The 287389-nt window shown below is 48.6% G+C and overlaps 2 protein-coding genes and 1 pseudogene across 5 annotated transcripts; 2 read left to right on the forward strand and 1 right to left on the reverse strand.

The window, feature by feature from the left end:
• Positions 1-2638: 2638 nt before the first annotated feature.
• Positions 2639-106729, forward strand: ITPKB (inositol-trisphosphate 3-kinase B). Of its 3 annotated transcripts, none has more exons than XM_043484549.1 (8): positions 2642-2937; positions 4287-6414; positions 92514-92613; positions 93847-94060; positions 98626-98830; positions 100907-101008; positions 102582-102653; positions 103486-106729. In XM_043484549.1, the coding sequence occupies exons 2-8, from the start codon at positions 4501-4503 to the stop codon at positions 103699-103701; spliced, it is 2823 nt and encodes a 940-aa protein (XP_043340484.1). In that variant the 5' UTR covers positions 2642-2937; positions 4287-4500; the 3' UTR covers positions 103702-106729. The 3 variants fall into 3 exon arrangements, with proteins under 3 accessions (XP_043340486.1, XP_043340484.1, XP_043340485.1); XM_043484550.1 differs by lacking the exon at positions 2642-2937 and adding an exon at positions 3588-3816; XM_043484551.1 differs by lacking the exons at positions 92514-92613; positions 93847-94060; positions 98626-98830; ... (1 more) ...; positions 102582-102653; positions 103486-106729 and adding an exon at positions 8437-8965 and having other exon boundaries at positions 2639-2937.
• Positions 106730-126142: 19413 nt separating this feature from the next.
• On the reverse strand, positions 126143-189502 carry STUM (stum, mechanosensory transduction mediator homolog). 2 transcript variants are annotated; one of them, XM_043485723.1, is made up of 4 exons: positions 189058-189502; positions 138525-138704; positions 134350-134358; positions 126143-133231 (listed from the first exon to the last, which is right to left on the reverse strand). In XM_043485723.1, the coding sequence occupies exons 1-4, from the start codon at positions 189254-189256 to the stop codon at positions 133197-133199; spliced, it is 423 nt and encodes a 140-aa protein (XP_043341658.1). In that variant the 5' UTR covers positions 189257-189502; the 3' UTR covers positions 126143-133196. The 2 variants fall into 2 exon arrangements, with proteins under 2 accessions (XP_043341658.1, XP_043341660.1); XM_043485725.1 differs by lacking the exon at positions 134350-134358 and having other exon boundaries at positions 189058-189500.
• Positions 189503-214639: 25137 nt separating this feature from the next.
• Positions 214640-246771, forward strand: LOC122451753 (annotated as a pseudogene).
• Positions 246772-287389: the final 40618 nt, after the last annotated feature.

Genomic DNA, 287389 nt, shown 5'->3' on the forward strand with positions numbered 1-287389 from the left:
ATGCCTTTTACTTCTTTTTCTCATCTAGTTGCACTGACTGGGACCTCTAGTACAATACTGAATAGATGTGGCAAATTGCTTACCACTTTGTGCTTTAATTTCTTCACATATAAAATGAGGATAATAATAGTATGTATCTCATAGGATTGTTATAAGGATTGAAATGTGTAAATATGTATAATGTACTTAAAACAGTGCCTGGATAATAATAAGTACTAAGTGCTATATAACTTTTTTTCTTTGTTCATGTAAAATCAAGGGAGGCTACTAGATTCTGCTTCAAGATGCAAGCCAACCACGCTGGCTTCCAGATACGGCTTTTGCTCCATCTTTCCCCTCATCTCTGTCACCCTTAGTGGCACAGTTAGAATTTTGGACTGGTAGAATGATCATTTAGTTCTACTGCCAGCCCAAGGCAGGAATTTCTTCAGCATGCCACACCTAACCAGTTGCTAGCTGCGTTTTAAGCAAGAACTCTTCAGGCTCATTGAACATTCAGGAAGCCTGGATTTCTCATTTCTAGGGAAGGTCAGTGATATCTGGTGTGTGAGGTGACAGTGAGAGTTCCCAGAGGCTGGAAAGCTAAGATTTTGTGTTCACTGAATGCATTGTTAGGTCCTCCAGCTGTTTCCACCATAACACCTGACTGACATGGGTGTTTGCATCTCCCATGATAGAAATAAACTCCATGGAATGGGTCTCCTGAGAACTGGAAGCTCCTGTTTCTTGCCACTAGGGAACTGAATTAGGGACAAGGGTAGGGCTGACTTCTATACCTTAGCAACTGCCCAAGTCCTGAGTCAACACCTGAATAAACTCTGGGATCTTTTTATTTAGCCCCATAGGGGATGTGGGCTTCCCTGCTGACTCAGATGGTAAAGCATCTGCCTGTAATGTGGGAGACCCAGGTTCAATCCCTGGGTTGGGAAGATCACCTGGAGAAGGAAATGGCAACCCACTCCAGTACTCTTGCCTGGTAAATTCCATGGACTGGGGAACCTGGTAGGCTACGGTCCATGGGGTTGCAAAGAGTCGGACACAACTGAGCAACTTCACTTCTTACTTCTATAAGGGATGGGACCTGGAAAAGGAAAAGGCTATCCACTATAGTATTCTGGCCTGGAGAATTCCATGGACTGTATAGTCCCTGGAGTCGCAAAGAGTCGGACTGGACTGAGTGACTTTCACTTCACCTCACTTCACACAGGGGATGAGAAAGGACTCAGGCTCTCAACACAGCAACAAGTGGACTCATATTTCCCTGGTGGTCTAGTGGTTAAGAATCTGCCTTCCAATGCACATGACACAAGTTCATTCCCTGGTCTGGGAAGATTTTACATGCCCCTGGGCAACTAAGCCATGCCACAATTACTGAAGCTCACTCGCCCTGGAGACCACACTCTGCAACAAGAGAAGTCACTGCAATGAGAAGCCTGCACACAGCAACTGGAGAAAGCCTGCTCACAGCCACTAAGACCCAGCACAGCAAAAAATCAATCAATCAATAAATTTAACCAAAAACAAGTAGGACTCAACATTGTCTCATTCCTGGGAATTCTTAGCTAGAAGATCTCTTGGTTTCAGATTTAAGATGAGTCCTTTCCTGATGGAGCAGCAGGCTGCTTTTGTAACAATCAAGAGACAGGTTTGCCACAAGCAAAGTCAAAATTTCTGTCTAAATTATAACTAATAGGAATATTAGGACTGATTCAGGCTTTAGTGTTTTACATTTCCTGAGTCTGGCAGCCTGGTTTTTCCTCTTTCCACTAAATGCTATAGTTTAGGATTTAGGGAATTATGCAAAACACCCTTGCAGCACCAGAGCTTAAATGGGTAATATCCCTGGTGGGTAGTATTTGATAATGGTGGGGGAAAATGTCTTTGGAAAGTGATCCAGTTGCAGGAGACTGAGCAAGGGGTCCCAGGCCTTCTTAGTTCCAGGACTATCCTTCTTCTTAAAATAAGCTTGAGAATGAAATGCAAAAAATATGCCTATGTCACATTTGCTGAGTGCATTTAATAACAGAAAAATGTGCAATGCAAAGGCATGTTTATACAACTAGCAATTGCACTGCAAAACCATCAACAGCTCACAGCCCAACCAGTCTTCCAAAATACAACTGTGATGCATTTAAAATCTGCAACTCTGCAAGGAGGTGCCCACAAAGTACCTTCTTCGAATTTGCATATTTGTGTACAAGAACACAAACCGTTTACGTGAGGCTTTAGCCCGTTTAAAATGCTTAAAAAGGTCCTCATGATTTGCTCTGCTTAAAATGCACACTCAAACTTTATTAAGAAGATTTTTCAAAAAAAAGTTTCATAAAGCTAGCCATCAGCGAGGCTCGATATAGGGGGTGGAAAATGGATCGTATATCTTTAACCCGCAGAAGTTAAAAGGTTTTTTTTTTGTTGTTAGCTAACAATGGAAACTTTTTTTTTTAAAGTGTTTCCCTCCCTCGGTCTTGCCAAGCAATAGAAAAAAAAAAAAAAAAAGAAGAAAAGAAAAACTTGTTCCGCTGAGTTCAACCCCAGACAGGCTCACAACTTCCTTCCTGCTTTCCTCCCCCAAGCCCCCGCCTTTCTCCCTCCTCCCTCCTCCACCCCCAATCCCCCACCCCCCCGCCCCAACTTTTTTTTTTAATCGCACATTGAACAAACACTGAAGTAGCCGGGAGCAGACACTGACAGGGTAGTATCTCCACGGCCCAGAAGGGCGTGCAGGGCCGGCCGGCGTCGCCACTGCCCGGATCTCCCGCCCCTGCCGACCGGTTTCTCTTCTTTTCCCACTCCCCCTTTTTTTGTCTTCCAAACGAAGTGAGGAAATCGTTTCTGAGCTTTTTAAAAAAAAAACTTTTAAAGTCATCTTTCACCTACGAGGTCTGCGTCCCTGGGTCATGTAGTCTGCACAGGACCCGGGAATCTGAGAAACTGCAGGTAAGCTTGGCGACTTTTTAATGGCTCTCGCCTCCTGAACCCTCTTTCCCCTCACTGTCTGCTCTGGAGCGAATCTGAGGAATCTGGGATCCGAAAAAGCGCGGAGAGGTGGGCCGGGGAGATGGGCAAGGGGAGGGCGGCGTGCAGAGGAGGGGGAGGCGAGTTTTCGCCGTCTCTTCTGCTCTTCCGGACCGCTGGCTCTCCGCCGCCTCCCCCGGCGCGCTGCAGGCATCCGCGGGCTCGGGCCGCCGGGCGGCCGGCTTGGCGCCGGGCGAGGGTGCCCTGGATGCGGAGAAGCCCTGCTCTCGGCCGCGCGGCCTCGAGGCTTAGAGCGGGACCCCGGGAGGTTTGCAGAGCCGGGGCTCCAGCCCTGCTGCAGCAACGCACACCCATCGGTGTGGGCGCGAGTCCCGAAGCCCGCAGAGGCAGCCGCGTCCTCGGGCACGGGATGAGTGTGGAGCGCGGACTCGTTGTCCCCACGCGTGCGCGCGCGTACACACACACACGCCCCTCCACTGGGGAGACGGCGGGGTGGGGGTGGGGGGCGGCAGTATTGGTTCCGGTACAGGGGACGCGCAGCGCCTCGACACCGGGCGCGCGCAGACGCGCCCACACTCACAAAACACACTTGTTTGGGGACTGGCGACAAAGCCAGTGCTTAAAATGCCTCGGCTGCCGCCCTGCCGAGCGCCTAGGCCGTCGTAGGCCGAGGGACACAGCATCAAGGCCAGGGTCAGGAAGGTAAACGGCAGGCAAGCAGGGGTCGCCCCAGACCCGGGCACAAGCAGCGGCCGGGCAAAGCAGGTTCACATCAGCTTTCCTCCGAGTCGGTCCCTGATGGCCAGGAGAGGGTGGAGCGAGGACATCCTGAAGCCCAAGGTGGGGTGGGGGGGCGGGAGGGGGGGAGGGAGGAGGCGGAAAGCTGTCCCGTTATACCCGGTATAGCCAGTGTTTGCAAAGCCGAGGAGACCCCGAGACGGTGGAGAGGGTGTCCTCACTCTCAGAAAGCTCAGAATCTGCCGCGCCCCGCACATAGCATTCAAGTAGTTGTACATCGTTCCCCGCCCGTCCCGCGTGGCTCTGGAGACAACTCTTAGCGTTTGAAATTGGAAGGGACCTTCAAGCGTATCACACACAGCGCATCACATCACCACCGCGCTGGCGACCGAGGCGGGCCCCCCCCCAGGTTTGTGTCCTAGCCGTGCCGCACTGCCCCTGTAGATAAGACATCCAGTGGCACCGGATCCCCGACAGATTGGGGTTCCGCTGGCCGGGGACCGTCCTAATCCCCTAGCCGTCCCCCACACCCTCTTTCTGGGGTCCTGACTTGTTTCCTTGTATCTTCACAGCGGCGCTGTTGTTTATGGACCTCTGGGCGGGGGCTGAGCACGCTGTCTTGTCCCCCGCCCGCCGCCCAGGCCATGCCGCCCCATCTGCGCGCGGAGCAGCTGCCGCCGGGCCTCCGGGGCTGAGCCGGGAGCCTAGAGCCGCGGGAGGAGGAGACGCCGGCGGCAGAGCCGGAACGGGAGCGGCGGCGGCGGGCAGCGCGCAGGACCCAGTACTATGGCCATGTACTGCTATGCCCTCAACAGCCTGGTGATCATGAATAGCGCCAACCAGGTGAAGAGCGGCGGCGGCCCTCGGTCCAGCAGCAACGAGACGCCCCCGCCGCCAGGGAGGGCCGTGTTGAGCCCCGGCAGCGTTTTCAGCCCCGGGAGTGGCTCCTCTTTCCTCTTCCCCCCAGCTGAGTCGTTGTCACCGGAGGACCCCGGGAGCCCCCCGGGCTGGCGGAGTGGCCGGCGCAGGCTGAATAGCAGCAGCGGCAGCAGCGTGGGCAGTCCGGGCTGGGCCGGCCGTCTAAGAGGGGAAGGGCAGCAGGTGGTGACCGCCGGTACCCTCTCCCCGCCCGGGCCGGAGGAGGCCAAGAGGAAGCTTCGAATCCTGCAGCGTGAGCTGCAGAACGTGCAGGTGAACCAGAAAGTGGGCATGTTCGAGGCGCACATCCAGGCGCAAAGCTCCGCCACGCAGCCGCCCCGCAGCCCGCGTCTGGGCAGGGCTCGTTCACCCTCCCCGTGCCCCTTGCGCAGCGTCAGTCAGCCCCCAGGAAGGGTCATGGTTCAGAGTGAGGAGCGGAGGACCAAGTCCTGGGGGGAACAATGTCCGGAGACCTCCGAGCTCGAATCCGGGAGAAGAGGAGGCACGCCCAGCGTCCGCCTCTCCAAGGACATGGAGGGAGTAGTGGCACCTTTTCTCCGCCCTTCGGCGTCGTCAGGATCAGGGGCTCAGGGTCCCAGCGCTTCGGAGAGAATGGAGAAGGTGCTCCCTGCCAGACCCCACTGTGGCTCACCCACTGCCATGGAAGTTGATAAGAGGGGGTCTCCTCCGTTGGGAACTCAGAACTCCCAAGCTCCCTCGTTGGGACTGGTCAGAGTGAACTTAAGCGTGGACACAGATGTGGCAGCTCGAGCCACATCCACCGTTCCACAGCATCCACACGACCTTGCCCTCGTTGAGCCGTCTGAGAGGGCCCGTGAACTTGGGGGTGCTCACCCCCTGGAGGTCCTGGCCCAGAGTCAGGGGCAGTCTCTTGGCAGTGAGACAAGCCTCGCCCCAGAGAGGGGCGGACCCCGCCGCGGAGAGCCCCCTGGGAAGGTGGGGAGAGGAACGCTGTCCGGTGGCATGCCGGGCTCCGGGGCGCCTGCGGCGGACCTGAGGCCGGAGGAGAGGGCTGGGAACGTGCAGTGTCCGGCAGAGCTCTCTGAAGCTCCGACCTGGTTCAGGCAGGGTTCCAGAGGCTCTGAGGGGACACAGAGTGGGGCCCTAGTGGTCAGGGGGGCACCGCCGGCCTCTAACAGAGTGGATGAAGGGTCTGCGACGCTGGGCTTGCTTGGGGGCAGCTGCTCAGCACAACAAGGGACCCCGGAGGTGGAGGCTGGAGTTTCCTCTGGCGGAATGCTGGAGCCTTTGCCCCGCTGTGAAGCAGCAAAAGAACTGAAAGAACCCCAGTACTTTCCTGGGGACACGGTGGGCGTGCAGCCTGGGAGCTCCAGGGTTTGGCTGGGCCCCATGGAAGAAGCCTGTCTGGCCTGGACGTGTGGCACAGCGGTGCAATCCAAGGGGACTTGGGGAGGCCAGCCACAGGGCAGAGAAGCCCACCTCAGCCCAGAGCGGCTCTCCCCAGCACAGAAGGACAAGCCTTCCCTGGGAGAGGCCTGCGGCCGAAACAGCATCCCTGCCGTCATCATCACAGACATGGGTACAGACGCGGATGCCCAGGAGGACAGGGCCTTGGAGGAGGCGCAGGGAAGCCCTCGGGGCAGCCTGCCACTGAGGAAACTCTCCTCTTCCTCTGCCTCCTCCACTGGCTTCTCCTCCTCCTATGAGGACTCGGAGGAGGACATCTCCAGTGACCCTGAGCGCTGCCTGGACCCCAACTCTGCCTTCCTGCATACCCTGGACCAGCAGAAGCCCAGAGTGGTATGTCTTGCCTTGAGATTTTTCTAGAACTTGTGCTGCTTTCATGCCCGTGTGTCCCTTTTTCTTACTTTCTACTGAGTTGGGAAGACCCTGACCAGGGCCCTGGGGCACTCCCAACCTGTAATTCTCTCCAGGTGTATTTCCTGGGGAGGCGCCTAGGCCCTGGCCCTGCACTTTGTAGCTTGGACAGCAAATTGGAGTCACTTCTGTTATTATTTCCATGTACATCTTAAAAGACATTTTTAAAGGTACCTCTGGTAGATCACCAGTCACTTCTTAGGGAGATCATATTTATGAGTGTTCCCAAAGGCTTCCTGATTAATCTCCAGAGATAGAGAACAGAGCTGTAGCTTTTGTCTGATCAGGTGAAACACTTTAATTCTGTGATTCATTTAGGCAGAAGGGAAACTGACAAGGACGTCAGAAATTAACTCAGCCTGTACTAATAGGCCAGGAAAATGAGTGATGTGATTCTGTGACAGGTCCCTGAAACCTGTAGATAATGGCTGTGTCTACTGGGTGAAGAACCACCTCATCTCAGTAAATTGTCAGGATGTTGCAATATTTGTGGGGCCAACAGAAGTAAGATACAGTTTGCTGTATGATTTAAAATGAAAACCATGCTTTGAGGTAAGTTTGTTTAATGACAGAACATTACAGTAGGTTGAATTGTCTGAGATAAGCACCTGGGTGATACCCCCTAGGGTATATACCTCTTCATGGACATGCTTATTGTCTGGTACAGGTACATTTCAAGTACAGTTCTAAGTGCATCTGTTGTGATTGAGCACACTGACATGTTCTGGCTATGGCGGTAGACAGGGGTTTATTTCTGTACACGGTTTATCTCAGTGCTAGGCTGTTTTCACTCTTAGGAGGATCAGAGCATCGTACGGAAGACGTAAGAGTTGAAGCTAGCGCTTCTGAAAAGGTCTGGACTTTCTCTAAGCTTTTCCAGAGTCTGGGGAATTTCCTAGTTCAGTGTGTGAGGGGGTTCTTGTGCTACCTTGGGGGAAAGTCTGCATTTTTATTTTAGTGGGTAGTCTTCCGACTTAATCTTGAATATCATGTACTATTCACTCAATATGTTAAGCCACAGCAGCTGAGAACTTTATATTTCTACGTTACATTCTTTTCTAAGGTATTTTGGACTCTGAAGCATATTTCTATCACACTCCCACTTCAGAAATCACAGTCTGAATCTTAGAAGACCAAGCGTTTCTTTTCATGAGACTCGGCTTTCTGCTGATGGTAGGGGGGCAAATGTATATGCAAAATGTGGTCCCCATCACCCTGGCATTTTGTGGCCAGCACAGGGCATCTGACATGGACACATTATTTAGAGGAGGGATGGTTCACCTGGAAGGGGATGGTGGTAAAGGGAAGGTGGAATATGCTTCTCATTGAAGGTATGGCCCAGATTTCTCTGCCCTCTTGCCCACAATTAAAGGCCCATGAGATGGTCCTCTGTTCTTCTCCTCTCTTTGGCTTTTTAAACCCTGAAGCATAGCCGGCGCAGCCAAGTTTTTTTTCACTTGTTCTCCAACTTTCCATTTGCCCTTTCTAGTGGTGGATTAGCAGCTCCTATTGGCTGGCTCTCAAAGTATTTTGTGTGTCTTGATGTTTGAAAAGGGCTCTTGTCTGGAAGCGAGTTAAAGGGGAGATAAATAATGACAGGTGATCATTTTCTTTATTTTTTTTTTCATTTGCCAGAGGGATGCCAGCTGAGAAACCAGAGGGTTGAGTGGTGTCAAGTTAGCGAACAGGTCCAGAGGTGGAAATGAGGCCTGCTGGCTGTCCAGCTTACCTCCCTCCTTTAAATAAGGTTTCAGACACCCACAGAATAGGGCCAGGGAAAAAAATCCCCCGCCAGCCTCGTTTTCTGAATCACATGAGGCTGAGGGTGAGTTGGGGGGGGCGGTGGAGGGAGGGAAGGGTGGGTAGCCAGCTGGAAATTATGGGATCCTAGGGACTTTTGAGTTTTTGGTTGAGTGATAAACTCAGTTTTCTTTTTTTGTACAGATTGTTATGGTGGAGCCTTATCAGTGACACCGCAACATCTGTTCCTTGGGTCAAAAATCACTTGATTACCTGAGATGGATATTTTGTCTACAGAAGGCCAGACAACTTGATTGACTGGGCCTCTCGGCTGGGCTGTTCAGTGTTTTACAGACAAAACCTGAGCTGGTGCTGTTTGAGGTTCAGTCAACACTCAGTCCCCGTCTCTGGACTGTGCTGCTTCTGTCTACACTGCTGCCCTTCACTCAGGGGCACACACATGCCCACACACACTCCCAACACCCGACTGGGACGCACAGGTGGGAAACTTGAGTGTTCAGCCTGGCGGTCACACAACCAACCCCTGGCCCTCAGACCCATGCTGAGATCATCTTTTTTGTGCCACCCTGCCCTTCCACAGAGTTAAACCTTCTCATGCTTTTGTGGAGGGGTGACTGTGTGTGACGTTATATGTGAGGGGTGACTGTGTGTGATGTTGTGTGTGGGGGGGTGACTGTGTGTGATGTGTGTGGGGGTGACTGTGATGCGTGTGAGGGGTGACTGTGTGACATTGTGCATGAGGGGTGACTGTGTGTGACGTGTGTGAGGGTTGACTGACATTGTGCATGAGGGGTGACTGTGTGTGACGTGTGTGAGGGTTGACTGACATTGTGCGTGAGGGGTGACTGTGACGTGTGTGAGGGGTGACTGTGTGACGTGTGTGAGGGTTGACTGTGACATTGTGCGTGAGGGGTGACTGACATTGTGCGTGAGGGGTGACTGTGTGTGACGCGTGTGAGGGGTGACTGTGTGTGACGTGTGTGAGGGTTGACTGTGACATTGTGTGTGAGGGGTGACTGTGTGTGACGCGTGTGAGGGGTGACTGTGTGTGACATGTCTGCCGGTGGAGGTGACAGTCCCGCAAAGCCTGGAGCCTGCCTGCCAGGTTAGCTCTCCTGCTCTCTGGCTTCTCTGCCTTCTCCCTGCCTGTGAGAAGCCCGAGCTTTCGGTTCAGGGGGATTCGAAGACGTCCTTGTACTTAAAAACAAAGTGAAAAGCAAGTCGTTTGGAAACACACTCTGAAACTTCTTTAGCCATTTAGATGATGCAAATTAGCAGAGGCCTTTTTACTGAACGGGTGTGTGGTGAGAACCTTCTCTGCTCATTTGCTTCCCTGGGTAGGAGCTGTAAAGACACCCTCAGAAACATGCAAAGTGCTTGAGGCCTTTCCTGGGCTTCAGGCTTCAGAGGAGCCTGACAGATATGCTTGTCTCGGAAATAGAATGTTCCAAATTTTTGCACCTGTGTGTCTGTTTAGAAAGGATCAGACGCTTGAAATTTGCTCAGAAGTAGTTGTCGTACGTGCTTTGTGTTCAATGGCTTAAATTCAGGCATGTTCGCATTTACTGTTTTCTGAGATCAGAAGAGAAGTGAATTGCCCTGAGGAAGAATGGTGTTTTCGCTTGTTCTTTAAGGCAACTAGAAATTAATCAACAGTTCTTGACTTCCTTCTGTTAATCCATTTAAAAGTAAGTGGGCCATTGAAATGCCAGGTTTAAAGCACTAAATTAAGAAAGCATGCTTTTTACTTTAAAAAATAGTTTTTTATTGATTTATTCCAAAATCATACTATCAGTCATGTGCACAATAACGAAAACGAAATGTTGGTCTGATTATCTGGGGGGCATATAAAGGAGTATAATACAAAATCTTTGCCTTCTTGGTGCTTACTACTTTTTCAGGGCCTTTGAAATTTTGTTTCCTTTACTTTTTTTTGTGTTAACTAGTTTTGTTGTCTTTTTTTTTCAGGTTCAAAAAGCAAACTAATATACATGGTAAAAAATTTGAACATTTTAAAATGGTTTTATGTGGTTTTTAAAAGTGTGAAATTTTTCCAATTAAAATTTAAAAGTCTTAGAGGGATCTTTGGGGGGAAAATGAATCTAGTGGTAAGTTCTTTTAAGTGGAAAATTCTGGAAGAGAATATTGAAGGCCCAGATTTATGGGGTAAAGAGTTCAGGTTACATATGTTGTTTTCCTAAGATGGGGCACCCTTCCACCTCAGGTATGTGGCAAGGGTCTTTCTGGAAAGGGTGAGGACCTTTCAGATCTGAGAGAACCCCAAGTCATTTATGTGAGGTTCTGACTGTTACCCTGATCTGTTTAGGGAGGAGACCAAGACTCAGAGAGGCAAAGGAACCTAAAGACTGCAGCTCTGGCTCAGATTCCTCCTTTTAAAATAGGCACTCTGCTTGAGAATGATCTCACGGGGACCTGTGGAGTTTTAACTCTGTGTGACTATGTAATTTTAGAGATTGGATTCAAAACCTGCTGTTTATGAAATAGGTATCAGAGTGTCTGGAAAAGTGACAAGATTTCTGTGATGTGGACTTCAGGCAGTTGAGTCTGAAACAGACTGTGTGCTTTCCTTTCAGACCCATTCATTGATCTGTTTCTCTTGCTTCTCTTACCTGGAAGAGTGGTTCTTTATAATTTCACATTGAAAAAGCCTCATCAAAATAAATCTGCACTATACCCAAGATTCTTGTTAATGATTAGACTGATATTAGAGGCTGTGCTGGTAGGATGCCAGCATGCTAACCTGAAAAGTGAAAAATGCATCCTGTTATCTGAGGGCTTTGGCCTCCTCAGATATTTAAGTTTGGAAATTGAGGCTTTGCCTATGCAGAGCCAAAATATCACTTCAAAGAACTCATTTTATCAAAGATGAAAGTATAATTCATCCAGCTTAAAATCCTTCAAGTAAAGGTGGGACAGAGAGAAACAGAGATGGGTATTTAGGCATCACAGAAACACACCTCAAGATTTACCAGGCTTTTAAGTTTAACAACAACAACAAAAAACCTCCAACATTAAACTGGACAGTTTGTGCTTTTAGAGAAATGTATTTCAGGTGTTACATAAAGCATTTTCAGAATTTTTGTTTTTAGTGATGAGTTACTACTGAGTCCCTTTTCTGATTTTTGTTGGCACATACCAGGTAAATGTAGTTACAGATTAGATTAGTCCTCTGTAGTTTATTTATATTCCTAGGAGCATTGATAACATTGTTTAGGCTTATTTTATTTTGTGAGGTTTCAATTTAGTTATCTAAAGGTAGAATTTAAAGCAGTTAATGGAAATAATTTTATGTCTTGGTTGAACAAACTTTGTAGACTTCAGATAATCAGAGATTCGGGATTAACTCATGAACTCTTCTATGTTGTGCTGTGGGCACACCCTCAGCATGGAAGGGTCTATAGATTTTTTTTTTTAATCTTTATTCAATTTGTTACAATACTGCTTCTGTTTTATGTTTTGGTTTTTTGGCTGGAAGCTTTGTGGGATCTTAGCTTTTGGACTAGGGGTCGAACCTGCATCCCCTGCATTGGAAGGCAAAGTCTTAACCATGGGACTGTCAGAGAATTCCCATCTATGGGTTTTGTTAAGAGACGAAATACAGGCATGGTAGGTTATGTATGTCGTGTCCCCCTGTCCATGACAAATGTGTCTTGTAATTATTTTTTCCTTACTAGGTGGAATTGACATTGTGAATGATTTATTTTTCATGAATCGGGGAGCTCATTGTTTACAAAATCACAGCAAACCCAACCGTGAACTTGTTGGTAACATGAAAAGCCATTTAGAGTGCCAGTGGCCATTGTCTCATTGGAATATTTGGGATTTTGTAAGTCCAGTTCTCCTGAGACTGTGTGTCATTCCGTGGTTGCATACTGTTAACTTAGTTAACTAAGGATTGTGGCGCTATAGGTGACCTCAACAACATAGAAACACTCAGCCTTATAGCATTCCCTCAAACCAATGGGTCCAGTCTGCTTGACTGTGGAGGCCACTGGGGGCGCTGGAAGAATCTACCAACCTGGTCCTATGACCCTGAAGTCAAACTCATCTTGCTGTAGTTGTGCCCTCAACTCTCTCATTGTGGTCCCACCAGATACCTGGGCATTCATTTTTCCAGAGGTGAATTATTATTTTAAAGACAATTCAGTTCTCCTGGGCTAAAAGACAATATATGTATAAATATGATCTCATTAGGAAGGTAGGCCTCTGTTCTTAGAATTTAAAAAAATAACAAAACTTTTTCTATGACCTGCATAATTATCATAATATAAATCTGACTCTGGGATAGGCTTTAGAGCTCCTTTCCTCCAATATCCACGTTTTACAGATGAGAAAGGTTAGGCCAGAGAGTATTCAATACAGTCAGGTTTACATTTTTCTTTTCACTTATGAAACTTCATTAGTGGATAGACTCCTTACTCACCTGGGAAGATCCACCTTGGCTTTAAACATAGGACATGTTTTTAAAATGTTGGTTAATGGGATGGATAAATGCATGAATGACAGACAGTGGCTCTTCTGCATTGTCTCCCTGAAGAAGAACTGTTGAGTCATCTGCAAGAGGAGGGACAAGGAAAGGGGGGAAAGAACAGTGAAGGCAAGCTCATTGTTCATTCCCGAGACCTTTCTGCCACAGGAGTAGGGGTGCCTGACTGAGGTTTCAGAGAACTGGGTGAAATCCAAGAACGCATGTGCCTGCAAACCCTCTGACAAATGGGGAGAGGAGGCCTGACCTTGCAGGGTAGGGGATGAGAATTCAGGGGTGCCGTGATTTGAAAGTGCCTTAGATGGTTCCCGGAATGTAGTAGAGGCTCAGGTAACGTTAGTGGGGGTGGAGTTAGGAGACATCTTGAGTAGTATTGTCTGGAAAATCCACTGGGCCTCTTGGAAGAAATGCTTGGTAGCAGCTTAAGATTTTGTTTAGGTACTACATTCACCCAGTACAATCCTAGAAAATGATTCTGCCTCACCCAATAAGGCTAGATTGAAATTGATTTCTCAAAACCCAGTGTTTACAGTCTACTTGTGAATTCACCAGACTTCCCTGGTGGCTCAGATGGTAAAGTGTCTGCAGGAGACAAGAGACCTGGGTTCGATCCCTAGGTTGGGAAGATTCCCTGAAGAAGGAAATGGCAACCCGCTCCAGTAATCTTGCCTGGAAAATTCCATGGACGGAGGAGCCTGGTAGGCTACAGTCCATGGGATGGCAAAGAGTCGGACACGACTGAGCAACTTCACACTCTCTGTGTGTATTCACATGCTACTGTGGGACCACAGCAGCTTCTTGAAGTGGAGTTCATAGAAGAGTGAGAAGGCTGGTCTTACCTTCTGCCTCTGTCTTCTAGTGTAGTTTCCTTTGATTCGGTGATGGGGTTGGGGATTAAAGACCAGCACAGGTCTCAGGGAACAAGATCTCCCGGAATGTCTGAGCAGGGAAGACCACTCTGATGAATCTCACTGGAAGGCAGGGCCCTCCAAGCTTTCTCTGATGAGGAATGACGTATGATCATCATTTCACTGGTAAGCCAACACGCAGGCTTTTGACTAACTTGTCTGGAGTGTTTCTAAAACAGTTTCATTAAGAATTCATTCTTGGAGATCTGATCTTTCCCCTCTGTTGGGTTTTACTTGGGCATTTTACTGACTTGATATTACTTAATAGAAACCCATTCAACAAAAGATATCTCTTCAGGCCACTAGCCAGTACTACATGTTTAATTTGCCAAAAATTTTTCTTCTGTTTTGCTCCAAACCAGCTGTTAAGTTTTATAAGTAACCAAAAAGGAGGAGGTACTGACAGTAAGCAAGCAGAATGAATCTTTGCAGTTCATATTTATGTAGGATTTAAAGGGGGAGGGGTGGAACATGGAGGGGGAGGATACATTTTTATTTTCCCATTGTAGAATAAGTAGAAAAAAAACTCATTTGATCTGGTGGTGACAAATATTGGACTGAAGAGATCCCACCCTCTTGAAAGTCACTATTATTCTGTTAGTCTAGCTTTTTACCTTTGTGGTAAGGTTCTGGGTGGAAAGGGAAAATAAAATGATGCAGCATGTCAAACAAAGGCATTGAGATCATTTCCATTGACCTGGTAACTAAAATTAGGGTTTGCCTAACCCAGAGATGGGGCTTCCCTGGTGGCTCAGTGGTAAAGAATCCGCCTGCCAATGCAGGAGACACGGGTTCCATCCCTGGAAAAGGAAGATCCCCTGGAGAAGGAAATGGCAACCCACCCTGGTATTCTTGACTGGGAAATGCCAACCATGGACACAGGTGCCTGGTGGCTGCAGTCCATGGTGTCGCAAAAGAGGCAGACACGACTTAGCAACTGAACAACAACAACCCAGAGATGATATAAGCATTATGATGCAGGGTAAGCCCTTTCCTTGGCCAGGCAGGACCTGGTCCGTTTGTGCATGTTTATAAAACTGATCTTAATGAGTCCAGAAGGCAGGAACGAGGTACTTTTGCTTTGGGCTTTTGGAAATGTGACAGCAGTTTTCTTTCTTTACCCGTCTCAATGGGTCCTCTGCTTCCTACTCCCCCCACCATCCATTTAATCAGGATGAATAAACTGTACTGTTTCCCAAGAAGAAGCTGTAATACATTTTATATTAACAGCGCTTAATGTTTTCATTCACTATGGGGAGTCTTCAGCGTGCCTCAGAATGGAGGGATTTGGTTCCCCGGTGACCAGCCATCCACCAGCTCACCCCGCAATCTCTCTTGGTATGCTGTGAGTTTGTGGGACCCCAGCAGTTACTGGGGAGGTCCCTGCACCCCCAGGCAGTTCCCAGCGAGTGTTTTTCCAGTTTCGCTGACATTCTTTCCAGGCTCAGCTCAATTTGTTTTCTTCTTCTCTATGGCAATTGATGACTGAGTCGTAAAATGTATAATTCAGCAGGATCTCGTGTTAAGTGCTTCTTCCACAGTTGTGTAGCATCTGGTGATTGGCTAGTCCTCTGCCATGCATGGGTGTGTAAGGTTTTCTTTTTGCAAGTTAGCTATCTGAAGAGTAGGTTTAAGAAAATACACCTCAAAAAAAAAAAAAAAAAGAAAACACACCTCATAACTTTGGGGAAAGGATACCGGCTGGGGTACAGAGAGGTACTCGGGGAGTATCACTTCTGTAATCCTTATCTAACCTGAATCTATTAGCAGGAAACTGAAAAGGCCTGTGTATGACAATGAGATAAACAGCTTAATCTGTTAACAATGTCAAGTGGAAAATCCAACCGCAGCCAGTAGCTTAAGAAATGGCTCTTAAGAAATGGCTAGGACGTTTTGTTGGGACGGCAGATCCTGAGACCCAGGTTGCTGACCCAAGCATAGGAAAATGGGTTGCTGTGTGTTCAAGCTGGGAGGTTGGGAAGACACTGGTTTGAGAGACTTCTGGAAAATCCTTACAGGTAGAAAAATGTGCTGACGTATGGGACATTTTGAATGTGTTGTAACTGGATATTTTAGTCTGTATGAGACCATCGAAACCTTTTCCTCCTCTTCACCGTTGTCATCATCTTTGTCACGGCATTAAGTACTCATTAGTATTCAGCATTTAGCTAATTCCAGTAATTTAGGACACACAAGACGTTCTCTAAGAAGGTCTTGCTCCAGGAGTGCAGTGTTCTGGAAAGACTAGGACGCTCAGATTCAGTCCTTGGCTTCTTTGGGTTTGGTGACGTCATTTGTAAAATGGGTATATCGATCATCTTCCAATCTCATGTGGTCTTTGTGAGTCTCAAATGACATTGTGTTTGTAGAGTCATTTTGAGAGTGTATGCTTTCCCGCCTAAGTTTTTTATTATGAATACTATGATGTTGCTTTTCCCCCCAAGTTTTCTCCTTATTTCTCCAGTACTCATTTCTGTCATGCATACTCTTACGTATACTTGTTTTTTTCATAAACAATGATCTGTATTATTTTTTAAAGTTGACATATAGTTACCTTACAGTATCATATTACTTTCAGGTGTAGAAATGTGATGTTGTTTTTTAAATCTTTCCAAAAGTGGGTGGATGAGGGCAAGCACTGTACCAATGCAAGATACGCCCACATCTGTGTTGCTGGAGGAGAAATTGCTAAGGACTATGTCAGAGACAACCTTTATGTTGATAGCAAGAGCCAGTTCTGACATGGGCGTGACGGTGGGGCTGGGGAGCAGGGATGAGCAGACACTCGGAATTGCATCCTGGTTCCACTGCAGCTGCTCAGTAGAGCCTCTTCCTGCCTGAGTGGCCATCGCGGCCAGTGCACTTTATGCTTCTGTGGTTTGCTAATCCTGCTAATGTCATGGACACGAGGAACGGCTGGCGATAGAGCAGGGGTCTGATGTACCTGGAGCAGGGCTGTCAGCTCCTGAATAACTGAAAGCGGACCACAACTCCATCTGGAGTCCAGGGATGCTTAATGGGGGCATTGATTTTTCCAGTACCAAATGGTGGTTTTCTCTTGTGTCCTAGGAAGTGAAAGAGAAGAATTCAGCAAAATCTTGAGTCTTTAAAGCAGACATTTCATTCGGTAGTTAGATGCTGGGCACTTCTGAAGTATGGCTGGGCCCTGGCTAGATCCTGAAACCCGTGCCCAGAGCTGGACCTCCCTTCCGGTGACTGCCCATGTTGAGAGGCAGAGGTAGCACCCCCGTGGCTGCCCAAACAACAGGCATTGGTCTACCATCTTTGTCTGCAGTTACCTCTGCTGAGGAGAATGGCTCAATTGATGCGATCCCTGTCCTTGGGTATGTGCCCTCTAAAGCGAAGTGGATGCCAACAGACGTACTTGAGATTTGTGAAACGCAAGAACAAGTTGTCTAACCATTAAACAAGCACAGTCATTAAATATGAGTTAATAAATAATGAATTGGTGTTGGCATGGAAAATGCAGGAAGCTTCAGTGCATGTCATGGAACCAGAAATAGAGGAATTGAATCTGGGCAGCAGCCACTGAAGACAGTCAAGGCCTTGAAGGGTTTGCTATCTCTGTTAAAAGTGGGCAAGCAAAGACACTATTCTGGATCCAAAGGCTCTTGGAGGTTGGAGAGGATGGGGGCACCCATCTTAATGCAATACCTAAATGACTGTGCTGTAAATGTGTGCTTGTGAGGCTAAGATGGGGTCTTGGGGGACCCCTCCATCCTCACCCCAGTGGACCAGAGGGAAATGGTCAGGAAAACTTGGGAGGGGCTCCTGCTTAGTATCTGTGCTGTACTTAGTCGCTCAGTCGTGTCTGACTTTTTGCGATCCCATGCACTGTAGCTCGACAGGCTTCTCTGTCCAGGGGGATTCTCCAGGCCAGAATACTGGAGTGAGTTGCCATGCCCTTCTCCAGGGGATCTTCCCAATCCAGGGATTGAACCCATGTCTCCTGCATTACAGGTAGATTCTTTACTGTTTGAGCTACCAGAGAAGCTTGAGTCTGAATCTTTGGAAGAGTTCTGGGGAGGCTGGCTGGGTTAGGGGCTTGTGTAGACCCTTCCAGGGAGAGAGCCCTGGTGTGGAGTCAGGACAGTCCTGGGTTTGAGTCTAAGCTCTGCCACCTCCTGACTGTGTGACCCGAGAGAAATGTCTTACTTTTCTTTTTCTGTTCCTCAGTTTCAACATCTGTGCAGTGGGGCTGATAATACCAGCCTTAAGGTTGTGAGCCTTAAATGAGGCCATGTGTGAAGTGCCTGGCACCGTGTCTAGACGTATGAAATGCTCAGCAGACAGCAAGCTGGGAGGGCTCAGAGGTAGCCATGCTCTTGTTCCTGAGCATATTAAGCTGAACTTCAGTGTCCACCATTCTCTTTGTTTAGGTGAAAGTGATGAGGGTACCCAAGGGAATATTGCCTGCTGGTGCCCTTCTTCCCCTAGAAGAAAAAATGGGGCCTGAGGTCTCTTGGATGCTGAGGTTAGTGGGAGGTGTAGGGAAGAAGTTAAGGGGGTCTGCTGGAGAAGAGGGCTCCGGCCAACCACAGGTGAAGTCACACCTTCACCCTGTCCCAGAACTTGGCAAGAACTTCACCTCTCTGAGCCTTGGTTTCCTCATCTCCCAAGTGAGGATGACCACCCATCCTCATGGGCTCTGGTGCTGATGAACTGAGATTGTGTGTCTCAGGGGCCTGACACAGAACAGGCAGGGATAGAGGCAGCACATCTATGGCCCTTCGTCCCCAGCCAGGACACTAACTTGCCTTCACGGAGTGGTCCTGGCCACCTCACCCCAAAGTGCCGTTAGTTGTGAAGGATGGTGACAAAATAGGTGGCAGGATTTATTTTTCCAAGAAGGTTTCTCAGTTGTAGGAGAGGCCTCGCTTTGTCACCAGGGCTCAGAGCTTCAAGTGTAGAAAACAATCCATTAGATCCAGCTGCTGGGCAAGAGGTGTCAGGTTACTCACCTGGGACCTGCCTCTTTTCCTTCGGTTTGGGAGGTGGAAACTGACTGAGGTCACTCAGGCAGGGGAGGCCCAGCCTCCTGGGGGTGAGGAACTCTCCACCTCCTCTCTCCCCTCCCCTCACTCCTCGGCTTTCTTGCTGCATTTTTTTAGAGTCACCATCACACATAAGAGAAAGGATGGAGTGTGTGTGTGTGCCTGTGTGTATGTAAGAAACACCACCACTTTGTCAAGCTGTGGCTCTTCCCACCAGGGAGGTCTTTGAACTTGTGTGTGGTTTGACTGGCCTTCATTGCTTCCCTGTACCCTGTCTGCTGGTGGGCTGGGCACATGCTTATTAAGACAGGATCTTTCTTAGGGCTTCCCTGCCAGTCCAGTAGTGAAGACTTCGCCTTTCAATGCAGGGAGTGAAGGTTCCACCCCTGGGGGAGCTAAGATGCCTCACAGCCAAAAAACCGAAACATAAAACAGAAACAGTATTGTAACAAATTCAATAAAGACTTAAAAAAAAAAAAAAAAGAAGACAGGATCTTTCTTAGGTGGCTCAGAGGGTAAAAATTTGCAATGCAGGGGACCCAGGTTCCATCCCAGGTTGGGAAGATCCCCTGGAGGAGGAAATGGCAACCTACTCCAGTATTCTTGCCTGGAGAATCCCATGGACGGAGGCTACAGTCCATGGTGTCGAAAAGAGCTGGACACAACTGAGAGACTAACACTTGCACTTTTTTCACTTTTTCTTAGATTCAAGAGATGCTTTCTTCCACTGCAGACCCAGTGGAGGCCTTGAGGCCCAGGCCGGGTCTCGGCAGCCCGCTTTGCACGCCCCAAAGGAGAGTGAGCACAGGAGAGCTTGCCCAGCATTTCCCAGCCCCACAGCTGCTTTTTGCCGTTGTCCTGGCTCGGCAGACCCTGGGCCTGCTGGGCTGCTCTTGGGGCCGGGAGGGTGGAGGGTGGTGTGGTGGCAGAACACAGTCAGGTGGCTGGGCTGAGCTGGACCGCCCGGGGCACACCAGCACACTTTGGCGTTGCAGGAGGGCATGTAGGAGCCTGTGTAGACTCTCCCAGGAGCTGGGGCTGTGTGGGTCCCCTCCCCCAACCCACCGAGCAGCACAGACTGTTCTGGGGCCACACATCACCACCGTCTTGGGCACCCTGCTTGCCCAACACGGGCCTCTCCTCTGCTGTACTGCCAATGTGGAAATCCCCCTTTCCTTCTTGATTATAATATGGGATGACAGCTTATGGTATGATTTCTCGGGGTTCACATCTTTCCTGCCTGCCTCTGGTCCACACTCACCTTCTCACCCCCAGGTCGGCCACTCGCTCACCCCCAGGTCAGCCACTCGATGTCCGGGCAGAGTTTCTAGGCCCTGAACTCTTGAGTCCTTCCTGTAACATTACTGGACCACATGCCCTTCCAGAGAGATGGGTCTCAGGGCTGGCCTGTGATAACATACCCCTGAGCCCCAGTCTCCTTCTGCTTTTTGCACGATGGAGGGGCTGACATCTGGGAGGAATGAAACCACGAAAAGAACTTGTTAGCATGTGGCAGCCTTGACCTCAGAGGCGGTCTGGATGGTGAGTGTGCTGGACAGTAGCTCCCTTATTGCTCCGACCTGGAAATGTACACAGGACGGTAATTAGTTTCCATCCCAGGCTAAGGCCATATGGAGCAGTGTCTGGGACGCTGTTTACCTTGCGGTATCACACTGTACATTAAGCATCAGCCCGCTCCCTCCAGGGAACCGCCTCCAGCCTCACTGTGGGCTGCTGGTTCACGCCGAGAAACTGAACCAACTCTTGCAGGTCAGAGGTTCTTCCTGGCATCCTTTCTTTGGCATTCTGGACTGGCCTAGATTTTCTGGTCTGTCACCATTGGCCTCAAATACCACATCCCCAGAGGAAGGCAGTGAGTCTCACCAGGAGGTGCAGAGGAAGGGAGCTGGCCCTAAAGGTCCGTGTGGGTTAGCTTGGTGGGAAGTGCCCTGAATGTCCCAGGTGGCACATTGCTGGGGATTATTAGTCTGGGGGCTTCTGACTGTGGCTTGCAGACATGTGACATGTGACCTTGGAAAGAAGATTTCAAGAACTTCAGAAAATAGTTCAGTATGACTTCATGACCAGGTATTGTAAAAGAGAATGTAAGGTCTTTGGTGGCTCGGGTAAGGTGGCAGGCCAAGAAAATCTGCCTGCCAATGCAGGAGACACTGGTTTGATCCTGGTCCGAGAAGATCCCCCGTGCACCATAACTATTGAGTCTGTGCCTTTGAGCCTAGGAACCACAACAGCTGAAACCCCCATGCCCTGGAGCCGGTGCTCTGCAACAAGAGAAGCCACCGCAATGAGAAGCCCACGTACCACAACTCGAGAGCAGCCCCCGCTCTCCAAACTAGAGAAAAGCCCACACACCGATGAAGACCCAGCACAGCCAAAAATAATGAATAAATAAAATTCTAAAAACAAAAGAATGTAAGTCCTGAATAGAAGTTTTACAAAGTCAACTGCACAAAGGATGGATGGCAGGGACCTGGCTCAGAAATTTTTCTTTTGATGTTCACCAGGAGTTATGTCAACAAATGTTCAGCACGTACTAGTTGGTGGCACGTCTGTTACAAATGTAGTCAGGCTACACAGTAATGATGAAGTAACAGCAGCTGTGATTTCTGAAGTTTATGTTATGTACCAGGCATGTTCCATAAGTTACTTCATTTAATTTCTTCAAGGCGTCTGTTAGTTTTCTCCTTTTACAGCGAGCAGACTAGGGATCAGGCAGACGAGGTTGCCAGTTCCAAGGACACAGCTGGTCAGTGGCAGGGCTGGGATTTGAACCTATCAATGTCTCCCAGGTCCCTGCTCCTTCCGTTGTATGTTACCTGGAGAAAAGACGAAGTGGGTGGAGCTCCATGCAGAGGGGTGCTGAACTTATTTCCAGGCCTCATGCTTTTGGAAGATGAGGGCTAACTGTACTGAATGCAGAGGAAGATGGGATCCCCCATGGCTTAGTGGTAAAGAGTCAGCCTGCAATGCAGGAGACGCAAGTTCAATCCCTGGGTTGGGAAGATCCCCTGGAGAAGGAAGTGGCTACCCACTCCAGTATTCTTGTCTGGGAAATCCCATGGACAGAGCAGCCTGGTGGGCTATTGTCATGGGGTTACAAAGAGTCAGACCTAGCTACCAAACATCAAAGCAGAGGAAGATGCTGGGCTGATGAGAGGTTTGAACCACAGGTTTGAACCACAGGTGGAGGGAACTAGAGTTGCTTGCTGCCTTGGACTTATTCCACCTGGGGGGCAAGAGAGTTGTCTTCACACAGGCGCATTGGAGTAGCGCTTTAGTCTGTTTGAGATAAGTTTTCTGTTCACAGAGGTGGAACTAAGAGAGGAGTCTTTTCCTTCTAATGAATAGGCTTTTGTGCAGAAACAGATGGGTCGATGGAACTGTAGCAGAAGTGAGCTTCTGGAGCCGTCTGTCTGCCCCTGGCCTGAGGGAGGGGAAAAGTGAAGAACTCCTAACCCAAAAGGGCAATAAAAAGTGAAAAAACTGCTCACTGCTCAGCCGGTGAACCTCTGACCATGGCGGGAGGGGAGGGCATCAGGCCTTGGTTCTTGCAGCCTGGGATCTCTCCTGCCTCCTCCCATAGGGGAGAGAGGGCACTGCCGCCAGAGGGCAGGGGTCCTGCATCTCTAGTGTCCCGGTTCCTCAGGCCACCCAGCGCAGGTGTCACAGGCCTCTCCATTTCAATGGTTCCTGGATTGATTACACTGCACAGCCCCAGGCTTTCTGGCTCCTTTCAAACAGCGCAGGTAAAAGCCTGGCCTGGGTTTATATTTCAAACATAACATTAGCACCTAAACTAGAAGTGGGTGCATCAGGTTGCATCACCTGCCTACAGTCTTCAGTTAAATTAGGAGACACCGGATGAGCAGAGGGAAGAAGTTTATTCCAAAGGGGCAGGTGGCCAGGAGGCCCCAGCTTTCCACAGATGATTGCCTCGGGGTTGCTGACCTACAGGAAGGGACCTCTTTGTTGGTATAGCCTCAGTGGGCAGAGCTGAGACCAGAGGGCGTGAGCTCTGAGCGCCTTCTTGGAGAGGAGCCCAGCACTGTCACCAGTGAAGGTGGCACTGTATAGGGGCCACGTGGGGCAGTGGGCGGCTGCCACGGGTCAAAGGCGAGGGGTGGAGCGAGCGCCACGCTGTCAGGGGCCCCTTAGCTTGGCAGTTGGAATTCTCACCCTCGATGTGGCTTCTGAGACATTGAAGGAACTCTCACTTTTAGGAGGGGACATCTGGGTGGTTTCCATCATTTGGCAATTTAGATAGAGCTGACGTGAACCTTCATGTGCAGGTTATTTTTGTGGCCTTAAGCTTTTATTTCTCTGCATTGAATGTCTAGGAATGCAGTCTCTGGGGCCTAGACTGTTGCTTGTTTATTAAGTTCTTTAAGAAACTGCCGAACTGTTTCCAGCATGCCCTCACTCTTGTGTGTTCCTACCAGCAGTGATCCAGTTTCTCTGCATCCTCGCCAGCACATGATGGTGTTACTCTTTTTTTCTAGCCACTCTGATAGGCAGGCAGGGCTGTCTCATGGTGGTTGTGTTTTTCCCTAATGGTGGGCTGCCCAGGTGGCGCAGTGGTTAAGAATCTAGTTGGCAATGGGGGTTCAATCCCTAGGTTGGGAAGATCCCCTGGAGAAGGAAATGGCAACCCACTCCAGTATTCTTGCCTGGGAAGTCCTGTGGACCGAGGAACCTGGCGAGCTGCAGTTCATGGGGGCGCAAAAGAGTCAGACACAACTTAGCGACCAAACAACAACAAATGGTGTTGAACATCTTTCCATGTGCTTAGCTGCCATCTGTATATCTTCTTTGCTGAAATGATCTGGCTTTGAAAGAAAATTCCACAGAGATGCTGTCAAACAAGAATCAAAAGCTCTGGGCACTGGTCCCGCACCCTGGTGTAAGCTTCCTCTCTTAGGACTTCGGTGGGGGGCGGGGTGTGGTGCTTGGTCATCTCTGAGGTCCCTTCCTGCCCCAGCCATCTCTTGATTCCAAAAAAAGCGTGGTGACCCGGAGCAGCCGCCTCCATGGCGGGACCGCGGTGTGCAGGAGACCCAGGGCGCCCCTACCCACACAGCTCTGTCTCCTTAGGATCCCACCCAGGCTGACTCAGCGGGTGCTATATTTAGGGAAAGGTGTTGTCGGGCCTGGAAAAACAAAGGAAGAACTGCCGAGTGTCTCCGCCGCCTCCCTGGCCTCTGTGGGCCTCCTGGAAGGCTGGGGCTCAGCAGGCCCCCCTCCCTGAGACGCTTCTTCATTCTTTGTCTCTTCGGTGGCGCCTGTTCTGCGTGGTTTAGTTTTGCACCACGGTCATCCTGAAGGTCCCAGATATGCTTCCCTTTTTATATTAATTAAACAAACAGAGAAAAGTGTGTGTATCATTTAAAACCGTTGAAGACAGTGGTGACCGCAGTCATTTTTCAGGGTGCCCTGAATGGCATCCTCTCACCCTCAGCTGCTTGGAAGTGTTGTTGATGTTTTGTCTTCTGCCTCCTGGGGGGCAGGGGTGGTGGCAGGAAGTGGTCCTGAGTGTTGATGGGATTGCTGCCAGTTTGAGGACCCGCAGGGGTGTTTGATCTCCCCTGGGAGGCAGGGTAGATGACTGAAGAATGCATTTATTTTTGTGTTTCTGCCTAATGATGTATACGGGACTTCACAGCACGTGAAATAAGCATCCTTAATCTTCACGTCAGTGAGTCATAAGAAATGAAAGGACATGGTTGTTTCGCCCTTGGTCTAATGAAGTATAATATTTGCAAAATCTCCTTTGGTGAATGTGCACAAACAATCTATCACAAAGAAGGAATTGTTTTCTACGTGGCCTTAGAGGAGTTTTGGAAAACGAACAGAGGATTTTTACACGTGTCCCTTGAGCCCAACCCAGGCAGTGAAGACAGTGGATGGTCACAGGCTTTCCACACAGTCACTGGGGCCCATTAGAATATTCCAGCACATTTCAGCGAGTCATTTGATTGGGCCTGAGATCAAAGATGGAGCTGAAACACATGATGGTTTGGTCCAAAATGTTTTTCTGATTTGGTACTTTTTGAAAATCTAGGTTTATGTCTTGTTGAACTTGTTCAATAGAGTTAAGAAAGGGAAAAACCCCTCTTGTTACATTCCTGGTTCAAATTAAAAGTTGATATTTGCCCTTGGTTTGAGTTTGAATAAATAAAAAGTATTATGGCTGTTGGTGAGAAGTTCATTTTAATTCAAGTCACTTCTCCAGATAGCATCACTGTTATAAAACTCATATCCCATGAACTTGCATTCTTCCAGGATGGTGTGTGTGTTGATCTCATTTCTTAAATATTCTGGTTAATGAGAGCTACTATACTTGCAATAGTACTCTGCAGTGAACTAGAAGTAATAAAATACTTGGTATAAAAACCAGCAGCGGTTTTGCTAAATGCACAGACTTTGTCTTCTTGGGACCAGGTGAAGGGTTTTATCTACTATTTGCAACTTGCTAACTTTCAGGGAAGGGTGAACTCTTAATAACTCTTTATTCATACAGCCCACAGTATTTATTGTGTGCTGACTGCATCCAGGTTGTCCTGGCAGATATGGATCTGTGTATTAGTGAACCTTAGTTCCTTCCCTCTAGGAATTTTCAGTTCAATCAAGGATGCAAATGACAATATGTAACACCTATTATGCAATAATTTATTTTAGTCCTTTTTTTTTTCCCTCACACTCATGACTTGTGTGATCTTAGTTCTCTGACCAGGATCGAACCCACAGTCCCTGTAGTGGAGAAACAGAATCTTAACCACCGGACCGCCAGGGAAGTTCTTAACTATGCTTTTATTATGTGGTCAGCATTGAATGAGGAGTTAATCTGCCTAAAATCACAGTAATCGAAGAGTCAGAATATGAATATGAATCCAGCTCTAGAATAGGTTTTCTCAACTTTGACAGTATTGACATTTTGGGCCATAATATATATATTGTTTGGGGGGCTGTTCTGTGCACTGTAGGGGGTTTATCAGCATCCCTGACCAGTTGCACCTTCCCCAGATTATGACAACCAAAAATATGTTCAGGCGTTGCCAAATGTCTCCTGAGGGGCAGATCACCTCTGGTTGAGTCACCGCTGTAGAGCTTGTCCTAGTAACCATGGCGCCATACTGCCTACCCTGGTAATAGTGTTCAGCAAGTATCTGTGTGTTTAGAGTGATAAGTCCATTTGGAGTCCTGCTGGAAGCAGAGGACAGATGCCACTCCATCTGGGATTGTTGGGAAGAGAAATCTCCGAGATGGTGCTGTTTGAGTTAAATTTTGGAGGAATTCACTTAGGCAGAAAAAGGGGAAGGATATTTGGAGTAGAAGGACCCCTTGCACAAAAGCATGAAACGTGAGAAAACAAATCTGGCTTAAGGGATGACAGATAATTCCCTCTGGACCCTTCACTTCCCTCTCTGTTGCTGTTTTCTTGTCTTAGCAGCAAGCTTGGTTCACAGCAGCCATATAATTTTTACTTTCAATCAAAGGTGTTGTATTAGTCAGGATGAGCTAGGTTTTATTGCATAACAAATAGCCCCTAAAACAACAAAGGTGTGTGTCTTGCTCATGCTGCCTACCTGACCTGGGTCAGCTGTGGGCTCTGCTGTTTGTTGTGCTAACCCTGTGACCCAGGCCGGTGGTGCTACCACTGTCTGGAGCTCCACTGGGCACCAGGACAGAGCGAATGAGAATGTGGCAGATCCTGTCCTGGCTTGTAAAGGTTCAGCCCAGAAGTAGCACCTGCCACTTGTGTTTATATTCAGTTGGCCAAGAAAGTCTCATGCCCTCACCTAACTTTAAGGGGACAGAGGACTTAAGGCCTACCACGTGCCCGGGAGAAGAACTGGAAATGTGCTGGAGACAGCACTCACGCCTCCCACAGATGTCAGAGGCCCACACCTGGGATGTGTGAGCATGGACACCTCATCCTCTCCCCGAGGGCCTCCTACTTGGCTTTCAACGATGGCCTACTGCCACAACCACTGTGAAATCGCTGAGCAAAAAGAGAAAATTAGACAATCAAGAGTCCAAAAAGTTTTAATTCTCTGAGTAAGTCAGAGAGGTCTTTGTGGGTTAGGACCAAGTCACAGGCCCTCATTTTAGAGTTAGGATGTCGAGGGGTGAGATGGGGAGAAAGGATTCCAGTAAGTATGGCCTGGATGCAGTAGGTTGTTTTATGGAAGTGGGTGTAGGTGTTCAGGATGCACACAGGTAGTTGTCTCCAACATTCAGGATGCTGGCTGTCTCTATAGTAAGTAAGTAGAAGAGCTTTCAAGCCTGAGCTAAGTAGAAAGATGGTCTCCTTCATGGGCTGTTCTGAGATAGAAGGAAGCATTGAATGAGGGCAGGAGCCACCAAGAGCATTTGGGATGATTTTAGAAAGTCTCCGCCGGTGCCTTATAAATAACCCAGGAGAAATTTTCCTTGTTGGAAACTCACTCAGACCGCGCCTCTGTCCTGAGCCCTGGGGCGAGGAGATAGACACAGAGACAGGCTGCCATGGATCTAAAATGGGAAAAGAACGGAAATCTGCGGGGAGGATGCAGTCCTTGTCACCCCTAGGCAGAGGGGGCACAGAGGTCTTAGAAAAATAGAAATAAATATAGCAGTTGTTGGCCACTTCCCTCCCCAGTGAAGCGCTCTTTCCAAACCTGGTTTCCCCTCTGTTTCCGAGCTATTTCTCACCGTGGTGTGTGTAGGGAGCCAGGGCAAGAGGGGTGGAGAGAAATGGTAGGGGACGGCGGGGGCACTCACAGGCATCGACTCACGGGGAGACAGGATTAGTCACAGTCTGGGAACTTGGTGGAGGGGGCCTCCAGAGACCAGAAGAGTGGAGGATAGCCAGCTAGGCCCAGAGTCTCTTCACCTCTGGGGTCTTGGTGGAGCATCTCGCTGCATGGCTGTAGGCGTGCACGTGGGGGCCTGTGCCCGAGGGAGGGGTGCCACATCAGGTGTGCAATGGGGGAGCACTCCCGACAGGCCTGTGGTTTGCTGACAGCTGCCTATCCTGGGCTGTGTTAGCTTCCTCCCTCTGCTGTAGTCAGGTACCCCAGGGTGCTCCACGATGCACCAGGGCTCCCTCACATTTTTCAAAGCCCCAGCCTTTCCTGTTCTTCCTCCCTCGGGGAGCATCAAGGTCTGCGGTGCCCTTTAGTAGGTTAGGCAGGACCAGAGGGGGACAGACAGGTGGGCCTGCTGAGTGCAAGGCCAGGGCCCAGCCAGCCCTCTCTCCTCCCAGGCCCTGCTCCCCCCACCAGGACCACTGTCCCTTCAACACCTTTTTCTCAGCTGTAAAGCGGTCATGTGGCAGACAGCTGAGCAGTAACTGTGTGCAAGTGCATGGGCTCTAGGGATATGTTCAGGCAGAGGAGGCCGGTAGCCCAGCTGCCCCTCACCATCTTTCTCAATTGCCCACGTAGTGTGTGGAGTCTTGCTCACCCATCACTCGTCCTCAGACTGGCCCTGCGCCCACAGTGGCCAGGAGGGCAGGGGACCCAGGCTCTGTGCCCCTCCCAAGGGCCCGACCCTTCCCAGCAGGGCTCCGAGAAGGTAGGTCTCTGCTTCGCAGTGAGCCCTGCCCGCCCCTGGGGAGGCGCGAGGTGGTTAAACATGCCCTTCCCCGCTCTGAGGTCTCCGGAAGACACAGGTGCTATATATAAAACTGGGCGATTATCTCACGCTTGCTAAGTTTCCACCCTGGTGGCTCACTGCAGCCACCGCAGGGAGATTTCCTGAAGCCCTCCTCCCAGCCCTGGGCATCCGTGGGACCCTCCCCCATCCCTCCCAGGGCAGCCCTAGTAGGGCTTGCTTGGGAGGAGGAGGAGAGAGGAGGGCAATGAAGGGCATCTAGAAAAATGACCAGCCTCACACTCCGGCTCCTGCATGGTCCCAGCCTACAGTGAAACTCCTCTTTCTTCTCTTTCTTGCCTTTTAACGTGGGGCCTCGGGGCCAGGGATGGGCATGGTGGGTGAGCGGTGCTCAGCACTGGCAGACGCCCCAGCAGGTTCAGCGCAGAACTCGAGGGGACAACAGGCAGGACTCCAGAGGGATTTCTGTTGTCGCCTCCACAACAAAGGAGAGGAGGAGGCCCTGACGGGCAGGTTTCCACTGAAGCTTCGGTGGCTTGAAATTCCCCTGTGTGGTTTTTCTAAGTGGGTGTCACTGCTGTGCTGGGGGGACCTGTCTCATGGTTTGGGACTGCCCAGCACACTACCGGTCATCTAATACCTTCTGCCCTTTTGCCTGTAGTGATCCCCTTGTCCACTGTGCACCCCTCGTCCAGATATCCACTGGGCCCAGCCAGGTATTGCTGCTGGTTAGGAACCAGTGAAAGGAATCATTTACTTGGGCAGCATCTCAGGAGGATATCAAATGGAGCCAGAGGATTTTAGGGGTAGTGGGGAGGAGACAGGGGTAGGGAGGCTGAGAAGTGCCTTGTTACCTTGGGCCAGGTACGGGCCCAATTTTTTTTGAAGTGATCAAGTTTAATTTTTCATCCTGTTTATGAGCACTGGGCACCCTCCGTTAGCTGGAGGATCTTTTGTGTCTGTTTTCTTTTGTTTCATTGCATCCTCTCTTAATCTGCACTGTGACTTCAGGGCCGGCTTCCCGAGTGCACGACCAGTGCAATCACACAGGGCCCCCTCTCTCTCCCCCACCCTTGGGTTTAATGCTCTGCAGTCACCATCTTGAAATTCTTAATAATTCTGTCTTTGAGTTGTGTTTTGTAAGTGAAGTCCGGGGAGACTGGGTCCCCTGGACTGGGGCTCCATCTGCCCCCTCTCCCCACCCCAGCAACTGATGACGTCCCAGCGGGGGCCTGGGGGAGGGCTCAGGGAGGGCCAGGGTCTGTGCCACTGGTGGGGCGTGGCGGCCATCCCACCCCAGGCTGGCAGCACCACAAAGCGATGACTCAGCGGGGTCGAGTCTCCCACTCACTCCCCATCCAGGTACCAAGTGTGTCCCACGGGGAGGTTCTGATCCTGTGGATGCTCCTCTCCTGGGGCGGGCCTGTGGGGGGAGGAGACCTCCCTGACCTGGTGGCTGATGGGAGGGGACCCAGCAGCCCCCTTGAGTGGCCAGAGTCACAGGGCGAGACCCCTGGGTCCCCTGAGAGTCTGCCCGAGCCTAGAGATGTTTAGACAGCAGAGATCGACACTGTTTCAGGTAGAGAAAGAGAGACTGTGAAAGAGAGGAAAAAAGTTTTCTATTTTACTGCCATTCCTGGCCCTATTCCCGCCTTTTGAATACAAGGTGCAGCTGTTTTCACTTTGCACTGGGCCTTGCAAATAATACAGCATTTTTACCTGCCATTTCTGTTTAGTTCTCCTTCCTGTTTCTGGGAAGAAAAAAGGGGTCACTATGAATGCAGGAGATTCCATTCGTTTTCTCTCTTCTGTCCTTCTGAAGTTCGTGGTCACCAGCCCCAAACTTTTCCGAAGATACCTTGTTGGCATAGTCCCTTCTACAAGAGGCAGCAAGCCTGGGACCAGGAGAGAGGGGCCGGGGAAGGGAAATCTGTCGCATCACTGAACCACGGCTGGAGTTTTTGGTCAGGTCTTCCTTAGTCTGTGAGATTTTTTTTTCACAGGCACTTACTGTGTGCCAGTTCTGGGCCAGTGCTGGCCTGGGCAGGACACTGGAGGGATACCAGACAGGAACCATAAAGCCAGGTTCCAGGAAATGAGGCTCTGCTCTCATGGGCCAGCTATATTAAAGGATAGTTTGTGAACAGGTGTAGACAGCGTCACACCAAGCAAATTACACACACCTTGTCCTCGGCCTGGGGGGTGGTGCCGTAAGACATGATCTGCTGGACGGAGACCATGCTGCCGTCATGACCACAGATGAGGTGAGTCTACAGACAGTGGACCAGAGTCAGGGGACTCACGTTCAGACAGAACAGGCTGGGGGAACCATCTCTTCTGCTTCATCAATGAAGTTCTTATGGAGGAAGCTGGAAGTCAGGAGCCACTGTGCTCCCCCAAGTCCTCCACCGCCTGCTGCCTAGCTGCCCACCTCCCAAGACCAGAGCGATGCCTGCCCCACCCCTGCCTTTTAAGCATCAGCCACTTCTTGTCTGTTCCTCTAACATGTGAACCAGACCTTCCTAGACTCATCGGAGACCTCGTGAGGCCAGACGCCGGCCATCCTCCTGCCTCTGGGCCAGACCCACTTAGGGATGCCCAGATGGTGAGCAGGGGGCAGGGAGGTCATCTCCGTGTCCAGTGTGCAGGCAGGGGCCTGTGTCCTGAGTCTGGCACTAGCAGAGAGGGGAGAGCTGGAGCAGAGGCATGGAAGCCTCACATGTGGGATATACTCAGAGCAAAAAGTTACTGTTCTTTATCTGACTCAGACTTAACTGGGTGTCCTGTGCATTTCCTGGCAGCCCTACTCCAGAGGGCAGTTTTGTCACAGGCTTTGTGAAACATGTGAATCCAGAAATGAACACTGGAGTCCAGGAGGCCTCTGCCGGTCCCTTCTTAAGGGACTAGACGTTGGGAGCTCGGCCGCCCAGTGCTGTCACCTGCTTGCTGCGCCATCTGGAGTTGTCCTTAGGCCAGGGTAGGATGTCCTTAGGCTGGGTAAAAGCCCAAGTTGTCCTTAGATCTTCTGTAGGATGGAGATAGAAGAGCCACTGCCTTTTCTCCTTCCACCCTGAGCGGTCTCCAGGATGGGCTCCAGCGAGGCCTCCTACAGAATCCACAGGGCGCAGGGCTTTGAGGGGCTGCCAGGCCGCCATCAGAAGGCTGCTCATGCTCCCTGCCCCATCAGTGAAGATGCTCTTGCTGCAAGTAACAGGAAACTGCAACTCTGCCGGCTTGAACATAAGGAAAATGTATTTTGTTGCTGTTGTGGTATACTCGTTAAGTCATGTCCGACTCTTTTGTGACCCCGTGGTCTGTAGCCCACCAGGCTCCTCTGTCCATGGGATTTCCCAGGCAGGAATACTGGAGTGGGTTGCCATTTCCTTCTTCAGGAGATCTTCCAGACCCAGAGATTGAACCTGCATCTCCTGCATGGCAGGCGGATTCTTTACCACTGATCCACCTGGGAAGACCATGAGGAAAAGGTATTCTTTCACCTTAATTCACAGGCCCCAGCATAGGCAGCTGTGGCCTTGGGTAATTCCTTAGAGCAGCAGAGTCACTCCTGTCCGTTGCATCAGTCTGCCGTGTCCCCAGCGCATGGTGACGCCCCTCTTCTCTGGGATGACGGAACAGCTGCCGCAGGTCCAGGTGTCCCGCGTGGAGGGGAAAGGGGGTGATTCTTCTGTGTCTGAAGCACCTTTCTCAAAAGGCACCAGCAGATATCCCCAATGTCTCACTGACCAGAATGTGTCGCCCAAGTCCGCCTCTGGTGTGAGAGGAACTTAATTAGTACGAGGTTACTCCTGGGGATCTCCACCCAGCACACTTGCTGCTGGGTTCCCTGGCAGTGTAGACACCCAAACAGTACCAGGTGTCTATTTCTGTTACCTGCCTCATCCTGCAAAAGGTTTGAGGCAGTGTTGATTATTTTCTTTATTCTTTTCAATTTTTAACATAAACATTACAGAGAGAGTCTTAACAATAACAAGCAATTTAACTTTTTATTCTCAGTGGACTTTGATAAGCTGCATAACTTTGTTTTACATACTTATAATCCGATTGTAGTAGTTTTATCTTTTGACTTTATCATTTGAATGTCATCCCACGTTGTCAGGAACGGACATGGGGTCATCTGCGTGTCATTTTAAGTGAATTTTTAAAAGAAAAAAATTTTAATTTATTTATTTGACTGCACCAGGTCTTAGTTGCAGCTTGTGGGATCTTTAGTTATGGCATGTGGGATCTAGTTCCCTGACCAGGGATTGAACCCGGGCCCCTTGCATTGGGAACATGGAGTCTTAGCCACTGGACCACCAAGGAAGTCCTCTTTGTAAGTGAATATATAATAATAATAGCACCTAACTTTTATCAAGCACTTAACTGTAGAACAGGCACTGTTTTAAGTGTTTTCCATGGATTATTTTACTTAATCCTCAAAGCAGCCCATTTTCAGGTGAGGAAACGGAGGCACAGAGTATCTAGAAAGGGATTGCAGCCTCAATCTTGAGTCTCAGCTTTGAACCACTACATAATTTACGTGGTCATGCCTTTACTGTTGCTGTTGCTATACACGGCAATGAGCATTTTCTTAAAGATTACCTTTTCTCTACTCCTGTTAGTTACTAACTTGGGAAATGGTCTTCTTAGTGGCATTGTTGGTCAGAGCCCAAGAAGAACATATGACTGTGTCATTGTCCCACCTTACCCTCTGGAAAAACTGAACCAATTTAGGGTCATCTGCAAGGTCTAAATGCTCTGGCTTCCCTACCACCACTGGGTTTTCTTTCTAGTCTGGTATTGTCTAATTGTCCTTTAATTTTTTTTCCATTAAGAGTTTTAATTTGTAATTCTTTAAGTGGGACTCTACATGTTTCCTTGTGATGATGGCCTTTAATTACTTATGTGCAAACCGACTGTCTAGCCCCATTGAGCAACCATGTAATTAGACTGCAGTGTTCATGGCCCATGTTGATAGCACTTGAAGCTATTAGTTCCGTTATTACAAATATATTTCTATTCCATGATTTTCTCTGAAAAAAGAGAAAGTATTTCATTCTAATTTATTTTAATCAATCTCTATTTGCCCCCTTGTGAAATTGTTCTTAATTGTCTTGGCCTGGAAATAGGGACCACCTGGTACTTGAAGGCAGTGGTTTTTACTGATTTTGCTTATGCAACCAAGCTTTGTGATGGGTCCTTAGAGGACTGAACTGTGCCTCACCCTGTGAAAACTGGGTTTTTTGAAAACCCCCTTTTGAGCTTCCAGGAAGCAGTGTGATGTAAGCTGGTGCCTGGGTGCTAGCTAGCTGGCAACTGGCCACATCCAGCCACCCCCAGTCCCCTGGCCATCTGTACACCTTGGCAGCCAAGTGATGACCGACACACCCAGGCCCAGAAAGCCAGACAGAGTGGCGGCTGGAGACTTCATGGAATCCTTGTAATTAGAAAGGGAAAGAGCCTGTTAGTGCATGCGGTGTCCTCCCCTCCCACGGGCCCAGCCAGCTTTGGAAGGTGGCATGTAATCTGCTCTGTCACCTGGAGCACTCACTTGAGTTTCTTAGCCTTATCTCTGAAGCCCGAGAGTTGGACTAGATTGATGATTTTTAACCCTGTTTTGGACCTTGTGTTTTGGAAAGGGGTTGAAAGTAGCACGTCCTTTCCCTGGAAAAGTGCACATTTCACAAATCATTGTGTATGCTCTTTCAGGACATTTATAGCTAGAAGCCCATCTCCACTTCAGTCCACAGTCTGCAGGTGTAGAACCCAAAGACCTATTGATCTCTGAGGTCCCTTTTTAACTCAGAAAGCCCAAGTCTAGAAAGTTTCTGGTCAAGGAACCTGGGATTGGAAGTGGGCAAAAAGGAGCCTCTTGTACTTACTTGGAGAAAGCAACTATCCAGCCCAGAGTTTTACTATCTGGGTTTTTGGTTGGTTGGTTTTGTGGTGTTTGTTATTTTCCAGGGTTGAGTTCAACTCTGTTATATTTCCCTGTATCTTATTCTTTGAAAATTTTGTACTGCCTCCGAAACCATTGAAATCTTTCAAGTGTATGCAGTGGAGATGGGTTCCAAATGCTTTTTGACATTCCTATCACAGGAATGGGGAGGGGAACATCTGCCCAGATGTCCCTGGCAACTCCCAGCAGCCCTTACCCTTGCCTGCTGACCCTTTGCCTTTAAAAGCCTGGGACATGAGAGAATGGGCTGGTTGCGTTGTTTTTGTGAACAGATGGGTCCTTGGGAGTTGGAAGAGAGGGAGGAAAATTTCTTCTGGTTGATCAGAGTGCTTTCACAGCACCTCTGGGCTTACTTGGTTAAGAAGCTTTGCTCCAGTTCCCAGGGACTTTTCTAATTCCTCAAGTGACCTGCCTGAGAGGGAGCTGAAAGGAATGACTCGGGCCTCAAAATGTGTCGTCAGGAGAAAAGTCCCAGTATCATTTGGTATTAGCTGGAGGGAAGATGCCCATGGTCCCCAACTGGGCCTCCAGCTGTCCAGGCCAGCTCAGCCTCCTGCAATAGGGTGGAGACAGTCACAAATCCTTCTGGTGGGAGGTTAAAGGTATGTGTGCATATATGTGTGCACCGCTGCTTCTCAATACTTGGATACGACCCAGGAAGTCAACAGGAGTTGGGGCAGAAGGGAGAGAATCAGAATCTTCAACCCCGACTTTATGTTTCTGGGATCTCTTCTTTCCCTCTGGCCATTGGAACGTTTCTGTAAATTGGAGGGCAAGTGATAAAGGCATTAGCCCCTAAATATTAGGATGATTTCACTGTGTAGGACAGTGGCCTGAGTGTGGGGAACCTATGGATCTGGTTCAACCATACCGCTGATGCTGTTCTTGTTTCTTGCCTCTTGTAGAACTCATCTCTGAACATTTAGCACCTCTGACCAAGCAGGAGCAATGCAGTGATTCTTCTAAAAAGCACACCAACAATTCTGCCAGTAGTTCTCCCTCCCAGTTCTAAACTTGGAGAAGTTTTTTTCACAGTGTAAAGGAGCCTACAACTAAGAAAATTCAGTCCAGCTCAAGAATTCAAAAGTTGAAGTTGTGTTAAGTCACAGGTTTTCCTGTATCAGCTGCGGAGCCGAAAGCCTCTTATTCCTAGACTGGGCACTGCATTGTTGAACTTCTATTTCTTACTGTTTAAGTAGCCAGTGATCCCTGAAAAAAGCCTGGCTGTAAAGTTGCCAAAATGATGCACTGCTTTGTTTCAATCCACCGTAAACTCTTTCCCCACAGTCATTCTTATCTCCAGTGCTTTTGTCTAGGTCTTTCTATTTGTTTCCATAGAATGCGAAAACGTTGCATTCCCCAGAAAGACAGTTTTCAATGTGGTCTGCTCATTCAGTTCTTCATAATGACCCAGGAAAGAAACTAGATGGGTCTTTTTTTCCCCCTACAGTCTCATACATTTTCATCAGCACACACAAGCTTTATACAGGGAATTCTCACAACTTTGATCAGTTATATTTGTTTTGAAGGGGGGGGGGGGGTTGGCTAGCCTAGATTATACAGCAATTTTTAAAAAGATAAGTTGTTTTATTACTTTCTTAGTCATGTACAGTTACACTGGGGATCTAATTTAATAAGTTAATAATTTGTAACTGATATTTTAGAGCATGCTAAATACACTTTTCTTAAGTGCTTGTACTGTTAATGTTTATTCTACTCTAAATTCTGAGTTTAGCAGCCTCTGTTTTTCATACTCCAAAGTATATTGAATTCAGCCTAAGACTGAATTATTCAAAGTTCTCTGGGCTGTGAACAAATAGTATTAGGGCCTGATCCTCTCAGTGTTTGAGGTCTTGGGAAGCTTAAGTCTGCTGGGTTTGGATGCAGAACTTGTCAGTGTCCTTCACAAGGTGTCCGAGGAGTTGGGCACTGTTTTCTGAAGAAATGAAGGTTTTTGTTTACTTGTGGCATTTTTTTGAGTATCAGTCTTACACAAAGTTAACTAACAGACCAAAAGCTCCTGGGGGTAAGAGGGATGGGGGAAGACATAGTTACTCAGTCGTGTCTGCCTCTTTGTGACCCCATGGACCGTAGCCGACTGCAGTCAATGAAATTCTCCAGGGAAAAATACTGGAGTGGGGTTGCCATTTCCTTTTCCAGGGCATCTTCCTGACCCAGGGATTGAACCCAAGTCTCGCTGCATTGCAAGTAGACTCTTTACCAACTGAGCCACCAGGGAAGACATAAAAGCTGGTAATTTCGGGAATTCAGTCTAGGCTGAATTCAACATACTTGGCGATATGAAAAATGGAGGCTGCTCAACTAATGAGTGGTATAAATATTAACAGTACAAATACTCCAGAATAAACCCGTTTAGCGTGCCATAAAATATCAATCACAAGTTATTGCTAACTCAGTAAATTAGGTCAGCACACTTAGACTGTCCCTTTCGTTTCTTACAAAATCCCTACAAAAGAGCTATTGTACCCATTTTACAAATGCGGAAACTGAGACTTCTGTAAGTTCTCGAAAAGACCGCGGAGCTGGCAAAGCGCGGCGCAGGGATTCCTTCTGAAACCGTGCAGTGGAGGCCCGCAGGTCTTTACCACCGCCGAGGAAGCAAGCAAATGAGCCAGAATAGCGTCTCCGGCTCGGTTCACCCCGCTGCGGCTGCCGCGTGCAGAAGCGCGGGCCCGCCCCTGCCGTCACGTGACCACCACGGGCGCGCGCCCCGCCGCCGAGCATGCCGGGAGGCGGCGACCCCTCCCCGGCGCGGGCTTCCGCGCGTGGGCGGCGGGCGGGGCGCCCGGGAGGAGTCCGCGCTGGGGGGTTGGGGCTGGGAGCCTGGAGGAACCGCGAAGCGGTGAGCCCCTCCGAGAGCCGGCCCTCCGCAGACCTCTCTGGTGGGGCGAACCCTAACGGAGGCCGGAAGGCCCGCCGCTCTGTCGGTTAATTGTAAACAACTCGAGTGGGAAATGAAGTCAGGCCGGGTCTCCTGGGTCCCCGGTGCAGGCTTCGTTGGTTTCAGGCGAGGCTCAGCCCTAAACACCCGGGGGTACTGACCCTCGCTTTTTCTCGTGCTTAGGCGATGGAACTTTAGAGTGCAATCTCATTTTCCTAGCAATATCTGCACCTCTTTCCCCTTCACCTACTCAGACATTCCCATTTTTCTTCATAATCACTTTCTCCTACTTAAACATACACACTTAGCCCTTGGCAAGCGAAGTGGAATCTTGGGTCCTTCTCAGACCTCAATGTTTAAGCTGCTAAAACACAGGGCATATTTGGTTTAGATATTTTACGGTTGTGAAAATAAACCACCTCCTGCAGTTACACCAGCTCAGATTTTTTCCTCGATAGGGTCAATGTAGATTATCTACTGGAGGAAAAAATGTTTAATTAGAAAGGAATGAAATTATTCTAACTCCTGGTTCCTTGATATTGCTGGGAGATGGGGCAAGGAACAGTTCTATAGATTAGTACAAAACATACTAGAGACTAAAGAAAACCCTTTGAAATGTTGGTTCCTGGTGATGACCCTCCTTTAAATTCTCTTTCTTGCTCTTAGCACACGAACGGAGGTTCCTTGATTCTGAGTTTCCTGGTTCTGACTCCACTCTAGACTGAAGACTTGAGTTCTAGACGGATGAAGTAGGAAGAGCCCTGTTAGTGAAACCGCGTTAACACCTGCCCAGTAAAGAAACAGTGAGGAGTTGTTCCATGGGTTTCTCAGGGCCAAATGATTTGACTTAAATCTACACTCTGACCCTGCAAGTGTAGTCGGCTCAGTTCATCTCTCTCTAGCCGTGGTGCCTACTGTGTCCTGCCGTTTTAACAGAGATACAGTGAGGCCCTAGGAAGAACATAGGCAGCCCAGCAGAAGATTAGTAATTCCTTCTTGGTGCTTCATTGTGCTGAGATCAAGGGGGCGTCTCAAGTTGATTTTTCTGTTGGGGAAACAGTTGCCCTTCTAGACAAATAGCTGGTAATTTTTTTTTTTTTTTGGTCTCTTTCTGTTCTCTGATATTTTCTCCGGTCTTAGGCAAGCATTTCCTGCCTTTTCTGATCCTCTCAGTGTGTGTGTGCACACGGGTGTTAGAGGAGGAAGGAGGAGGAAGCTTTCTGATAAGGGAGCAATTGGTGAGCAGGAAATGGCTATTTGGTACTGGTTGTTCTGCAGAAGTAGGGATGTTTATGGTGCTGATGCTGTGTGAGGTCAGTGAGGAGCATTCAGTGCATAAGGAAGGAGGAGGCTTCCCGTCACAAGCAGCTGGGTTAGTGAGTGTCGCTAAAGTGTGCTCTTTTCAGGTCTGGGGAACAGTGGGAGGACTCACCACCTCTCTTACTCCCTGCCACGCTGACAGTTCACTGAGCAAGTCTTCATGTATCTGCAGCACTTAAGAGATGAGGTCTTTGGAGAAAATGGGGAAGGTCAGGTTTTTGAAGTACGACAATTGTTAGAAGATGTTAGAATCCTCAGAGCCTTACAGGAATTCTCCTTTGGGGATTGTACTCTCTGTTTTGTAGAAGTGGTACTTCTTCCAAAAGCAGGAAGTTCCTGGCTAGTATAGCAGGGAGCCTTGCCTGCAGCTCCCACCGATCCTGTGTGGCTGGCTTCTGATCAGAGTGCCAAGAGCATTTGAAGTTCTTGGGAGTGTGTTCACACGAAGACTCCAAGGTGCTGTGAGCAGCACCCTGTGCAGTCGGAATTCCAGAGTCAAAGGGAAAGCAGCAGATGATGACAAACTCAGGTCCAGAGAAGGACACGGGCTTTGACAAGATAGTGAATTTCTTCTGAAGTCTGCAGCATCTCTTTTTGTATTCTTGTGCTCTCTTATTTGACTGCTGTTTGGGCTCCTGCTGCTGTCTCGCTCTGTGCGGAGCAGGTGGTAGTCAGCAGTCAGGCAGTGTAGCCTGTGGCTCTGGGGTCAGAGGCTGAGTTTCAATCCCAGCTGGCCAATTACTAGTATCATCTTAGGCAAGATAGTTATCGTCTGTCAGAATACTTCCTGCATTGGGTTTATGTGGGGACTGAGTGATGTAAATCCCCATGATGCATACGTGGTAAATGGTACTGATTGTTTTGTTTCACACTGATGAGGCCATGCTGGGTGCTGTGGAGAATATCTGAGTAAGGACTGCTCTCAGAAAGTTGGCAGTAAAGATGCTGGTAGTTAACTCTTGTGGAACAACACCAGGCGTTGTTCTTGGTGCTTTCAATATCCTGGCTTATTTAATCCTCATAATGGGCCTGTGAGGTCAGGCTGTTAATATATCTATTTTGGAGATGATGAAACTGAGACACAGGTTAAGTAACTTCTCAAGTGTCAGGGAAAGTTCTAGTGTGTGAACATAGGCAGCCTGGCTCTGGAGTCTGGGGTCAGAACTACTGTGTTCTCCCCGCCTCTCAGTGCAGACTGCAGACTGGGGAATCAGTGTTGTCAGCAGCTAGTGGGTGCCTGGTGGTGCTGAGACCCTCAGAGGTCATCCCCCAGGCGTCCTGCCCTTGCACCTTTCTTTCTCTGTTTCACAGCCGCTGTGACCAGAAGGCTGCCTATTCAGCCTTTCTATTGAGCCAGTGGCCCACTGAATACTCCCCTTTGGGCTGAGACCTTTCCCTCTCTCTTGGCCTGATAGGTCTTTATTATCAGTGTGTTAGAAAGTCAAGGCTGCTCTTTATGGGAGATGGCGGTGGGGCGGGGGGCGGAGTGGAGGCCACAGGGCCATGGAGAGTTCAAGGAACCCGAGGAAAACTTAAGGCATTGTTCCTTGCCCATCAGCTCCTCCCTGGGTCCTCCCCAGCAGTATGTTTGAGTTTCCACACGACCTTGGTTTGATACTGGTTTTCCAGCTATTTCTTGAGCTGCCAGGCTCAGCCTTCTTCAGTTTAAGCAAGTAAGTGCAGCAGTTTGGAGGGGGCACCAGCCTGCGCCATGACCGGAGTAATAGAGCTGGTGCGGCCGGGTGCTCTTCCTGGAGCCCAGCGCCAGGCCTGTGAGTGCTGAGTCACCGGGACAGGAGGAGAGGCCAGGTGCAGAGCTGGGCTCTAGCTCCATGGCCTGATGAGGAGAGGGTTGCCCCATCGGGGTGCAGCCTTCCAGAACCTTCTGCAGATGATGCCTCTCCTTTTCCTGATGCCCTGATCTTGGCCAGGGGCTCCCTGGCTTTGGGATCAGCCACCTGCAGGAGGAGCGTGTCTTTTCCGTTTGTCTCCAGCTGCTGGAGTGACAGAGTCATGACCCATTCAAACGTGAGTGAACCGTACCTGTCCCCTGGCCTCTGTCTTTCCAGATGTGGTTTAGGTGGGCCCTGCTCTGCGTCTGGGAAGAAGCAAAATGAAATGTGAAGGCGCGCACTCTCCAGCCTTATGATTCTGAAAAGCTCTCCTCCTCTCATTAGCTCAGAGCATCCGTGTCTCGATTAAGAGAGGTTTCTCATCACCCATGGGCTCAGCATTCCTAGCCCTGCCCCTCTGCCCTGAGGTCAGCCCTGTTCAGTCCAGAAATGAGCTGTAACTGCCACATTAGAGGCCTTAATAACTCAATGACCTTTCTCGTCTTGCACATCAACAGAGATATCCTGAACATCTACCCTGTTTTCCAGGCACCATGCTAGGTGCTGCAGAAACACAAATTCAGCACAACTTCTGGCCTTAGGAAATGGTCCATTGTGGGTCTTCTTGGCCCTTGAGAGTCATACCCATGACATTTAGGGAACAGAAAATGAGATTTGATCTGGTTGGGCAGACAAACCCCAAGCTGCCTTTCAGCCTGTGGTACCATCCTGCCATGGGGCAGTGCCCCTGCCCCCCATCTGTCTGGAGAGGGCAGCGTGACACATGTGTCTGGGTTTGGTGGCCGTGAGCAGTGCTGCCCCAGGAGTCCATTCATTCCTTTGTGGGGCCCTTTACTTGCAGATGTAAAGTCACCTGTGTGGCTGGCTGTTCTTGCTCGTTCTGACAGGACCGATCCCTGGAACGATCTCTGAGAAGATGGTTTAGCCTTCATGCACAAGGAAAGGCACTTCTCAGGGATAATGTGTAGCAGAGGACTGGACGCATCACCACAGTCTGCCATCCCTTTAGAGTTCAGTTTTGGCAATTATATTTTCCCCTTGAGGGCTTGGCTTGGGAAAGGCAGACTTGGGAGCTCGTCGCCCCTCAGGCCTGCACTCACCTTGGTGAGGTCTCCCTGGAGAAACCACCAACCCTAGCTAAGGGCCCTGGCCTGGGACCTGGCTGAGGCCCAGGGTGCCAGGAGAGGACAGAGAACCTTGCAGGGGCAGCCCTGTCGTGGAGAGCTCAGGGCTCTGTGCAGAGATGCTGAGAGCTCTGTCTCTCTCACTGCCCGGAGCGGGGTGCCAGTGTCTTCCCCTGTAGTCACCTGCCTCTAGCTCCCACAGTCATGTCAAGAAGTGAGTGAGTGCGGGGAACCGCATGCAGACCCTCCTCACGAGAGATACGCTGCATTTCAGCGCTTCTTCCTCAGTGTAGAAGCGGCGCAACATCATTTGCAGACAACCAGAGCGAAGGGAACCCCTACCCGAGGCCCATACAGTGACGGTGCCGAGAAGAGGAACCAGCGCCCTCACTGGCCCGTGCCAGGGCTCCATCTGCCGTGCTCACTTGTCTCTAAGTCAGGGATTCTATTCCTTGTGTTCGCTGTACTGTGTGTTTGTGAACTTTTCCGATTTGCTTATTTGTGAAGAAAGGGGCAAGAAACTTAACCTCTGTTGAATATTTGCTAAACACCACACGGGGCCCTTAAATGCGTCATGCCTTCATCATGCCCCATGATGATTATTTCTGCCATCTCTCAGTCAAGGAAACAGATGCAGAAAGGTTAACCACCTGGTGACGGGCGCATCTCTTTAATCAGTGGATCTCTTCCTGGACCTCCAGCTGGTAATTGACGCTTGCCTGTGTTTTCTGGTTTGGTGAACTGTGTGGCATTATTCTCAGATAATGACACCTCCAGATTCAAGTGAACCAGTTTGTTTAGTGGTTTCTGGTATGATTTATTCCCAAGAAGGCCAGGTGAATGAACGTCAGGGTGTGTCCTCTTTAATTAAGGACACTCTGTCTGTCCTTATGTAGAAAGTTGGTATCCCTAAGTGTGATCCGTGGTGCGTGTTTCCCGGGAGTGGGGACTGGTTGTGCTGAGCCCCCGGCAGCCCCTAGGAGGGTGGGAGGTACTCAAGCCTGCGGGGGAGTCTGGGACCATGTCACTTGTGCAGTGTCTCAGCTCTAAGGTTCTGTGACTTCAGTAAGTGTGATGAAGCACTTAGACACTACGCAGAGCCCTCACTGGATATCAAGGCATGGCGTGTTGTCTTTCTCATTGTTAATACCAACAGTGGCTCTTTTTGGAGAAATCAGTCACCTCAGTGGGCACTTTGTCTCTGAAGGGACCCTGAGAAGTAGAAGCAGTTAATGCTCCAACAAGAAGACAATGTCCTCAGGAAACAGAGGAGAAAGTGCAGGGCCAGGCCCGCCCCTGTTTCATCTCTTAGCCGTGGCCTCGTCAGAGGTGGGAGCTGGCATTCGGGGCCGCAGAATAAGGTTACTCTCTGCCTGCCAGGGGTGTCCATTACATCTCATTCTAGCTACAGGGAGCACTTTCTGTGTGCCAGCTTAGTTCTCACTTAATCTCAGAGCAAAGCTATTATCCCCATTTCACAGATACGGAAACTAAGGCTTAGAGAGAGGCTAGTAATTGGTAAAGCCAGGATTTTAACCAAGTGTGTTGAATTCCAGAGACTCCCAGGTAGGGGCATTATGAATGGGTAGTGGGTGAAGCTGGGTGTCTTGCGTGAGGGGCCAGGCAGAGGCTGGGGGACGAGGGAAAATGATGAAAGTGGGAATGACATTGGAGGGCTGAGGAGGAGGCCTAGGGGACACGCTCCACCTTACTCTCTTCTCTTCCTGGTCCTAGACTTGGGGCCCCCCCCAGCCCCTCCCTCCTCACCCTCCTGAGATGCCCCCGCCTCGGCGGTTCACTGTGGTGGTGCTGGCCTCGCCATGGTTTCTGCGTGTCCCACCTCCTCTTCTCCCAGCCCTTTCCTCTCTCTTCCTTCTTGCCATCTGTCTGCTGGTTTCACTGCATACCAGACTCCTCGGAAGGGCAGGGCGCGGATGGGGAGGCGGCAAGTTCAGGGGCGGTGTGCGCTCTGCGGTGTCTCGGGGTCCGCTGCCACGGGGGCGGGGGGGGAGAGAGGACCACAGGGCAGTGCTGGGGCCGTGGAGGGTGGGTGGGTGGGAGACACCTGCGTTGCTGTTCGAATACTTGGCCCCCCCGCCCCCGGATCTGCCATAGATAACCGCTGTGAAACCAGCACCCACCTCACTATATAGGGAGTATCTTCAACACCAAAATGTAGAACCTCCATTTTCTTTTATTATTGGTTTTGACCTAGCATTTTGCTCAAGATAATTCTGACTCCTGATTTCTGAGTTTTATCATACTCACTGTCCATCCCAGCTCTTTGAGAAGGTAAGAAGGAGAACTACAGACACCGCTGTTGTGTGGGTGGAGGTCAGGGATGCCGCGCGACACCTGCAGTGCACAACAAAGCCAAGAATTGCTCCATCTGAGCCGTGAACATGGCAGAGGTGGAGAAACCCTGGTGGATGAGTCTGAGCTTCTTCAACTGCAAAATTAACGTCATGATCCCAGGCTCCCTCACCGGGCGCGGGGGGCGGGGGTGTTCCAATGAGATATAATATGTGAAGGTACTTGATAAAACTTGTCCAGTACAATATTAGGTGTCCAGTTCATTCGTTTATTGATTATGATTGAGGCCACTCTAGACCAGTTAGTCCTGCTGTATTCACCAGTTAAAGAAGTCATTGATCAACCGGTTGCCTGGGACTTCCCTGGTGGTCCAGTCGTTAAGAACCTGCTGCCACTGCGGCGGACACGGGTTTGATACCTGGTCTGGGAGGATCCCACATGTCGCAGAGCAACTAAGCCCGTGTGCTGCAACTGCTGAGTCCAAGCACCTGGAGCCAGTGCTCTGCAATGAATCGTAGCCCCGGCTTGCTGCAACTGGAGAAAGTCGGTGTGCAGAACACCCAACACAGCCAAAAATAAATAATAAGTAAATAAATAAAAATAACGAAAAGAAAAGGTTGCCTAGGATTCGACTTAAGAAGGAACCCTTTGGGGCCTTAACAGAAGCGTTCCTTGAGGTTAAATTTCTGCTGTCAGTAGCCCCAGGATATAATTCAAACAGCTTCAGAATAATTACCCACTGTCTAGTACAGATTCTATTTCTCTGTTTTTTCATGCAGCTTGAGATATAAACTCGTTCTGTGTAGCATTCTTCCATTCTAGCCTGCATCCACAGAAGAGATGAGAGTGGTTTGCTGAGATTTTTTTTTCTTGCTGAACCCATTAGAGTGGTAGTGATGTCTACTTTTCTCTGTAAATGCTTACAACTCACTTGTTCTATAAACCAGCCCTATGTTTGCCAGTTGGAAGCTTCCAGAATCCAGTTTGGCAGAACAGTAGGCAAATATTGACCCGTCTTTAGTCCTCTGACCCTTCTCCTATTCTCTGTGCTGTCTTAAAGGTTACTAGCAACGGTTCTGTGAACACGTAGTTGAGTTCTTTGGGGCTGTCCCTGAAGACAAGGATAGTCAGCAATGTGTGCTGGGATATCCCCTGTGACTGGGGCCTTTGGATAACTTGAATTTTCCTAAAAGCACCGGCATGAGGCTTTGTGGGGAAATTGGAGTTATCCAGGAAAGAGGAATAAGGTACAGATGAGCCCCCTGATGTAGACCTTCCATCTGACCCATGGTGTCGGAATGTGAGGCCGGCCTTCTGTGAACCACAGCGGTTTTAGAACTACAGAGCATGACCTCGGTGGGGGTTGGCATAGATGGATGCAACCAACATGCTTTAATGAATAGAGTCGAATAGAGACGTCAGAAAAGCATCACACAAAGCAATGGTAAGTATGTTTTGTGAAACGTCAGTTTTCAGGTGTGTGTGTGTTTTGCGAAACGTCTGTTTTCTAGTTTGTGTGTGTGTGTATGTGAGGGATGCATTGGGGCATGCTGTAAATTTGATGGCCCCAAAAGGGTCACAATGAAAAGTTTGGCTAAGCAGCAGGCAGTGGTCTCTAGACCCACATAGGAAGTGGTGCTAGAGTCTAGAAATTAAATTCTAAAACCATGACTCTTGGACAAGGGTTTCCCTGATCTCTTTGTATAAAGAGATTCTCAGCATTGCTTGATGGTTGTTTGGTTTAGACCAGTGAGGAAGAGGCAGGAGAGGAGGAAGAGGGTGATGGACTCCATCACTCCATCACCCTGACTCCATCAAGAAGCCCAAGGCATTCCTAGCTCAATGTCTTCTGTGCTCTTCTGCTCTTGGGCTCCTGGGCCTCCCCGTCCCCAGTAGGAACTTGAGTTCAGCTTCTGGAAAAGTAAGGCTCTGCACTGTCTGCTCCTAGCAGTTGACTGGAGGATTTATTGGAACAGTTGCCTTGAAGGGCTCTTTGGTCTCCAGATTAAAGAAGCAGACTGGATCGAAATGCCTGCTTTGTACCGTGACCAGTGAGCTCTGTTCTACTCGGGTCTGAAGCAGTTCCAGGGTCAGGAGACTAAAGCCATGGACTTCGGGCCAGATATTGAGAGTGTGTTGTCTGCTGGTTGTTGGTACATGTGAGGAGAAGAAGAGAAGGAGAAATGAGAGACAGCATTTGCATTGGCAGAAGTATTTCTACAGAGTAGTGTCACTTGGTGTGCTGGTCTTTTTCTTTCTTTCTTTCCATTTTTTAAGAAGTTGGCATCTTTCTCAAACCTGAGTATTTATATTCTGGGCATTAACAGTTTTGCAGGTGAAGGCTGTCTCTAGAATGCCACACGCCCTCCAGCTCTTTTTTTGGGAATAAGCTAGGTGCTGGTGTGATGTGTCTTTTCCTTATAGTGGTGGCTCAGAATTAGCCACCATGGCCCAGACCCCCAGGCTCTCTGGAGGCCAAGTTCAGCCTCTGGGGGCGGGTAGGGTGAAGATCAGCCCTGGGATTCCAGGGCTGCAGTAGGGAGGTACTTTCTTTAGAAACTTACCCCTTTAAAAATAATTTCCACTTTCCTATTTATTTAAAGAGGCTTTTGGACTTGTGTTTATAAAATCTCTTCCCGCCATTTCATGTGACTTGGGACACAGCAGCTGGGATGATGTTCTTTTTACCCAAATGGAAAGTTGGACTGGGTTGGGGCCTACAGAAAACTTGGGAAAGCAGAGCAGCCAGTCAAGTGAGATTTAAAAAAAATAAAATAAAAGTCATTCTGAAAGGCAGCCGAGCGTAATGGAAAGAGTGTAAACCCTGGAGTCAGATGACTTGGAATTGAGTTCTAGCTCTGCTCCTTGGGTGGACTGCAGAATTTCTTCCCTTTCATTAAACTGGACAATTACAGGGCTGTGATGGCTCATGAAAAATAAAGGCCTAGCCCCTTGCACATAGTAGGCTCTTGATAAATACTGATTCCCTCCCAGGACTTTTATCCTTCTTTTTCCAGACCAGTTATGTTTTACTGTGACCCGTCATAGGTCACCCATTGGGCTCCAGCTGGTACCTGGGAACCCAGGACAAAGAGTGCCCGGTCTGGACTTGGGTGGGTCCTGGTTAGGGCTCCTGGGACCCACTGAAATCTGCCTTCAGGATTAGAGCTGATACAACCTAGTGCTGCTCCCAGAGCCCTTCCGTGTTTATTTTTCGTTTGGGGGTCATTTAAAATTGAACCCATCATGTGCAAAGACTCGATGGGGAGAGATGGAAGCAACACAGAAGGACCGTTTGGAAGCAGAGTGCATAGCTGCTGTGGTGACAGGGCAGGCTGCTGGGCATTACGGCATTATTATTTATTAGGGAAAGTTGAACTTGGTCAGAGAACAAAGTTTTCCTTAACACATCAGTCTTAATACCAGAAGTCTCTTTTCATTGTTCCTGTGTTGAAATTATTTGCTGTGCTTTCTACTGGGCCAAATATACAAGCCAAAGTACTGCTTTGCAAATTGGGAAGGGGTGTATGTCTGCTAATTTTAGGTCCTCCCTTTCCTCCTGTTGATTCAGGCTTGGGCTAAGGCATTTATATATATTTGGGGGATTTTTCTGGGGCTGATTTTAGAATGTCTGATGACTGTACAGTCACATTTGGCCACAACCAGTCTCATGCTGCTGTTACTGGAAGCCTTATGGCCTGAGGTTGGGAAGAGAATAGAAGAAACTGATCTTATGAACAGTTTATTACTGTATAAATAGCTATATAGTTATATACTATATATAGACACATATACACACATTATATATTCTTTTTATTATGGGTTATTATAAGAAATTGAATATAGTTCCCTGTACTATACAGTAGGTCCTTGTTGGTTTCTGGTCTATATATAATAGTTTGTATGTGTTAATCTCAGACTCCTAATTTATCCCTCCCCCACTGCCTTTCCCCTGTGGTAACCATAAATTTGTTTTCCATGTCTGTGAGTCTATTTCTGTTTTGTAAATAAGTCCACTTGTATCATGTTTTAGATTCCATGTTTAAGTGATATCATATATTTGTCTTTCTATGACTTCACTTATTATGATAATCTCTAGGTCCATCCATGTTGCTGCAAATGGCATTATTTCATTCTTTTTATGGCTGAGTAATAGTCCATTGTATATATGCACCACACCTTTATCCATTCATATGTCAATAGACATTTAGGTTTCTTCCATGCCTTGGCTGTTGTAAATAGTGCTGCGGTGAACATTGGTGTGCATGTATCTTTATGATTTAGAGTTTTCCCTGGATATAGGCCTAGGAGTGGGATTGCTAGATCATATGATAACTCTGTTTTTAGTTTTTTGAGGCACCTCCATACTGTTTCTCAGAGTGACTACATCAGTTTACATTCCCACCAAAAGTGTAGGAGGGTTCTCTTTTCTCCACGTCCTCTTCAGCATAAAATTTACCATCTTAACTGTTTTAAAGTATGCATTTCTGTGGCGTTAACTACATTCACATTGCTATGTAACCAGTACCAGAACCACCCATATTCAGAACTTTTTCATCTTCTCAAACTCAAATTCTGTACCCATTAAATACCAACTCCCCATCCTCCCTCCTAGCCCCTGGCAACCACCATTCTACTTTCTGTCTCTATGAATTGGACTGTTCTAGATCCCTCACATCAGTGGAGTCATTTAGTATTTGTCTTTTTGTGACCGGCTTATTTCACTTAGCATAATGTCTTCAAGGTTCTTCCATGTTTCAGAGTTCTCTTCCTGTTTAGGGCTGAATAATATTCCATTGTACATGTAGAATACATTTCATTCATGCATTCATCCATCGATGGACACTTGGATGGTTTCCACCTTTTGGCTATTGTAATATAATAGTTTTGATGTGTTGGGATGAAGGCCTGCTTTCCCTGCCTTCTTGTGAGGTTGACAAGTTGCATGGACGGTACTCTGTGTGAGTGAGACACGTCTGGATGTGTTTGGAAGTCTGTCTGTCTATGTTTACATAAATAGTTAGGAGATAAACCTCCTGGCTCAGTGGTAAAGAATCTGCCTGCAATGCAGGAGACTTGGGCTCCATCCCTGGGTCAGGAAGATCCCTTGGAAAAGGAAATGGCAACCCTCTCCAGTATTCTTGCCTGGGAAATCCCACCGACAGAGGAACCTGGTGGACTACAGTCCACGGGGTCGCAGAGTCAGACGTGACTTAGCGACTAAACAACACCACGTCCTATTTTATATCTGGAAAAACTCTTCCTGCCCACCTGACTTGTCTAAGACCCTTTATGAAAGGGTAAACAGTAGACACGTGCGAGGCCAGCTCCTGATGCAAGAGGAGACAGACATGATAAGCTCCTCCCTCAGGTCCTGGGTGCCCAGATCAAGTTTCCCTGCTCTGAGCAGTCTCTGCCAACCTGCCCTATCCCACTTCGCCTCCTTTGCTTTCTAGTGCACACATGCTCAGTCATGTCCAACTCTGGCGACCCCGTGGACTGTAGCCCACAAGACTCCTCTGTCCGTGGAATTTTCCAGGCAAGGATACTGGAGCATGTTGTCATTTCTTAGTCTAGGGGATCGTCCTGATCCAGGGATTGAACCTGCCTCTCTTATGTCTACCTGCACTGGCAGAGTGGTTCTTTACCACTAGCGCCACCTGGGAAGCCTCGTGTACTAGGATGGCCCGTATACTGCCGGGTGCTGCAGGGGTGGGAAATCCTAGCTGGGAGCCTGACAGCCTGGGGCCAGCACCAGTCCTGCAGTTCCTGGGTTGTATGACATTGGCTAAATCACTGAACCTCGCTCAGCCTCAGTCTTTGCATTTAAGAAGACTTTTCTTTTTTTTCTGGTGTGCGTATTAAAGGCAATGTATCAGAAGCTGTTAGCATAGAACCTGGCTTATGGTATACAGTTTCCAAAAAATCTTTGTTCCCTTTCTCCTCCCTTTTCCACCAGGTGCACACCTGGCCAGGACAGGCCTTGTTTTACTTACCTGTTTGGCCTCGAAGCCTAAACAGTGCAGAGCTCACTGCAGTGGCTGCTAGTTCAGTGCTTACTAATAATATGCTGGACTGTATGCAAAACAAAGGCTCTGCTACAACCAGGCTTTCCAAAAGTGTTCTGAACAAACACAGCACCAGTGGAATGAGGGCAGGGCCTCCTAAGGAGGATACTTTGAAGAAATATTGTTTAGATGGGTAGATTCTGGCCGGATTAAAAACCAAAAACCTGATATTGGTCTTGTTGCTTTTTTGGTCGTCGCCTCCTTGGCTGTGTGTAGAGCACTTCTCAAAGATTATTAGTTGGGATTTTAAAAATAGGCCAGTTGTCAGATGTCTTGGCAAGAAAACATATCCCAATAGCTTTAGGTATTTTCATAAAGCTAAACATCTCTCCTTGGAGAGAGCTGTTTTGATGAAAAGTCACTAAATACTCTGAGGAGGTCAGAGAACAAATTCAACCCCTCCCCAGCTAGTGGCGTGGAATCTGAAGGTCAGTCAAGCTGGGAGGGCTTGTGTGTTGGGGGTGGGGATGGATGGATTGGTGATGGGGAACAGAAGGGGTTCTGATCATTTTTTCCAGACCACCACCCTCACCCCCACCCCCACTAAGGGCATCTGTCTTTGGTTTGACCAATGCATCGTACCAGCCTCTGTGGACAGTTTGCGGCTTGGGCAGAGAGGAGGATGCAAGGGTTGTTGGTGGGGTTCCAGGAGCCAGGTAGAAGGCAGAGGAGAAAGTTCTAGCATAAAAGCTCTGTCCTGCACTGGACAGGCTGCTCCCACTCATGGGAATGTTGTACTAGCTCTGAGATCCATCTGGTGGCTCTGAGCCTTCTGCTCATGGCGATGGTCCTCGTTAGCATCAGCAGCATCTCTGCCATCAGGGTTGCTTTGTGACAAGACTTCCCTTCCTCCTTTCTCCTCGTGGCCTTCATGTAATGCCAGATGTAGCAGGATGGCATGGCTCTTCTCTATCTCTTACGGGAGACCCTAAACAGATGGGACCGTCCTGCAGTGCCGGGGGTTTGCATGCTGGGTCTCCAGGAGCAGCTGTGCACAGCATAGCATGTGTCCCCTATAGGACTGATTAAGGGGGCACTCTTCTTTTCTCTCCCTGGTAGCTCAGACGGTAAAGAATTTGTGTGCAATGCAGGAGACTCAGGTTCCATACCTGGGTCGGGAAGATCTCCTGGAGAAGGAAATGGCAACCCACTCCAGTATTCTTGCCTGGAGAATCCCATGGGCAGAAGTGCCTGGTGGGCTGCAGTCCATGGAGGTCACAGAGTCAGACGTCAGACACGACTGAGTGACTTAACGCACTAACCCTTCTTTTCTGAGGCCTCAGGGCTGTAAGGATCTTCTTTACAGTGATATCACTAGTCTGATTTGTCGTTTCAGAGGGACTCAGAATTGGTGCTACCATTTAATGGGTTAAACCCAGTTTGTTTGTTTTTTTCCTTGCTTTGGATTTGGGGCAGGTTAGTGTATGAGCTTCCACTTTTCTTTATCCTCAGGGAAATTTATGGAGATTGGTGTTTTCTCCTGTATCTTGTTTAGAAAAAAGGGTAGGGGAGGTGGTTGTTGCAGACTGGTCTGATTGCAGACCGTTGACTGGTCCTTGATCTTGGGAGCAGCTCTTTCCTCTCCCTAGATGCCCAGGGGAGCTGGTGAGGTCCTCAAAGAGGTGGAGGGATGGTGTCTTTTGAGCTCAGCCTCCGTTGCCTCGCTGAGGGCCATGTGTAAGGGGCCCTGGAAACTGAGGAGCGATCCCAGAGCTGCATAGGCCCCCACTGGCCTCTGCTTGCTGTGTCTACTCCAGGCCGAGCCACGGGAGGCACCGATCTCTGGGTGAGGGAGCTGCCAGGGCAAGACTTCAGGGATCTCATTGGTTTCACTGGCTTCACATCGGCAAGTTCAGGAGCAGGCTTCGTGTCAGTGCTCGCTCACGTTCCTTTTCAGTCTGGGAAGCTGTTTCCTGGGCTGACCCCTGAACTGGAGAACAAAAACCAGGGAGCTGCGAGGGACACAGGCAATGGCAGGTGGCAGCTGAGACCCTCAAATGACCGCTTTTTAAGCCCACTTTTGGCAGCTCCGTGTGGGCAGTGGGTGAGGTTTTTGTTTCCATCCCAGGATGGGAGCTGTAGACTCTTGACTGCGAAAGAGCTCTCTTCGCAGATAATTTATGGTCCTGTAGCTCATGGTCTATTTGGCGGCATTCCTGTTTCCTGTTCCTCTGTGCTGTTTCTGCCTTCTCTTCTTGACCAGAATTTATGTTCTTCCACCCTGAACTTATTTCAGTCCACGTGTAAATTACACTATAGGAAGATTCCTTTTTAAGGTATTCCTTCTTGCTCACTGACTGTAGAACTGGAAATGCAAGGCAGCAGATGACTTGAGCCGCATCAGTGAGGCAGGAGTTGGTCCAGGGCCACAGTGCTCCTTGGGTGCATCCAGTCTGGCGAGCGCTCCGGGGGCGTTCGTTGTTACACAGTCAGATCCTGCTGACCAGCACCTTTCTTCTCCCCAAGTGTCCGTCTGCACCTCTGCTCCTCTTCAGCCCCTCCCATCACCATAAGCCAGCCACAAGCGGCCCCCTGGGTACAGTGGCCAGTTCATACTTGCCATACAGAACAACCTTTAGGAAGACTGGATATACAGCCAAACCCTTTGAGTGCCCTTTTCCAACATCGTACGTAGTTAATAGTATATTTCAGAAAGAAATTGTAGGTAGGCAGGAGGGACATTTAACACTGGGTTGGCCTGTATTGGGTGGAGGGTGCTCACAGCTCAGACTGGAGGAGACTGGGCTCTCTCAGAGGCTGAGGAAGGGCTGGGTGTAAGGAAACTTGAACGGGCTGATCTTTTTAAATTTCTCCCATTTTTCCCAAAGCCCGGGGCTTCTTTGGCTCAGATGGTAAAGAATCTGCCTGGAATGTAGGGGACCCGGATGGATTCAGTCTCTGGGTTGGGAAGATTCCCTGGAGAAGAAAATGGCTCCCCACTCCAGTATTCTTGCCATGGACTGAGGATCCTGGTGAGCTACAGTCCATGGGGTCGCGAAGAGTCGGAGAAGGCTGAGCAACTAACACTTTCACTCTTCACTTAGCAAAACACAAGGTGGATCCCCAGCTCTGGCCTGCAAAATGCTGGCGAGGACCTGAGTCCAGTAATGCTATCCCTGTGAAGCTGAGGGAATTTTTCCATGTCCATTAGTAACTAAACATGACCTCGTTTTCCATCAGTACCAAGCATGACCAGAGGTGAAATTAGATCCAGTGGGTGGCTAAAGAATTAGAGATATTCTCCAGCCACTGGAAACTCACTGCTCATCTAAGGGGCAGATGCTTCCGTGACCTGCCCCCCTGCTCACCTACCTCCACTGCCTCATTACAGCAGACAAAACCGGTTCAAAAGCCTGCTGGCCCACATGGCTTTCCCATGGGTTCTCCTAAAGTTCCCTGTGGGCATGGGCCTTATCTACCATGCTGGAGAAGCTCTTTGCTTTCTGGTGGCGGCTGGTCCTGTTCATCAGGGGTGGATATCTTTATCCTCCCCCAGCTTATCTTTGCCCAGCTGCCACAGAGTTGTCATCAGCTCCCATGTTGCTCTGCATTTACCTGCTCAGGGAAAGTCTCTGCCTAAAGACTGCCCGTCAGTCCCTTGCCCTTCTGGCACCCAGAAGAAGCCACTTCACTTCCCCAAGTCTAGAGCTTTGTAATCAAGAAAGGGGATTTTTTTTTCCCCCCTCTACAGTGCGTTTGGACTTTTCATTAGTTCATTTTATAAACACTGAACTAAACACCTGTTACATGCTAAACATTCCAGCTGAGTGAGGCCCTGGAGGAACTGGAGATGTAGCTGGTCTCAGGTCCAATCAGATCAGGAGCCTGGGAGTGGCAGGGCAGGGCCGTGGGGCATGCTGGGAAACCTCCAGCCCAGAGCCATCCCCGAAGGCTCCCTGGACGTGGTGACCGTGGAGCCGCGTCTTCAGTGGTGAGCTGGACATCAGTGCCTGGACAGGCGAGGAGAGTCGGATTCCATGTCGAACGATCCAACAGCCAAGAAAGCTGAGAGAATGTGGCAGGAGCGGGAAATGGTGAGTGAGTGAGTATCCCGGGACTGGGGGGCAGGGGTGGGGAACAGCTGGAGTGTCTGTGCTGCCGTGCCAGGGGTACTGAATACCAAGCTACTGAGGAGCTGCGCTTTGGCAGGCTACACTCTCGGGAGATTAAGATACCCTGTGGGTGATGAGAGAACATGTCAAGTTTGGGGAACATCATCAATGTATCTGAGTGTAGAGAGGCCACCTGTGTTGTTCCTGTAGAAGACTGTTTCCTCATGGTACAGGGGAACCTCACCTTGGTTTCAATGGACCAGGAATCAGTCTGATCCTGAGTTCTGTATTCTCTTGCCCCGGGAATGCTGACCCATGGGCATGAGCGGCAGAGGGCAGGAGGCAGGTGCCAGGATGGAGGAGCAAGCTCATGGCCTCTGAACCCACCTGGGTGTCCTTCTGGACAAGTCGTTTCAGCCCCTGTGCCTTGGTTTTCTTCTCTGAGGATGTGAATGACTGCCTCCTTTCTGGATTCTCCCTGAACAGCAGATGATACCCCGGAACGTGTTCATTTGCAGCCCTGTAGTGGCCCTCCCAAGGGCTTACACCGGTTTCCTCCCTTTTGGAAAGAACATTCTGCCCCAGGAGAAGGGCTCTTAGAGACCCCAGCTCTAGGCCAAGTATGATTTCGGGTTTGCGTGGACTGTACCTATGGGTCTCCCTTTTTGGTTTAAGAAAAAAAAAATGCTACCTTTTTTCCACTCTTGCCCCCTCATTGACAGACTGTGTGAATACAAGTGTAGGCATTCCACACAGGGTTTCAAGAAAGATTGGCTCCCTGGCTGGTGTGGCTCTCCTGGAAGCCTCGTGCCAGGAGGGTGGGTTGGAGAGAAGCTGGTTGTAGACGAGCAGAAATTTCTCCTTCCCTGAGTTCTTTGGGGGCGAGTCTGCTGTTCTCCCTCGTTTCCTTCTGCTAATGCTTGTGCTGGTTCCATTTCTTCCCCTTGGTTTTGTTCCTAATAGCCCAGTATCCGTACTTAATGCTAAGGGTGAGAGTTCCATTGATGAGACTTGGGTGCTGCACAGGAGCTATTTTTCTACTAGTTTAAATTCATTTACTCTTTGTATTGGACATTTCCCTGAGACCGGGAAAGCCAGATGGTTTGTCAATACAGAGCACGCCTTGGGGAATTAGCAGGATATCTGTGCCTTCTGCAGCTGGAACTTAACATTTCCCGCTTTGGGCCAGCAACTAATAAAATCTCTTTGCAAAATACCTTGCACTATCCTCATTTCCTTAGTTTTTGTGTTCTTTTATTTTTTGACCGTGCCGCACGGCATGTGTGCTCTTAGTTTCCCAGCCACGGATTGACTCTGTGTTCCCTGCACTGGAAGTGCAGGAAGTCTTCACCACTGGACAGCTCGGGAAGTCCCTCATTTCCTTAATTTTTTAAAATGACGTTTGGTAAGATTAAAGCTCTGTTCTGGGGGGCATAGACCTTGTAAGGGGCTTGGAGGTTGGTTTTTTTTGGTCCTCCTTTAATCTGGCCTTGCATTGGTAGCCTTGCCATATCTCAGATGAGGACAGGAGAGAGGGAATGATGTGTTGCTTAAACTTACAATTTCGGAATTGAAAATCAAACCAGCTACCACTCCTCACCCTCCTCTTCCCACCATTTCACAATTGACTTATACTGCACAGCAAGTGGGAGGGCTTTTGAAATGGGTACGGGCAAGGGGACATAGCATGGTGGAGAGAAATGGGTTCTCAGTACACAGGCATGGATTCAAGTCCTGGTTCCACCCCCAATAAGTTCTGTGAACTTGAGCAAATCATGGGATCTGCTGAGCTTCTACTTTCTTATCGGTGAATGGGGGGTAATTTAGTCCCTGCATCTCCTGCCTCCCACGGCTGTTTTGAGCTTCACAGGATATAATATATGCAAAAAGCCCCATCAACTCTGCGGATGGGGAGGAGGGAGAGGAGAGGAAAGGAGAAACAATTATGTTGGAAGCAGGATCTTTTATGCTGGGCTGCTCAGAGCATGAATTGGCAACTGTTGTTCCAGAGTTGGGACTCCCCCTTGTCCCTGCCTTGGGACACCTGACACAGATGGCGAAGCTCTGCCTCCTCCACCCAGGTGTGCACACATTTGCACAGAACAGGGGCCAGGTTGCAGTGGTTTGGCTGCCCCTTGGGACCTGGCTTTCCTTAGAGCATCATGGCATCATAGCCTAAAGTAGGAGGGAGGGAGGAGGTGTGGGTCCTTGGGCGGACACACCTGTCTTGAGCAGAGCTGCCATGCGTGGGTGACATAACCGAGGGTGACGTAATCCAGTCTGATGGCCACCCACTTTGGGAGGTACAGCTGTAGCCAGATGCTTTTGGACTCTCTCCCTAAGTTGCCACCTCCCTTTAAGGCTGAACTTGGAAGTGAAAAGGGGACTGGACATGGGCAACCAAAGTGGGACGTGTCCTGGAGACTTGGAAGGTTGTCCTGCCTGTCTCCCACGCCACTTTCAGCTTCATGGGGCTCCTCCCCAAAGAAGTATGACTCTCACTCACTCAAGAGGGCCCCTCTTAAGGGTACTCTCTGCCCACCACATCCCTTCTCTTCATGCTAACTGCAAGTTAATCCCAGGTAGTTTGTTAACAGTCAGAGGCATCACCTACTGAGGACCTAGTACGTGCCACACAATGTCCTAGTACAGCTAGTTCTTAACATAGTCCTGTGAGGGAGGTATTATTATCACTCCCATTTTATAGACCAGGAAACTAAGGCTCAGAACCACGAAGTGGCTTGGCCTAGGTCACACAGTGGGCTAAATGCTGGAGTTAGGGTTCAGATTTCTGCTTGCTTGGCTCCAAAACCTACCCTCTACACCTCTTCACTGGCTGTCAGCAGAAGTCCTCAAGAACCCTGAATGGCTTGCTTCATGAATGTTACTTCCATTTTCCCGGCTCTTTGGGGCCACTATGACCAAACACTAGCCCCAACGTTCTTCCCGAGGCTGCACATTGGAAATGTGGGAGCATTAACCAATCCTGATGCCAAACCACAGTCCAAACCGAGTAAGTCAGCGTCTCTGGGAGGGGGACCCAGGCAACAATGGTTGTAAAGCTCCCAGGTGATGTTGTGCAGCCAAGGATAAAGAATGTTGCACTTGTCCACCAGGCCTCCAGCTGGTGGTGCTTCTTTGAGTAAATGAGGTGAAAGGTGACTGGGATCCTTCAGGAGGCTGAGAAATTCTTCAGCCCTTTAGGTGACCTACCTCGATGGCGGTACCACTCTTTCTAGATAGCTCTGCCACTGCCTTGTTATTTAATGGTGTCAATCAGCCTATAAACTTTCTAAGCAGCATCTGGAACTCCCAGCTTGGGCTTCTCAAGACAGATGTGGGAGTGCAGGTATTTGTTTTGAAGGGGGAGGTACAGTATTGTCCAGGAGAGCTGTGTCCTGCAGGGGAGCCAGAAGACCTGTATTCACTCCCTTTTTCAGCACTCAGGTTGAGGCATGTAAATGTCATTGCAGGTGGGACAGGGTAAGCACAGATCCAAATCTGTACAATGCAAAGATATGCAAATTGGGTTTTAAAATAAAAGACTAATTTTTAAATCAAATCTTCTGCCTTGATGTAGGTGTTCCAAGCAATTGAAGGAAGGCAAGCTGACATCTAGCAGACCTGGGTTAGATCTTGACTCTGGATTTATCAAAATTTCTGCACTTACCCACTCTGTGCCCTTGCCACAGTGGCTGATAGGACTGAGGGAATAGACACAGTCCCTCTCGCACAGGGCCAGGCAACAGTGCACACCCAACACATGAGTTCTTTCCCTTTCCTTCTCTGCCCAGTGGGGCAAGATGGGTAAAGATGAGGTTCACTAGTCTACAATAGTAAACCTGCTGGTCAACCCGATGGTAGGTGAAGTAAGACCCCTCAAGAGCAGAAGGGGCTGGTCTAGACAAGATCCACAGGCTGGGAAGAAAGGTGCCAACAGCCCACCACCTGGTGTTCGATCTTCTTTCAAGACCTCCAGGTCTGACTTGGTAAAAGGAGGCAGATGGTTAATTTTCTGACCAAGGTGCTCAGCTGAAAGGCCACCTGAAGTGGCACTAATAATTTTGCCATCCCTGGTGAATTTTAGTTTCAGAGGACAGTGCCTCTCAAAGGCACCCTCAGGCACAATGACGTCACCTCACAGGCTGACCATTTCCTATGCGGGGACTTTCTCTCAGCCTGTGAAGAAACACTCACACACACCTAGCTTATCCACAAGGTATGTGTGTGTGGTGGGATGGGGTATGGTCTTGCATTCACCCAGCATGAGGTGGAACATTCTTCCCTGTTTATCGCAGGGACAGGCTAGCTGTCTTGTGTCCACTGGGCTTCGAGGCAAGAGGGCAGCATAAAGCCCTGTGCTGAGAGAAGACACTTAAAAATATATCCCGGACAACAGGGCACTCCTGGCTTATTGCCCTTGCTCTGACTTTTCTTTAGTTTGAGTTGCATCCTAACTAAGCTGAAAAGCCTGGGTCCCCCTTTTTGCTTCCTCCGCAAATTGTGAGACTTGGCTTTCCTTTTCAATAAAAACCGTGGGTAACTTAATACAGTTGATCACGGTGAAGTCACCAGTCCAGGAACTCTCAGTCCACCCGCTGATCTTAGACAAGGACCCTGATACATTCAGCCTTATCCCCTTAGAGGACGAATTTCTGTTCCTCCTGTCTGGTACTCAGCTGCCCTCGGGATTTCCTGCCTTCCGCCTCGCGGCCTAAAGGGGTTGAGAACCTCGGTGCTGCCTTTCAAACCTCAAAGGAATGAGAATTAAAATTTGCAGCAGCCGGGGGCTCTTTCGGGGTCACGCTGTTTCGGGCGGCTAGTTGCACTCCGGCCCCGCCCTCTCCGCCCCGCCCCCCCTCTGCGCTCCGCCGGAGCCTCCGGTGCCGCGGCTCCAAAAGGTAGGGGCGGAGCCGCGCTCAAGTGGTTGTTCCGAGGCCTAGAGGCCCCGCCCTCTGACTTCTGTTAAATTTCAGCCCCTCTGCTGGATCTAGGGAGGCCAAGGAGTTGACCAGTACTCCTGAGATCTGTCTTAGGCATGGAGGTGGTCTCTGTAGGCAGGTTAGAAGCGCAGACATGGGGCCAGGGTGTCCCAAACAATAGGAAAATAGATTTTTGGGGACTTTTCGCATTTCCCTTTCTCCCACGCCTGGCATCACTTTAATTCTCCGGTTTCTGCCTTGTTGAGCGAGTGACAGCAGCTTACACTGGTAAAGAGGGGATTTCTTAAGTCGAATTCTTAACCCTGTCTCCGGCACTTAGTAACGTAAAACGTTATACGTCTATTGTAGACAATTGGATAAATCCAGGAAACTATAAAGAAATAAAAATCATCTATACTCATCGTGGTAGACACTTTAAGCGTTTTTTGAAAAATTGATTTCATACTGTCAAAATACAGTTTAAAGTATATGCTTCGAGTTACTCTTATAAGGTAGAAAATTTCCATATTCTTATCTGCTTTCTCCCTTAAAAACTACTTTAAAAGGGAAGCAGAATATTTTTTTTTTTTTTAAAAGGGAAGCAGAATATTAACGCAGATCAGTAACCACAATTCATCCTTTTTTGAGAGTATCCCAAGACCACGGAATTTCAGAGCCAGCTGTTATTTTTGAGTTTATGTGGTGAATTCTTCTGTTTTATGGACTGAGGCTCAGAAGTGACATGACTTGCTTGGGGTTGCCAAATTAGCTCCCCGGACTCTTAAGAGCACAGAATAGGGCAACTCATTTTCAGGTTGGAGATTTAAAAAAGAAAGGCTGAGAAGGGTAGAGGTGAGGTAGGCAGTCACATTAAAAAGGGACAGTTTTCTTTGGAATTTTGATGCATTCTTTTTTTTTTTTTTTTTTAACAAATGGAGTTTAAGTGACATATTCGAAAATTCTAAATATTGATAGACATTATCCCTCCATGGAAGAAAACAAGGAGACAGATACATAGAGAGGCAGAGGGTGCTGTCTTAGAGAGGCACGCATTTCTTTGGGATACACGGACCAATCTATGAAGAAGTCAGTCCCAATCTCCTCTAGCCTAAGACGTTTTTAAAAAAATTATTTTAATTGGAGGATAATTACTTTACAGTATTGTGATGGTTTTTTGCCATGTATCAGTATGAATCAACCATAGGTATACATGTGTCTCCTCCCTCCTGAACTCCCCTCCTACCTTCCTCCCCAACCCATCCCTCCAGGTTGTCACAGAGCACTGGCTGTGGGTGCCCTGCTTCGTGCATCAAACTGGCACCTATTGTCTGTTTTACATATGGTAATGTATGCATTTCAGTGCTGTTATCTCAGATCATCCCATCCTCTCCTCCTCCCACAGAGGAGTCTGTTCTGTAAGTCTTGACAATGCCTTCTGCTGGGCAGCTGCCATTCTTCCTTCCTCCATTTTTGGTACCTCCACTAGGACTGCTCCTCGGTAACTGCCCTGGGGCCTGCCCCCGTTTCTCCTGCTGGGAGTGTTAATTGACGACTCCTTGTCACTTCCTGGGAGGCCTGCTCTTCACACAGGAAACCTCTTTCCTGACAACAGCCTAGAGTAAGCCTAATGTGAGTAGGGTTGTCAAGACCATGTGAAAACCTGACCAAAGCCCAAAGTTGCTTTTTTTGGAATAGATAACTCACTCTTTTTCTCCCAGACTGGGACTGTAATGATAATACAAGTGAACACCTAAGAGACAGGAAGGAAGGGGGCAAAGCAAAAGGATTAAAAAAAATGACACAACCATTAAGAAGAACAGGATACCACAAAAACTGGTTAGAACCTCCTAGGCCCAAGATGGTGGAAGATTCACTTTCCAGTGGACCTTGAGCCTCATTATACGCTCAGTATAATATATTAGCATATACTAAATGACTCGCTAGAATATTCCTCCCACTCATGAGCCTGTGAAATTACCCAGCCCATAAAAACTTACCACCCCCACACATCAGGGCCTTTTAAGACAGACCAGACAGCATTCTGTCTATGGAATGTGTTTCTCCCAGTCCCTTTTGAGAGGCCTGGACCCACTATCATGGGGCTACAGCTCTTGCCTTCTGTGGTGGCCCATTCTCTCTGTATGGAGTGGGTATCTCACTAAATAAGACTGTTTTCCCTTTACTGTGGGTCACTCTTAAATTTTTTCCTGCACGAAGCCAAAGAGACTGCACTTGGAGTCCCATGCCGAGGACTCACATGAGACCTGGGACGTGACCATCGTCTCGTGCCTTGTTTTTTCCTACAACACCTAGAGAGCGTTTAATGCTGTCTCACCATGTCCCAAGCTCATTTCACAGATAAAGCAATGGATGAGGCACAGACAGGCTTACCTGAAGTCATAGAGCTAGTGAATGGCAGAGCCAGAGTTCACACGGCTGGCTCCGGAGATGGTATTTCTAGCCACTAGACTAGGCGAATTGATTTCCTTTATGGGCTCAGCCCTTTCCCCAAGGGGCAGTATGCTAGAAGAGGTCTCAACCAGCTGCACAGGGATTTTCTTTTCTTCTTTCCTGAGCCGGACTCTGTGGTCTTCCGAACACTAAGTTAGAAGCCTTTGTTCCTATGCCCTGTCCTAAGTTTACATGGCAGCAGTTTTCATTTTGTGTCATTTTGTTTTCTTTTCCATAGGATGTTTATGTCATGTTTAAGAACTAATTAGTCACTGAGTAACTTTTGTAAAACTTTTCATACCAATAATGTTAGAAAAATAATCTTCGTTAGCTTCCATGTCCTAGTTTGGGTTTGGACAAGTGCAAATGTGTGACCAGAGAGAGTGTATTATGGGATTGGACAGATCTGTTTAAATATAAATCCTACCAGTGACCAGCAACACATCTTTTTTAAAAATTCCTTCGTTTGATGTTTTTCATACTGTTCAGGTAATGCTTATACAAGCTTGATATAGCTTGTGAAATAAGTGAAATACCCATACAGGTGGGATAATACAAGATGTAGAGAAGTGAAGTTGGTCATCTCCTGCTTCAGCTCTGTCCCTCTTAATCACTGTTAGATACTTTCTTCTACTGGGCAGTTTACTTGGCCTCTCCAAGCTTGTTTTCTTGTCAGTAACACAAGGATGATGCCCCATTTTGTAGAGGACTGAGCGTAATTTATGTAGAAGCTTCTCTTTAAATGGTAGTTGTTTGCGGAACCTAAAAGAATGATACAAAGGATCTTATTTACAAAACAGAAATAGACTCACAGACATAGAAAACAAATTTATGATTACCCCAGGGGAAAACAGGCTTCTCTGGTGTCACAGACAGTAAAGAATCTGCCTGCAATGAAGGAGACCTAGGTTTGATCCCTGGGTGGGGAAGATCCCCTGGAGAAGGAAATGGAAACCCACTCCAGTATTCTTACCTGGAGAATTCTATGGACAGAGGAGTCTGGTGGTCTGCAGTCCACAGGGTCGTGAACAGTTGGACACGACTGAGCGACTAATACACATTGAAAAGTGGGGTGAAAGTGGGGGTAAGGGGGATAAATTAGGAGTTTGGGATTAGCAGATACAATCTACTATATATAAAATAGATAGCAAGGACCTATTATATAGTTCAGGGAACTATAATCAATATCTTCTAATAACCTATAATGGAAAAGAGTGTGAAAAGGAAATTATATATATGTGTGTGTGTGTATAACTGAATCACTTTGTTGTGCACCTGAAACATTGTAAGTCAACTATACTTCAGTGACATAAGCAAATAAAATGGTAGTCATTATGTGTTGGGAACATACGTCTGTTCGGGCTGCAGTAAGTTGCATTTTTGCCATGGAAAGAAGGGTTCATCAACTTTCCTGCTCGCTCAGTTTCTCCAGTCTCCTCTGTCTTGCAGCCTGTGGTACAGCCCAGAGCTCGAGTGGGCAGCTGCTCCTGGGAACCCCCAGCCAGGCCCAGAAGGCAGGTGGAGCTCTCTTCCCCAACCATGAGCAGTAGTCAGAGTGAGTCTGGGTCTGAGTGCCAGGCCTTCTGATCCTGGGGCTGCGCTTGTGTGAGATTCAAATGAAGTTAGAGGACTGAAGAGGAAGGAGAGACTGCCGTAACCCCCCCTCCCTCCCCCTCAAACCTCAGACAGCTCCTTGTGCTTCCTCCTGCACATGCACCTCTTCCTGCCTTCTCCACCTGGATGCACAGGTCTCTCCCCAGCCAGGTGGCGTTTTGCCTGGGTGCTAATAATAGACAGGAGTAAGTCTGCCAGGCAGTGCATTCAGGAGACTGTCCCAGCTCTGCTCTTTCACCGTGATCCTGGCCAACGGGCAGGGCTGACTTGGTAAATAGCCCTTGTGAGCAGAATAAGCCTTTGTGTGTCCTAGAAACTTCTGCCATCCCTCCCTGAGGGCAGCACCCTCCTGGAAGGGTGATGGGGATGCCTTTGGCCTGGAAATCTTAGGGAAACCTGGTTTCCAACAGCCCTAGACTTCCAGGCCATCTGGGGGCTGGGAAGGGACACTGCAAGACGGCTGCTCTTCTTAGATCTACCTATAAGGCAACTCAATATGCTTATTCTTTTCGAGGCTCCAGAGCAGAAATCAGAGTGAAAGAAGAAAAGTAAAAGATCTACAGTTTTCCTATTAAAAAAAACAAGAATCCCCAAAGCCTACCTACCCAATGCAGTAGATAGTTCTTGTAACTTGCTTGTATAAACTTCTTTAGAAATTGTTTTCAGCACCCCTCTGGGCAACTACCTTAAATTCTTTTTAATTAAAATTTCAAGGTAGGATATCTGTCCATTAATGGAATAAATGAAACACTTCCAGACTTGGGGGGTTATTCTCCAGGCACTTTTGCTAGATACCTTGCACTTGGATGATGATTTGTGGTTTGCAAAGCACTTTCACATCTGTTTTCTCACTTAGCTGTCACAATAACCTTGGGAACCAGGCAGGGCATGTCTTGTTATTATCCTTGTTTCACAGATGAGGAAGCCATGGTTTTGGAAGGTTGAGTGGCCTGCTCAAGGTCACACGGGGGTGGAGAGGGCCCTAGAGCTCAGACTGCTCTTAATTGGCCTGCTTCCCACTGAGATGAAATAGCAGGATGGTTCCTGGGACCCAAGATCTGGGGTGTAGGGGGATGGAGTTAGGGGGAATGTTCTTAGATTAAGTTAATTCATAGTTCTTCTTTATGAGTGTGTGAACTCGCTGGTTGTGGCTACTTTTTTGCTTCATTAGAATTTGCAGGTAAGAATTTGCAAGATGGCTGACTTTGTGTCAGACCGTGCACAATGGCATGAATTAGCATGGGCGTGTCCATGATTCTCCTTTCTGCATTGCTTTACACATCAAAATTGCCCGGCAGGTAATCGTGAGTTAAAAGACGGTACACAAAAGGCATCAGGCAGCAGCCAGATGTTCATTTTAATAAATGGAAAATATGACTCAGAACTGGGGCCACTCTGACCCTCCAGGCAGGCAAATTAGCCCTTGAGGGTAAAGTCTTTGTCTTTGGATCGATTGTAGAGGATGTGGGAGCCAGGGGGCCCAGGGTCAGGTAGTTTTGTTTATTTCTCCCCACTTCTTGTGTTTGGTCTTGCTTAGATTCCTCTGGCCAGACTTTACAGAATATTCTACCAAAATCCTGCAGAACTGTGGGCAGTAATAATAAACAAGGCTCAGAAGGATGAGTTGGGGAAGTACTCAAGTGGAAATGTAGCTGAGGGGATAAACTGGAGCAGCCAGAGTTCAGGGCTCAAGGAAGCTTTGTGAGGACTTGATTTTTGTTGGTGGTAAAAGCCTGCATTTGCATGGCACTTTGGAGTGTCCTGAGAACCGTCACCTTTATGACTTATTCCGTATCACTCTCACAACCAAAGATGTGAGCAGAGCAGTTAATATTATCCCCGTTTTATAGGGGAAGTAGAAAGCGAGAAGCAGGAAGGTTGAGTAATTTGCCCAAAGTTCCACAGCTAGTAAATGGCAGAGCCGGGCCCAGAGCCCAGGTTGTCCGACCCTTGCTCCGTTGAGTATTTTTTCCAATCCACCACCCAGCCTTCTTCCCCCTCTTCCTCCCCTGAGCTGCTCAGGGGCTCCTGACCTGCTTAGGGGCTCCTGACCTGCTTAGAGGTAAGGGAAGCGATAGTGAGAAGTTTTCCAATGCTGAGGTGTTTCTGGAAAGGAGTGGACCTGTATCTGGATCCTGATCTGTGCTTTTTGGGGGTAATGGGGCTGAGCTCTAGACACTCTTCTCCGGAGAGTGCTGTGCAAGCATTTCCAAGTGTGGCCGGGCTTCTTGCACACTGCTAGTGGAAAGTAGTAAGAGTTCCATTTTCCTGTTTCAAGCGAGCATTTCCCCCTTGGGGTTATAGTAACCACTTCCTTCTCAGCACCCAGTGGAACGTGGTAAACACCAGTTACAGCAGAGCATTCCCTTCTGAGAGCTGGGTTCCTTTTTTTCCTCTTGTCTTGAAATACACACAGGGTTTGAAGGATAGCTCTCCTTCCCCTCTGATACAGGGCTTGGGGAGTACAGAAAACCCACATGCAGGTCAACGGCAGGTCTCCCAAGGCGCTTTGTCATCCTGCTTCATTTTGGAGGAAACTGGGTTGGCATTCCACCTAGTAGGAATACGGAGCCGTTAATTATCAGGAGTTGGGGGGAGCACACTGCATCAGGTTGCTAGGAATGAAAAGGAACAGACTCTGCAGGGGTTTGTTTGAAGACTTTCAGGGGAGTAGAGCAGGACTTGGTGGTTAGGTAACGATGAAAAGGAAGCAAATAGGGATTCTAGAGAAATGAAAAGAGTGTGGGGGATATAAGGAAAGGATCAGTAAAGAATGAGTTAAGATGTTTGAAGAGGGGCTGTTGATTTTAGATATTTTAAAACTAATACTTAAAAATATATATTTATAATTGCTGGTTTGCCATACACTTGGTACAAGATCTTCTGAATCCACCCCAGTCCTTCGTAGAGCCTTGAAGACCATGGAATCCCACCCCCAGAAAATGCTGGTGATGTAGAGCTGATCACGCCGACTTCGGAGGGCGGCAGCTGAGGTGGAGTGGCATGTGGGTGAGCTTGAGGCATGTTTGAACCATAATACCTCCTGACTCTGTCCTCCAGTTATGCAGTGACTGAGCCAAAGAAGGGGAAAAAGTAAAACCACTCTTTGTGAACTTGTGCTTAATCTTTATGCATTATTAAACAGAACAATAAAAGAGCAGGTCTCTGAGCCTATCTGGAAGAGAGATCTCAGCAGAACAAGCGGGAGCTTCCTGCAACTTTGGAGGGTTTGCAGGACAGTCCAGATATAGAAACTTAAATTGCACACAGGCTTGTAATATTTCCCACTTTGTGCAGATAGATAAAAAAGCCGAAAGGCCAAGAAATAGAAATATATGACATACATCTCATGTATATGACGTGCATTATGTATCAGTCTATGCTGTGCTATATTCTGTACTCTATAGGCGCCAGAGATCTATCAAAATTTCCATACATCTTGAGAATTTAGAAGGATCCCTTGATAGGTAAGAGTGGAGACTCCAGCTGCAGGTTGGGAGTTGGCTGGAGTCACAGTTCCTGTGACTGTGTTTAGACCGCCGAGGTCTCTGTGTTGGTCTTCTTCATGTCATCCCTGCTCCTCAACAAGACTGAGGGTGTTTTCACAATTGCTCCAGTGCTTCCCTTTTTTAAAACAGGAATATCTAGAAAAACATTCTTGCCATACACTTGGCACAATTTAAAGCACGTTCTCCATGTTCTCCACTTGTCAGAAGCAGGTTTCTGGTGACCAAGGACCAGTGTCCTGAGGGTAGTGGGTATTTCTAATCAGTGGAATTGGGGGGCAGAAACCAAGTGCAAGCTCTGTCTTCCTGTTTGTCTGCCCGAGTTCACACCTCTCATTAGGAGCTGCAGTCTGGAGCGAGATATCTACAAAGTGAAAGTGAAGTCGCTCAGTCGTGTCCAACTCTTGGCGACCCCATGGACTGTAGCCTACCAGGCTCCTCCGTCCATGGGATTTTCCAGGCAAGAATACTGGAGTGGGTTACCATTTCCTTCTCCAGGAGATCTTCCCGAGCTAGGGTTTGAACCTGGGTCTCCTGCATTGTAGACAGACGCTTTACCATCTGAGCCACCAGGAATATCTACTCCCCCTCATCAAACCTGAAATTCCTTTCACCTCCCTCAGAGGCACACCCAGGGCAGCACCCCTCATCAGCCCACAGACAGGTTCTTATCTCTGGTCCAGAATTCCTTCCAGTTTCTCTGTTATCAGGATCCCAAGGCCTTTGCAAGCACCTCCTGTGAACAGGGATCTTGCCTCCAGGCTGGAGTGGGCATGTGAAAGAGTCGTGCTCTCTTACCCAGAGATAAAACAGTCATGGTCCAAAGCAGAGAGCTGTTGGGTGTTTGTTTTTTAGTCCATCTTCCTCTCTTACCTGGACGATCACACAACCTCAAAACTGATCTCTCTTCTCTGCCCTGCTTTCTCTTCCCCAGGTCTGCTCTTCACATAGGCTGAATGAGATCTTTAAAACCCAAAGCTGATCACAACGCTCCTCTCCCAGAACCCCCACTGCCTTCCCATATCTCTCAAGTAGAAGCCAAGATCCTCAAGGCAGGCTGAGGAGTGCTGCCCGAATGGACCTGGTTTCTTTTGCCATTCCCCCTTTGCTGGTTCCATTTGGCCACTTGTAGCTCTTGCTGACCTTCGATCCTGCCCAGCTCACTGTGTCTCAGGCCCCGGAACTCGGCTGCTCTCTTGACCTTGGCCAGGACCAGGCCGTATGCAGGGCTCAGCTCCTCACTTCCTGCAGGAAGGCCTTCCCTGAGCGCCTGGCCCAGATAGCAAACCCTCCCCCTGCCCTGAGCCACACCCTTTCCTCTGCCTCCCTTTATCTTTCTTCAAAACACTCACTGCCATCCGATGTACCCGGTATTTATTTATATGATGTACCCTTTATATATTTATGCCTTTTTCCACTGGGAAGGGAGGGGCTCTGCTGTGTTCACTGCTGTGGCCGCTGTGCCTCGGACACAGCATGTGGCAGATACTCTATAAATACTTGTCCAAAGACCAGCAGAGAAATGAACCCACCAGCAGCAGCATTTATTGAGCTCTTGATTGGGCACCGTGTTTGTAGCAAGGGGTACAAAGATGACTCTCATGGTCCCGCTGGCACCATCTTGATCTCTTCTCTGTGGGACACATAACTTTCCCTCACTACTGTTCCTACCAGCACTTTCTGAGTATAGGAAAGGCCACTCACCCTGTTATTCTAGCTGTTATCCTCCTCTAATGTTCCTGGGCTTCCAGAGTTCCATGGGGCCCCATTCAGGGAACAGTATCCAGTCTGGACCTTGAGGAGCCTACCCAGAGGGGAAGGAAGGCTGCTTCTCCCTCAGATGAAGGGGTATTTTGGAGGCGGCTGTGTTCTTGGATCAAATGCGAGGAGAAGCACTGAAGGTGCTGGAGGAGACAGAACAGCAGGGTATGCATGTCACCTGTTGGGTGTGTGTGTGTGATCTGGGCTTCCCAAGTGGTGCTAGTGGTAAAGAACCTGCCTGCCAATGCAGGAGACGTGAGACGCGGGTTTGATCCCTGGATTGGGAAGATCCCCTGGAGAAGGTGCATGGCAACCTACTCTAGTATTCTTGCCTGGAGAATCCTATGGACAGAGGAAGCCTGGCGGGCTGCAGTCCATGGGGTCGCAAAGAGTCAGATACGACTTAGCTTGCTTCTGATCTGTACATTTTTAAAATTGTAAAAGCCAACTAACTGTATCACAGACATTTAGAAATAAAGTAAAAGAACCTATCTATAACCCTGCTATCATCATAACCCTAAAATTTTAACTAAGTCTATTGATTTGTTGATTATTAATTAATTGATTAATTTGTATTCCATCTTCTTTTTTAAAAGCAATTTATTTAGCTGCATCAGGTCTTAGTTGGGGCTTACCTTTGGGGCAACTTAGCATGTGGACTTAGCTGCCCCAAGGTATATTGGATCTTAGTTCCCTGCCCAGGCCCCAAGGTATGTGGGATCTTAGTTCCCTGCCCAGGCTCCAGGGTATGTGGGATCTTAGTTCCCTGCCCAGGGATCAAGCCAGTGTCCCCTGCACGGCAAGGTGGATTCTTAACCACTGGACCAACAGGCAAATCCCTGTATTTCATCTTAATTCGAAGAGGTTTGAGGATGCTTACAAGCTTATATGTAGTACAATAAAATATAATAAATAACTAAGAAATCAGAACAAAGGCTTAAATAGGTTTATGGAAGTCAATATAAACAATATGCAGAAATGCCTATTAATGTAACTATTCGTGTACATTCATGTATTTCTTCCTGGCCTTTTAATTATGCACATTCTTCATAGACTCTTCTGCTTTCCCTCCTGCCACCACTTAACACTATACCAAATTTTCCATGTTTCCTTTTAACTGTTATTGTTCAACATGGAATGATGAATCCCAAGGACGTACCCCTAATTTATTTAATCATTCCTCTATTGTTAGATCTTGGGTTATTTTCAATGCTATTGTTAAATAAACAATGGCCTAATTAACATCTTTGTGCTTGTAAGTTTTTCCGTATTTTAGCGTATTTCCTTAAGTAGATTTCCAGAGGTAAAATAACTAATGAAAGCTTCAGACGTTTTTATGGCTTCAAACATATTTGTGAACTGATTTCCCTCGAGATCCTACACACTTGGGGTATCTCCAGCAGCCTCCCACTGTGCACTGCTCCTCACAAGCACTTGTATTGATTATGTCTCTGTTTTTTGCTAACTTACTGGGGAAATCTTATATTGTTTTCTTCATTATGTGCTGGTTGAATTTATGTTGCCAAGTTATCTATTGGCATCTTAGAGGTTTTTTTTCACCTATTTCTGTGAGTTCTTTATGTACAAAATGTGTTAACCCTTTCATCATAATGTATTCTGTAAAATATTATTTCCATTTGACTTTTACTTAACATTTGGGGGTTGCTTTGCTCTTAATACTTGGAAGTCTTATATTTGGGATAGTCAAAGCTCTGTTAATTTCCTCTGTCATTTCTACCCATTTCCCTAGAGACTATAGTCCAAGTTCATTAGCCCAGCAGTCCAGGTCTTAGTGATCTTGGCTTGGTTTTCCTCTCCCAAAGCCTCACCTTCTCTTCTCTTGAAACTGTCTTGTCAGAAAGCTGAACCAGTGGCATATCTAGCATAGTTGGCATCTGGCATGGATTTTTTTTTTAAACACTCTTCTGTATGACAAAGTTATTTTCAGTGATAATAAAGAAATAAATAATAAAAATGGCCAGGAAAGATTTGCAGACAATAAAACTTTTCTATTATTGAATTTTGTATATATGATCATGCCAGTCAATAAAAACTCTGTGTGGTGGTGGTGGTGGTGGTGGGTCGGAGGGTAGAGGCAGAGATGAGTAGTGGATTTAATACTTGTTAAAGACATTAATGCATCCTTTGGGGAAAAGGGAAAATTTGCACTTACATATTGGTCTGTAGCTGTAATGACTAATAACATTATAGCTTCTATTTCTGTTGCTGTTGTTGTTTAGTTGCTAAGTCGTATCTGACACTTTTGCGACCTCATGGACTGTAGCCCGCCAGATTCCTCTGTCTCTGGTATTCCCCAGGCAAGAATACCAGAGTGGGTTGCCTTTTGCTTCTTCAGGGGACCTTCCCGACCCAGGGATTGAACCCTCATCTCCTGCACTGGCGGGTGGATTTTTTATCTCTGAGCTACCGGAGAAGTCTTCTATTTCTGAGGCTTGTATAAATTTGTCAGACTTCATAAAAACTGACCTCCTTTGCATATTCATGTTAGGTAGACAGAGCCAGATTTCTTCATCTGTCTTCGCTTGTAGTTGGTTGTAGAGAACTTTATTCATTTAAATTTTGAAAGTTTTTTCAATTGAAATGTCAGGTATACAAAAATCTTAAACATAAAGATATGTTTGGCAGAAATTCACCAATTTCCCATTTCACAGTAAATCCAGAAACTCTAACACTGTCCTATCTTTGGGGTTGATTGTATGTCTCTGCTGTTGAAAAAATTTAAACATTAAAAAAAAAACAAACCTCCACAGGTGGTCTTAACAGAATGACAGGATGCAGGTAGCCCAGGTTCTATTTCTTTGTCTCTTTTCTGTGCTACCATCATTGATTTCTGAGCTGCTCTTGGCGTTCAGGAACCTGTAGTTCCACAGGATTTGGGGACACAAACTGTGTCCCACATTGAGCTGGAATGATTCTGAATCCTGTGAACTTGCCCTTGGAATGTGTATTGAGGCTGACCATGTAACTATAAGTTCTCTGATTTAACTTCTGTGTGCGCTAGTTGCTCTGTTGTGCTCAACTCTTTGTTACCGTACGGACTGTAACCTGCCAGGCTCCTCTGTCCATGGGATTCTCCAGGCAAGAATACTGGAGTGGGTTGCCATTCCCTTCTCCAGGGGATCTTCCTGACCCAGGGATGGAACCTGGGTCTCCTGCACTGCAGGCAGATTCCTTACCATCTGAGTCACAAGGAAGCCAACTTCTGTGTAGAATACAATAAATTTGTTAAAGGATAAGTAATGGGCTTCCCTGGTGCCTCAGACAGTAAAGAATCTGCCTGCAGTGTGGAAGACCCAGGTTCGATCCCCTGGGTCAGGACGATCCCCTGGAGAAGGGAATGGCTACCTACTCCAGGATTCTTGGGGCTTGCTTGGTGGCTCAGAGGGTAAAGGATAAGTAATAAATCGGTGAATTTGAAGCTTACATATGTTATTAAAAATTAAACGGTCATGTGCTCAGTTGTTTAGAGTTAGATAAGAGGCTTGGAGGAATTAGACAAAATGTTAGGTTAGGAATATGTTCAATCAGAATTGCCAGCTTGTGGTGATAATACAAAGCTGATCAGTTTTATTATTGTTGTAAATTCCCAGCAGACTGTTAACGCTCTTAATTGCTTGCCTCTGAGGCAAACTGCCCCCGTTCGCCTGGGCTTGGTGCTGAGCTAAGCTGCTTGCTGTTCTGTATGTGCTTTTATTTCTCTGTTTTGCTTATGTTTTTCCCAGGGCTGAAATCTTACCTGAAACACACACACACCCTCTGCACCATCCTCATCTTTCAGGATGTAGCCTAAATGCCACCTTTCCTATAGAGCTTCCTTAATGTATTTCCCCTGATTCCCAACTAAGCTAACTTCCTATAGCCCATATCTGAACCTCTGTAAAATCACCAACATTTTCTACTCTCTAATGTAGTTTTTTATCCCCCATAAAGGACTCAGCACTGAACCTAGGACATACTATAAGGGTTGGTGTACCTTGCTGAATTGGAATGGGTACAAACTGTCCTGGGTGGTAGAGGGCAAAACGAGGAGGGATAGGCAGGGGAGATCACGGGATTTTGGATTTCACAAGCAGGGGAGGTGAGTGGAGGCTGTTTTTTGTCGGGACAGGGCCAAGGAGAGAGCAAAGCTGGACTGTTTGCTCTCAGTCAGGATAGAAGCTTCTGGAGAGGACAGCCGACAAAGGGAGGGGGCACTCTTGTCGAACCAGCTTTGGCCTGGGTTTGTAGAAACCTGGATTCTTCTCTGTTGAGCTTGGGATCTGGGCAGGTCCCTTCGCTCTGGGCATTCTCTGCAGTGAGGGGCCTGCACAGAGTGGCCTGAACTCTAGCTGCTTCTTGCGCCAGCATTCACAAGGTGAACTTTAGGTGTCTTTAGGGGCTCCTAAAGGGTTTAGGGTTCACACAAGGTGCCTTTAGGGGCTCCGCCTCCCTTTTGTGTCCAGGTCCCTGGCCAGCCGTGCTCTGGGTCTGTGGGAGGAAGCCAACCCTTTCTGGGAGTTGTGTGCAGTCTGGACCAGCCTCTGATGGGGAATGGGAGAGGCCAGGGAGCCCGCTCAAGGTGACCTGCCTGGGTCCTGGGTCTGGGGTTCTCCCTGAGGGGCTGGCCCTGGCGGCAGGACCTCATGAAGGCCTCAGAGGCTGCCACCTCTGGATCTTGACTTCTGGGTGTGTGTGAGGCTCCTCCTCCTGCTTCTGGAATCACAGCTTTCAGCTAGACTCCACAGTGAGGACTGGGGCTTCTGGAGGAGTCCCCCTCTTGCCTTCCCAAGCAGCCTCTGAGTCTCGGAGGGCACTAGCCCTTTAGTGTAATGGGCACTGATTGCTTCTTGACCCTGGGAAAAGTCATGAGCTAGGGCCTAGGCTTTCAGCCGTTCTCTGACCTCACGGATTGCTCGCTGTAGTTTGAGTGACACCCATGGTACAACCAGATAATTTGATTGTACTCTAAAGGGAGCCGCAAATGAATGTGCAGGGTGTGGAGGAGCAGTTCTCCAGGGAAGGAAGCAATGAGCTTCTTCATGTGTTGGGCAAGGGGACGTGGGGTCTGGGGAAGGGCAGAGAGGAGGTGATAAGTGAGCAGGGTTTGAGAGAATAGAGACCAGCTCTCTGGGCAAGTTAGGAGGGTGGCTCTCCAGCCAGAGGTAACAGCATGAAAGGCTCAGAAGCATGAAGCCACATGATGTGTCTTGGTGGAAAGGTCAGATTTTCTTCTTCAGCACAGGGGGTGAAGGGACGTGGCCGGGCCAGAGCTCTCAAGAGCCCCTCTGAAGGAGTTTGGTCTCTGTTCTGAAGACTTTGGGGAAGCTGTTGGGGGTTTAAAGCAGGCAGGGGTCTGCTGAAATTGGCGAGATGAGCTTTACATTGTAGAAAGAGATGCAGAGGGGGAATTGGAGGAAGGCACACCTGGAGAAAGGGAAGGCCGTCTAATCCAGGTAAGATGGGAGGAGCACAGGGTGGTGCAGATAAGGATGGGAGAGCTGTTAGGGAGATAAAATCGGGGGCCTTGGACCATCTGCTGAATGTCCTGAAAACATCAGGCTAGAGTCTCCTTAGCTCCCCTGAGGGGAGATCCCCAGGTCTCCCACATAGTTTGTGATCCTCATTAGTTCCTGGCAGGCCTGCTGAACGGGTGTCAGGACAGGACTCTGCCCAAAGCCCCTTAAGTCCCCAGCCACCAGGAAACCAGTTAGGTATGTGGGCAAACAGTGGGACTCCTGTCTTCTTGATGCTCTCTGAAGGAGCTGGTTGTCTTGGAAGCAGTGAGCAATTGGGCTCTGGCTTCTGAGAGCCTCTGGCTTTGGGGGAGGCACCCTGATTGGGTGGCTTGGTCACCTCACATCCCCAGCCCCCAGCCATAGGTGCTCTGGCCACAGGATCCCACCCGGTGGTCCCTGCTCTTCTCGTTTCATAGCTGGTCTCTCACCAGCCTTCCCTGCAGATAGCCTGTGCTTTATGCATCGCCTTCGGGAGGACTGCAGGGTGGACATGAGACCAAGGCATTTATCACTCACACCTCTGCTTGTCCAGGAGAAGCCCCTTGGTGGCTGGCCCTCTACCATCCAGTTTATCATTTTATTCTCATTTTTACCAGGTTTAGGGGAAGAGAGAGAGGTTGGAGGACCTTTGGCTCTGGTGTGGGTCTACACCTAAAAGTTCAGCTGGCACTGCCCTGTGAAATACTCAGAGGCCATGGGACCCTCTGGTTTCTCCTAGCATTCTTTTTTTAAAAATTTAATTGGAGTATCTATGTGTGCATTAGTTCCTGAGTTGTGTCTGACTTTTTGTGACCCCATGGACTGTAGCCCGCCAGGCTCCTCTGTTGCTTGATTCTTCAGGCAAGAATACTGGAGTGGGTAGCCATTCCCTTCTCCAGAGGATCTTCCCAAACCAGGTACTGAACCCAGATCTCCTGCATTGCAGGTAGATTCTTTACTGTCTGAGCCACCAGGGATGCCCATACTTAATCGGAATATAGTTGCTTTCATTTCAGTTCAGTCGCTCAGTTGTGTCTGACTCTTTGTGACCCCACGGACTGCAGCATTCCAGGCTTCCCTGTCCATCACCAACTCCTAGAGCTTACTCAGACTCATGTCCATCGAGTCGGTGATGCCATCCAACCATCTCATCCTCTGTTGTCCCCTTCTCCTCCCACCTTCAATCTTTCCCAGCATCAGGGCCTTTTCCAGTGAGTCAGTTCTTCACATCAGGTGGCCAAAGTATTGAAGTTTCAGCTTCAGCATCAGCCCTTCCAGTGAATATTTAGGACTGATTTCCTTTAGGATGGACTGGTTGGATTTCCTTGCGGTCCAAGGGACTCTCAAGAGTCTTCTCCAACACCACAGTTCAAAAGCTTTACAAAGTTGTGTTACTTGCTACTGTACAGCAAAGTGAATCAGCTATACATATATCCCCACTTTTTTGGATTCCCCTAGCATTTTGAGTGTTAAGTTTTGTGGCTAAGACATTAAGCTTCCTCCTGACCCACTGTGGTGATGCCATGGTGAACGTCTCCTCCCCAAGGCTGGGCCATAGCTGGCAATCCCAAGTGCTGGTCACCCCTAGTTCTAAATTCTGCTCTGATTTGAAGCCCATCAGAGCCTGTTCTTTTCAGCCATGACCCAGTGATGTCGCACCTCTCTGGTGAGGAGGCTGGGCCTGGTTGTGTGGCTCAGAAGTCTTGGGTTCTCCTTCAGCTTCCCTAAGTAACCACTGAGCCACCTCTTGCCTCCCTCTCCCCGGCTACTAAGCTAATCAGAGAGGGCACCTTTCTTTGAGTGTTTTATTTTATCCTTTAGACGTAAATGGCCATGTCTCACCTTGCCTGTGGGATGGGCAGGTGTTCAAAGCATTCCCCTCATTCTCCCACATCATCCTCCCTACAGTCTGAGAGTCAGGGTGGTGCTCTGCACTGTCTGCAGAAGGAGAAATAGACACTCAGGGGAGTAGGTGACTTGACCATGTTACATGGCAGTGAGTAGTTCTCTTACAACCAGTTAAGGTCCTAAGGCTCCTTGGAGCCTGATCCCCTTTGTCTGTCATCCAGAAACTCAGCTTGAATGCTGTCGGAGGCCAGGCAGGTAACGCAGGTGAACACCCAGTGACGGGTGACAGAAGGCCCATCTCAAGGTGTAAAGTTTAGCTCCTGCCCACAGATGGTCATCACCCCAAATTGGGGCGGAGGCTGGGGGCGCGGTGTGAAGCACAGTATTTCAAAGAAAGCTGGAAATCTGGATGTTTGTGTAAAATGTCCTGATTTTTAAATGTTGGCAGCTAGTTTCGAACAAAACAAATTGTTGGCAAAGAAAGCGAGTCTGCTGGCCACTGGCTGGAAGCTCGGTCCTGCGTCCTCCAGCTGCTCATGGCTTTCCTCTGGGTCTGATTTGGGGCTGAGGGGGAACTCCGCCGCCTGACTTCCCCAGCCAAGGGTTTGGGAAGTTGGGGAAGAGGAAACCGTCCCAGGAGCTGCCGGTCCATCCGCGCCCTGCTGGCCAAGCACCCTGTAAATAGCTCATCCGCTTGCATTCCCAGGGCAAATACTTTCCATTTTCCTCTTGGGTCACCATGAATTCTGGGGTTCTCTGGCAGTTTATTGCCTCGCTTCCTTTTCCAAAGATTGAAATGACGGCGGCTTGAAAATATTTTCTCCAGTTGGGTTTTTCCTTGGTGACCTCACTCGGAGACAGATGTGCCCTAATAATAGCATCGAAAGTCAAGGGGGATAGATGAGCCAGCTGGTTCTGTTCCCTAGAAGTTATGTTACAGTTCCCAAATGTGGGCTGTCCCCAGGGACCTGGGGTGGAGGCAGAGCCTGTGACAGGGCTGGGGTAACCATTAAACTCTGGCGTGCCCCTCTCTCGGATGGAGTCCCTGCGACTGTGTTTACCCTGGAGGGAAGCTCTCACGCCTAGTCCAGGCACCCAGCTCAGCTGCTGGGCTCCCGGCACATGACAGGTGGACGGTGCAAAGGAGGTTTGCACTTGGCGTGGATTGGCAGACAAAGCGCTTTCTCAACTCCTGCCTTTTCCCTGTGCCCAGAGGCTTGGAACTTGGCGAGACCTAAGCCCAGTCTGTCTGGAGCAGCCAGTCTTCCAAGGGTCTCTCTGGTTGCTTTGGCTCAGGCCCGCTGGCTGGAAGGACCCTCGGTCATTAAGCCTGTTCCTCAGCTTCTGCCATCTGAGAATACGTTTTCCAGACAACCCACTTGCATCTCTCAATAACCTTTCACTTCCCCCGACTTAGTTGGAAGGGGCTGGAAACACGTCTAAGGGAATCAGAAGCATTCCGTAAGCCATGTGGGCAAGAGGGGGGTGTTTTGTAGGTCAGGCTTTGAGGCAGAGGGTGGGGTGTCCCTTATGTAGAAAACCCTTCACCATCCATATGCAGGTGCTGATGCTGGGTTGTGGGTTAGCTCCTCTATACATCTGAGGGAGAAGCTGGGAGAGACTGTGGCAGAAGTTGGCTTTCAGTTCAGTTCAGTCACTCAGTTGTGTCCGACCCTTTGGGACCCCATGGACTCCAGCACACCTGGTTTCCCTGTCCATCACCAACTGCCCATGTCTCAACACGGGAGATCCCCAAGGCGGTGTTAGGATCCGTTCCCTGAGTAACTTAATTATCCCAAGAGCTGCTGAAAATACTTCAGTGTGAGATAAACATTAATGCATTGTAGCCTAAAGCAGAAAAGTGAAGGAAATGGTCGTGGGGTGTGTGGGAGACCCCCCTGCAGTTGGGCATGTGGGCTGCCAGGGATGGGAGTTGGGACAGGAGCCCCAGGTCTGTCCCCTGATTGGGATCCAAGCCTGGCTGAACCCCTTGGCCCCTGGGGGCTGCTCAGGGAATGAGAGGTGCCCTGGGAGGCTCCTGCTATGCAGTAAAGTGCCAAGTAAGCACTCAGGGCCCCAGTTGACAGAGAGGCATGGGGACGGGCGATGAGTCAATCTGTTTATGAAAATCACACATACCGACAGACGTCAGGATGACCCGGGGGACAGCTGCACCTCTGATAGCTGACAAGTCTTGCTCATACTTGGGGGTTCACGGTGTGTCTTTCTGGCAACCCATTTCCTGTGCCTCCAGCAGTCTGCACGTGAACAAATGCATGACTGCCTCACTGAGACAGGCCTCTACCCAGAACAGCCCTGGTCGGGAGAGGCAGGCTGGGTGACTCAGAGCTCTGCCTCAGCTCTGGTGGGCAGGGCCGCCGCAGTTGAGTTCCGAGCCTCTGCAAGCCCGCCTTCCTATTTGCTGAGCGCCGTTCAGCCACAGGCAAATCAGTGTCATCTGTCAGAAACATGAATTGCACCCGTGTGTCTTGCTTGGAAATATTTTCTAAATATAGCTAAATATTTGATACTGCACATGATTTGTTCTCATGTGGCATTCACGCTCTTCCTGAAAAGTTTCCTTGTTAGAAATGCCTTCGGTGGAGTTCCCCCAAAATCTGCCTTTGGAGTCAGTCCAGAGTATCCTCTTTTTTACCAACACCCTTACAAGTGCTTTCTAGGGTCTCAGAAACTATTTAAACGGTAGTTTTTAATTTGTGAATGTTCTTCCCTAGAGAAGAAAACTTTATCAAGCCGAGGAGTGAGGAGTTCTTGTCTCTTCTATTAATACTATGTACACAGTAGGATCCTCGGGTTCTTAAGTTTATAACCAGAAGATTTCAGTCTCAGAGCATCTTTGAGAAAATACAGGGAAAATCTGAGCTGCTGACGCAGGAGAAGCTTGTTTCCATAAGCAGCGCTGTTGTGCTTGTGAGTTCTGGAGGGAGAGAAGAGGACATTCTCCATTCTTCCACATTTTACAGAAAACTTCCTTTCAGATTCCTGGCCTTTTAAATGTCATCTTCTAGAAAGGAGAAGGGGCTTCCCAGGTGGCTCTAGTGGTAAAGAACCCGCCTGCCAATGCAGAAGACCTAAGAGACTCAGGTTCGATCCCTGGATTGGGAAGATCCCCTGGAGGAGGGCATGGCAATCCACTTCAGTGTTTTTGCCTGGAGAGATCCCATGGACAGAGGAGCCTGCTAGGCCACAGTCCACAGGGTCACACAGAGTTGGACATGACTGAAGTGACTTAACACGCAGAAAGGAGAAGGGGGCAACCGAGGATGAGATGGTTAGATGGCATCATTGACTCAATGGACATGAATCTGAGCAAACTCTGGGAGATACTGAAGAACAGGGGAGCCTGGTGTGCTTTAGTCCATGGGTTGCAAAGAGTCAAACATGACTTAGCAACGGAACAACAAAGCACGGGGTGAAGAAGTCTGTTTCCACATGGGCCACCTATCAGAGCTGCCTGGGGCCTGTTGTCTGGGAACAGGCAGAGTGACTTCTTTCACACCTTGGGTCCCTGGGGGAAGACTGGGGTGGTGGGAGGGGAGGGTCAGCAGTAAATAGAGGAACTGCTGGTGGTTGCTGGGCAAGGCTGCCTCTCATACCCGTCCTAGAAGGGCTCCTGGGAGTTCTGGACTTCCAGGAAGTCTCTGCTTAAGGAAAGAGTCGACCTGTTCCTGGGGACCCACTGCCTGATGTCTGTGGCCTTCACCCTCTGCACTTTCCTCTTGGAAAGGTGGCTTCCGAAGGCCAGGGCTGGGGTAGAGAAGGAGGTGATCAGACCCTGCTGAGCCAGTGCAGAACCCCCTTCCGTGTGCTTCACCCCATGGACGGGCTCCTGTCCTCAGGAGGCTTACAGGCCAGACTGGACACACGAGAGGTCTGTAGTACTTACCTCTGCCGAGGACTTCTTCTGTCGCAGGCACCGCATAGAGAGACTTTAATCCTGAAAATAACCCTGCCGGTAGGTGGTATTCCCATTTTACAAATGAGGAGGCAACTGAAACTCAGAGAGGTTTGATAACTGGCCTAATACCCCCACCAGGAATAACAGGATCTAAACCTGGGTTTATCTGGCCATAATGGTACATGTTACAGATGACCAATGAGGCAGCCTAGCAGAGGGGTGGACAGCTTGGACCCTGAAGCCAGACTGCCTGGGTTTCAAATTTTAGCTTTGCCAATTACCATTTGTAATTGGGCAAGTTGCAGTCTTGGGCGAGTTGCTTAATCTCTGTTTCTCAGTTTCCCCAACTGTAAAATGGGCTAATGAAATGACCTAGGTGACAGGTTGAGATAAACGTATTATGTATACACAATACTTACGAAGCACTTAGCAGTGTGTCTAGCTGTAGTAAACACTCATGCATGCATGCTCAGTCATATCCGACTCTTTGCGACTCCATGGACTGTAGCCCACCAGCCTCCTCTGTCCACGGGATTTTTTGGGGAAGAGTACTGGAGTGGGTTGCCATTTCCCCCTCCAGGGGATCTTCTCCACCCAGGGATCGAACTAGCATCTCCTGTGTCTCCCGCATTGGCAGGAGGATTCTTTTACCACTGAGCCACCTGGGAAGCCTAAACACTGGAGACATACCACGTATTTATGTGTGCTCTCGGCTCCACCCCACTGCCTGCCCAACCTTACATCCCAGAAGCTGAGAAGGAGGGACTGGGCTGAAGCAGGTGTGTTGGAGCTGGCGGTTGTCCTAACTGGTCCCTGTGAGGAAGTGGCTCCGAGGGTCGCTGGGGGTGCTCAGCCTTCACTGCCAATTGTCTGTTGACCAGTAAAGACCTCAGTAAATTTCCACCCTCTGCAACTTGTTTTTTGCATTTTAACCAAAGTAAAAATAAAAATCTCTGGGGAGGTGTGGACGAGGCGACGGGAGGGAAGGGACCTGGTGTGTGTTGAGGGGCGGCCCCCACCAGCTGGGCAGGGCCCCGGGTGCCCTTTCCCAGAGGAAAGGCTGAACCTTTCTGTCCTGTGAGCTTTGTCCATTAGGAAGTCAGCTGCTAGAAGCTGCTACCCCCACCCCCAGGGCTCTTCCCCTGCCCCCTGACCACTCCCTGTTTCCTGCAATTGTTGGCTCCCCCCCAGCCTCTGCTCCTGCGGCCCCAGCAGGCTCCTGGTGGGAGAGGTGGGCTAGGCCCTTGCGCACCAAAGCATTTCCTATGCTTTCAGCTGCTTCCCCCGTCTAGCCTCTTTCCTCTAGCGCTCCATTATTTTTAGTTCTTAAGAGGATGAAGTCCAGGAGGGAGGAGGAAGGAGGAGCCAAGCCCGTGACCTTCTCAATCAGAGATAGAGCATTTGCCGGGGCTGCCTGGTAGGGAGTGTTCGGAGCATTTCCATTTTGGTTGAAGGATACCTCCATTCCTGGATAACAAAAAAAAAAAAAAAGCTGGTTTGGCAGGATTGTGAGCCCCTTGATTGCCAGCTCCTGTAAAGTTAGGAAGAGGGGAAGAGGGTGGATCTGGAAGAATTATTGGTAGAAATTCTTCACGAACCAGAGTGAAAGAACAGCCTGCAGACCCTCAGGAGTGCATGTGAAAAGGCCCCTGGGGCCAGGTCTGCCTTGCTGGAGCCTAGCGGTGTGTGGTGAACCCCAGGCAGATTGGACAGGAAATCCCCACAAGTATGCCCCCTGGAGATGTCTCTGGAAAGATCCAAGCTCAAGCACGTGAGTGTAGAGAGGTAGGAGCTGGTTTAGGTCTGTTTCAGCTCCTATGGGACTTCCCCAGTCGTTCAGTGGTAAAGAATCTGCCTGCAGTGCAGGGGCCACAGGAGACGCAAATTCTGTCCCTGGGTCGGGAAGATCCCGTGGAGGAGGGCACCGCAACCCACTCCAGTATTCTTGCTGGGAGTATCCCATGGACAGAGGAGCGTGGCGGGCTACAGTCCATAGGGTTGCAAAGAATCGGACATGACTGAAGTGACTTAGCATGCATGCATGTAGTTTCTAGGAGGTAGGATGTAGCAGAGCCTCAGCCCTTGCCGTGTGGCTGGGTCTGTAAGCTTTTCTCATCAGTCACATGGTTGGTTGTATCGTACTCCACTCTGTCTAGCCTGGGGGCTGTCTAGCAGTGTGAGGACACACTCCCGGTTCTCCAGAAGCGTACCCTCTGATACCCTCTGTACACCCTACAAGAATCCCGAAGCTCTCAAAACCTGTCCTGCTAGGGAGAGGCTTCCTGGAATAGTATGTGGCTGGTCTGAGAAGCTTTATGGAGAAGATAAAGCCGGCTCACAGATTCTAGCACTGTCGGCTGGAGCCAGAGGTCAAATGTGGATCAAGGAAAGGAGGGCAGAGGGCTTTGCAGGCGGAGCACCTGCGTGAGCGAGGACCTGGGGGTGGAGCGGTCGTGGGACGAGAAGATGGCCCTGGGGAATCAGAGAGGGCGGCGAAGAGCGTGAGTGTGGGGGAGGAGGGCGCACAGGTGTCTGGGGCGGCCGCGTGTGCCTGTGGGGCCTGGATCCTGCCTGCAGGTGTTCAGGGAGCGCTCGGTGGGACTTGCCGTGGCCAGCTGGGCCTGGGCAGCCTCCTCGGGCAGGGACTCTGGGTGATGCTCGAGGAGGGAGAGTGGCTGTGAGGGAGGACCCCTGTGTGCCAGACCAGGTGCTACCCTCGTCCCCAGATCTGGGCTTCCAGTTGCAACAAGACAGAGGCCGTTGCTCAGGAGAGAACAGCTGGGCCGCTGCTCAGGGTTTTCCTGGCTTTGGCCAGAACGTGCTGCTAGGAGTTGACCGACGGAGGTGGACCTCCCTCAGGGAGGGCCAGGCTGAGCTGCACACTCCTGTCAGGAGCTCTGGGTTCTGAGCAGGTCCTGCCCTCCAGACCCGGAGCAGAGCAGCCCTCGAATCCGACCAGGAGTGGAGAGAACAGAGCACTCCCCCTGAGAACACGGAGCCAGAGCCCGCCTCTCGGGCTCGCCGGGGCCGAAGGGTCCGGGCCTGCTGGGGCTGGCGAGGGCCGGCTGTTCTCGTCCTCCGCCCTAGAGCAGCCTTTGGTTCTGGGGGAGGTACTCCACCCACCCCACCCCTCAGCGTGATTCTCACCCTCTGCCGTGGCTTTTTGCAGGACAGGTGAGGAAACAGCGTGCCAGGCATAGACCCTGTGAAAGGTGTTCTGAACCACCCAGCTTGTAGGGGCAGGAGGAGGCAGTACAGCTTAAACTCAACACTACTCGGATCTTTCTCAAAGAGTGTTTTTGCACTTGGCTTTTAGGGGAGTTTTCTTGTTTGTTAAAGGAGGAAGACGGTGAGTCTTCAAATGCAGATCCTTATTTTTAGCCGGAGCTACCTGCCCTGCCAAGTTCTTGGGCTTCATTTTTCCGATCCTTGGTGTCTAGGTTTTGAAAGGCCTTCCCTCCTCCCCTCCAGGCTCCCAGCTCCCTTTGGCAGGGGTGGGTTTCGCTTTTGGCCCCAGTCAGGTTTCTAACCAGGGCTTCGGGACGGAGCTATTGAGCCAGGGGCCCCTACCTGCCTGGGCCTGCACCCAGCTGCCGTCACAGGCAGGCTCTGCCAGGCGAATACAATGAACAAAGTTGGCTGGCCTCAGCTCTGCCGCCTGGGAGAAGCACAGGCTTTTCCCCAGCGGAGGAAAGAATGATCACTAGGGAAACCCAAGCTGCTTTTTTAGAAAGACCAAAAGAAGAAAGAAGAAAAAAGCATTTTTTCCAAACATGGACAACTCAATGCCGTCCACTCAGACTTCTGCAAGAGCAGAACAAAGGCCCTGACACAGAATGCAGAACGAACCTCCCGGGGCAGGGGCGTCTTCACCCACTTTCAGCGCTTTGTCACTGTGCCTTCCCTCAGTGTGTGTCAGGGAGGCTGTGCTGGGAACAGCTTGGAAAGGAGGGCAAGGCAGGTCTTTATTCAGACCTCCTCCATCTGAAAGGTCACTCTTCTGACAAAGCACTTGCTGTTTATCCGAGACTGTTTTTTAACTGGAGGAGAGACGATGGGGGCCCAGTTATCCTGTTGGCTGAAACAAAACAAGATCCTTGGAGCACACCGGGAAGCTGTGTGACCTTGGGCAAGTTACTTAACCTCTCTGAACACGTTGCACCATTTGCAGAATGGAGATAACTAGATGCATGTAGTGAGTGAGGATTACATGAAATATGAGCATGGTACCTAATGACATCTTAGGCATTTATAGGTGATTTCTCTGCCTCTTTTCCTGGACAAGCCAGGTTATCCTCACTAACCAACACACATATGCACAGGCATACTTGCACGCACACGTGTGCAGCAAGGCAAAGGATTCTAGCAGTATTGCTTTGGAGAGTCATGGGGTACAGAGATAATTTCCCTTTTCTGATATTTTAGAGATTTCCCTTCATCTCTTTCACTCAGGGGAAAAAAAAGGATACTCTTTATAATTGTCTGAAAATAAAAATTAGCCAAGTGATCTACTTAAATGGAAAGGGAAGTGCTGGAGGAAAGAGTAGACTATTGAGGGTACAACTCAGTTGGAAAAGGGGTTAAACAGAGTGTGTAAACCCCAGTATAAAATGAAATCCGTTCAGCAGTCTCGCTGTTTATTATTTTCTCCACTGGAGCCTTGCAGAGTTACACATGTGTGAAGTGGGGTTCTTTGGGAAGCTCTTCTTTCTCTTTTTAGCAATGTTACTGACTTTCTGAACCAGAAACTGGTGTCAAGACACCTGGGCGCTGGCCGCCTTTGCTCCCCCTGAGTCATGGAGCTCAGAGGCCCCGGGAGCCGCCCTGCGGGTTCCCAGCTACCTCGAACAGCCAAAGGGAAGCGTTGTAAGCAATTAATCACACAGTTAGCTCGTCTTTTTGCCACTGGCAATGATTGACCCTCTAGAAGTGCCCAGTGGATTTTCTTCCAGTCTCTTATGCCTCAGAGGAGAAAACCATTCATTTTTTTTTTTAAAAAAGGAAAGAAAGAAAAAAGCTTGTACACAGAAGTACAAAGTGAATATCTAAGGTTCACCTGTTCGATGACAATATACAGAGCACCCATGTGTATGTGTTACCGCTTCATCAGTTCTCTCTCTAACCTGGTGGGGTGGCCAGTGGGAGGTTATCATGCCCAGTTTACAGATGAGAACACTGAGGCAGGGGAGGTTCAAAGACTTGCTCACAGCTGCAGCTGGGAAGCGGCAGAGCAAGGGATCATTCTAGCTCCAAAACCTAGGTCGTGTGCCTTTTGGAAACAAAATCCAATGCTGTGGCCTGCCTCAGAGGCAGAGAGGACTTAGGACAGACTCAAGGTGGAGGAGGCGAGTACAGAGAATCTGTGGGGCAGAAACAGCGGCAGGCGTAGCAGGGCCAACGGGAAGGGAAGCTGCAGGAAGGCCAGCTGCCGTGGATGAAGTGGGGTTGTGAGGAGCTGTCTTCAGGAGGCCTGCTTGTCTGAGACAGTTCAGGCTCTGCTGCGGCTATCAGGAGGGGAGCAGAGCGCTCAGCAGCCTGCAAATTCGTCTTGCTTCAAGCGACTTTGACTGGGTTTCTGATGGGTGACGTTGGATGTGGTCGCCCTCCTCCTGAGCCATGGGGGACCTCTCGCAGCTGCAAGCCTAGCTAATGGTGGTGCCCTCTCCGGGGACCCGCTCAGCAAGCACTGGCTGAGTATCTGGTGGAGCTAGGTGCAGGGGCTCCTGGGTCTCTGGAGGGTTACACCCACCCAGAGGAAAAGTGGGGAGCGGGTGTGCCCAGGGCACCTTGGGAACACCCCACTCAGAGGAACGGCTTCTGGGGAAAGGGTCTCTGAGCTGCCTAGGTGTTAGCGGAATCCTTTGCTTCTGCACCCATGCTTGTGAAAAATCCCTGGTGGCTGAAAGTGTTGAGGGCAGGTGGGGAGGGATTTATGGAGCCAGGAGTTGCCTGCAGAATCTCACAGTCCTGAGAGAAGGTGTGTTTGTGTGTGTGTGTGTATGTTTAGTGACTCAGTCGTGTCTGATTCTTTGTGACCCTATGACTATAGCCCACCAGGCTCCTCTGTCTGGGATTTTCCAGGTAACTGGAGTGGGTTGCCATTCACCTCTCCAGGGGATCTTCCCAACCCAGGGATGGAATCCAGGTCTCCTGCATTGCAGATTATTTACCATCTGAGCAACCAGCAAAGCCCGAAGCTGTTTAGTGATCTGCAGATACCCTCCGTGTGTGAGTGGGGGAGGGGCACCAGGCCTGGAAACCTCCTGCTACGTGTGAGGCAGCCCTCTAGCAAAAGGGCATCTGCTCCCCCAGGTCGCTACCCTGTTTTCCTCTACCCACCCCGACTTCTGTGGAGAGACACAGCCTTGGTTTGGAGGGGCAAGCGGTGGCTCGAAAGAAGACAGGAAGCAGGCCCCAGAGGGCAATGTGGGTCGAGCTGAGAAGATGGTGTTGACCCTGGGCAGCCCGCCCTCCTGTAGCAGGCGCTGGACTGGAACTCTGCTCCGACGCCACTGCCGGGCCCACTCCCCCCTCAGTGGACGAGAAAGAGGCCACGAGGAGGGAGAGAGCAAGGCCAGGCCCTGAGGAGTGTGCAGAGGGTGAATGAAGGGGGAGCTGAGGATATCATTCCCCTTCTGAGATTTTTGGGGTGTACTGCTGGGAGCCCCCCAAGGAGAACCTTAGGCACCTTTAATCTCCAGCCCTCCCCTCCCAGCAGTCTGTGATTATCGGCAGAGAGGAGCAGGTCAGGAGCTGGAAGGCCTTGTAAGCCCCAAGTCACCTGTTGCCGCCTGACAGCAGGGGTGTTTTCCACTCCAGGAGGCAGGGCCGGCTTCCCGGGAGGAGTGAGAGCGTGCAGTCCCCGAGGGCCTTCAAAGGGGCCCCACGCTTGCTACATGCTCTGCCTCCCCATCCTGATATTCTTAACAAGTTCTGGACCCAGGGCCCGAATTTTACTTTGCACTGAACCCTGTGTATCATACAGCTGATCTTGACAGCAGCTGTGGGTGGGGTGGCCAGAGGCCCCCTCATCCCCTAGCCTTGGCTCTGGGTCCCTGCTTTCCCGTTTTCATCTTCCTCCTCGTCTCCACCAGTCCTCTTTGCCTGTTTGATGGCCCGGCTTTGAGGTCATCCCGTTTAGCCCTTTTATTTGTCTTACGGCAATGTTCCATGCAGCACAAGGCGGATAACTGGCTGGGGGAACCAGCCGGAGGGCAGCGTTTGCCCAGGAGCCGTTAGCATCACTGGGAAGCTTGGAGTCTGGTTAAGATAAACACAGAATCAGAGACGCTGCCCAGGCTTCCTCCCTGGGGCCCCAGCAGCCCCACCGGCCAGTGGATCGTTTCCGCACTGGGCTTTCAAGGGCTCCGGGTGATTCGAGTCCAGGCCAGAGTGGGGGTGAGGAGCAGCTTTCCTGGCCAAGGCTGCCCCGGGTGCTCTGAGGCTCCGTGTGTTGGGTGGAGGGGTCACTGATAGGGAGTAAACTCACATCTGCCCTGAGGCCTGGAATCTTTGGGCAAAGATGCAGAGGGAAAAGTGAGACAGAATGTGTTAGGCCCCGAGCCTTCCAAAGGCACCTAGTGGCTGGAGAGGGCTTGGTGCGTGTCTGCCAGGTTCTGAAACTCTCTTTCCGGGTGACTTCTGACACCTCAAGCTTGAAGAGGGTTGGGGTTTTGTTGTTGTTGGGTTTTTTTTCTCCCGCTGCAAATCCCTCTCCACATTCTCTGAATATTTGAGCTCCTGTCAAGTCAGGTATGAAGGGAGGGAACTGGCCAGAGCAGTGTCAGAGCACCACACATCTCTTGAGTCTTAAAGGACCAGTGTCTGCCCGCTGGGGCTGGCTGTTTCCCGATCCTTCTGGACTTCTCTGAGTGCATTAGGGTTCTGTGCCTTTTCCCGTGCAGCCAGAGTAGAGAACAAAACCCCACCTCTCACAGAGCGAGGTCAGGGCTGCAGCAAACATCAGCGGAAGGCCTTCCTGCCCTGCACACAGGTAAGAAAACAGAGCAAAACCCAGACCAGTGCTTATTTAGCCCAGGCATGCAGGCAGTCATCTAGGGATTTGTGGAGCCAGGTTGTCCAAGCCTACGAAAAACCTTACTTCCATTCTGCAGTTGACTTACATACAGCACAGAATCAAGGTGAGAGATGTGCACCTCTGCGCCCCCACCCCCACCCCCCTGCCACCCTGCTTGACAGGCCATCAGCTTTGTGGGGCTTAATTTCCCCTTGGAATGCCACCCAAGAACACCCCAAGTACAGAATCCTAGCCACAGTCTAGGAATGATTAGCCGGTCTGATCTGACTCATGGGTGAGCCCCGGGTCACCTGCTGGCTGAGCTTGAAGTGGCCGCTGCCCAGCTCCGGAATGAGACCTGTCCAGGGTTTTGGTGGCCGGTCGTGGAGCATCTCCCAAACACTCTGGGCCCCTCTGTTGAAGAAGCATCCTGAACAACCCTTCCCCCTGAGCAGCCTTGTGCCTTGGCCACCCATGGGAACCACCGTGTAGAAATCTTGTCCTTCCTGCCCAGTTTTCTATCCCTGTCACCTTGTCCAGCGTGCTCTGGGCTGGAAGGGGCCCTGCTTGTGGGTAGACACCGCTGTTGTTAGCTTGGTGTGAGGTTCCCAGGGTGAACTGGCACCTGTGGGCTGGGAGGAAAATGGAATGACTGGGAAACAATTCAACTAGTAAGATTCTTCAGACAGAGGAAAGACTCCTGTCCACCATGGGGTGGTTTGAAGATGAGAAATGAGGCCATAAAGTGCCCGGCCCAGCTCCTGTCACATAGTGAGAGCCCATAAGTGATGAGTCAGGAGTGCGCACACCAGGCCCAGTGCTGGGGGAGCTGGCGCCCATCCTGTTGCACGTCTAGGGAAATGAGCCCTCCTGGTGAGGTGACAGACGATGCCAGCTTGCAGGCAGTTTCTGAGAGCCGTCCCCTTTGCTCTGTCACGCTCAGCAGACTGGCGAGGAACACCCGGGCTTATCCGTTTAGTTAAGCCAGTTCCAGATCCGCTTGTGAGTAAGGAGTACATTAGAGCTGAGCTTGCCTGAGTCAGCTAGTGGACTCCTCAGATTGACATATGAGGACCCTGCCGCCCAGAGAGGTCAGGGGGCGTGTCAGGCAGGTGGAGCTTTGGGGGTGTTCCAGGGAGGGTCAGCAGAGGGTGTCCAGATAGTCCTGGTGACTGGGAGGTGATGGAGGACCGGGACCAGCAAGATGAGCAGGCAGCCAGCGCTGCCCTGGAGGAGGGACCAGGCACCCTTGGCCACACCACCTTCAAGGCCTGTGAGGGCTGCCTGTGTGTCTGACAAAGCTGGGCTCAAGAAACTCGAGACCTGGGGCTGTGGTCTGATTCCAGCGACGGATGCTCTTGAGGCTCTCCCCGGAGAGAAAAGGTGATCAACTCCTCGAGATGAAATTCTTCCAGATTGTCGGGCTGTTCTCCTGTCTTGCTGGCCTCCTGTCTTGGTTTGGGGGAGAGGCCTGGCATCCACTTCTGAGGACTGTGGCTTCCTCCAGCAAGGGGCTCAGAGGGAGACTGCTAGCCCCCCGCCTGCCTTCTGGAACTGGCTGCCTGGGACATGGCTTCTACCTGGAGCAGGTGGTTCCTGGATGGGTGCTGGGCTCTCTGGCATCATCGTAGGGGAACCGATTCTCTGCGACCTCCCACCTTTCTGTTCTCTCCGCTCCTATGGGCTGGGGGTGGGGGGCGCCATGATCACCCTGCAGCCTCCTTTCCTGGGCCTGGACCGGGATCTGCTTTTCTGTTTAATGTTTGGCAGCGACCTTAGGCACGGCCTGGGTGCTGCTATTTAAAACCACAGGAAAATCCCCTGCGTGCTGCTGCCAGCGCAGTTGAGAAATCCCCTGGTGTGCACACCCGGCCCAGTGGAATATTCCACCTTGGAAGGGGCGGGCTCTCTGGCCTTGGCCACGTGGGGCCCATTTTCACGTTGAAGAATTGCTTCCTTGTGGAGGAGGTGTGGGAAAAGGGAAGCTGCCCAGAAAAACGCCCCGTTTACTCAGAGCTCAGTCATGCTGGGAGGCTCTTGGGTCCCATAAGCTGTCAGAGGACCCTGCCCTGGAGCACCCTTCTCCTTTTTGGACCCCTGGACGTAGAGGATTCACAGCTCAGATGCCCCTGCTGGGCCAGAGCCTGGCTTTTCTCAGCCAGCATCAGTTCCCTCCTGTCTCCTGCGTCTCAGGCCCACTGCCCGGTGGGTCCCAGGGGGTCCCCAAAGAGCTGCCTCCCAACAGGGTGGGTCTGGCCCAGCCCCAGCTCCATGGCCTTTATTCTTTAGTAAACTTAGCTCCAGACTGACTATTCCCGGGGTGACTTCCAGGACACTCTTCCTTGAACTCAGACCGCTAAGACTCTTCCACAAACACCTCTGTGCCTGTGAACTCCTAATGGCTTTACCTCCTGGGATCAGAGGAAGCTATGTGTTATTCCCATTTTACAGGTGAGATAATAGGGCCTCAGGGAGGGTCCAGAACATGTCCCAGGTCAGTGAGGACTGGATGGAGCCAGGACTCAGGCCCAGGGCAGCCTGTCTCCCCCATACCACAGTCCCCTGAGTCCAACCATCTCAGCCCCTACTCATGCTTATCAACCACTGCTTCCAGCTCTCGTTCCCAGCACACATGGCCCAGTTGCTCTAAATCTTGATCCTGGGCCTCTGTTCCCACAGGCCCTGCTGCCTGCAGGAGTCTTCTGCCCCCTCGAGGCTGCCCCTAGACCGCCTCTAGGGGTCAGCCTCCATCACAGCCTTCCTTCCCAGCAGACCTCAGTCTTTGCATCACCCCACCTCCAGCCCCACCCTGGCAGCTGACAGTCCTCCCTGGGTCCTCTACTATCACCACATCTGCAAATCTAGTATGAGATGACACGCTGCAGTGGGGTGATCGGGGCCTCTCGTCTTCCTCTGAGGGGCCCTTGATCTTGGGATGTGAGTGGGGTCATTTTTCAGAGAATTACTAGAGTGTCCACAGGACCAAAGAGCATGGGGGACCAGTTGTCCATCTCTCCCTAGACAGATGAGAAAACTGAGGCCCCAAGAGGGTTTGTGAAGAAGGGCAATGTGGGGGGACTTCCCTGGTGGTCCAGTGGTTAAGAACCCAACTCTCAGTATGAGAGATGCAGGTTCGATCCCTGGTCAGGGAACCAAGATCCCACATGCCATGGAGCAACTAAGCCCTCAAGGCCAAAAAAGAAAAAGGTCAGTGCGGGTTTAGTTGACCCCTTATGAGTGAGTGGTGTGGGATGGGGTCAGCTCAGCCCTGGATGGAGAACACTCTACCTTCCCCTGCCTCCGACCTGGCTCTGAACCTGTGGGACCCTCGTCCCCTCTGAGCTTTGTTGCAGGAGAGTGACCAGAGGATGGTGATCACTTGCACTTTTCTTTTGGACCCACCTAAATGTCTTCCCCCTGGGTCAAACAGGCCATCACTTGGTTGGTTGTCTCATGTAACTAGATTTTACCATTGCTGCCCTCATGCATTGTCTGCCCTGAGTACTTATGCAGCCTTCTGGGTGCTTAGATAAGAAACACTTAATTTCCTTAGCCTTCTTCGGTGATCTCCATCAAAAGGATCTAGGAAAAACACCCTTGTCGATGAGCCCAGCCCTCTGTCATGTGGCCTGGCAGAGCACTGCCCTCACTTAAGGATAGAGTAGGTCTTGACGGTAGAGCGATAGTTTCTGGGATGGGGCAAACATTGCCAGGTTCGCGTAGAGAAGAATTTTTCTCCTTAAACAGATTTCAACTTGAAAACTTGATGACAGAAGTAGCTGAGTCTCACCATGGAGGAAAAAAACAAAGGAGACCAATTTAACCTTGATTTAACCTTGGGGAGTCCGTTCAGCATCCTCTGGGCGGCTGCTGGCAGACGGTACAGGACGGGGAAGGAGGAGCTGCCTCTCCAGGGTACCCTGTCCAGGCAGGACCCCCTCTTCTGCAGAATTCCCAGCTTCCCCTTCCCAGCACAGAGTCTTGGGGGTTTACTCTCTGTGGTTTTGCTGGTTCAGGGATCCGCTTCTCAGGAACTTGAAATGTTTCTCATCACCCCCTTCAGGGGCTCGAGTCTGGGGACACTTGATCTTCAGGTCTACAACCCATTCTTATTAAAGTTCATTTAGAGATATTTTTATACAGGGAAATGTTTATTGATGGGGATAAAAATGATTTTTTAAAAAAAGTAGTCCTATATAGGTGAGGGTTTAAATGCTGCTGTGTTACTTACTTGTCTGAGGCTGGGGTTCTGCAAATCGAAATGACAATGATTACCATGCTTGCTGAGAAAATAAAATAAGGTGCTCAATAAAGGTTAGTTCTCTTTTCTGCCCAAGGAGCCCCTCCTATACACAGAGAGAGAGAGACACACACACACAGTTTTCATTTAAGAAACGTCCTGAGAAGGAGAAGTACAGTGGAGAGGGAGTCTCACGGGCTTGCTCACCCCGGTGTGCACCAGAGCCTTGGTGGCACTGCAGTCCCGGGGAATTCCCTTTAAAGTCGCCTCATACTTCTCACAGGCGAGAGCTGCCTTTGCTGCCGCCGCCTGTGCCAGTGCGGAGTGAGATGGCATGCTGCCGCGGGGCAACCACAGCCTCACTGGTCTTCCCCTTATGAGCCCTTGCTGTTGGGATGAGAGAGGTCATTTTCCAGAGTCCTAGAGTATCCACTGATCCAAAGAGCCTGGGGAGCAACTAAACCCTCCCTCGACAGATGAAGAAACTGAAGCCCCGAGAGGGGCACAAAGAAGGGCAGTACTGGTTTAGTTGTCCCCTGATAGGAGACTGGCATGGGATGGGGTCAGCCCTGGATGGAGAATCTCTGCCCTCCCTGTCCTCTGTTCTCACAGTGCGTCAGAGCCTGTCCCCTTGATTCGGGGTATTTTGCTCATCCTGTTTGTACAAGGGGGCAAAGCCCCCTAGATATATGCCACGTAGATGTTGGAGGTGAGGTCCTCAGAGCTGCCTCTTTGGGGTATGGCACTCACCTCTCGTCCTGTGGCCAGAGCTTACCTGGCTTTGAATTCATCCTCACCAGAAAGTAGTAGTTCTGCTTCTAACATAGAGTTTTTTGTTTGCTTGTTTCTAGAGCAAATCATGGAGGAAAATAAAAAACATGGTGCACTGGTCTCCCTTTGTCATGTCCTTCAAGAAGAAGTACCCCTGGATCCAGCTGGCAGGACACGCAGGTAGCTGCAGCTCTCCCGGGACGTCTGGCTCCCTGGGGAGGCGACCAACACGTGTTGGGGGTGGCCCTGGATATTCCGGGAGTTCAAGGTTCCGAACAGAGATGCTCTCCAAGAGAAGGGCCCTAACACTGCCTTGAAAATGCACATGACAATCGCCCTCTCCATAGTCTGCATCACCCCTTCACAGATCACACATCTCTCCCTTCAGACTCTGTCTCTTTCAATCTCTTTCTCTCAATCTCGCTTTCATTTTAACTCAATAAAACAAAGTCATCCATCTTTTTAGCTCGCCTGCCATTTGTCACCCTGGGCAAAGAGACAAAGCTAAGTGCTTCCCTGAGTGCCTGTTGTATGCTCACCTCACCGTGCTCCTCGGGGTAACAGCGCGAATGCAGATACAGTGTCTGCCCCAGAGACTCGTAGCTGGTGGGAGAGACGGGCAGGTCACTCCACGAGTGTTAGGACGGTGTGGAGTGCTGGTTGCAGTGGCCAGGCCCTGGGCTAGCTGTGAGGTCTCCAGGTGGCCCTCAGTGACAGGGGAGGACATCTAGAGCTGTCTAGCCCACTAGCCGTGGCCCTTTGTCATGCATCGTCCTTTGTAATGATGATCCATCCATCATCAGGGGAGTTTTCAGCGGCTGCCTTTGGGCTTCAGAGCAGCGCAAGGTCTGACATTTTTTTTATATCCTCAACCACGTTGGCCTAGCTCAAGGCAGGCCAATGGACATCCTTCCTCAATATTTGCCTGAGGGTGTGGCTCAGAAATGTGGAGTCCCCAGGTTTTCTCCCTGTCCTGGCACTAAGTCCCATCCTATCAGGGCTTCTCCACTGAGAGTGGAGACACCTTCGTGGCTGGTAAGGGTTGATGGTGGGGTGGGGGGTAGAAATTGCATAGAGCGTGGTGCGTAGGTCCTGCCCAGAACCTCTGCTAGTCTTGCTCACCCTCCAGCTGTGAGCACTGCTCTGCTTCCAACTTCAGAGGAGGAGCCTGGGGTCTGGGAAGTCGGGGAACCAGCCCAGAGTTGCCGTCTGGGTGTGGGGGAGACTGGGACTTGCCCCCAGTCCCCTTAAAGGGCCCGTTCTGCCAGCGGGGACCTGGGCACACCCTGAGCCCTATGCTTAGCCAACCCCGCAGCATCCCCTGTGATGGAGGGGTGTGTGTGCCACAGGGGGAGGTCAGGGCGGGGAGGGCCCGGGCCAGAGACCCAGGGTCTCCTCCACCTCGCTCTGCAGGGAGCTTCAAGGCGGCTGCCAACGGCAGGATCCTGAAGAAGCACTGTGAGTCGGAGCAGCGCTGCCTGGACAGGCTGATGGGCGACGTGCTGAAGCCCTTCGTGCCTGCCTACCACGGGGACGTGGTCAAGGACGGGGAGCGCTACAACCAGATGGACGACCTGCTGGCTGACTTCGACTCGCCGTGTGTGATGGACTGCAAGATGGGCGTCAGGTGAGCCAGGCTTCTGGGACGGGGCCCGCCCGCTGCTCGGCACCCAGCTGGCCGGGCAGCAGATCCTGGGCACGGCGGCGCTCAGGGATCCCAGGAGGCGGAGGCTTTCTGGGTGGTCCCTGAGGCCTCATGTGTGTGAGGAGGGGCCAGGGGTCTGGGTGGACCCCAACCCCGGTCATCTTGCATATGTGCGGAGGGGACAGGGAGGCTGGCTCTGCCCAGGACGACCCCTTTCCTTCTCCAGTGAGCCAGGGGCCGAGGGGACCTGGAGGAGTGCGGAGCCTCCCCACAGAGAGGGCTGCCCGTTTGGTCAGGCGGGATTGCTGGGGCGAGCAGGGGGGCGGCTTCCTGTTACACGGGCTACAAGAGGGGCGACGGGAGGGAGGCTCTTCTTATCCCATTCTCCTGCCCCGCCCCCTGACAGCAGGCACCGGCTTGCTGCCTTCTGGACGGGCTGGTGGTGGCCCCAGCCTGGCAGCTGCGTGTTCCTGGGTCAGGGGCAGGACACATGGCCAGATGTGTATGTGGGCAGCCTGTGTGTGGAATTGGGGCCCCCCACCCCACCCCAGACTCTGCCCAGACAGGACCCAGGAGGGAAGGAGACAGGAGGAGTGGGCTGGAGGAGACAGGGTGGTGAGCAGAGCCCAGAGGGCCTGAGACCTGGCCGCCGTCCCCACTTTGCTGGTCGGGTTTTCTCATCTCTTGGACTCTGACCATCTCACCTCAGGAGTCACAGGGTAACTCCTTCTCCCCAGCAGGGCAGCGGGTGGGGAAGTCCCCGCAGGCCTCAGAGAGCCGCCCCACTGCAGGTGCCTAGAGGAGGCGGCCAGACGCCGGCTCCTCCATCCCACCCGCTGCCCGCTGGGGAGACCAGGCTCCCAGCCGCAGAGCTCACAGCTGGAGCCTGTGTTTGCTTTGGATGGTTTAAGCAGTTTTATTTCTTAAAAGAGGAGATTGAGAAAGAGGAGTGTGTGTGAGTGTGTGTGCATGCGTGCGTGTGTGCGTCCGTACAGGAGAGAAGCAGGCAAGCTGGTCAGTTTTCTTTCTCTCTTCATTCCTCCTGGGAGTTGTGTCATAAAATCAGACCCTGCAAGCTGGCCCGCTGTGTCCCCTTGGCATTGCCCCGGGGGCGGGGACGAAGGGGTGGCTAAGTATAGGTCCCAGTCTTTGCTCTGGCACTGTCCCCAGCCTTCTCCTCCCTCCATCCAGGGGTCTCACCATCTCCAGCCCACCAGGGAGGAGACAGAACGTCCCTCCAGCCACCACTTGGCCACTGCTCTTCCATCCCACCCGCTGTACAGTCAGACCACGGCCAAAAAAAAGTACACCCGGTGGGAAGAATGCCTGGCCAGTCAGTTCCGAAAGGCTGCCGGTGTGCCCGTCTTGTTCCCTGGCAGGCTGGGGGGACAGGAGCCTCGCCTCTCACCAAGGCTGCCCCTTCCCCCTGCCACCTGGAGCCTCTGTCCCATTGTACCCAGGGCTCTCGGGAGCCCCCAGCAGGGCTGAGACACAGTTAGCTCAGTCCTGGGCAGAGCTTGGAGACTGAAAGTGTGGGCAAGTGAGGGCCTGAGTGGAGGGAAAGGGATAAGTCTCCCCCAAACAAGTCCCCCTCCAGCCCCACCTTCCCTGTCTCCTGGGTCCTGAGCGTGGAGGGCCCTTCTGTGCTCCGAGTTTTGGGGACTTCTTCCAGCCGTCCTGGCAGATGGGCCTCAGGCCAGTCTGGGGCAGGAGGCCTCGGCCACCAGTGGCTTAAGGGACTCACCAGGGCCACGCAGCCAGACAGACACACCGCCCACCTCTGCAGCTGGCCTCTGACTGCCAGTCTAGCCTGGGCTGCAGCTTGGCCCTTCCCAGGGAATCTGTGGTTGTCAGAGGGAGGAGACCGGAGCCGGGGCCACCACAGACCCTGCATCCCAAGCAGGAGGGGTTCAGATTCGTCACAGACTCGTCACTGTGGTGGAAGGGCTGGTCAGCAGACTGAGCCTCAGCCACGGTGGGGCCTGAGGAGAGGGTGATGGAGGCACCTGTGGTGTCCTAACGAGGGGCATTCTTGGGACCCCGGTTCCACAAGGACATCAGCCCGCTTTGCTCTAGGGAGTTTTCTTCGATTTAACCTGTAACTCTGTGTCTGGAGAATCAGGAGTGTCTTCCTGACGTTCGGGCCAGGGGCTGGCAGGCAGAGACCGAGCTGCCTTAGCACCTCTGCCCTTGTGGAAGCAGGTTGGGGAGGGTGGTGAGCATGGGTGGCTTTGGTGTGTCACCTGTTGGCTCCCCATGAACCAGCTGCCTTCCTAAGAGGCGCCCTCCCTCTGTTTGATCTTGTGACTTTGCCCCTGGGCCTCTGCTCCTCCTCCACATGATATGGAGGCGTGACCTTCCCACAGGGGTGGACGAGGTGGGCTGGGCAAGTGTCAGGACACCTCCCAGTGGACCCCTGACCCCACCATCCAGCTCGTGACCCTGTAGGCATCTGCCCAGCCCCTTTCCTCCCTGAAAGGTGAGCAACTCTGCCCAAACTGAGCTACGCGGGCCCCTTTTTGGAGAAAGCCCCATGTGGAGAGGGATTTGACATTGAGGCTTGCTTCCTGTTTAAGGAGCTACTGAGAAACCTTTGCAGAAGTGCATCCACCCACCCGCCCTGCAGGCCTCTGCAGTGCACTCAGGAGCATTGGGATGGCAGCCACTTCCACCACACACACAAATACGCACACGGGCCAGCGTGACGCAAGTCCACGCAGAAGCCGCCTGCCCACAGCCTCTGCCCTGAAGCTGTCATCATCACTGACCTGGCTCTGCACACGGTGGTGTTTGTGTACACGGGCGTACATATAGTGGTGTGTGCATGCATGTGTGTGTGTGTAGACAACACAACCGAGGCAGACCGCCTCCTTCTGGTCATCATTCCCTGTGCTGTGCTGCGCTTAGTCGCTCAGTCGTGTCCGACTTTCTGCGACCCCATGGACTGTAGCCCGCCAGGCTCCTCCGTGCATGGGATTCTCCAGGCAAGAATTCTGGAGTGGATTGCCATGCTCTCCTCCAGGGGATCTTCCCACCCCAGGGATCAAACCCAGGTCTCCCACATTGCAGTGACTTCTTTACCGTCTGAGCCACCTGGGAAGCCCAAGAATACTAGAGTGGGTAGCCCATCCCTTCTCCAGAGGAACTTCCTGACCCAAGAATCGAACCGGGCTCTCCTGCATTGCAGGCGGGTTCTTTACCAGCGGAGCTACCTAGGAAGCCCTCATCACGCCCTGGAAGGTCCTAAATGACCAGGCCCAAGTTCACACCCAAAGATTTGCTTTTTTCTTGTTAAGAGTTGGTCCAGTGGTTCTGGAAACTTTTTAATAGATGTAGATTTGACTAGTGTGTTCTGAGTCCCACACTGGCCGGTTGGAGGTGTGGTGGGTGTCAGTGGAGCAAAGCCCCTGGGGACAGATGGCAGGTGGAAGCCAGGCCGGTTGTCACAGGCCACTGTGTGGGCAATGCCCACCCACACCGGCCCGGGGAGAAAACTTCCGTCTACTTAACTGACGCTGCAGATTTCTGTTTCAGGAAGGGTCACAGACAGCTGCTGAACTCATTGTCGGGGGTGATGGGGAGTTTGAAATAGTAGCAGGGAGGAGGGTGGGCGTCTGATATGCAGCAGGGGAGTTGACTCACCCCGTTGGCCCTGGGGTGTGCAGCAGGGGGGTGACTCACCCCATTGGCCCTGGGGGTCAAGGAGGCAGCCTGGGGCCAGGAATTCAGTGCCAGGCTGCTCAGAGTCTGTACTGTCCCTGCTTCTGTAACGTCCGCTGATTTCTAGGGAACCCCTGCCAGTTGGGCCTGCAGGCTACCCCCCCGACCCCGCGCCGCCCCGCCCTCAACACCTGTGCAGAGGGCGCGGCGGCAAACAGTTTGCTTGACTGCATCTTCTCAAGGCCTGGTGTCCGAGAGGCAGGAAGAGCCCAGCATGTCTCTTCTGTAGCAAAAGGAGCCCCGAGGCTCCCCTCTCCTCCCCTCCATCATGCTTCTCCCTCCAGCACTGTGGCTCCTTCAGAGACCGCCTTCTGGCCTGGCCTTTTTACTCAAGAAGGTGTTCTCTCTTCAGAGAGAGCCCTCAGGAGCACCAGGGAGATGGGCAGGGTAGAGGGACAGAACATGCTCCCAGACCCACACAGGTGCTGGCTTCCGAAGCCCTCGCTTCTTGGGAGCATCCCAGGCAGCCATGGGGGGCGGGGAGGCTGGGCCCTGAATGGACCTGCCCTCAGCCCCCTCCCCATCCTCCCCGCAGCAGGACGAGCTCCCAAACTGCCCTGGCTCCTCCTCCCCTGCTGGTCCTGTGAGCCTCCCCGAGAAGGAAGAGCTCCTTGGGCTTTGTCAGGCCTTCCCAGTGGTCTCAGAATAAAGTTGCCCCCATTAGGCAAGGCTGCCCTGGTCTCTGTAAAGAGCCAGGCCCAGCCCAACCCAACGTGTGCCCGCCCTGGGTGAGCCTGGCTTGGCCAAGCTGACTGCAGGCCTCGGGCAAGGCGCCAGTGGGCCTCGGTCCAGCCAGTGGCCCTCATGAGGCCTCCCTTCCCTCGCAGGACCTATCTGGAGGAGGAGCTCACTAAGGCCCGGAAGAAGCCCAGCCTCCGGAAGGACATGTACCAGAAGATGATTGAGGTGGACCCAGAGGCCCCGACCGAGGAGGAGAAAGCCCAGCGGGCCGTGACCAAGCCGCGGTACATGCAGTGGAGGGAAACCATCAGCTCCACGGCCACCCTCGGGTTCAGGATCGAGGGCATCAAGGTGAGGACTGCCAGGTGGGGCCTGAAGCTGCCTGAGCCGCCCAGCTCCTGGATGGGAAAGGACTGGGTCCTTGGATTCCACCAACATTCACCCCAGGGGTCCTTCAGAGGCTGTAAGATTCCTCCCAGTATAGACCAGGGCATGGGCAGCCAGCCCCAGGGGCAGACGTTTGGGGAAATTGGCCTACTCCTTGATCTGAGTCCGGGTAGGATGGCCATGGAGGGGGCTGGGGCCTTGGAGCAGGGGTAGCTTCTAGCCCTGCCCAGCAGTAAGCTCTCTGCCAATGACCCTGCCTTCAGTCTAGACCATGCCCAGCACTGAGTACCCACCCAGGAGGGCCCTGCCTGGATGCCAGGGCTGAGAGCTGGCTCATTCTGCCCAGGGTCCCAAAAGGAGGGCTTAGAGTGAGATGCCGGCAAGGGAGGGAGCCTGCTAGCTGCTTTGACATCCGAGTCGTCTGCCCAGGTGGGCAGGACTAGGCACTGCTCCATCCGAGTCACCAAACACCTCTGGGGAGCCTGCACCGAGGCCACCCCCCAACTTCCGAGCCACCTCATTCTCCTTTCTTTCCCCTTCACTAATCTGAGTAGGGCCTGAGAATGCTTTCCCCAGACCCCGGCTCCTAGACACTGCCCTTGCTGTTGGATCTGGCGGTCAGCTCAGACGTGCGTTTCGCCTCAAGCAGCATGGTGTGAGGTGCTGGCCCCTCGGTCTCAGGCAGCCATCCCTCTCAGTGGAGGACAGTCCCTGAGCGTTCTTGGGTATCTCTGCTCTGTCCATTCTTGGCTCATGTTGGCCAGCCCTTGCCCAGAGTAGGGCATGAATCCCGAGCAAGTGAAACCAGGGCAGCTTCCTTGCAGATGGCATTGGGTGGAAGTTTCTGCTGGGCAGTGGCCCCCGGGACAGCTGCTTTACGAGCTGAGAAAGCCCCTTGCCCCTCCCCTGTCTTCTGAAAGCAGCTTTTGCTGTGTTCTGCGTCCAGTGTTGTTATATGCACATCCTCTCCCTCCCGGCACTCCTTTTCCTTTCTGAATCTGTCTGAGGCAGTCTGCTTTCCCCTTCACCTCTCTCCATCTCAAGTTGGATCTTCTGGTCTCTGTTGTCCAGCTGTTTGGGAGCAGCCCACAGCCCGTCTTCTCGGGCTCTGAGAGAAGCCAGCTGCCTTCACCAGCTCTCCACCAGCCTCTCCCCTCCCTTAGTCCAGGAAAGGGCCCCCGCAGAGACCCTCTGTGGGGTGGGGAAGGCCCAGCCCACAGCTCTCTCACGCTGCCCAGGGTCCTGCCCGTTCTTGCAGAGGGAGCCACAGTGCCTTAAGCTCAGCTCCCGGGGTGCACAGACCCACGTCTGGGGGCTCCTGGGGGAGCCATCCTTGCTCACGCTTTGATCTTAAAGAACAGATTTCTTAATGGAGGTGCTAAATAAGCCCCACGTGTTGCCTGGTCTGCCTGGAACAGACTTAGCACCGGGCTCAGGAAATGGACCCATTTTGTGTGCTGGGCGGGGCTGGGAGCCGGGTGGGCTGTTAAACCTCAGCTCTCAGGGAACCTAAGTCAGATACCTGTAATTACAAAGGCAATCTGAACGTGGGGCAAGGGGCGCCTCTCTCCTGTGGTGAGCAAGGGCGTCCCTGGGCAGCAGGGACCTTCTGGCACCCCGGTTCTAGGATCCGGGCCTCTAGGGGCAGCAGAGACCCATGAGGCTCTCTCAGAACCCCGCTGCTCACACTCGGGATCCTCAGGACAGGCAGCTGTCATGGCCTTGCTCCCCCATCTTGGCCCAAGCTCCCCTCAGGCCTCCAGGCCTTCCTAATGCTCTTCCTCTGCCTGAGACGCTGGTGCCATCTGCTCCTTCTCCTCAGCCAGGGCCCAGGCCAGGCGCCCTCTGCTGTGCGTCCGATTAACCGCCCCGTGTCCGGTCAGTCCGGTGCCTGCCTCCTGGTGCTGCTTGTGGGCACCTCACTGCCTGGGGGTCAGTTTGGGGCTCCTGGCTCTGAAGCACGGGGTGGGGGAATGAGTGCAGTGCCCACCTGTGGGCTGTCTGCTGACCTGCCTCCCGGGTGGATGTCGTTCTCCTCAGAAAGAAGATGGCTCTGTGAACCGGGACTTCAAGAAGACCAAAACGAGGGAGCAGGTGATTGAGGCCTTCAGAGAATTCACTAAAGGAAACCCAAACATCCTGGTGAGTCAGGTGCCCCCCGCAAAGGGGCTGGGCCCTCTCTGGGGGTTCTTGCCCAGCCCAAGACTGAGCCGTGGTACCCATGCAGAAAACCCTGGCCTCAAACTTCTGCTTGGAAGGTGGAGAGGGAGGTGGTGTGGTTGTCAGCCTGTCGGCGGGTGAACATGTGCTCGTTTTTTCCCTTCACCAGAAACTCAGCTCCCCAAAACGTCTCCATCCCCTTCAGAGCAGTCCTTTCCAACGCTGTGTTCCTCTAGCCTCCCCGCCCCGCCCCACCCACTGCCTGCCAAGTATTACGCCAAGTGCTCACCAAACCCTCACAGCAGCCGCCTGCAGCGGCTCGGCATCCTTGTCCCCATTTTACAGATGAGGAGACTGAGTGGTCAAGGGCACGCAGCTAGGAAAGTGGGGGAGCTGGGGCTCACAGCCAGTGGGCCGGCAGCTGGCTGGTCCCTGCACTTCTAGGCCTGGCCAGCCCTCCACCAGGCTGAGACGGAGTGACGGAAGTGTGCGGGGGTTGGGGCTTAGATGTCACATCACCCTCCCCTGCAAGAACTGACGGGCTCTCTGCGCCTGGAGGTGTGGGTGGCAGAAGTTCGTGACAGATGACTTCATTTGCTGTAGGCAGGCTGGACAGATGCTCTGAGCACTGGGATCATGTGAGATAGGGTGTGTTGAGCCCCCACACCCCAATTACAGGGCACCCTGTGACCGTCAAGGACTTGACTACACCAGGGAGGTGGGCCCTGGATCCTGCTTGAGAGGTGCCTTCTCCTGCATGGGCTCCCCAGGACTGCTGAGCTAGAGGGCTGGACCCAGACAGCCCTTCTCCAAGGAGACTCAGCACCGGCTGGTACTGGGGAGTCTCCCTCCAGCCTTTTCCAGCTGAGAGACTTTGGCCCGTGGTAAGAGCTGAGGCTTCAGGCGTGGGACAGGTGCCCCAGCTCAGCAGAGCTGCTACAGAGTGCACAGTGCCCACGCCCGGACAAGAGGGGTTTATTGCTTGCGCTGAGCCCCAGGCTGGCGCTGCTCCACATGGGCGTCAAGGGGACCCTAAGTGCTTGTGTGCAACGGGCTTCCCTCCTTGCAGCCCCCCAGGAGGGTGGACGCCCCAGGGCCAGCACAGCTCTGCGGAGAAGCCACTGGAAGAGGGATTTGTGGCTTTGGCTCTTTTATGCTGTTCTTTTCAAAAGTTCAGGGCACTTAAGTTTGTGTCAGGAAGTTCGCACCATGGCAACCGGGCTCTCTGGGTGCTGCCTCCACACTGCTGGCATTCCAGAATAGACTTAACCCCTGTGCGAGGGGCGTCTGGAGCTGACTCCCCTCCACCCCGGCACCTCCTGTCACGAGGCAGTGTGGAGTAGAGGGAGCATGGGATCAGGGCCCAGCTGCCTTGCCCTCATGGTGCCTCAGTTTCTTCATTTCTAGATGAGGAGGTTGAAATAATCAGAGTGTGAGGACCCTCTCATGCTGACATCAGCGACTCTTAACGGACTAAATGACACCTAGCCACCACACCCCCCACCCACCCCCCACCCCGATATATTTAAAAATCTGGGCATCTTTCTGTTCCCAGATTGCCTACCGGGACCGGCTGAAGGACATCCGGGCCACCCTGGAAATCTCTCCCTTCTTCAAGTGCCACGAGGTAGGTGTCAGGCGTTTGTCCTCAGGGGCGGAGACCTGTGCTCTGTGTGGTGGGCCATGACCTCGGGGTGCGCCTGCCTGAGTTGTGGGCCTGCCCCCCATGCCAGCAGACCTGCTCCCGAAGCCCGGGGGCCGTCCTTAGGCTGACTGCAGCTGGGTCAGGCCCCTCACTCCACGCAGGAACCACACCGCAGCCATATGCCAGGTTCCCCGGGACGGCCACAGGGACTGTGAGCTGTGGTCCCGTCGCCCTCTCCTCCCTCTCCCTCCCGGCCACGGGGGCTCCTCCGTTCTGAGTGGCTGTGGCAGACTTGTGTCTCCCACACCCGAGGCTCCCTGAGCCTCTGGAGTAGCTAAGTAGCCCTCCACCACCACCCCGAGATCTTCAGGAAAGGCAGGCAGGTCTCAGGGTACCACTCCGGAGCAGGGCAGAGGGCAGCACGCAAGGAGCCTGAGAGAGAGAGGATTTGGGGGTTGACAGCAGTACCCAGAGGGGCTCATAAGACCCTGACTTGCTGGGGAGCCCAGGCCCACGTGCGAACATGCACACACACGCACAGGGCCTGCCACCCTGGACATTCCTTCCTGGCTCTGTTCACACTGGGTGGTCGTGTTCTGGATCCCGTGTACTCTGCCCTGGGCATGGCCACCCTCCTGGGCTCTGCTGCCCAGGAGAGAATGGGGGAATGGAGCCGTGGGCTCTGGGCCTCACCTGAGTGCTGCTCTGCCCACCTCACACTGAGGTCTCCGGCTTTCCCTAGCCTGGTCTGCAGCAGGGGGAGGTCAGGGCGGGGTCTGGCCCTTCCCGGCCTCATCTCCCGGCTCCCCTCCAGGTCATTGGCAGCTCCCTCCTCTTCATCCACGACAAGAAGGAACAGGCCAAGGTGTGGATGATCGACTTCGGGAAGACCACGCCCCTGCCCGAGGGCCAGACCCTGCAGCACGACGTCCCGTGGCAGGAAGGGAACCGGGAGGACGGTTACCTCTCCGGCCTGAACAACCTCATCGACATCCTGACGGAAATGTGCCCCAGTGCCCCGCTTGCCTGAGGCCACCCTCCGCCCCGCCTCACCACCGCCCTGGCCTCTTTGCCCCCTTGCTTTCCTTCTCCTTCTGAATTTTCCCTTCACTCCCCCGCTGGGTGGAAGCCCCAGCACTGACCCTCCTGATCGATTGGCACTACAAGACACTTTGTAGAAGAGATGAGATTTTCTAGTTACTTCCTTATTGAAGGGCTTGGAGCTGGGATTTCCACTTTCTTTGTCAGTAGGGTCTCCTACTAGCAGAGAAATGCCCAAACCCAGGCTTGGCTGCCTGCTGGGAGGCCAGTAGGATCTAGAGCTGGAGGGAGGCTCAGGCAGCCATGGGGTTCCTGGCTCCAGAGGGGACCCTAGCAGAAGAGCCCCCCAGCCTCTGGGCCCCGTTACCTGTGGGGGCCTGCTGCCCCCTGGTGGCTGGTGCCTGTGATGGCACTGTTAGGTGTAGCCCGCTTCTGCCTTACCCTTTTGGGGATGGGTCCACTGTTTCTCTGGACGTGGCGACCTGCTGCCAGGCTTTCTGGTATTTGGGGCACAAAACTACTGGGAACAGAATGTCGGCCGTGAATAAAAGATGCTCTGTTTATCAGCCGAGGGACTCCCAGAGATACCCTGGTGGCCTTTGTAGGTCTGCCAAAGCAGGGACCCCTCCCATTGGGTATTGAAACGCCCCAGCACTGGGATAGACCCAGGATCCAAAGGTCCCAGATCCCACTTGACTGTGCTCTCTGACATTGACCTTCCCGGGAGGGCGCAGGCAGGAGATTTGTTCTTCCTTCTGTGGTCTTGGCATGAATTCAGGGGGACACTCTGCAAACCTGAGCTTTCAGAGATGTCCCCTGACCCCCGGGGCCTTCCATCTGTGCCTCCCACCTGTGCCTCCCACTTCCCCCCTTACTTTGAGAGGTCCTGAGGGCTGGATGGCAGCGGGCCAGGGCCCAGGCAGCGTCAAGGGGAGAAAGAACCTGCAGAGGACACTCCTCTCCTGTCCTCTCACCTCCCCACTTCCTAGTGCCAGCTGGTCCCCCTGATGCACACCCGGGTCTCTCCTGAAACCCAGACTGCCCAGCAGTTAGGGGGCAGAGCCTCGGGCCAGTGCTGAGCAAGGAGGAAGCAGGATATTGGCTCACTGGCATCATTTTCCCCCTGAAATACTCTTAGTAGCCTGGAGGGCTTAGACCCATTTCCCAAATGTGGTGGGGGCAACTTCCGGAATATGTGGAAGGTGCCAGGCATCTCTTCCTGGGGTTTCTAGGTTGCTTGAAGATTTATAGGGTTAGGGTTAGGGCTGTAAGCCTTATTTTAGTTGTAAAGCAAGTAGGTATGTATTATTGAGAAGGATGTAGATCTCGCATGACTTTTAAAGAACAAAACTCCAGCTCTGTGGCCATTTGGTGCTGTGCCCCAGGTGCTCACCTGTGCTGCAGGAGGTTGGGCCCATTGCTCTGCAGGGAGATGCTCCGGGGACATGTGGAGTGGATGTGTCCCCAGGTGTGTGTGCCTGGAGGACCAGTCCAGAGGGAGGGCTTCCTGGGCTGCCCCCTGTCACCCCAGGGTCTCTGGGGGAACTGTCAACTTGCCCGCATGACTTACATTTCCCTTTTCATCCTGGGTGAGTGACAGTTGGTGGGGGTGGAGGGTGGGACACACGAGGATGTGTAAGTACAGATTTTAAAAAAGGAAATCACTTTTCAACTTCCTGGCTCTTGTTCAAAACAGCAGTGAGCTCCAGTGTGGGCTGACTTGCTAAAGGTCACACCCCCGCCTGGCTGAGCACTGGAGAGCTCGTGACACCACGTGACCCTAGAAGGCAGAAGCGCCAAAGTCAGCTTGGGGTCTGGGAGCTGTGGTCAGCTGGGTCAGAAGGGACCCCGGGGGTCTGTGCTGCAACTGTCTGGGGCGGGGGGGCCTGGGACGTCATGAATTCAGATGTAAAGCGCCACTAGGGGCTGGCCGAGTTACCCTCATTCTATCTAAGAAAAAAAGTTTGCTAAAGCAAAATAATGCCATGAACAAAAATTACAGGGGACCAGCTTAGCCAATTGAAGAGAACAAACTTTCCGAGCACTTTAAGCAGACACCAGTTGTTTGCAAACAACGTGCTAATATACAAGTGATTTGTTCATTAAAGGTGCCCCAGAGGGCCTCCTCTTGGCAATTCTTTGCTTTGGGTTACAAGTATATATGTGAAAGGTAGAAAGTGGTATCTCTGTGGGGTTATTGTATTACTTAGGGGTTTGAGGGTTTTGTATTTCCCATGCTAGTTCTCCTGCACACCTCCTCTCTCGCACTCCATTCTCCCCGCTGTCCCCCACTCTTCCGTTGTCCAAGTGGGATGGATGGATCCTGGAATGGGATTCAGGCAGTCTGGAAACCTCCCCCAGCCAGCCCGGTCCAGGCGGGGACCCCCTGGGTCCTGGCCCTGCAGGCGTCAGGAGGGAGGGGTGAGGTGTGCACACCTGCACACAAGTGAGTGGGTGGCCCCGTGGGGCCCCGGGGCTCCTGGGGTTCACTGCTCAGCAGTGGAGGGGGGTTCTCAACTGCTTGTCCCAAATGTGCTTTTAGTGTCATGTAAGAGGTTTTTAAGTTATATTTATTTTGTGGGTTTTTCAATTGCACAAAACACTAAGTCTGAGAGGCTGGATGCTACTTCTCCTTAAAGCTCTGCCTTCTTTCTGAGCGCCTTTTCCCACCCAGTGGAAAGAGCCTGGGTGTAGCCGTGGCCACCGTCCCCCTCCCCTCCCCACTCCCCATGGACTCTTTCCACCGTTAGCTGTATTTAGCTTTGAGTTTCTCTGCGTCTGGTCAACCCCCGTGTGTATATAACCCAGGCCCTTGCTTGGGAAGAGGCGAGGTGCTCACCCCCTGCCAGTGCCTTTTTCTGGAGAAGACGACTCCCCCAGGTGTTCTCCTTCCCTCTGCACCCCTCTCCTCGCCACGCCTTTGGAGAAAAGTGAGCTGTTACAGACCCCCGCACCGTGCCTGTCACACAGACTTCACACGCTCTGTACCTTCCTGAATAAAGGCCCTGGAGACCATGGTGCTGGGTGTTGTGTGTGCTGTCCTTCCCTCCCCACGTCCTTGAGGGGTGTCTGGGGGCGGGGGCAAGGGCAGCTTTGTAAGTTGGAGGATCCAGTGGGGCTTCATTCTGACGAAGAAGCAGAAAACACACCTCCTCCTCAGGCTTTGCTCCCCGGGGAACCTCAGCAGAGATGCCACCCTTTAGCTCTTGGCTCCCATGTTAACTCCTCGGAAAAGTCTCTGAACCCCTGGCTAAAGCAAGCGTACCCCAGCCACACTCATCTCCCGCACGCTGCGCAGTGCTCCAGACCGTCTACAGGACTTGGGGTCTGTCTCCTCCATTACGAGAGCGGAGACTTGACCTTTTAATGACGTTTTGCAGGGCCAGACACACGGTAGGTGCTCAGGCAATGTTGATGGGGTCCCTGAGCACCCCCAGTGACCATGGCTGTCGGGCACACAGATGCCCCTCCTTGGGCAGGAGAAGAGCTGCTCCCAACTGGCATGGATTACCTGGCCTCCACCCTCTCCTGCCTTCTTGTCTGTGCCTCTTTCAGCCATCCGTTCTCAGTGTCTTTCTCTAGATTTTGCCGTTGCCAGTAATTGCCCAGTAGAGGAACTCATGGAGAATACTCCAGTATTCTTGCCTGGGAAGTCCCATGGACAGAGAGGAGCCTGGCTGGCTCTAGTCCATGGGGTTGCAAAGAGTCGGACACGACTGAGTGACTAAAGAACAACGAAGGCCCTCAACAAGCACTTTCTGAGACGGATGAGTGTCACTCCCTCTCCTCACCATCATCACCCCTCCCCCCACCAGACTTTGTGATCACTCCCAACCCATGTGCAGCTCCTGTGGCCGTGAAACCCTGGCCTTTTGTGTCCACCTGGTCTCCCTACTCAGCCTCCTGTGTCTCCTGCATAGACTGATGGAGACATCGCTACAACCCACCAGAGGTGCTATCTCTACCCTTTGCCTGGGACCTGGGCCACCCACTCAACCAGGGCTCCTCTCCAGCTCTGCAGTCAGGGGACCAGGACCATCCAGGCCTTCTCAGCTTCTGCACTCCTCATCCTGCTGACTTGGAGTGGACCCTGCATGTCCCCTAGAGGCTTGGGCCACAGAGAAAGGACCAGACCCCAGGCCGTGGGGACACTCTTAGACGAGCATGGGTACCACCAGGGTACATGTGCCCCTGGATGGGGAATAGCCATCCTCTGACTCAGTTAATGGGATCTTGGGTCTTTCTGCCTGCTTCAGACAAACTTCAGTGGCCAAGGTGGCCCGTCAAACCCTGCCTGCCCTGGGGAAGGAGAGTCAGCACGTGAACCAGTGGAGCTCAGGGACCTTGCTGCCTACAGGCCATACACTTCATAGGTGGAGACAAGATGAGGCGTCAGGGGGGTGGCGGGGATCACTCCAGTGCCTCAGGAGGGTTTGACCTTGGCACAGCGGGTAAGTGTGGACCCTTCCAGAACTAAGTCAGCTCACGTACCTCGGCCAGTCACAGGGGCCTGCCCCTGCTCACCTTCCACCTGCACTCCACTGGAACAAAGTGGGAGAGCCCTGGGCACAGACATGGCCTGGTGGGCAGCTGATATCACCACCCCACCCTGAGGTTCTGCTTCCTAAGGGGGACCAGCTGTCGGGGACCTGTGTGGTGGGGAACTGGAAGGTCAGTCACCCTGCCGCTTCCAAGAACCACTTGTGATACCAGCTGCCTTGGCTGGCTTCCCTGAAACACAGACGCCAAGGTAAAGGCTGATGTGCTAACACTTCATTGGGAAGAGTAGTCCCTGAGGGCAAAGGTGGGGGTGGAGTAATTGAGGCAGGAATGAGGGCAACGTGAACAGGAGGGAAGCTTACAGAGGCCTTCATGTTAGGGTCAGGGGTCGGTCCTAGGAGGCAGGGAGGAATGGACATTCCCACTGGTTATCCGTGTGCATCTCTGGAGTGACACTCCAGCTCCTTCAATAACCTGAGCACAGGTGCCCGTGCTGGGTCAACGCTGTGTAGGAGTGGGGGCCAGGGGGCGTTGTGGCTCCTGGACTGTGGGGGGCAACACAGGACTTGCTGGGTTGCTCCAGTTTCTGGGGTGCTGTGGGAACTAAGTCTGGTGAGGAGCTTTTCTTCCATAAACACCAGCAGGGCAGCTCCCGTCTGATAGTCTTCTCTTCTTTCTCTTGCATTTCCCTGGCTGAGGGACTTACCCCCACACCCAGCTGGGCAGGAAGCTGGACACGTCAAACTGCCCTGCAGGTGTTCTAGGTCTGGGGAGGCGAGAGAGGTTGAAAAGAACAGAGCTCTCTGAGAGTCTACAGAGGACCGGCTGGAGAGTTTTCAGCTGTCTGGACAACATGGAAGCTGTCTCTGCCCCAGGGGCCAGCAGGACACCTCCTTGAGATGAGGCCCAGCGGTTAGGGGAAGTCCTTGGTGGGTGTGGGCAGAAGGTACAGGGAACGCCCTACCTGCCCCCTAAGCAGATGTGGCCTGCTTAGCCAAGGGACCTCTCTTCCCACATCTGACATGGCCCTGGGGTCTCCCCAAGAATGCCACTGAAATCAGGGGACTCATGTGGCTTAACACAGTGGCTTTTCACCTTTTGAGGATCATGGATGCCTGAGATAATCTAGAGCAGTGGACTCTTAACGTTTTTAGCACCAGGGACCAGTTTTTGTGGGAGACAATTTTTCCAGGGACTTGGGGTGCGGTTGGACTTTGGGGGTGGTGTTTCAGGATGATTCAAGTGCGTTGCGTTTATTGTGCACTTTAATCTAATGCCGACACTGATCTAACAGGAGGTAAGGGTCTATGGCCCAGAGGTTAGGGACTCCTGATCTAGAGGGAGCTATGGACCCTTTTCTCAGAAAAATGTCCATAAGCAAACGCACAGACAAATTTATATATGAATGCAGGGACTTCTAGACACTCCACAAAGCCCCTTGAAAAATTCCCAGATAGTATGTGGGCCCTGGCTTAAGAACTCTTGCATTGTAATTGCCCTTCCCAACAATACATCATGGACATGTATCCCACCCCTCCCCTCACTGCAAGGACGTCTCTGCATGGGAGACTTGCCCGGCCTCTGTATCCCCTCCATCCTCTCATTTAACCAGGCGACGTTCTAAACAGGCGTCATCTTAGAACTGCAGCCCATCTGTCTCTAAGCAGAGCTTAATGGGAAACAGCCATGCCCATTTCTTCATGTACTGCATATGGCTGCTTTCGTACCAAACAGCAGAGTTGAGTAGTTGCCAGAGACTGAACAGCTGCAAAACCTAAAATATTTACTATCTGGCCCTTCACCAAAATGTCCTCCAACGCTTGTGGTGAAAAATTGCTACCTGTCAGGCACCATATCAGGTGACTTAAGGCTACATAAAAACTTATAAAAACTTCACAAAATGGGCTTTGTTAACCCCATTTTGTACACAAGAGGCACAGAGAGGGTGGATAACTTACCTACGGTCATGCAGTTGAATCAGCCTTTGAACCAAAGCTCTAGATCTTTCCATGACCCTACATGACTGAGCCTCCCAAGCAGCCACGTTTGTCCCCACACTGGCTGCATCACAGGATTGCTGGGATGGCTTGTTGTCAAGCCGTGAGTCCTGGTTTCGGTGACTATAAACCTGACCAGGCCCTGAGGATGTTCATCCCAAGCATGGCTTCTCCTAGGGGGTGGGTGCTGAGCTGCAGAGCCCCCAAGACCAAGAGGCTGCACCTGGTCTCCAGCCAGCCTTGAGGGGTTGGCGGGGGGACCCTGGATCAGGAGCTGTCTGATGAAGCACTGTTTGTTCTAGACTCGAAGTGACCCTTCAGGGAAGTGCAGCCTACGCAGCACCATGACATCACTGCTCGGCCCACCCCACCCCAGCAGCCTGTGCAGGGCCAAGGGCATGTGCTGGCTCACAGGGGGTCTTTCCGCAGAAAAACAGAAAATGCATCCTAACTTTTGAAAACACCAGGACACCGCTCATGTGTCATTTTTTTCTCTTTACTGTGATGGCTTTGGCCCGCTCCTGGCTTCAGCGTGACACATGGAGGCCTGAGATGATATATTCAGCCGAGAAATCAGGGAGGGAGTGGAAAGTGCTGAGTGAGAAGAGGGCTTTCACACTTTAGCAAAAGGTGAGGGCTTGAGGTTATCTTTTTCTAATGAGAAAATAACTAGCTTGATATAATACCAACAACAATGATAACATAAGAAAGGGAAGGGCTTCCCTGCGTAGGTGCCTATCTCAAAACATAACCCAAAGCCATACACTGGGCACCTTCAACAACAGGAGTTTATCCAAGTTCTGGAAGTCCTGGATGAAGGTCTGGCAGGGACTGGTTTCTGGGGTGAGCTCTCTTCCTGGCTTGCAGACAGCTGCCTTCTCTCTGTGTCCCCACCCGAGCAGCGGGTGGGGAGGAGTCAGCTCTTGTGTCTCTTTCTCGTCTTCTAAAGGCACCAACCCTATCTGATGAGGTCCCCACCATTATGACCTCACATAACCTTTATCAGGTCCTCACAGGCCCCATTTCCAAATACAGTCACAGTGGGGGTTAGGGCTTCAGCATATAAATGGGGTGGGGTGGGGGTGCTGTCAGAGGGGGTGTGGGGGGTGGGAACACACAAACATTCAATCCATAACAGAGCCCCTGTGCTACCTAACATCTGGGGCTATTTCCAACTCCACCTTCCAGTCCCGAACCTTCCAAACTCGTGAATGAATAAAGCAGCTTGAGGGGTAGTGACTGGGCATGCAATGCTAATTTCTGTGGTTTGCAATGTGGCAACATGTATTTGGGTTATTTTAAAAATAGTTTCTGCAAATCATGGACAGGCAGTATCTTACTGAGACAATTTGCTGTTGACAGCAGCCCTGTTTTATTTCAATGGGTGAAAATGCCCAAGTTTAGTCATGCTTTAGAGAACACGTGCTGGAGTGAAATCAAGACTGCAGCCTACAGAGTCTCCTGAAGTAGAGAGCAGTCAGGGGAGGGTGCCCCCTTCTGGACAGATATGTGCATTACAATGTACAGGAAGAAATGGAGATGATGGGAGTTCACTTAACCTACAGGTCTGGGAGCCCAGCTGCTCAGCGAGCCTCCTTCCTCTCCTGTCCTCCAGGAATGCCCTGGAGAAGAGAAAGTTCCCTTCCTTTCATGGCTTCTTCCAGCCTTAGTTCAGTTCAGTTGCTCAGTCATGCTGAGCTCTTTGTGACCCCATGGACTGCAGCGCGCCAGGCTTCCCCATCCATTATCAACTCCCGGAGCTTGCTCAAACTCATGTCCATTGAGTCAGTGATGCCATACAACCATCTCATCCTCTGTTGTCCCCTTCGCCTCCTGCTTTCAATCTTTCCCAGCATCAGAGTCTTTTCCAATGAGTCAGCTCTTCGCATCAGGTGGCCAAAGTATTGGAGTTTCAGCTTCAACATCAGTCCTTCCAATGAACACCCAGGACTGACCTCCTTTAGGATGGACTGGTTGGATCTCCTTGCAGTCCAAGGGCCTCTCAAGAGTCTCCTCCAACACCACAGTTCAAAAGCATCAATTCTTCGGCGCTCAGCTTTCTTTATGGTCCAACTCTCATATCCATGCATGACTACTGGAAAAACCATAGCTTTGCCTAGATGGACTTTTTTTTTTAATATATATATTTTTTATATTGGGGGGAGGGAGTAGAAAACAAAGTAGCCCCTGTACTGGGCCCTATTCATAGCCTGAGGCAAGATGGAGGGTGTGAGGGGCATTCACACTTCACTTCATCCCTTCTACCCATCACAACATACAAAGCAACTACACCTGGATTTTTCCAAACAACTTTGATTTCCTCAAAGTCTTCCTTAACCCTATGGAACAAGAAGCTGCCACTGAATAGATGGACTTTTGTTGGCAAAGTAATGTCTCTGCTTTTTAATACGCTGTCTAGGTTGGTCATAGCTTTTCTTCCAAGGAGCAAGCATTTTTTAATTTCGTGGTTGCAGTCACCATCTGCAGTGATTTTGGAGCCCAAGAAAATAAAGTCTCTCACTGTTTTCATTATTCTTCCAGCCTAGTTATGTCTTCAACTAACGCGGACACAGTGGCCATGGCAGTGATGAAGGAATCACCAGTGGCCATTACAGAGGGTTTGCTGGGGCCGGTTGGGGGGCATGATGGTGAGCACGGTATATACATTACCTCACTTAATCCTTGCAACACCCAGCTGAGGGAGGTACTATTAGTATTATTGCCCATGTTGTCTAAGTTAGAAAACTGAGGCTTAAGAGAAACTAGATAATTTGACCAAGATTACACAGCAAGAAAATACCAGAGCCAGGTGTAAAGCGAGGTATGGAGGTGGGCAGGTGAGCAGGCACATGCAATGCAGTGTGAAGAGGGCCATGCAGGGGAGCACATGGGGCTCTGCAGGCACACAGAGAGGGTACCTGCTCCAGGAGAGTGGCAAGAAGGCCGCAGGACAGAGGTTTGCAGAGGAGGTGCCACCCAAGGTCAGTTGACAGACCTAGTAGGAATTATCCGGAAGGCTTGGGGGCAGATAGAGGGAATAGAACCTGCAGAGCCACGAGGCACACAGGAGGACACGGGTCAGCTGTCACTCCAGGCGGCGGGAGCAGAGGGTCTGTGTGGAGCCGGGGGTGGGGGTGGGGGGCACACGAGGGGAACACGAGAAGGGCAGGGCCCAGGCACACCTCTGGTGCGGTGTGTGGGCTTTCTCCCACCGACCAGAGGCTTTTATGCCAGGACGTAATGAGATCACACTTGTAGTGGTAGATAGCTCTGGCTGCCTGTGCCTTGGGGGTGAGTGGAGGGGACAGACGAGGTGAGGGAACTCAATAGGAGGTTAGGATAAGCCAGAGGGTCCTGAAAAGAGGTGGAGACCATGGACTGAAGAAATGTGAGAGGCGTAGTTTGGGTGCCCCTCACACCTGGCTGCGGGAGGGCTGGGCCTGGGTGCCCAAGGGTGACCAGCTGGTAGACTGGGGCAGGGGAAAGGCCTCAGGGGAAAGGCAGGAGGAGAAGCAGGATGGGGGTGGGTGAGGAGGGGAGATGGTGAGTTTAGTTTGGATGACTTGAGGCAGAGGTAACTGGGCGACGTATGCAGGTGGAGCCGTTGGCCGGCAGCTGGGCCCACGGGCCTGGAGTTCAAGAGCAGGCCTGGGTGAGGAACGGGCTTCTGGAGTCATGAGAATAGACTGTGGGCTTCCCCAGGGAGGCTGGAGCGGGGAGAACGTTCACAATATCGTGTTAAGTGACAAAAGCAGAATTCAGAATTGTATATGCTATTTGACCAGAGTTTTAGAGTTAAAAGGAAAACCTCAGATTACTCACAGTGCTTTTTATGAGTGATGGGATCGTGAGTGTTTTGTATTTCCTTCCTTACAGTTTTCAGTTTAATCAAAAATTTCCCAGCAGACATAATTTGCTTTCATAATCAGAAATAGGTACATGTGTATGTATTTTGGGGTCGCAAAGAATTGGACACAACTTAACGAATGAACGACAATGTGTTTTGTTTTTAGTCACTACCTCTGAAACCAAAGTGTCCACAACCCTCCCGGCAGGGGTGGGTGCCCCCTTCCGAGCCCCCGAGCCCTGCTCTTTGGGCGCTTATCACACACTGTTGTATTTGTTCACTTGTGGGAGAGCCTGAGTCCTTGTTATCCTGGGGTCCTCAGCTCCAGCCCAGAGCCTGGCACATAGAGGCAGAATGAGAAATCTTGCATGAATAGAAAAAGGAAACTTAGAAAGCCTACCACAAAGCATGTACCCAGACGGCCAGACAAGACCAGGGGCCCCCAGGAGCCCTGAAAGTGCCTGCAGGATCTTAGGCTAGGCAGGGGACAGGAACTTGCTAGTCATGGAGCTCTCAATCCTTGGCAAAATCTATTTATAAAGAAAAAAATCTAACTATTTGTAAATGCTCATGAAATGCTAATATTAATTATAAGGATCAGCAATGAATAATATATTAGTTCATAAATGAGCTCATAAAAAGCAAGACTACTTTTATAGAGGACAATTTGGCAGTAAACAGTCTCAACTTTTTAAAGCACATATCCGCTGACTGAGCAAAACTGTCCAGATATTTATTTACAGATGCCATAGCCCATATGTCCGATCACACTGGCACAGGAAAATTCAATCCAGGACAGCCAAAGACTGCAAATGCCTTCCATGTCATTGTGGGGCCAGGCTAAATGAACCCTTCCCAATGCATATGACGCAAATGAACCTATCTATGAAACAGAAACAGACTCACAGACATATAGAACAGGGTTGTGGTTGCCACGGGGATGGGGGTGGGTGTGAGCGAAATGAACTGGGAATTTGAGATTAGTAGATGCAAACTATCAAGTTTAAAATGGATAAACAACAAGATCCTACTGTACAGCACAGGAAACTATATTTAATAGCCTCTGGTAAACCAGAATGTAAAAGCATTTTAAAGAGTGTACATATATATACACACTCACCTCAGTCGTGTCGGACTCTTTGCATCCCTATGGACTGCAGCCCACCAGGCTCCTCTGTCCATGGGATACTCCAGGCAAGAATACTGGAGTGGGTTGCCAGGCCCTCCTCCAGGGGATCTTCTCGACTTAGGGATAGAACCTGCATCTCTTATGTCTCCTGCATTGACCGGCAGGTTCTTTACTACTAGCACCACCTGGGAAGCTGTATATATATATATATATATATGTATATATCTATGTATGTATATATGAATGTATAGCAGAAATTAACACAACATTGTAAATCAACTATACTTCAATTAAAAACAGACAAAAAGGAATTGACACAACGCAATAGGACACGAGTTCAGAAAGAGATCTATACACATGTCACGAATTCTTTTTCAACAAAAAATGCAAAAGTAATTCCATGAAGAAGGGACAGTGTTTTAAACAAAAGGTGCTGGAACAATTGGAAATCCATGTACAAAATAAACTAAACTTTGACTCAAATTTTGCATCACATACAAAAATTAACTCATGTAAACTGAACTCAAGTAAAACCTAAAGTTATAAAACTTCCAGAAGAAAATACGGGATAATATCTTTGTGATTTAAGGTTAGGCAGAGATTTTCTTGGATATGTCACCATAAAAGAAAAATACGATAAATTGGACTTCACTAAAATGTAAAGCTTCTGCTATTTTAACAACTTGGTTAAGAAAATGAAAAAACAAGCCACAAGTTGAGAAAAAATATTTGCAAAACACATATCTGACAAAGGATGCAACCACTATATCCAAACATGTTTTTTCAATTGTGGTAAAAAAGCCACATAACATGAAATCTACCCTCTTAATGAAATTTTAAATGTTACATTTTACTGTTGTTAACTCTATGCACATTGTTGTACAACAAACTCTAGAAGTTTTTCATCTTGCGTGACTGAACCTCTATATTCACCAAACAATTCCCATTTCCTTCTCCATACAGCCCTTTGTAACCACCGTTCTGTGCTCTGCTTCTGTGAGTCTGACTACTTAAGATACCACGTGTAAGTGGAATCTTGCAGTATTTGTCAGTCTGTGACTGGCTTATTTTACTTAGCAAAATGTACTCAAGTTTCATTCATGTTATAGCACATGACAGGATTTCCTACTTTTTCAGACTGAATACTATTCCACTGCATGTATATTCCATGTTTTCTTTGTCCATTTATCCATTGATAAATATCAGAAACTCTTGAAACTCACCAGTAAGAAAACAACCTTCCACTAAATGGGCAAAACATCTGAACAGACATCTCACAAAATAAGACAGGGAATAAGCACATAAAAGATACTCAACATCATTAGTCATAAGGAAAATGCAAATTAAAACCACAGTGAGCTGCTACTACTAATGTATTAGAATGATAGGCTTAAAAAAAAAAAAACTATGATAGCAAGTGCTGGTGAGGATACAGAGCAAGGGGGACTCCGACTCACTGCTGAAGAGAATAACATGGTAACTCTAGAAAACAGTAAAGTTGAAGACAACTTCATATGAAATTAAACATATGCAAAAAAAAAAAGAAATTAAACATATGCTTATTTTTTTTTTAAACATATGCTTATGGTACAATCCAACAATTCCACAATCCTAGGTATCTACCCACAAGAAATGAACATCTTATATTCACATAAAAACATTCTCAAATGTGTATAACAGCTTTATTCATTATCATGAAAACCTGAAAACTGTGCAAATCTCCTTCAATTTGTGAATACGTGAAAAATGTGGTTATCCTTACAGTGGGATACTACTCAGCAGTGAACAGGAACAAAGTACTGGTGCAGGCAACAACGTGGATAAAGCAGAAATGCATCGTGCTGGGATTTCCCTGGCAGTCTAGGGGCTAAGGCTTTGCTTTGCAATGCAGGGGGTGTGGATTTGATCTCTTGTTGGGGAGCTGAGATCTTCCATGCCTCAGGATGAAAAAGCCAAAATATTAAAAAAAAAAAAAAACACACCAGAAGCAATATTGTAACAGATTCAATACTTTAAAAAAAAAAGAAATGCATTATGCTAAGTGAAAGCAACCATGATTCTAGTTATAATTATATATGAACTTCCCAAGTTGCTCTAATGGTAAAGAACACATCTGCCAATGCAGGAGACATAAAAGATGTGGGTTCAATCCCTGGTTTGGGAAGATCCCCTAGAGGAGCACATGGCAACCCACTCCAGTATTCTTGCCTGGAGAATCCCCATGGAGAGAGGAGCCTGGTGACTACAGCCCTTGGGGTCACAAAGAGTCGGACACGACAAGGAATGTAGCAGGCACACGTGACTCTCGTGATATAACATCCTGGAAATGTAAAAACTGTACAACTGTATGTGTTTGACAAACTGTACATAGGCTTGTATATAGAATTATTTGCTATAAAGGGTGAATTATGTAAGTTACTTCTCAAAAAACCTGAATGAAAAATTAATTGATCTCCCTTATGAATAAAAAACACCTGAAACATAAATAAATCACCCAGTGTCACTGTTAGTGTCTTGCACTAACTCCTTCTACATTCTTTTTTGTGCCTGCTCTATATCAGCTCTGTTCTAGGTATTGTGCACATGTTATTTCATTTATCCTTAAACATGGTTATTAATTACAGAAACCATATTCTGTGAGTCCACCTCATGTTTCTGTGAAGGTATTTTATAGATGTGTTTAAAGTCCATCATCAGTTAACTTTAGGGTAAGTAAGACTATCCTCGATAACCTGGGTGTGTGCCAAGTTGCCTCAGTCGTATCTGACCCTGTCACCCCGTGGACTGTAGCCCGCCAGTCTCTTCTGTGCCCGGGGATTCTCCAGGCAAGAATACTGGAGTGGGTTGCCATGTGCTTCTCCAGGGATAACCTGGGAGGGCCAGTTTCAATCAGTTGACAGGCCGAAGAAGCAGATCTGAGACTCCAGGAAAGAAACGTCACCTGTGCCTGGGAGTTTCTGCTCATGCCCAAGAGTTCTAGCCTGTCCTTCCTGGTAGCCTGCCCCGAAATTATGGGATTTGCCACAATTGCCTGAACCAATTCCTTGCTACCTATGTGTCCCACTGGTTCTGCTTCTCTGGGTGGTACGCCTAAAAGACACACCAATACTCAGAGACGTCACAGACAGGCATCGGCTTACCCAGCGAGTTAGTAGCTCATGGGTCCTGCTCTTTCCCACTGCGTTACCCCAATCAGAGACAGGAGAGAAGAACATTTGGGGGTTTTGTTTGTTTTGTATATGCCTCCTTCTTTTATTTATTTAAATGAATTACGTTTAAATTGTTAAAATACTACACAATTCTGTAGTTGAGAATTGGGCCTATCTGTCTGCGATGAATGCCTGAATACATCAATTTTCCCCCCTCAAGCTCCTTTTCTAGATTTGACATCAGAATTATCTTGGAGCCGGTAAGGAGGTACTAGCATTTCTCTCCTGTGAAGCGGAGATAATCTAATTCAGGGAGTTTAGTCCCAGATTTCTCACCTCACTCACACCTCAACCTGTCTTCTCTTTCAGATTATTAGAAAGGAACATTTTTACTTGCTTCTCAGTTTAAAAAAAAAAAAGGAATAGGATCCTGGACATTCCCTCCCTCCCTCCTACCCTATTTCCTCTGCAAAATCCCTGGCTGTGAATTCTCTCTCTGGGGCCCCTTCTTTCTTTTAAACTTCTTCCTCCCTTCTCCCCACCCAGTGTCTGGCTCCCCCTGCACTAGATTGACTAGAGCCCCTTCTCTGGTGAAACAGCCGAGGGCTTTCCCGCAGCAGGGCCTTCCAGAGACAACCTGGAGTCCTCCCGACTGTCATCCCCCTCCTCCACCATCGCTCTTTTCTCACCCGCCTCTGGCAGGCGACAGTGGCTGTGGAAGAGGCTCCTTCTCTTGACCAGTTCACCCAGGAGAGAACAAAGTGAAGATTCCAGAAGTGGCAGGGCTGAAAGTTCTAGCATCTGCAGACTCAGGCTCCTCAGAGCTGGGGGTGTTGGGGCGTGTGTCGGGTCTTAGACCTGCACCTGCTTTGCACTGGGGCTGCGATCACTCAGGAAGGGAGGCCAAGGTGGGTGCCAGGGACTCATTATTTTGTGGGTGAATCTAAACCTGTGTTGGGCAGTGAGGTGAGTTGTAAGGACAGAGCTGCAGGTACCCAATCCGTACACCGCCCCGCCCCACCCCCCCCACATGCTCATCAACAATCAAAACACATTTAAAAGAAATAAGTTTATTTATTTGGTTCTGGGGGTCTGTGCAGGATCTTCATTGCTTCTTGGGCGTTTCACTAGTTGCAGCGAGCGGGGGTACCCTCTAGCTTCAGTGAGCAAAATTCTCACTGCAGTGACTTCTGTTGTGGAGCCCAGGCCCTAGGACATGCAGGTTTCAGTAGTTATGACACATGAGCTCAGAAGTTGCGGCTCCTGGGCTCCAGAGCACAGGCTCAATAGTTGTGGCCCACAGACTTTTTTGCTCCGAGGTATGTGGGATCTTCTTGGGTCAGGGATCAAAATCCTGAATCCTGCATTGGCAGGAGAATTCTTTACCACTGAGCCACCAGGGAAGCCCAAAACACATTTTTTGAGGAACTAGAATTTCTTATCTAAAACATGGGCATGTCCAGAAATCCAGGTCATATGGGTGATGGTTGAAAGGACCTAAGGCATACACTCTACAGAAGAGAAGAGAAGGGGAGATAGAGACAAGAGAGACACCCTGAGATGACTGAGGGGCTGCCTGTCTCGTTGAAGAGGGAGAGGACCTCCTGCATCCCATCTCATCCTCATTCTTTAGTTCTGGAGGGACCACTGGGACTGATGGGGAGAAGTTACAGGGAAATAGGTTACGACTCAAACAACTCTTTCCATCCCACAGAGGAACAAGCTAGTGAGTCCCTGGTCATTAGAGGAATGTACATAAAAGTCCCTTGACCAATCATCTGGCAGACGGGAGGCAGGAATTCTTAGAAGAGGTAGGGAATTGGGTACCATGACCTCCAAGCTCCTTCCCAACTCTAAGATTTTATGAAGAGCCACTTGACATTCATGGTTTTCAACTAACAAATATGCTTTTATGTTACCTGCCTTATACTGAAAAAGATACATTTAAAGGTTCAAGTTTTCTACATCCTGCAAAAGCAACTGGGCTGCCTGGGTTCTGAGGAGGATGTGATAATGGAGTGACTGACAGGAAGTCAATCTGGAAAGCAATCTGGGGAGGTGGATTTTGAATAGGATGGTCTTTTTAAAAAATTTCATTTATTTGATTTTTGGTTGTGCTGAGCCTTAGTTACTTTCATCGGGCTTTCTCCAGTTGTAGTGAGCAGGGGATACTCTTCATGGCAGTGTGCAGGCTTCTCACTGGGGTGTCTTCTCTTGTTATGGAGCACAGGCTCTAGGCGAGTGAGCTTCAGTAATTGCAGCACGCAGGCTAAGTAGTTGTGGCTCATGGGCTTAGCTGCTCCAAGGCATGTGGAATCTTCCTGGACCAGGGATCAAACCCGTGTCCCTTGCATTGGCAGGCACATTTTTATCTACTGTGCCACCAGGGAATACTGAATGGGATGGTCTTGACTTTCACCACTCAAACCACACTATTGTCAGCAGAGAATTAGATCATTCCAACTGGGTGCTCGGGGCAGGCCAGACCCATTCCCAGGCTGAGACCTCGAGGCCAAGGCAGCAGGCGAGGCCAATGAGCTTCTTTTTTGGTCCTTGGCACACACAGCGCTCCCTACATGTACAAAGTGTGACTCCCTTAGAAGTTCCCAGGTTCACCTCCAAGTGACTTGGGGCCTCATGACTCAGGGCTGCCGTATGGCCACAGCAAACAATGCCTCTTGGGTCTCACGACAAAGAGAGAACAGAGCTTGTAGGTTACTACTTTCTCTGAAGTCAGGCCACCACCGCTTCCTGATGCTTGGCTGTTGACCTTCTTCCATGTGTTCGCTGTCTTTCTGTCTCGATTCTTTCCTGTCCAAATGAAATTCTTTGAGCCCCTAGGCCTATTGGTTTGTTCTTATTTTCATGGCTAGTATCCAGCACTTCAGATGGGCAGGAAGCCAATGGACACAAACTTTGCTTCTGTACTGGGTTCTGACAGGATCTTTGGCACAGAATATTTCCCTTTTTAGGTAGAAGGTGGGAGGTGGGAAGAGGGGGCCAATATGCAGGTGTGCCTCATGTCAATTAGCAACTTGCTGCTTCTAATTCCACCTTCCCCATGCAAAGAAATTTCCCTGGAACAGGGCCAGAGATGGCATGCGGGAAATAAAACTATTATTGGAGCTGGTGCTATTTTTGGGGGAGAGTGTCATGTCTGAGAAACCTAGTTCCCTCTGTGAAGTGACTTGGGCCACTGGCTTTGCTTTGTGGAGAGTTTAGTGGGGCTGGATGGCATGATACTAGCTGAGGGTCTGCAATTGCAGAGAATTCCCAGGGACTTTGGAAAACTAACCTCTGTGCTCAGTTTTCAGAAGGGCTAATAAGGAGGAAATTAGACCTAAGTCCTGAGCCTTCAGCCTTAGTTTCTTATTCCTTAACTGGCCTCTTGCTAGCCAGATAGCAACTCCCAGCATGCTTTTGGTGCCTCGTCACATCCTCAAAGGCCCTGCACCCACCCAGAGGGGCCACACTTACAATCTTTTCTAGGTGGGAAGAGAAAGGGGTTTTCTGCATGTATGTTAACCTTTTCTGGAACTTTTAATTTTTGTTTGTTGACTGATTTGGCAGCACCTCAATTTTTGCAGGATCTTAGCTCCCTGACCAGGGCTTGAACATGAATCCTAGTAGTGAAATTTCCAATCCCTAACCATTGGGCCACCAGGGAATTCCCTGGAACTTTTTATTGACACGAAAAAGTTTTCATTAAAATCATGTGCATATATACACCTACATTTTTTTCTTCTAAAGACCGTTCTCTGTCACTGTTGAGATAAGGCAGGGTCAGGGGCTGGGAGGACGGGGCTGGGAGAGATGAAAACCTGAAACATGAAAGAGCTAGACACACCATTTGTCACAAGTAGGAAGCAACCACACGTGTGCTCAGGCCTGGTGTGGGCTCACGTGTGTGTGTGTGAACGTGTGACATACATAAGGATTTTGTCTGTGTGTGACACGTTGTAGAAGCTCGGTAGATGGTGGCTCTTCATGGGTGGGAAGATCAGTGAGGACAGGATGAGTCACACGAGGCTTTGGGAACAAATATTTACTTAGGGTTTTTTTCTTGTTAGAGAACTTCAACTTGAACCAGTTTATGGAAAGGAAGAAAGGAAAAAAATGCAAGGAGTCGGGGAGGGGGAGGGGGAGGATCTCACACTCCTCATCTGTGAGGAGCTCACAGATGGCTCAGGCAATTAAACTGTACTGTGGGCAGGGCTGCTGCTGCCTGGGGGTGATGGAGGTGACACCCTCCCTCCCTCTCTCATCTCTGCTCTTCCCCTTGTTGCTGATGTCTTGCTTCATCCTCATGACTCCATGTTGGGGGACGGGGTGGGGGGCCTTGGCCATCGGTTGCTTTGGGCTGATGAACCACCGCCTGAAGACCAGAGTGGGAAAAAAGCTTTCCCATACTCTAGTTAGGAAGATCTCAGGGGGATTCCCCAGAGGTCCAGTGGTTAGAACTCCGCACTTTCACTGTCGAGGGCCCCAGGCAGGAAGGACCCAGATCTCTGTGGATTAGTCCACCACAGCCTGTCCCTAACCCGCAGGACAGGCCTGTCTGGGGTGGGGTGGATTTTGTGAGTGAACATCTTTCCCAGAATCCCATGGGCCACAGGGGAGGAGCTGGCCCCTGGGAAGAGCGGGTGGACAGCAGAGCAAACAAGATCCCAGTCTTGCATCCTCACCACGATGGATGCGGTGCCTGCGCTGGGCCCTGAGAGTCAGGGAGGATTTGAACGGAGAGGGGAGGAGGGCTGCTCTCCGCTCAAGGAGAGGGAGCAGGCTGCAGACTCTAGGGGCACCGCCATGCCCAAAACCACAGCACTGATCTCTTCACAATAAAATCTATATATCACCACCTCAGCTCCTTCCAAAGATTCTGGACATGTGTCAAGTTGCCCCAGAAACTTGAAACCCACAGCAGAAGCGAATGCTCTTTCCCCTGACTGCTGGGTTCCCCTCCTGGCCTGGAACCTCAGGAGATGGAGACAGCTTCTAAGTGTTTGGAAAGAGCTTATTTTCTCCACTGACAACATTCCTAGTTTTAAAAGTTTCTTTGCTTTCTAGAGTCTTTTTTTTTTTTTTAACGTAGCTATTTTTGACGAAAGTATAAATATCCACCAGGCTGACTGGAGAGACAGCTGCCGGCTCCGGCTCTTAGCACAGCCCCCACCCCCATTACCCTCCACAGAGCCAGCCAGAACCCATCAGGGGGCCTGGACTCAGGCTTGTGGCTGGAGGCAGCACTACTCAAGGGCCATTCAGGTTTCCAGGCTTTCCACAAGGACCTCAGAGCCACAAGGCCACAGGAGCGACTGCACCGCTGTGCCCTGGAGGAACCAGGAAGTGGGTGGACACCAGAAGTGCCCAAGGTGTCCTGAGCCCAGGACAAGGGGCTACCCTGAAAGAGTACCCCACTCACATGGCCAGACATCGCTCTGTCTCCTTTTTTGGAGGGAAGGTCCTGCTTCTCCTCCTCCTACCAGCCAAGTGACCATTTCAGTAATTCCCAGTTTATGTCTCTGTGTGAGAAGGTCTCAGTGACCCAGCTGGCAGCCGTCCTCCAGCGCCTCAGGCCACTGGCCAGCTGGTGGTGACTGAGAGGAGCTGTGCATTTAGGACACATCTTCCTACTCAAGGAGCTGCCCAGGCCTGCTGCTTTCCACCCTCCCTCCCTCCACTCCACTCTTCTTTCCCATAAACTGATTTAAGTGGAGTCCCTCTTACCGGTAATAACAAATCTTAGCCAAGTCCTTGTTCCCAGGACACTCTGCCCTAGGTTTCTGCTCCCTTCTGGCTCTGTAGGCCACGCATCTTCAGAATAGATCCGAAACCCAGTCTACAAACCCAGCCATGGCCCTCCCACCCCACCAGTCCCCAGCGCATCTTCCCACATCCCCTGCTGGGACTGACCGCAGCAAACACAAACCTGTCTCAGAGCCTGTGGTCTGCGAGTGCGGAGATTTCTGGGGAGCGGTTGCCTCTGTGTTTGTCACAGCCCCTTCCCTCTGGGTCTGAGGAGGACTGTCTCTGTGGGGGATCCCTTTCCTCACCCTCCAGGAGAAGCCCTGGAGGCTTCAACCAGCTCACCCCTCCTGAACATGAACAGATGGGGGCTGGGAGGGGAGAGATCTCATTGCCCCTGAGGGTTCTTTCCTGTGATGATGCAGCAGGGCTGGAGGGTGCTGCTAGCTTCATCTCCACTGTACCTTCCCGACAGCCCATCTGAAGCCGGAACCCTCTGCAGGAAGAAGTCTCTGGCCAAGAACATTCCTGGCATAAGCTGAGCATAGTAAGTACTGGAAGATGCACATGGTCAAGAAATGCTCCCTGGGCGGGGTCTGGGTGACCATGATGTATCTTGGGTCATTATATTGCCTCAGGCTTTGCATCCTGGTTTTAGCAGTGAGTAAAGTCAACCCTTGGACTTCCCAGGTGGCTCAGTGGTAAAGAATCTGCCTGCCAATGCAGAAGACATGGGTTCAATCCCTGGGTCAAGAAGATTCCCCTGGAGAAGGAAATAATAACCTGCTCCAGTACTCTTGCCTGAGAAATCCCATGGACAGAGGAACCTGGTGGGCTACAGTCTAGGGGGTTGCAAAGACATGACTTAGCGACTAAACAATAAACAAAAATTTAAAAAAAGATAAACAAAAGTCAACCCTTAGACTCAGATGCCATTTCTGGGGCCTTGAAGGGTCCCTGAGTTTGAGCCTGCTGTCTCCTTGCAAAGTTGTATTTTGCAGCAGATTCACTCTTTGGGGCAACAGCAGCACCAAGGCCCTGAAATGGCAGCATCTCTCGGTGGACACACAAGAACAGCTGCAGCCAGTGGACCAGGACCAGATTGGCAACCCCTAGGGTCCTGGAGTGATGTGAGGAAAGAGTGAGAGGCAAGGCCTTGCCCTTGGGTGTGAGTACGGGGGTGACATCTGGGGACTCGCCTCCCATGGCCTCTGAGACTGAATGCAGCACTACAGATGCAGGCTCTCTCTGGACCCCAGCCTGCTGCTCCTAAGGCATATGAAATCAGACCGTCTGTTCCATCATCCACACTCAGTGCTCCTGAATGTCACGCCACCTGTCGTATGCCTCCCTGAGCACCAGGGAGAGTCTGGAGCTTTCTTAATTCCAAGCACGACTTCTTCATTTAACGTTATTAGATTTCATCTTGTTATATGGCCTCTGCCTGCCAAGAGCTTTTTGAATTCTGATTTGTCTAATAGATTTAGTTCCCTTCATCCACAAATTTGATAAGCTCTCCAGGTCTTCATCCAATTATTAAAAAGAACATAGGCAGGGCCACCGGCCATGCCCTTAAATTCCCTCCAAGGTAAGTAACATCAGTTCAACCAGTCCCTTGCTACAGCTCAACAGTGAGTTGTAAGTTCTCCTAACCACCCCTACTCTGCTTCTCATTTACATAGAAGACTTGGACGAATGAGTATGCCACACACACGTCCTTCATCAACCGGTCTCCAATCAAGGAAAGGAAATGAGTTTCATCTGTGCCCTTATTCTTGGTGAACCCGGTCTGGGCCCCAGGCTCAATTTAACTCGCCAACTTGCGGTTGCAAAGCGATCAGATTACCAAACATGTGGGCCTTTGAGAACTAACTTGCCCAAGCCTCCCAGGAAAAGGCGTTGAGGAAGAAGTCTGAAGGAAGGCAAGACCCACCTTGGAGAAAGGCAACCTTCACAGCAGGAAGGACGCCAGCAGCAAACACCGCCGAGGGAATGGGAGGGAGGCACTCGAGGGCCAGAGATCTGTCCAGTTCTGAGCTCGAGAGGACACAGGCAGGTGAGAAGCCATCAGAAAGGTCACATGAATGTTTATTACATAGAAAAGAAGGGAAGGAAGAAAAGGTTTCCAAAGCCATAATTCTGGGATTTAAAAAAAAAACAACACAAACTAAGAATGTCAAAGAGATGCCATGCTTTCTATATTTATAATAGGAATATATAAATATGTACATGGAGATATGTACACAAGTTTTTATTGTCATACATGATATTTTTCAATACATGTACAGTAATGGTGCTTGAAGGACGCATTTCAAGTCAGAAGGCTGGAGAAATTGGAACCCTCCTCAGTGAACGCCTAGAGGGCGCTGTGGAGACTCAGCCGGTCAGGCAGGTCCGCCAAGGTGGGCGTGGGGGAGGGGGGCAGGGTTATGAGGATATGGGGGAGCTAAGCTGCAGGCAGGGCTGGGCCCCAGGCTGCAAGGTTTGGGCCAAGGTAAGTCTGGAAACTTCCCTAGGTCTGTGACATTAAAGCTTTCTTCCTCTCTCAGAAGGGAGGAAGGCTGCAGTCATTGCAGTGGGCTGGAAAATATAGGAGCACTGGATCCCAGGGGAAGTCTGTGGTGGTGGGGTGGGCTCCCAGTGATCTGGGCAGAAGTGAGACAAGAAAGCCCTGGGAGATCAGAGAGTGGGTCTTGCTGGAGAACAATAGAAATGTATGGTGATTCATCTAACATAAAGAAGAGAGACCCAAACAAAGCCAGTCTTGGTATCAGAAATTACAAATCAAATACAACACTTATTCATATATGAATTCTGCCGAGACACACACAACCAGTCTTTTTTCTATGTATGTTGCTTTTTTTTAAAGATGGTATCATGTACAGCAATATGGAGCCTAGCCTGTAGGGGGGCAGTCACGTGCTCCCACAGGGTGTCCAGGCCACTTACAACCACCAACACCCTCTGCCCACTTGGAACAGGGGTCAAGTGCTAACCCAGAAAGTGGGGGCAGATGTGACCTCTGTCCCCCTTCGCTTCTTACTGGTTCCTGTACCCGGGCTGCTGGCGGGGGGGAGGTGGGAACAGAAAAGGACCTTAAATGAGAGGGTTGTATGCAGCCCTACAAGAGCCGGGAAAGAGACCATTGTCTCCTCCTCTCTGAGCAGACCCTCCCCGCCCCACCCCACCCCCCGCAGGAGGCCAAACTGAGTGTGGGGGTGAGCACAGCTGGGTTTGGTAAGGTGGGGATGCTGAGCCCGTGGGCCCTGGGAGGAAAAGACCCAAGACCAGGGGTCCTGGAGAGAGAAGAAATAGCGTGGGTATCTGGGCATGGGACGGGGGTGATGAGGACAAATGTGCCATTGGCCAGAGCCCACGCTGGAGGGAGACGGCTCCCGGATGGGGCACCGGGCTCCTCTGGAGACATTAATTCCCAACCCTGAGTCTCCAGACAGACCCTGGCCTGCCTCCTCCCAGCCTGAAGGGAGCTGTGTGTGCACGTGTGTGCTGTGTGTGGGTGTGAGTGTGTGCACAGGCGGGGGTGTGCGTGTGTGGGTGCGTCTGCTCGCTCCAGGGTGAAAGTGCAGATGCGGAGGCAGATCGTGGAGTCTGGACCAGCCTGGGTGGTTGGCATTTCAACAAATCCAGGAAGGGAGGAAGACAGGTGGGAAATGGAGATTTCACAGCTAGATCCAAGGCGAGAGACAACTTGTACCAGAAGTCAGGACGCACGAGTGGGACCCTGTCGTCAACCTCCCCCCTCCCTGCCCTGGACAGGATCAGGAAGGGACAGTGGAATTGGAGGGGGGGCACTATTTTGGTTTTACTAGGAAGAGTCCATGGGGCCTGCTGCTCCCTCTCCCTGTCCCTCACCTGGCAAGGCTCATCCTCCAAGCCCTTTGCTCTGAAAGAAACGGGAAGAACGACAGCTGCCCAGCCCCTCCTTGTACCCAAGCTACAGATGGTTAAACTGAGGCACAAGGCAGTAGGAGAGACAGAGTGCTGAGGGTGGAACTCACCCTCTCCAAGCTTGCGGGGCATTTGGGGTCACCTTGGTTTGGGGTTTTCCCCACCCATCACCAGAGGGGCTCATCCTCTCTCCACATGGGATTTGGGGTGGATCCATGAAAATCTGAGCATAATCCTTCACGCTCTGTGAGTTCAAGAACTTTCTGAAGCTCTAAGAATCTGAAGGGAACAAAAGTGATGAAAAATACAGGCCCCCAAGCATCACCACCTACTCAGGCTGACCTCAGCCTCCCTTCTGCTGACAGCCTGGCTTCCTATCTCCTCTAGTACACACCAAACTCTCTGGGGGCTCAGCCCTAGGCCTTGGAGAACCTGGTCTGGGTTCTTCTAGGCCTCCCCTCTCTGACCTCCACTCACCTCGCCATCCCGCCTGGGATGCTGCTCACCAGGAAGACAGCACCTTTGATCAGCTTCTCCAAAGCCACGCTCAGGACCTACTTGGTCCATTTGGTGCCCACTGAGGGCTTGCTGATGCACAAAAGCAAAACAGGGAGCCCCCACACATAGGACTGCAGGAAGCTGGCACAGGGAGCCTGTGGAGACAAAGGCTGGGTTCCATGGAGGAGCGTGTGTCAGCAAATGGTCAGCAACTGCTTCAAATTGCCCATCCCAGAGACGAGGTCATGGTCTATGGGGAGCGGGGACTGGTCCTTTAAAAGTGCTCTGCCACCTTGGGATGGGGAGGGCGGTGGGAGAAGGTTCAAGAGGGAGGGGACATAGGTATACCTATGGCTGATTCATGTTGATGTTTGGCAGAAACCAACACAATATTGTAAAGCAATTATCCTTCAATTAAAAATAAATAAATTTTAAAAAAACATAGCAAAAAAGGGCTCAGCCACCTCCAGCCTGCCTGTTGAAAATCCTCTAAACCAACCAGCAACAGGGAGGAATAACAACAGTGAACAGCTCCTGCAGACACCAACTGGAGAATTTACATCTAAATTCTATATCCCCAAGCAGTTTACACAGTGCAAGAGGCTTTCTTTGCCAATATCACTAACACGATAAAAACAGCTGGTGTCATTAAATCCCGAGGTGGGCCTGCAGCCCACGGCCTGCTCTCCTCCCAGGAGGGGATCCGCCCCAGCTCAGGCCCAGGGACTCAGACAAGCTGAACAGCGACAAAACTGAAGTGGTCCTGAATGTTAGGACCAGGCAGCCCCTCATATCAGGTCCGCCATTCTCTTACACTGCCATATGGGGCGCCCTTCGGGCCTGCCTTCAACGAGGAGCATGGGTCTGAGGGCCAGCTGGGATGCTGACAGCAGGCTGGCGCCCTGTTACTGCTGAGTGGGCCAGGCACCACCCACCCCCTGCCGAGGACTCCCTCTTGGCCACTGAAGTCAGCTCCATGCCATGAGTGTGTGATGGGGGACCCATGGCCTCCTCTCTTAGTGCCTCAGTTCTGACATTTGAAAACCCAGCACACAGTGCCTGGCAAGGGCCCAGTGTCTGGAGGCTGTCCTTGCCAAGGGGGCAGACATGTGGGTCCAGGGCAGCAGGGGAGGGCCCTGTGTCCCTTCCTCCCCTCCCTTCACATGCAGCCAAGAGGCTGGCTTCGAGGCCACAGCGGGGTAGCTCCTGCCTGTTACCCAAGCACCACAGAAGGCAGGAGGGGTGCTGGATCGGCGCCAGGAGCCATCTGTCCCTGTGGCTCCCACAGGGACCCCACCCTTCCCGAAGTCTTGTCTGGGACTCAGATCTTAAGATCCAGGTGGACTGTCTCCACTGTCCACAGGACACTCCCAGGCTGCCAGATGGCTCATGCTGGCTGTAGGATCCTGCTCTGGCCCGAGGGAATTGCCACTGTGATCCAAGTTTCTCATTCACTATTAGGTTCTCTGTGTGCCTGTGATCCCTGTCCCGAGCACCCATGGCCTAGGAATGTCCTACGGAATTCTGATGGATTGACGGCTGGACCTGAAACACACCCTGGGGTTTTTGGACCATCATCCTTGAGACAAGACCCAACCAGAGTGTTGGGTGTCAACCAAGCACTTGCTCATACAAGGTTCCTGCTTTTCAGCTGGCCAGTGCTTCATAGATTAACTCCAGCCATCTAACAGTCGGTGGACATGACTTTGAGCAAACTCGGGAAGATGGTGAAGGACAGGGAAGCCTGGCGTGTTGCAGTCCACAAGGTTGCAAAGAGTCAGACACGACTTGGCGACTGGACAAGCTAACAACCTGAGCGGCCAGCTCAGAGGACTAGGAGTACACTGGCCACTGTTCCTTATCTAATGACAACATGATGCTGAGACTGTGGTCTCACTTAGAAGCTATTTTGCGCTGACCCGCCTGCCAGGCGGTCTTCACAGACTCATTGTTCAGAAGATGGGCGGAGGTCTACCTGGAAAGGGCCTGCCTCCTGAGGTTGGTGGGTTCTCAGGTTGGGAGAAGCAGCTACAGGTGAGGGAAGGATCTGGGATGGAAGATGTCCTTCCAGGCACACACACCCCTGCATGAAGCCAGCCCACACTGGGACTCGTGGTGACACCTGTCACTCAAGAAAACGCCCCCCCCCCCGCCCCGTGTCTGAATTGTGTCACTAAACATGAGACATAAATTGCTAGCTCTTCTCTACCCCCCTCAGCAGCCACCCCCAGCCATGCCAGGAAAATAAGACCCACCTCTCCCTGTGGGTGCTGCCCCCACCTGATATCTGTCATTGCAAACTCAGGGGAGCTGTCTGGGGGTGACGGGCTGTGGGCTGGCCTCCCTTCCCTCCGCTGGAGCTGTTTTTATCCGACTCCAGGGGAGGCTCCACACGCCGATGCCGCTTCCTCGAGAGCAACCAGCCACCAGCCTGCTCTCCTCTTGGCCCGGAGATGCTGTCTTTTCACAGCGGAAGGTTCTGACTTTCTGGATAAAGCCAAATCTGAGCCCACGCCTTGACAACACAGAGGCTTTCAAACATGAAAGAAGCTGCAAAGGCTTGGGTTGGGGCCAGGAAGAAAGGACGGGTAAGAGACAGACACTGCCAGGCGTCCAGGACATGTAACCTGGCCCCAGGCAGCTCATCAGAACCAAGGGATGGATGGGGAGGTGGGAGGCGGGTAGGATCAGGCTGAGGAGCGGAGAGCCCACCTCTGAGTCGGGGCCTGGGGTGGAGGTGGGGGGCAGCAAGTGGCTGAGGGAATTCCATTTCTTCAAGGATGCCGGTTTGCTGTCCAGGCCACAGGGAGCCTGAGACCTACCTCTCAGCAGGACTATAACTAGAAAGTTCGGTGGATGGGGTGGGTGGGCCACTGCCCCAGGTGGAGAGTCCAGGAACAGAGACTAAGCATGCAGTGGCCCCCAGAGGGGCTCACGGTGGGGCGAGGGGCCTGCCCAGCTGCCGGTTCCCCAAGCCTTCCCATCCATTAAGGGGAAAACGACCAGAAAAGGCCGCTCTTCTGTGCTCCTTTGCTTCAGTCATGTCCGAATCTCTGTGGCCCTATGGACCACAGCCCCCAGGCTCCTCTGTCCATGGGATTCTCCAGGCAAGAATACTGGAGTCGGTTGCTGTGTCCTCCTCCAGGGGATTCTCCCAACTCAGGGATCGAAACTGCGTCTCTGTCTCTTGCATTGGCAGGTGGATTCTTTACCACTAGTGCCACAGGCCACTCTTCCATCCCTGGCCAAATTCTGACTGAGTCCCTGATAGATAGGAAAAGCCCCTTGCAGAGAAACACACCCAATGGCACAAAGTCCAGTGAGGCTAGAAACTTGGCTTTGGGCCAGTCCCACATTTTAACAACCCCTATGTTAGAATGAAAATGACAAGAAAGCAGGCATGTGAATGTCTACCTTGTCACCGTCATTTAGATCTCCTTTCTCTTAATTGCTGATTGATCTTGAATCAGACATCTTCTGGTGGTTGTGGCTCTGTAACAATCTCTTAGGTGTCACAAAGGGCCCGATCATCCCTTTGCGACAGGAGGAATCCCCGTGTAACACCAGCGAGGTCGCCTGAATGCCTGTTTGCAGGATTTTTGCCGAAGAAGGATTTTCAGAGAGGGATCCACCACCCCCTGCAATTATTATTTTTTTTTTTGCAATTCTAAAACCCCTAAAGCTCGCAAATGGTGAGTTTTCTCCCCTTACGTATTTAGTGGCAAAATCTGACCTGTACTGAGGCGAAGCTATTTACAGTTTTATTGATCCTAGTAAGTCTGATTATTCACATGCTCCTCTGCAGAAATGGTCCCATGTTTCACGGTGTGAGCAGGTCTAGACTCCGCTGGGCTGTCACGAATGGATGGCAAACGTTTCTTCTTCTCTTCCTCAGATCTAAAACGTGTGAAGTCAGAGACCTGTCGGCCCTAAGGATTTCAGAGAAAGGAGTGCGGGCCCCAGACAGTGTTGAGTATGATGGGGAAGGCTGCCCACGCAGACCTGGGTTGGTGAATGTGTACATGAACATTTGGCAATTCCAGCAGTTTTGCCCCAGGAATGGGGCCACTGCCTTCCTTCCCAGGGAAACAAAAGTCAGATCCGCCCAGACCTGGAGACTTCAGTGGTGAGGAGATGGGGGCGGCCATGGGGCCAGCAGACACCCGTAGGGACCCGTCCCCGCGTACAGCTGAGGGCACAGCAGGCTTTTCCACACCGGGCAGGAATCTGTCTATCCTTACTCACACCCCGGTGTTGCCCCCAGGAGACCACTCCCACAGGGGCCTGGAGGAGGTGTCCCCCGCAGTCCTGCCCCTTGACGAGCCCTGCTCGCCTGGACGGGGTCACTGCTGCCTGGCCTGGCCACCCCGCACGTCCGCACGGTGGGCAGCGGACGAGGCAAGGCGGCCCGAGCCTGGGGTGCTCCAGCTTCTTGCATCAGCATTCCCACCTCCACCCGACTCCCCACCCAGCCCAGATGCCCTCTGGGCGTCTGCGCTACAAGACTCTCTGGAGCAGCAGGAGGAGCTGGCAGCTCTCAGAGCCTGCTGAGAAAAGCAGGTGCGTTTTCAAAATAAATAGTATTCTCAAATCCCCTTCTTTCCACTCCAAACCCAGGAAGCGGCAGAAGAGAACACGTGAAGACCCCGGGCCGGCCGCTGCCTGACGTGGCCCTCCTGGGCACCGGGCTTCTCAGCGGCTCGCCCGGGCTCACAGCTGCTGTGGGATGCCCTGCTCCTTATAGCCTGTGAGGGAGAAGCAGAGGAGAGATGGTCAGACACCCACTTCCCTCACCATTTCTCCAGGCGGTGCCCGCGGACTCGAATATGCTAGAACTTATTCACACAGATGTGTAAATGACTACTACAGCCGTGATCCAGCTTTTCCCAAGGGCATTGGCTTCTTAATGTGGAACAAGGGGATGAGTGGAGAGAGTGGATTTCGGGGTTTAGTGGGGGAGACATGAGAGGAGGGTTTCTGTTACAGACCTGCTGGGGGTTGAAAGGTTATCAACGTGCTCCTGAATCCACACCCCTGAAGCCCCTGCAAAAACATGGCCCCGGCTAACTGGCCTGCTGCCATTTCCTAACGCGGTGCCTTGGGAGAAGGTGCCAGGAAGACTTCCCCAAGTGATGGGCATCTGGTACGTGTGGACGGAAAGGAGGAAGGAAGAGAAAAGGAAGACAGCATAGAGAAGGGAGGAGCCAAGCCGGTGTGCTCCATCAGTTGGACATCGGTGACACAGGCCAAGGTGACTGCTGGCTTCGAGCCTTTTAAAGCCTTGGTGGTGACTATGAGGACATGAGAAAAACTTGATCACTGTTGATATTAAGGAACTGATGCTAGTTTATTTGAGCATGAAAAGGTACTGTGGTTCCTTTCTTTTTTTTAAAGACATCTACTGGGATATTTAAGGGTGAAATTTTCATCTGGGTTTGCTGAGTAGTTATCCCTATTAGCTGGTAACTCAGCCCACAGAGGAGCATCAGTGGACTTGTTTTTTTTTCTCTCTCTCTTTATTTACCAGGTTACTAATTAAGTTAAGGTGTTGGGGTGGAGGCAGATGCAGGCAGTAATAGATGAAAACAGAGTGGCCATGAATGGATGATGGTCGAAGCTGGTATAGGCATTTAGAGACTCACTATACCAGGCCTTCTATTCGTGTCTATGATTAAACATTTTCCAAAATAAAAAACTAAAAATGGAAGCTTGTTGACCAACTGGGAGAGGGGGTGTTTGTGTGCGGGGAGTGGGGGGTAGGCAGGGGACGGGGAGGGTAGCAGTGTGAGGTGGGGGAAGGGCAGTGAAGGGGAGGGTCCAGGCAGCCCAGGCATGAGACCTGTGCATACCCCAATAGACTCACCTTGGGAAACTTCAGAGAAACACAGGAATATGAGGCAGCATGAGGAAGAGGAGAAAAAGAGAAAGAGAAAACAGTCTAAAAAAAGAGGCCAGACGTGAGACAAGCTGGGACCTGGCACCTGGGACCCTTTGCTGCAGTGCTGGCACCTGGACAAACTCTCTCTGAGCAACAAAATGCAAAGACACTATGAGGGATCAAAAATAACTGTAGGCATGTGCGTGAGCAGTAGGGGCAAATTATGGACAAGAAGATACAAAAAGACCAAAAGAACCAACTGTCACTTCTGAAGAGCCTGGAGCAAAAGCAGGGTATCATGCATGTCCCCTGCACACACACCACCCAAGCCACCCCTCCAGCCAGGCCCTGGACCTGCCCCTACCTTCATCCCGCGTAAGGAATCAGTTCACCTTTTTGCTCAGGGGGTGACCAAGGGAACCTGTTATTTGTTCTCACTCCCCTCTGCTGCAACAGGGGCCCCCAGTAAAACCTTGCCTGATTTCTCATCTGGCTTCTTATCAGTTTCTACTGATTAAGGAGGCCAAGAACCCTGGTCGGTAACAGAGGGATGGCCTGAAATTTAAAAAGGGAGAGGCTGCATGGTGGGGATTGGGAGATGGAAGAGGGCTGCAGTCTGCATCCACAGTGATCAGCCACTGTGGCCAGTGGGCAGCCCCCGAGGGTGTGTGGGCAGGAGTGCAGAGTGACCATTCTCCCCTCCCTGGGGGTCACACTCTGTGAGACACCACCAAGGAGCTCTCTCCTCTTCCCTCCGAATCTCAGCCAAGGTCGCTCTTCTGCTCACCTCCTTCCCCTTACTCTTCTTCTGCCCCCAACCCATGTTTGCTGTGAGATGAATTCTGGATGGCTCCAAGGAGGGACAGCTCCAGGACAGGTTTGACTGTGACAACCTGCTGTTGAAGTGACCCATCCTGGCCCCTGTCTAAGCCATGGGGTTCACCTTTTATGTGGACAGGAGTCACATATATAAAACCTAATGCTTTGGGAAAGACTCAGGCAGGGAATGGCAGACAGACTTTTATCTTGTAGACATCTTGGATCCATTAGTAGTGACTGCCTGAAGCCCTGTGTTGAAAACAGGTAAGACTTTTCAGCAGAAAGTGTCACGATAGATTACCAATATCTGCCATGGGTATCGGAGAAGGCAATGGCACCCCACTCCAGTACTCTTGCCTGGAAAACCCCATGGATGGAGGAGCCTGGTAGGCTGCAGTCCATGGGGTTGCTAAGAGTCGGACATGACTGAGCGACTTCACTTTCACTTCTCACTTTCACACATTGGAGAAGGAAATGGCAACCCTCTCCGTGTTCTTGCCTGGAGAATCCCAGGGACGGGGGAGCCTAGTGGGTTGCCGTCTATGGGATCACAGAGTCGGACACAACTGAAGTGACTTAGCAGCAGCAGCCATGGGTATGGCAGATGAAAAAGGCTCCTGTATTTATTGACTCACAACCAATACAGGCTACTGTTAACTGTTATTGATTATTTTTATTAATATAAACAGAGCAATAGCCTTGCAAGTTCCTAATTTTAACTGCTACTTTGATTTAGAGTTCTCTGATTTCCCCAGGAGGTTTTTCTTGATGGTGTGTTTCTTTTGTTGTTATTGTTTTAATTAATTAATAAATTCTTTATAGTAGGTCCTTGTTGGTAATCTATTTTAAATTTAGTAGTATGTACATGTCAGTTCCAAACTCCCAATCTATCCTTTCCCATGGTATGTTTCTTGGGGACACTCACGCAATGCTAGGTAAAAAAAATTACCCTGTGTTGTGACAATTGAAAAGTCTCCTTCATTTTTACAGGAAGAAGTTGGAGTAACACGAGAAATAACAGCCACTTATCTAACTATCTACTAGGGCAGACATTGTGCCAGGACAGTCCATTGTGACTATTCTCTTCAATGTAGTATTCCTGAGACGTGCACACTCCACTGTTGCTTGGGGTGATCTCAGCCCACAGCACCATATCAACAGTGGCAATTACTGATCCTTTGCAGGTGGGTTAACTTTCTGGAAAAAGGGGCAGAGGCAACTGTTGCTGAGATGGGTTAGCGAGTCTGGTGCCTAGGTGGAATAAGTGGGTAGCAGTGAGGGGTGGTGGGTTTTCTGGTGCAGCCCTCAAGTCCATCCCCCAAACAGTGTTCTAAAAAGTCTGACACAAAGACAGCATTCCTGGAACAAAGGAGGTGACCCACCGTGAAGGCGTGGGCTGGGAGGAAGGGGGCAGGAAGGGAGTGGTGGTGGGTTCCAGCACTTGAGTAGCCTGCAGCCCAGCTATGGCCCCCACACCAGCCATGAGAGAGGGGGTGATGCTGAGTCAACAGCTAGGGTGGTAGAAGGTGAGGAAGCGACAGGTTCCCATCTGCCCTTCTCGGGTCTCTGCTTCCTCCTCTAGGAGGTGATAAAGGGGAGTTCTTGAAGCTATCTCTAAGATCCAGACCCTGTGGGGTCTAGTATCAAGCGTGACCCAAAAAGAGAATGCCAGAAAGCTCTAGGCACCAGGTTAGGCATCAATACAATTATTGTGACATAGCTTTGTGCCACTGTAACAGAAAGTCTCCTCACTAACATGCCCGGGTGCCTGGCCCAACAGCTGAGTGATGAGATGACTCAGTAAGAGGGGTCCGGGGCTCATACTGGGCGGAGACGGGGCAGCCTTCCCAGGCTTTCCATCAGCCACTGAGGAAGCCTCTGAGAGCAGAGGGCCCCTTCCAGGTTACAGATGGGAACAGGCATCTCAGGGAAGCACCAAACGCCTTCTGGGAAATGGTCAGACTTGGCTTCTCTGGACTCACAGGATGATTGGCAGCATGCCTGTCTTATCAGCGATGCTCTTCCCCACTCCCCACAAATGGAAGTGGTCCATGGACCTGCCCCCAGGGCGGGGCTCCCCGAGGGAGCTGGATGCGCCTGCCTCGGTCTCTGCCTGCTCTGCAGGCTCACCAACCCCCTTGCTGATGGGCAGCCCCTGCCCTGGGAGCAGCTCTCCCCAGGAGGGATTGGACATCTTCCAACTGTTCCTCAGCTTCCCCCGGTGTTCCGCCTGCCCAGTGTTCATCTCCCCGTTCTCTGGCCGCCCCTGTCTCCCAGCTCTAATTCTGAGATGCCCTGGCAGTCCAGCACCCCAGGGGGGAAAGGGGCTGCTTCCACCAGCCTGTCTAACCAATCCACCGGCTCTGCTGGGCTTGCCCAGGCTCAGCGACCTGCCTTTTCTCTGGCCTGGTGGTTTGCCCCCGCTGTTCTTCCCTGACACAGCTCACCTCTGGCACAGGCACTCCACCTGCAAATGCTCTTGTCAGGTGTGGGGCACAGGAGGAGCGTGGGGTGTGGGGAGAAGGGCCAAGGGCCTGCAAGGACGTGCTCCGTGTGAGTGAGGAGCTTCGGCCTAATGAGGTAGACAGAACGTGTGACAACACAGGGACCCGCACGGGGGCCCGGGGTGACGAGCGCGGCTGCTTAAAATACGTGTGTCTGTCTTCAGATCTCGCTGGGTTATTTTTAAAATGTTAATCAAGACTTCTTCGGCAGTTTTGTGTCGGGATCAAGTTTGTGTTAAGTGACTGGTGAAGGTCCACTGAATACAAATCAGGAAGAGGAAGGCTTTGGCATCAAGGAACAAAGAGCTTACTTTAAAAGAAGTTGAAATTATGCTGTTCTGGCTGTTAAGTAAAAAGCAGTTACAGGGTTTCCTGAGCACAAGCAGGCCCGGTGGCCTGTTCCTTCTTTCTGGAAATGGCATGATGGAGGCACAAGGGACTGAGCTCACATGGGCCACACCCTTGCTACCCCAGTGCTGTCAAGCGGGCTGTTTCCTTGACAAACGTGATGCCTGGTGTGTCTGAGCTGAACAGGCACTCTCTCCCTCCCTTATTCACGCCCTCTGGCCCAGGTCTCTGCCTGGTGGTCTCATGATACCCTGCAGGCCCCAGGGCTGGGCATGCGGGGAGAGTCCCCTAGGCCAGGCGGCCACCGACACCAGTGAGCCCTTGGGGGAGGAGCAGGCCCAGCCATGCAGATCTCCCTGCGAAGCCCCCACCTGCCCCCCAACAGGATCACAAACAAACGACCAGCCCCCGCCCCTCCTCCAGCCCTGCTCCCCGCATCCCGGCCCAGCCCCAGCCCCCCAGGGAGGTGGGGCGCCAGCAGCTACTCACTGGCGAGGATGACCATGTCCATGCCCCAGAAGATGCTCATGATCCAGCCCACCATGACGATGGCCGTGAGGATCTGGATGAGGGCCGCGGCGATGTTCAGCCAGAAGACACAGCACACGTGCCTGTCCGGGAGGTCCGTGCGGGCGCCACACAGCACGGTGAAGGCCGAGACGAACGTCCCTGTGAGAGGCCAGAGGGGACAGCCTTTGGAGGGCACTGGGAGACACAGCGGCACATGTGCCCATCATGAGCTGGGGCCCCAGCGGCTCGCCCTCTGGGAGCTCCGAGAGGAACAGCTCGTGTCCAGCACTTTGCTAGAGATGCCCACGCTAGAGATGCCAATGTACCAGCCTGGAGGAAGCATGGCCCTGGGTGGCCAAGGACCCAGCATAGTCCTGAGGCCTCAGGGGAACACAGATGTCACCTAACAATCCATCCCTGCCATTAAGGAGCCACAGTGCAGCCCCTTGAAAGGACAACAGGCAACAGGTGGAAAGGACACCAACCTCGTGTGGCAAAGATCCTTAGGGCCTCAGAGTCCAGAGGTAGGAGCTGGAGTCATTGAGGGGACAGGGAAGCCACCCACAGGGTAAATTCAGGAAATGACCCCCAGCACACACACTGACCACGGTGCTTGCAGAGGGGAGTAAGCTCAGGCCAAGGTGCATCTCCCAGAACCCTTCCTGTTGAGCCTCTTTTTTGGGGGGCTGGGGCCAGTGGTGGTCGGGGTGGGGGAAGAACCCTTCCTTCAAGGGGCTCTCCCAGACACCCCAGACCTGTAAGAGGAGGGACAGAGAGCCCGAGATTTTCTGAGCAGCCACAAGGTACAAAGCAATGTGGTGGCTGTGTCCATGGTCCTTACCTCATCCCACATTTCCCAGAGCCCTGCAGGTATTAATAATATCACTACATTTTTATTGACACTTCTCTCAAGCCAGGCTCTTTTCTACAGGGGCTCTGAGCCTCGTAATAACCCTGCAAGTTAGTTGGCCTTCCTCCTATCTGTGTGAGTTCCTGAAGGCTGCTGTAACAAGTTAATGCAAACTTAGTGGCTTAAAGCAATACAGTGCTGGAGATCAGAAGTCTGAAATGGGTCCTCAGGGCTGGGTCCTTTCTGGAGGCTCTGGGGGACAGTGGTTTCCTTGCCTTTTCTATTTTCTCAAGGTTGCCCGCATTCCTTGGCTCATGGCCCCTTCCTTCGTCATCAAAGCCAGGAGCTGTACATCTCTCCTCTCAGACCTCAGCTTCCATCCTTACATCTTCTCCCTCTGACTATGATCCTCCTGTCTCCCTCTTGTAGGGACCCTTCTGACTATCCTGGGCCCACTGGATAATCCAGGGTAAGCCCCATATTTTTAAGATCCTTAAATTAGTCACATCTGAAAAGTCCTTCCTTTTTATGTAAGGTAGCATCTTTGCGGGTTCTGGGATCAGGATATGGATATCTCTGGGGGTGGGCATCATTCTGTCTATCACACTATCTTACATGTTGCATCAACCTGGAGTTTCTGATGCTTTGGTATCTGGAGACTTGCTGACTCTGTAGGGATCCCCCTCCCAGGGCTAGCCAATTCCTAGGGATAGCAAATGACTTTCTTATGCAAGACAAACAATTGAGAATGCACACCCAGACTGCTCTTTTATAGACTCTCACCCTCTGGGTCACTCTTCTCTGTCCTAATCACTCAGAGCCAGGCACCAGACAGCTCAGGGTGTCCCTACACCCTGGGGGAACACCAGCCCATCGTAAGCCTGCTTGACCTGTCTTGACATTCCTTCCCATGGAAATCACAGCAAAGTTTCCTGCCCAAGTCTCCCCCTAACTTCCTCTGCCTCCTAATGGTCCCTGGTCCTTCCACATGTGTACCTCCAAAGTGTGGTATGCCCTCTCCTCTTAGGAACTGTGAGTAACAAACTATCTTTCCAATGACTGTCACTTCCTGATCTGTTGGCCTCACCATACCTCACTATTAATAATAACAAAACCTACATTTTAAAGTGCGCACACACACTCAGAGTCAAGAATTAAGTATCTCAGGCTTCCCTGGTGGTCCAGTGGTTAAGAATCCTCCAGCCGATGCAGAAGCAGGTTTGCTTCCTGGTCTGGGAAGATGCCACATGCCTTGGAGCAACAAAGCCGGGGCCCCACAATTACTGAGCCTGAGCTCCACAGCCTGAGTGCTCCACAACAAGAGAAGCCACCACAATGAGAAGCCTGTGCACCACAACTAAAGAGTAGCTCCCACTCGCCATAACTAGTGAAAGAGTCTGCACAGCAACAAAGACCCAGCACAGCCAAAAATAAATTAATTAATTAATTTAAAAAGAGGATTAAGTATCTCGTTCAAGGTCTCACGCATGGGTAGGCATTGACCCCACCACTGTCTGATGAGAAAGACAAACTTGGAGAAAAGAGAACTGAAAAGTGATGGGGACATGAATTCAGGGCTTAGTAGTGGACATGGAAGGAAATAGGATGTAGGGACCATTAGAATGTATATGTCACCATCCATTGCCTCTGCTTATGTATCATGCTGTGAGACATGAGATAAACACTAGATGACACCATTAAAAAAATACAGCCAAAGCGGCAAGATGGTAGAAGGTGAACAGGAGCATGTGGGGGAAATACTAAGTAAAATTAACACAGGTGTCATTTAATGCATCCCTATAGGGCATTACAACATACTACCACCCTCTCCGACCCACACTACCTCTAATTCTTATGACAGTTCCTGATGGTTATTATTATCCACACTTTACAGATGGGGAAACCAAAGATCAAAGAGGCTAAATGACTTGTCCACAGAGTAGAACCCAGATTTAAACCCAGATTTGTCCACAGTGGAAGCCTGAGCTCTTTTCAGTCTAGGGTGTTCCAGCCTTACATTAAAAATTAAGGAAAGTTATGGAAAACAGTATGGCCCTTCCTCCATAAAATTAAAAATAGAGTTGCCATATAACCCAGGAATTCCACTTCTGGGTATATACCCAAAAGAATTGAAAGTAAGGTCTCAAAGAGATATTAGTATGCCTGTGTTCATTGCAGTATTATTCACAATAGCTGAAACATGGGGGCAACCCAAGTGTCTATAGATGGATGAATGGACAAGCAAAACATGATCTATGCATATCATGGAATAGTATACATCCTTAAAAAGGGAGGAAATTCTGACACGTGTACAACATAGATGAGCCCTGATGACATTACACTAAAGTGAAATAAGCCAGTTACAAAAAGAAAAATGTATTATTTCACTTATATGAGTTACCTAGAGTAGTCAGAATCATAGGAATAGGAAATAGGATGCTGGTTGCCAAGGTCTGGGGGAGGAGGTTATGAGGAGCTACTGTTTAATGTGTACAGAGTCTCAGTATTGTAAGATAAAAGAGTTCTGGAGACAGACGGTGGTGACGGGTGCACAGCAATTTGAATGTGCTTAATGCCCCTGAATTGTGCACTTAAGAATGGATAAGATGGCAAATTTCACATTCTGTGTAGTTTATTACAATAAAAAGAATTGGAGGGGAAAAGGAAAGAAACTTCATCCTCAATGATTTTCAAAATATTCTTGAACCTCTCCACATGCCCCCACCCCTGCCCCGGCCAATGTCCTTCATGGAAGCAGACAGTGCCCTGACTCTGGCCAACAGTGTCCTAACTCAGTGGGATCTGGCTGAGGTTCGGTGACCCCCTGTCTCTTTGTAGCTGTGGCCTCGCCATGGTCGTCCTGCCTAGGAAATGGGAACAAGTTTTTGCTAGACTGAACCATAAGAAATCACCATCTTTGTAGGTCAGAGTAGCTGAATAACAGAAATTTGATATGGCTCAGCCTAACATGTATCTGATATGAAAAATTTGAGCATAAGGAAACCCCTGAACTCAGAGATTCTTAGTTAAAAGGTCATCTAATCCATCCTCTGCCAAAAAATGGAATCTCACCAGAATTACCAAACTGATTAGAGGCCAGTGAGCCTCTTCATGCATCTAGTTGCTTGCCATGGAGGCAGGGAGGCCTAGCCAGCCTGCTGCCCTGGAGACAAGCAACATCAGCAAAAAGGAAGGCTTATCTGCTGGGGAAGCTGGGCTGACCCACATTTTATTTAAAAGACAACATGGGTGTGGTGTGGGAGGGACTTTCAGGCACTATTCTTTTACCCACATTGACAAACTAAGACATGCATAAAAATAAAAGCACATTATTCACATACCAACTTGTACAATATGTACATATATTACCTGCAGTTGCATCAATCTGGATAAATTATTAATTATCCAAATTATTAATTTGGATAAATAATTTCATTTACTAGGAAACAATGGTGACAGGTCCCTTTAGCCATTTGTTGTTTTTGTTCAGTCACTCAGTCACGTCCAACACTTTGTGACCCCCTGGACTGCCAGCACACCAGGCTGCCCTGTCCTTCACCATCTCCTGGAGTTTGCTCAGACTCATGTCCATTGAGTTGGTGATGTCACCCTTTTTGCCATATAAGGTAATATATGCCATAGAAGGGCTTCTCAGGTGGCACTAGTAGTAAAGAATCCACCTGCCAATGTAGGAGACAAGAGATGTGGGTTGGATCCCTGGGTTGGGAAGATGCCCCAGAGGAGGGCATGACAACCCACTCCAGTATTCTTGCCTGGAGAATCCCATGGACAGAGGAGCCTGGTGGGTTACAGTCCGTAGTGCTGCAGAGTTGGACACGACTGAAGCGACTTAGCACACACGCATGCACGTGCCATAGGAGGTCAGCATTAAGCAAATGGATTTTCAACATACAAACATCGTTTTAATCTACTCAACAGGAAATTAAAAGAATGATTTTAGCACAGTTGCATATGAAGAGTTATTATTTAAATGAGTCTTACTTGCTAAAGAAAGAGCCCCCCACTCCCAACAGCAACCAGTTAGTTCCAGTTTATTCCATGAGCACCAACCCCGAGCCAGTGCCAGGCCCTGGAACAGAGAGTGCAGGCTGGTGGTGGAGGCTGGCTGGGTCCCTTGCGGGGAACTCACGCTCTGGTGGGGACACTGGGTTCCAGAAAGAACAGTGACGAATCAAGTTTGGTTTACCAGGAAAGACGTCACAGAAGAAAACGTGATGAGGGGAAAGGTCTAGAAAGCCAACGGGAAAGAGTCAAGGGGAGGAGGGGAAGAATACCCCAGAGACAACCTAGCATGTCCGTCCAGAAGCCCAGAGGGTGGCAGGGGACTTGAGGGTACAGGGCGCTGAGCACAGGGTGCCGCGTGCCGGGCAGGGATGACAAACGGGGCTGGAGGTGGGCAGCTGTCGGACTGGAGGGGGCTCTGAGGGCCTTGCTATGGGGCCTGGCTTCCTCTTCCAGGCAACCAGGCAGCCCCTGGGAAGGCTGGTTCCAGTGGGGAATCACAGGTCAGGGTTGAGACCCCCAAGGGGAGGACGGGGCAGAAGGGATAAGGCAGAGTCTGGGAGGTGAAGTGAGATGAGGTGGGCAGGGAGGCACGGTAGTGGGTGCAGGCAAGAGAAGGACCCCCAGGAGGAGGAGGGGGTGCCCTGGGGATTGAGGGGCCTGTTCATTTCAGAGAAGGGAGAAGGGGGCACAGTCGGGTCTGGAGGTCTGGTTTCCCACACTATGTGGTGAGTGTGGAGCCATAAACCAGGGGGGGAGGCCAGTGAGGGCGGTACCCATGGGCTGAGCAGAGCCGAGCTGGAGACAGACTCAGGAGGGTCGCCTGCAGGTAGCGGAAGTCATCAAAATGAATAGGGTCACCCAGGAGGGGGTGGAATTCAAGGAAAGCCCCAGGGGACATCAAGACCACCAAGGGGGCAGAGGGGGGCCGATCAGAGAGAGGTGAGAGTGTGTGTCCCAGACACAGAGGAGTCTCAGGGAAGAGGAGCTGGTGGACAGGGTCACCTGCTGCAGAGAGGGAGTGGGGACAGGCGGGTCCCGGGTCGAATTAAGTCACCAGTGGCCTCAGGGAGAGTCTGAGAAGCTGAGGGGCTGAGAGCAGAGAGCAGGATATCAGAGTTTCAGGGAGAAAAAGAGGTGAGGATTCGAGAACATGGGAGAGGACCCCTCTCTCCAAAGTCCTTGGGAGAAACTCAAGTTTGTATGGCTGCTGAGGAGAAGCTGGCGGGGAGGGAGAGGATGAGGATATAACCAGACCAGAGAAGCAGGTAGCAAGGTTTTTGACCAGGTGAAAAGGTGAGGGGTGGGGGGATCTATTGCAGATTTTCCAAACTAGTTCACACGTTAGAGTTCTCCAACTGAGGTTTATTTATTTCCAAATGGAAATTTATTTCCCAATTAGGAAAGGAGTATGTCAAGGCTGTATATTGTCACCCTGCTTATTTAACTTCTATGCAGAGTACAACATGCGAAATGCTGGGCTGGATGAAGCACAAGCTGGAATCAAGATTGCTGGGAGAAATATCAATAACCTCAGATATGCAGATGACACCATCCTTACGGCAGAAAGCAAAGAAGAACTAAAGAGCTTCTTAATGAAAGTGAAAAAGGAGAGTGGAAAAGTTGGCTTAAAACTCAACATTCAGAAAACTAAGATCATGGCATCCCTTCCCATCACTTCATGGCAAATAGATGGGGAACAGTGGAAACAGTGGGAGACTTTATTTTTTTGGGCTCCAAAACCACTGCAGATGGTGACTGCAGCCATGAAATTAAAAGATGCTTGCTCCTTGGAAGAAAAGCTATGATCAACCTAGACAGAATATTAAAAAACAGAGACATTACTTTGCTGAAAAAGGTCCATCTAGTCAAAGCTATGGTTTTTCCAGTAGTCATGTGTGGATGTGAGAGTTGTACTATAAAGAAAGCTGAGCGCCAAAGAACTGTTGCTTTTGAACTGTGGGGTTGGAGAAGACTCTTGAGAGTCCCTTGGACTGCAAGGAGATCCAGCCAGTCCATCCTAAAGGAAATCAGTCCTGAATATTCATTGGAAGGACTGAGGCTGAAGCTCAAACTCCAATACTTTGGCCACATGATGTGAAGAACTGACTCATTGGAAAAGACCTTGATGCTGGGAAAGACTGAAGGCAGGAGGAGAAGGGGGTGACAGAGGATGAGATGGTTGGATGGCATCACCAACTCAATGGACATGAGTTTGAGAAAGCTCTGGGAGTTGGTGATGGACAGGTAAGCCAGGCATGCTGCAGTCCATGGGATCACAAAGATTCGGACACGACTGAGTGACTGAACTGAACTGAACTGAAGGTTTATACAAACGCAGGTTGCAGGGTGCCTGCAGGGTGCCTCCAGGCCACCAGAGGCACAGGGATGGGTCCAGGGACTGCTTGTTTGAGATCAGAAAAGAAGCATTCCCCCAGCTGATTCCAACACACAATCAGGCTTGAGAATCCTTCCCTGATAGGTGGAGAGATTGCCCTCCCAGATAGAGAACCAGAGAACCACACAACCTGGTAGGAAATTAGCCCACAATTCTGGCCTTTAACTCTGTCCCAAAGCATCCCCCACAAGACTCAGATCTCAGTCAGGGAAGCTGTCCTCCACAGCAGAGGCAGGGGCCTGGACATAATGTTTCTGGCAGGGGCCCAGGTCCAATCAGGGCTTCCCTGGGGGCTCAATGGTAAAGAACTCACGTGTAATGTAGGTGATGCAGTTTCAATCCATGGGTTGGGAAGATTCCCAGGAGAAGGAAATGGCAACCGACTCTAGTATTCCCTTGCCTAGAGAATCGCATAGAACAGAGGAGCCTGGCTGGCTACAGTCCATGACGTCACAAAGAGTTGGACATGACTGATTGATTAAACAGCAACAAGGTCCAGCCAAACACTGACTGGCACAAAGGAAAATGATGGTAATGAACTGAACTGTCAACTACAATAATCAGTTTGCTGAAAGACACCTGGAAGCTAGGTGCAGACATATGCATTCTGTGTCCTACATGGAGACAGATGGGTGGAGAAGCCTGAGGAGGACCCTGCCCCCAGCCCATAGAGACTTACAGCAAAGATGCCAGAGGGCTTTGCAGCCAGAGGGCTTTGCAGCCACAGTCCTCTCTGGCCATCAGGGCTCTGCTGAGATCACTGGCTTCCCCAAGGAGCTCGGGCTGAGGCTCCAGGAGTGGGCAGTGGGAGGGGAAGGGTTCTTTCACTTCCATCCTGAATGTCCCAAAGGGTCCTGGGGAGGTGGTGGGGACAGGAGGAGGAGAAGCAAGGCAAAGCGAGCTGGCAGTCTCCCATCAGGATGGAGCCTGGGAGCCGAAATTATCCTTCAAGAGTCCCATCAGGCTCAGGTTTTCTCATGACTCACAAGGGGGTGGTGGAAGGTTCTGAGCTTAAAGCAGGTGGATGGGGGAATGGGGAGGGTCACAACGGGGAGAAGGGTAAAGATTTCCTCTGAAGCAGCTGCTCCCCTGGGACGGAGGCCAGGAAGTCCAGTTGGATTCCAGGCATCACCTGCAGCTGGCTCTGTGGTCATTAAAATGTGCCGCTCACCAGTGGCTGAGACTTACACCTGGATGCCCTCCATCACTCCTCCAGGGAGGGTTGGTTGAGCACAGCTCTCTCTCGGCAAAACTTTGAATGTGAGCCTCAAGAAAGAAATGTAAGGGAAGCCTTGGTCTGGACTTCACAGCCTAATGAAAGGACAAGCCACACCCTACAGAACACAGCCCACTGCTGACTGTGTCCAACTCAGAGCCAGAATGAGATAAATGGGAGATCACGTTCAGGGTCAAACCCAGTTCTATAAGATTCCATTTCTCAAACCTGGTGGGGGGGATGCAGCATAAGAAGCAATGGAAATTGTGCTAAAAATACATCTTCCTGGGTCAAACAACACTGAGATTCTAATTCAGCTGGTCTGGTCATCAAGTTTTCATCATTATGTAATCGTTTCAACTGGAAATGGAAAAGCAGAGGAAAAAGAAGTGACCAGAAGTTCATAAACGATTCTGGACAAAAGCCCTAGGAAGACAGAATCAAGATAGTTTCAAAGTGCCCGTGGCCTAAGTAGGGCTTCCCTGGTGGCTCAGTGATAAAGAATCCACCTGCCAATGCAGGAGATGTGGGTTCGATCCCTGGGTCAGGAGATGGCAACCCACTTTAGTATTCTTATCTGGGAAATTTCTGGACAGACTGAATTCGAAAGAAGATATACAGATGGCCAACAGGCACACGGAAAGATGTTCAACATCACTAGCCATCAGGGAAATGCAAATCAAAACCACAATGAGATATCACCTCACACCTGTCAGAATGGCTATCATCAGAAAAAAAAAAAGTGCTGGTGAGGATGTGGAGAAAAGGAAACGCTCATGAACTCTTCTTTGGGAGAATGCAAGTTGGTGCAGCCACTGTGAAAGACAGTATGGAAGATCCTCAACAAACTAAAAATAGAACTACCATATGAGCTAGCATTTCCACTTATGAGTATTTATCTGAAGAAAATGAAAACACTAATTAGAAAAGATATAGTCTATGTTCATTGCAGCATTATTTACAATAGCCAAGGTAAAGAAGCAACCTAGGTGTCCACCAGTAGATGAATGGATAAGGAATGGATAAATTGAATTCTACTCAGCCATAAAAAGAGAATGAAATCTTTCCATTTACAACAATATGAATAAACCTAGAGGGTATTAATGCTAAGTGAAATAAGTCAGAGAAAGCCAAATACTGTGTGATTTCGCTTATATGTAGAATCTAAAAAAAACAAAACAAATGAACAAACATAACAAAACAGAAACAGAGTCAAAAACACAGAGAACAAACTGGTGGTTGCCAGAGAGGGAGGAGAGAAATGGGTGAGGGAAATTAAGAGGTACAAACTTCCAGTTGCAAAATAAATGAGTCATTGGTATGAAATGTACATTGTGGGTAATAAAATCAATAATTATAAAATATCTTTATATGGCAACAGATGATAACTAGACTTATCACGATCATTTTGAAATGTAAGAAATATCAAATTACTATGTTGTGTAACAGGAACTAATATAGTGTTATAGGTCAATTATACTTCAAAAACAAACACATTCACAGAAAAAGAGATGGGATTTGTGGTTACCAGAGACAGAGTGGGAGAAGGTGGAACTGGATGAAGGTAGTCAAAAGGTACCAAATTCCAGTCAGTTATAAGATAAATAAGTATTAGGGATGCAATGTACAATGTGATAAATACAATTAACCCTGACTTATGTTATATATGGGGCTTCCCAGGTGGCTCAGTGGTATCCACCTGCCAACACAGGAGATGCAGGAGAAGGAGGCTTCATCTTCAGGTCAGAAATATCCCCTAGAGAAGGAAATGGCAACCCACTCCAGTATTCTTGCCTGGAAAACCCCATGGACAGAGGAGCCTGGTGGGCTACAATCCATGGGATTGTAGAGTTGGACACAAGTTAGCAACTAAACAACAATAACATGTTACATATGAAAGTTGTTGAGAGAATAAATCCTAAGAGTTCTTATCACAAAGGATTTTTTTTCTATTTCTTTAATTTTCTTTCTTTATGAGAGGATGGACATTCATTTCATGATGTGTGTAAGTCAAATCATTATACAATACTGTATGTCAGTTATATCTCAATACAACTGAAATAAAAATACATTAAAAAAAATCTGCCAGTGTCTTTGCCCCATCGATCCTGGACTTGTGGCAAAAGGCTTTGTGAACTGTTCTCACCATTCCACCCCTAATGAGGTGGCAGCAGTTCATCAGAAGGTGGCTTATAAGTTGGAAACTAATTATTTCAGTGCAGTAATGGGGTGTTTGCTCCTGTTGTCAGCAGCTCTGAGCAGACATTCTATCCATCTCTGACCAATTAGAGATGGGAAAATGAGTTTATTACAACCTTTCTGAGCATCAGTTTCAAGGAAGAAAAATAATGAAGGGTGAACAGGTGAGCTTTCAGTCCCCCCAGTAAAGAGAAGGTGTGAGGTACCCAGGACCACTTTGCCCTTAGCCCCAGCTGCTACCCCACACCCGGTGCCCCCTCCTCTCCCCTCTCCCTAGTCAGAAAGGACTAGGACACCCACTCTGTATTCCTCCCTGGGCCTCAGGCAAATGCTGAGGAGTCACTGGGGAACTTGAGGATTGAGGAACTCGGGGAAAGGCAGCCAGGAAGAAGGCTTCGGGTGGATAAGGGGGTTTACAAGTGAGACCTCCGCAGGTAACAGTCCTGGTTCGAGACTACAGCCACTATGGGGCCTTAGATTTTCCAATGAAAGAGGCTCCATGGTTTAAAGGAAGGAGGACAGGGAGCCCCCACGTCTACCACTAATAAATCTGTCATCCTTCCTTTGAGGACAGAGAAAATGAGACCAGCTCCCTCCTCTGTCCCTCTTACTGCCGCCACCGTGACATCAAGCTGACGGGAGTGAGGGGGCAGGTTGACTGCAACTGATAATTAATTTTAATGGCACTGGGCACTGCACCAGCCTCCCTGTGCTTGTTAGCAAATCTCCTCTGCCCTCAGCCTCCCCTGCCAGATCCCTGACGTGCTCCAAGACACACTCCCAGCCCTGGACAAGCTGCAGGACTGAACTGGACCCCTTGGACTCTCGGGGGCCCCAGGTTTTCCCTAAGATCTTCAGCCTGAGCAGAAACATAACCATGTGCAATTTCTCAGTTCCTCAGTTTTGAACCCTGTCACAACAGATTCTGACTTAAATGGCAGAGGATAAACCAAGGAAGTGGGGATGGGACCAGGAGGGCAGCAGTGTACTGACCAGGGCAAGGAGCCCGGGCTGGCACGGAGGCCCCAGGGGACCGAGCTTCATCCCTCCTGCCTTCCAGCAGGACCAGCGTTCTGGGTGGTCCGTCAGGTGGACGGATGGGCAAGGGCAGCAGCAGTGACATTTGCTGGAGGAGACAACACAGCTTCCATCTCTTCAGAATTTGCAACCTGACAAGATGCAATTTCCATGGATGGGTAGACACTGAGGTTAGAAACAGAGAGGGGCTCTGCCCAGGGTCACAGCTGCTGGGGAGCCCTTCTGAGATCACCGCGGTGAGAACCTGCAATGAGGTGAAACCCGAGGCGCTGCTCCGGGGACACTGCTGCAGCAACAGACTCGGGAACTCGAGCCCGGCATCCACCCCTGAACTCAATGGGCATCTCATCCAAATGGGCAAGGCCTCTGGGCTCACGGCTGACCCTCATTCGATCACCCAAATGACAAATAACATCTTTGTGGCGGCTGCCATCTGCTTGCATTGAGATTGTTGAATTGGAGTCACTCTCTCCTCATTGAGTCAAGTGAGGGGACAAGGCTGTCCTGGGCCTGTGGCACCCAAGTGAGCAGGAAGCCAGGTGTGCCAGCACCCGAGGGCGCTCATCACTGGGATGCTGGGGGAGCTGACCCAGGTGCCTCAAGCGGTGGCCCCCCAGACGGGGCGGGAGGGAGGACAGCTCGGCCTGGCGTCCTGCCTGAAGTCCTCGGCAGCAGAGGCCTCGGGGACCCCTGACCTGTGCACCACAGAGGGTGGTGGAACTCCCCCCATCAGGACACCCAGGCCTGGAGGCACGCATTCCCAGGTGCAAAGTCGCCCCTTCCTTAAAATCATACCGATTCATTTCATCCACTCATTTCCTCCATGGATTCAGGCAGCATTTATGAAGCACCTGCTGGGTGCCAAGAGCTGGGCTAAAACCACGTGCACCAAACAGGAATGTCCCAGCCCTGACGAATCTCACAAGGTGGTGAGAGACAGAAGTCATGGACACAATCCGTGAGGTCAGTCCTGGGGGACAGGGCAGAGGGAGGGGAACCCCACATTATAAAAGGGACTCTGGAGCCAGAATGGCTGCACCCCCACCCCTGCAGAAGCCATGAGATCCTGACAAGTGACTGAACCTCTTTAGGCTTCAGTTTCCCCATCTGAAGTTAAGTAATGATAGTAGCCTGCCTCATAGGGATGTGAGGACTGAATTCGAGCATGTAAAGTACATGGAACAAGGAGCAAGGGGAGAACCCTCACCCCAAGCAGGGTGAAGACCCAGAGAATCTTCCCCAGGAGGTGATGCCAGAGCAGAATCCTGATGAACAAAGAGTTATTCTTGAACATGAGTGAAGCTGAAAATCTCAAAGAATCCTGCCCTCCTAGTGGCTTGTAGCCAATGGTACTACTCCTCATTCCACCTTAAAACACGATTTATTATAACTGCTGAGTTCCCGATGTCAGCCTCATGGAGACGGAGGCTCTGTATGCATCCATATGTCACAGTACTATGCGGCCAGTAAAATTACAATCATGATGACTCTGCAGCAAGCCAGACAAGTGCTTTACGTGAAACTACAAAAATAGTATGTATACTGTACAGTGGTCTATTTTAAAATATTTACATCTGTGGGCAAGGATTGAAGCGTATTAAGCAGATGGAAATTGTTTTGCCATGGCAGAACTGCGCTTAGTCGCTCAGTCGTGTCCGACTCTTTGAGACCCCATGGACTGTAGCCCACTAGGCTCCTCTGACCATGGGGATTTTCCAGGCAAGACTACTGGAGTGGGTTGCCATGCCCTCCTCCAGGGGATCTTCTCAACCCAGAGATTGAACCCAGGTCTCCCGCATTGCAGGTGGATTCTTTACCGTCTGAGCCACCAAGAAAGCACATGGAAGAATTTGAGGTAACTTTTTCTCTATTTTCAAAAACAAATTCTCTTGGGACTTCCCTGGTGGCTCAGTGAATAAGAAGCTGCCTGCCAATGCAGAGGACCCAGGTTGGATTCCTGGTACAGGAAGATTCCACAACTCCTGAGCCCACGTGCTGTAGCTACTGAAGCCCGCACGCCTAGAGTCTGTGCTTTGAACAAAAGAGAAGTCACACAATGAGAAGTCGGAGCACCTCAATGAAGAATAGCCTCTGGTTGCTGTAACTGGAGAAGAGCCCACACAGAGCAATGAAAATCTAGCACAGACAAAATAAATAAATAAAAACAAATCCTTTTTTCAGTTAGAAAAAGTTTCAGGCACCTGTTAAGATCGGACTCTGTTGCCCACCAAACAGCGTCTTACTGAAACGGAGCAGGACCCTATGGTCCCTGCACCCCCTCCATGTCCTCTGCCTGCCTTTTGTCTGTGGAACACTTAAGTCAAAGAATAAGTTTAACCAGAGAAGTGAGGAATACGGAACAAAGAAAACACTCAAAGGAGACTAGATAATAATAATGCAGTCATTAAGCACAGTCAAGGACCTTCAGTTCTCAAGGGCTATAGCTAATATTCTGAGCCATATCCTATGAGCTGTCTTACAGACACTAAAACACCAGGAGGAGAAGTGAACTGCATGATGACCAGACTGTACTCAGGACATAAGCTGTCACAATTCTGAGAACCGGCCTCAGAGAAATAGGAACAAATGGACCCTGGGACTGAAGACTAACTGTATCTAAAACAAACAAGATGACACTGGTCAGACCACTGATGACCAATTTGAAGATGATGGTCAGAGATGACTGTATTGTTTCTGCGTGTAGTCTCCCCTCCTACTTCTGTCTACAAAAGCTCTTGCCCTGCTGGTTGCTGTGGCAGATGGCGGGAGGGTGGTGTGCAGGGAGAATCGGCCTTTGGACAGATGTCCACCATCCTCTACCCACTACTCAGTTGCTGGCATCTGAAGTAAAGCAAACTTTCCTTTCCACCAACCTGGCCTATTTCTTGGCTTTTGCGCTGCAAGCAGCCAGATTTCACATATTCCTTTTGGTAACATGATTGGTGACGGGGAAAATCATGTTGCAGTCAATTAAACCAGAGGACAGATGGCATGCAGACATCTAACACAGAAAAGAAATGATGCTGTGTGACCACACCTGGGCTGCGACAAAAGCCCCTGAACATCCAGAAACATCTCTGGCATGCAGCCCCCAGTCCTAGAGCATCTTTCCCAGTGAAGCTGGCAACGCCGGGCTCTTAGATGGGAGGGTCAGGCTCACCTGTTGGAGGTGGGAGGAGAAGGAGGAAGCTGAGGGCTCCTGTTTGGAAGCCAGGAAAGGACTCCAGTCCCAAGAGACCTGGAGAAGCCACAGTGGATTCAGCAGTCACACGACAGTAACAGTAGAAAAGCTGAGCTGGTGCCCCAGCCTCCCAGAGGGCCAGGGAGGAGGAGGGAGGGCAGCAGGAGGCCTGTTTGGGGTTGGTGCTCAGGTGCCCCCTGTCTGGCTGGGGCCTCCCTATAGCCCCGGCAGTCAGACACACCTGCCCCTTCCTGGAGCCGGCCTTGCGGAGTGGCCCCAATGCGTGCCTCATGCCAGGGACAGCTTCCTGCTGGAGCTCCTGGGGCTGGGCTCAGGTCAGCTCTCCCCACGCAGGGCTGACGTTGCAGCTCATGTCATGGGAGCATGCCACGCCTGCAGAGAGGGGGTGTCTGCTGCGGTTCTTCATTTTGGAAGTAAGCAACTCAGTAGGCTCAAATGATAAAGGGAGTCATTGGCTTACATAATTGGAAAAGTTCAGAAAGGCAGTGTGAGCAGTGGTTAGAAAAAGTGCGCTTGAGGGTCAGACCGCTGAGTGTGATTCCTGATTATTGTTTACTGGCTGTGGGGACGTGGGCAAATTACTCTGCCTCCAGAGGCCTATCTCCTAATCAAAAATTTGTTGACCTATTTCTTCATCTGTAAGGTAGGAGTTATAATAATACCCTTATCCAGGCTCTTGGTAATGCTTAATAGAAATTATGCATTTAAAGTGCCTGGAACACACTAAGTCCTTAACCACTGTTCACTGTATTATTATTAATAAGAATTCAGGATTAGTTTGATTCCATGACTCAGTGATTCAACGCAGACCCAATGTCTTCCACCTCTCTGTCTTCCATGGCATCAACTTTATCGCAAGACCAACTTCTCTCATGGTGACAAAATGATTGTAGCAGTGCCAGTTTTCACATCCACATACCACTTGCCCAGAGAAGACAGAACATTTCCGTCCTAGTATTCCAATCAAGAGTCCTGAAATTTACCCAGAATGGACTGTCACATGCCCGCCTTTGAACCAACGATTTGGCAGAAGATGGAAGGTACTTACTGTCTTAAGCAATTGGGCTCACCCCTGGAGCCAGAAGTAGGGTCAGCTTTCTTTATAATGCCCAGACTGCATTGGGGTGTGAATTCCTGAGTGAAAATCTTAGTTAGGGGGCGGGGAGTGAAAAGAGGGTAATATGAGGCTGGTAAATTGCCCATGATGTTCACTAACAGAGGAGAAATGTGTTACAAAATCTAGCAGAGAAATGACAAATTGGACCACCTTTTTAAAAATGAAGGTGTGATTTCAAAAGGTAGCCCCAAATTATTTGACACTCTTCCATCAAGGGGTGGAGGTCTACATTCCTTCATCTTAAACTGTGCTCTGTGGCTGGCCAACAGAACATGTTATTATCAAAGCATAGAGCTGCCAGCCACGTGTGGTATCACCTTTGACCCACACAACTGGAGGCAGCAGCCTAGGACGAGAAAGGCTCATTGGCCCTGTAGCAGGGCCATCTGACTTCTGTGCCTCTGGACACAGAACTAATGTCTCTTGCCCCACCTCCCACTGAGGGATGACAGGCTGAGTCAGAGACAGAGAGCAAGACTATGGTGACCACAAGGCCATGGGAAAGACAGATGAAGGGGCCAGTGAGGAGGGTCTCCCTGATACCACTCCAAGTGGACAGGGACAGACTAATAAGCACTGGGGAGGAAGAAGAGAGAAATGCCTCTACTTTCCTTTTGGCCAGACATGTGTACTTGATGTCTAAAGACAGATCCCTTCCCAATCCTCCAACACTCATTACTAACAGCTCTGATGATGGATCTATAATGTATCAAGCATGCATTAGAGATTAACATTTTACTGTATTACCTCACCCAATTCCCACAACAATCCACATCTTTATCCTCATTTAGCAGACAGGACCTAGAGTAAAGTTGCGTTGACCAACTGTAGTCGGGCTTCCCTGGTGGCTCAGATAGTAAAGAATCCGTCTGCAATGCAGGTGACCTAGGTTTGATCCCTGGGTTGGGAAGATCCCCTGGCAAAGGGAATGGCAACTCATTCCAGCATTCTTGCCTGGAGAATTCCTTGGACAGAGGAGCCCGGTGGGCTATAGTCCATGGAGTCGCAAAGAATCAGACACGACTGAGCAACTAACACACACAACCAACTGTAGTCAACTGCAGAAGGCAGGAGCCAGGGGGTTGGAAATGGAAATGAGATTTCAGTGGAATCTCAGATAAACCTCAGCAGCTGTGGAGGGGCCCCAGTTCTCTCTGAACCCATGTTCTTTGCAATGTACTTTGCAACTCCTCCCATGAAAAGAACCTGTCTCCCCACCCTTTGAATCCAGCCTGGCCTTGTGACTTTCACGGGCTGATACATGTGCTAGAAGTGGCATCATACCAGTTGCGAGCCAAGGGCAAGACCCACAGGCGCCTGCACTTGCTCTCATACAGCTCTGTCCAGGCACCACATGAACAGGCCCAGCCCATCCACTGGGGGATGCGACCACATGGAGGAGGCCCCAGCCATGCAGCCCTCCTGAACCCAGCCCACATCGCAACCCACAGCCTGCTGTTTTAAGCTGCTACATCTAGAGGAGGTTTATTATACAGCAAAAGCTAGTTAAACACCAACTGGGCCTGTTTTCAGAAACCCAGTGGCCACCAGGAAAGGGGAATGAGAGGCTGGAGGACTGGAGACTCTCTACTCCATAAAGAGAACAGGAGGGAGGGGATGGACCCGGGTTTTGGCTTCAAACCCTCTCCTAGGACCTGAGAAAGCCTTTCCAGAAAACAGGAGCCAGACAGAATTGGTCTGGCTCCCCATGGATCGTTCTCTAGAGAGACCACCTCTGGGGCTGCACTTTGCACCACTTGCTAGTTTCTTAAAGGGGCAAAGGGCACAGTGGATTTAATAAATCTAGTTAATTCAGGAAAGGGCCAAGAATTTAAACCAGCTGACCTAATGGAGGCCTTCTTGTAGGTATGGGAGGCTTGGACCTGACCCCTACAGTACAGGGGGTCACACAATCGTTCCAGCTGCAGCCTTGGTATCAGTGGGGTTGCAATGGCACCCCTGGGACCAGAGCTTCCAAGAGAAGGCTGGGAACGTCTACGGTGACTGTAGGCTGACTCAGCCGAGGGGGCCACGGGGAAGGGACGCGGAAGCTGTGATGCTCAATGGGGCAGACACATGAGTGGGGAGGGAGGGAAAGGCAGGAAAGGCTAGGGGGTTGAAAATGGAAATGAGATTTCAGTGGAATCTCAGAGAAACCTCAGCTGTGGAGGGGACGTCTGTGTTACCAACCAGGAGACTGGCCATGATCAGTCCAGAGAAGGCTCTGCCCAAGCCACTGTGACCGGAGGGGGCCAGGCCAGGCTCAGGAGGGAACTCACTAATGGGTGGCAAGCCCTGCAGCACTGGCCCCTCCCCACATGCTGTGCTTCCTACCCACTGGCCACCTCTTCTCACCTGATTTTGCTGGTTTCCTATTCTTCGCCCGCCCACTAGCTCGCTGTCCCTCCTCCCCCACCGTCTTCTCTGCTTACACTCCCTCTTGCTGTATAACCTCGCCAAGCACTCCAGCTCGGAGCCCAGGGGTGCCAGCCCATGCTCCACTGGGGCCCCCACAGGCCTCTGATCGCCACTATGTACCACTTGCATGTAGCTCTCTCACCACAGTGGAAGGCCTTCAGGGGCCCCAGCCTTGTCTGGTCCACCTTCGAGGTCTCTACATTGCCTAGAAGCATAATTGGCTCATAGAAGGCACTCAAGTATCTGATGAATCTGAATGGAGGACAATTCCTGGGTGGAGAGTGGTCCTAAGAAGGTACACTCTCCCCCTGCAGAAGCTACAAGCATTTTGAAGGGTGTAGCCAAAAGGTAAGAAAGCTGACTCTGAACACAGCCTCCCTGGGTCTGAGCCATGGTTCTGCCCCTTACCACCTGTGTGACCTTGGACAATCTCTCAACCTCTCTGGGCCTCAGTTTCTTCATCTGAGAATGAGAGCAATAATCTCTACCTCTCCTGTGTTGTCATCAACTTTACAGGAAGCGTTTGGTGCTTAGAACAGTGCAGGGCACCCACTCATTGTTGTCGTTCAGTCATTTAGTCATGTGTGACTCTTTGAGACACCATGAACTGCAGCACGCCAGGCTTTCTTATCCTTTACTATTTCCCAGAGTTTGCTCAAACCCATGTCCATTGAGTCAGTGATGCCATCCAACCATCTCATCCTCTGTCTCCCCCTTCTCCTGCCTTCAATCTTTCTCAGCATCAGGATCTTTTCCAATGAGCCAGTTCTTCGCATCAGGTGGCCAAAGTACTGGCATTTCAGCTTCAGCATCAGTCCCTCCAATGAATATTCAGGGTTGATTTCCTTTAGGACTGACTGGTTGGATCTCCTTGCTGTCCAAGGGGCTCTCAAGAGTCTTCTCCAACACCACAGTTTGAAAGCATCAATTCTTTGGTGCTCCCAGTAAGTGCTATGAAAGTGCTGTAACTATCAGTATACTAGAAATAGGGTTTGCATTTTTCTCCCCTGTATCTTCCAGGCACGAGTACAATGCCTGGCACGTGGCAGGCCTTTAGTAAGAGTTTATTACATAAATAGATCTCCACAGAGGCATCAGCTAAGGCCCAAAGATGTGTGTCTATAGAACTGGGCAAGGTGTGTTTGTGGGTTTCTGCTGTTTCTGCTGCCCTCCTGTCTTTTCTCAGGGATCATGTCGTTGACCTTGAATGGACCATGAGCTGCTTGAGGGCAAGCCTGGGTGGTTAGCTTACAGGTAAGTCCATCTCCACTGGGCTCCATCCCACGCCCTGACCCACTTCTGCAGTCTGTACACAGCTCACATTAAAGCAGAGCCCTCGCGGGACCGCCTTAGCTGAGAAGCTGATGGTTATACAAGTTGAGGAGACAGATCTGCTTTTCACAGCCCCATGGATAAGAGACAGGCTGAGGACCTGGGAAGACAAAGCAGCTGCCTACATATGCTCCAAACTCCTTAGGAAAGGCCGAGTGGTAAAGGAGAGCAGAGTCACACTGTGGCCTTCTGGCCTGGCTTGGACACTTAGCACTCACTGCGGGACCTTGGCCAGCACTTCCCTTCTCTGAACACCCTTCCACTCTCGGGGTGGTTATTATTATTGATGTTCTTGTCTTTGGCACCTGCAGGATTCAGTCCCCATGATACTTAATCACTTTGCCTTCTGAAATGGAAACGACCCAGCTTCTTGGCAGGGGGATGCGCAGTTCACGAAGTATCTTCCCATTCTTCCTGCAGACCCATCAGGGTCTGAGAACAGGACAGGGAAAGGACAGAAGCCCTTGGGGGACAGCCTGACAACAAGAGACCAAAGTCCTGTTGAGAAGGAGCTACGTGAACTGCATAAGGACTTTGTGTCCCAGAGCACCCCACACCCCCAAAGTGAACACAAGCAGACCCAAGCACACATCAGGGAAAATGTCCTTAAAGGGTTTAGGGGACCACAGCCCCCTCCCTGCAATGAAATGCCAGGAACATTTCAAGATATGTAACAACCAATCCACACAGACAGTAGCCCCAAAGTACATGCTTCTTTCCCTGCAAGGCTGTGACTCTTGCACCCACACTGTCAGGGCACGAACTCTGCAGCAGCAGCCCCCCAGAACCCACATCAGGATTCAGACTCATGGGTTCTGGTCACAGTTTACCCTGACAGAAGTCAGAATACTCGGCTCCATCATCCACTTTATTCACTTCTTCACTTGGCTGCAAATTGGCTCTTTCCAGAAATGAATTTCACCCTCTTTGAGTGTGCTTTCTGGGAGTGATTTGAAATTAAATAATAATAATAATGTGCTGCTGACCTTAAGAGAAGATCCCTGGGGATGAGCTTGTTCTGAGCAGCAGCCACCCCTCAGAGACTGATGACATGGAGGACAAGAGACTCACCCATAAACAGAGGAGAACTTATTTCATTTCCCAGCCACCCCCTCACAGGCAATGGTGTCCCAAAGCAGAGCACAAAGTGTTGGTTAAAAATGCAGTCTTGTTCCCTTATTGTCCCTTTCCTGTGCTTCATCAGTGGAGATAAGTGCCTGGACATTTGGATACTGAAGGGCAGTTGCCAACTTCAGCATCACCAACCTCATCTCTAGAGATGAGATCAGCACAGAGTCAGGTTTATCCTGCACTCCGAGACCCAGGACATTACCTGTTGCAGTGATCCAGCCCACCTCTGCAGGACTAGAAGAAGCAGATGCAAATGGAGAGAAGCCCGCCAGGCTCCTCTGTATGGAATTCTCCAGGTAAGAATACTGGAGGTGGGAGGGGGGATCGGGATGGGGAATACGAGTAAATTTATGGCTGATTCATATCAATGTATGACAAAAAAAATAAATAAATAAATAAATAAATTTAAAAAAAAAAACCAAAAAACATTTTTAGCAAAAAAAGCTCCAAATTAGGAGCAAAGAAAATAAAGTAAAAAAAAAAAAAAAGAATACTGGAGTAGGTAGCCATCCCCTTCTCCAGGGGATCTTCTTGACCCAGGGAATGAACCCAGGCTGACAGAATGGCAGACACATCAGCCAAGGTCCTGGGGATATCACAATGGGTGGACAGTGCAACAGGCTGAGGTACCAACCACAAGTGGTTATTTGTTACAGTATATCTATGCCTACAGTTAATAGCAGGCTCATGTCATTCTTGAGGCTTATAAATTTCCCTGTATGCTTTGTTTCCAAAGATAACCAGTTGGAAAGTCTAGTTGGGGAACATCTCACATACCAGAGACGGTACCTCTTGATTTTCTCTGGGCTGAATGTGACACAAAGCCAACTCAAACTAGCCTGAGTGACATCATCACAAATGATAAGAAGTCCAAAGCAGTTCAGTTGTGTCCCCAAGGCTCTTCCCATCTCTGCATGGCCACACTTCAACCCAAGGCCATACCCAGACGGCTGCAGCAGTTCCAGGAATCTCAATCCAGACATGACAATGTCTGCAAGAATAAAGAGAGCCTCTTCCTGTAGCCCTGTTTCAGGCATGAGGAAACATTTCCCTGATTAATGATCATTGAGTCACCTGTCAATTTCTGAACCAGTCACCCATAAGAGGTTGGAGTCACAAAATTGGCTTGAATGAATCATCTTGGTGGAAAGGATGCTGGGGGTCAACCTCCCTGCCCATCACACGAGGCCTTTACCTGGGAGCAGTGGGCCTCTCTCCTCTTCACCTCTGGGCACACCTCCTCCCAGGCAGCCAGATGCGCCAAATCAACCCCAGAGACCACCGGGGTGCAATGTCACAGCCAGACGTCTACAGAGTCCCTCAGAACCACCACTGCATTTCAAACATGTCCTGCCCAAGTGTCCATCACTGATGAAGGGAGGCACAAAATGTGGAATATTTACAGTGGAATGTTATTCAACCTTAAAAAGGAAGGAAATGCTGATACGTGATATGACATGGATAAACCTCGACGACATTATGCTAAGTTGAGTAAGTGTTAGTTGCTCAATGGTGTCCAACTCTTGGTGACCCCCGTGGACTACAGCCCGCCAGGCCCTCTGTCCATGGGATTCTCCAGGCAAGAACAATGGAGTGGGTAGCCATTCCCTTCTCCAGGGGACCTTCCTGACCCAGGGATCGAACCCGGGTCTTCTGCATTACAGGCAGATTCTTTACCGTCTGAGCCACCAAGGAAGCCCAGTCGCAAAAGGACAAATATGGTATGATTTCACACAGAGACAGAGAGTAGAACAGAGGTTACCAGGGGGTAAGGGAGCGGGAATGGGGAGGAGCTGTTGAAAGGAGACTGAGTTTCGCTTTCAGATGATAAAGTTCTAAAGATGGAGAGCGGTGAAGGTTGCACGGCATCATGAATATACTTACCACCTCAGGGTTGTACATGTAAAAATAGTTAATATGGTCAATCTTATGTTATGGATTTTTTACCAGAACAAGAAAAGTGCCCTCTGGATGTCTACTAGTTGACTAGTCGCTGGCAGCCTTAGTGAGACTTGAGTCTTTACCAGGGATGTTCACACCCCACAGAGCAACCACTTGGGATCCTCTGTAATCTCGCCACAGTTTAACTTCATCACGCCTTTGGGCATACAGGAAGAAGCCCTTTTTCTTCTCTGATTTGAATGCCATGCTGATTAACGAGGCCCAACCCACAGGGAGGCAGCATGTGAATGCCAAAATGAGGGCCCCTAGATAGGGGCACTCACAGCTTGGGGACCCCAGAAGACATGGCCTGCCCCCTGCCCCCTAGTATAGCTCAGCCCCTCTAACTCTTCCCCTGCAGTCACCCTACTCAGAGGCTCCAGGAGATGGTATGTCATTCCCTTTAATGAGGTGCTTCTGAGACCTGGAACAAGAAGAGACCATCAATCTACCTGCCAGAGGCAGCTGGGAGAGGAGTCATGTTCTTTTCTGGTGATCCCCGTCTGACTACCGAGCCAAGGAGAAAAGCACGGGGTCAGACAGAATTGCTTCTGCGGCTCATGGATTTCTGGGAGCAGAAGTCATCACGTGGAGGGAGTCTTATCTGGGGCTTTGCATCCTCAGCAGGAGGTTCTCTTTCCCAGTCTAAACAAGCAGAAGAATGATGGAGTGGGCAGCCCAGGAGCTGAGGGGCGGGACTCGGCCCCAGGCCAGCTCCCAGGCAGGCTCTGGGGACAGCTCACCACCAGACATTGCCTATTAGGGCAAGAAGGCTCTGCAGATGTGAAAAGCCGAATCTGTGGTCACTATGCAGTTGCCTCTGATATTTTGGAAGTTCAAACTAGCCACTGTAGGTCCCAGTCACCTAAAAGGGGACTGGAACACGGGTGAGTGGGTAAGGCATACAGTTCTGTAGAAACAGCTGGTTGCTTTTTTCCTTTGGAACTAGCACTTTGGGAAACCTTGTATGTGATGGACTCCCAGGAATCCCCATTCCGTTCTCCCCAGCAGGGGTGGTGTAGGCGGAGGCTGGCCCAAGGCCGCTGCCCCAAACTTCCCTGTTGCCTCTTAGCCATCCCCTACTTTGCTACCCAAGGACCAGCCAGACCTGGCTGCTGAGTTCAAGGGCCTGGCTTTCTTCTGTCCTGCCTCTCTCTCATGCTACCCACCCTGGGTGCTCTGCTGGGGTGGGGACTGGAGAGCAGCCTGTGAGAGACCCAGGCCAGGCCAATCTGTCTCTCTGAGAACCCTCAGCTCCCAGCTGGGGTGTTTGCTAACTTCCTGCTCCCCTTCCTGCATCTCCCCATCCTGTGTGCAATGGGATAGGGCACAGTGCTCACCTTCACCTGGGGCTCACCTGTGTCAGGCCTGGCACTCTCTCCACTTGGCTCATAACATGGGATGTGGGGGGTGACGGTCCATACCTGTTCTGTGAGCTTGTCCCCTGTGAGTGCCCGGCAGGCCTTCCCCTGGAGGGTGATGCGGTCTGCAGCCCCAGGGTCCCGTGATACCCAGCCTGGTGCCCCCTTCCGTTTCTCTGATTCATTCACTGTCAGAGTCTGACTCCTACCCGCTCTGGGCTTCAGGAGTCCTCTCACAGCCCCAGCTCAGGTGCAGCCCTGGGGATGTTTAGTCTTCAGACTCCGTAACAGATTTCTGAAGCACACCTCACCGGCTGCCTGCCCCATAGCTCCTCCAGAAAGGTGCTTCCTGTCACACAGGGCACAGACTGGTAGACAGGAACTGCACTTATGGACCCAAATCTACTAACCAACATGAGTAAATCCCCAAGGAAACCCCTTGACCTTGCCTCGGGTTTACATCAGGGGCAATTTCTCTAATACTTTGTCCTTTGGCTTGGCCTGCAAGTCGGTTGCAGCCCCCATGGCCCCTTCCTCCACTTAGCTCTCTTCATTCTGAGTGTTTCAAGTGGTAACGTCCCCACTCTCACACCCTAGATGAACATGTTTCTGCGAGGTCACCACATCCCTCACCGGTCTGCTCATCTGTAATTTTTACCTGCTTCATATCAGTTCCTCTTCTGGAAACAGTGCCTGTTGCTTCCTCTGAGACGTTCCTCTCTCCCACACTCAGGCCTTGAAGTTAGGATGGGACTAACCTTGACTACCCCTCCCAACTCCCAAGGCAGAAGCGTGATACAGACCTGGACCATCCAGACATTCTACTCCCTGGGCCACAGAGATGGGCACATGAGTCAAACCAGGTCTATGAGATTCAGTTCCAGGAGATTACTACCAACTGGGAGGAAACAGATCCTCTTTTGACTGGACTTGCTAGTGTAAAAGACATCAACGTGGAACACCTGGGAGCTACCGTGTAGAAAGAACCCACCTAAAAATCAAACATAGAGGAATGGAATTAGGGCCAAGAGTGGGGAAGAGAAACTGAGTCCTGAGAACATATTTGAGCACCTGGATCCAACAAGGCCTGAAATCCACTGTATCACAAGATTCCACAGTTCTACAAGGCAATACATTTTCTCTTCTTCTTAAGCCCGTTGAATTGGCTTTTTGATATTTCTGATTGAAAGATAGTAACCCACCACCATATGTTCCAAGAGCTCTATGTGTATTAACTCACGTATGACACTAAGCCTATGAAGGAGGCAGTAGTAACATCAAGTTGTTTGAACTGAGGCACAAAGAACTTAAGTGACCTGCATGAAGTTAAGAAGAGCAGAGGCAGGAGTGGGGGGCTGAAGCACCACTTGGGAGAACCTCAGTCTGCAATAAGTAACCAAGGGGGCAATCCAGATCATCTTATCAGAACAGTCCATGTAACACTGTTACAGGTGCTGAACTGACTTTCAGATAATTGTATTAAAACAGCAAGCTGAACTTTATAACCTGCAACAGGTGCAGGACTCAGGCGTGACCTCCATCCTGCATCCCTGTGGGGCGAGAGAAGGAAGGTGTGGTCACACCTCACTGCTCAGGGCTCGCGGTCAGGGGACTTGGGCTCTCCCCCTGCCTCCTGCCACTGCCCCACAGCCTGGAAGAGTCCCTTTCACCTCTGAGCCTTGGTGTCTGAGTCTGTAAATTGAGATGCTTGGACGGCATGTTCCTTAAGAGCCCTTTCAGGTCTAACTTTTGGTGGCCCTGGTCCTGTGAAACTGAAGAAAGCCATTCTGGCAGAACTGACACCATGGGGCCCACAACTTTCCTGCTCAGCGATGCGGCAGAACCACTGGGATGGGGAGGGGTGCTTTTGCACATTTGCTCAGATGTTGGTGGGGTCACCTACACGTGGGTTTTCCCTGTGGCTGGCAGAGAGTGCCTGGGCCCCAGGAACTCTGCCCAGTGACTGACTCAGGGACACTGGGAACATGGAGAAGTCTCCCTGCCCGCCTAATCCGCCTGCAGGCCTCTGCACTGGGCGCGGCTCAAGAAAGAGCATCTCCCCCTCTGACCCCCAGGTCTCGGGGGCTCCGCCGTGGGGGGATCTGCTCCTGGTGCCTCCCGACTGGCTCTGTTCTCCATCTCCTGGTGGCACCTGGCCGCACAGCGCTGTCAACCTCCCCACCTTGATTTTCCTGTTTTCCACTGCAACCCAGAGGCCTCCCCAAAGGCTCAGCTGGTGAAGAACCCACTGCCAATGCAAGAGACACAGGTTTGATCCCTGAGTCAGGAGGATTCACTGGAGAAGAAGATCCCCTGGAGAACTGAAACCCAGCTTCACGAGACCAGCACTGCAGACCCAGGATTTATTTGAGTGACTAAATTTTTGGCACTTCATACACACATATTCAAAACTGTTAAATGCATATAGTAAATATTAGAGAAAACTGAAAAAGCCCCATACCTGTCCCTCAAGAATCTCATAGTCAAAAGCTCTCCTCTTTCCAAGGTCAAATTACATCTCAATGACCTTGACCCAGGACAACTGTGTTGTAAATGCCCCTCGGTAGAGGAAAGTGGGGGTGCCAGCCTCCTTGATGACACAGGTCACAGGTTCTCACAGCAGCCCTAACACCGCCATGACATCAACACTTACTTATTGACGATGTTTGTTCAACAGTGTCTTGCTGCTTGTACACAGAAGTGCAAAGGAGGAAGATTAGAAAGGGAAGAGGTTCTCAAGGGTGAACTGGGGGCTACAAACCCTCTGGGGACCCATGAACTAGGACTGGAAAAACTTACTTCTTTATTTTCACTAACCTTCAACTTAACTTTAGCATTTCCCTTCATTATAAATGTAGATGACAGCTACAATAATATTAGCAGAACCTGGTCTTCATCATCAATCGAAATCACGAATATTTCCATACCACACTGAGGCTGAGACGTAGATTTCTCAAACTATCACTGACAGTTATTACTATTTCAAAGTTATAGCCCTTATTAGACTCACTGCTGGATCTTCTTATTTAGTGTATTAATACAGAAGCATGCTGTTTCTCTACACAGATTTGTTTTTAATATTTTGATAACTGTTTTTTAATATCATTGTTTTCTTTATAAGTCTGTGTACTAAAAGTGTATTACAATCATCTTGAGAAGGAATTGAAGGTTTTACCAGACTGCTAAAGGGTTCAACGGCTTCAGAACCCCTGGATCTGGGTCTAATATCCCCCTCCAGGGACAAATCTGACACTCTCCGATTACAAACTATAGAAGGCCATTTGATTGGACGCTGGGTCTCCAGGTGGCGGGGAAGGAGGGAGGTGTGAGGAGGGGAGAGCCTTCCAGGTGGTTTGATTCACTGCTCCGAATGAAGCCGCCTGGAGGAAGGTGGCTTGGTGTCCCTGGGTAGGAACTTTTTTCCTCGGAGCTCTCCAATGGAAACCAAGAGCTGCTGCATCTGTTCTGGGCTGCTTCTCTGCCCACTAGAGGCGCTACGCTCAGACTTTCCTTGCGTACTCTACAGATTTTTATTGTGTTTTCTACGGTGCTTGTGGGCATCGTTGGATGTTCCGACACTGCCAGCATGTTCTGGATGAGCCCTGTTGCTAAGAAACAAACCCCAGAGGTATCTTTAAACACACGGCCCTGTAAAAGCACATTCCTCCTCACTCGACTCCAGGGTGTCTCTTCTCGGGGCCGCTTAGGTTCAACTAGCAGCTGTTTTCCAAAGGCCTCATTTTGAGCCTCAAGGATAACCCTTTGAACTGTTCCAATGACCCAAACAGGGGAGCTGCTTTCAGTGCTCCGGGTGGTGGCCCTGGGCGGAAAGGAGGGCACCACCCTGCCTGCAGACTCTGAGCTGGTGGCTGGTGAAGGAAGGTCTCCTTGGAGGGACCAGCACAGGTTGAGGGGATGAACAGGGCCCTGACGTGCAGAAACGCCTTGAGGGACCCATATACCCACCTACATCCTGGGGGCTCCTTTTAGGATTTCTAGAAACCCCTGACCTCACCATTTCCTGTAGAGCGGTCCAAGTCAAACAGGCTTTAGACAGAGTTCAACCACAACCTCTCTCCCTGGAAGGCTCCAGTCTTCCCCGGTGTGTCCACCAGCCAGCGCAGAGCAAGGGCTCCACACAGGGACGACACCACCTCCCCCTCCCAGCCCCAAAGGCAGGAGGTCCTGCAGGCAGGCCCTGCTGGTAGTGGTCGCCCCAGTTCCCTTCTTCTCCCCCAGGCCTGGCTCCAGGGACACCACGGATTGAGGCTGCCCAGGAGTTTATCAAATGGGGTTCTGTTTTAAAAATGCAACTTCTCCAGCCCCACTCGACTCCTACTAATACTAACACAAACTCTCTGGGGACAAGAGTTGGGATGTGACAGCTCACAAGCTTTCCAGGGTTTCTGATACACCCTGAGGTTGAAGAACCACCGTGTAAGACCATGCACCAGCCATGTCGCCAGCTGGCTGTTCTGATATTAAATTACTGAGGACCTGCTGGGAGCCGGGCATTATACCAGCCCCAGAGGGCAGAGCTGAGTGAAGACGGGTCCTGTGTTCAGTAGGCGCACAGTCTAGAGGCCTGCTGGCTCACACAGCATCGGTCCTCTCAGAGCTGGAATGGGAGGATTGGCTTCATCCCAGTACAAATTCCAAGGACAATAATATTTATTTTGTTAAGCAATTTAAAAATAGGCAAAAAAAAAAAAAAAAACCCCTAGAGATTTCTCCAAAGAAGACAAACAAATGGCCAGCAGGTACAGCAAAAAGTGCTGAATATCCCTAATTATCAGGAAAATGCAAATCAATGAGATATCATCTCACACCTGTCAGAATGTCTGTTATCAAGAAGACAAGAGATAACAAGTGTTGGAGAGGGTGTGAAGAAAAGGGAACCCTTGATCACTCTTGGTGAGAATACAAATTGGTGCAGTCACTATGGATAACAGTATGAAGGTTCCTCAAAAAATTAAAAATAGAACTACCATATGATCCAGCAATTCCACTTCAGTGTTTTTATCTGAAGGAAACAAAATCAGTATCTCAAAGAGATAGCTGCATTCTCATATTCATCACAGTATTATAGTCAAGATATGAAAATAGCCTAAATGTCTGTCAATGAGTGAATAGATGAGAAAATGTCATATATATATTCATATACATATGAATGTTATTGAGCCTTTAAAAAAGAAGGAAATCCTGCCATTTGTGACAACATGAATGGAACATGAAGGCACTATGCTGAGTGAAATAAGCCAGACACAGGAAAGCAAATATTGTGTGGTCTCACTTATGCACAGAATCATAAAAAAACTAAAAACTAAATTCCTAGTAAGAGAGGAGAATGGTAGTTACCAAAGGCTGGGACATAGGAGAAAAGGAGAGGTAAAAAACATTAATCTCTTTATAGCTTGGGGGAAAATGTAATCCTCACTGTGTTCCAAGCACAGTTCTAAGACTTTATGTGTAATAGCTCATTTCATCTTCTACGAAGTAGGTACTATTATTCTCCCCACTTTGCAGATGAAGAAACTGAGGCACAAGCCGTTAAGTAACTTGCTCAATGTCACACAGCTATCACATGATAGAGTGGAATCTTGGCCCTCAGCAAAATAAAGAAGCAATACCCTGAAAAGGATCACCAGGATTCGGGAAAGCACACACAAAAAATTGGGGATCCCCAACTCCCCATCATCAAATGCCCTTCTTGCTCCCCAACCCAAAGGGGCCTCTCCCTCCCACAACCCCATTTCTGGGCAGTGTAGCAGATGATTCTGCTTCTAATTTATTTTTCGCACCCTGAGAGTGAAATCTCCCTATTCCTGGCAGGGAGAGTAAGGGCCAGCCTGGCCTTCCTGCACCCTGAGCATCTCAGATGGCAATGCCCCAGGGCAAAGCTCCCCACTGCAGTGTGCACCTGGGCCTCCGCCCCACAGCAGGGCAGCGGCTGCTAGAGGGGGCCAGGGGCAGAAAGGCTCCGGTCCCGCGGCTGCTGCGTTCTTGGCTCAGCAGGCTCCTACCCTCTCCAAGCCGCCCACCAGCCCCTGCCATGCTGCCTGCTACTGATGCATTGTTAAAAGAAAAGAGGGGGGAAAAAAACCCTCTAAATTAAATATGTGCTAGGGGAAGAGGCTGGAACAGTGCTCCGGGCACCGTCCTGGTTCTGATTCCTACTCTGGACGGGGCAGTGAGCCACTTTCCAGCAGCTCTCCAAACCAAATTCCTCTGGGCTATTTCAGGGCAAATAAGAATGCCTGGGAAGCCCTCTGGGCAGTCCTGGAAGGCATCACTGCAGGATGGTCCCCTGGTCCTAAACAAGTCACTCCACCCACGGTTGACGGCTAGGCACATCCCAGGCACCCGACAGGGAAGTCCCAGCCACAAAAGTGCCAGCTCTCCGCCTGGCATCCACAAGGGGACCCAGCCCAAGTCACCCCCCAGAACGAGCCTTGCCCCAAGCCTCGCTTACTCTAGAAGCACCAAAGGGCGCTTCACATCTCTCCTTCACACTCTTTTTCAATAAACACCCTTAACAAGGGAGCAGCAGTTGCTGTCCCCAGTCTGCACACAGACAGCCCGCTGGGTGAGGGGGAGACGATGGGTGGCGTGGCTGGGGCCCTGCACCTTCCCAACCTGTGCAAACTGAACGTGCCCTTGTCCTCTGCACACTGGGGGCACCGCCGTGCAGGCTCATGTGTGCACACACCGGATGTGCAGACACAGCCCGCTCCGGGCATCACAGCTCGACTTTCAAGGAATGGAGATCAGCACTCTGCCAGACAGGGAGTCTGGCACGTCCCCTGGGTGGCCCTGTTCGTATTTCCGGCGCTACACAAATAATAACAGTCAACACAATGGCTTTCTAGTAATTCATAATTCCTTGTGATTCATAATTCTGTGTGATTCAAACCCCTCGGCTGTGTCCAGGTGCTCGATTAGGCTCAGTGGAATTCATCTCACGCTGACACACTTCCACTTTTAACTCCTCTCACTGGTCATTTCTCTTCCAAAATATTTTTAGTTTCTAGAAAATCCTCTCTTATTCATTCTGCTTCTCCCTTGATGGCTTTGTTTATTTCATTTTCTGGGAGATGAAGTTTCACTGAGAAGCCCCTCCATTTGTGAGCTGAACAAATATCTAGCATTACTGGTAAAAAGTTGGGTGCCACTGGGACCCTCTACCTCTTCTTCTAATTAAATCTGCTTTTCCTTAACTGCTAGTGTTCAAGATGACTATAAAACTATTTCTGGTTCAATACGTTCTTCTTTTGTTTAACAGGAATATTGCTTTGTTTTGGCTTTCTGTTATTTTCCATTACAGACTTCAGCATTTTAACAGTATTGTGCATTAAATGGGATTTTTTATTTTTAACAAATCTGATTTTATAAAAGGAATAAAAGAGCCCTCAGGCTCTTCACCATTCTTTAGGCAACTCCAGAGTGTCCAGTTCTTAAAGGTTTCATGAAATCCACATTTAGAGAAACTGCAGGTCAGCGCGACCCGGACAGAACCATTAACCAGTGGAGACCATGACCACAGTCCAGCGCTGCACTGGTTTCATCTGGAGAGCAGACTGGCCTGCTTTTCCGCTAACCACGTCCACTTCCCAGAAGCCCCTCAAGTCAATTGCATTGTTTAGAGACCCAGGTCTCTGCCATCACATGGATTCTTGGAATCAGATTTGTAGCATTTGAGGGAGCAGCCACGGGTGGCTGCCAAATTCACCTCCTACTTTCCCCCAGCCATATCAACCTCAGCCTTCAATGTGCAAAAATCTCCACAAAAATCATGTTTATGGAAATTATATCGCCATGGCAACTGTAAAGGTCTCACAAGTATTTTTAAAATAGCAAATTAACAAAACCCACTCATAAAAATCTAAAATCTGTTCCTTTATGGGCATTAGTGAACACACAGATTCTAACAAATACCAACTGTGTTTTGTGACATGATGGCCGAATGTCTGTAAAAAGTGCTCCTGATCTTGGATTAACTGAGGACAGAGGGTTGGATCTGTGAGAGCTAAGTTTGATTTTTCTAATAAGAGGTTGCACCTTGGATATATTCTAGAAAATAACACCAAGATCTTCTGGTGCAGAAAAATATGGGAAACAGATCTGAATTGCTGAAATACTAATTTCTTACTTTCTATTTTCACATCACTGATATTATTACCTTCCCCACTCTGCAAGACTATTCCATTTTTAACTCATAGGTTTTTAACAGTTGCATAAGCTTCTGCTGCTGTGATTTAGCCTGGCTGAATCTCTATTATAAAACCTGCTTCTCAAAAGTCTGCACACAAATCACAGAGGAGGAGGGAAAAAAAAAAAACCAGATTCAGAGGTATCCAACCAAAACCTTTTTTCTTTTAAAAAATGTAATTGGTATGGCTATCAAAGGGGATCCTTTTAAGTAGATGATGCATTAATTTTTGGTGACTTTTGTAAAGACTTAAAACGCAATAGGCGTATTTTGATGACTCTTCTCATAACAAGGAATCATTGAGGGTTTTAACAACTCAAACAGTGGAGGTTCTTTTTGAGAGTGGAGGAAGAACAATCAAACCATGTACCTGACAACTTCTTTCTTTAGCTGGTCTCATCCTCCAAAGTGTGGTGGAGGGGAGCAGGGATAGACAAATGAAATTGTGAGTGGGGGGCGGTGCAAAAAGCAAAATGATGGGTCCTCCAGAGCAGAACACACACTGGATTCAAGTGATGATTTGCTCTCCGTGTCTTCCACTTATAGCCAAAAGCGAAAGGTGGAGAAGGGAACCGATACCCGCTCCAGTATTCTGGCCTGGAGAATTCCACGGACAGAGGAACCTGTTGGGCTACCCGTCCATGAGGTCACAAACAGTCGGACACGACTGAGCAACTCTCACAGGACACAGGACAGTAAGGTAGAATAGCTATTCCAACAGCCTGGCCTGACGCTGCATCTTCCAAAGAGATCATAAAGACGGAGAAACAGCAAAAAGTTGCTTGTGAATGGGGAGCTAGTTCTTAAAAGGCGGACAGTATTCAGACTCACATCAGGGAAAGAGGGAGAGAGAGAGAGTGGGCTGAGTGGCCAACAGGCTCCAGGGTGAAGGAGGGTGGTGGTTCCCAAGGCAGCGATGATGCTTCCAGCAATCAGAGTCTGCGGAGGGGACCAAGGGCGGGGAGGGGTGGGAGGTAGGGGTGAGGGCAAGGTAGAACCGTGGCTTCTGCTGCTGGGGAAGGCGGGGCAGCCCAGAGATCTCTGAGCCAGGGTCCGCGACTGTCCAGGGAGGAACTGAGACTGGTGTCTGTTGATGAAAACCCATAAAGGAAAACACGGAAGGCAGATTCCTGGCCCCGGGGTGGGGGGTGGGGGTGCCACTCAGCACCGTGTCAACACCCCCTCCCTGGCCCACCCCCTCCCCCGACACTCTCAGGAATGTGGCATCTCACGAGCACCAGAGCCATTTGGAAGCTGGACGCCCACGCTTTTCTGGCTTCGTGTACTGGCTGTTCCAGAGCTTCCAGGAGGAAGACTGTGTCAGGAACCAACTTCTTAGCAAAACTGGGCTGTGGGGGGAGCAGGGTGTGGACAGAGGCAGTAGTGGTGCCAAGCTGGTGGCTCAGGTTCCCACGGCCCGGGTGGGGGTCTCTGCCAGTCGGGGTCAGGGCCCATTGACAGAGGTCTGGGCAGGACCAAGAGGACCAACAGGGAGAGTGAAATGCTGCTGTTCTGCAACAGAAGGAGCAGAAGCGGGGTGTTCTCTGAGTCTGGAGAGGGCTGGGTACAGGCAGAGGGAGTGCTGGACTGAAGCTGCGGTCACAGCCAAGCCAGAAGGCGCTGGAAGGGCCAACACCCAACCGCTCTCTTCCCCTGACCCCTGCCAGTGCCTCCCATTGGCCGACACACCTGAGCAGGTGAGGTCACATGGAGGTCAGCCTCCAGGCCAGGGATGGGTGGAGAATGGGTGGCGGGTGGGGGAAGAGGAGGGGGCAGCCTCCTCTCCTGCCCACCTCGGCAAGGGCAAGCCTCACTCAGGCCCCCCGAGCATGAAAGCAGGAGATGAGCCATGTGGCAGGAGTGAGATGAGCCAGACAGGCTTCTGGAACAGAGCCCCCATTCACTTCCTGACTGACAGGGACATGGTCGTGGGAGCTTGATCTTATTTCATTAACTATCTCAGCACAAACAAGGAGGCGAGAACAATAATCACTTTCCTTTGGATGAGTACAAAGTGGGGCCCATGGTGGTGGGGGTGGGGGGAACACCATTGGGCCAAGGGTGCTGTTACACAGATCTGGAACCAGAAGCCAGGATTTGGGATCGCAGCCTGGCAGGGACCATGCTCCTTCCCAGCTCATTATCAGCCAGCAGGTGTGGCTGGGATCCTGCTCCAGGCTGTGGGCTGGGCCACACTCCAGGGGACACAAGAGAGGAGTAGATGAGGAGACAAGACTAAGCCATATGATAGGTTTGTTGGTGTTCAATTGCTAAGTCATGTCTGACTCTGTGACCCCATGGACTGCAGCATACCAGGCTCCTCTGTCTTCTACTATCTCTCAGAGTTTGCTCAAATTCATGTCCATTGAGTCAGTGATGCCATCTAACCATCTCGTCCTTTGCCTCCCCCTTCTCCTTTTGCCTTCAATCTCTCCCAGCATCAGGGTCTTTTCCAATGAGTCGGTTCTTCGCATCAGGTGGCCAAATATTGGAGCTTCAGCTTCAGCATCAGTCCTTCCAATGAATATTCAGGGTTGACGTTCTTTAGGATTGACTGATTGGATGTCCTTGCAGTCCAAGGGACTCTCAAGAGTCTTCTCCAATACCACAGTTTGAAAGCATCAATTCTTCAGCACTGTCTTCTTTACGATCCAACTCTTACATCTATACATGACTATTGGAAAAACCACAGCTTTGACTATGTCGGCATGTGATAGATTAAAAAACCCAAAGTTTGAGTGATGGGTAGGCCAGCTAGTCCAAAAGAGTAAATAAATTCTCAATTTTAATGCATATTCTACCCGTCAACCCTATCCTCCCCCTCCAGTCTGTGTTCACCATCTTCAGACTTACACTAAGAACCAAGTGCATCTCCCCCATGGTTGGTGGTAGTGCCAATGCCCTGACGCCTAGGGGTGGTGGGTGACGGACTCCATGCAGAATATGAAACGATGGGATGCAAACAGCCCTGGGGAGATGTAACTGCTCACTCCTTCCTTCCTGGGTCTTCCTTTAAGGAATGAGTGAGTCTACCTCCAAGTCCTTACATCCTGGCACAGGGCAGACCAGCTCTTAGTCCTCAGGGCAACCCACGCAGGAACACTGATGGTACCTTGTGGGAGGTTCTGCATTAAGCTCAGAGGAGAAGCCGGCAGGGAAAATAAAACACACAGCCATCCCACCCAAGTGTGGGCCCAAGCAATCAGGCATCTTGCCAAGGTCATGGCTTTTCTTTGCTTTTCTTTACCCCAAACCGATTCCCAAGCCCCAGGGTGAGGCACCTCTCCTCGGAATGGACTCAAGAGTCCAGAGACCACAGGCACTGAGGCCCCAGACCTTGGAAACCTGACCACGCCCAACCTGGGAATTTTCGTACATCAGCCACTGTCCCCCTTTCTGCCTTGAACCACAGAACCCCAGCTGTAGGGCCTAAGATGGTTATGTTTATTTTTCTCCTCCTGAGTCAGGCCACAGCGTGATCCCTGGAAAGATTCCACTTCTACGTTCAATCCATATGACCTCTCAGAGCAGCCCAGGCTGAAGGGCGAAGGGCGGCTCTCCCATGCCCTCCTAGCGTGGTGCAATCATTGATTGTTGGCTTGAGGCTGGTTTCTTTGAGGTCCACAAGTGATTCTTGGACTTCACACTGAGATGTCAAAAAGAGGAATTACCAATACCAGAAAGACTTCTCCAAAATAGCTCTGCAGCATTGGGACCTACTCCAGCTCCGGCTGAAGCACTCAGATGCCTGACGGGCCCCCAGGGAAGGCTGGGAAGGCAGCCGGTCAGTCTCAACCAGCCACTGCAGGGCAGGCCAGTTATGCCTGCCCACCGGCCCCAGCCTCCCCAGAAACTCGCTTCATTATAACCAAGCCTGTATTTCCTGATTGATGTGCTGACAGAGCAGAGGAATGACTCACACTTCCAAATGGCTGCAGTAAGCTTCTGCACCACCTTGGGGTTTTAATGTTTGGCATTCCTGAGAAAATCCCTCTTGGGGGTCTGGGGCCTGCAAGCCAACGCCACCTCATACCATGACTTTTTTCCCATGGCCCCAGGTGGTCCCTGACTGAGGCAGAGCTGGCAGACCTCAAGTGAAGGAAAGCACTCACATTGGGTGTAGCCACCTGGCTTTAGGTGCAGCTGCTATACCCAAACTATATGAGTTCAGAATGTTCGACTTTGAACCGTATAATTTTTAACTTCTTATTTTAAAATACTTTCAAACCTAACAGAAAAGTTTCAAGAATAATACAGAAAAATCTTGTCTCCCCTTTACCCAGATTACCAGTTTTTTAACACTGGACTAGATTTGTTTTGTCCTTCTCTCTCTTTATCTTTACATATTATGATCTTTTTTTCTGAACCATTTGTAAACAGGCTGCATACATCATGGTTTTTCATTCCTTAATACTTTAGTGTGTTTCCAAAGACAAAGTATTCTCTTAGGTTTCCACAGCACTGTTACCAATTTTAGGAAACATAATATGGATACAATGTTTTTTTCTAATCTACAGTCCATATTCCAATTTTGTCAATTGTCCCAGTAATGTCCTTATTGGTATTCTTTTTCCCTCCAGTACAGAATCCAATACCCTTAAAATTATACCTTATATTTAATGATCATGCTTTTTTGTATCCTTTAAACTTTCACAGTGATGATATTGTGAAATACCACATGACAGGTATTTTGTAGAATGTCCCTCAATTTGGGGCTTATCTGATATTTCCTCATGAATAGATTTAGTATTATGCACCCCTGGTTAGAATGCCACAAAAGTAATGTTGCGTCCCTCTCAGGATATCACGTCCAGAGGCATGCAATGTCTGTCTGTCCATCCTTGATGATGCTAGTTTTTTAAACAGCTTTATGGAGATATAAGTCACATGCCGTGGCATTCACCCATTTAATCATGCAATGGCTTTCAGCATATTCAGGTGGTGTCACCACCACCACTGATCAATTTTAGAACGTTTTTGTCACTCCCAAAAGAAACCCTATACTCATTACCAATTATTGCCCCTGACCTCCCAACCACATCACTCCTCCCCCACAACTATTTCCTGTCTCTACGGATTGGCCTATTCTGGACATATCATACAAATGGAATCACATAGTGTACGGTCCTTTGTGACTGGCTTCTTTCATCTAGCAGGTTTTCAAGGTCCAGGTAATGTTATTTTGTTCACCCAGCCAAGAGGCTGTCTGGTTTCTCCACTGTATGATTCTTCCTCTTGCAATTAAGAAGCACTCTGTGGAGAAACACTCTAAGATCATGCAGATATCCTGCTTCTCATCAAAATATCCCCCTAGATTTAATTTGATGGCTATTGCCCAAACAAATCTTTATTAAAATGGTTTACTAAGATTAATTGCCTTCCCTGCTCCCCCCTCCCTCCCCACCTACACGTAGCCATCCTTGGCTGCTGACCCGGCTCATCCCAGTCCCATGGTGGCTGTCCTCAATGAATCTGCCAGAGCAAGCCCTCTGGCCCAGTGACGGGGAGGCCAGCATCCTGCCTCTGCCCCACATCCCTCTCCTAAGTAGCTGGAACACCTAGGACCCTCAAGAGACACACTTGCTGTGGCACAGCCCTCCTCTAGTCCCGTCTCAGACCTGGGAACTGAATCCCTTCCTTCTGAGCCAGGAAGGCTAAGAACTGACATGAATGCCCGTGTCCCTTGGGTAAGGGACACATTTACCTGGTTAAGGGAGTGAGGATGTGCTCTCGACCCCACCTCACACCCAGAAGTCAGCCGCACACACATCTCCCCTCCGACAAGTGCCTACAGGACCCTGCCAGGTGCTGTGGGAGGTGGAAGGCGATACAGCATGGCCCCACCCTTCAGGGAGATGATTCAGGTACAAAGGTTAAGACAACAGAAGAACAGAATTTAAGGAAAGCAAGAGAAATGCCCTAAATGGCCTGACAGTCCCAGGAAGGAGGAGCACCCCACATGGGAATGGTCAAGAAGGGCTTGGAAGAGCAGGGCATTGGAGATGGGCCTGGGAGGTGGGCAGGATTTAGACGTGATGGTGTGGGAGGATGCTCCAGGCAGGGGTACAGAGGGGCACCATAAAACCATGTGGTTCAGTTTGACTAAATTAAAGGGAGGGAAAGAAGAAGTGAAGTTTGTTGAATCCTGGTGGGTCCAAGGTGGAATGTGAATTTAGTCCGTAGACAATAGAGAGCTATTGCAGGTTTCAGAGAAGCAGAAGGAAATGGGCAGAGCTGAGCTATGGGCAGAGATGGGCTTAATCTGCTAACATAGAAATTCTATTAAAACCATAGGCGCACTGGGCTGTAGCCCAGGAAGACCCACATCCATCTGAGGTGCTATGGGCGTGCCTTTCTGCCGCCTGGCCGAAGGGTGACTCTTCTCAGGCCCGTGCAACATCCACGACCAGGGCCAGAGCCCATGTGTCCCCAGGGAGAGGGGACATTTCCACCTCAGAAACGGCCCACGTTTCAACTTCTACCACCGGTGCGGTGTTTTTGTGTTTTCACTGAGAAAGTTTTCCTTCTTGGTGAGATGTTTCTTTTTAAAACAAAACAGAAAATAAAACATGACAACCTCCCAAACAATGTTTGTTCCGGAAGCCTCCAGGTGGCTCGCGTCTCGCCCATCTGGGCCTCGCCTTCTGAGACGCGGATCCCTGACTAGCAGAACGTGGAGGCAGTCATGACCAAAAGGTGCCTCAACAATCTCCCTTCCTCAGAAGCACCTGCCTGAAGGTGTTCCTGTCACAGGAAGCTTCCGAGGTTCTAAACAGAAAGTGGCCAAATGGTGAGACTGGAAGGCAGGACAGGGAAAGGAGCAAGAGGCTCTGAATTTGCTAAAAAAGCACTGAGCTGCCCATGCTGAAAGTGATATTTACAGTATGTAGCTATATCTCAGTAAAGCTTATGAGGGGGAAAGGCTGGGGCAGTGAGAAGAAGGGACTCCGGGTGATGGGACTGGATGTGGTCACTGACGAGTCATGTGTTGTCCCTTGCAGCCCTCATCAGTCTTTATAATACCTGCACACTCATTTAATTTGACAAATAAGTAATTAACCCTCTAGTATAGGGCTTCCCAGGTGGTACAGTGGTAAAGAATTTGTTTGCTGATGCAGGAGACTCTGGAGACGTGTGTTCGATCCCTGGGTTGAGATCTCCTGGAGAAGGAAATGACAACCCACTCTAGTATTCTTGCCTGGAAAATTCCATAGACAAAGGAGTCTAGCAGGTTATAGTCCATGGGGTTGCAAAGAGTTGGACACAACTGAGCACACACGTGAGCTCACACACACACACACACACACATACACATATACACACACACACGCACGCGCCAGGCACCAAGGTGGGCAGGAAGGCCTGGGGCTGGGTAAAGTGATGTGAGATTGTGGGTAAAAGCCTTGGGTCCTGGAGGAGGCCTGTCCTCTGTAAACTGAAGTGGTCAGATGGCCCTAAAGCTTCCTGACCCTGGGAAAGGTGGACCATTTTCTTTACTGAAGTTTCAGGACAAGTGACAGGCTCTTCTCCGCAAACACCAAATCATTCTCGGCTTCAGGGTTAAACTCATTCAGTAAAGATCAAAGCCTACAGAAGGCCTGGCCATGGACCCTACACATTCCAGGTTCTAGAACAGCCCTAGTCTCATGTCATTTTATTCTTTTCAAGAAAAATGACTATTCAATGAACTTAAGACCTTTCATAAAATAAACGCACATAAATATCCATCAACAGACAAATGGATGAAGATGTGGTATATATATATACGATGGAATATTACTCAGACATAAGAAAAGAATGAAATATGCCATTTGCAGCAACATGGGTGGACCTAGAGATTATCATACTAAGCGAAGTAGGTAAAAAAGAGAAAAACAAATACCGTGTGATATCACTAATATGTGGAATCTAAAATACAACACAAATGAACATATCTATCAAACATATCCACCAGACAGAGAACAGACTTGTGGTTTCATTGGGGGTGTGCAGAGACTTGGGAGTTTGGGATTAGCAGATACAAACTATTAAATATAGGATGGATAAACAGCAAGGTCCTACTGTATAGCACAGAGAACTATATTCAGTATCTTCTGATAAACCACAATGGAAAAGAATGGGAATCATTTTTATGTACAGCAGAAATTCACACAACATTGTAAATCAATTATACTTCAATAAAGTTAATTTTAAAAATGAAATTCTGTCATTTTCAACAGTGTGGATTGACCTGAAGGTTACTATGCTTAGTGAAATGTCAAAGATAAATACTGTAACATTATCACTTATATGTGAAATCTAAAAAAAGAAATGAACATAACAAAACAGAAACACAGAGGGAACAAACTAGTGGTTATCAGTGGAGAGAGGGAAAGGCAGAGGGACAAGACAGGGGTAGGGGATTAAGAGATACAAACTACTATGTATAAAATAAGCTACAAGGATGTATTGTACAGCACAGGGAATACAGCCAACACTTTGCAATAACTTTAAATGGAGTATAATCTATAAATATGCTGAATCACTATTTTGCATACCTGAAACTAATATAATATTATAAATCTACTATACTTCAATAAAAATACACTCTCCCAAGGCCAAGCCTACCTCTTGCCCAGGTGATGGGGTTTCAAGGCTACAAACCACCAATATGGCCTCCAAGATGAATGAATGGTTTCCTTGGACTCATGAACTGGGAAGTTTAAGCACAAACCTAAGAACTGCCCAACTTTCATCGTAAGATAATCAGGTAAAACTTATGGGGTATTTGTGTGTGTGCCTGTGTGTGTGCGCACACTTGCATGCACACTCACATACCAACCTGATGCTCCCACAGCCTCTTAGCAAATGGTAAAGTTGTCCTCAGAGACATGTGCCTCGCAGAAGCCCAGGATTTGGGGGTTATAATGCAGAACCTTCTCATAAATAGTAAACCAAGCCCTAGAGGCCAGGCACTGTTCCTCCCTCGCCTCCAGCATGTCAAGTGTGTGAGATCGGCAGGGCCCAGCAGGAGGTCCCAGGTCTTGGCTCTGAGCTACATGGGACCAGAGGTTGATAAAGCCTGCCCTGCTTAGGGCTCGGCTGCCCGCCCTAATGACACTGAGAGGAAAACTCCAGGACTGATCTTGGAAACAAAGGAAATTTTGTTCATGTTAACTGGTAGTGATAACCCCCTTTCTGACCATGGAATGCTTCGTGGTTAAACAGCACACAATAGCCTTGTGAGATGGTTGAGTAGGGATTATTTCCACTTCACAGATGGGGAAACAGGCTCAGACAGGAAGGGGCTCAGAACTACACACACATGAAGAACCAGATCTAGCTCTGGGGCCTCCTAACTCCCTGGGGCTTTGTGAATCTGACGCACTAGAGATGTGACTTAGTCCAGTGCCCTCCAGGTCACCCGCTGTATTTACCCTTCCCCTTGACCTGTACATTGCAGGACCACTTACAAGCCAATGTATAAAAGTCACTGTGCCAAGTGACACCTGTTCAGCGAGTCTCCCGTGGGACATATCCCTTCGTGGGTGGGGTCACAGCCTGGGCAGTGACACTTTGAGGAGTGACCAGGTCAGGTTCAACAACATGAATTGCATCCACGTTTCTTCTGAGATGTTGCAAGAATTGGAGGTGCTGTGGGGAGCAGACATGGTCAGTCAGCAGGTGATCCTGAGGAAGTTTGTGTTAGACTCAAGTGTAGACCCAGGAGCGTGCCGAGCAGAGGAGAACTGACTCGGTGCCTTCTACAGCATGCCCCTCCTGCTGTTGGCAGGTCTGTGCTCCAGCTGAGATGTTTGATAGAGACAGTGCTCTTAAGGAACACAAACTCGCCAAACAAAGGAAGTCTGGGGATGACAGAGAAAGCCACACTCTTAAGATCATCTGGAAGGTGTTATGGGCTAAACTGTGTCCCCTCTGAAGTCCTAACTCCCAGTACTCTGAACGTGACTGTGTTTGGAGATAAGGTCTTAAAAGAGGTAAATAACTGAAATTGAGGTTTTTAGGATGGGCTCTAACTCAATATGACTGGTATCCTTGTAAGAAGAGAGATGTGGACACAAAGACACACAAAAGGAAGATCCTGTGAAGACACACAGAAAAAGTGGTCACCTACAAGCCACGGAGAGAGAACTCAGGAGAAACCAATGCTGCTAACACCTTGATCTTTGACAGTTTCTCTTCTTTGAGCCACCCGGTCCATGGTATGTGTCATGGCAGCCCGAACAAACCAATACAGGCCTCAGTGAGCTGGTGACATTTGAGCAAAGATAGAGGATATGAACAAGGCATCCACATAGATGTCTATAGAACAAGTACTCCAACAAATGCAAAAGCCTTGAGGTGAGAAGATGCTTCCGACGTAGTCGGGAAATAATGAAGAGGCCAGTGGGCTGGAGTACAGTAAGCAAGAAGGAGAGGAGATGAAATCAGAAGGACAGTGGGAGAAATGCTGTCCCCCACACCACAATGGTGCTGTGTTATCCAATATGACGGCCACCGTGGCTAGTAGGCACTTGAATGGGGTTAGTCCAAACTGAGATTCAATGCCAGTGTAAAATTCACAACAGATTTTTGAGAACCTAGTACACAAAAAAAAGAAGCATAAAATATCTTGTCAATAATTTTTATATTGATATGCATTGAAGGATAAAATTTTGGAAACACTCAGTTAAGTACAGTATACTAATAATCTCACCTTTTTCTTTTTTATAACATAGGTACTAGAAAATTTTAGATTATACTTGTCCTAGGGTCTGATGGCTCATGACGAGGACATGAGCTTTTACTTGAATGATATGAGAGCCACTGGAGGGTTTCCAAGTGACAGGATCTGATTCACTTGGATTTTTAAAGGATCGCTCTTACTGCCGTATTGAGGACAGACTATGAACAAGGTCAGTAAAGGCAAGCAGCCCATTAAGAGGCCACTGCATTCCGGAGAAGATGGAGGACTGGCCCAGCAAGGCAGCCACAAGGTAGGCAGAAATGATCAGATACTGGCTATATTTTGAAAGCAGAGCCAAGTATTTCTTGACAGACTGGGCGTGGGGTATGAGAAAAAGAGGAGTCAAGGATGAATCCCAGACTCTGGCCTGAGCTACTGGAAGGATGCCATTGCTGAGACGGGGAAAGATAAGGGAGAAGCAGATTTGGGGAAGAAAATCAGAAGGCTGGTTTTGGATCAGTTAAGTCTATGATGCCCTTTGGTTTCCAAGGAGAGATGTTGAGAAGAAGTCAGGTGGATATAAGAGTCTGGAGGTCAGGGGAGAGTCTGAGCTGGAGATCTGGATCTGGGAGTTATCATCATGAGGATTTAATTTAAAGCCACGAGACTGAGCGAGAACATCAGAGGGGAGAGTGGGGGCGGAAAAGAGAACAAGATCAAAGAGAAAATCAAGATCAAGAAGATCGAGTGCCTGGGGATCTCCCAAGTTTAAAAGCTGATGAGATGAGCAAAGGAAATGGAGACAGATTCACAAGGTATAAAGAAAACTAGGGAGTGTTGTGTTCCAGAAGCCAAGTAAAGACAGTGTTTTCAAGGAGGGAGTGAGCAATTGTGTCCTATGCAACTGCAAAGTGTGGGAAGATGAAGACAGAAATGACCACTGGATTCAGCAAATTTGGAGGAGACTGGTGATCCTGATAAGCACAGTTTAGGCAAGTGATGGAGGTAAAAACATGCTTAGAGTGGGTTGATGGGGGATTGATGACAACAAATTTAGACAACCTTCCAGGGAACTGCACCATAAAGGGGAACAGAGAGGTGGGCAATGGGCAGAGGTAAGGGTAGGATCAAGAGAGCCTATTTTTAAAAGATGAGAGACAATTTCAGTATGTATATGTGCTAAGAATGAGTCATTCAACAAAAGAAGATTGATGATATCAGAAAGAGTGGCAACACTTATGGTGTTTTCCTAATCTCCAAAGCATGCTTGTATTGCGTTTTCTGTCTTATCAACTATAGATGTCATTTATTGACTTTCTGCTATGATGTGTGAGAGCTAGCTTACTTTTATCATTCCTTATTCCTTTCCACTCTTATCCCAACATGACCCCATTGTCCTGATACATTACTATTTCAGTGCATCTGCTGATTTCCTTGGTAGCCTTTATTTCTTGGTCTATCAACTTCAGACAGCATGTCTTGATCACTTACTTCCTATGAGAGTATTCATACCTCTACCCTACCCTCTACACATTAGTCAGTTGTGGTAGGTTGTGTTGGGAAATAACAACACTAACACAACAGCAGAAAAATCTCAGTGACTCAGGTTTATTTCTCACTCATGTGACAGGTCATGCCCTGCTTCTGTTGTCTTCTTTATTCTGAGAACCAGGTAGAAGAGCACATCTGAGACCTGCCATTCTCATGAGAGAAAGAAAAGAACAATGGCAGAACCTCACAATGCCTCTGAAAATGTCTGTTCAGGCCCAGCATATGTCACTTCCACTCACTCAGTTGGCCAAAGTGAGTCACATGGCCAGGCCTGATAACACTGGGCAGGGAAGGAAATAGTCTCCTCCCACAGGAATCATGGCATTAAGTGGGTATGTGACATCATCTTTCAGTTCAGTCGCTCAGTTTTGTCCAACTCTTTGCGACCCCATGGACTGCAGCATGGCAGGCTTCCTTCTCCATCACCAGTTCCCAGAGCCTACTCGAATTCACGTCCGTTGAGTCGGTGATGCTGTCCAACCATCTCATCCTCTGTTATCCCCTTCTCCTCCCACCTTCAATCTTTCCCAGCATCAAGGTCTTTTCCAATGAGTCAGTTCTTCATATCAGGTGGTCAAAGCACTGGAGTTTCAGCTTCAGCATCAGTCCTTCCATTGAATATTTAGGACCGATTTTCTTTAGGATTGAGTGGTTGGATCTCCTTGCAGTCCAAGGGACTCTCAACAGTCTTCTCCAACACCACAGTTCTAAAGCATTAATTTTTCAGCACTCAGCTTTCTATATAGTCCAACTCTCACATCCATACATGACTAATGGAAAAACCATAGATTTGACTAGATGGACCTTTGTTGGTAAAGTAATGTCTATGCTTTTTAATACGCTGTCTAGGTTGGTTATAGCTTATCTATAAAGTCACAGCTTATCTTTCAGTGGATAAATGGAAATAACAATTTATTCTATCACAGTTTACCTGTCAATTTCTATAAGCTGTTTTTTTTTTTAATTTTATATTGCCAAGGGAAAAAATCTTACATCCACCTTTATAGCTATTATTAAGTAGCCTTCAGGGCTTTGCCTGTGGTTGGTTTTAGAAGTTAAAAACCACTGAGATGCATTTATATCATTATGACTAAGCAAATACTCTTCACTACAGAATCAAAGAGACCCATATTGGGCACCACTGTTCACAGACAGACTCTATGCACTTAAAAGAGCCTTTCTTATATTCCACCACTTGCCTAAAACCAGGTCACAGTTTGATTTGCTTCCTATTTAAGCTATACCTTTAATACAGTGTTTTTTTGTTTTTCCCAAAGTTGTTATTTTTTCTTTTTTTTAAATTGTTGATAGAAGAAACATCTGCCTTCTACATCATATCCCTAATATCCTCAAACTCTTTCTCATTTCGTGTTTGGAATCTTCTGTTCTTTTTGAAGCCTACTGACTTCCTGATGTAATTGGGTAGGTTGCTTCACTTGGAGATCTTAATACTTTTACATAGCTTTTTGTCTTTCCTGCAGTTACTAATTGCCTTCTGTTTTTCTTGCTTTCTGTTTTGTATCACCACTTTAATCTCTGACAGTGTACCAATGATACACTCTTCTCTGTGGAATGTCCCCTTCTCCCATCTTCCTCAGAAACCTCATTCCTGGAGCCTTCTGCTCTCCTACAGCAATGAAGATGGACTGCCCTCCAGGCTTGCTGAACAATTTTATCCTGGGTTGCTTTTCACGGCTGCTCTCAGTTGGATACACTGTTCCCTGGATCTCATACCTTCTTTTTTGGTTTACTCTCTTGTTTTGCTGAGATACATCCTCAAATGATTTCCTTAAAAAGATTGACTAGGATGTAAACTTCCTTGGTTCTTTCACTCTTGGGACTGCCTCACTTCTATATAAAATAAAGGCCTTGGACCAGACGATCTCTAATGCCTATTCAAGGAATATAATTCTGGTTGGTCAGTGTGCATTCTATAAATAGTATACTATATCAAGGAGAGACTTTAAATGGTTCTTGCTCTAAGGAACTTACAATCTACTTGGATAGACAAAGAATAAACTCTTGTAACAGTAATAAAAGGGTAACAATACAAAAGATGCCTCAAGGCAGGGCATGATTCATCATCAGGCTCAGACTTAAAGGAAAGAGAGAGAAGCTGAGCCAGCCTGTGACGTGCTGACCAGGAAAAGGAGATCTTAGCTGAGTACCAAAGAGCAGGCAATATATTAGGGGGGGATTAATTATTTATGAATATTCAACAGTAGATTAATAGCCAACATTAACCTGATGGAATAGTTAACAGACAGTGAAAATTCTCCTCTGTCCCACTTTCCCTGCCACAGAGTTATCAACATTTTCATTTCACCAAGTCAATCAAGATAGAAACAATTTTCAAATATGAAAGTATAGTTTTTCTCATAAACAAATAGATAAACCCTTTGGCCACTGTGGGGCATAACAGTGAACTTCCACTACATGTATGAGCAATTGTGTATACTTATAAATGCCATACCTGTTGGACTATGAAAGTATCAGCCATGGTCTTTGTTAGTTAGAGTTTCACTGAACAGGAAACTACCATCATCCACTTTTCAAATTCATTTTGTATTGTTCCAATGAGGATCCAGAATGACCATAAATCACTTCCCCTTCCCATTGACTCCCCAAGAGAGGAAATATCCCTCTGATGGTATGTTACCCCAACAGCCCTTCTGCTTGGACCAAGGCAGTGCCAGGAAATTCTAAGGACTGGGCTTCTCCATGGTGGGTCCTGCAGACTGGATGAACCTGAAATGCTGTCAGAGAAAAGTGGTGCCTTCATTCAGCCCAGCACTGGCACACCCATCCCATCTGCGAATGAGGAGAACACTTGCAGTCAAGGAAGTTTCCAGAAAAAAGAAGAGCTCTTCGGACCCGTGCTGCTACCAGTTTCCAGAGAGCAGGAGTGATGTGAGGATGGCAAGTGCTTGGAGCCACATGATGGAAACTCTTAGCAGGGTCTAACCTAATACTACTCCTTCTGGGAGGCATCCTCTGAAGCCCCATCCCAGCCCTGGAAGAATCAATTACTGCTCAAATACTGTTCCTGCTGCCATTATAGCAATAACAAATTTAAACAACGTTTGCATCAGTTTTCCTCAACAATCTATGACATCTTGACTGATTTATTCATCATCACATCCCCAGTGCCAGGCACGCAGTGGGTGCTCTGTGTTTGTCGAATGAAAGAGTGAACAGATTAAAAGAAGCTTCATTTCCTCAAAGGGCAGGGCCAGACATGAATATTCAGTTTTCACAAGAGCATCAGATAAGCTGGAGGACCTGGAGAAGTGGATCTGAGCTAAGGGAAATTTTTCTAAGTGCTGGGGACATTCAAACCCCAACAGGGTCAGTTGGAGGGAGATTTTGCCTGTGCTGTTTTGTTGTCCAGGATTCCACTGCAGGCCAAGGGAAGCAGAGAGGTCAATAAATACTCAGAAGAAAGGTCCCAGAGGGCACCCCCGCCCCCATACACCAGAGATGGGACCAGTGCTCAGCTCTGCAGAGGGTCAAAGAGCAAGAGGGACCCACGGTCTCCAGAACACTCTCTAATGGCCAGCCCCCAAGCTTTATGTAATCTCATTTTATCCTCCCAGCATCCCAGAGGGACAGGCATCCCTGACTGACAGATGAGAAATACCAGCAAAGATCAAGAACTCCCTTCAGTGTGGGGTGGGGGTGGGGGGCAGGGGCCCATGCACCCAGTCAGTTGTACAATGACAGCCAATACAAAACAATAAAATGCCTGGATTTTCAGTCACTGAAAATTCAGAAGTCTGTGTACCCATGGCTCACCTCAGCCTGTTTTATTACTTTTGTAGTTTGCTTTTTCTCTCTCTCTCTCTTTGTTTTATTCTGGCTTCTTAGAAAGGTTTCTTACAAAAATCCCATAGGATTCTGATCTAACAATAACAGCAATAAAATGTTATCAAGGGCACGGGCATGCATGCTCAGTCATGTCTGACTCTTTGTGACCCTCTGGACCGTAGCCGGCCAGGGTCCTCTGTCCATGGGATTCTCTAGTCAAGAATACTGGAGTGGGTTGCCATTTCCTCCTCCAGGGTATCTTTCCAACCCAGGGATGGAACCTCATCTACTGTGCCTCCTGCATTGGTAGGTAAGATTTGTTTATCACCCAGCCACCTATGTAAAGAGAGAAAAACTGGGGGAAAGGGGGGAGGAGTTGGCAGGAGGGCAGGGGGTGTGGCAGCGGGCCTAAGGGTGGGAAGGGGACCTAGTCAGGCAGACGCAGGAGGTGCCCAGATGAACAGGGCTGTGGCCTGACCCAGCAGAGACTCGATGTAGCTCTGCCCACCTGGCACCAATGGGCTTCTTTCCTCAAAGACCATAAGATGGCATTTACCTCACCACTTAAAGAAAAGGAGAATCAAGACACATCCCTGCCAGTGATCTTCACATCCCCAGAGAGATGGACTGGCAGTGTGTTTTTCACTCCAGCAGGTGGGAATTTCTGACACAGCTAAATTAGCCTCGGCTTCCCTTCTCACAGGGTCTGCACGTGCACAGAGAGCCGGCCTGATGCCACCAACCAGGCTGCTGAAGGCAGCGACAAGCGGACTCCCAACTGAAGGCCACCTAGCCGTCTGCTCAGACACATACACTTCTCCAGCAGCATCCCCCCCACCTCCCCCTCGGGGGCAGAAAGATGAGCAGGAAGGGGAAAGTGAACCCGACCTGCGTGGGTGGGTGTGATCTTGGCTATCAGCACCCCAGAAACCCCTGCAAAGCTGGTTAAGAGCGGGCCGTGAGAAAGGCCAAAGCAAAACAGAAAGCCACTTCTAGCTGACCTCTGTTCTTGGGAACTTGGAGCCTTGCAGCGGCAAGCTTTTCTCCTGGGCACAGAGGTGCCTGCCTCCCCAGTCCCGCGCGGAATTGGAGGGTGGGGTGCTCTTAGCTCGGAAGAACAGCCGGTGCCAAGTTGGCAAGCTGGGAGTGAGCGGGGAGGGGATGCAGACAGATTTGGGTGTGGGGTTAGGAGAGGGAGGGTCAAGAAAACTTCGCATTTCCTCCCTTTATGCCCCCACTGGGCACTCCTATCTCTGTGATGGGCCTCTGTTTTAAAATCTGGGACACTGGTGCCATCAGAGACCGTCCAGGCCGCCAAAGTCCGACACCCGCGGGCGCTCCACGTTCTCAGGAACGGAAGCGATGGGGGGAGTTATGGGGTCAGCTCTGGCCAAGTGCGGTTCAAAGCCACAGGCATCTAAACTAATAAAATCGTCCCTCTTCGCCTCTGTGTCCTGCGGGGGTGCTGTTGGAATCGCCCGGACGCCGGAAGGCGGTGGAGGAGACTGGCTAAAGAGCTCTCGCCCCCACACGCCCCTCACCGCGCGAAGGCAGGCGGGGCGGAGGGGTGTCTTCTGTCCCAACTCATCTCCCTTTTTTCCCCAGCTCGACCAGACTTCTCCAATGCCCAGGAGCTTGGTCATCCCCACCCGCGGCCCCAACGCTGGCCTTGCTGGGGCCCCGCGCCCCTCGGAGGATGGAGCTCGTGGGAGGGCACGCGCGGCGGAGAGAAGAGGCAGGATTAGCCGGGGCCGAGAGAGCCGCCTGGGCGGCTTGCGGGCAGACTCCAACATTCCCGTCAAAGTTTCCGGCTCCTCGAGGCCGGATCACCTGGCTCCCAGGTCGGAGAAGGTGAAAGGCGTGTCAGGGAGCCCTGCTCCTCCCTCCGGGCGCCCCCTCCACGCGCTTCTGCCACCTGCCAGAGGGCGCCAGGAGCGCCGGCGCGGCACTTGCAGCCCGTGGGCGCGGCCCGAGGGTCCCTCCCTAACCCCTCAGCTGCCGCCCTCAGCTCCCGGGGCCCGGGGCGCAAGGGGTCGCGGCCGTCGCGTCTTACCCAGTCCCGGCACGAAAGTGTTGAGGAAGAGGCAGATGACGGCCACCGGGAAGGGCATGTAGGGGATGGCGGCGCGCAGGGGGCCCTTCTTCTCGCGGACTTGCACCACCACCCCGCTGGACGAGGACGCCCCCCGCTCCGCCGCCGCCACGGCCGCCGCCGCCGCTGCCGTCTCGGCGTCCTTGTGCGAAGGCTCCATGGCCGGGCGCGCTCCCCTCCCCGGGAGCCGGGCTGCCGCGGCCGGGGCTGCCGCCCAATGCACAGGGGGCGGGTGGCGGGCGGCTTTCCGGGCACTGGGATCCGCGCCGAGCTCAGGCGGCCAGCGCGCTCCGGGTGCGGCGCGGCTCGCCCGGAACCCCGCACGCCCGCGTCCCCACGCGCCCGGCCCTCTGCCGCGCGCTCGGCTGCGCTCCCACACCCCCGGCGGAGGGGCGGGGAGGGCGGCGTGACACCCGGTGACAGCGCTCCGACGCCCCTCCCCGCGAGGCCCCTTCCCCGCCCTCCCTTCCGCTCCCCCACATCCCCCCGCCCCCCAAATACCACTTACAAACCTGGGCGGAGGGAAGCCAGTAGAAGAGGACCGCGGAGGGAGCTGGCTGTCCAGATACTGGGAGGCACGGACACACCTCTCACGCCCCAGACAGGTGAACCGGGCGGGGACCTCCGCCGGGGACAGTGAATTGGGCGCGTGCGTTTGGCTCGCACCGGGGGGAAAGGCTTCGAGACTGAGTCTTCTAATTTGGAGGTTGCATTTTAACGCTAGGGATGGAGGCAAGGAACGCGCCGCGACTGCTGCCTCCTGTGCTTTAAATTCATTCTGATTTGAATGGATTTCAAGTCAGTGAAAAAGCGATGTTAGGATCGATCGGGCTGAAAGCAGGAGACCCAGCTATTCAAACAGGTCTCCATGAAGCTAGTTAAAATGGAACCCTTCCTTACACACACACACACACACACACACACACACAGACGCGAAAACTAAAAGAAATGAGCCTGTTGCTCGGAAGGGGGGCTGTTGGGAACTGTCCCCGAGCAGTACTGGGGAAAACCTGGGGTTTTTGTGAGCTGGCCTGGTGAAGAAGCCAACGAAGACACAGCGCCCTCTGCTGTTGATGATGCCGCAGTTGGTAGAAGCAGAAGGATTTGGCCAGCCGAGTGCAAGCGGTCAACAGGAGGTCCCGTATTTAGTCAGATTTTCTGAATAACGCCGCCTTCACCTCCACACTTGGAAAAAGTGAAGGGATGAAAGCAACCGCTACTTACGTTAGGGAGGGATTCAAGGCATCAGAATTATCCTGATATTCAGCAAATCGTCTGAATAATGGGAAGGATGCAAACCCACTTCCTTCCCAACAACCCTCTTTCTCCAGGAAAAATGGTGATTGAATAATCCCCAAACAGCCCAGAGACTCTGGGGAAGAATACTAAAAAACCGTGTATTATTTTGGGGGTATCTGAATTAAATTATTTTATTTTATTTTTAAAAAATATTTATTTGGTTGGGGCAGGTCTTAGTTGCAGTGGGGCGTGGATGAGGGGGCGAGTGGGGGTTGGGAGGGGTGGTGGGGAGGGCTGGTGGAGCGGATCTTAAGTTGTGGAATGTGGACTCTAGTTCTCTGACCAGGGAGGGAACCCGGGCCCCCTGCATTGGGAAGGAGGAGTGTTAGCCACTGGACCACCACCAGGGAAGTCCCTGAATAGAATAATTTTAAAAGTAGATGGTCAGCAGGGGATAGTGGTGATACTAGTGAGCACATACTAGTAACTAGTTAGGCCTGGCAGTCATAAGTAAACAAAACTGAAATACTTACCTCTGACTAGTAACTACCTGTATGACTCAAAAGAACTCATCAAGCCTTTTATGGGCTTGAGTTACTGTGATTCAAATCAATATTCAGTTTAATATGCATTTATCAGAGGTCTAATATGACTTGGATTCTGGAGAGAGGTAAAACCCAGCCCCTGACTTCAAGGGTCTAATAGATGAACTGACAGATACTAACAACTACAAGGACAGAATTATAGATGGTGATGAGTGCTGTGGCTGCGGTAAGCAGAAAGTGCTGAGAGAACATGGACCCATCTGTGAAACCAGCTAGAGAGGGGAGGCGTCAGAAGGTCTCCCAAAGAAGGTGATAGTGAATGAGACTTGCAAAATGACTGCAGTGAATTGCTTGCAGGACATTTATTTTATTTTAAATAAACACAATTTATCCAAGCACTGTGCCAGCCACTAAGCACTTTACACATTTTAGCTCATTTAAGCCTTACCACACTCTATCCTATATTATTCATTACCCCATTTTACCAGTGGGGCCATGGGTACACAGAGAGGTTAAGTAAGCATTCTCTGAACATTCTTTCACGGAGTACCTAAATGGTTTTAGGGCGACTGAAAGGATTTCAGGGAGAGAAATGGATTTACATCTTCCAATTTTCTAAATGATGTGCTTAATATCTGGATATCAGAAAGATATCCAGATAGATAGAGCAACAGCATGTACAAAGGCATGGAAACCTAGACTTGTAGGACCAGTCCAGAAATAGAAGTATGGCAGGACTAGGACTGATGTGGGCTGGGGCTGGAGATGGTGGTGGTGGGATGGGCAAGAACTAAGTAATGATCTGGGAACAATTTGGATTGTATGGAATCAGTGCAACATTCTAAGCAGGCATGTGGCATGACCTGAGTGTTACAGTTACTATGTAACAAACTACCTCCAGACATAGCTATTAAGATGACAGATTCTTTGGGTCAGATTAGACAGAACACAGCTGAGACAGGTCTTCATTGCTTTAAAATATGTCTGGAGCTGAGAGGACTCAAACAGGGACAGCTGGAATAGCTGTGGCTAAAGGATCCACTTCCAAAGGGATCCTCAACTCTGATATCTTGACTGGGATAACTTGACAGCTGGCTCCGCTGGGACTGTTCTGGAGAGCCCCTACACAGGGCCTTTCTGCATGACTTGGACTTTTCACAATGTGCAGGCTGGTTTCTGAGAGGAAACTTCCCCAGAGAGGCCATGGCAGGACCAGAGGAAGCGGCATGAACCTTCTGCCCTAACATCAGAAGTCATACAGCGTCAGTTCTGTGGGCTCTATTAGTCGAGGCTGTCACAAACTTGCTTAGATTCAAATGGAGGACACCCCACCTCTCAACGGAGTAACGTCAAGAATTTGAGCCCTGATTTTAAAACCATCCTAATGAGATATGCTGACGAAGGTCTGTCTAGTCAAAGCTATGGTTTTTCCAGTAGTCATGTATGGATGTGAGAGTTGGACTATAAAGAAGGCTGAGTGCCAAAGAATTGATGCTTTAGAACTGTGGTGCTGGAGAAGACTCTTGAGAGTCCCTTGGACAGCAAGGAGATCAGAACAGTCCATCCTAAAGGAAATCAACCCTGAATATTCATTAGAAGGACTGTTGCTGAAGCTGAAGCTCCAATACTTTGGCCACCTAATACGAAGAGCTGACTCATTGGAAAAAACTCCGATGCTGGGAAAGATTGAGGGTAGAAGGAAAAGGGAGCAGCAGAGGGTAAAATGGTTATATAGCATCACTGACTCAGTGGAGATGAGTTTGAATAAACTCCAGGAGATAGTGAAGGATAGGAAAGCCTGGCGTGCTACAGACCAAAGAGTCGGACACGACTTAGCAACTAAACAACAATAGTAACAAATGAGATATGGTTTGTTGGAAGGACTGCTCAGTCAACAGTGTGGAGGATGGATTCTAGGAGGTTGTGGACAAAAAAAAAATGTTGCCTGCCATTTCAGTCAACAACAAACTCTGATCTCCATCAAGTGGTCAGCTACTGCAGCCACCTGATGGTGCGCCCTGAGGGTTCAGGATCAAGAAAAAGCGAGATACTGGCCCTGGGTAGTTAAGATGCATAACAAGGGAATAATTTCAACGAGCCCAGACTCTTGCATCTTCCATACATAGATAAGCACTAAAATTACTAACTCCATTATTAACTCCAGATGCCTGTTTTTGTGATTTGCCATAATCTTTTGATATTCAACTACACTTATTTATTTAGCAAAAAATCCTATATATCATTGCTCCTTCCTTACCTCTTTGGAACAGTTCTTCAGAGTTATCTGAGAGGCTATTTCCTAGGCTTTAGTCCTCAGGAAAGTCCCCTAATACAACGTAACTCAACTTTCAGGTTGTGAAGTTTTTTTATTTTGTTTGTTGTTGTTGTTGTTGTTTGGTTGGTTGAGGTTCTTTTTTTTTCACTTGACTGTGTAAAATTAGGTCTCATGAGAGCGGAACCTCTTCCTGACCTCCCACTATGGGGAACAAGGCAGGGATAGTTTTCATTAACAGACCAAAAGGAAAAGTTGAGTGTGAAGGACTGAGGGCAGCCAAGGGGTGGTGGGCACCTGCTGATTAAATAACCAGCTGTCTTGACTGTCAGTCATTGTGAGGCTCAGTAAAGCAATTTGGGCTGCAGCTTTGGGAGCTATCAGCGTATGAATAACAGTTAAAGCCCTGTGGAGTAAAACAGACATGGAGTAAAACAGTGGAGGGCCTAGGAGAGCCATCAGAAGTTACTGAAATTAAGCAGAAAGGAAGGAGGAAGGAGGAGGTTTTAAAGAAGAAACACTAGGAATGTTTCATGGAAGTCAAAGAGGAAGATTTTTAAGGAGGAGTGGTCAGCAGTGTCAAATGCCATGGAAGGACCAAGGAAGGCCTCAAAATTACCTATGGGGTTTGGCAGTTAGGAGGTTCAGCTCCCTGGAATCCCAACCCAAACATCTCACCCACTGTGTCTGTTTTCAAGGAATTTGTCCATTTCATCTAAACTGTTGAATTTGCTAGGATAAAATTATTCATAATATCCTTTTATTGTCTTTTTAATGTCTGTGAAATCTGTGATGATGTCTCCTCTTTCAGTCCTGATATTTGTGCTTTCTCTTTCTTCTTAATCCCTCTTGCAAGGGATTTTTCTGCTTGACATTGTGACCACAACTGGTATTTGAAGCAGAGTTTAAGATCTAAGTTATTTCACATAGGAAGAGGTCTCCCGTTAAAATCTTAAAAAATTATCTCCCCCCAAAATCAGACACAAATATAACAAAAGAAAAAAATCAAATCAGTTGATTGCATCAGCCAAATATATCTGGGCCAGGCATTGGGTCATAAAGATAAAATCTGTGGTTTGGCCTTGTTCTGTCATCAGCTGAATAAAGTACTTCAGCTTTGGACCTCTTTTTAGCCAAAAACTTTTTTTTTTTTTTTTTTTTTTTGCTTAAGTCAGCTTCCAAACTGTACAAGGAATTCATATATCAACCAGGATGGCTCCTTTTGGCAAAGATTATATTGTAGCTTTGGCAGTAGAAAAACACCTTATTTGGAGCTCTGTGTCTGAATGATTTCTTAACCTCTCTGAGCCTCAGTCTCCAGAATTGTAAATAATGCTTATCTCATTGGTGTACGTGTCAGGATTAAGGGAGAAAATATGTGCAAGCTACTCAATAAATGGCCACTGAGTCAGGAGCCTTTCATTCCAAGGAGTAATCTGGTGGCTCAACAGTGGAGAATCTGCCTGCCAAGCTGACAAGGGTTCAATCCCTGGATTGGGAAGATCCCCTAGAGAAGGAAAGGGTAACTCATTCCAGTATTCTTGCCTGGGAAATCCCATGGACACAGGAGCCTGGCAGGCTACAGCCCATGGGGTCACAAAGTGTCAGACATGCCTTAGCCACTAAACAGCAAAAATAGAAGATCCTAACTCAAATTTAGCTTACAGTGAAGACAAGGAATTTATAGGTGTGATGACTTTTTGATATATGAATTTGGCAGAGCTGAATTTCAGCTTCCAGAATTCTTTCTAATTTGTTTCCATTTAGAGTGGACTAAAGGTGATGATCTCTCTCAAGAATTGAAGGACAGCAGCAGTCAGTGGCCACTTTATACCGTACACACACCTTCTCTGGAGTATTTCATCAAATGTTAATCTAGGTGTTGTGATAAAGGAATCCTGCATATGTGATTAAAGTCCCTAATCAGTCAACCTTAAGTTAATCTATGAGAGAGTATCCTGGGTGGGCCTGACCATCAATTTCAAGTGCTTTAAGGCCTTGTCTGAAGGAGAAACTCACAGTGACTGTTAGGTCAGCAATTGTGCTCCTTTCTTTCTAGATCTTCCTCTGTGATTGAAACCTGTGAACATCAAGGTTCAGCTCTTGCTTGTGATCTTCTCACCCTGTCTGCCTGGACTTTAGATTTGCTTGTGTGTGTGCTCAGTCATGTCCCACTCTTTGCAACTGTATGAACTGTAGCCTGCCTGTCTCCTCTGCCCAAGGGATTTCCCAGGCAAAAATATTGGAGTGGGTTGCCATTTCTTCCGCGAGGGGATCTTCCCGACCCAGGAGTTGAACCTGCAACTACCAGATTTGCTTAGCCAGTCCCTACAGCTGTGCAAGCCAATTCCTTGTAATAAATCCATATTTACATCCTTAATCTATCAATCATCTATGCTTCTGCTGGTTCTACTTCTCTGGTTGAACCCCAATTGATACAATGGGATTGTGAGTCTGGGAAGTCCAGGGAAGGGCTCAAACTATAACAATGAGTCATCAAATCAATTTCCCACCCTGCTCCATCTCTCAGCTCTGCTTCCCTCTGTGTGTGGTGGCTTCATTCTGTAGGCTGGTGCTTCCCATATGGTGAGGAAGATGGCCTCTGAACACTTTAGATTCACATCTTCCCAATCAAGCCAAGCAGAAAGAGACTTCTTTCTTTCCTACAGAGAAGGGGTTCTGATTGGCCCATCTCTTGAATTAGTCACTGTTGCCAGGATACTGTGTTAAATTTGACCTGGCTTGTGAGAGGTAGGATTCTGTGATTGACAGCTCCCAGCAAGCCTTAAAGAGTGGGTAGAAGCACCTCCCCCTAAAAGAGGCGCTACTGTAACCAGAACAGGTGTCTGGGGATGCCTATTAGACAAACATAGCTGTAGTGACCACAGTCTACCACAAAGACGGTTAGTGGAATTCTTGGTGATGAGCCTTCTAAATCACTGATCTTGATCTACACGAGTCATGTGTTTGAACTTCCATCCACACGCGGACTTCCACTGACACTTCTTGTTGCTTTTCCCAGGCACAATACACTCCTGTGAAGTGTGGTCTTAAAGACAGGGCCCAGCCTGGCTTCTCTCATAACTGCACTTCTAGCCAACTGTGCTGTCAATCAGAGCAAGTCATCTCTCTGTGCCTCCATTTACCCATTTACTGAATAGGAATTTTCTATTCTAAAAGACCAGGCATGTGACCCTAAATCATACATTAGAACAGCAGTATTATTTCAAATCTTGGGATCAGGTGGATCACTTCCCTGCTTCCTCCGTATATGGGACTTCTCATCCTCCTTCCTAAAGTGACATTTGCCCTCCCTACTCCTCCCCTGAAGCCCCATAATGGTATAATGTTTGCAGAGGAACGTAATGAGAGAAAAGGAATGTTTATAATGCCAAGGTCAAACAGAGAAGTGGAGGTATGGGCTTCCCCACTCTCCCATCTTGCCATGCTGGAAGCAATGTTCTCTGCTGGACTCCAGTGAGGGTTCTTGTTCTAGTGGAGGGGTCCTCTCCATCACGGGTATTCTTTTTTATTTAATAGGGTAACGGTAGCAAGTTTGACCATGGAGGGATAACCAGACCAGGCTGTTTAGATTTGAGACTGTTTACAGAATTTGGAAACTAGTGCTCTTAGGAAGTCACCCTCTCACAGGGAAGGATAAAGCATGGCAGAAGCTATCTATCCCCCAAGTAGGAAGGTGAGCTTGGGTATAGCATCTCCAAGTAGGGAAAGAAGGTCCTGGAAGTCAGAATTACTGTTAAACAATCTTGCTCCTTGCCCTACACAGTCTTTAAGGATCAAGGGAAGAATTATTATCATATTGAATTTAGAGTCTCGATGATCTGAAAAAACAAACAAACAAACAAACATGTTAAGATGAACTCAAGCAAGACTTGGGGAGGGGACAGACTGCTATCTCTCTTACAAAAAAAGATTTGGCCACACTACACAGCATGTTGGATCTTATTTCCCCCACCAGGGTTCAGACCTATACTCTTTGCATTGGAAGCGTGGAGTTCCAACTATTGTGCCACCAAGGAAGTCCTAAGGAGACTGCTATATCTCTTTAAGAGTCCTCAGCAGACACTTGTAGCTAGAGCTTTACCTTGGCAAGTCCTACTCCTTGTGCAAACACTTTTACAGTTTTCTAAAGTTGGTCAGGCTGTACTGCAGGCCAGGTTACTAAGAAAAATGCAGAATGCTGTTAAGAGAAACAAGAAGAGCTAGCAAAGGCCTTCCTGATCTAAAAGTAGGCAGATCTACACCCTCTTAATAACCAAGCACTCCTAAATTCCTGCACACTGAAGAATGGACCAAATTCTGAACCACAAGAGGCAGAGAGAACCCTACCCCAGGGACCTCTTCTATACATGGGGAAGTAGTTGTAAAGGTAAAAAGGGTTTCTCCAGAGAGGACTGAGCAACTTGGAGCCCACCTCAGACACGAAAAAGCTAACATCCTGCTCAAATAGGAGCTGTAGCTACCTGTGGCTACTTAAAGCTAGTTAAAATTCAGCAAAACTTAAACTTCAGTTTCTCAGCTGCACTAGTCTCCTTTCAGGTGCCCAATGGCCACCTGGATGATGTGGCTAGAGAACATTTTCCTCATCCCAGAAAGCTTGGGCAGCATTGAGTTAGAATAGGATTGAGCTGCATGTTTAAAAGATGCAACACACAGTGGCTTAACCAAGATATTAGTTTACTTCCCTCTTTTATAAAATTCTATGTCAGTAAAGTAGCTCAGTTACCCAGAGTCATCAAGACTGGTTATGCTCATGTGGTGTCCACAGAGTCAGGGGTCCAGGATCCTTCCATCTTGATGTTCTGCTGCAGCAGGGTGTTTCCTGGTCCACAGGCTTGAGGCTGGTGCCCCAGCCGGGGAAGAGGAGTGGGGGTGAGCATTCCTGCTCCTTCCAAAGGCATCACCTCGGCCAGCATCTATCACTTCCACTTAATCCATTGGCCCCATTTTTCCTCATGGCCTCACCTAACTACAAGGGAAGCTGGGAAATTTTATTCTGGTCAAAAATTAGAAGTTTATTCTTATGGGAGAAGGAGTGTATGGATGTTGGGGGGCATGTAGCCATCTCTTCCATGGCAGTTATGCAGCCCTGAAATCCATTTCTTCCAGTTTTCTCTTTCTTGTAACCCTTCTCTCTGTTCTCCATCCTTCTACTTTCCTGTTTCCTCCCTCTTCCTTCTACCCCACTCCCTGTGCACCCCCTTCTATGCAGCAGGCCCCATATGCCCCAATTTCACATACACAATCTCATTTTACCATCACAGCCGCCTTGTGAGGGAGGTATTAATTGTACCTATATGACAGATGAAGACATTGTGACTCAAGAAAGTTGAATAATGAGCTGGACTAGATTGGTCCTGAAAGCTTTCTCCCCATAGTCACTAAATTTCACCTGCTTCTTCCTCTCCCCACCACACCCTCAGCCCAAGTCCCTCCTTCTCCTCAGATTCTCTTCTCTGCCTCTCTCTCTCTCTTCCCAGCCTAACCCATCTTCCCTCCCTCGGATTTTAGGCTGTTATTCTTTTCTGTCTCCCAGTGTAACAGCCTGGCTTCACTCAGCTCCTAATAAATCTGTTAAGTTGTAATCAATCTATATATCAGCTCTCCTGAGGAAACCTGGTGGGGATTAGGTTTGCGTTTCTCTGTAATTTTAGCTGAAGACCTGAGCAATGAATCAAATTGACTGACAGAAAAAATGGGGTTACCTCAAAACACCTTGCATCTCCTCTCCTGTGGTCTGTCCGGCCAGGCCCCAACCACAGATGACCTGCCTCATTGCTGTGCCCCTCCCTGCCATCCCCAAGGCTGAGGGTGTGAGGGCCAGACCAGACTCTGACCTTGGGCTGGAGGTCAAGATCCTGAAGGTCACAGAAAAAAAAGGGTCTCCAAGATGGGCAAGAATCTTCCAGAGCTCTCATCTTACTACTCATCCTCTCTCCTCCTGTGGGTCTGGTTGATTTCTCCCTCCTTTAGTTTCCTGGGGTTTCTCTCCCTCCATTTGGGTAAAGAAGTGGGAGAGAGGGGGTCTTTTTGAGAAGTGTCAATCCCCTAACTCGTCTGGAAACTCTACACTTGATTTTGGCTATTTTTGACAGAATCAGAAGGAGATGGTAGGCAGCAGGGCGCGTGACAGTGGAGACCAAAGATGGGGGAGGGGTGCTAGGATGACAGGTGGTGGAGATGCCTTGGAAACTGAAAATCCATCTGCCTCTCCTTTCTTTCCAGGGGCCCAAGTGGGGTTGGTGCAAGAGCACTTGGTCCAGGCAGGGATGCTGACCTTTCTTCTCACCCTCCTGTGAGGTTCCTCACCATCAAACTTAGACTTCTGTAGCCTTCACCTCCCCCGCCCCGCTCCCCAACCCGCAACTCCTCTTCCTTGCAATACCCTCCCACACCCATACACAGAGGCTGGAGCATCCTGGGTGTTCAATCAATGTGAATTGAATCGCCTACTCATTCAGGCACTGATCAACTCATATATCCACATGCAGTTTTTATTATTCAGCTGTCCCAGACATCCCCCAATTCACTGATGTCTTTTCGGAAGCAGTGGGAGTCCTAGGACTGATGACTCGCTACAGGATGAGAAACCAGGAGGAATCAAAAGAGAAAAAGGGAAGAAGAGAGAGAAAGAAAGAGAGAGGAGGGTTTGGGAGAGGAAAGGTGAGACAGAGATGGAGAGATATTGCCTTTCACCTAAAAGGTGAGCTGAGCCAGGGCAAAGGGTGAATCGTGTGCCCTTATACTCACAACTAAGAGAGTAACAGACTAGAAAACAAAATAGAGGAACACAACCCCAAAGTCCAGCCAACCTAGCAGGCAGGCACTATCAGCCCTGGACACCCTCAAACCATGCACACTAGATACCAGGCAGAGACGTGTGTCTTCTACTGAGCTGCTTCCATGCCCGTCAACTGAATTCCTTCAGCCCTAAAGCGGGGAGGACAAGCCCAGCAGCCCCTCACCGGCAGCCCAGCTGGCTGGCTCCTGCTCCCCACTTCCCGCTTTTCCCTTTTGAGGGGCCCCTCCCCGGGCCCAGGCTGCTTCGCACAGTTGCCTGGTCTCACGCTTCCTGTGATGACACATGGGGACAAGAGGCTGCTGTCCTGGCAGGCACCACAGGCTGGTCTCCCTCTGCACTTAGTTCCAGGGCGTAGGTTGCTTTGCTTTTCCCTAAACCACCCAGCACTGATGGCGGTGCCTCCGAGGCTTCAGAGGGCTGTAGGGGCTATCATGCTACAAAGAGCACCCCCAGGAGGCCCTCAGGCCTGGGCCCCATTCCCCACCCCACCCTCCCAGGGTCCCCGGGGAGCCTTGGAGAGCCCCAGGGGAGGCTCACACACACACCAGATACCAGGAGGGGACATGCTAGGGTCCCTGAGAGGCACTGTCGCATGGGCTCTGGAGTTGGACATTCCAGGGAAGGCCAGCCCTACCTCTGTCACCTACCAACTCTGCAACTCGCAGCAAGACACACACTCTCAGAGACTCTGTTTCTGCAGCTATAAAACGGAGCCAATAATAGTATTCACCTCATAAGGTTGCCCCGAGGGCTGCAGAGAGAAGGCTTAGCACAACGCCTGCACATAGCAAGTGCTCGATAAATTGTATTCATCACTATTATCATTACTGACACTTTCTAGAAGGGACAGATACCAATTAGTGTTAGTCATCCTATTTCCAAAATACAAGCTCACAAGTTCTGGTGATTTATCATGCCCGTTGTCCTCTTGAGAGGTGGGAGGAGGGAGACATGACCCTAGAACCCTATAAGAGATAACCCTATAAAGTAGCAAAGTAGGTGGTGACCTAGGCAATATAATTAAGAGTGACCTTCCTGGCATCTCAATAAACTATCTTTATCACTCACCAGTCATGGGTCCCTAAAATGTCCATCACAGGTCACTTTTTAGGGGTAAGGCAGATCCCTGGACAAAGAAAAGGCCTTGAGTCATCTTTGGGGGCCTTTCATCTTTAATCTGATCATTGATGCCTGATCGGGCAGCAGGGAGAAAAGTTGTGCTGGACTAAGATGAGGGTTGAGTCTTTGATTACCAGCTGAGAAGAGCAGATCTGGAGTTGGGCATGGTGGCGGGCGGAGGGGGGGAAGGGTTGGGGGGTGGGGAGAGTATGGGTCCCAGCAAGCTAAGTCATGGAGCCTGGGGTTTCCAAAAGAGGGTGTAGGGGACACACTCCAGGGTGGCCGCCATGATTCCTGCCCCCTGCTGTTGACACTCTCTGAGCCTGGATGAGAACTGTGACTTATTCTAGCTCAAGGTATAAGCAAAGGTGAAGGGATTTTGTAGATGGAACTAAGGTACCAAATCAGTTGATTTTGAGTAAAAGGAAGATTGTCCTGGGAGAACCTGACTTCATCAGGTAGAAACCCTTAAAGGGGGACTGGGCCCTGCCCGAGGTGAGACGCTCTCCCTGCAGCCTGGGGGTAAAGTCAGTGACCATGTTGACGAGGCCGCCATGGCAGGAGCTGACCTTCTAGGGCCTGCAGGCTGCAAAGTCAGCAAAAAGCAGGAAGCCTCGATCATATCACTGCAAGGAAATAAACCTTGCCAACAGCTCAAGTGAACTTGGAAGTGGGTTCTTCCCCAGTTGATCCTCTACAGGAGACTGAGGCCAGCCAACACCTGGGTTGCAGCCAAATGGGCCCCTGAGCAAAGAACCCAGAAAGGCCACACGCAGACTCCTGAGCCATGAACATTGTGATAGAATAGTGTGTGTTGTTCATCTTGTTAAACTTGTGTGATCTGTGATGGTTAACAGAAAACTAATATCACGGAGGGAAATATCTTGGAGCTGAAGACAGCATTCAACTGTAAGACTCCAAGAAGTGCCTGCTTGGGCCAAATTATTCAACCCTGATCACCTTCCTGACCCCACTCTATTTTTGACTTGAGGTGAAAAGGGACCGTGTCTGTGTGGCCTGCCCCCCTAAGGACCCTTTCCTGAATCTGCTATGAGGAGATTGGCCCCTGGAGTCACACTGCCAATACCTCTTGCCCTGAGGGAAAGCCAAATGCTCTGAGGTAGAATGCCCGCACTGCCAGGCTAACCCAGTGAGGGAGGTGCTGGAGCTCAGGGGGAGCTACAGATTCTCCAAGTCAGACCTGGTCCCAGGCCAGTGGGCCTCTCTCTGTGTCCATGCTCCCAGGAAGTGGTCATTCTGGTATTGCTGGCCTGGGGCTCTGTCACCTGAGATCTCACACCACATTTAGGTAGACACGAGGCCACCCCTGGGTAAGCAGCCAAGCACTTGGTTCTGGAGCTGACACTGGACCCTGCTCACCTCAGCTGTCTGCCTCCCTCCTTCCATGGCAAAGACCTGTGCAGCCTGCTTCCCATGCCGGACCCTGTATATGACACCACCCCATCCTGTGTCCCCACAGGCAACATTGCCCTTGACCTGACTTCATATTTCTTATGGATGAAATCTCTCTGAGTGATTTTTAAGCTTTTATTTTCTTAGCCTTAGAATCCTTTCTTCACACACATACACAAAATCATACAAGAAAACTCAATCTGCAGGGACACAAAAGTGGAGCAAGTCTGGTTAAGTGAAGGGAGGTGAGTGGGTAGAGGCCATGCACAGTCCTGTCCCCTCCCCAACTTCAGCTGAAGTGCTTCTTGGAAGGTTGTTTAGACCCTTCTGCCCAGGACCCAGTCAGGACTTCCTGTTTGTTTTCTGCAGGGCTGGCCAGGACAGGAAGTTCCACCCTCTCATCCCCAGCACAACTGTCAATCAATAAACACAAAGAACGTTCCCAGTCCATAAAGACTGAGTCCCTAAATAAACAGCCACTAAGATATTTTCCACCTGGTGGGAATGTAAGTTGGTACAGCCACTGTGGAAAGTACTCTGGAGGTTCCTCAGAAAACTAAAAATAGAATTACCATATGAGCCAGCAATCCGACTTCTGGGCATATACCTGGACAAAACTATAATTCAAAAAAAATACATGCACCCTATGTTCATAACACCACTATTCACGACAGTCAGAACATAGAAACAGCCTAAATGTCCATCAGCAAATGGATGGAAAAGAAGAGGTAGTATACATATACAAGGGGATACTACTCAACCTAAAAAAGAACAAAATAATGCCATTTGCAGCAACATGGATGCAACTAGAGATTATCATATTAAGTGAAGTAAGTCAGGAAGAGAAAGACAAATACCATGTAATATCACTTACATGTAAAATCTAAAATATGGCAGAAATGAACATATCTACAAAACAGAAACAGACTCACAAACATAGAGAATAGACTTGTGATTGTCAAGGGGGAGTAGGGAGGGAGAAGGAAGAACTGGGAGTTTGAGGTTAGCAGATGCAAGATATTACATTTAGAATGGATAAACACAAGATCCTACTGTGTAGCACAGGGAACTATATCCAGTCTCCTGGGATAAACCATAATAGAAAAGAATATGAAAAAAGAATGTACACATACACACACATATATAAGTGAATCACTTTGCCTTACAGCAGAAATTAACACAACATTGTAAATGAACTATACTTCAATTTTTAAAAAAGATATTTTTCATGTGGAAGATTATGATCCCTGTCCCCTCACCTGCCTCACAGGTGGCCTGACACCTGAACTTGTTACCTATGAGACAAATGTTCTTCCTGACCTCCCAAGGACAGTTTTAAATAGATTCAGAGTTGAAAGGAAGCATATGATTACTTAATCCAGCTCCCAACTCAGGAAAGAATTCATTATACATCCCTGCCAGACTCTCTTTGGACACCTCCCATGATGGGAAGCTCACTATTCTCACAAAGCAGGCATCTCCCTGTTGGGCAGCCCCTATTAAAACTCCAGTTGGTCTCTCTGTACCACTCCCCCAATGGCCCTGCATCTGGAGCTCAAAGAATAAGTTATGTAACCTTTACTAAAAGGAACATAGCTCACTCAGGCCAGTCTGTTCCTCTCCTACACCACTCTCTTCAGAGACTTCTGTATAGACTGGTACATTGGTGTCCCAAGGAACCATGTCTCCCGGTATCTGTGGCCTGTATATCTTGTCTCACTGACTCTCGGATTAGCCATGTGATTTGCTTTGGCCAATTGAGATATTAGCCACTTGAGGCTTGATTAGTGCTTGCAAATTGGGGCTTGCCTTCTTACAAAGTTCCTTCTCAGAAGCCAGCTATCACGCTGACGGAAGCACAAGATAGGTTGTTGAATGATGCGAGGCTGTGAGGAGAGAAGTTCTGGAGGACAGGACACCATTTTGGATGTTCCAGCCGTAGGTGGGCGTCCAGCTAAAGTGCCACCACACAAGTGACCTAAACAATACACATGGAGCAGCATTACCCAGCTGAGCTTAGCCAACCCATAGAACCGTGAGAAATAATAACTCATTCCTTTAAGCCACTGCTTTTTGGAGCGGTCGTTACGCAGTGAGAGGTAACTGAAAACCACCAACGGGCTTTTTCTGGGAGTAAGTTTCTGAGATAGAATAGCCATGAGTCTTCATCCCAGGTCAGACATTTACAAAGAACAGAGACCAGCTGGCTCAGCTAGGAGATAACAAGCGTCTTCACTGGGAACACTGGGAGTCCTGCCACTTGGAATTAAATTAGAAGGAACCGGTCAGAGAAGGGGAAGAATTAGGAGCCTTTGGTTTGAGCAAGTCAGAGAGCCCTGGCTGGATGACAAATTATGCAGAACAGCTTGGCTTTCTGCACAAAATGGAATTATGTTTCGGCTCAAATTCTTTGCCATTTATAAATTGCTTTTCATTTTATTACCCTCCAAACTGCCATCCAGCCCGGCTTGAATGTTGTTTTGGATACGCCAGTTTCTTTCCAAAGCTGTGAAGGTGCAAATCATGTGCCATCCCCAGTGGTTTGGGAAGAAATGCCTTCTCTTTCAAAAAAAGCAATTTGGGTACATGTTGTGGTAATGACTTAGAAGTGGAAAAAACAGCAAGATCAATTGGGGATTATAACAGCATTTTGAATAGGGAAAATCAGTGTAAAATGTTCTAGAATGAACACTTCCTTAACCTCCATGCATTCACTCCATAAGTGTTATTTGAGCATCTATAGTCCCTGCCTTCCCAGAGCTTTCTGTTCGAGGGGAAAGACTGACAGGTGAACCAGCAGTTGCATTGTGATGTGGTAACAGGTTGGGGTTAGGGAAGCACCTAGATGAAGCCTGACTCCTAAAGAAGCTCTATCTAAGCTGAGAACAAAGGGTCAATAGAATAGCTGAACAAAGAGAAAGACTACTGGTGGAAAAGATTACTAGTTCCTGTCCAATATCCATCCGTCACGTCCTTATGATTAGACTATCACCTTGTCATGGTGGGCAACGTGTCCAGCTAAAACACTCCTTTGTCACCAGTAATGAATAATGAGATATAAATGGAAGTTTATACAGATTCTTGGAAGGAATTCTGTCTCACTTAGGACCTGCCTGGAACATGTACCTGATGGCTGGAATCCCAGCAGCCATTTATTTACCGTCAAGCAAACTTGAGGATGAAAACCAACAGCTGAGAATGGTAGAAAGGAAAGTTAAAAGGAGTCTGGGTCGCTGACAACTGTGAGGCAGCTGGGCCAGCCCTGGTATGTAGCCTCCCATGTACTTTCTTTCACATGCAAGAGAAATAAATGACATATTCAAACTACTTATTGACTTTGTTGTTGCAGCATAACAAGTCCTAACAGATATGGAAGATGCAAGAGTCTGGACTCACTGAAGTCATTCCTTTGATATGCACCTTAGCTATCTGGGGCCAGTATCCTGTGATTTTCACATTCTGAGCTTCCTCAGGACTTGCCTTGGGGAATGGCTGCAGTTTGATGGCTGCTAGATAACAGGGCTTCTTTCCTTCCTGAGTTCTGCCCCCAACCCCGGCTCACCAGCTCAACTTCTGTGGTGGCTGCAATTGCTGATGCACCCATAGGGTCACAAAGAATCAGACATGATTAAAGCAACTTAGCATAAACACACACATGTGATGCCCTTTGTTTTCTGATATGGCAGGGAATGTTCCATTTCTCAGAAACAAAACGTCCTAAGTCAAAGAGTGTGTCTCAAAGTTGGAGACCTAGACACAGATGACTGCCTTCATGACTTCTCCTAAGCTGCATTCAGTGTGGCTGCGAGCCCTTTTCCAGGGTCGTGTCATCAACCTCCCTTTCCCAAGGGAGGCAAAAAATTAGAGGTCAGAACTTGCAGAAAACCAGTAAGAATTCTAGCCTTCCATTGAGGTAGCATATCTGAGATGCCCACTGCCAGGCTGGCATGGTCCATGGGCAGCTTCATTTCTGCCCAGCAAAGCCTGGGAACAATGACGCTCATGGAGGAGCCCAGGTCCACAGCTCACTGTCAACAGCCTCTTGCAACCATGAGCCTCCCCTGCAGAGGCTGACAGTGCCCAGACTCCAAGGGGAGCAGGCCTTGCTCCCTGCCACCCTCAGAAATCCCCAAACACAGTCCCTCACCTTCCTTGGGGAAACTTCCTCACCTCCTTCTGGACCAACCCCTCCTAGCATCAGCTCTGGCCCCTCCTCCAACCCAAAAGGAACTCAGCTTGAATCTCCAGAGTAAGCTTTAGTCACAAAAGAGATTTTCTTCCAACCTTTCAATCCTTTCTCCCTGCCCCGGGGGAAAGAATGTTGTAAGGATCTCTTTTGAAGACTCAATTAGGTACCTCCCACCATCGCTGGCAGAAGAGGCCCCTGAAAACGATGCAGCCTTGAGCAACTTGTCACAGTAGACAGCGAGGAAGGGATCAAAGACCTCGAGAGCCAGGGCTGAAGGACTTGGAAGTCAGGCTGAAAGGCTCTCCTTGGCCAGAGACACAACAGTGTGTATCAGTAAGGATAGTGACCTTGAGAGATCGAAACAGGTAAAATATATTTAAGTCTTCGAGTCTGTAATGATATCTTTTTAAAAAGAGAAACTCATTGGTTATCTGCTGAGGATACTAATAAACCAATTCATTATTTTGAAACTGACAAACAAAGGGAAAACTCAAGGAGGAGATAAGGATAGAAAGAAACCACCCTGTTCCGAGTAAATATATCCCAGGATGCTAAAGAAGAAAGAGGAGGAGGAGGAGGGGGATGAAGAGGAGAAGGAGCTTAGTCTGTGATGACTCTGATGTCATGGAAACAGGAAGAGCAGCAGCTTTCCACTCCGGCACTGGGAACCACAACTTACTCTGTCCTTGCTGGTCAGCTGGGGGGTCTCTGCAGGGCAGAGCAAGCAGGGCTTCTTAGGATATGGTCCTCCAGAGACAACACCATGCTAAAGAGAGTGAGGGATGCATGGGAGGGGATAGCAGCAAGAATATTCCAGAAAGCATGTGGGCATGTTCTCGGAGCCCAACAAGCTCTTTTACACAATGCTGGGTGAGACAAAGAAGATGCCACTTCCTTGGGAAGGATGAGAACTGAGCAAAACCATTGGGTTTTGCAGTTTGCAGACTTTAAAAGACTTTGAATATCAAAGGAGTTTTCAAGGGAGTTGATTCAGGAAAGTCATGTTGGTTGTTGGCTGTCAGTTACTCAGTCGTGTCCGATTCTTTGCGACCCCGTGGACTATAGCCCCCCAAGCTCTTCTGTCCATGGGATTCTCCAGGTAAGAATACTGGAGTGAGTTCTCATATACTTCTCCAGAAGTCATGGGTTATCCCCAAACTGCAAAGCCTGGAGGAGGGAAAGTTCAGCCAGACTCTGCTGAGAGAACCAGCAGGAAAGTCAGAGAAGGAAAGGTGACTTGAGGATGAAGCTGGGAAAAAGGAATTTCTTTTTAGCCTTTTTTTTTTTTTAAGCATAGGCAAAATATCATAGTGGTTAAGATTGTCAGTGCTGAAATCAGACAGACTTGGTTGAATCCCAGCTCTGCCAATTACTAGTTGCAAGTTACTTAATTTCTCTGTGCCTCAGTTTGCTCAGCTATGAAATGGGGTATAAGAGTGGGAGAGGCTGGAGCAGCCAGTCATTACAGAGTGGACAAGACCTGAACAAGAGACCGCTGGGCAGTCATGACGTGAGAGGGAGGCTGTGAATTTCCAAGTTGGGGGCCACTCTGGTCCTCACTCAGGGCCACTGGCCTTTGCTTTGCACTCTCTCTTGTGCAGGGTCTCTACGTGGGCTGGAGGATCTCCTGGGGCTGGAGAAATTGCTGAGCACCTGAGGGTGTCCTCTGGCTCCTGTCTTCTCTGAAATCTTCCCCTCGGAGAAGAAGTTTAAAAGCTGGACTTCAGACATTGGTTTTATGCCTGGTGCTTTCTCATTGTCATCTTGTTAAGTCTCTGTCTAGACAGCCATGTGAAGTAGGTATTATCTGCTTTTTCTACAGATGAAGAAGATACAGTGCTAAGAGGTCACACAGAGCCATGGTGAGATAGAGCAGCCCAAGCCCATCTCGGGCATCCTGGCTGTGTCTGCTTTTGCCCCCTGCCCCCCAGACCCATGGCCCTTCACTTCTCTTTCAGCCCCAAAACAGTCTTCAAGGGGGCTTCCTGACCCTTGTGAGGGTGGGGGGGATCAGGGTGGCCTGAGACACGCTCTTCCACAAAAGCTTTAAACCCACCTGTAAAGAAGATGCCAAATAGTGAGAGCTCCTGCCCACTGAGTGCCAGGCTCCATTCCCTAGCCCTGAGCTGGCACCAGATAAGCATCATCTCATTTAATCTTCTTAGACCATATAAGGCAGGAACGAAAGCACCCAGACTCACAGGACAAACATCCCTGAGAGAGGGGTGCTGAGCTGGCCCCTGCGGGGTTAATGACCAGCAAGAGAGCCTGCAGGCAGGGCGCATTGTGACAGGAGATGGTGGGGAAAGGCGAGAAAGAGGCGCAGCTGAGTTGGGGTTGAGGGGCGGGCACCCTGAGAGATTTCTTTATAATTTGGTGGGCACCCTGGCCAGGTACCAGCCTGGTCTGTTCACTTTCCTCCCTTACCCTCTTCTTCATTTGAGGATGGACTAGGGTCCAAACACCCAGGAGAAAGACGAAGAGACTCCCAGGACTTCACTCCCGAGAGACTGGGAGGTCAGTGGGCAGAACTGGAAGGTCTGGGCCACCTGCAGCCAGTAGGATAGGAAAGGGGGATGGGAAGGAAGGTTGGGTATGGGGGAAGCAGGGAGAGTGAAGAGGAGGGAGGAGGGTAGGGAGGAAGGGAGGTAGAGAGGGAGGTGGCAGACGTGGAAATACAGTGTAAATTACAATTTACTAACATTGCATCTGACACTTTCAGGGTTCAGATGAGACCATTCAGACCCCAAAGGGCCAGTTCTTGGCCACAGAGCTCACCCGTATCCCAGAGGGGTGGGCTAGAGGTGAGAAACATGTGACAATTATGTTGACACATCTCCCTGAGACCACATCACAGAAGAAAAGGCTGAACGGCCCCTGGCTCCACCCAGCTCATGTGGTGTTGAAGGGAGTCTAGGGTGCATGGCGGCACGCCTGTCCCTCAAGGTTAGTGCCACCCTTTCCCAAGCTCTCGACTCTGTGGGGAAGCTCACGGTCTTAACTGCTATTCAGCGTGTGGAGTAGGAGACGAGAGACTTGGAAACAGGCGAACACCTGCCCTAGTGGAGAGAGGGCGGGGGGCCCTTGTTATCACAGGTGGGACTCAGGCCTGCTCCAGTGAGGCAGGCTGCCCCGACTCGGCAAGGGCTGCCGTCACCATGGAAACTGAATGGCCTGCGTTTTGAGTTTCATCTCCCGACATAGGATTTCAGAATGCAGAGAGCAGGGATGAATTTTCTCTGTTTTGGTGCCGGCTGAGCAGCGTATGTAGCCCAGGAGACAGCTGTTGAGCTGCTCTGGAGTATGAATGGGGTGGGGGCATCTTGCTGGACCAGCCTCTCCCGTTGGCCACCCTGCTTCACTCAGAGGTTCCAGCTGTGCTGCGTCAGGTACCAGGGACATGAGGATGAGCAAGGGATGAATCGTGACCCTCATATGAGGCAGGGGTGATAACACTGCTCTCCGGATCCCTGTGGGGTCGTCCGAGGCCTTCCTCACACACTGCCCCATCTGTCTCCCCAGAACACCCAGGAGAGGGGAATGCTGTGCCCAACGCTGGTACCCTTGGCTGGGAACCCTCACCAGTTCCAGGCTAAGTGTGAACCTCGAGCCGTGACTGAACATTGACTCTAGAAGGTAGTCAATGTGTGTTGTCACGCTAAATAAGGGGACGAGAATTCTTCAAGCAAATAAGAGAAAGGACAGCCTGGAGGAGGAAATTGGAAAGCTTTTCCCTGGTTGAAATAGCCTAGGCTCTCTTCTTGGTCAGGCGGCTGGCAGTCTTTTCAGATGCTGAACAGGCACCTGTCAAGCCATTTCCTGCTGGGAGAATGACTAGCACGCCAAAAGGGGTATTTGAAGGAGATTTAAGTCTCCTCTTTACAGACAGCCATGTTGACAAGGGTTTCTTCACCCCCTCCCCAGCTCCCTGACTGCAGCTGGAAGAATGACCCTCCCCCTCAGCGCCATGGTCCCCTTCAGGCAGCCATGGTCCTGCTAGGAAGAAAGCAGGATGAGCCAAGTCCTCGTGTCCCCCTTGGCACGGGGAAGATGGGACTAGTGGGATCAGCCTCAGCAATGGGGCTGGAGGACTTGGGACTCGATCTCAGTCCTACCACTTTCTACTGTGTGACCTTGGGTAGCTCAATCAGCCTCTCTGAGCTTTGGTTTCCTATCTAGTAAGACAGACAACACGGGGTTGTGGTTGAAGGCCAAGGGCGAGAACCATACTTCTAGAATCCAAATCCTGGTTTGCCACTTACTAGCTGGTGAGTGGTGAAGGCAATGGCACCCCACTCCAGTCCTCTTGCCTGGAAAAGCCCATGGACAGAGGAGCCTGGTGGGCTGCAGTCCATGGGGTCGCTAAGAGTCGGACATGACTGAGTGACTTCACTTTCACTTTTCACTTTCATGTGTTGGAGAAGGAAATGGCAACCCACTCCAGTGTTCTTGCCTTGAGAATCCCAGGGATGGGGGAGCCTGGTGGGCTGCGTCTATGGGGTCGCACAGAGTCGGACGTGACTGAAGTGAATTAGCAGCAGCAGCTGGTGAGTAAGTGGCAAAACCTCATCCTCCCCAGTTTTTTTTTTTTAATTGGAAGGTAATTGCTTTAAAATGTTACATTGGTTGGGCTTCCCAGGTGCTGCTAGTGGTAAAGAACCCGCCTGCCAATGCAGGAGACATAAGAGACGTGAGTTCGATCCCTGGGTTGGGACGATCCCCTGGAGGAGGGCATGGCAACTCACTCCAGTGTTATAGCCTGGAGATTCCCATGGACAAAGGAGCTTGGTGGGCTACAGTCCATAGGGTTGCAGAGTTGGACACAACTGAAGCAACTTAGCACGCAGGCATGTTGTGTTGGTCCCTCCTGTTTTGAAGCCCAGCCTTGCAGGCACTCCAAATGGCCAGTGACGGTGTGACCCTCCCCGTGGCCACTCTGGGCCTATCTGTTCCAGCTGGGTCACCAGGTGCTCTTTCACAGTCTGCTTGCACTGCCTGCCTAGAATGCCTGCCACAAACTGCCTTATCTGTAAGGCAACTGGGTTATTTAGGGTAGATGTTTCCAGAATTTTGTCATCATTTTTAACTGCTTTGTTGAAGTATCATTTGCATTCTATTCAATGTCTTTGAGTAACAGCTGTGCAACCATCACCACAATTGAATTTTAGGACATTGTCCTTACCTGGAAAAGGTCCCCGTGAGCAACTCTCTCTTCTGAGTCCCAGCCCCAGGCATGTTACAATATTTTTACTAAAAAAATAAGAGTTAAACTTTCTTCAAAATGCTTTGCTTTTGAAAGTAAAGCTTCAAAAACATCCTCACAGGAAAACTGTAACAGCCATCTATGCTCATTTCTCATGGACTCACTGATGAGCAAGGAAGCGCTGAGTATCTGAGGTGACATAGGAATGGATGAGCACCTTCCTAAGACCACAGCTGTAGTTGTTCAGTTGCAAAGCCTTGTCTAACTTTTTGTGACCCCATGGACTGCAGCATGCCAGGCTTCTCTCTCCACTATCTCCCAGAGCTTGCTCAAATTCACGTCCATTGAGTCAGTGATGCTATCTAACCATCTTATCCTCTGCCAACTCCTTCTCCTTTTGCCTTCAGTCTTTCCAGCATCGGGTTCTTTCCCAACAAGTGGACTCTTTACATCTGGTGGCCACAGAGTCCACAGCAAAGCGGGGACTGGTACCCCCCAGCTCTCCATATCCAGCAATAGCCACTACAGTAACTCTTCTAAAACTCCTCTAATGATGGTTATCCTAGTTAACTTATCTTAATTAATTCTTTTTTTTCCCCACCCTTTTTCTCACTTTGCCTTCACCCAGCAGAAAGGTTAACTAGAATTGAATGTCTCAGAAACAAAGAGCAAAGCGGTGCCTGCATGCTTAATCGTGTCCGACTCTTTGAGACCCTTTGGGCTGTAGCCTGCCAGGCTCCTCTGTCCGTGGGGTTTTCCAGGCAAGAACACTGGAGTGGGTTGCCATTTCATTCTCCAGGGGGTCTTCCCGACCCAGGGATCAAACCCACGTCTCCTGTGTCTCCTGCATTGCCGGCAGATTCTTTAGCCGCTGAGCCATCTAGGAAGCGATGGAAATAGCAAAGAGGGAGGTAGAAAAGAAAGGGTTATAAAATCATAGGTCATTTTCTGTACTTATCATGCAAGGCAGGAGGCTTCTCCTTGACTTTCACACCTCCATGTGGTTCTCCAGTCTCTGAGAGCTCCCTATTGACAATCTCTGCATGTCTTTTTTTCTCATTATAGGTTAGTACAAGGTAGTGAGTATAGTTCCCTGTGGTTTACAGTATGTCCTTGCTGTTTATCTACTATACATATAGTAGTGTGTATCTGCTAATCCCAAACCCTTAATTTATCCCTCCCAGCCCCATTTCCCCTTTGGCAACCATAAATTTTTTTCTGTCTGTGAGTCTATTTCTGTTCTGTAAGTATGTACCGTTTTTTGGTACCATTTTTTAAAATTTCACATATAAATGACATCATATGATATTTGTCTTTCTCTAATTTACTTCACTTAATTTGATAATCTCTGGGTCCACTCATGTTACTGCAAGTAACATTATTTCATTCTTTTTTATGGTTGAGTAATATTCCATTATATATAGGACTCTTTCCCTCTGCTGTGAACTGTAGTGTTTCCCCAGCATGTTTCCCTGTCCCTTTTGGGGACAATGAATCCCCACTCCATAGATGCAGATGGCCCTTAACCAGATGCACATTTTTAAAAAATTCAGATGGTGGGACTTCCCTGGTGGTCCAATGGTTAGGAATCCACCTTGTCAGGCAGGGGACCAGGGTTGGATCCCTGGTCTGGAAAGATTCCACATGCCTCAAAGCGACTAAGCCCACATGCCATAACTAGAGAATCCATGTACTACAACAAAAGATCTGAGATGATTCAGCAAAGGCCCCATGAACTGCAACTAAGACCCAATGGAGCCAAGTAGGTAAATTAAATAAAATAACATTTTTTAAAGTTCAGGTGGCAATGCAGGGAAGAGAATGTAAAGGTAGAAACTAGAGGCCAGGAAGTCTGGTAAGGGATCCTGCAGCAATCCAGGTAAAAGATGATACAACCCTGAGTAGGAGGGGCAAGGGGGAGAAGCTGGGGAGGGCAGCTCTGAGAGACGTTTAAGAAGTGGACTCGGTGACTTTGCTATACAGCCGAAGTTAACACCACATTATAAATCAACAATACTTCAATTTAAAAGGAAGTGCTTCTTATATATTCTGTATTAGGATTTTATCTGTTTAGTTTTCATGGATATTTATTTTCAAGAAAAAAATTGTCTTTACTTCAGAAACAAATTTTAGCATGATAGTGCTCAAATTCATCAAAACTAAATCTATTGCACCCCTTGAGATGATTAGATGGTTTTTCTCTTTTAATCTGTTAATATGATAAATTGTACAGGCCATGTCCTAGTAAAAAAGACATCCTCAACATCTGGGATTTTACCTAACTAAATGTGGTATTTTTTAATGCCCTGCTGGTGTTTTATTTGCCAATATTTTGTTTAGTGTTCTCGTATCTGTATTCATGAGTGAATTGGGACCATGATTTTCTTTCCTGATAAATTTTTGGTTTTGGTATCAGTTTTGGAAGAGGAAGATGCTGTAATCCAGCTTAAATATCTTTACACAGAAATCTTTGAAAGTTCGTTTTTATTAATCAGTGGTACCTAGAGAGGACTGATTTTAACCCACTAAGTACTTTAAAAAAAATCAACTAACTTAGCAATATTTGGTAGCATTTTCCTGTGGCTTGACATCATATTCAATGTAGATGTTAAAATCCATCCTGTTCCCTTTAAAAAGAGCTGGATGGGTTTGTCCAGCTCCACTCTTCCAGCACCTTCCCTGCTTGCTGTCATTCCTCAGAGTCCACGGACCACGGTGCCTCCAGCACACCTGTGCTGCCATGACCCTGCCTCACGACCTGGACCACGGTGCCTCCAGCACACCTGTACTGCCATGACCCTGCCTCATGACCTGGACCACAGTGCCGCCAGCACACCTGTGCTGCCATGACCCTGCCTCATGCTCCAGGACGTGACTCCAGAGAAGCCCAAGAGCCAGCAGGTGTGTGACATATGCTTTCTACACAGCCTAAGAGGTTCCCAAGCTTCTTAGAAAAATTTTACATCAAAGACATCATGAGTTGCAGGCTCCTGGTGAGTGCTCTCATGTTGTCATTCAAACAAAACTTTCTAGATTGGCTTCTGGGCAGGCAGCCCAATGTGAGAGCCCTTGGTGGCCAGGCAGCACCACTCAGGAGCAAGGCATCACTGTCACGGCTGGCAGGAGCGTCTCGTGGCCAGCTTTCCCCCTCCGGCAGGGCCTCGCCTCCATCAGCGTGCTCTGCTTATCCTCCCGGCCCAGCTCCTCCGTTGCTCCCGGCAGTGAGCAGGTGGGCTCCAGCAGCCCCGCGGGGTAAGGTCCAGCGGCGAAGTTCAAAAGTAAGAAATCCTGTGTGCCTGCTGCCTCCCAGCACAGCATCCCTGCCTTTGCTTCTTTCCTGTTCTGGATGCACAGGCCTGAGCCGGACAGGCTGCCTCGCCATCACACGGGGCCCCTCCTGGCTCCTGCATGGGAAGTCTCGGAGGCTCCTTCTGCTGGACAGGCCAGCCAGGCCCTGCTCTGGATTAAACACAGGGAAACTTTCTCTACAAGACCCTAAGGGATGTCTGAGCACCAGATCAGAGGGATCGTAAGGTTAGGTGGCCCGTTCCCTACAGAGAAAGGGTTGGTGCTTTGTCCGCTTGCCCATTCTCTTTCCCCCTTTCCCTCCTTCCCCACTAGAAGGAAAGAAGAAAGGGAGAAAGGAGAATGGGAACAGGGGAAGGAGAGAAGGAGAGAAGGAAGGGAGGGAGAAAACATTAAGCAAATAAAACACCACATCTTGAATTCCTATGAAAACAGGAGGTAGATTCAGGAGTCAGGGTAGTGTGAGGAAACTGAGGCAGCTCCGAGGGTGGGAAGGCAAGCGGGCTGCGGGGGTCAAAGCCAGTTAACATGTGGCAGCTTGTTATGTTATGTGGACGTGCCATACCCTGGCCGTGGGCTGCCCTGAGCTGCCACAAAGCAGGGGGCCCTGGACACCCTCCCTGGGACAGCCGAGCACACAGCCTTGAGGCTGCCTTGTGCTGGATGAGCGCAACTAGCTCCCCCCATGAAAGCATCCATCACGGCCCTGTTTCCTGACCAGGGTTGCCCATCACCACAGCCACCCCTTGCCCTGGGATTTTATGATACGCTGTGGGCCAGGTGCTATTTTTGGGTCTCTCAGCAGACTTCATCAGCACAAAAGAATGGGAAAGGGAATGGTCCCATCGGTCTCAAAACATGTCTGTGATGTTTATTTTTTTCCCTTATAAAAGAAGGAAATACTCAGAGAAAGCATGGCAAAGTACAGGAAAGTTTTAAAAAGAAAGAATTTACCCATAGTTTGACTACTCAGAGACAACTGACATTAATATTTTGGGAACACGTATGCCTCACTTAACGTCATTTACTTTCTTCTGGTTTAAGAGGATAGAGGTAAATAGGTGTTAAGTAAAATGGCAGTTATCACAACATAGAGGTATTCTTAGTAAAAGAACTATCCTTCTTAACCTCCCAGCTAAGTTTTCCCTGAAATTCATTCTCTTGAACTATTATCATATGGGGAGGGGAGAGTCTCTTGCTCTCTCTTCCCATGCTTTCCAAATCAATTCTTTATTTATTATTTGACTTCTTTTCCATCATAATCATATTACTTTGAGACATTGCAATTTCATTCTCTAATATCTCCAATAGCCTCACAAAAAGCAGGTCTTATGCAAATGTGCAAGTTAAACCCAATGTGGCAGATTGAAGATGGTCACAAATTGTGGGACAGATTTTTATGTCCCCCCAAAATTCACCTGTTGAACTTCTAACCTCCAGTTCCCCAGAAAGAAACTGTGTTGGAGGCAGGTCCATTAAAGTGGTGATTCAGTTATGATGAGGTCATTAGGTTAAGCCCAAATCCAATATGACTGACGTCCTTGTAAGAAGAGGAGGTCTGGACACACACTGACACCAGGAATGTGCCCACGCACAGTAAAGACCATGGGGAAAAGCAGCCATCTGCAAGGCAAGGGGAGAGTACTCAGGAGAAAGCAAACCTGCTGACACCTCAGACTTGGGCTTCCAGCCTCTGGAACTGTGAGAAAATAAATGGCTGTTGTTTAGCCACCCAGGCTCGTGGGTATTTTGTCATGGCAGCCCTAGCAAACTATTACAACAGTTGTGCAGCCTTGGGCAAGTCACTCACCCTTTTGGAACCTCAGATCTCCATACACAAGCTGAGTCATCACAAAGATAAGAATCAATGTATGTGATACATAGAGATATCTAGCATTCATGACTAAGCATACATGCACAGCATTCTGCTGCTGCTAAGTCGCTTCAGTCGTGTCCGACTCTGTGTGACCCCATCAACGGTAGCCCACCAGGCTCCCCCGTCCCTGGGATTCTCCAGGCAAGAACACTGGAGTGGGTTGCCATTTCCTTCTCCAATGCATGAAAGTGAAAAGTAAAAGTGAAGTCACTCAGTCGTGTCCGACTCAGCGACCCCATGGACTGCAGCCTACCAGGCTCCTCCATCCATGGGATTTTCCAAGCAAGAATAGTGGATTGAGGTGTCATTGCCTTCTCCGGCACAGCATTCAGCAAGTGGTTAAAACAAGGTGCAAAGTAGCATAGCTAGAATGCTTCCTCTGTGTGAAAAAGATATTTTGGTTATCTACTCAGTTCAGTTCAGTTCAGTCGCTCAGTCATGTCCGACTCTTTGCGACCCCACAGACTGCAGCACACCAGGCTTCCCTGTCCATCACCAACTCCCAGAGTTTACTCAAACTCATGTCCATTGAGTTGGTGATGCCATTCAACCATCTCATCCTCTGTTGTCCCCTTATCCTTCTGCCTTCAATCTTTCCCAGCATCAGGGTCTTTTCAAATGAGTCAGCTCTTCACATCAGGTGGCCAAAGTATTGGAGTTTCAGCTTGAACATTAGTCCTTACAATGAACACTTAGGACTGATCTTTAGGATGGACTGGTTGGATCTCCTTTCAGCCCAAGGGACTCTCAAGAGTCTTCTCCAACACCACAGTTCAAAAGCATCAATTCTTCAGCGCTCAGCTTTCTTTATGGTCCAACTCTCACATCCATACATGACCACTGGAAAAACCATAGCCTTGACTAGACGGACCTTTGTTGGCAAAGTAATTTCTCTGCTTTTTAATATGCTGTCTAGGTTGGTCATAACTTTCCTTCCAAGGAGGTTATCTACTAATGTACAACAAGGCCTCCCAAAACTTAATGGTTTAACACATCAACAAACATTAGATTATCTCTCATGAATCTGTGAGTTCACTGAGTGATTCTTCTGTAATTTTTTCCTGGGTTGGGGGGCGGGGGGAGAGGTGGACTCTCATGCTGCCACAGTCAAATGGCTGCTGAGCTGAATGGTCCAAGATGACTCACTCATATGTCTGGTGTGTTGGAGGGATGGATGAGAGGCTTGGACTTCTCAATCTCCACATAACTGGCTTGGACTTATATTTTGGCAACTGAATCCTGAATCCTAAATCCCAAGGGTAAATGTGCCAAAGAGGAAATGAAAGCTGCCAGTCCTCATAGGCCTAGAACTGGCAGAGGGTCACTTCTCCTGCTTTCTATTGGTTAAGGCAGTCACAGGATCAACTCAAGTTCAAGGGGAGGGGGAGAACACTGCATCTCTCAAGGGGGAGAGCAACAAAGAGTTTGTTGCCTCTCTAATCCAGCACAGGGCTTTCCTGGTGACTCAGATGGTAGAGTCTGCCTGCAATGCAGGACACCTGGGTTCAATCCCTGAGTCGGGAAGATCCCCTGGAGAAGGGTATGGCTACCCACTCCAGTATTCTTGGGCTTCCCTAGTGGCTCAGATGGTAAAGAATCTGCCTGCAATGCAGGAGACCTAGATTTGATCTCTGGGTTGGGAAGATCCCCTGGAAAAGGGAACAGCTACCCATTCCAGTATTCTGGCCTGGAGAATTCCATGCACAGAGGAGTCTGGTGGGTTACTGTCCATGGGATCACAAGAAGTAGGACACGACTGAGCGACTAATACATTCATTTTCAGGGCACAAACTCCTTACTCAGATAACTGACTGAAAGGAGAGAAATTCTTCTTTATAGAAGGTAACAATTCAATAATAAATCAGAAGAGATGATAAAATTGAAAAGTCACTACTTCACAACCCTTATAAATAATGAATCTGAGTTGCTACAACAATCAGGCTGCACCACTTGAACCCACTTGGTAACAGAAAGAAACAAACCAGACCGGATGCCTTAATGCAGTCATGCAATTTTAAGTGTAGAGCACCACCTTTGAAATATTCTTGCCTAAAACAAGGAATCCAGTGGCCTGTCAAAGAAAAGGTTGGGAGAGGGAAGTGTCCACCTGTGTGCAATGTTACTTTGAAGAGAATTTTAAGCCAATAATAAAGCCGACTAAAAGTCAGTCTGCTTTTTGTTACTGCCAGACACCAGCAATTCAAAACAATGTCAGTGATAAAATACCCCTTTCCTCCCAACTGTCTGTTCCTAATGGTTCTCTGTCCTTGATACACCATTGTCTGAAACGAATCAAGTTTCTAGACATAAATAACAGTTTACAGAAAATACAGAATATGGGAGAACAAATTAAATGACATCATAAGGAAGCATGCATCCCAATCTAGAATAAGAAGCATTCTATTCGACAAATCACCCAGGTTCTCTAGAAAATCAAAAGCATGGAAAGGAGGGAAGGGGGGCTGTTACAGACAGAGGAATGGAGGCATCTAAGGAGACGTAACTAAATGAACGAATATGCAGACCATGTGGCTCCTGATTTGGACAAACCAACTGGTTAAAGATAATTGTAGAAAGGTAATTAACTATGCTAGCTGTGATAAGGACATGATGGATATATTTTTATATGTATATATAAAGTCTCATATTATATAATGATCTCTTTCAAAAAACTAAGATCATGGCATCCGGTCTCATCACTTCATGGAAAATGCAAAGAGAAAAAGTGGAAGCAGTGACAGCTTTTATTTTCTTGAGCTCCAAAATAACTGGATGGTGACTGCAGCCATGAAATTAAAAGATGCTATGTGAGGAAAGCTATGACAAACCTAGACAGCATATTAAAAAGCAAAGACATCACTTTGTTGACAAAGGTCCATATAGTCAAAGCTGTGCTTTTTCCATAGTCATGTACAGATGTGAGAATTAGACCATAAGGAAAGCTGAGCACCGAAGAACTGGTGCTTTCAAATTGTGGTGCTGGAGAAGACTCTTGAGAGTCCCTTGGACTGCAAGGAGATCAAACCAGTCAATCTTAAAGGAAATCAACCCTGAATATTCATTGGAAGGACTGATGCTGAAGCTGAAGCTCCAATACTTTGGCCACCTGATGCAAAGAGACAACTCATTGGAAAAGATCCTGATGCTGGGAAAGATTGAAGGCAAGAGGTGAAGAGGGCAGCAGAGGATGGGATGTTTAGATAGTATCACTGACTCAATGGACATGAATTTGAGCAAACTGTGGGAGATAGTGGAGGACAGGGAAGCCAGGCATGCTGCAGTCCATGGGGTCACAAGAGTCAAACACAACTTCATGTCTGAACAAAAATAAAGTCAGTTCAAAATGACTAAAATTATTTCTGACTGAAATGTCATGACACCTAGGATTTGTTTTAAAATATGCCAGTAAACAAATGAAGAAGCAACCAAAGTCAATAGAATAAAGACAAGACTGTCCATGAGTTGATGACTGTTGAAGTTAGGTAATGGACACACGGCTGCTTGTTACACTAGTCTCTCTCTTTTAAAAATCTTTTCATAAGAGAATGAAAAAAGAATAGATGTATGCACAGTGGTAGCTGCCATCGTTAACATCATCAGACCCGAGTAACAGACTCAAGCATGAGGAAGGTGGCATCTAATTCTCTGGGAAGGAAGGACTCGCAAAAGCTGGATCAGGTACTAACCAAGAGGACTGGACTAGGCCCAGTGGTCAAAGTACAGGCAGAGAAAAGAAGCCCAGCTCAGCTGCTGAGCAGAGAGAAGAGCCCAGGCAAACAGGCAGATTGCAAGAAACTGAAGATAATGTCACTGCAAATAGGTGTAGGTGAACAGGCATGGGGTTGCCTCCAGGAGATAAGGCAACATTCAGACATCCTTGGGGAAGAAACCTGTCCTCCACTGGCTGCAGGGTCTCAGGCCTGAGGAGGGGGCAGGAGGGGTGTTTAAGGACAAAACAAGGGGCTGGCAATAGTGAAGAAAGCCTTCCTCCCATTCAAAAGTGAGGGGACATATGTACACCTATGGCTGATTCATGTTGAGGTTTGACAGAAAACAACAAAATTCTGTAAAGCAATTAACCCTCGATTAAAAAAATAAATTAACTTTTTAAAAAAAGAAAAAACAGAAAGGCTTCTGCCCTGGGACTGCCACACAACAAGATCATCAGACAATTTCATCAATAATGAAAATTAACTACTAACTCACGTTACAAGAGACTCCTAAGCTTAGGGACAGCAGGGGCACATTCCAGAACCCAGATGCAATTTGGAGGGGGTCCCTGCACTGGCATCCAAGCTCTGGACATGCCCCAACCCAGAACAAGACAGATCAAGCCCAGAGGGTAGGGCATGACAGGAGCCTGTGATGGAGACTAAATGACCCTTAGGGTGAGGGTTAAAGTACTAAAATAAACATGTGAAATTTTCAATTATGCTCACACACACACACACACACACACACCACTGAATATGTATTAGAATAATGTTGTATTGCTTTTGCCCCATTTAATGATACAGTAGCCAGTTATTTCACCAGGAAAAATGAGCTTATTCATAAACAGCCAGAGGAACTGGAACTTGGATATACAAACTATGGCGTACCACATACAAATTCGGAGAACAAGGAGGGGGAACTTGCTTTTATACAGAAGGCGGAAGGAGTTTAGAAGAGACTGTAATAACCAAAGAGTCCATTGGAGGAGCCAGGAGTCCAGAGTATGGAGGATTCTTATTGGTTGGACTGCTGCAGTCTTTAATTGGCTTGACTGTCCTCCAATAAAGAGAAATTGTAGTCTTTCTGCTAGAAAGTAAAGTAGTCAAGAACTTCCTGTGTGACATGTAAGGTACAACTCTTCCTGTTTGGAATGGTTGAGGATGCGTGGTGAGGCATGAGAGCGTCCCCTACAGACTTGTTCCAATTCTAGTTTTAACTAGGGTGTTTTATTGCATTTGTATAAAATGTATTTGTATTTATTTAAAATGTATGTATTAATCTGTATTACTTTCGTAATCTGCAATCTCTTATGATTTATTCACATAGCTTCTTGCACATGCAGCATCACTACATACTCCCAGATTTTTTTAACGAGTAGAAATGCCCTCCAGTCAGCCCGGAAGAGATTTGGCACACTTCATCTGAGCAATGAGATTGGTTGCCTAAGTGTTGTAGGATCTGTATTTGTAAGATGAGAAGCTGTTTGGAATTCCCATGCTGACAGTATTCTAAGAGATGAAATAATTGGGGGGTGATTAAATTACCTGGGTGCAAGATGAAAGAAAGTGGAAGTAATTCTAAATGAGGTGATTCCCCTTCCCTTTTCCAATTCTGGGGCCACCAGTGACCTGAACCCTAAAGGTGGTGACAGGGAACGCTCGGCACAGCCCCCTCCAAACTCCCCACCCTGTCCTTGGCTTTGAGACACCTACAGTGTCATGATAATGAGGGAAATGACCCAGGCCCTCCCAGCCCAAGAAAACTACCTAAACCCAAACCTTTCTTTAGAATTCAATTGAAAAATAAATCTCTAATTCAAAACTAAATGCCAAAAATATTAAAATGCAAACAGACAAGCTATTTTTCAATGCACAAGTCGTGTTTTTAGTTGATTAAGCCTCACTTGTTCAGCACTCACCATGGGCTGGATTGTACATACAATAAACTTCCTATATACGAACCTTCGAGCTGAGAATTTTCAAAGATGCATGTCCAGTCTAGTAAGATAGTTCACGTGTCTGGCGTACATTGTCACATATACGCATCCTCTACAAGTTTTCTGTGTACCTTACTATACAGTGTTGTCTAGAGTACAGTATCTTTATTTCAAGCCTAGGATGTCTGGAAGCAAGCATGAAAGCATCAGTGATGTAACTGGTACTGTACTTTTCAAGGTACTGTGTTGTAAAATTTAAAATGTTTTCTTCGTTTTTTGTGTTTGTTTTTATGTATTATTTGTGTGAAAAGGATTATAAACCTATTACAGTTCCATACTATATAGTAGATTGTGTTAGTTGGGTATCTAAGGTAACTTTGTTGGACTTACAAACAAGTTGGACTCAGATGAGAACTTGTTCCAATGTAGAGGACTTAACTTTAGCTCTCCACGGACAATTCCCCCCCAGAGAGACTGCAAGTGGCTTCAGGGCAGCTCTCTTTTACCCAGCTCTTAGCAGGCCAGCCTAGAAGACTCTTGATGATTGCTACCTACAGTCATATTTCAAAAGCACTGATAAAGGGGCCACATTTGCTGTGTTTTTAGAGCTTGAGTGACTGTTGAGGAACGAATGTTTATCCCGTCATACTGCCTTCCATCCTCCTCCTGTCTTTTTTCACACTCCTCCCTTCCCCCTCTCTGTAGCTGAGTATGTGCACGTGTGCACGCCCGTGTATGCAGTGTGTACACAGGGACATGTGTGTGCGTGTTGGAGTGCTAGTGAGAGTCAGGGGAGGGAGGCTGGTGTCTCACACACACCCTGTCCTTTCATTGTCCTGACCTTTTCCTTTTTCCCTTTCCCACTTCTATGCCTTTAACTATTCATGTGTTTAGAGGCCCTGCCCCGTTCCTGCCCCACAGCCTCTTCCATCTGGGTTGCTGGGGCGGGAGTGGGTGGGAAAGAACATGAGCTGCACCTCTGTCCACAGTGGAGACAGAATCTCGGGCTCCTGCTCCCTCTTCCCTGCACCCTGGGAGACCAGGGTCCTGACAGCACAGTCCTGGGGTGAGATAAAGAGAAAGAAGGGCTGAGAGAGCTGGCCGACTATATCCTGTCCTCCCAGAGCAGAGGTGGCGTGAGGCTCTGCCATCGGCCTCTGCCTCCCTGATGTGGTTTTTGAGTAGGGCTGACTGCCCTCCTCAAGGGCAACTTGATTTATTGTTTCGTTCCCCAGCCACTCACAACCCCAGGGCTGCCTGAAGTGTGAATGAAGCCCACTTAGGAACCACATCTTGGTTTCTCTTCCCGCACTGGCCAGCAAGGTCCTCTTCTTGGGGACAGAGGGGTCACCGCAACAGCACCACTCGCCTCAGATACCCTGGTACAACCCGCTAAGGATCATTCTTAGGGAAACCTTGCATCTCCATTGTGTTAATTAGTTCCAGAACTGCTAATTAAAGCCCTGAGCTGCTGCACAGGAGGGCTGTCTGCGTGCTGGGATGAGGCCACAGTGAGGAGTGGGGATAAAGACAGAGGCACGGCTGGGCCCACAGTGACGGGACTTTCCGATGACAAACCTAAGACGTAAATGAACCTCCAAAGGCCCTTTAAGTTTGGCATTCAGTTATCTGGCTGTTTTGATAAGGAAGGACTGAGACCTCGTCATGATTTTCTGGGCCCTTGGCAGGCGGGTGAGGGACAGGCTCCAGACCTGGAGTGAGCTTCTGTCTTACATTAATGGAAGGCTAATGAATGTCTTAAAGGAGAGGCTTTGTGACTTTCATGTGGATTGAAGGATCACCCCAGTGGGCAGCTACAATGCCAGTGGCCGCCTGCCTTTGGCCTGTGGCATTAATAGGCCCTTCAAGACACCGGCAATTTCTACCAGAGTAGGTCCTCTGTTCAATGGCCCCCGTGGGAGTTAATAAAGAGGAAAAAGTCCGATCCTCTACCTGCCGGGAATATGCACACCCCTGGAGCTCTGTACCATTCATGCAGGGCTGCAGACTCGCCAGGGACAGGCTCCTCCTTGGCCCAGGGTGGGGCTGGCGTTTCCTGGCAGACCCTCCACTCAGAAGTCCCAGAATCTGGAAGTTTCCTCACAGAGGGGCCAAGGGAATCCAGTCACGTGTTGGACCCACCATACTATACCCATGGGCCCTCAGGTGGGAAATTCAGGAAAAGGCTTTAGAGAGAAGAGGAAAATGCAAGAATTAAGGAAGGCAAAGGGCAGAGGGCAGGGGACTGGGGAAGGTCCTCTGGTCCAGTGGGGAAGCTCACCCCAAGCAATGCCAAGCTGTACCCCCACCCAGAAGTGTCCCCAGGCTCCGAGACAGCCGCGCCCCTCGCTCCCCACCTTCTTCAGCAGATGAGCCAGGCCAGCAGCACCTTTCCTCCCAGGTAAGGGCAGCTCTCTGAGCCAGTGGCCTTGGGTGAGTCACTTCCCTTCTCTGGGTTCAGGTCCCTCCTCCATTAAATAATGGTGGGCTCATTGGATGCTGTCACAGATAGACACCTCTGGGCTGACTTGGAGGGTTTGGGTGGAATAAAGTAACAGTTCCTTCGCAGAGTAGAGGGCTCAGTCCAAACAGCTGGCATCACCCTCCCTGGCCCGTGGGTAACATCAGTAAGGACCCCACACTGCCCGTCAAGCCCATAACTCTCCAGCCTATATCCCATTCCCAGAACTACAGCCTGCTAATCGCCCCCTCCCCTGTCCTCCAAACACCTTGCTAGTCTGGCAGCCCTGCCTCAGGCCTGCCACTATTTCTGCCCCCTCCAAACCTGCCTCCTACTCCCTCTCTCTCCCATTACCTTCTTCTATTTTTCTTCAAAGCCCACTTCACCACCGGACACCACCAAGTCTATGAGTTTGCTGTCCGCCTGTCTCACCTCTCAGATGGCAGGATCAGGGTCCACCCCGATCACTGCAACACACAGTGAGTCCTCCACAGATAACCCCGTGCCTCAGTGCTCATGGCTGCGCTGTTGCCCCCACCCCCCTGCAAGATCCAAGATCATCACCTCTTCAGGTCTCCCCTCACCTGCCTCTGGAGGCCTCCCCAGCTCTGAGCCCCACCTTCACTCTAATGCCTGCAGGACCAGGCTTCAATCACTGGCTTCCCTTTGGGACACAGCAGTAGCAGTGCTGGGGACTAAGATGTACACAGAATGTCAGCCCCAGGGCCAGAGGTTCAGACGTGATGGTTCAGACAAAGAAAACCTAATGCCATGCATGTAATTGGCACAGAGGTAAAAATCTCCTTCTCAAAACTTCCAGTCCACAGAACTTCACTCGTCCCTTCCAGGCACCACAGATGCTTAGGGAAGGCTGAGATCTGTCTCCGAGAATCAAGAACCAAGAGAGTATTTCTGGCCCAATTAAGCTTTAGTGCTTGACAAGTAGAAAATGCAGCCTCATCTATTTACATTCCTCATGGGAGAAGCAGACCGGCTCTGTGTACGTGTGGGCCATCTGGCTTGCCTTCCTGCAGGTGCACCACACCAAGGACACAGGTGGACCGGCAGGCCGTGATGAGGGCGTCTCTAAAATGATGTGGTCAACTTGTGACATCAGCCTCCGGCAATGAGTACAAATCTTGTTTTACAAATTATCAGTATTAGAAAATCAAGTAATTATCTCCATTTCAAAGGTACGAGAAGTCTTCTCATCCCTATTACGAACAACAACATTGAGCTTTTAAGGGCAGTGCTGCCAGGCATATGGTTTTTATTCTTTCAGACGTGGCAGATCGTACCCTGTCAGTTTCAGCAGGGTGACCAGATCTGAGTCATGATCCCCACTTGAACCTTAGATAGGTAAGTAGATGGGAAGACAGATGAGATGGTCCACTAAAGTGCGTGCATTTGAAAAACTCTTTAAAAAAAGAAAAAAGAAAAATCAACTCTAACGTAAGTGTCCATTTGAAACAGCTTCCCCCATGACTCAGCAGGTAAAGAATTCGCCTGCAATTCAGGAGACACAGAAAACACCGGTTTGATCCCTGGCTTGGGAAGATCTGAAGGAGTAAATGGCAACCCACTCCAGTATTCTTGCCTGGAGACTCCCAGGGACAGAGCCTGTTCCATGTAGTGAATGTCTGGCTGTCACCCAAAGAACCATAGACCTCTTGTCCTCAGGGCAGAGAGAGCCTGCTCACCCCCACCCCCAGGCTAGCCCCCACCCTGCACGAATACTAGTGGCCTATCCTTGGCTTTTGCTCAGGAACCCTGCTGTACTACCCCCTGCCTCAGCCGTGAAGAGCCCTCTCCCCGAGGATGGATCACCTTCGAGGAGGGTCAAAGACCCCTCTGTGCCAACAGGCCCTTGCCTTTTTGTGTAGGTATCTGCCATGTGTGACATGGGTCCTCTTCCCTCTAGGCCTCTATGTGGGAATGAGGGTCATAAATCATAATAGGCAGGGGTATTCCAACACAAGATAGCAGAGGGGTTGGTGTGAGGGGAGGGAGGGGTGAATGGCCAGTACCTCGTTCGTTTATTTAAGCTCTGCATAGCACTTAGTATGTAACCTGTAGTGTTCATTTCTGAAGCCTAGAGTCTAGCACAGTGCGTGTCATGTGGCAAGCTCCCAGGAGTTGCTGGGCCTGAATGTAGGCATGATCAGGTGGGCAGGGGGTAACCTGTCAGCTTGATCCATCAGAGTCCTATTAATAACAATAGTGTTAGTTACTGGACTTCCCTGGTGGTCCAGTGGTTAAGAATCGGTCTGCCAATGCAGAGGACGTGCGTTCAGTCCCTGGTATGGGCATGTGCCTCAGGGCAACTAAGCCCATGCTCCACAACAGGAGAAGCCACTACAGTGGGAAACCACGATGCTACAACAAAGAGTAGCCCCTGCTCGGCACAACTAGAGAAAGCTTGCACACAGCAACAAAGACTGCAGCCAGAAATAAATAAAATTTTTCTAAAATAATATTAGTTACCATTAATCAAGCACTGACTCTATACCGACTTTTAACATGATGAACCCTTATGGACCCACTAGGGAGAAAGATGTTCTAAGTCTCATGTTTTAGACTCAGAGGGGTTAAGCAACTTTCCCAAGGTCACACAGCTTATGACATAGCTGTCAAACCCAGGGCAGTCTGAGCCCAGAACCTGAGTTTTTGACTCTGATGTACCTCTCCCTTCACATCCCCACCCCTCTCAGAAAGAACAAACAGGGGCAAGACCAGAAACCTGAGATCAGCAACGTAACCACTCCCTGGGGAAACCTTGAGGGAACGTGGCTCCAAGGCTTCAGACAAAGCATCTGCCTCCACAAAGGAGTCTTATAATTGAGGCCTGTTTTTCTACCCAACTGTCATTCAGCAGAACCAACCAGGACTGCTAACCAGCTGGTGTGCACCGGTACAGCTGTACCTGTTGGTAAAATGTTGAAATACATTCACACATGTTGGCAAATAGCTTCTGTGCTAACGTCTTCTGCCTGGGCCCCAACACCCTGATGATTCAGGAGCCCCTATGGGAATCCGGGAGCTTCCCCTGATCCCACAACCCCAGGATTAATGCCTGGCCCTGCATGGGGCCTCCAGGTCCTACTCCAGAGGTGGACTGAGGCTTGGTCGATGCTGGGTTCATTCCTGTGCATACCACTTTTCATCATTTGGGAATTCTCCTTTGGATTCTGTCCTCACTTGGGAACTGCTGGTCTGAAAGGGCATCTTCAGCATCTCCTAGGCCCCTGGAATAAAACAGTCCTTCTTACCCAGATCCCCTAGGGAAGCTGCATCTGGTCGGGGATGGCGGGGTGTCAGGCTCTGCCAACACAGAAGGGTGGCCCCCAAGGTAAAGAGTTGACCAAGGCAGCCATCGCTCCTTCAGAGACCCCCATAATCAGGATGAGCAACAGTCAAGCATGCCTGAACCAACGGAGGTATTCTGGTGAACCAGGAGGGTTGGAAGAATGGTCCAGGGAAGAAGTCTATGGTGGCCCAGAAGGGACCAAACACTTAGGAAGTCAAAGCTGTGGCATCAGCTGTGAGTGTGGGTCTGTGGGTGTGGGGCAAGGCCAGACAGAGAAACGAGCCTCAAAGACAGAAGCTGGAAGAGTAAGGACAATTCGGTTAGAGGCTTGGGAGGTGGGTCAGAGCACGGGCTGTTGTCGTTGTTGTTCAGTGGCTCAGTCGTGTCTGACTGCGACCCCGTGGACCGCAGCACGCCAGCCTTCCCTGTCCTTCACTATCTCCTGGAGTTTGCTCAAACTCATGTCCATTGAGTCAGTGATGACATCCAACCGTCTTCCTCTGTCACCCCCTTCTCTTCCTACCCTTAATCTTTCCCAGTATTAGAGTCTTTTCCAATAAGTTGGCTCTTGACATCAGGTGGCCAAAGTATTGAAGTTTCAGCTTCAGCATCAGTGCTTCCAATGAATATTCAGGGGTGATTTCCTTTAAGATTGACTGGTTTGATCTCCTTGCTGTCCAAGGGACTCTCAAGAGCGTATAATTTCAGTCTAACGATATCAATATTATAAGGGGTCTGAGGCCTGTTTCACATGGCACTGGTATGTGGCCTGCAGGCTGGGCGGAGGCCCAGGACCTGGATGCAAGCCAACCTGTAAGGAGGGGAGCTGTGACTGAGGAAAAGGACAACACTTTGCTATCAGCAAGGTCCTCGAAGGTCTCTCCCCTGCCCCCGCCCCAAGCCCCCAGCTTGTACTGAGTGCGTCTCCCATCCCCACATTCTGAGTCAAAGTGTGATCAGACTTCATATGCTCTGCAGCAGAGCATATAAAGATGACAAAGCCCTGTGGATTCCTCTCTGCTCATTACCACCCTGACAGGCCTGCTGTTTGCTTCCCAGCCTCATATTGTGTTCGTGTGCAGTTCAATAGATTTTTTATTACAGTTGGAATTAAATAAGTGAAAGATGGATCCAGTGGGTTGAGGGAAAACAGAAGTTTAATCAAAGGAAATAACAGAGCCGGTCTGGTTCTAGAATTGCAGGATGTACTGAAGCGCCCAGCAGGGCCTGGTGACGACGTTCCTCTCAGTCTTTCCCTTTGAGGCTTCCTCCCCCAGCTCGTGCCCATGAGGGGGCTTCAGAGGCAACTCGCCCCCCCGCCCCCAACAGGTAGAAGACATGGTGGGCTGGGCCAGGGCCAGGCTCTCAGGACCACCACTGAACTCAGGAAAGCTGAAACCCAGGGTCTCCCTCCCATCATCCAAGTATCGCTGAAGGGGATCATCCTTTTACTTTTCTGTTGCTCTGAGGCCCTAAGGGCAGCGAAACCTGCTGAAAGGGATTATAAATTATGGCTTGGGGGTCCTGCAGTCGTGGGTGTTGCCAGGACTCATGTGGTTACAGGGAAGGGTCTGTGGGGAGAGGGAGACAGAGTGTGAGATCGTGGAACTCGGCTGGGCTCAGCCCCGTGACTGGGGCAGCTGGTGGGTGGCAGGACCTAGGTGGGACCGCCCCCGGGGGTGCAGTGGGGAGGGGCGGGGCTCAAGCCCACCCCAGAGAGCTTGCTCTCAGGGTTGATAGGCAGAGGATGGTGCGTCTCCCACCTGTTTGCTCTGCTGCGGAGCTAGTGAGAGGTCAGAGTCTGCTCCCACTTGGAGAATGGTCCACTGCGAGGGGCAAATTCTATTGCATCTAGGTCCTGCTGGTGAATGAGACTCCTCTGTAACTACTGGCTCCCATGGCCTTGTGCCCACCTGACATCACGTCCAGGGTCATGACGGACATGTGCTCGGGAATGGTCTGTCCCAAGGAGACCTGATTGCCTGACTTGCTGTTATTTCAGCTCAGATTCCAGGGCCCTCGTCACTTGTCCCCTTGTCCCTCCCCTTCCTATAGCTTCAGTCTCAAGAACTGTCCCCTCTGTTAACACAATCTGCCTCAGTATCCATGCCTTGAGCCATCCCCTGGGAACAGGCATCCCACTTCACCCAACTCAAACCTCAGTCCTCTAGCTAAAGCTGGCTCCCAGAGGTTGGACCTCCTCAGGAACAACTGTCAGCCCAAACGGCTGGCCCTGCCTGCTGCCGTGTATGCCTGACTCCGTACCAAGTGCCTGCTGTCTGGGACCCCTGCCTCCCTGTGACAGCTGAGTGTTTGAGGGCCGTCAGCTTCCTGCCTCCCCAGCCTCGCTACTACCTGCTGCCAGGGTCCCTCACATTACCTGCTCTGGGGCCATCTTCCCCCGTCCAGCCCCACCTGCCACCCTAAGCCCAGACTAGGACATTCCCGAGCAACCCTGTCATTGCCGTGGGACAAAAGGGTACCTAAAAGTGGTCCTGACAGAGAAAAGCTTCTGGCTTCTGCTAAACAATGTCACAATGTCCCCAGGGTGGGAGCAGAGGTGGTATTTTATTTTCCACAGGCTCTAACACTCTGACAAGAGACTCCAAAGACAGGACACCATCCAGAAGGCAAGGAAGAACTCTGGTCCTGAGCCAGCAGCTATCCTGACCCCCCAAGAGCTTGGCTACCAGGCGGTGACAGAGAAGCCCTGGAACCCAGGCCAAGGAACAAGAAATGTGTTGCCTCCCAAACATGACTACAAATGTTTATCCTGTCTTTCTCTGAAAACCCCACTGAAATGAAAGCAAATGCATTTTTTGAAAGTATAAACCCAAAGACTTAGAGGATTTGAGAGGATACAATTATAGACAGATTTTTGACAAAGTTTAGAAGACAGAAAGCAGATGGAAAAGGAAAATTAGCAAAGGAAATAGAAGCTGAGATGCCTGCAAAGGAGGTTCCAGATGAGAAGCGAACACATTTGCCCAGCAGAAAGCTGGGGATGTTCAGCACGTGGAGAAAACAGGGACAGAAAGCTGTGGATAAGAGTGGGGTTGGGAAGAGGAGGTTGGTGTGGGCATCTACACTGAGCAAGACTTTCCAGATACTCTCCTTTGCCCCGTACAACTGGGCAGGTCACATGATTTGTTCACCCCTACCCAAGCAAGATGTCCAAGGCTTGCTCTCTGGTGAAGCAGAGGGAAATTTCCAAATTTGGGGAGACCAGGCAAAGCAAGGGGTGGAGAGAGGCTCAGAACTGCAGTCTAAACACTGCACAGTGGGTTTCTGGGTCCATGTTCTGGTCTTGCTACACACATCCTGCTCCCAGGCAAGTGATTAGAGGATTCTCCTCCTGAGTAGCTGAACTACCCCAGAGAAAAAGATCTCTAAATAATGACATTTGGCAATTTCCAATGTAAAAAGCCCTACTAGTCTTCACATTCCACCCAAGCATTTAGAACTTTCAATCCACTTTATAGAGCCTTTTGAAAATATGAACAGATAATCAAGGATTAGTGGAGGAAAGAATTGAGGAAAGCCTCCAACATGAAAAAGAGATCAAAACAAAAGCAGGCCTAAAGTAGGTATCAGAGCATCTCAGAGATGAGGTAAGGACCAGAGGGCAATTTCAAAACGAAGTCTAGTGAAAATTCTGAAAAGCAAGAGCAGACATTGCCCTTATGGGAAAGGAAATAATCGGAAAACAAGAAAGACTTCTTGGAGATTAAAAATATACATAGTAGTTGAAATTAAAATTCAATAAAGGGAAACTTTCCAGAAAAGAAAACTAAAAGACAAAGAGAGAAAACTGGACAAATGAGACTTTCTAAAAATTTAAAGAATCAAAGAAGCGATAAAGAAGACAAGTGGGAGGAAATAATTTTAAAATATCTATACAAATACTCCTAGAACAGAAGGGCATGAATTTCCATACTGAAAGGGCCACTTGAGAGTTTACCATGACAAGTGAAAAAACTACCTGCAACCAATTTTGAAATGTCAGAACACCAAAGATAAAGAGAGGATCCCAAAAGTTTGGACATGAAAGCTCAAATAGGACACAGTAATAAGAGAAACGGGAATCAGAATGGCACCCATTTCTCAGCGGCACTAGAAACCATGAGATAAAGAAACAATGCCTTTAGCATCCTCAGGGTGAAAAGATTATTTTCAACCTGGATTCTATGTTCAGCCACTCTCAGGGAGTGGGAGGGCAGGAAAAAAAGATTTCTCAGATGTAAACAGCCTCAATCAAATTGGCCTCCCCTGTACCCTGTCATAAGAAGCTGCTGGAAACTAGTCTGTAAATCAAGAAAGAAGGTATGGGCCCAAGGACACAGCAGAGCTGGGACTGAGAAGAGCATTGAATGCAAGGCCCTGGATGACAGCTGTGTGGCAGGCTGGAGAGCAAGCTTGTAGTTTGGAGTCGGAGGAAGAGCTGCTCCAGGAGGGAGACCACCAGGGGAAAAACGGGATCCATGCATTAAATGATAGGTCTCACCAGTCAGAAATTACGCTGTTAAGCGTTTGCCAGAACTGAAGGAGCAAGGTACATAGAAAAGTAGGTGAATTTTTTTTTAGGGGGTGGATAATAAAGCAGGTATATTTTAATAGAGGCAGACAGCTAATTTATACATTTCCATCCAATTTCATTCCACAGATTCACGTTTCTTCACAGCCATGGTGAATGCTTCTTCATCAAAATGAACATTTTTACCCAATAATATTGTCCTAAGCATTTACATGTCCAGAATGGCAGAAAGAAGGTAAAATGGATATTTTTTTATAAGGAAAAAGATAAATATATAAACATGAACCCCACTTGTAATCTAAGGTGGTTTAGACCAGTCCTTATCCAAGTTCAATATGCATATGAAACATTTAGCATAAAATATAGCCTCTGATTCAGTAGGTTTGGGGTGAAACCTGAGATACTGCATTGTAAACAAGTCCCCTGGTGGATGCTGCTGTCTGGGTCATACTTTGAGTAGCAAGTATTTATACAGAGCTAAATGGCATTGAAAACATCTGTTGAACTATGATAATAATATCTACTGCCTGCTGTATGTCAAGCACTATACTACTTTGCATGCATTGGCAAGTATTATCTCAATTTATTCCTCTAAATCCTTTTTAGTTATTATCATCCTTGTTTTACAAAAAGGAGAATTGCGACTAAGAGGAGAGTTGGCCCAAGCTCTGACAAATACTCACTGACAAATACTAGCTGGTAGAGCTGGGATTTGAGTAAGATTTATGTCACCTAAAAGGCCAGATTTTTTCCCCCTAGAATTACAGCTTCAATCTCCCCTGCAATGTAAGGAGACAGAAATAAAGGAAAACACATTCTGTGTTCAGGCATTGAAAAACTTCATGCTATTAAAATGTCTATACTGCCCAAAGTGATTCAGTGCTATCTCTATCAAAAACCATGCTGGCAATTTTTACAAAAATTAAAAAATGAATGTTAAAACTCATATAAAACCATAAAAGACCCAGAACACACAATGTGATATTCAGAAAGAAGAATACAGCAGGAGGAATCATACTTCTTAATTTCAAAATATAATTACAAAAATAAAGTTATTTTAATAATATAGTATTTTATAAGTGGGATTGTTTTCTTAATTTCTCTTTCTGACAGTTCATTGTTAGAGTATTGAAATACAGCAGATTTATGTACATTGATTCTGTATCCTACAACTTTACCAAATTAATTGAGGAGTTCTAGTAGTTTTTTGGTGGTGTCTCTAGGATTTTCTGTATATAATATCATGCCACCTACAAACAGTGACAGTTGTGCTTTTTCCCTTCCAGTTTGGATTCCTTTTATTTCTTTCTCTTGTCTGATTGCTGTGACTAGGACTTTCAATACTATGTTGAATAAAAGCGATGAGAGCAGACATCTGTGTCTTGCTCCTGATCTTAAAGAAAATGCCTTCAGCTGTTCACCTTTGAGTATGGTAACTGTGTGCTTGTCTTATACAGACTTTATTATGTTGAGGTATGTTCCCTCTATATGCATGTTGTTGAGAATTTTTATTATAAATCGATGTTAATTTTGTCAAAAGCTTTTTATATATCTCTTGAGATGTTCATATGTTTTTTATTCTTCAGTTTGTTAACATAGCATATTACATTGATTAATTCGTGTATGCTAAACTATCCTGATGCTAGGAAAGATTGAGGGCAGGAAGAGAAGGGGGCGACAGAGGATGAAATGGTTGGATGGCATCATCGACTCAATGGACGTGAGTCTGAGCAAACTCCAGGAGATAGTGAAGAACAGGGAAGCCAACTGTGTTGCAGCTGACAGGGAAACCTGGCACGCTGCAGACCATGGTGTCACAAAGAGTCGGACATGACTGAGTGACTGGATAACAACAACGAACTATCTTGCATCCCAGAGATAAATCTCAGCTGATCCCCATGGCAGGAGCTGGGCTAGCAGAATGTAGCTATATTCAGGGGCCAACTATAGCCAAGTGTGGAAGTCTAGGCCAGTGACAGGAAACAGGACTTTCCTGAGTTAGGGTGGCACATTTTACTGTGCTTCTTTTTAAAAACACACTTTTAATTTCTTTAACAACCTTGCTTCGTCAAATCACCTTTGGGAATAAAACAAAACTGTAGTACCACCTGAAACTATGGTCTGTACTTTTGACTTTAAAGGTTCACTGTCTTTCTCCAATAAGAATGGCCTGAAAACATTCCATCTTTCTAAGCCATGATGAATGAATATCCATTAAGCATAGTTTCTCACCTCCAAGCAACCCACAGAGCAGTCAGGGCAGCTGCCCTTGGTGCCCAAGGCAGCCAAGCCAAGACACTTCTCGCTGTAGCGCTTGGAGAGGCCATTCTATCAAAAAAAGCACTAGGTAAAATTTTTAAATGAGATCATTTTTAATCCCGGGATAAACAAAGGAAGATAGGAAATATAATCAATGTATATTACTTGATCTGCTATAAACAATATTTACACAGTACAATAATTAAACACTGACTACCTATATTAATTGAAAGTATCGAAGCCATTATCCTGCAAGGGGAAGGAAGGGCATGAGAAGAGAAGAAATCTTTGCCATATCAGAACCATCAGTGAATAAATTCTAAATTTGGTAGATCAAGGAAAGAAATATAAGCACATTACTTAGAAATATGAAGATAAATACCAGAAGAAACAGCTCAAAGAGTATATTTGTTTTCTATTGCTGCATAACAAATCACCATAAACTTAACAGTTTAAAACAACATGTTTGTTATCTCACAATTCCCTTGGGTCAGGAGTCTGGGCATGAATCTTCTATAGAGTCTCACTAAGCTGAAATCAAGGCATCAGCTGGAACTGTGTTTTATCTGAAGCTTAACTAAGAAAGAATCATCTTCCAGACTCCTTCAGGTTGCTGGAAGCATTAATTTCCTTGTGGTTGTATGACTGAAAACCCCTGCTTTTTATTGGCTCTTAGCTGGCAGTCATCCTCAGGCTTCTAGGTCACCTAAAATCTCTAGAGACCACAGTTCCTTACCATGAGGGCTTCTCCAACATGGCCACTGACTATCAAACCCATAAAGAGAGACTCTGACTCCAGACTGCCAGGAAAGAGTCTTATATAACACAGCATAATCATGGGCGTAATCTCCCATCATCTTGCCATGAGAGGCAGGAGATGTGAACTCCAGCAGGCTGAGACCATTGGGATCACGCTAAATTCTATCTGCCACAAAGAGGTCCTTAAATGTTTTTTGATAAGTAAGTCATGCAAATTACATAAAAGAGGATGAATGAATGCCTCTCACCCACTTCCTAGCCAACACTGTCTCTTCCCTGGGAGGCAACAAATATAATCATTTTCACTCATAACTTAACAAATGATTCTGTGTATATAAAGTGTGCACACATGCACACTTTATTCCTCACTCTTTCAGCTCTTTATTCCAATGTACCAGGTCTTTCCTAAGCGTTCTATAAAAATGATGATACATACATATATTTTTTTCCCTTTTTTGCATAACTGGTAGCATGCTATACAAACACACCTTTATCTCTTTTTATGCTTCATATACCCTGAGATCATTTTAAATTGGTACATGAAGAGGTTCTTCATTGTTTTTTCTGCTGTGGTATAGCATTCATTGACCCTTTGATGGACGGTTAGGTCATTTCCAGTGCTTTTCTATTGTGAAGTTAGATATTTCTAATGCTGCAATAAATATCTCTGAGGGCTGGACTTCCCTGGTGGTTCAGTGGCTAGGAATCCACTTGCCAATACAGGGGACACAGGTTTGATCCCTGGTCTGAGAAGAGCCCACCTGCTGAGGGGCAACTGACTCTTGTGTCACAACTGCTGAGACTTCGTGCTGCAGCTACTGAGGCCCGCACCCTCTAGGGCCCGGCTGTGTGGTAAGAGAAGCCACCGCATCGCACCTAGAGAAAGCCTGAGCACAGCCACGAAGACCCAGCACAGCCAAAAATTAATTAATTAAAAAATAGTAATAGTTCAGTTCAGTTCAGTCACTCAGTCGTGTCCGACTCTTTGCGACCCCATGGACTGCAACACGCCAGGCCTCCCTGTCCATCTCCAACTCCCAGAGTTTACTCAAACTTTTGTCCACTGAGTCAGTGATGCCATCCAACCGTCTCATTCTCTGTCGTCCCCCTCTCCTCCCGCCTTCAATCTTTCCCAGCACCAGAGGCTTTTCAAATGAGTCAGTTCTTCGCATCAGGTGGCCAAAGTATTGGAGTTTCAGCTTTAACATCAGTCCTTTCAGTGAATATTAAGGACTGATTTCCTTTCGGATGAACTGGTTGGATCTCCTTGCAGTCCAAGTAACTCCTAAATATTTTTAAAAATGACCTCTGAGGGGAGGTCAGTTTACTGATAGTGTTGCCTCTGGGGAGTGGGGAGTGGGACAGGAAAGGGCAGGGATCTATTGCTCTCATGTTAAGCCTTGTGTACCACTTGATCTTTTTAACCGTGTGCACATATTACCTGGGTAACTGTTTAAGAGGGCTGTGTGATCTGTTCGAGGGGTGAGGCTGGCTCCATGGGAGGCTCCTCCTGTCCTTGCGAGCTTCAGAACAGGCTTCCAAGTCCCTCTGAGCTGCCAGTACTTATTCCCACTCAGGCTTCATTCTTTTCCTTCCTTAGCACTTATTGAGCATCTGCTGCATACCAAGAACCCAGAGACTGGAGCTCCAGAGAAAAATTCCACTTCTCACTCCAGGCAAAATATTCCACTTGCCCCTCTTAATACATGAGAGTAAACAGGCACACAGTTCTCCTGAGCTCTCAGGAGAGAAGCGGGCTTCCAGCCCCTTCAGCCAGAGCCAGAGCTGCTCCCAGACTGCAGGAAGAACGCGGGCAGCAGCCACCTCCACGCTGGGGAACTTGGGAATGGTTTGCTGTTAAAGTTCTACATTCCAGTGGGTGTGAGGGGCAGTGCCCGCAGCTTCCCTTGTCAGTCACCCACTCCTTCCTTTGCAGCCCCAGCAGTCACTTCTGGAACACTGCCAGCCCCCTGGAGGTCCCCGTTTGTCACCTTGTAAGATGACCTCCCCCCCCCCCATAAAAGGGCAAAGCTAGAGAGATCCTTCATGCCTCCCTCATTCCCTGCCCCTCACTGTCAACTACAAATTGGTGCTTGCCAAGGGCATTTGCCATCTGCTTCTGCAGAGACTGATTCTTGTGCTGCTGCAGCTGTTGAACTTTAGCATCCTCCGAAGGAGTTCAGGGTAGAGAGTGAGGCACTCTGTGCTTTAGGGAAGCTGGTAGAACAGGTCTTCAGATAGATATTTTCAGGAACTGATCTCATGAACCTAATCCTTGCATCTCTTCATATCTAGAAAAGCGCTGAATCCCTTCATGGTGACATCAGCTCCTCGTGACTAGCAGAAAATCTTTTGTTAAATAAGCGATTGAGTGCATTGAACTCCCCTTTCACCAAAATCTTATATTTTGACCTTCCTCCACTGCCTCTTTGGAACAGTCTCTCAGAGCTATCTGAGGTGCTGTCTCCCAGGCTGCAGTCCTCATTTTGCCCCAAATAAAACTGAGCTCACATCTCTCATATTGTGCATCTTTTTAGTCGACATCGCCTTCGCTTGCCCCCTTCCTCCTCTAATTCCAGTTGTTTTCCTTCACCACAATTGTTTCTCCTTTTCTTCTCCTCATCCAGGGATCTTGGCTTTAGCCACATCCCTGAGTGTCCACGGGGGGTGCTGAGACCCTGTGACCCTCCACCTGCTATCTCCCTTTGACCCAGGAGATAATAGAGTCTAGTGTTTGCCCGTGAGAAGGGCACACACTTGTTTTAACCGGGGAAAAGATTACACCTTCGTACTTCATTTCTCCATAACAATGCACCATGATGAACTTGATCTCCATCAGAGTGATAGTCACTGGTAGTCTCCTGCCTATAAATATACGTAGACTTCCCTGATGGCTCAGATGATAAAGAATCTGCCTGAAATATATATATATATATATATATATATATATATATATATCTGATTCACTTTGCTGTACACCTACCTGAAACTAACACAACATTGTAAATCAACTATATTTTTTTAAATCCACTTAGTCCACCATCAACTTGCCCACATTTCTTCAGCTTGGCTGTAAGGACTTGAGGCATTTCATCAAATGCTTTGCAAAAATCAAGGCTACATTCCAACAAGAAATTTCATCAAGACTTTACCTCCCAAGGCTCTCCAAAATAATAAACCAACACCCAGCAAGCCTTCCCACCCCTCCCTGAGTCTTCTGGTGCTGTTATATCTAGCAAGTTGACCTGGCCCTGATCAAGGTGCTCCTCCAACCTCCTGAAAACCAAATCAAAAAGGTTGGGGGGGTTTGGAAGCAACAGTGGGCAGTGGGATGAGGTAGTGTGAAGTGTGATGGCTGCTGCCAAGCGGCAGAAATGAGATTAAAATGGGCCCAGAAAGGGGCTGGTACAGCGGTAAGGAGATACAGTCTCCCATTAGCCCAGGGCGGCAGCCTGAAAGATGCAGTAGGGCCCCAGGTTCCTCCCTCCAAGCTCTTCCTCCTCCTCTGGAGCAGGGCTACAAACTGAAGCCTGTAGGCGTCAGGCCAAGACTCTAAATAGGCAAAGTTGGTCCTGGGGGACGTGATAAATGAATTGCATGCAAAGTATGCCTGGCACATCAGCAGAGCTCCCCAAGTGTTAGTTATTATTATTATCATTAAGATCATCATCAGCATTATTATCACTATTATTAAAGAAGCAGCTGTGACTCAACCCCAGACAACCACTGTCCTTCCACAAGGCGGATGTAGTGATGCTAGATTTACCAGTTTGTCAAAGAAGCTGCAAATCTGGAGTTTTGTTTAAAAATCTCTCCTTTTTTCCATTTGGCAACTAATGCAATTAGAACAAAAACCAATGGCTGCGTGCACCAAATGAAATCAGTCCATGGGCCACCCGCAGGCCTACGTGCTCAGCCCTGGAGATTGCGGCAGAAGCTCTGTGCCAGGGATCCTGTGACTTCTGGGGATTAGGAACATGGTTGTGACAGTCTTCCAAACCTCCTTGTGTCCCGCACCCCTACACACACACACACACACGACTCTGGAAGCACTCCAGGGACTTTACATGAGCCCTTGAGCCCAACAAGGGGTCAGCTGCCCTTCTCACCTGGCAAGGATCAGTGCAGGGAGAAGAGTGGCCAGCCAGGGAAAGAAGGGTTCACACAAAAGTCTTCAAGGAAGAAACCCAGGGTCCATGCTCGTGCACAGCACTGGGGGCTCAGCCTCTGCTTGGAGGAGGAGCAGAAGGAGCCAGCCGTGGACTATGAGTGGCTCCCCACTTCTTGGGCCTCTTCTCCCTTGAGCAAAAATGAGCTTGAATCAGATAGGTCCCTTCTGCCTCCCACCCTCTCTGATGCCCTCTTGCCTTAGAATCATGACTTCAGTGACCACCACTGTGAACGCAGGGTGGCCATGGTCACGACAGGTATGTCAAAACATAAACAAAGCGAGTGAAGCACAGCTGCAAGGAGGCCCAGAGAACTCCCACACCTGCTTGAAACTGCCAAATCAAAGGGGTGCAGTGATACCCCTCTACCCTGTAGCCTGTCCCTCAACCATGGGTGGACTTGGGGGCGAGTGTCTCCCAGGAAGTAGGGTTGCTGCTTGTATTAATAGTTTAAACCTTTTTATTACTAAGTGGCATTCCATTATAGGAAGGTAGTTATTTTTTATTAAGTACTTCCTAAACACCAGGAAGGCTTCTCTGGTGGCTCAGCAGTAAAGAATCCACCTACTAAAGCTGGAGATGGGGGTTCCATCCCTGGGAAAGGAAGATCCCCTAAAGAAGGAAATGGCAACCCACTCCAGTATTTCTTGCCTGGAGAATCTCATGGACAGAGGAGCCTGGCTGGCTATAATCCATGGGGGTGGCAAAGAGTTGGATACAACTTAGCAACTAAACAACAACATGCAGTAGGAACTGTACTAGTGAATTCACATACATTATCTTTTTTAGTCCTCAAATTGATCTGCAAATAGAATGGGAATCTCCACTTTACAGCTGAGACAAGCAAGGCTCAGAAAAGTTAAGTAACTTGCCTCAGGTCACACAGCAGGTAAGTGGAGGAGTCAGGATTTGAACTCTCCCTCCACTGAGCTATACTGCACGTGCTGTTTTCCCTCGGAGCACCTGGTCTCAGGATGCCTTTGACCTTCCCTTCTAGCTCCACGCCTTAGGCTCTGGGGCACACTGGAAGGGCCGGGAAGCCCTGGCCCTAACTCCTGCCCTGACGGTAAGACTCTGAGTGCCATGAGCTCCAGATTTTTTGAGTCCAGATTTTTACTGGACTCAACTTGTTTTGTGCTGAGGTGGAACACTCTCCCCGAGCCTATCAATAGAACGAGGCGGAAGGGTGACCACGCGGCAGATGGCACGCGTGGGTGGAGCGGCTCCTCTGTCGTGTTCCGCTGTGGTGAGAGACTGCGGCTGTGGACGCCGCCACTTCCCTTCCCCTGCATCCCTCAGCCCCCTGCAGCTGAGCGTCTTCATTCACGGTCTGCCTTTTCTGAGCTCCAGGAGATCCCGCAAAGGCCCCTGGGAGTGAGGCTGCAGGGCTAATAAGCACAGGATTCTCAGGCCCCCACCTGAGAATCCTGAGAACCACCTACTGCCTCCTGCCCCCAAAAGCCACCCCTCCAATTTCCCTGCAAAAAGGCAGGAATCACTGCCGCTGGGGCCTGCAATCGGTGATTTACATCCTACTCTGCCTGACTCTTCTGGAAATGAAGTTTTAAAACTTGCAAAATTGAACAATGTATTATTTAGAGGTAGATGTATTTAGTATGATGATAAAGAAGAACCAAAGAGTTGCACACTCAAAATCAGGATGGAAGTCATACCCGTTAGAATGGCTGTTAAAACAAGCACACAGAGAAAAACAAATGTTGCTGTGGAGAAATTAGTACCCTTGTGTGTTGCTGGTGAAAATGTAAAATAGTGCAGCCACTGCAGAAAACCATACAGCAATTCCTCAAAATATTAAACTTAGAATAACATTTAATTCAGCAATTCTCAGTTCTGGGTATATACACACAAACAAGCAGGGACTCAACTATTACGTACTAGTGTTCATAGCAGCATTGTTTACTATAGTGAAAGGTGAAAACAACCCAGACATTCTTCAATGGATGAATATATAAATAAATAGTAAAATAAGATGTAAACATGCAATAGAATATTATTCAGCCTTTAAAAAGTAGAAAATTATGACACAGCCTACAACAAGATTGAACCTGCATGACATTATGCTGAGTAAAAGTAAACCAGTCACCAAAGAACAAACATTGTATGAATCTACTTATGTGAAATACCTAGAGTTGCCAAATTTATAGAGAAAGAAAGTAAAACAGTGGTTACCAAGGCTGGGGAAGAGAAGAATGAAGAAGTATTGCTTAACTCAGCTTATTTAACTTTAGTTTGGGAGTATGAAAAAGTTCTGGAAATGGATACTGAAAATAGTTGCACAACAATGTTAATGTTCTTAATGCCACTGAATTGTATATTTAAAAATGATTAGAATGGAAACTTTTATGTTATGTATATTGTACCACATTAAAAAACAAACAAACAAAAAACAAAACAAAACAAAAGATGGTGACCACTACAGGAGGAGAAAAAAGAAAGGGCTAGAAAGGGCTACAACTGTACCAAGGGCAAGTACCCAGGTACTCAGACTATTATACTTGTTTAGTACATTGCCTATATCCAGCCTGCCTATATATGCCTATATACATTGCCTATATATGCCCGCCTCCTCTGCAACCACACATGTATACTATGTACCTTATTTCACGGATTCTAAAGCACACATCTTAAAAAATTTAATCTCTCTGAAATCAAAATGCATCTCACAATCAATGTGGTAAGAAAAATATCTTTGTGCCATAGTTTACATGGTAGGCTGTTATCTTTCTCTGTGGTGTGTAAAACAATAATGCTTCTGGGACTTCCCTGGATGTCCAGTGGTTAAGACTCCATGCTTCTACTTCAGAAAAATATCTTTGTGCCATAGTTTACATGGTAGGCTGTTATCTTTCTCTGCAGTGTGTAAAACAATAATGCTTCTGGGACTTCCCTGGATGTCCAGTGGTTAAGACTCCATGCTTCTACTTCAGAAAAATATCTTTGTGCCATAGTTTACATGGTAGGCTGTTATCTTTCTCTGCGGTGTGTAAAACAATAATGCTTCTGGGACTTCCCTGGATGTCCAGTGGTTAAGACTCCATGCTTCTACTTCATGGGTTCAATCCCAGGTCAGGGAACTAAGATCCTGTCCAGGGAACTAAGATCCTGCATGTGACACAGCATGACCAATTAAAAAAAAAGATACTTCTGATGATGGTGCCTAAGAGTAGATGAAATACAGGGTATGTAAGCAAAAACATTTCATAATAAATTTTTATTTATTTTTTATTGAAGTATAGTTGATTTCCCTGGTTGCCCAGAGGTTAAAGCGTCTGCCTCCAATGAGGGAACCCAGGCTCAATCCCTGAGTCAGAAAGATCCCCTGGAGAAGGAAATGGCAACCCACTCCAGTATTCTTGCCTGGAGAATTCCAAGGACAGAGGAGCTTGGTAGACTACAGTCCACGGGGTCACAAAGAGTCGGACAGGACTGAGTGACTTAACTTCATTTCACTTCATAGTTGATTTACGATGTGTTAGTTTCAGGTAGTTATATATATATATGTATGTATGTATATATTCTTTTCCATTATAGTTTATTACAAGATATTGAATATGGTTGCCTGTGCTACACAGTAGGTCCTTGTTGTATCTGCTAATCCTAAACTCCTAGTTTATTCTTAATCACTCACCTTTCCCCTTTGGTAACCAAAAATCTATTTTCTATCTCTGTAAGTCTGTTTCTGTTTTGTAAATAGGTTCATTTGTATCATATTTTAGATTCCACATGTAAGTGATATCATGTGATATTTGTTTTTTCTGTCTGACTTACTTTACTTAGTATGATAATCTCTAGGTCCATCCACGTTGCTGCATTTGGCATTGTTTCATTTTTTATGGCATATATAAATATATATATATGTATATATATATATATATATATATATATATGTCACATCTTCTTTATCCATTTATCTATTGGTGAACATGATAGCGTATGGTGAACGATGTTGGATTCGTGATCTCCGAAGAAGAAGATTTAGCTTTGGGAGCAGGGACCAGACTTGGTCACTCAAGAGCTTTTGTGTAGCAGAGTTTTATTAAAGTATGAAAAAGAACAGAGAAAGCTTCTGACATAGACATCAGAAGGGGGACTGAGAGTGCCCCCCTGCTAGTCTTTACCAAGCGGTTTTATGTCTGTTAGAAAGCTGTTCATCAGATAAGAGAAACACCTCAAGGCTGACAGCGTTTCATCAGACCCCTCTCCCACAATATGCATTTTTGAGATAGGATGGTACAAGGTGTGTCATCCCCGACCCATAAAACAATTGATATGAATACTGGTTTGTTGAGCTATTATCAGCCCAAGGTTTGAGAAAAGAAAAAAAGTTAGTCTTAGGTGGAACCATTTTGAAGAAAGACAAATTCCAAAGCAAATACATAGTTTCATTAACATAGCTTAAGAAAAACATTTCCATAGAGAAACCTCTTTTTAATTTTGTATGGAGAAGGAAAAAAAAATCTGACACTTGCAGTTTGTTTCTTCCTGCTGCTTAAGGGAGAGAGAAAAAATGTCTGACACTTGCAGCCTATTTCCTCTGTTTGGAGACCCCTGGCCTTCCTGCCTGTTACCCTCTCAAACACTTGGGTTGCTTCCACGTTTTGGCTGTTGTAAATAGTGCTAATATGAATACTGAGGTACATGTATCTTTTCTAAGTAGGGTTTTCTCCAGATACAGACCCAGAAGTGGGAATGCTGGATCATATGGCAACTCTCTATTTTAAGTTTTTTAAGGAACCTCCATACTGTTTTCCATAGTGGCTGCACCAGTAGTGTAGGAGGGTTCCCTTTTCTCCATACCCTTTCCAGTATTTATTATTCGTAGACATTTTGATGATGGCCATTCTGATCAGTGTGAGGTAATACCTCATTGTAGTTTTGATTTGCATTTCTCTAATGATGATGTTGACGCATGATGAGGTGATGTTGAGCATCTTTTCATGTGCCTACTGGCCATCTGCATGCCTTCTTTGGAGAAATGTCTATTTAGGTCTTCTGCCCATTTTTTGATTGGCTTGCTCTGTTTTTTTATATTCAGTTATATGAGCATAGCATATTTTAAAGTAGCATCTCTACTGACATATAATTCACATACAATACATTCACCTATTTGAAGTATACAATTCAATGGTATATTCACAGAGATATGCAATCACACCATTTACAGTCTTTTATGACTGACATTTTTCAGTTAGCGTGTTTTCAAGTTTCATCTGTGTTGTAGCATTATACACTGAATTTTTAAAGTGATCCATTCATCCCTCAACTCACTGGAATCTGGCTTCTAAATCTATCACTTTATTAAAATGTCTTGTGTTGGCTACAAGTGATTCCTCATTATACAGTCTAGCAGCCATTTCTCAGGCTTCACTTTGACCTCATTCAGCACAAACATGGGTTGAGTGTTAACTAAATGCCAGCTTCCATGGGCATCACTCACCTCCTTCTCCCTGACATGCCCCTCCCTTAGATTCCACACCTCATGCTCATTCTCCTGTTTCCCCATCTGGGCTATCTCTGCTTCTTTCATTCTCCCTTCCCCTCTCCAAGGCTTGTCGGTGGCATCTGTCCCCTTCTCTGACATTCTTCCAGTGATATCAGCAGACTGGTGTCGTCCTCCACGATTAGGCTCTCAATCTGATAAAACATAATCAGGTTGTATCTTAGATAGCATCGCCAACTCAATGGACATGAATTTGAGCAAACTCTGGGAGATAGTGGGGGACAGAGGAGCCTGGTGTGTTGCAATCCATGGGGTCACAAAGAGTCAGACACAACTTAGCAACTGAACAACAACAACAAATCTTCCACTCCAACCTCTGTTTGTCCAACTGTCTGCTAGACCTTTCCTCCTGGGTGTTGAACAGGTACCTGACATGCCACATTATGTGGAATCTCTCTTCTGCACAGTTCAGCACTTCTCTTAAGTCACTTAAATTCTGCCGTGTATGCTTTCATTCAACAAAAGTTATTGACTCCACTAGATAATTGGTCTTCTCTCACAGCTAAGTTGGTAAAGAATCTGCCTGCAATGCAGGAGACCCCAGTTCAATTCCTGGGTTGGGAGGATCCGCTGGAGAAGGGAAAGGCTACCCACTCCAGTATTCTTGGGCTTGCCTTGTGGCTCAGCTGGTAAAGAATCCGCCTACAATGTGGGAGACCTGGGTTCGACCCCTGGGTTGGGAAGATCCCCTGGAGAAGGGAAAGGCTACCCACTCCAGTATTCTGGCCTGGGGAATTCCAAGGACTATAAAGTCCATGGGGTTGCAAAGAGTCGGACACAACTGAGTGACTTTCACTTTCACCTTCAGATGATTGGTCAGACCAAGGAGCATCCTTGTTTGATTCCCTTTCTCATATTTACTGGAGCAGCAGCAGATATCCTGTGCCTGGCATTGCTCAATCCAGATGTCAGTTGGGACAGAAAGAATAACCCAGAACCCTAGAACAAACTGGGTCCCAGTGATCAATACAAGTTCCACCCAATGAATGTAGATTACAGCAACCTGAAGATAGAAGGTCCAGATTCCTAAATGAAATGTTTCACTATAAAGCTGCTTAGAATGAAGGTCTTCCAGAAGCCATCTGCATAATTTATTGCTTAGCCAGGGAATATATCCCCTTAAATGCACAAAATCATGCTGGTGTATTGTGTTGGGGTTTACACTGATTAATAAATAATCTGAAAAAAATTTTTTAAAAGGTTATTGAGAATCTGCTAGCTGTTTGAACTAAAGACTTGGTAGGAAAGAAATCAAAGTCCCTTCTCTCCAAGAGCATCCCTCCCTTCGCTCCAAAGCTTCCCTTCTAGTGAGAGAGCCAGGGGGGTCAACGTGAGCCTGCAATATGGCGGGTGGTGATGAGTTTCTTAAAACAATTAGAGCAGGATAAGAGGATCAATGGACTTCCCAGGTGGCACTAGTGGTAAAGAATTCGCCTGCCAATGCAGAGACACAGGTTTGATCCCTGGGTTGGGAAGATCCCCTGGAGGAGGGCATGACAACACACTCCAATATTCTTGCCTGGAGAATCCCATGGACAGAGAAGTCTATAGGGTCGCAAGGAGTCAGACATGACTGAATCGACTTAGCATGCACGCATGCATACAAGAGGATCAAAAGTGACAGCAGGGAACTTCCCTGGTGGTCCAGTGGTTAAGAATCCAACTTCTAATGCAAGGGATGCAGATTCTTTCTATCCCTGATTGGGGAAATAAGATTCCACATGCCATGGGGCAACTAAGCTCATGCGATGCAACTAGAGAAGCCCCTTCACCCCACAAGGCAGACCCTGCACAGCCAATTTTTTTTTAAAGTGACAGTGGGATGTGCTGCTTATTCTCTGTTTGCTGCCCCTTCCTCCCATACAATTCCTGCTCCATCCTCCATCCCAACCCTGTTCCATGCCCCATGGACTGGCCCATAGGGATCCTTTCACCCAAGCTCCCCCACCCTCTGCCTTCCTGTTGGCTTAGGCCGAAAAAGGAGATGAGAAAGCAGGAGGCAGTGGAGTCTAGCAAATGTTTATTGGCCAGCTCACTAAAGAAAAACATCCTGATTTATAGCATTTGCCCATTTCTGTGGTGCAAACACTCCACCTTGAGAGATTTCAAACTAGCTTAATATTAGAGCTTAAAAGAGTTGAATACAGTGGGCCCTCATGAAATATTAACTGGATTCAACACACCATTGATGGGAACAGAGGGAAGTGTGGGAGCATCTTCTTAGCTTCTTCTTGTCCTCAGCCCTGGCAGGGGCTGCACCATGCCCTACAGGACTGCAGCTCTAGACAACAGTGCCTCTCGGGCCACCCCAGCTCCAATGAGATGCTGATACTCTCGTTCCTTCCTACCACCGATTCAGGCCTGGGGTTGGGAACTGCTTTGCAGTGACGCTTGTCCCTGGCTGCCTCACTGTCACTGGTTAGTTTCCTCTCCCTGCTCCTAACTCTTCATTAATGCCCTTCAAAATCCCTATGGAATGGACCTCCTGTTTCCCAGGCTACCCAGACTCATACAGGAGAGATGCCTTTTCTCATAGAGTGCATGGGAAGGCTTTTCTGATAAAGCACAGAATGAGGGAGTAGGAAGCAATTTGTGTGTTGGTCCTGCCGCCCCCTCTCCAGTTTCCCCACCCCATGCCTGGTAACCATCTCTCTTGTATTTGATTTCCTGCAGTGCCAATCCTAGTTCTTTGCATGTATCCAAAACACATGCGTTGACTCATACGCAATCAGGGCCATCTATTGCTTTTCTTCTGCTCTCTACAAAGTGTTCCCTTGTTCTGATGAATTTCACTAATGCTCTTTCATTCTTCCTTTGAATCTTTCTTGGGTCCATGCCCAGTGAACCAGTGCTAACAGAAGCTGGTATAAAATCCTCCTACAAAAATTACAGTCCACAAAAGAGAAAAAACCCCACCAGAGTCCTCTTATAAAGATCGCTGGATTTGAGGCCAGAGTAGATAATTTACATAGATTGAGAAGACATATTCAAAATCCATTAAATCTAAGTCTATGAAATAGAAATCAGCATAGTTTGCTACAATTGTACTTGAATGGAACATGAAGGCCAAACGGTAAAACAACATTCTGAAGTCACACCACTCTGTACAGCAAATACCACCTATGTTCATGCTGCCTGCTGGGCCCAGGGTCTGAGAACATAACATTCCTGCTGTGGTTCTGCCCACCTCCCCTTACCACTGGCTGTTAATAACCCCCTGTGCCAAGGCGAGCTGGCTGCATGAGGCCGGTGGTGTTCCCACCCACTCCACCCACCGGGTGGGCCCCTTGAGTCTGGTCATCCAGCCTATTTCAGAGACAGTCAGCTTGGTAGGGAGAATGGACTCTTTACAGAGGAGATTAGGGTTAGGTCTGGGATGTGGGTTGATGTTTGTGATGGTTAATTTTATGTGTTAACTTGGCTGGGTGGTGGTGCCCAGGTATATGGTCAGACATTACCCTGAATGTGTCTGTAAGGGTGCTTTTGCATGAGATTGATGTTTAAATCAGGGTCTTTTAGTAAAACAGACTGCCCTCCATAATGTGGGTGTATTGTATCATATGTACATTGTGCTCAGTCACTAACACGTGTCCCATTCTCTGCAGCCTCATGAAACTGGAGCCCGCCAGGCTCCTCTGCCCATGGGATTCTCCAGGCAAAAGGACTGGAGTAGGGTGCCATTTCCTACTTCAGAGGATCTTCCTGACCCAAGGATCGAAGCCATTTTTCTTTCGTCTCCTGCATTGTCAGGCAGATTCTTTACGACTGGGCCACGTGGGAATCACCAGTGTGGGTGGGGCTCGTCTAATCAGTCTGTCCAGAACAAGACTGACCTCACCTGAGCCAGAGAGAATTCTGCCAACAGACAGCCCTTGGACTTGAGCTGCAACATCGGCTCTTCCTGGGTCTACAGCCTGCAGATGTTGGACTTGCCAACCTCCATAATCATGGGAACAATTCCTGAAAATTCCTTTGTATATACACACTCAAACTGACTGTTTCTCTGGAGAACCTGACTAATACAAGGTTAGAGTTGTGATTGGGTTTCAGGTTAAAGTTAGGGTTAATATTAGGGCAGGGTTAGAGTTAAGGTTGAGATTAGGGATAAGAGGAAGATGGGGTTAGAGTTGGAGTTTAGGTTGAGTCTGAGATAGGGTTAGCATGAAGGATACGCTTAGGATTCAGGTCAGAGTAGGAATAGGGTTAGGGTTGGGTTGAAGTTAGTATTAGAAGTAGGGTTAAGTTTAGGATAGGAATCAAGTCAGTTAAGATTAAGTTTAGTTTTTAAACGATGACTGGGTTTAAGGAAACTTAAGCTGTGAACTGGGGCTTAACAGCTGATGATACATCCTGTTACCCTGGACTGCCTAGCTCAAGACTGTTTTTGTAGTAACAGAGAAATAAATTTCCTGAGACCCTATTATTTTCTATACAGTAAATCCCCTTCACCTTTAAGTTTTGAACTTTCAAAGATATGAATATGCACTCTATCAATGTCAGGTGTGAGTGAAATTGCACCTTGATCCCCTTGCAGAAGGAAATATATAGCAACCCACTCCAGTATTTTTGCCTGGAAAATCCCATGGACAGAGGAAACTGGCAGGCTACAGTCCATGGGGTCACAAAGAGTTGGACAAGACTTAGCAACTGAACAACAACAACAATTCCAATTGTGTTAGTTGGGTACCTTGGCTCACTTTGCTGGACTTAAGAACACACTCTCTCAGAGCGGAACTCACTCATACGTAGGAATTCATTGTATTGTTTTATGCAGGTGAACCTGACCCTGATTAAGACACCATGCCCCAGAATGGGGTTATTTACTTTCCTAGATGCATGCCAAGCACCCGTGCCTCCACCATCAGCCTACTGAGATTACGGTCCTGCGAGTACTTGTTCATATCTTCTTGTCTGTATTCCTGTGTGATGATGAGGTACAGGAAAGCAGTAGTTCAAGTTCCCAGCATGCGTCTAGTGCCTAGGTCAGTAACCTGCATAGGAACCTTAGTGCCCCATCTTTATTATTAAACATGGAATCCTGGCCCCCTTGGCCATATGTCTGGCCTCAAGCACCTCTATACAAGAAGCCTGGAGGACCGGACTGCAGAGGGCTGACCAGGCAGGATGGAAACAACAGTATGGGCAAATTCTGCCTGTGGACTCCTTCTAAATGCAGTGACCGATTACTTGCCATGAGCAAGCCCCTGAGAAGCTACTGAGACAAGGGGCAACCTGGACAGCCTTCCTGCAGAGCTGGGATTGAGGGTAAAATGAGGAAGAGCTGCCTCATTCTTGGGTGGCTGGCTGAGGACTGTATGCCCAAGCCGTGTTCACACTCTGATTCCCAACTGCTTGTTCAGAGATAGTAAACAAAAATAGCAATTATTCTGATTCTTCTTATTATTGAGGCTTACGATATGACAGACCCTATTCTAAATGCTGGATCCGGATCATCTCCTCTAATTCTTACAGTAGCCCAATAAAGTTGATAACATTTTCCCTCTTTACAGATGAGAAACAGAGGCATAGAAATGTTAAATAATGTGCTTGAGGTCTCAAAGCTGGTAGGTGGTACAGCTGGGACCAGAACTCAAGAGAGTCTGAGGCCGCAGCCCGTGCTCCACTTTCCTCCTAAACAACCCGCTCATTCAGCAATAATAATAGTTACTGTCTACTGAGCATTTTCTGTGAGTCTGAAATGAGTCCTTTTTAAAAGTTTTTATTTATTCATTTTCTTTTTGGCTGCACTGGGTCTTCATTGCTGCACAGGCTTTTCTCTAGTTGTGGAGAGCGGGGAGTTACTCCCTAGTTGTGGTACGTGGGCTTCTCATTGCGGTGGCTTCTCTTGCTGGGGAGCATGGGCTCTAGGGCACCCAGGCTTCAGTAGCTGTGGCTCCTGGGTTCAGTAGTTGTCATGCACCGGCTTAGTGGCCCCACAGCATGTGGGATCTTCCCAAACCAGGGATGGAACCCATGTCCCCTGCATCGGCAAGTGGATTCTTAACCACCTGACCACCAGGGAAGTCCAGGAGACGTTTTTGGCTTTCACCACTGTGTGAGGGGTCCTACAGCACTGAGTATGTAAAGCTCAGGCATGCTGCTAAACATCCTGGAATGCCCAGCACTGCCCCTACAATACAGAATTAACCAGCCCAAAATGTTAGTAGTGCCAAGGTTGGGAAACTCTGCTCTACCCTAAGCAATTTATATTTTGTAATTTAATTCTCACAATAATCCTGTGAGACTGCGAAAAACCCATTTTGCAGGTGAAAAACTAAGATTTATACTGAGATTAAGTAATTTACCCAAAGTCACATAGCAAGTAGATGGGGAGATAATTCAAACCAAGATCTATTGGATTCCTAAACACCCTCCTTGTCCAGGCACTGTGCTATTTGATTTACATATTGTACAAAGTTTCCTATGGCTAGGTGGCCCTAGTGGTAAAGAATCTGCCCTGCGAATGCAGGAGATACAAGAGACTAGGGTTCAGTCCCTGGATCGGGAAGCTCCCCTGGAGGAGGACACGGCAACCCACTCCAGTATTCTTGCCTGGAGAATCCCATGGACAGAGGAGCCTGGCAGGCTACAGTCTATAGGGTTGAAAAGAATTGGACACAACTGAAGCGACTTTGCATGCACAAGCACACCTCACCATAGAAAATATACAGATGGCAAAGGAGCATATAAAAAGATGTTCTACCTCACATGCCATCAGGGGAGCATAAATTAAACCAATAATGAGACAGCACTACATACCTATTAGAAGGGCCAATATCTGAAACTCTGACAACATCAAATACTGGTGAGAATATAAAAACAACAGGAATGATCTCATCCATCGCTGGTGGGCATGCAAAGTGGTACAGCCACTTTGGAAGACAGCTTGGCAGTTTCTTACAAAACTAAACATACTCTTACCATATGATCTAGCAATTGCACTCCTTGGTATTTACCCAAATGAGTTGAAAACTTATGCCCATACAAAAACTTGCATATTGTTTATAGCACTGTAAAACTGCTTATAGCAGCTTTATTTATAATTGTCAAAACCTGGAAGCAACAAAGATGCCCTTCAGTAGGTGAATGCATGAATAAACATCCAGACAATGGAATATTATTCAACACTTTAAAAAAAGGAGCTATCCAGCTGTGAAAGGACACAAAGGAACTTTAACTGTAAAGAGCCCATCTGAAAAGGCTACATACTATATGATTTGAACTCGCTGACATTCTGGGAAAGGCAAAACTGTGGAGACAGTAAGACCACAGTTAGGAGCAGTAAGAGACAGAGTACAGAGAGTTTTTAAGGCAGTGAAAATAGTCTTTATGATGCTATACAGATGGGTATCTGTCATTAAACATTGGTCCATGGGATATACAACACCAAGACTGAACCTTAATTTAAACTATGGACTTTGGTTGATGATGATGTGTCTATGTAGGTTCAACAGTTGTTTGTAACAAATGCACCACTTTGCGGGGGATATTGACAAAGAGGTAGGAGGTGGCTAAGTCTAGGGGGCGGCAGACATGTATGGGAAATCTCCATACCTTCCTCTCATTTTGCTGTGAACCTAAAACTGCTCTTAAAAAAAAAAAAAAAAAAAAGTCCTTCTAAAAACACACACACAGGTGACCTAGGAACTTCTGTGGTATTCCTGAGACCCTTTCATGTATTCATTCATGGGTCACTATTAGCTGAGGATCTAGCACTATGGAGATGCAGTGGGGAGCAAAACCATCCCTAGTCCTTGCTTTGATGCTGCTCATGCACAAGTGGGAGGAGTAGACCCTGCACAATGAAAGCAGGAAGGAAAGGAAGGTGGTTCTATGAGAATGGTGGCCTCCAGAGCTGAGCTTCCTTTAAGACTGACTGACTCCACAGGCTCCCCAGCAAGTCACTCTCTGACGTCCAGGGATCTGGAAAGTCAGCACCCCCACATCCTCCCATAACTGCAGTGAATCAGAGCTCTCTCATCCAACACACTCAAACCTGGAAGCCGGTGTGTTAATCAAAACAGTCAAAGAGTGAAATTACTAAAAATGAATTGTCCTTAAACATTTTATTTTTATGTAAATCGCGTAAGTATTCCTCCATTTTTTTACCATGGAGTCAAGGCAGTGCTTGTAGATCTGCCCTTGGGAGTTAGGAGGCTTCTTTCCCACAGGAAGCATATCTATCCCTGAGGATTTCCAGTCTCCATTTCTTTAAAGTGAGGGGAAGTGGCAAAGATGCTTGTGAGGCTATCTGAGTTCAGAACCCTGGCTCTTCAATATCTTTCCCCCATCTTTTTTCTCATCTCCATCTAAAATTGTTTCATATGATTTGCCTTTATTAAATCCCTCCAAAGCATTTAGGTTAGTTTTCCAAGAAAACCTTTTGCACTTAGGTTTTATCAGTTTACATAATAATCAAATTATGTAATTACGTGGTTCTGGAGAAGACTCTTGAGAGTCCCTTGGACTGCAAGGAGATCAAACTAGTCAATCCAAAAGGAAATCAACTCTGAATATTCATTGGAAGGACTGATGCTGAAGCTGAAGCTCCAATACTTTGGCTGCCTAATGTGAAGAGCCAACTCATTGGAAAAGACCCTGATGCTGAGAAAGATTGAGGGCAGGAGGAGAAGGGGGCAACACAGGATGAGATGGTTGGGTGGCATCACTGACTCAGTGGACATGAATTTGAATTTGAGCAAACACAGGGAAGCCTGGTGTGCTGCAGTCCATGAGGTTGCAAAGAGTTGGACAGGACTTAGTGACTGAACAGCAACAAAGTACCACAACAAGTCACAATCTGGTTTGGGCGCAACTAATTCTGAGTAAAATTACATGTCAACTATGGAAGTGTTGCAGGAAGGCCTTTCCAGGGCCTGAAAGTGGGCTCTTGCCTAATGCTTGGAAATGAATTGTCCGAGGAGACACATGTGCTGACAGAGCAAGAGAATTTATTGGGAAGAGGTGTCCGGGTGGAGAGCAGCAGGATAAGGGAACCCACAAGAACTGCTCTGCCAGGTGACTTGCAGTCTTGGTGATGGGATTAGCTTCTGGATTGTCTCTGGTCAATCATTCTGGCTCAAGGTCCTTCCTAGTGGTGTACACATTGCCCAGCCAAGATGGATTCCAGCAAGAAGGATTCTGGGAGGACATATGAACTGGTCTCCTTTTGACCTTTCCTGAATTATTTGAGTTGATGGTAGCTTGTTAGTTGGTACAAGATGGTAGCTTGTTAGTTCCATGGACCGCCTATTGCAAGATAACTCCTGCAAATAGTTACTGTGGCGCCTGACCAGGGTATGTGGTTTCAGTCAGTGGTTCCCCTCACAGGAGCAAAAGTGTGCAGGGCGCTGGTGGGTTGTGGGTGGCTACATTTTACAGAGGGTGTAGAGAGTGATGGTCAGTTGGGTGCGTGAACTAAGCAGAGGATGGTAAGAAGGCCTCCACAAATCCTCACCTTGGGAGCATACCTGAGGCAGCGGTGGGACCCAGGCAGTGTAGCAGGGGCATTAGGGCCCGCAGGCTGGGGGCCCTACACAAGGCTCTCCCAGAGCTGCACTGTGTTTCAGGGGCTGGGGGTTAACTAGAATGGATAAAAATGAGGATACCAGAGCTGGTGGGAGGGAAGTGAGGAAGAAAGCCCTTCTGCAGCTGTCACTCAAGCCTCCAAAGGTCCACTGGTAGACTCCCTTGGTGGCTCAGTGGTAAAGAAACTGCCTGCCAATGCAGGAGACATGGGTTCAATCCCTGGTGTGGGAAGATCGCACAGGCCTCAGAGCAACTAAATCCCTGTGCCACAACTATTGAGCCTGTGCCCTAGAGCCAAGAGTTGAAACTACTGAAGCCCTGAAGCCCTAGAGCTCATGCTCTGAAACAAGAGAAGTCACCGCAATGAAAAGCTTTTGCACCACAACTAAAGAGTAGCCCCCACTCGCCGAAACTAGAGAAAAGCCCACATAGCAACAAAGACCCAGCACAGTTTTCCAGGCAAGAACACTGGAGTGGGTTGCCGTTTTCCCCTCCAGGGGATCTATCTGACTCAGGGATCTATCCCGAATCTCTGGGTCTCCTGCATTAGCAGACAGATTCTTTGCCACTGTGCCAGCTGGGAAGCTCAAAATTAATCCAGCAGAGTTACAGAAAAAATAAATTATAAAATTATTTTTTAAAAAATGTCCACTGGCAACTCTCAAGATGATCAGAACTAAATTACTGAGGGCTTGTTCTTTGTCATTGCAACCTGCTCTAACCATGGAAGAAAAAGTCACTAACTGCCCATCTCTCAGCAAAAAAAAAAAAAAAAAATGCACTCCCACTGCCAGGCAGAGAGAAGAGTGCTCTTGCTTTGTACCTCTGGCTCGCTGCTGTTCAGAGCGGTTGCACATGCAGAGTGCCTCAGATCGGGAAAGTCCAAAGAGCTGGAATGAAGTCACAGCCCCACCACTTCTGAGCCAGGAAACTGGGCTGATCCCGCCAGTCGGTTTACAAGAGAGGGATCACACTTCGCCCAGGGAGCCCCTAGCGTCGGAATCACCAGCCCTATCTCCCTCACGTCTCAACAGCAGGGAGCAACCCCCAGGTTGGGCTGAAGTTAGTTGGGGGTGTCCCTGTCTTTCCAATGGCAGAATCAATAGGTGCCTCTGTTTTACTCTAAGGACAATCAGTTAGCATGTTGTTTTTATATTGGTATCAACACAGGCTTAGTATGGAATGGAATGAGAAATCTCCAGATGATTTAAGATGATACCAGACTTCGGAGAGATTTCAAAGCTGCACACGGGCCACATGTGGCTGCACCACAGATTCCCGAGAGCAAATCGCCATCCTCTGCTGTCCCGTGCTTGGGCCGTTAGGGGCACGTCCTGGGGAATAGCTGAGACAAGCTGCATCATGTGGATATACCCAGCAAACCACTAAGCGCTAAACAAACAGAAAGGTTACTCTTTTTTTTTTTTTTTTGAAAGGTTACTCTTATTTGTATTCTTTTATTGTGTGTTCATCTAGGGTTCCCAGTTAGACTGCAAGTTCTCAAGATCAAGAATGATCCTTTTTTTCCCCTGGAACCCGGTCTCCCTTTCTTCCCTCTCTGCCCAGCGCTGAGGACACCACAGGGCTCCCTGAGTACCCGGGCAGTGGGGGCAATGAGGAGACTTTCAGTTGAAATCAAAGGTGCCTGAGTTTGAATAAATTCCCACAGAAATTGGAGGGAATCCTCACTGAGCCTCCTCTCCAAGCCCCAAAGAGAGCCCTGGGATAGCTCACTGAAATCATTATCCTCCACGAAAGGTCTGACCCAAGACTTCCTGAGGTGCAGAAGGAATCTGAGAAGGGGCCAAAGAAAGCCCAGAGAGGCCCTGGGAGAGGGGGCAGATGGGAAGAGGGAGGTTTAAGAAGTCTGCAGAAAGAGAAGGAAAAATACCCACTTGCCCTTCAAGGGTGGGCTATGGTGGAGGCCTTGTGTGGGGTGGGGAGAGGATGCGGGGGCGGGGGTTGGTCCATGCCCTGCCCAGGAGAGCAGCTGTTGGAGGCTGAGGGATAAGAGATGTGTATCCCTGCAGGTCCCCCAGGGCTGCAGAGGATGAACGTGGTCACGCAGTGGGCGCGACCAACGTGTCCAGGGAGGAGCTGAGGCCGCGCCGTCAGAGGAACGTGATCCAGAACAGCTGTGTTTATTCCCTGGCGCGACTAAGACCGGCGCCAGAACTTCTGAGCCAGAGCTTTAGAGCCCGCAAGCTGCAACTACTGAAGCCCGCATACTCCAAGGGCCCTCAAGCCACAATTAATTAGCCCTTGTGTGCAACTACTGAAGCCCCTGTGCCTAGAGCTTGCGCTCCCCAACAAGAGAAGCCAGTTGCAATGAGAAGCTTTCACACAGCAACTGGAGAGGAGCCCCCCACCCCCTCCTCAACTAGAGAAAGCCCGTACAGAGCTGGGAAAGATCCAATGCAGCCAAAAACAAATAAATAAATATAAATAAAGCAGTATGTACATGTCCAAAATTTAAAAAAAAATGTATTAAAATAAAAAAAGGAACACCTGTGTTTGAGGGCCATTGATCCAGATCAGCAAAAGAGTTGCTATGACATATGGATAATTGTGCCCAGATGGTGACCACAAGCCACTCTTGACAGCCACAGGCTTAGAAAGGAGAGGAGGGGGACGGACAGAACTCCTGTGAGGAAGAGCATCTTTTGCCCCCAGGACAGGGCGCGTGATGTGAGAGGGAGTAGGAGTTTAGCACTGGGAACTATACTCAGTATCTTGTAACAAACACAGTGGAAAAGAATATGAAAAAGAAAAACAAAATTATACACACACACACACACACATATATATATATATATATATATGTAACTGAGTCACTCTGTTATATCCGTGAAACTAACACAACACTGTAAAGAAAGAAAGAGGAAGAAAGGGACAAGCCAACCCTCAAATTATCTTCCCTCCAGCACGAAGCCAGCTGTGGACCCACTCAAGGGGACAAAAGGAAAAAAGGCTGCAGCGGCCCAGCGGACAGCACACAGCCACCCCCTCCCAGAGCAGCCACTATGGTCCCTCCACAGAGGCATCAGGGATGTCACACAATCACGAGGAGCCTGCCTACTGTTAGTTCAAGTTCAGCAAGAAAGATATCTATCAGGTTGCATCTGTGTCCTGGCTATTGTAAACAGTGCTGCAATGAACATTGGGGTGCAAGTATCCTTTCAAATTCCAATTGCATGCCAGGAGTTGGATTGCTGGATCATATGGTAATCCTGTAGCAACTTATGTTTCCACCAACAGGGAACTCTACTTAATACTCATTAATTGTAATAACCTACTTGGGAAAAGAATCTAAAAAAGGGTGGATATGTGTGTGTGTATAACGGATTCACTTTACTGTATAGAAGAAACTAACACGACATTGTAAGTCAACTATACCCCAATAAATTTTTTTTAAAAGAAGAGAGATCCATCAGGGTTAGCTCTTTCTTAGGAACTTCAGACCCAGGCAGTATTCCCAGAACGTGATACAGAGGTGATGTCATGGCTAAGGTAGTGGAAAGAGCAGCCCAGAAGCTGTCAGGGAGACACGTACGGCAGCGAGGGCTGGAGATCTCGGTACTGTGACATCTGAGACGGAGGACACAGTGACCTCTGATACCAGAGCAGGAGCCCAAAGGGGACCAGGGCTCAAACAAGTGTCCCTGAAGAACCCATTCCCCTTCTCTCATCCCAGCTTAACTAAATAACAAGCGATGGGATGCTGTCTTCTGTTCAAAATCCCATGTTGCACAGTCTAGTGTGCCCTCAGAGCGGATTCTGTGATGTCGGCTGTGTCTGAGACCCCAAAATCCAACGTGAAGCGGAGCCCACCTCAGCACCCCTGCTCAGCAGGACCACAGGAGTGTCCCCCTGGCCTCAACTCCTTTCTGGCTTTGATTCCCCGGGGCTAGGGCTGAAAGTCACAGCCTGAGGGTTGTAGCCCACCACACGACCCCGCCTCTTCCTCCTTTTCCTTTCCTTCTCTGTGAAAATCCCTGAACCTAGACATTCAATCCACAGATTTAGCAAGAACAGAACTCGTGTTCCCTCGGGATATTCAGGGCAGGCAGGAAGAACCAGCAGCCTTGCTGGCAATAGGAGGAGGAATTCTATCTAGACAGCTGCTCCTCCAATACAGCAGTCATGAGCCATCAATGGCTATTTAAATCTAAATGAATTAAAATTAGATAAAGTTTAAAATTCAACTGCTCAGTTGCACAAACCACATTTTGAGTGTTCAAAAGTCACATGTGGCAACCAGTCACTGAGAGTCAAACGTTTCCATCACTATGGAAGGTTCTGTGCTGTGTGCTTAGTCGCTCAGTTGTGTCTGATTCTTTGCAATCCCATGGACTATAGCCCACCAGGCTCCTCTGTCTATGGGATTCTCCAGGCAGGAATACTCGAGTGGGTTGCCATGCCCTCCTCCAGGGGATCTTTCTATCCCAGGAATTGAACCAGGGTCTCCTGCATTGCAGATTATTTACCAGCTGAGCTACCAGGGAAGCCCATGGAAGGTGCTATCTGCTGCAGTTCCACTCCTGGAGAAACCTTCACATATGTGCTCCAGGAGAAACCACAAGAATCTTTATAGCAAAATAATCTGCAATAGCAAAGCACTGAGAAGAGCTTCAACGGTCATCTAATGCACAGAGAATATAGGCTACAGTGGAAATTAATAGCAGCTTTACACATTTGTGTGGACAAATCTCACATGATGTTCAATTTTTTAAATTTATTTTTTATTGAAGGATAATTGCTTTACAGAATTTTGTTGTTTTCTGTCAAACCTCAACATAAATCAGCCGTAGGTACACATATATCCTGTCCCTTTTGAACCTCCCTCCTATCTCCCGCCCCATCCCACCCCTATAGGTTGATACAGAGCCCCTGTTTAAGTTTCCTGAGGCATACAGCAAATCCCTGTTGGCTATCTATTTTACATATGGTAATGTAAGTTTCCATGTTACTCTTCCATATGTCTCAACCTCTCCTACCCTTTTCCCATGTCCATAAGTCTATTCTCTATGTCTGTTACTCCATTGCTGCCCTGTAAGTAAATTCTTCAATACCAGTTTTCTAGATTCTGTATATATGCGTTAGAATTGGAGAAGGCAATGGCACCCCACTCCAGGACTCTTGCCTGGAAAATCCCATGGATGGAGGGGCCTGGTAGGCTGTGGTCCATGGGATGGCTAAGAGCTGGACATGACTGAGCGACTTCACTTTCACTTTTCACTTTCACACATTGGAGAAGGAAATGGCAACCCACTCCAGTGTTCTTGCCTGGAGAATCCCAGGGATGGGGGAGCCTGGTGGGCTGCCGTCTATGGGATCACGCAGAGTCAGACACGACTGAAGTGACTTAGCAGCAGCAGCTTTAGAATATGATATTTATCTTTCTCTTTCGGACTCACTTCACTCTGTATAATAGGTTCTAGGTTCATCCACCTCATCAGAACTGACTCAAAGGTGTTCCTTTTTGTGGCTGAGTGATATTCTATTGTGTATATGTACAACTTCTTTATCCATTCATCTGTTGATGGACATCTAGGTTGCTGCCATGTTCTAGCTATTGTAAATAGTGCTGCAATGAACAATGGGTTACATGTGTCTTTTTCAATTTTGGTTTCCTCAAGGTATATGCCTAGGAGTAGGATTGCTGGGTCATGTGTTGGTTTGATTCCCAGTTTTTTAAGGAATCTCTGTACTGTCTTCTATAGTGACTGTATCAATTTACATTCCCACCAACATTGCAAGAGCATTCCTTTTTCTCCACATCTTCTCCAGCATTTATTGTTTATAGACTTTTTGATGAGGGTCATTCTGACTGGTGTGAGGTGATATCTCATTGTAGTTTTGATTTGCATTTCTCTAATAATGAGCGATGTTGAGCATCTTTTAATGTGTTTGTTAGCCATCTGTATGTCTTCTTTGGAGAAATGTCTGTTTAAGTCTTTTTCCCACTTTTTGATTGCATTGTTTGTTTTTCTGGCATTGAGTTGTATGAGCTACTTGTATATTCTGGAGATTAATCTTTCGTCAGTTGTTTCGTTTTCTATTATTTTCTCTCATTCTGAGGGTTGTCTTTTTTTGTTTGTTTGTTCTACCACTTTATTGCTACCAACCCATCTCCCTTCACCCTCGTGGAAACATGCTCAGTCATGTAACCCCATGGACTGCTGCCCACCAGGCTTCTCTGTACATGGATTTTTCCAGGCAAGAATACTGGAGTGGGTTGCCATTTCCCTCTCCATGAGGGTTGTCTTTTCACCTTGCTTATAGTTTCCTTTGCTATGCAAAAGCCTTTAAGTTTAATCAGGTCCCACTTGTTTACTTTTGTTTTTATTTCCATTAACCTAGGAGGTGGGTCATAAAGGATCTTGCTTTGATTTATGTCATCGAACGTTCTGCCTATGTTTTCCTATAAGAGTTTTATAGTTCCTGGTCTTACATTTAGGTCCTTTAAACCATTTTGAGTTTATGTTTGTGTACGGTGTTAGGAAGTATTCTAATTTCATTCTTTTACATGTAGTTATTCTGTTTTCTCAGCACCATTTATTGAAGAGGCTGTCTTTGCCCCACTGTATATTCTTGCCTCCTTTGTCAAAAATAGGGTACCCATAAGTGCATGGTTTTGTTTCTGGGCTTTCCATCTTGTTCCATTTGTCTATATTTCTGTTTTTGTGCCAGTGCCATACTGTCTTGATGACTGTAGCTTTGTAGTATAATCTGAAGTCAGGAAGCTTGATTCCTCCAGCTCCATTCTTCTTTCTCAGGACTGCTTTAGCTATTCGGGGTCTTTTGTGTTTCCTTATGAATTGCGAAATTTTTGGTTCTAGTTCTGTGAAAAATGCCATTGGTAATTTGATAGGAATCACATTGAATCTGTAGATTACATTTGGCAGGATAGTCATTTTCACAATATTGATTCTTCCTACCCAGGAACATGGAATATCTCGCCATCTGTTTATGTCATCTTTGATTTCTTTCATTAGTGTCTTATAATTTCTGTGTACAGTTCTTTTGTCTCCTTAGGTAAGTTTATTCCTAGATATTTAATTCTTTCTGTTGCAGTGGTGAATGGGATTGATTCCTTAATTTCTCTGTCTGATTTTTCATTGTTAGTATATAGAAATGCAAGTGATTTCTGTGTATTGATTTTGTTTCCTGCAACTTTGCTAAATTCGCTGATTAGCTCTTGTAATTTTCTGATACTATCTTTAGGGTTTTCTACATACAGTATCATATCATCTGCAAACAGTGAGAACTTTATTTCTTCTTTTCTGACCTGGATTCCTTTTATTTCTTTTTCTTCTCTGATTGCTGTAGCTAGGACTTCCAGAACTATGTTGAATAATAGTGGTGAAAGTAGACACCCTTGTCTTGTTCCTGATCTTAGGGGGAATGCTTTCAGTTTTTCACCATTGAGAATAATGTTTTCTGTAGGCTTATCACACATGGCCTTTAATATGTTGAGATAGGTTGCTTCTATGCCCATTTTCTTAAGAGTGTTAATCATAAATGGGTGCTAAATTTTGTCAAAGGCTTTTTCTGCATCTATTGAGATTATCATATGGTTTTTATCTTTCAATTTGTTAATATAGTGTATCACATTGATTGATTTGTGTATATTGAAGAATCCTTGCATCCCTGGAATAAACCCAACTTGATCATGGTGTATGAGCTTTTTGCTGTGTTGCTGAATTCTGTTTGTTAAAATTTTGTTGAGGATTTTTGCATCTATATTCATCAGTGATATTGGCCTGTAGTTTTCTTTTTTTGTATTATCTTTGTCTGGTTTTTGTATCAGGGTGATGGTGGCCTAGTAGAATGAGTTTGGAGGTGTTCCTTCCTCTGCAATTTTTTGAAAGAGTTTTAGAAGGATAGGCATTAGCTCTTCTCTAAATGTTTGATAGAATTCTCTTGTGAAGCCATCTGGTCCTGGGCTTTTGTTTTTTGGGAGATTTTTTTAATCACAGCTTCAATTTCAGTGATTGTAATTGGGTTGTTCATACTTTCTATTTCTTCCTGGTTCAGTCTTGGAAGATTGAACTTTTCTAAGAATCTGTCCATTTCTTCCAGGATGATGTTCAATTTGAAAAAGCAAGTCTTCATCATTGGACAAATAGATTTTTTAAATGTGGCATATCCATACCATGAAATATTATTTTGTGGTAAAAAGGAATGAGGTACTGCCATGATATGGATGCATGTTGTAAACATCACACTAAGTGAAAGAAGTCAGTTATGAAAGACTTCATGTTATCAGACTCCATTCATATGAAAGGCCAGAAAAAGCAAATCCTATGCTTTTTCAGTCCTAGAAACAAAAAGTAGATTAGTGGTTGCTTAGGGCTGAGGCTGAGGCTGGGGAGAAAGGAGAGTGATAACTAGAACTTAATTCTGAGGTGATGAAAATACTCTAAAACTGATTGTGGTGATGGATGCATATTTCTGTGAATATACTAAAAATTATTTTTTTAAACAGTGAAAGTGTCAATTGCTCAGTCTTGCCCAATTCTTTGCGACGCCATGAACAGTAGCTCACCAGGCTCCTCTGTCCATGGAATTCTCCAGGCAAGAATACTGGAGTGGGTAGCCATTCCCTTCCCCAGGGATCTTCCCAAACCAGGGATCAAAACTGGGTTTCCTAAAAATGTACACTTTAAATGAGTGAATTGTGTATGTGGTATGTGAATGACATCTTAAGGCTGTTTCAAAATGAAATGAAACAGCAAGTCACAGAAGAATATATATAATTTGAAGCAGATCAAAAACAAGACCAAACAATGCATTGTGCAGGTTACACATTTGGTAAAACTGTAGGGAAAAGGACAGGATGATAAACACAAAATCCAGTAGAATGCATGTTTCTGGGGTGGGAAGGATGGAAATGTGACCATGGAGGTGAACACAGAGGCTTCGAATAGTGTCAGGAATGATTCTGTGTCTTCAGCAAGGTGGTGGGTCACAGGGGTTTAATTCTGACACTGGAATGTCCTACAACTGCTGTTAGCGGATAGCAGTGATGACATAGTTGTCATTGCCTGGAACATATCTCTTTTTTTTTTTTCTCAAATTTTTATTTATTTTTTGGCCACACCATGAGGCATGTGGGGTCTTAGTTTCCTGGTCAGGGATTGAACCCATGACCCCTGAAGTGGAAGCAGGGAGTCTTAACCACTGGGCCACCGGGGAAGTCCCAATGCCTGAAATGTATCTTAAAGAGATTTTTGCATTTTTATTTTCCTTTTCGTGTAGGCACAGTTACACATGCCATAAGTCTAAGTCTGAGAGACCTCTTAGAGCAGGTATAAAATTTAAAAGTAAATGACAAGAAGAATACAAAACAGAGAAGAGAAAGGGGGAACAAAAGCCACCCAAGTTGGGTGAGAGCAAAGGTTGGGAGGGGAATGTTGCATGTGAAGTCCAGGAGAGTCTGGGATGGAATCCGGAGGCAAGGAAAGAGCCGCTGGAGGATCGCTTGGGAATTAAACACAGGATCCTCCTCGATGCCCTTCAAGAGATTCAAGTACACGGTGCAATGCCTCTGAAATTATTTATAACCTGTTTCTGTAAGTGATTCTTCCCATGTGTTCCAGCTTCAAGTCAGAACCAAAGGGGTCAAGGAGTCCACAGGGTGGCCATGGGCAGGCAGCTTTCATTTAGCACTGATTAATTTATATCTGCCTCTTTGCAACAACAAAAACCAACAACCAAGAAAGGACCATTCGTGAAGCAAGGAAGTACACTTAAGCTCCCTGAATCTTATTTTCTTCATCTGACAAATTGGGCTCCTGATGCCAAGTATCAGAGGGTCCCAGTGACCAGGTGTGAGGCTGCAAAGATTTTCCATGAGTACACAAGTGAAGCACCATCACAATTACCTGGGACCAGGTAAAGCTCCAGGGCTTCCCAGGGGGCACAGTGGTAAAGGACCCAGCTGCCAATGCAGGAGATGCAAGAGACCCGGGTTCGATCCCTGGGTTGGGAAGATCCCCTGGAGAAAGAATTGGCAACCCACTCCAGTATTCTTGCCCAAAGAGTCCAACACAACTGAGCACACACACGCACATGAACTGCAACTCGTTCCCCCCAAAATATTATAGAATCATGTGGCCGTTTCAAATGAGATAATAGGGGTAGCAGAGCCCTGAAAGCAAAAAGCCTCTCTAAATGAAAGTCACTACTACTGTCTTTATTACTAATTTCCTGTGCTTTACAGACATGAAATTGACAAAGGAAATGTAATAACACTTGTCAAAGAAACTTTGGGTGTGTTCCACCTTTCTCAAATCTTGAAAGCTGGGAAAGGGAGGTGACCAGGGAGGCATTTTTAGTCCCTCTCCCTCAAAGTTACACGGGGAGTCATCATCGGTAGCGGAGGGCGGGGGTGGGGGGAAAGATGACTCACCTTTCTCTAGCTCTACCTGAACTACTAAGACTCAGAGACGAGGGACCAGCCTCAGAAACGGTGGGGCTGGAGCTTCAGCCCACCTCATTTGACTCCTACGTGAGGGCTCCGGGCACCATTCAGCTCGGCCTGATGAGCTGATGAGCACCGGAGCTGTAGGTACCAGGGTGCGACAGTACAAATGAGCCCATGGTCAAGTTAGCCCTTCTACTTTGGGGGGCTGGTCAAGTCCGCCCTGCTACCTTTGGGGGCTGCTCTGTCAAATGGGAAAGCAGAACAGAATCTGAATGGCGCCCTGGCTGACCCAGCGCAGAAAGTTTCTGGGAAAACTTCTCAGCCCAGCTGAGTGTCCAGTTTACACTGACAGGCTACAGGATCCATTACTGCACCTCCCCTCCAGACAGAGACAGGGTTAAGACAGGTGGGAAAAGAAGTTTGAAGTTCATCTGCACCTGATATACACGACTGGAGTATTTCTGCACAGGCTTTGAGAGTCACTGATATTTCTTCCCCAGCCTCTCTTCAAACCTACCCTTCCACCCTGCCGGGCCAGCCGGAAGATTTCAGCGAGCAACACTACGCGTTCCTTTAGGCTAAGAAAAAAGGAGACAGAACAGATGGGGTCGAGAGGATCGCTGCAGTCAACGATGATTCTTTATTTCTCAGGGTTACATATATACTAAACCAAGAAGAGAGGCATCCCAAAGAAAATTCTTCCCCATGTACATCATCTTTAAGATAACAATCACCAGAGCTCTCTCAAGGCGCCAAAGGCATCCTACTTATCTTAAGGGCAGTCGTGCAAAGCCATCTATCTGCACCTTGTGTGCATTCAAGGCTCACTAATGGTCTGTTAGGAGTTAACTTGGATAGTAAATTTCAGAGGGGTGGCGGGACAGAAAGCTATGTCTGCGAACAGACCCTTGATAATCAATCAAGGCAGCTCCCAGAGTCAGCTCTTTCAAGCCGCTCCCCGCACCACCCCTCCCAGGAAAAGTGTGCCTTTGTCCCTGCATGCCTAACAGCCTCTTTCGTGATTCTGAGCATGAATTCTGTCACGGGTCTGGGGGAGTGCCACCTTATTTGAACCTGTCACTGTTTTCCTGCTCACTCACCTACACTTACCTGCTTTATAAAAAAGCACTTAAAGAATTTTTCCACTGATTTCCTCTATTCCTCCTAATTGAACTTGTTCATTTGACTTGTCTTTAAGGGTCTGGCCCAGGCCTGGCTCCAGAGGATTTCCTGGTGGCCTAGTGTTACAATTCCAGGCTTTCACGTTACTGTGCTGTGCTGAGTTCAGTTGCATCAGTCGTGTCCAACTCTTTGCAGTTCCATGGACTGTAGTCCACCAGGTTCGTCTCTCCATGAGATTTCCCAGGCGCGGATACTGGAGTGGGTTGCCATGCCCTCCTTCAGGGTATCTTCCCAACCTGGGATTGAACCCAGATATCTTGTGCCTCCTTCATTGGCAGGGGGTGTCCTTTACCACTCACACTACCTCCCCTGGCCTAGGGTTCAATCTCTGGTCAGGGAATTGAGATCCTGCAAGCGGTGCAGCACAGTAAAAATAAAAAAATTTTTCAATTTGTCATTTCTCTGCCCATCTGTCCCTGTAGTTGCCCAGTCTCCAGTGCAGAGTGATGGTAGGAGGCAGCAGGGCAGCCCTGCCCTGACCACTCACCTCTCTCCCCCACCAGCCCAGGAGCCTCACCAACAGTATCCCCACTGGAACTGCAAAGCCAGCCTTCCATGCTAGTAGCACCCAACCCCAGAATAGATACATCATCAAACAAAATGTGAAGCGGAGAACACACAAACCATCCCCGGAAGGACTACAGGGCATAAGAAGAAAGCTACAACTTGGCTTGTTGAACAGCCATCAGTCAGCCAGAAGGCCCGGCGCAGGGGGCTGGAGTTGAAAGTTCCAGGGAAGATTCTACCCTTGTCAAATTACCCACCGTGTCACCCTCCTCACCCCCCAGTTTCCTGGGCCTCAAAGTGCCTCAAAAGTGCTGGCTCTAGAAGACCTTGAGAGACTTCTGCGAGGATTACCAGGATTGTTCAAACGAGATGAGAGCTGTGAGGCTGCTCGAAAAGAAAAGGCCCTCACACAGGCAGCCTACTGGTATCAGGACTGTTGTGACTATTATTAAGGTAAATGCTCTTCAGGCCTAAAAGCTAGCAAGGGAGAAGTAAAAATAGCTGAGCCAATAAGCCCTAAGGTGCTCTGCTCTCCTCTTTAAGTCCTAATACTATTGAAAACAGAAAAGGGGTTCTTGGAGCTGAAATGTACATGCTTCTTTCCCTCTGCAATTCACTGCTATTCACCCTCTTTAGGATAAGCTCACAGCATCAGGGCAGGAAGTGTTCCTAATGGGCTCAAAGAGACTCCCCGCCTGGACCCCCAGGCCGAGTGGAGGGCATGGCCAAGGCCAGGAGGCTCTTCTCTGCTTTTCAGAAACCTCTCAGCTTCTAAGATTCTTCTGTAAAAGGCTGTCTACTGCAGGTGGTAATGAACCTAGAATGTCTCAGTGTTCTAACTCAGTCACAGCCCAGGCCTGACTGTGCTGCTAAAACCTTGGCTCCGGGTGCACCACTGCCAAACAGAAATACAGAGAGAGTTATGGAGGAGAAGGGAAAAGTGGCTTTATTTCTTTGCCAGACAAAAGGAGAACACAATAGGCTAGCACCTCAAGAATGGTGCCCCACTCCGAGGTGAATAGGGAGAGGTTGTATAGTCAGGCAGGGCTATGTGATAAGGATCAAGGTAGTTAACAGTCTTACGTTCTTCTTCTGCTAAGTTTCAAAAGGGTGGGGTTACTGACAAGGTTGCAAACTTGAATTTTCTGAGCTATGTCAGACTCCACAAGGACTCCCCACACCCTCTTCCACAAGATTTTGGCTAAAGATTTGAGAGGATTACACCTGTATCAAGATTGAACAGACTTCCCAGGTGGTGCTAAGTGGTAAAGAATCTGCCTGCTAATCCAAGAGTGGAAAAGACTCTGGTCCAATCCCTGGGTCAGGAAGATCCCCTGGATGAGGGCATCCCAGGAGTGGAGGGCACCCACTCCAGTATTCTTGCCTGGGAAATCCCATGAACAGAGGAGACTGGTGGGCTACAGTCCAGTTCAGTTCAGTTCAGTTCAGTCCCTCAGTCATGTCCAACTCTTTGTGACCCCATGAATTGCAGCACGCCAGGCCTCCCTGTCCATCACCAACTCCCAGAGTCTACCCAAACCCATGTCCATTGAGTCGGTGATGCCATCCAACCATCTCATCCTCTGTCATCCCCTTCTCCTCCTGCCCCCAATTCCTCCCAGCATCAGGGTCTTTTCCAATGAGTCAACTCTTCGCATGAGGTGGCCAAAGTATTGGAGTTTCAGCTTCAGCATCAGTCCTTCCAATGGACACCCAGGACTGATCTCCTCTAGGATGGACCAGTTGGATCTCCTTGCAGTCCAAGGGACTCTCAAGAGTCTGCTCCAACACCACAGTTCAAAAGCATCAATTTTTTGGCGCTCAGCTTTCTTCACAGTCCAACTCTCACATCCATACATGACCACTGGAAAAACCATAGCCTTGACTAGGTGGACTTATGTTGGCAAAGTAATGTCTCTGCTTTTTAATATGTTATCTAGGTTGGTCATAAGTTTCCTTCCAAGGAGTAAGCGTCTTTTAATTTCATGGCTGCAATCACCATCTGCAGTTATTTTGGAGCCCAAAAAAATAAAGTCTGACACTGTTTCCACTGTTTCCCCATCTATTTGCCATGAAGTGATGGAACCAGATGCCATGATCTTAGTTTTCTGAATGTTGAGCTTTAAACCAACTTTTTCACTCTCCTCTTTCACTTTCATCAAGAGGCTCTTTAGTTCTTCTTCACTTTCTGCCATAAGGGTGGTGTCATCTGCATATCTGAGATTATTGATATTTCTCCCAGCATTCTTGATTCCAGCTTGTGCTTCTTCCAGCCCAGCATTTCTCATGATGTACTCTGCATATAAGTTAAATAAGCAGGGTGACAATATACAGCCTTGACGTACACCTTTCCCTATTTGGAACCAGTCTGTTGTTCTATGTCCAGTTCTAACTGTTGCTTCCTGACCTGCATATAGGTTTCTCAAGAGGCAGGTCAGGTGGTCTGGTATTCCCATCTCTTTAAGAATTTTCCACAATTTATTGTGATCCACACAGTCAAAGGCTTTGGCATAGTCAATAAAGCAGAAATAGATGTTTTTCTGGAACTCTCTTGCTTCTTTGACGATCCAGCGAATGTTGGCAATTTGATCTCTGGTTCCTCTGCCTTTTCTAAAACCAGCCTGAACATCTGGAAGTTGACAGTTCATGTATTGCTGAATCCTGGCTTGGAGAATTTTGAGCATTACTTTACTAGCGTGTGAGATGAGTGCAATTGTGCAGTAGTTTGAGCATTCTTTGGCATTGCCTTTCTTTGGGATTGGAATGAAAACTGACCTTTTCCAGTCCTGTGGCCACTGCTGAGTTTTCCAAATTTGCTGGCATATTGAGTGCGGCACTTTCACAGCACCATCTTTTAGGATTTGAAATAGCTCAACTGGAATTCCATCACCTCCACTAGCTTTGTTAGTAGTGATGCTTCCTAAGGTCCACTTGACTCCACATTCCAGAATGTCTGGCTCTAGGTGAGTCATCACACCATCGTGATTATCTGGGTCGTGAAGATCTTTTTTGTCCAGTTCTTCTGTGTATTCTTGCCACCTCTTCTTAATATCTTCTGCTTCTGTTAGGTCCATAGCATTTCTGTCCTTTATTGTGCCCATCTTTGCATGAAATGTTCCCTTGGTATCTCTAATTTTCTTGAAGAGATCTCTAGTCTTTCCCACTGTTGTTTTCCTCTGTTTCTTTGCATTGATCACTGAGGAAGGCTTTCTTATTTCTCCTTGCTATTCTTTGGAACTCTGCATTCAAATGGGAATATCTTTCTCTTTCTCCTTTGCTTTTCGCTTCTCTTCTTTTCACAGCTATTTGTAAGGCCTCCTCAGACAACCATTTTGCCTTTTTGCATTTATTTTCCATGGGGATGGTCTTGATCCCTGGAATGGCAAAGTCAAACAGACTGAAGTGACTTAGCATGCATTGACAAGATTAGGGTGTGTGCAGGATCTCAGGTGGTCCTAATTTTGATGAGCTTCTCTGGTCCCTTTAATCCTGGCTGCTCCTTGATTGGCAACTGTTCAAATCTGCTCTTTGGAACTCAGAAAAGGTCAGGAGGCTGGAGTTTTGCCTGTAAGAAATGGGGGACATAAAGGCCTCCATGTCTGGGAGCCCCACAGGGCCCTACTTGGCATCAACTGTGAAACCAGGCCCTGTCCCTGCCCTTGATGCCTCAGATCTGAAATGACAGCCCTTCTACCCTCCTCTGAGGCCTGCCTTGAAGACAAATGAGATGGTGTTCTACTAAATGCCTCCTACTACTCTGAGCAACCTCTGCAGAGTAATAAAAGCTGTTGGAGCTACAGACTGTCTTCAGCGGTTGTGTGGAAGCAGGTGTGGGAGGAGATTTGCCCTCAGTCTCCAGGAAACCTGGAGAGACCAGCTTGGCCTTGGTGCAGCTGGGCCTCTGAGGAGGGGAGTGTGGGCACCAGCAGTGCTGGGGCTGAACTCCAGCCCTGCTGAAGGGGTCTTCTTCCTCCTCTCACTCCCTTACCCAGCCAAGTGTGTGTAATGGGGGCCCCAGCTGAGACAGAGCAGGGTGGGCCTGGATCGGTCAACCTACAGGAAACCCCGGTATAGTCACCAGCTTTCATGTAATCAGTGGAAACCAACCCAAGGCACTTTTCAAATTCTATTTGTTACAGGCTTATTCAACATAACAAAGATCACCCAGTATAAAATTACCTAAAATAATTCTTTTTATGCAACACACACATTTTTTGGAGTTGGGATAAAAGACCATGTGTACCCTAACTTCCAGGTGGGTTTCTGGGATGGCTGGTCAACTTGTAAAATGGAAACTCTCTTCCCATCAGCAGCTGCCTAGGCCAACCTGTGGATTGAATCCAATATGAAGACTTTTGTCAGTGACAGTGGATTATATGCAAAAAAAGAAAGGTCAGTTATATTGATTCTAGGTTTGGTAGCTGTATGTGCTGCCTGTCCCTCAGTGACACTCTGGCTCTGTCAACCGACTGGTTGTAGGTTTTATGTACATGCAAATTGTGCTCAGTCGCTCAGTCATGTCTAAGTCTTTTTGACCCTATGGACTGTAGCCTGTCAGGTTCCTCTGTCCATGGAATTTTCCAGGCAAGAATACTGGAGTGGGTTGCCATTGCCTTCTAGAGGGGATGTTCTCAACCCAGGGATCAAACTCATGTCTCTTATGTCCCCTGCATTGGTAGGTGGCTTCTTGCCAGGGTCCAGCCTCAGCAGGATCAAGGGGTACCCTCAGGATGAACGGCGTCGGCGAGAGAAAGAGAGAGAGACAGACAGACAGAGAGAGAGAGAGTGACCAGACGGGGGGTGCAGCAGAGTCCGGCAAATCTTTATTTTTTACCGTAGCTTTTATATTCTAAGTTAGTACATTTTTAACGGGAAGATAGTTTAATATTACATCAGCTTATCCTTCACAAAACCAGGGTGTTTTCTGCATACTTCTTTATGAGAGTCTTGTACATTATCTTCTGGCCAGGGGGCCTATTGACATTTTATGACCTAGGTGAATGCAAAGCTGTTTTCCATAATCTATTCTTTAATGAACACAAAGGTCAGTCCTTTTGCAGAAGTTATCAGTTAAATTTATCTAAAAGGTTTACCACACAAAGACTCTGCAGCTCCGGTGAGGCAGCTCCTGTTTAGCATTCCTGGTTAAAATTAACAATTCTAAACTCTTATTTTTCTGAATCTTTAACTCCAACCACTTTTAGAATGATATTTTTGTGTTCTCTAATAGGGCTTCCTCACCCCTGAAGGGCTCTGTGCCTATTAGGGCCTTTTGTGTGATCAGGTTCTTTATGCTGTTTATGATTAAGGTGTCGTGAGCAGTCATGTGCATTAGTATGCTTTTGCCAAGCAGGCTAGAATGCCAGCAAAGGGGTCTAAATTGAAACACTCCTTTCATCCTGGATAATCTTATAGGATACCACCATCCAGGGGACATATTGATTAAAGTTCTAAGTTGATTCCGTTTGGAGAGGGATCGGGGAAGGCCTTCTACCCATGTCACAGAAATTAGGGAGTAGTCTAATATAGCAAGCATCAGAAAGACAGAGATCATCTTTAAGGTGAGCACCAGGGCAGCTTTTCGAAATCCCTGAAGTCCTGATCCCCCTTACCTGTCAGGTCTTCTCCTCATGACCTTGTCATGGGTGGGATCTTGCGTGCTGGCTCCCGGCAGCTTCTTTACCACGAGAGCCATCTGAGAAGGGCAACCAAAAATATTAATGTGAATAGGATAAGATGGCCTGCATATTAGGAAGCTGGCAGCCTTCATGGGTTGGTATTGACTCACAATCCACTCTCTCTGCACAAATGTGCTCTCATCTCCCTTAGCACAGAACCAAAATCCTAAGGGCAGTCCCATTAGTTCTTCTCAAACTGCCCCTTCCCAGGAAGCTCCTCAATGAGTGGGAAATGAAGTCAGGTGCTAATCAGTCCTTCCCTCACCGCAGCCAAAGACAGAGCTTGTAAACATCTGGAGTGCCGGGACCGTGTCTGCCAGGCCTCCCTAGCATGACATCCCCTACACAGGGATGCAAAAGGATTTGGGATGATAATGGCAAAACATGGCCCTACCAGAATCCCATGTGTACTGGTAAAGCTGACCCAGAAAGGCCAATGATTATACTTCATCTTCCTGCCATAGCAATTGGTTTAGAAATGTGTGACCTAATTAGAACCACACATAGGCTTCCCTGAAATGAAAGAACCCTGGGAGAGTCTCTCCTTCATCAGGAGTCACCGCATCAGGAGGATGTGAGTCCATGGCAACCAGCATCTATGGTGCCCACAATGAGGTAACAAGAGCAGGGATCAGCTTGGCTAGATGAAAAGAGAGAATGTCCCAAAGAACTTTGAGCAACTGGACCTAGCTGTGCTGAAAGGGACAGCAACCCTGTTATATCAGCAAATAGAATTTCTATTTACAAGAAAGTTTGTTTTTTCTGTCAAACCCAGAATTCATGATAATATAATAGTTATATATTCATCCTATTATTTTCATACCTCCTCATGGTGCTCACAGAACATTTATCAGTGTTCACTGACTTACAAATATAGGGTGTATACAATAGCTGAAGTTTTTCTACAACCACAATTGTCCTCCAAGGCAGCTAAGCTAATTCCTGTGGGGCCAGGGCACAGGACAGAGTTCCATGAACTGTAGGTTACCATAGCTCCCACCATGCCCTTTCAAAACATACATAGAAAGTGTACAAATGTCTCCTGGACAGTCCTGGTGATAAGAATTGATAGTTTTACCTGTAAACGTTATCTTTTGCCACCTTGCCCAACCAGATACGTATAGTCAGATTAAAAACAGGAAATAATTTTTAGGATGGGCCCACTCATCCTGTTGTCCCTCTTTTATGGTCACCCAGAATCTAACACCAACAATGACAATCACAATCATGAAAATACTACACATCTACACTTTTCTAACCTAGAATTCTAACCATAAGTTCTGGCTATTCAGTTCAGGAGGCCCAAGTGTCCTCAATTCAGCAGGAATGATCAGGGCTTGGCAAATTTGATTTAACTGGAGTTCCAAAGAAATGACTTGAGGAACCAGAATGACTATTTATTAATTTAGAATGAGAAACATGACATTTAACATTTAATTGACAAGATCGGAGAACTTACATTGTCTGCTCTGAACACTGTCTTCTTGGTAAGAAAATGTACTTGAAAAATTGAATTAAGGAGGCCATTGGATAAACATGAAATGAGACTAATGGCCTTGGATAGTCATACTGTTTATGTTCCTCAGGCTGGAATAACCAGATGACTCATGTTTGTCCAGTTGTCAGAGGGTCATTTCCGCAGGTCAGAGCACACTCTCTAATAGATGGAGCCACAGACTTCCTAAGAAATCCTTCCATTTTCATATAACAATTCCCTCTTACCCTTCTTCTCTGGGCATTGAAGTTGTTCTCATCACTCAAGGCCAATTTCAATAAAAGACTCAGAAGAAAGTAACCAGGAATGGAAAGAATCTAGAAGCTTCTCTGGTGGACTTTGCTGGTTGCCTACCCCGCCCTCCTAACAGAACTCCAATTGAGTTCTGGGGCCATGCTCATTCCATGTAGCCCATGTGCTTCAGTTCAGTTCAGTTCAGTTGAGTCACTCAGTCATGTCCAACTCTTTGTGACCCCATTGACTGCAACATGCCAGGCCTCTCTGTCCATCACCACCTTCCAGAGTTTACTCAAACTCATGTCCATAGAGTCGGTGATGCCATCCAACCATCTAGTCTCTGTCATCCCCTTCTCCTCCTGCCTTCAATCTTTCCCAGCATCAGGGTCTTTTCCAAGGAGTCAGTTCTTCGCATCAGGTGGCCAGAGTATTGGAGTTTGAGCTTCAGCATCAGTCCTTCCAATGAATATTCAGGACTGATTTCCCTTAGGATGGACTGGTTGGATCTCCTTGCAGTCCAAGGGACTCTCAAGAGTCTTCTCCAACACCACAGTTCTAAAGCATCACTTCTTTGGGGCTCAGCTTTCTTTATAGTTCAACTCTCACATCCATACATGACCACTGGAGAAACCATAGCTTTGACTAGACAGACCTTTGTTGGTAAAGTAATGTCTCTGCTTTTCAATATGCTGTCTAGGTTGGTCATCACTTTTCTTCCAAGGAGCAAGCGTCTCTTGATTTCAAGGCTGCAGTCACCATCTGCAGTGATTTTGGAGCCCCCCAAAATAAAGCCTGCCACTGTTCCCACTGTCTCCCCATCTATTTGCCATGAAGTGATGGGACCAGATGCCATGATCTTAGTTTCCTGAATGTTGAGTTTTAAGCCAACTTTTTCACTCTCCTCTCTCACTTTATCAAGAGGCTCTTTAGTTCTTCTTCACTTTCTGCCATAATGGTGGTGTCATCTGCATATCTGAGGTTATTGATATTTCTCCCGGCAATCTTGATTCCAGACTGCTTTATCCAGCCCAGCATTTCTCATTATGTACTCTGCATATAAGTTAAGAAAGCAGGGTGACAATATACAGCCTTGACATACTCCTTTCCCTATTTGGAACCAGTCTGTTGTTCTATGCCCAGTTCTAACTGTTGCTTCCTGACCTGTATACAGATTTCTAAGAAGGTGGGTCAGGTGGTCTGGTATTCCCATCTCTTTAAGAATTTTCCACAGTTTGCTATGGTCCACAGAGTCAAAGGCTTTGGCATAGTCAGTAAAGCAGAAGTAGATGTTTTTCTGCAACTCTCTTGCTTTTTTGATGATCCAGTGGATGTTGGCAATTTGATCTCTGGTTCCTCTGCCTTTTCTAAATCCAGCTTGAACATCTGAAAGTTCACAGTTCATGTACTGTTGAAGCCTAACTTGGAGAATTTTGAACATTACTTTACTAGCATGTGAGATGAGTGCAATCGTGCAGTAGTTTGAGCATTCTTTGACATTGCCATGTGCTTCAGGGGAAGTTAAACTATCACCAGCTCTAGGAGCAGCTCTAGGACTGGGAGCTAACTGTGGCTCAGAACATGAACTCCTTATTGCAAACTTCAGACTTAAACTGAAGAAAGTAGGGAAAACCACTAGACCATTTAGGCATGACCTAAATCAAATCCCTTACAATTATACAATGGAAGTGACAAACAGATTCAAAGGATTAGATCTGATAGAGAGCCTGAAGAACTATGGACAGAAGTTTGTGACATTGTACAGGAGGCAGTGATCAAGACCATCCCAATAAAAGAAATGCCAAGAAGGCAAAATGATTGTCTGAGGAAGCCTTACAAATAGCTGAGAAATGAAGAAAAGCTAAAGTCAAAGGAGAAAAGGAAAGATATACCCATTTGAATGCAAAGTTCCAAAGAATGGCAAGGAGAAATAAGAAAGCCTTCCTCAGTGATCAATGCAAAGAAACAGAGGAAAACAATATAATGGGAAAGGCTAGAGATCTCTTCAAGAAAATTAGAGATACCAAGGGAATATTTCATGCAAGGATGGGCACTAAAATAAAGGACCAAAATGGTATGGACCTAACAGAAGCAGAAGATATTAAGAAGAGGTGGCAAGAATACACAGAAGAACTGGACAAAAAAGATCTTTATGACCCAGATAACCACGATGATGTGATCACTCACCTAGAGCCAGATATCTTGAAATGTGAAGTCAAGTGGGCCTTAGGAAGCATCACTACAAACAAAACTAGTGAAGGCAATGGAATTCCAGCTGAGCTATTTCAAATCCTAAAAGATGATGCTATAAAAGTGCTACACTCAATATGTCAGCAAATTTGGAAAACTCAGCAGTGGCCACAGGACTGGAAAAGGTCAGTTTTCATTCCAATCCCAAAGAAGGGCAATGCCAAAGAATGCTCAAACTACTGCACGATTGTACTCATCTCACACATTAGCAAAGTAATGTTCAAAATTCTCCAAGCCAGGCTTCAACAGTACATGAACCGTAAACTTCCAGATGTTCAAGCTGGATTTAGAAAAGGCAGAGGAACCAGAGATCAAATTGCCAACATCCACTGGATCATCAAAAAAGCAAGAGAGTTGCAGAAAAACATCTACTTCTGCTTTACTGACTATGCCAAAGCCTTTGACTCTGTGGACCATAGCAAACTGTGGAAAATTCTTAAAGAGATGGGAATACCAGACCACCTGACCCACCTTCTTAGAAATCTGTATACAGGTCAGGAAGCAACAGTTAGAACTGGGCATAGAACAACAGACTGGTTCCAAATAGGGAAAGGAGTATGTCAAGGCTGTATATTGTCACCCTGCTTTCTTAACTTATATGCAGAGTACATAATGAGAAATGCTGGGCTGGATAAAGCAGTCTGGAATCAAGATTGCCGGGAGAAATATCAATAACCTCAGATATGCAGATGACACCACCATTATGGCAGAAAGTGAAGAAGAACTAAAGAGCCTCTTGATAAAGTGAGAGAGGAGAGTGAAAAAGTTGGCTTAAAACTCAACATTCAGGAAACTAAGATCATGGCATCTGGTCCCATCACTTCATGGCAAATAGATGGGGAGACAGTGGGAACAGTGGCAGGCTTTATTTTGGGGGGCTCCAAAATCACTGCAGATGGTGACTGCAGCCTTGAAATCAAGAGACGCTTGCTCCTTGGAAGAAAAGTGATGACCAACCTAGACAGCATATTGAAAAGCAGAGACATTACTTTACCAACAAAGGTCTGTCTAGTCAAAGCTATGGTTTCTCCAGTGGTCATGTATGGATGTGAGAGTTGAACTATAAAGAAAGCTGAGCCCCAAAGAAGTGATGCTTTAGAACTGTGGTGTTGGAGAAGACTCTTGAGAGTCCCTTGGACTGCAAGGAGATCCAACCAGTCCATCCTAAGGGAAATCAGTCCTGAATATTCATTGGAAGGACTGATGCTGAAGCTCAAACTCCAATACTCTGGCCACCTGATGCGAAGAACTGACTCCTTGGAAAAGACCCTGATGCTGGGAAAGATTGAAGGCAGGAGGAGAAGGGGACGACAGAGGACTAGATGGTTGGATGGCATCACCGACTCTATGGACATGAGTTTGAGTAAACTCCGGAAGGTGGTGATGGACAGAGAGGCCTGGCATGTTGCATTCCATGGGGTCGCAAAGAGTCAGACACAACTGAGCGACTGAACTGAACTTGAAGAAGGAATTCATAGGGCCTGGACTCCATCTCAGGCCTGTCTGTGCTGATCGTGCGCGGCCACCTCTCCAGTGGACTCTGAACTCTGTGCTTAGCGCCTGTGGGAATGACAATGGAAGGATAAGACCCCCCTCTGGGCAGAGGAATCTTGAAGAAGAGAAAACAGACACTAATCACCCCTGCCTCCGGACACTGTCTATCAGAATGTAAGCACAGGCTTATCAGTTATTAACTGTTTGGAATGTAACTGCGGGCTTATTGATTATTGACTGTTTGAACACATAACACGTGAATGATGGTGTTATTGTCGTTGTATTTACCCCTCCTTTGTTTATGTAAGTCTCAAGGGAATTGGGGTAGTGGGTTTGGACACATGGGGTATAAAAGGTTTTCACAAATGCTGGTCGGGGTCCTTGACTAAGAAGAGACTCTGCCTTGGGCCCGCCGGCGTAATAAACTGCACTCCACTATCTGCATTGTCCTTCTGAGTGAGTTTGTTTCCCGGAAAGCGTGGCTATAACAAACTGAACTTAGGAGCAGGTCTGATTAGTCTCCAGGCACCCACATCTCCCTTGAAGTGATTGGTTCCAATAAGAGCATGTGACCTAATCTAAGCCAATGAGTGGCGGCTTCTGGGAAGTTAGCTTCACTTCCCTCCTATGAATATTCTCCTATTTGACCATGAGGCTGAATTTGAGGCTTCATCTTGGGCACCAGCCTGAAGATGAAACCGGCACCCACAGGAGGTCTGAGTAAGAGGCTCACAGAGCAACAGAGCCAGAGGCTGTGGATGGTGTCTCCCCTGACACTGACCCCAGACTAGGGCTTGAGTATGCCAGACAGTAGATGTCCTTATTGTTTAAATGAGTCGACCTATGTTTTTTACTACTCGCAGCCACAGGCAACCTAACTGAACCATTTCCTCATTTGAGGATTATTTGGAGAGACAGGAGTGTGTGTTTGGTATCCTGGGGCAGAGTACAATAAACTCATCTCCTTTAACAGTCATTTGATTAGACGCTGAACAAATGTAGGTGGAATGAGTATCCTTGCAATCAGATCCCTAATTAGTTAACTCATACACTTTACTTCCTCCTATTCATAAAGACTCTCCAAACCCAAGAGAAAGAGGAAGGAGGAAAAGGTGAAATAATATGACTGGTGCAGGGAAGAGTTTGAGAGTTTTACATAGAGCAGTTTATCAAATGAAAGCTTCAGGGAGCCTGTGGGGTAGGTGGGTCTTCTCCAGGCCTGGCCTAAGGTACTGATGCTCAGGGGATAGGGGGGCGGGTTGGAGGAACCATGAGTTAAAGACAGCCCTAAGGCATCCAGAACCTCCCCTCTTCATCTGACTCCTGCCTCATCCTTCTTAGATAAGACTGTGGCTCAGGTAGTAAAGAATCCACTGGTGCCAGAGACCTGGGTTGGGAAGATCCCCTGGAGAAGGGAATGGCTACCCACTCCGGTATTCTGGCCTGGAGAATCCCATGGACTGTATAGAACATGGGGTCGCAAAGAGTCCCCAGAGAGTCCGCAAAGACACGACTGAGTGACTTTCACTTGTACACTTGTAAGTTATTAGGGAGCAATTGACCCAAACTGCCCGTCTTGGCCAAGAGCAGTGATAACCACTCACATTCGTTGTCTCACAACTGAAGGTCCCTGTGAGGAACATGGGGCTGCCTCTGAAAACTAACCAGAATTCAGGAGGGGCCAAAAGGAGGGAGGAGACACCAACCCATCATATTGTCCTATCACCCTCCTAGAATCCTTTGCCCTGGCGTCTGTGTTGGCTGAGAGAAGCTTGTGTCACCAGGAACCCTGAGTCAGACCAAATATGTTCCAAACAAGATGTCTGGCCAGAGACTACCCAGAAACAAATCCCATCACCTTGAAACCTCAGACTGTGAGCCACATGGCAGGGCTGCTCTCCCGGATTCCCTTACCCTGATGCTCTCTGCCTGGGTGCTCTTTCCCAATAAAGTCTTTCACTTTGTCAGCACGTGTGCCTCCTCAGACAATTCATTTCTGAGTGTTATTTTTTGTTTGTTTGTTTTTTAATATTTGCTTTTTTTTTAAAATTTGACTCTGCTGGGTCTTAGTTGTGGTACGTGGGTTCCTTAGTTGTGGTATTCGAACTCCAAGCTGTGGCATGTGGGATCTAGTTCCCTAACCGGGTATTGAACCAGGGCCCCCTGTATTGGGAGTGCAGAGTCTTAGCCACTGGACCACCAGGGAAGTCTGAGTGTTAGATAAGAGCCCACTCTAGGGCCCTAGAAGGGGTCCCCCTTCCTGCAACAAAATGATAAAATATAAATATTCACCAAAATATCTTCTAATAAAATTTAATGTATAAATATTTTTATAAGTTAAAATATTGTAATGAAGAATGGACTAGGTAAAACTATAGGCTATAGGATGTATGTAAGCCAATTATGGGAAGAAACTTCCATTTCATAAAAACATTAAGTGAGAGACTTTACATGACAGTCAGAGGGCTTCCCCTGATTCTACCATGACACTTGGCCTGAAGAGAAGACATTGAGAGAAGACACGTTAATAGAGGTCTTGTAGAGCAAAGCTAACTTGCTATGTGGTCCCACGCTCAGGATGCTTCCCAAGCTTTCTTCTCCCTGCCTCCTGCCATCTCCCCACCAATCACCACTCAACATGCTGCACTGGCCAGAGCAGCTTCTTTGTGACTGGTACTCAGCGGGCAAGGTTATTGGTTCACACAGTGTTGCACAGATATTGAAAATGGATCCCAGGGCAAAGTTTCACATGAGCCCCTACCTGGGCCTTCCCACTCCATGAATGGAACCGAGTTTCACTGAACAAGGAGAAGGTTCTCAAAGAGTAAGAAAGTAAGTGTGTTTATTTTTCAGCGAGGAGAGGTTGTTTAGCTTAGGAGTTTTGGTGAAGTGGGTTCTCTGCCATGGGAATGCTGCTGCTGCTAAGTCACTTCAGCTGTGTCCGACCCTGTGTGACCCCATAGATAGCAGCCCACCAGGTTCCCCCGTCCCTGGGATTCTCCAGGCAAGAACACTGGAGTGGGTTGCCATTTCCTTCTCCAACGCATGAGAGTGAAAAGTGAAAGTGAAGTCACTCAGTCATGTCCGACTCTTCGCTACCCCATGTACTGAAGCCTACCAGGCTCCTGCGTCCATGGGATTTTCCAGGCAAGAGTACTGGAGTGGGGTGCCATTGCCATGGGAATAGCCTCAGGCAAGTATAGACTCCAAATTAGCTGAGTGGACGGAAGCCCCAACCTTCTTCCCACCCTTCCCTTCCAGGCTGAGCACTAACCAGGACTCCAGAGCCCCAGAACGAAACTCACTAAGGAGAGGGGAGCAGCGTGGCCTCCATCAGTATTTTTAGCCACCAGAACTCAGCCTGCCTCAGAGTCCAGCTTTGGTTTTGGGCTTTTATTTTTTTTAATGTATTCATTTTTTTTCCCCTTTTCTTTTTACAAATTAATGATTTCTACTTTTAATCAAAAAGTTTATATATTCAACTTTTTTCTTCCAAATTCAAGTAAAAAAGAAGTAGGCGAAAAATCCTGCTACCTGCCAGCAACTAGAAACGAATGTAACAAGAGTTGGGCAAAATCTCAAAACATATGGAAGGTCACAAAGGAAGGCTGGAACCAATGGAATATTATACCATTTTTTAGATAGGAAGACATAATAAAAAATGTAAATTCTTCAAAATTTAGTTTATAAAATTGAGACAACCCATTACAAATAACAACAACAAAAAATACTAATATTTTTAACCAGATGAACTGGTTAAAGTTTATATGGAAAAACGAAAAAGAATATCTAGGAAAGTGTTGACAAAGAAAAGCAATGATGGGAGACAAGGCCTCCCAAATATTAAAATATATCATAAAGCTTTAGTAATTAAAACAACTCAAACACACAGACCAATGGAACAGAATGAAAGTTTTTAATGGGCCTCAAAATATAGGAATTTTGTATATGATAAAAGAGACCCTCAAATTGATGGAAGAGAAGATGAACTATTAAAAAAATGGAATAGGGAAAACCAGGTAGCCATCTGGAAAAAATAATTAAGTAGGAGCTATGCCTCACACCACACAACAGGATACGACCAAGATAAATTCCAAATAGATCAAATGTTCAAATAAAAGAAAAAAAGGAACCATAAAATTACACATCCTGAGTCTAGTTCATTCACCTCTCAGGCTTGGGCTACTGGCTGTGTGGAGAACACTGGCCACTGATGCCCTAGCCTGCTTCCCCAGCCACTATCTCCATCTTTGGGATGTTACCCCAAAAATTGAGTTCACCTCTTGGTGGCTGTTGAGAAAAAAAGACAAAACCAAGCCAAAGATTGGAAGAAAGAAGGATTTATTACTTGGAACAAGAAAGGAAAGTTCCAAAGATCTTTCCCAAAGCAGTGTCTCCCCAACAACACAACTGGGGAAGCTTTAAGCCAAGGGAACAGGCGTATTCATGAAGGAGCATAAGCAGAGGAGAATTCAGCGCAGAATTGGAGAAAAGGTTGACAGAGTCCAAGCTTTAGTTGACTGAGGTCGCAAGGATCTGAGAAGGTCAACATCACCTTTCCATCCTCTACCTGGGTGGGGCCTTACTTCCTATAGAACTCAAAGATACATATCAGATTGAGGTGTTGATTTCACAGGTATATACATTTGTCAAAACTCTTTAAAAGGGACTTCCTTGGTGGTCCAGTGATTGAGAGCTTGCCAACCAATGCAGGGGACACAGGTTCGATCCCTGGTCTGAGAGGATTCCACGTGCCACAGGACAACTAAATCTGGGTACCACAACTACTGATCCTGAACACTGGAGCCTCCAAGCTACAACTACTATGCACACGGGCCCTAAAGCCCGTTCTCCAAAACGGGAGAGGCCACAACAATAAGAAGCCCATGCACCGCTGCTGGAGAGCAGCCCCTGTTCGCTACAACTAGAGAAGGACTGCGTGCAGCAATGAAGACCCAGTGCAGTCATAAATAAAATAAATAAATAATTTTTTAAAAGAATGGTGTTAACTATTCAGAAAAAAACTCTTTAAAAGACACAATTAAAATGAGTCCATTTTACGTATGAAAATCTAGTCCAATAAAGAAGATTTTAAAGCTATACTGAGATATGCTGCACCTATCAGATTGACAAAATTCCAAAAATTTGATAACACATTCTGTTGGCAAAACTGTGAGGGAAACCACTCTTATCAGTATTAATTAGTACAACATCTACAGATGGCAATTTGCTGAATTAATCAAAATTACAGCTTCATATGGGGCTTCCCTGGTAGCTCAGACAGTAGAGAATCTGCCTGCAATGCAGGAGGCCTAGGTTTGATCCCTGGGTTGGGAAGACCCTCTGGAGGAAGAAATGGCAACCCACTCCAATATTCTTGCCTAGACAGTCCCCATGGATAGAGGAGCCTTGCGAGCTACAGTCCATGGGTTCACAAAGAGTTGGACACGACTCAGTGACTAAGCACAGCACTGCTTCATATTCCTTGACCTAGCAATTATGCTTCCAGGGATTTATCCTATAGGAATACTTATGCATATGCAAAATAATATATATACAAGGCTTTTTACTGCAACATCATTTGGAATAGCAAAAGTTTGGACACAATCTAAAGGCTTATCAATAGGAGACTTTTTTAAAATCATGGTATTATCATGTTCTAAATCTGGCCTTCCAGATATTAAAATACATTATAAAACACAGGGCAACCGTACAAACACTGAGGATGCCCTTTGTACTGATAAAGACCTCTGAGATATATTGTTAGGTGAAGGTAAGGTACACAGAAGTATGTATGTATGAAAAAGGAAGACATTTAAAAAAATTTTTTTTCATTTACTTATACATGCATAAAGAAACTCTAGAAGTATATACATGTTGTTATATATTAGGATAAACCAAAAGATATAATGAAAAAGAGGAGGAACCTGAAGGGAAACTGGCAGATGGACCTATAATGAAGACTCATTACTGATTTTTATTTACTTTTGGCTATGCCGGGTCTTCGTTGCTACATGCTGGTTTTCTCTAGTTTCGACAAGTGGGGACTACTCTCTAGCTGCAGTGCACAAGCTTCTCATTGCAGTGGCTTCTCTTGTTGCAGCTCCCAGGCTGTAGAGCTCAGGCTCAGTAGCTGTGGCTCACGGGCCTCATTGCCCCATGGCATGTGGGATCTTCCGGGACCAGTGATTGAACCCATGTCCTCTGCATTGGCAGGCAGACTCTCAATCACTGGACCACCATGGAAGTCTTGATTATTTTCTTAGTTTGGGACCATGAGATATAATATCTATTTGAAAAATTCTATGAAAAAAAAATTAAATTTAGCAGTATAGAAAACTACACCCCTCCTCCCCCCCCAAAAAAAAATAAAAGGAGGAGAGGGAAATGAGAAGAAGAGAAAAATCCCCCAATGTCCTGGCACCACAGCCAGTGGTAACACTGGTGACCACGGGCACCTGCTCAAGGTCTCCCCTGGCTGTGCGTCCCAGCTGTCATAACTCCTTCCCAGGTAGAGCTGGCAGAGAGCCTGCGTGGTGGGGGCCTCGCAGACACTGTACACATAACCAGTGTCTGCAGGCCATAGGATCACTTTGGTAAGAAGAACCGAGCTTAGCTAGCTCACCCTCTCCCATCTGTTAGGCTCAGATACCAGCCACCTTCAGAAACCCCAGTTAATTCTGTTGTTCCCCAGGGGCACCTCAGGTGTGCTAAGGAACAAGTCCTGGCTGTCACTTTCCCTTCCTCTCCAGATGCAGGCTCCTCCAGCAATGGCTGACTACCAAGAATCGAGAAGCTGCATCGCTGCTGCTTCTGGGACCACTGCCCCCAAGGCCACCGCTGGTGCGGTGATATGCTGGACTCCTCAGGCTGCCCAGGCTGGACAGTGGCCCGTGGCAGAGCAGGAACAACAGCCTCTTTCTGCAATGCTTTCCAAAGAGGTCCTAAAGCAGGGCTGCCTGTGCACGGATGATGTGGAAACATAGTTGTTGATGCGTCAACACTCATTCCACTCAAATGACTGGTCTAATCCAGTCCCAGTAATTGCATCTGCACATCACAGCTGGAGCTGCCGACCCTCAGGACGGCACAGTAAGAGACAGAAAGAGCCCTGAAATCAAGCCCGAGAGTCTGATGAGCTGTAAACTGCTCTATTACAAGAAATAATAATATTGTCTAGGTCATTTTGAGTTGAGGTTTCTGTTTTAAGCAGTTGGAAGAAACCAAATTGATTCCTTTGAATCAGAGAATTTTAGTGAGCATAGCTCTTTACACTCTCTCTCTCCTTGGTCCATGGAGAGTGGGACCAGTGAAAATCCAGTGACAAATCTCACACTGGGCTCACAATCCCCCTCCCTGGAGACCATGCCAGGAGCAAGTCCAGCTTACACAGGTAAATGGCACTGGATGGGTATTGGGCCATGACTTCACACTTGGGAGATGGTGGAGGGGTTGGAGTATTGACTTGCACTCAAATCTTATTTGCCATGTGCTGGTTCTCCACCTCCAGTGAACTGCTTGCCCTCCTTAGACATCAATATCTTACCTATAAAATAGAGAAAATATAGTATCTACCTTAAAGAGTTTGTCCATCTCCTCATTCACTCCCCAGAACTTTTTTGAGTGCTGCTCACATACCAGTGGGCACCACCTGATGCGAAGAGCCGACCCATTAGAAAAGACCCTGATACTGGGAAAAATTGAAGGCAGGAGGAGAAGGGGACAACAGAGGATGAGATGGTTGGATGGCATCATCAACTCAATGGACACAAGCTTGAGCAAGGTCTGGGGGATGGTGAAGGACAGGGAAGCCTGATGTGCTACAACTCAGGGGGTTGAAAAGAGTTGGACCTAACAGAAGCAGAAGATATTGAGAAGAGGAGGCAAGAATACACAGAAGAACTATGCAAAAAAGATCTTCATGACCCAGATAACCACGATGGTGTGATCACTCCAGACATCCTGAAATGTGGAGTCAAGTGGGCCTTAGGAAGCATCACTATGAACAAAGCTAGTGGAAGTGATGGAATTCCAGTCGAGCTATTTAAAATACTAAAAGATGATGTTGTGAAAGTGCTTCAGTCAATATACCAGCAAATTTGGAAAACTCAGCAGTGGCCACAGAACTGGAAAAGGTCAGTTTTCATTCCAATCCCAAAGAAAGGCAATGCCAAAGAATGTTCAAAGTATGGCACAATTGCCCTCATCTCACACACTAGCAAAGTAATGCTCAAAATTCTCCAAGTCAGGCTTTGACAGTACATGAACTGTGAACTTCCAGATGTTCAGGCTGGTTTTAGAAAAGGCAGAGGAACCAGAGATCAAATTGCCAACATTCGCTGGATCATCAAAAAAGCAAGAGAGTTCCAGAAAAACATCTACTTCTGTTTTATTGACTATGCCAAAGCCTTTGACTGTGTGGATCACAACAAGCTGTGGAAAATTCTTAAAGAAATGGGAATACCAAACCACCTTACCTGCCTCCTGAGAAATCTGTATGCAGGTCAGGAAGCAACAATTAGAACTGGACATAGAACAACAGACTGGTTCCAAATAGGGAAAGGAGTATGTCAAGGCTGTATATTGTCACCCTGCTTATTTAACTTATATGCAGAATACATCATGCAAAATGCTGGACTAGATGAAGCACAAGCTGGAATCAAGATTGCCAGGAGAAATATCAATAACCTCAGACATGCAGATGACACCACCCTTATGGCAGAAAGCAAAGAGGAACTGAAGAGCCTCTTGAAGAAACTGAAAGAGGAGAGTGAAAAAGCTGGCTTAAAACTCAACATTCAAAAAACTAAGATCATGGCATCCAGTCCCCTCACTTCATGGCAAATAG

Source organism: Cervus canadensis, chromosome 13 (assembly GCF_019320065.1).
Source record: "Cervus canadensis isolate Bull #8, Minnesota chromosome 13, ASM1932006v1, whole genome shotgun sequence".
Lineage (NCBI taxonomy): Eukaryota > Metazoa > Chordata > Mammalia > Artiodactyla > Cervidae > Cervus > Cervus canadensis.

Excerpts from the sequence above, each read along its gene's own strand:
- ITPKB (XM_043484549.1), top strand. The coding sequence starts at position 4,501 with ATGGCCATGTACTGCTATGCCCTCAACAGCCTGGTGATCATGAATAGC. Across the intron at positions 6,415-92,513 it reads ACCAGCAGAAGCCCAGAGTG|AGCAAATCATGGAGGAAAAT; the intron begins GTATGTCTTGCC and ends GCTTGTTTCTAG. Across the intron at positions 102,654-103,485 it reads CCTTCTTCAAGTGCCACGAG|GTCATTGGCAGCTCCCTCCT; the intron begins GTAGGTGTCAGG and ends GCTCCCCTCCAG.
- STUM (XM_043485723.1), bottom strand. The coding sequence starts at position 189,256 with ATGGAGCCTTCGCACAAGGACGCCGAGACGGCAGCGGCGGCGGCGGCC. Across the intron at positions 138,705-189,057 it reads CACTTTCGTGCCGGGACTGG|GGACGTTCGTCTCGGCCTTC; the intron begins GTAAGACGCGAC and ends GGCCTCTCACAG.